At 41.7% G+C, this 288,358-nt stretch overlaps 1 protein-coding gene across 1 annotated transcript; it reads left to right on the plus strand.

The window, feature by feature from the left end:
* The first annotated feature begins 17,715 nt into the window (after positions 1 to 17,715).
* On the plus strand, positions 17,716 to 238,814 carry Dchs2 (dachsous cadherin-related 2). Its single transcript, XM_052730019.1, has 20 exons — positions 17,716 to 19,929; positions 118,562 to 118,753; positions 131,892 to 132,123; positions 154,422 to 154,658; positions 155,543 to 156,553; positions 158,881 to 159,068; positions 160,333 to 160,432; positions 165,402 to 165,556; positions 167,843 to 168,686; positions 171,550 to 171,789; positions 179,818 to 179,952; positions 180,416 to 180,625; positions 190,270 to 191,127; positions 207,850 to 207,963; positions 218,835 to 219,046; positions 221,086 to 221,237; positions 228,718 to 228,848; positions 230,313 to 230,599; positions 232,036 to 232,168; positions 234,231 to 238,814. Exons 1-20 carry the CDS (start codon positions 17,938 to 17,940, stop codon positions 236,840 to 236,842), a joined length of 10,035 nt encoding a protein of 3,344 aa, XP_052585979.1. The 5' UTR covers positions 17,716 to 17,937; the 3' UTR covers positions 236,843 to 238,814.
* Positions 238,815 to 288,358: the final 49,544 nt, after the last annotated feature.

Below are 288,358 nucleotides of genomic sequence, written 5' to 3' on the forward strand. Positions count from 1 at the left end.
GCCCTCAACTTCGTGGGCCTGCCAAGAATGCACTAACATGCATGCAAGTGGAATGGAGCTCAGGCAGCAGAGTCAAGCGGAGCAGCTATACGCTGGACTTGAGGGGAAGGAGAGAAAAAGCAGGACTTAGTTTCCTTCTGGCATCTTCCAGTCCTTTTGGCCACAGTTGCCGCTGCAGCCAAAGCAGCAGTGTTGTCCTGCAATGGAAAGAAAAGCCCAAAGGCCCCCTAGACCCAGGGCTAATCTCAAACTTTGCTGCCAACTAATCGTTTCCATGATGAATCCACTTAGACTTATTTCCAATATTGATTCATTTATGAAGCATGAACTCGTAATTAGTTATCGACTCTGTGAAAAAAAATATTTATGAAGCATATATTCTATGATATCGCATGATTCACACGAGCTGCAGAGTGGCTGGTGACCTTCCACATCAGCTTAGTATACAGCCGGTCCTAAACGCCTCTGGTGGTTGCAGTTGTTACTTAAAAGCAACCAGTTCTCCACCACTGGGAAACGATGCTTAGAACAGACTTGCTTTTAAATAGACTTGTGTACATGGTGAAATAATGGCTAAGACGTGGTATCAAAGCAAAGCCAGAAGACCAAGTTGCCTTTTATTTTCAAGACAGCTCTAAAAGGGTGGATTTATGAGTTTGACATTTGCTTTGTGGTGATTCTCTTTGGGGATGGGTGTCATCCCACTGTTGGCATGTCCCTAGACAGGTCACATCACCTCTCTGTACTTACGTGTTTCTTTCCAAACCTACCTGAAAAATAGAGTCAGGCACTACACTGCAAGACTTCAGTAAAGGTGGACTGCAGGCATAACCAGCATGCCACAGGTCACGTCCCTTATTAACACTGGGAGCCATGACAGCTCCTCTCATTACATTCTGTGACATCTCTACAATGACCAAGTCGCCTACTGATTTCTCACAGCATGGCCCTGCTGTGGAGTGGCAGGTGTTTTCAGCTGGTGTTATTTCCTGAATACTTAGAATTCTAAAGCTGGGTGTGGTGGGGCACACCTCTGACACCAACACTCTTGAGGTGGAGGCAGTAAGACTGTGAGTTCAAGGCCAGCCTCTTTCCCAATGCTGGGCAATGGCAGCGAGCTGCAGCCCTCAGTCACAGACCTAACCATAAGGAGAAAGGACCAAGCCTTGTGGCGCGCTATCTTGTCCACCATTTTGGGTATAAGTATTCAGTAAATCTCATGAGGTACTAAATACTTTATTGCAAAACAGGCTTTTAGTTCCGTGATTTTGCTCAATTGTGTATGTGTAATATGACATTCTCATCCTGTTTATGGAAGCTTAGGTTAAGCTATGTTCAATACGTACTAATGCATTTTTGATTTATTATATTTCCAATGTTTCTATAAATTTGCTTTATTTTATGTGAGTGAAAATCTTTATGCTGTCAGATGAAAAAATCATTTCTATATTAGAATTGTTCTATAAGCTGATATTTGAAAAAAATTATTATCCTTGAAGGCATACCAAGAAAAAGAATGCAGAGATTAAGATTAATGCTGCTCTTCAAACTTGGTAGGAGAAGCAGGGCTGATCCCATAATCCTCCTGACAATTCCTCAGTCATACACAGGATGCTGGGAGCACCAGCCAGGAGCATCTGACCTTCAGTCCTGGGGCAGTTTCACCTTCTTAGCTATTAGGATATGGTATCCTTTGCATCAGTGTGCCCAGTTGAAAGGAATGCCCTTCACTCTATTCTGTACACAGACTGTCCAAAGATGGTGATGTAAGCCAAGTCTCCAGAGTCTGCTAGGTCCACCTCAGAAAGGCCTGGATTACCTGCTTTATCCTTGAGAGTGTGACTAAATATGTCCACAAGTTTATCTTCCAGGTAGAACATTAGAAGGTCACTCAGTTCCTGAAGGGTGAAACCATCACGTCAGGACTTGAGTCCTGGGTGGTTCAGGCAGTGTGCTAAGCAGCCTGTCCAGGCAAACATCCTGCCTCTGTCCTGCTCTTCATGAGCACTAAACCCTCAAAGACCATGTTAGAGTCGGCAAGTCAAGGGACTGGCACCTGAGGCTCCGTGGACTGCTTCCTCATCCACCGTATTTTCATCTTGATGATGCTGATGGGATTGACCCCATTGTGAGTTGAGGAGCAAGTAATTTCAAGATGCATGTGACGTCTCACGGTCCAATGACTGCTCTCAGAAATGATCTATCTTCCTCCAGCTTTGAACTTGATACCATGCCTGTAGTCTGTGTATTCATCATTCTTCCAGTAAGCAGTGCAGAGGACCTCCGTGGGCCATGCTGTGGTCAACAGTAGATGCCTGTTACTTCTCTCCTAGGGCTGACAGCACACAGCACTCTTTAAAATATCAGATCAAAGGACTTCTCTGGACCAATGGGAGGCCTGGATCTGGTAAGGGCTTCAACAAATGAGCCATTCGATATTGATCAGCAGCTTGGTTGAGGAAGGGAAATGGACCTCTACAATAAAGAGAACTAAAAAGCAAAGTTTCACAATTTCTTGTCATTAAGACCTGGGCCAAGGGAATAGTGAGGAACTCCAGTTCTCAGTGTCTGTGTAAGAGGAACAATGTAGGGGATGGTTTTGCATGTCATTTTCTCTTCTGGTCACAAGATGTCAGTGTTCCAAGCATCGCTGCACAGTGACTCAAATGGAATGGGACACAATTTCTGCAGGTCAGCCTTAGTTTATGCTGCACAGGAGTCTCAAGTGTGTGAGTGGAAGCCAAGGAGCAAGCCTGAGTCAACTAGCTGTTTGACTTTTTTCAGCACATCTGGAGGTGGAGGTTGGACCAGGGTCAAGGACATATTTAAAAGGTTACAGTTCAGTGGCCTTTTCTTGAACTCTGAAGATGAAGCTGTTGAAAGTCTTAGGAGGAAATACAGGAGGAGGCTGGGAAACTGGAGCTGGAGTTATGTAGTGAAGAGTACTGCACACTGGATTAGATTTGATTTTGACTCTCAGTGGGGCTTTTAAATAGGGAGGTGGTGGTGATGGGGATGATTAAATGTACTTAGGAAGGATGACTATGTTAGTGTTTTATAAGCTGACACTGTGGGGAAAGAACATATCCTCAGCTCTCAGAGGGAGGCTGGCTTAGATCTCAGGATGTGTGTCCAATGGTTTTAACATCCTTAACACGAAGATTAAAGAGGGATAGAGGAGAGAGTTGCATTGTATTTAAAAGCAGTAAAGATAGAGTGCACTGATTATTTTGAGTTTAGGAAGAGAGAGAGGAAGAGGAGGAGGAGGAGGTTGACTATATGAATGGTTGTATTATTCAAACTCAGTAAATTATGTCAGATTAAGAACCCACCCGTGTTTTAGGGAGAAAGTGATATTGGAGCCTGGGGTGCCTTACCTGTTAGATTCAATTCCATCATCATTCAGAGAGGACTGGCCATCAGGTAAGAATGACTTAGCATTTGGAGGAGAAAGTGAGTATATGATCTAAATCAGATTTGGTTATTGGAATAGTCTAGACAGAACACTAAAGCTGTAAATGGGCAAGTGCAGAGAGGGTGTTGATAGGGGGGACATTTTCTCTCCTTAATTAACAGTATCAGAAACGCATTTAGATGAGGGATTGGTCACTCTTGTTTAATTCAGAGGAATAGTCAGATACAATATAGACCAGACCTGCCCAAGACCCTACATATTCTGGAAACCCAATGAAACCCTTATAGGAAAAATCCCATGGAGGAGGAACAGAGGGTTTGCTGAAGGGAATAGTGTACCGATGAGGAGGCTGTTAACAACTCAAAGAAAGGGGCTGGGCAGTGGTGGTGCACACCTTTGATCCCAGAAGTTGGAAGGCAGAAGCAGGAAGATCTTCAAGTTCAAGGCCAGCATGGTCCACAAAGTAAGTGCCAGGACAGTCAGGGCTACTCAGAGAACCTCAGTCTTGAAAAACAAAACCAACCAACCAACCAACAATAACAATAACAATAACAATAACAACAAAAACAACTTAAGGAAAGGGATTTAGTGACTAAAGAGTATATTCAGTAGTGGTTCCAACTAGGTTCAGAAGTTGTATTAATTTATATTACTCCATAAATTTATCAGCATTGCCGGGGGCACTAGGCAGAAAGAAGTGAATAAAATTAACCAGGACATGACATGGGAGGGAAAAAAATGGTGTGTAGGAAGCACCAGGAAGCCAAGATGTAAAGATCGGTTGCTAAGAGATGGGCAAAGCAAGAGTTGCCTTGGTGAGATGGGATCTGAATAAAAATGAAGCAACCTCGGAGCTCCAGGAGCCTTTCCCCCACACCTTATTATTCCATCATGCATCTCACAACGTATTCATTGTTCAGTCATTTACCTCCTGACTAGGCTCGACTCTTTGGAGAAGGGACCCTTTCTGTCAGTTTATTCTATGGCTTCCCAACACATCTAGTCAGAAGATTTTTTTTTTGCTTCCCCGCCCCCCAGGAAATCTCAAATGAAAAATGAAGTTTGTTTACACTCCCCCAGGTAGCCCATGGTCTTCTTGTGTGGAAGGAAATAGTTAGATCCCCACAAACCAGGCAACTTGCCTATCTGTCCAAAAGAAGAGAGACATTGCTTGTCTTTAAGTGTTCCATCTCTCTGTCAATTTCAAAGCCCAAGGCCAAATCTAAACCTTTCTAAAGTTAACTAGAATGTGTTCTCTAGGACCTCATGAGCCAAACCAAGGCCCTGGAATGTTTCAGGACCGTAGTCTACATTAGCAGCCAAAGCTCACTCTGACAACGTATTCTTAATGGTCCTTCTGGTCATAATTTTGCTCAGCTTCATAAATCAATGTCCTGTTTCCCTCCAGGGCTACTAACTGAACCGAATACTAATTTTCCTTTTAGAACTCCATATTTGGAATTCTGGATGTGTTTCATTTATGAAAAACATTTGATTGAATCAGCCCTTATTCTGGTTCTGGAGAAGGTCGGCAGGTAGATTTTTTTCCCTGGCCTCAAAACTGGCATTCTGTTCTTTTTCTTTCTTCACGCAAACATGTGACAATGGGGAGGAATTTCTTAGTATTCCCTGTGTCACATCCTCGCTTTCCAATATCCTTCTTTGGGGACCAGAACGTACTCCCTTCATATAAAACAGAATTTTTGATAAAAAAAAAAATGGGTTTAAAAACAAAGTTATAAAGTTAGTCTGGTATATACTCCCCAGAGCAGTGTGAAGTCTGTACACCTCCTCGCTCCGGTGAAGCCTTGTTCTGTGCTACCATCTTAACCCCAACTGAAGTGGGTTGGGCTCTGTTTCTCCCATCCAATTCCTTTTTTTTTTTTTAAATCAAAATGTCAGGAGATACTCATTTATATTATAGTTTATAGACTTGTTATATTTTAGTGGCAAGAGCAAAGTCATTTCAATTTATGGCAATTTAAAATAATTGCTCTTTTCAAAATGGAAGGGAAATTAGCCAGCCTGGTGGATCAGCATGCTTGGCAATGTGTCTCCATATGTCAGCTTGCTGCTCCCTGCACCACCTGCTTGAGTCCCCATCAGGGACACAGGCCGATGAGATCACTGCAGCAAGCCATAGATCTTGGCTGAGTTAACGGGTCTGCTTTCTCTTGGTAATGAGGAGAGTGTCTCTGGAAAATGGGCAATTGGAAGCTGTCACCTCTCAGGGACTGATGAGCGATGGCTGTTGTTTTGCATCTCTGTAGGGTTAGTGCCATTTATTAGTGACTCCTCAGCCCTGAGAGTTTACAGTCCATCCTGTTTTATAGGCAGGGCTCAAAGAAATGGGTTGTGCTGCGTAACTGTTGAAAGCAAAGCCGTAGCATTTTACCCACCATTCTTAGCATGCTGGCTTTACCTGCCTTGAGCAAACTTAACAAGGGGGATAGGAAGGCACTTTTCAAGGTGGCTTTGGCTGGGGACATAAAATGCTTTCTGAAATTGACACAGACTGCTTTACCCTCTGAGAATATTTTGTGTTTCCAAATTCTGGATGTGAAAATCCACAGACACCAAGCCTAAGAGTATGGCAACACTTTCAGTAATTGCTGATTTTGATTAGAAAGACATGTTTGGAGCTTGGAGTTAATAACTGAGGGGCAAGAAAAAATCAGGATGCTCTTAGGAGAACCATTTTTTTATTAAGCAAACTTGTTAGGGGGAAGGTTCCAAGTTGTTGGGTCATTGCTGCATTCTACAAAAAAAGAAAGAAAGAAGGAGAGAAAGGAAGGAAAGAAGGAAAGAAGGAAGGAAGGAAGGAAGGAAGGAAGGAAGGAAGGGAGGAAGGAAGGAAGGAAGGAAGGGAAAAAGAAACTTGGGAGAAAACATTTCTCCCGAGGAAAACCTATAAAATCCCAGAGTTGGAGAAGACCTTAAAGATGTTCAGCTCCCAACTAGCATTTCATTTGAAGTTACAAGGCAGTAATGAATACGCTGTTACCACTAAAGTAGGAAAAAAATATCGACGCTGGAGTGAGGTAGCACAAGGAGCGTTTAAGCTCCATGTTATGAACACTTGGTGGGTTGGTAGGCATTCTAAAAAGAACCCATGGAGGAGGTGCTGGAGTTGGAGCCCAGCAACTGAATGCTGTCTAGCGTGTCTGAAGTCATCAGTGCCATGCCCAGCAACACAAAACACAACCTGATGAAGATTACATAGTGGTGTGTGTGTGTGTGTGTGTGTGTGTGTGTGTGTGTGTGTGTGTTATGTATGTCGTGTGTGTGCATATGGTGTGTGTGTGGTGTGTGTGTGTGTGTGTGTGTGTGTGGTGTGTGTGTGTGGGTGTGTGTGTGTGTGTGTGGTGTATGTATGTGGTGTGTGTGGTGTATGTGGTATATGTGGGTGTGTAGTGTGTGTGTGGTGTGTATGTATGTGGTGTGTGTGTGTGGTGTGTGTGTGTGTGGTGTGTGTGTGTGGTGGTGTGTGTGTGTGTGTGGTGTGTGTGTGTGTGTGTGTGTGTGTGTGTGTGTGTGTATGGTTAAGCTTCTCCAAACTTAGAAGCTGCTGCTGCATTTCCATTTGAGTGTGGGATGGAAAAACGAATGGATTCTCTGTGTGTGCATTAGCACATTCCTCACCTCTTGGGCCAGTGACCTCCACTGAGGAGATTTCATGGCCCATTATGTAACACTTACATTTGTTTCCACAGTCGGGATTTATTTCTCTCCACAATATAACCAGAACCCCATTTTCCAGCTGTTTGGCCAAATACTTTGCTTTAAAAGTCATCTTTGTTTTTTACTGTTTACTTTTTTCTTTCCCACAGGTCAATGGTGACCAACTCTCCATTGTACCTAAACTCACATCTATAGTTTAATAATTATGATTCTGTTTTATTTGCACAGAATTTCTTTTGCTCTTTAGACAGAGTGCTGTTTTATGCTGGTATTTTTTCTGGTAACATTCTTACAAATATAAAACTTAGGATAATGCCTTTAAATAAAATAACTTCATCTTGATATTGTAAGAAACACATTCTCTGAAATGAATCTGCCCAAATTTCCAGCTGGAATGGATCCCTTGGGGAACTGTTGACTGGATGCAAAGCCAGTGTTGGGATAAATTCCACCTTCTGTGGCATGAAGACACACAGCGACTGGGGGTGTAACAACACAGTCCACACACTGTGTGGAAAGGACTAACTGGCTGGGTGCTGCCATTCATTTCCTATGGCTGCTGTAGCAAATTATCGCACATTTAGTGGCTTCAAACAATACAACTTAACTGCCTGCTCTGTAGGTGTGTCCAAGTAAACCTCAGTTCACTGCAATCAAAGCCTTGGCAGGCTGCACTCTTTGGGAAGCTCTGTGGGAAATTCCAGTTCCTCACTTGGCCAGCTTGCAGAGGCTGCTGGATCCCTGAGCTCATGGTCCCTTCCTCTCAGCTTCTGTCTTTCTTGTCCCAGCTCCTCCTCTGATTTTGAGTCTCCCACCTCTAAGAATTGTGACACTCCCATGTTTGAGAATGTGTGTGACTCTGCTGGGCCCAGCCCATCTCCCCATGTCATACCCTAATGTAATTACATCTGCATCTTCCCTTTTGGATAAAGTAATAAATTCATCCACACATTCCGGGGTCTGGGGTGGGCATCCTAGGGAAGGGCAGTTACTTCCTACCATGGGGGACCATGAGGATGCGCCTAGAAGTAAGGGAACGTGAGGCAAGAATAACCCACCCTTCCCCTTGCTTCAACGATGGGACTTCGCTATTGGTGACACTCTTGCAGAAGCACTGAGTTACTAGAGCCTTTCACTCAGGATACCTGGAAAATTGAAGGGTTGGCAGCTGTGGGTGACTCTGAAGCCACATGCATCTCTACCCTTGTCCCCGCCTTGGGCTGCTCAACATGCTCGCTCAGAAATGCACACTGGCTTCTGCAGTGGTTCCTTCCCAAATGAGAATGGCATTTCTCATTCATCTGCGCTCTGGAAAGTCTTTTGAGTCTTCAGAGCTTTTCTTCTACCCTATGCCTTGGTAGCTGTTGTTTTCAAGTTTCTCTGTTATACCTGAGTTAGAGACAAGGGCTTACAAACAATAGTTAATGAAGACCACAGGTGGGACAGGGCAAACAGGGCCCGAGAATACACCAGGGAAGGGGGGAAACTCGGACCTTTGCAGACACAGGAAGCTGCATCTCAATTTCCTGTGAATGCTGTCCTCTTGCTGTCCACCCTCTGGAGCTCAGCCTGATGGCTAAAACACTGGTTCGAGGTGGCCAGTGTGGCCCTCACTGACCGTGGGACCTGGGCTTGCTTCTGGGAAGTCTGTAGTATTCATTGGGCATGTCCTGCCAAAAGCCTCCGGTATTCCACTCTTGGGCCCCCTTTTCTTGCACTGCGATATGAACAGTTATGGGGGATAAAGAGGGAGCAGGCAACAGCGGAGAAATGAGGAGTACCAAATCTGTGCAATTTCAGCCATCATCCCTCCAGGGACTTTTGTCTTCTGTGGGAGTTTCTGGGTAGAACCCTTAGAGTTCCAGAGCCCAATGACTTGAAGTTTGTGGCTTCTCAAAGCACAGGTTCTTTCCTCAAAATAATTTTGACTTCTATCTGAAATCACTCTTTCTCTTTTTAGGCAGGATTTCCTGCAGCCCAGGCTGGTTTTAGGCTCATTACCTATCTAAGGACGGCCTGGAATCCCTTATTCTGCAGCCTCCACCTCCCGCGTGCCGAGATCACAAGCATACACATCACTTTTATCTTAAAAGCACCTTTTAAGGATTAAGTGCTAATACACACTTTACCCCAGCAGTTGTCAATCTGTGGGGCATGACCCCTCTAGGGTCGGACGACCCTTTCACGGGTGGTGGGGTAGGGGCACCTAGGACAATTCTGCATATCAGATATTTACATTATAGCTCATAACAGTAGCAGAGTTACAGTTTGAAATAGCAATGAGAATAATTTTATGGTTGAGGGTCACCACAACATGAGGAACAGTATTAAAGGGTCTCAGTGTTAAGAAGGTTGAGAACCTCTGCTTTATCCATTAAGGTGAGAGAAACTTTCAACTTAATGACTATTTAACTCAGGTCCAGTTTTAGGGCAGTAGCAGTATTTTAAAATCATGAACCGTTAAAAAAATATTTGGAAGATAGAGTGAAAATGTTCCATTTGACTAATAAAAGTTTATGTAAAAACAAACAAACAAACAAAATAAACAAAAAGAGGGGACTGTGGAGCATATAATTGTGATGTTCCAGATCACTGCGTGTGTTCAGAAAGGCTTGGCGAATCCTACTGGGTACACAGCTATGGTGGTGTTCTTACAGAAGGAAGAGAAGACAGACTCACTCAGCTTTGCCTCCCTCTCTACATTGGCCCTAAAGAATCAGGGTGGAAGCACACAGATCTCTGTGATCTGGCCAAGCAGAATCAAGGAGCCTTTCTGCCAGATCCACATGAGGAAAACAAAAAAGCAAAAAAAACGGTGCTACTGACATGACCATAGACCTGAGACAGAAGTCTCCCTTCCCAGTGTCTGTATCGAAACGTATTTCCTAGAGAGAATCTGTACCCAGTACGTCCCCATCTGTGTTTGTTAATCGACAACTGTGCCTGAATCCAGCAGGATTTATTTAGTTCTCAAAGAACTGTGCCTTGTGCCTTGATCAAATAGGATTCATGTGTGCGTGTCGTTCTGAGCAGACACACTGGGCAGGATGTGGCTCTTTTCCCTCAACTGCTTTGATTCAATGGGATCCAGGCATTTTCCAACTGAACAGCTGTGGCTTGGGAAGAATCCAGGTGTTTTTCGCACTGAATATTTGTGGGATTGGCAGGTTTGGGGTATTTCCTTTGCTTTCTTTTGCCTGGAATCGTTATAATGTACTATCTATATCTGCTATATCTCTATCTATCTATCTATCTATCTATCTATCTATCTATCTATCTATCTATCTATCTGTGTGTGTTTGCATTTCAATGAACCTTGCTTTGTCCTAAGAAATGGATCAACTACTATAACTTTATGCAATCAACACCTAGAAAAAATAAATGCTATTTATATTTTTCATTTGCTAGACATGCCTTTTATTCAGTTTTACAGAAAGACATGTGTATTCTAAAATCCCTTTGTGTAAAAGCAACTACATTATCTCTCTACATAGAATAATTACCTACTCAGAAGGTGTGAGTTTATTGGAATGGAGGGCCAGGTGTCATGCCTGTTCTGACATCTGCTTGTGAAGGACCTGTTCAAGTTGGCTTTGATTTCTCCTTGAAGAAGTAAGTTAGCCTTGTGAGCTTTGGCAATGCAAAGACCCTGTTAGAAAATGGTGTGTGGTTTTGGTTTTCACATCTTACCCGACGTATAGGAAAATTGGAAAGAGTTCAGAGAACAGAAACAAAATGATTAAAGGGTTTGGGAAGTAGGGAGGTGGATTATTGCATCTAAAGAAAGGCTGTGGGGAAAGAAAGACAAGGAATGTGCCAACAACGGAGTCAGGAAAGCCAGCTCTCGGTGCCTATACGGTTGAGCACGTTTGATTGCCTTGGTGGAGGGAATAGGGAGAAGGTGGATAGTCTGACCAATTATGGGGGAGGAGAAGAAGAAAGTTATAAGTGGAGAGGGTGGCAGGAGAAAAAAAAAAACCCAGCTATTTTGTTAGCCAGGGATTCTTTCTCACATACTTATAATACACTTCCCCAAAGCAGGGATACCTTCAGTCTAGATGCTGCTTGCTTATGATGGGGTTACATCCTGAGAGATCCACCATATAATGAAAAGGCTATAAAATGAAAATTCATCCCAGCTAACCCTGTACACCTTAAATGTGTTCATAACACATAGGCTGTAGTTGGATACCATTGTTGATCACAAAATCTATTTCATAATAGTGTTCATTGATTGTTAATACTTATTTAATCAGTGGAAGTATCTCAGTTTCAAATTAGTGAAACAGTCTGAAAGGTTGACTGCATCACATAATTTGTCAAATATATGTATTCCCAAAACTATGACAGTGCAATCCATTGTAGAGTAGAGGTTGCTTACTCTTATGATCATATGGCTGACTGTATATCACCAGCCCAGGAAAAACAAAATTCCAAGCTAGAAATACAGTATCACTTTTGTACTGCACTAATGAAATTATAAATCAAAGCATCACTTGCTGGGGGACAGCTCTGAATGTAATTTACACTGTAGCTTCCACTAGATTTGAAAACATGAGTCAATGTAGTATGTGCTTAATAAGATGTCAGAGTTCACCCAACACTATAATGAAATGTTATAAATTTCTTAATGTATTTTTTCTATATTCCAAATGAATCAGTGAAAAAAGCACATGCTAATACCTGAAACACAGTGCTACATAGAACTTATTATATTCTATTGAGTTGAAAATTAGAATAAATAAGTATGTGTAGAACCAAAAGAAAAGAAAAACTACCATGTTTTTTGGATAGCTCGGAATGTAATATGGAGGCAAACTTGATTATCTACAAAATTTCTATTATATCTGATATGACTCTAATTTCACATGTCTCTTTTAAAATTGCACGTGTGCATGTATTCATGCATGTTCACACATATGTGCATGCACAGATGTGTGTGTGTGTGTGTGTGTGTGTGTGTGTGCCTGTGTTAAGGTGGAGGCCAGAAGTCAGCACTGAGTGTCTCCCTCAATCATTACCCATATTATTTTTTCCCTTTGTAGAAAGTTTTTTAATTAGAACCGATTTTTTAAAAAAATTAATATTTATTCTTCAGTAATTTCATACATGTACTCAATGTGTTGATCAAATCAACCCCCCAGTTCCCTTCCTTCAACTCCTTCCAACACCTCCTTTTACATTACCCTTCCAATTTCATATACTCTTTTCTTTTTAACCACTGAGTGCTTAAAACTTGTGCTGCCAGTGTGTGCATGGGTATAGTGCCATTCCCTGGAGCATGGCAGCCTCCCTAAGGGCCACATCCCTAAATTAAATGAGTTCTTCCTCTGTAGTAGCTATCAATTGCCAATAGTTCATCAGTGGGGGCAGAGCTTTGTGAGCCCTTCTTCCAGCAGGTTGGAGTTTTAACTGGCTTGATCTTGCACAAGTCTTGTGCATACAGTAGTCACCGATGCTGTGAATTCATGTGCAATGGGCCTGCCCTGTCTGGAAAACACTGTTTTGAGGCAATGTTCTGAAATCTCTGGCTCTTACAATCCTTCTGCCCCCTCTTCTGCAACAATCCCTGAGTCTCGTGGCTGGGACAAGGGGAGTGTGTCCATCTTGTTTTGTGAGACAGGGTGTCTCACTGATTCTGGAACTCAAAGCTTGGCTTGAGTGCCTGGCCAGCAAGGCCCAGAGCCTCTTGTCTCCACATACCGACAGCTGCATTACAGCATCATTGTGCCAGGCTTTTTACAGGGGTTCTGGAGATCTGAACTCAGTTCCTTATGCATCTACTGGAAGCATTTTGTAACCTGAGCCATCACTCAGACCCAGGACTCTGGTTTTAAGAATATAAGAACACAAAATGTACATATACTAAATGCAGGATATAATAATAACTACAAAGTAATTCCTATGTCTTAAAAAAAACCTGCATTGGTCAGGATTCTCCAGAACTTACTTCATCTACCTAAATATCTCTTATTTCATCTATCTAAATATCTTTATATCTATCTCTATATCTGTCTATCTACAACCTATCAATTTTCTATCATTTACCTATCAAGTATCTATCATGTATCTACTTATCAATCATTTAACTATCAATATCAATCAATCAATCAATCAATCCCTTAGCAATTAAATATTTATCTTAATACTACTTGTTTTTATATAATAAATTGGCTGTCTTGACTATGGAGCCTGGCAAGTCCAACATCTGTATGCAAACACTGTAGTTTAGATGTGGACTATTTCCCAGAAGTCCTTCTTCCCCAAGGTGGTTGATTTGGAGGTGGCAGAGCTTTTAGCAGGTAAGCCTTAGTGGTGAGGGCCCTTCACCCCATTGAGGGTGTGGTCTTGAAGGAGACTCTTATGCTTCAGACACTTCTTTCTTTGGTTCTCTTCCTGGCCATGTGTTGGGACATTTCCATATACTCACTACATGAAGTACTATCTCATCCACAGTAACTGGGCCAACGGAAGATGGACTGAAACACCAAAAAAATATGAACTAAAATTAACATGTTTCTTTAGATAAGATAATCATGTCAGGCATTTTATTACAGTGATAGAGAGCTAACCAACATAGGCAGTTAAGCATGGAAACTCAGTCGGGATTTCTGTGCTACAACCTTGAGCTAGAATATTCTTTTCCCTTTTGTTTGAAAGGCCTTCAAGTGGTTGGATGATGCTCACCAAACCCCCCCCCCCCATTATGGACAGTAGGCTCTTGACCTCCATGACCCGATTATAAATATTGATGACATACCAAATAATTTCACAGCAATAGCTAGACTACTACATGACTGAATGGCAGGGCACCACAGCCTAGTCAACCTGACCTATAAAATGGAACTAACTCAAGCTCCAAATAGTTTTTGGCCCACATTTTTTTTCAGAAAGAGTTGACTGATGGCACTGGTATCTTCAGTGCTAGGGGGCTCCCTGACACTGTGATCGTCAGAGCGTCTGTTCCTGGGGAGAATATTAGAAAGCCTTCACATCTCTCAAGCTCCTAAGCCTTTGCCTTTAACTTTTATTTCCAAATAACTGATGTCTTTTGGTTTCACTTCCAAGAAATCACTTCCTGCGGCCGCTCTCTGTCCCCTTCACACCCCCAAACATGCTGTCTATCCCAGTAATTCTTTTTGCACTCTGCCTAACTTGTTCTCAAATTCATTATATCACTGTAAGGCTATCCTTGAGAATTCAGAAGACGGTGCACTTAAAGGAAACTGCAGAGATAAAGAACCAGCAGAGGACTCAGTAAATGACCATGAACCTGAGAGCAGAGCTATCTTCAGGGACCACTAGGTTTACCGACCACTGCACTACTTACTACCTGTGTGACTTTGGTCACCTCACTGGCGGTGTCCCTAAACCCCAATTTCCACACCTGCAAGACAGGACTAACCATTTTGATTCTTATCTTAAAGGGTTGACATGAGATGCTCTGAATTTTGTTTTGAGCACTTTATAACCATTTGTTCTATTTAATTATTACAGTGCAAAGAACCGTCTCCAGTCAAGGAGGAAGTGATTTTCAAGATGGCCAACCCGTTCTACTGAGACCATATAGCATCTGGTGAGGATATGCCCCCGGCCTCTCCAGCTGTGATAGCTTCTGCTCATGATTGTGGTAATTTTACATCCTCTTCCTTTAGACACTCGGGGCTGAGAGGCGAGAGCTGAGATTACAACTCACTTCTAGAACATTTCCCCACAAGAACAAGACTGCAAGGCGGTGTCAGGGGATGCTTCCTATTTGTGATGCCCTGGACTGTCTCTTTTAAAGTTCCTAATATCCTTTCATTGTTCCCACTTAAGAAAAGGGGGCAGAAACTTAGCAAAAAGGGGCTTCCTAGCCACACCATGATCCTCCCTTCAAAAGCCCGGACATAGGCTGGTTGGTCTCTTGCAGGGCGTTGAGACCCCATTCCCAAAAGCTGCTTTCACATGTTTCAGAAGTTCTCTTCTTTTACAACAGAAAAATTGAATTTTTCGTCTAGAAATCTGCTCAAAACTTTCAGGGAAGGGTACTGAGACATAGTCAGGAACCCTGACATTGCATGTGTGTGTGTGTGTGTGTGTGTGTGTGTGTGTGTGTGTGTGTGTGTGTGTGTATTTCAATTATAAAACCAAGGACCAACAGGAAAGCAGGCATCCGAAGACCCAACTCTCCATTTGTTTCTAAAGTAAACCTCTGTTAACGAAGTGTGTGTCAGTGCCACATGCAGAAAAAGATCCTGCCTTTTCTTTTAATCTCCAGTAAATATTGGATGACAATACAGTTTACAGGTGAGTTGAAAAATGTTCCAAGTAGGAGCCCCAGGGAGCTTGGTAGGGTGAATAAAGCCAAGGCAAAGCCAGGATTCACCACAGTGAAGGAGCTCGGTGCCGGCCAATCAGGTTTTAGTTGTGGTTTCACAGCTCCATTTTAAAAGTTCATTCTTTTATCTGCCCATCAGCCATTCCAGCCACTGGTCACACTTAGTGAAGAGTGACCTACTGTGCACTAGACACTCCCAGACTAGCGGGGGTGGTGTGGGGGTGGGGGACGCTAAAGCAATGCTTCCGGCCTGTGAAGATGCTCATAGAGTAATAGAACAAAGAGATGAACCAGACAAGCTGCTCTCAGGCACTCAAAGGTGCTCTGAATGAAATTCAGTGAGGATCTAGGTTTCCCCTGCAGGGGCTCCTAGAGGGAAGGTGCTCAGGGAGACGTCCCCTCCCCTCAGTTGGCACCTGAGTTGAGACCTGAATGAGAAAGGGCCTGCTCTGCAGGGCAGGAAGAGATCTACAGGGAAGCTCCAGCCACTCAAAGGTTCTATGATGAGCAGTGAGAAGAGCAAGGCAGGCAACTAAGTACCGAAGGAGATATCCTGCAGGTTCTGAACAGGGCTTAAAATGGCTTGAGTTGGCTTTTGAAACTCAATCTGAAGGCTTGATGGAGAGCCACTTACAAAGGGACCGGGAGAAGACTCCTGATGCCTTGCACCAGGTGGGAAAGAAGGTTCCAAAGTCTCGTCAGATCTCTAAATGCTTAAGGGTACTTCATTGATAAAAAGGAGGCGGACTTTATTTTAATAGTATCTCTATTTTTACATACAACACATCTACTGCACAGAAAATGGTTTTATTATTATTGTGTCAGAGGTAGAGGGTGGTGTGGCTGCCGATTAGCAGTGATATGCATAGGCCACTGAATTTCAAAAGGCGCTTCTCTGGGGTTACTGAGGACCAGTATGCTGGGCTTTTGGCTCTCCCTCTAGCCCAGAACAGTATCTAGGAAATTAATTCTTCCTTCTGGCCGAAATGCAAAACTGCAGAAACCTTCCGCTACATATGGCCGGCCATTCTCAAGAGGGCAGACTCCTTCGCTGGAGCATACTTTATTAGAGGCCATTTATCAGTTTCTACTGATAATTATGAATAACTGGAGGGAAACGGAGACAACGCAGGCTGAGTGGAATTGTCTTCGGGTTCAGCCCCACGCTACTTTGGAAGCGGTCTCAACAGCAGACCCTCACACACAACGTTCTTCCCTTAGGGGTGGAGGAAGAGCTTAGGTGCTGGTGCTTAAGCCATGCGGTCCGTCTGCCCATAAATCACCATCATAAAATGTGCTGGGAGGTATGATGGCGCTGGATGCCTAAAAAGGTTGGCAAGCCCCATCCATTGTCGTCATCACGGGTGGCAGAGGCGAGTGACAAGACGCCCGCACGTCGCTGAATAGTAGCGCGGCACAATAAAGCGTGCTTTGCACCATGTGTGTCACAGATTTTGTTGGTTTTCTGGAAGGGCTTTTTTTTTTTTCCCCTTTCTTTCCAAGTTCCGCCTTCTTTGCAGTCAAACTGGCCCCAGCTGTGCATCGGCCTTTGACTTCATCTGGCCTTCTGTTAGGGACGAGGTTCTCTCGTCAAATAGAGAGCACAAGTTTGGCTCCCCAAAGTGATCATAATAACCCCTACCTTCTTCGCTCGGCCTTAGCCAAGGGCAAGCCCGCCGGAGGGGCTGTCCGGAGGATGGAGGGGGAGCGTGCGGGCAGTCAGCTGGCCTCGCCCCCAAACGGGTACACTTTGCACGCAAAGCCAGGCCAGACAACCGGTCTGCGTCTCCTCCATCAGCACCACAGTCCTGGGCTGAATGTCCAGCCGACCGGCTCCTTTTCAGTCCTGCTCCTGAGCGGAGGCTGGCAGGTTGGAATTCTCCCTGGTGCCAGGCGCATCACGCATGGGGAGGGGACTGAGGAGTAGGGAGGGGGCTGGGTCAGAGAAGGCGCTGCGCAGTCCCCAGCGCCCGGGGACGCCGGTGGAGGTGGGGTGAAGAGCTACAGTCCCTGTAGCAGCCTGCTGCGGGAGCCGCGCCTCCCACCGTTCCTCCCACCCTGCGCCCTCTCTCGGCTTCCCCGCCCTTACTCCACCCACTTCCCGGCCGGATCCCCTTCCTCCCTGTGTGCGCGCTTTAAATAATTTCCTCCTTTTTGGCAAAAGAAATAATGCACCTGACTTTACCAGGGGGAAACAGCCAGCCGAGCAGAACAAGGAACAGATGTAAAAAGAACAGAAGAGAGAAAAAGCTATGGAACTTGCTTAAAGACATCCAGGGGTTGGAGAGGTGGCCGCGGCGGCAGAGGCAGCTAGAGCAGCCCCCGCCTGCCTGAGCTGCCGGCAGAGGACGTCTGCACCAGTTGCAGATGTCACCCTGGGAACTCCTGGGTCCTTTGGTTTGTTTGCCAAACAAAGTCTTTTCTTCTCTGGCTCAGATACTGAAGAGGCTCCTGGATTGTTCTGCGGTCCCGCCACAAGCTGGCAGCTATCCGGAGCCTTCCTAAAGAGCTGGGGGAAGAAATGAGCTCTGCTGGGCGGAGGATGGGCGAAGGGCGTCAGCCGGCGGGGTCACCCCGTGGGCGGCCCTGCGGCTCCGGGGCACCGCGCTCCCTGCTCCGGTTCTTCGTGCACGCCTGGCTGTGGGCTGCCTCGGGCTCGTCTGCCCAGGTGTTCAACCTCAGCCTCTCTGTGGACGAGGGGCTGCCCCCGGACACACTGGTAGGTGACATTCGTGCGGGGTTGCCAGTCGCGCAGCAGCTGGAAGAGAACGGCTTCTTTCTGTCGGAGGACTCGGAGGACTCCCCGCTGCTGGACGACTTCCACGTGCACCCGGACACCGGCATCATCCGCACAGCACGGCGTCTGGACCGCGAGCGGCGGAACCACTACAACTTCGTGGCGGCCACGCTGTTGGGCGAAGTGGTGCAGGTGGAGATCCGCGTCAACGATGTGAACGACCACTCGCCCCACTTTCCGCTCGACTCCCTGCAGCTGGACGTGTCGGAACTCAGCCCCCCAGGTACTGCTTTCCGCCTGCCAGGTGCCCAGGACCCGGACGAAGGACTGTTTAGCATCCAGGGTTACACCTTGCTGCAAGCGTCCGACCCGCCCCAGGACGCCGCAGGACCCTTCTTTCAGTTGCGCTACGGGTCGCCGGGGCCACCTGCGTCGTCGACTCAGCCGGTGTCCTCAACACCCCTGGAGCCCTTAGACTTGGTGCTGCTGAGGCGCTTGGACCGAGAGGAGGCGGCGGCGCACGAGCTGCAGATTGAAGCTTGGGACGGCGGCAGTCCTCCGCGCACTGGCCGCCTGCACGTGCAGCTGCGTGTGCTGGATGAGAACGACAACCCGCCAGTTTTCGAGCAGGCGGAGTACCGCGCCGCAGTACGTGAGGACGCCCAGCCGGGCGCCGAGGTGTGTCGCGTGCGTGCCACTGATCGCGACTTGGGGCCCAATGGCTTGGTGCGCTACAGCATCCGGGAGCGGCAAGTGTCCTTGGCGGGCGCAGCTGGCGGGCCACCGGGCGATCCAGGCTATTTCTCGGTGGAGGAGCTGAGCGGCATAGTGCGGGTGCAGAGACCTTTAGATCGCGAGGAGCAGGCCTGGCACCAGCTGGTGGTCCAGGCCCGCGACGGGGGCGCAGAGCCAGAGGTAGCCACTGTGCGCGTGTCCATTGATGTGCTGGACGTGAATGACAACCCGCCCGCCATCCACCTGCTCTTTCTTACCGAGGGAGGCACGGCCCGCGTCTCTGAGGGCGCCCGGCCAGGAGACTATGTGGCTCGAGTCTCGGTGTCCGACGCAGATGGTGACCCAGAGAAGGAAGAGGAGGCTGCCGGGGTGCTTGGTGCACGCCTTGGGGCAGGTAGCATCAAGCTGTCCTTGGAGGGTGGGAATGGAGCCTTCGCACTGCAGCCAGGTGGCCCTCCTGGAGTATTTTTCCTTTGCATCGAGGGCCTCTTGGACAGAGAAAATCGAGATCTATACGAGTTAAGACTAGTGGCCACGGATGCAGGGTCTCCACCATTGAGCACCGAGGAGTCATTGCTGCTCTGGGTCTCGGACCTCAACGACCAGCCACCTGTCTTCAGCCAGGAGCATTACTGGGCCTCCGTGTCCGAGGCCGCTGTCCCAGGGACCTCGGTGGTTTGGGTCAGCGCTTTGGATGCCGACCAGGCTGGCACAGATCACGCCAGGCTGCGATATGCGCTAGTGCAACTCTCGGGTCCCTGCGACTCTGAGGCTCTGTCACCCAAGGCAGAGTGCGTTCCATCCTTCAGCATCAACCCGGACAATGGTTTGATCAGCACTATCCGAGCTCTAGACCGAGAGGTTCAGGAGGCAGTGGAGCTAAGAGTGGTGGCCCAGGACTTCGGGGAGCCTCCACTTTCTGCCACCTGCCTGGTGAGCATTACTATAGACGACGTGAACGACAATGAGCCCGTTTTCCGGTGGCAGGTGTATAATGTCACCCTGGCTGAGCATGCCCCAGTTGGACATTGCTTCCTGCAGGTGAGTGTATCAGGTCTCTCGGTCCAGTTCAAAGCCTGGGATGGATGGTGAGGATATAAGACTGTCTGGGAAAAGGTGACATGGATGGTTGTGTCCTGGTTCCAGAAGCAAGGATATCTGCTGTAGACCCTCCAGTAAGAGGCAAACACATTACCTGATTTCCACAGCTTTGTGTCAGGTCTTGGTCCTGTGGTCTCTAAGGTCATTTTTTCCATCACAGGAGACTTTTCTTGGATCTTTCTTCTGGGAGCCCAGTTTCTTCATAAAAGGAATGCCCCCATATCTAATTGCGAGGGACCACCCATTTTCCCAAAGCAGATATCAGGCCACAGTCAATAGAACACACTTTTGAGACCTTTATGTGGTGTCTCAGGATTCAGGGTAGTCTTCATGTTTTCAAACGTTGAATGCCTTTGAACGACTCCCCTCCAAAGACCCTCTTACAGCATTTCCCACCTTCTTTAGGAGTTTACTAAGGTTTTTGAGGACTGGAGACATTGTAGCCATCGTGTTTGTGGGCTGAGATCCTCCAGAGGACTTCACCATGGAGGAGCAGAGAATCACTGCATCCATCATATTTACTACCTCAGGCCCTGTCCTGTGCTTTGCTGTTTGACTGTGGGGTGTTCTCTAGAGTTCTCGGGATCTCTTCTGCACCCGCCAGAGTGCTGTGTTCTGCCCCTCAGGCTGTCCTTCCTTATTGCTTCCATTCTATTCTTGCCTGGCGTGAGTGAGATACATACATTTCCAAGCTTGACTTAGTTGTTCCAGGATGACTTGAGGGGATAAAGAGGGTAAAGATGACTGACTGCTGGATTAGGCTTCCATTAGCTCTGAGTCTAGTGGGTTTCCGCCCTCTGCCCTGTGCGCTCTTCTTTTCAGTTAGGAGGCCCAGGCTTTAGCTTTTACAAAGTACACCCCTGATAACCTTTAGATAAGTGAGATGTTTTTATACTGTACAAAACAGGCTTCGTGATAGCTTATATCTTTTCAGTTTTGTAGTCAAGAGTAATCTTGATCCCTTCTCTAGCTCCCAGTCTCTGGAAATGTGGGTCATGACCATATGGGGTCCTATGACAGACTATGGGGGCTGTAAAAAGTGAGACAACAGTTAAAGGTTTCTAAACTCCCCGAGACCAAAAATTATTTCAAAATTAAACTTAAACCAAATTAGAGGGATTCCTGTGTTGTATCATGTGACTTCACTACAGTCTTGCTTCTGAATTCACAGCCAACATGTGCAGTTGGCATTTCATGTGTCTGCAGTTCACATAGCACTGGCGAACATTCCCAGAAATACCTGTGCTCAGACTAGAAGTCTCATTTGAACTGCAGTGTTTATTTTTTTTATTGTTATTTTACTATATATAGCAATATGAATTTATTTATGTATTATATATCTATAATTTATATGATTATATGTAATACATATATGTATATATACATATACACATATGTGTATATATATATATATATATATATATATATATATATATATATATATATATATACTTTAGATTCAGGGTCTGCTGTAGCCATACTTAGCTTTTTGAACTTACTATGTAGGGTTCTACCTCCCAAGATGTGGGACTGCAGGCTTGCATTATCTGCATTCTTTGCTCTTATTAACATAGTGCTTTAACTATAGAAAACAAATACTTTTAACATTTCCCCACTGTTATTTCTCAATATATAGATAACAAATCAGTATTTCATAGGATTGTTTTGGGTTAGAATGCTTGCTTTTAAAAACTACTATCTAAGCTGTTGACTTTCATAAAAACTGTTCAATGAATTTTGACTTGGGATTATAGAGAATTTTCAATAATTTCTGACATGGTCCTAAACATGCACCTGTAATTTTGTACTGCATATTTATGTGAAGCCATGTTCTCAACCTTAGTGATTACAAAATCAAAATGTGGATTAATTCTGAAAAATACTGAAGATATTCTATATCGTGCAGTATCAAATATTCAGCCAAGAGCTGTGTAAAATTAAACAAAAATACCCATTGTATTAGTATTCAAATTTGGCTTTGTCTTAAAAAATGGTAAAATTATCTATATACCAATTACCTGAAAATAAATTTACGTGTGATTCATCATCAATAGATGTTTAATTTACATACCTATTTTATAAACGTGGAGGCCCAGGGTAATATGATATAAAGATGTCACACATAGTGTAAGAGTCTCCACTATAGCTGATTAGCAGCTCTGAGTTATTCAAAGGTGGTTTGAAAAGCAGTTAGTACTCCCTGCTGAAACAGATGAGTCCACAGGTATTAGAGGCTGACACCACCAAAGCCTTTCATCTTTTCACCAGAGTCTGATGTCATATGGGCTAGAGGCCATTGTCTGCTTGAAATGGAGACAGCCTTGAGAGGGACGTGTATTAGTTCCACCACTATCCAGAGGTCAGCCATGTAGACTTAGGAACACTGAAGAAGAGACTGAGACATGGAGGAGCCCATAGATGCCTGGTGTCCAAAGACAGTGCCATCAGATTTTAAGAATGAAATCATGACAGGGGAAAGGCTAGAACGGGCGATTTCCACGATTTCTTCTCCCTGGGAGGCCTGCTGATCTTGGCATGATACAAATAAAATATAGCTTTGTTTGAAGAAGAAAATATGGATTCATTGTGACTCTTTTGATTAGAACCCATCTATAGAATTGTTTCTCAAACTGTGAAATGGTTCTGCCACCAAAGATGAAGCTATCTCCTCACATCCCCATGTGTACTGGACCCATTGTGGTGGCTCATCTGGGCTCAAGCTGCATCTCTGAGAACTCCAGCTTCCCCGTGCTGCTGGAGACCGTATGGAATTGTGCTGATTAGACTCCCCCGAGATTCCAGGCATCTGCCTAGCTGTTGAAGAGTTGTAGAGACCCTCTCCTTGCTCGGCTTCAGTGGCTTCCCCTCAGTGGCTGTGTGAACTTTTCTAGTCCTGTGGCTGTGACTATCCCCTGGATTCTAGGGTGCTTTCTTTCTGTGTTTTTATTCTCCCCTTTTTTTTCTTTGCCCTCTCTCTTTCCCTCACCCACTTCCCTTCCACTGTTCCTTTTTAGTTTCCTAATATAGTCTCATTACATATCCCAGAACTCACTCTCCTTCTGCCTTAGCCTTTCACATAGTGAGATTAAAACTGAGTCAAAATCACCCTTTCTCTCTATAAGTTGCCTAGCTCGAGTATTTTGTTATAGTAAAGAGAGCTGACTATGGCAGCTCTGTGGGCACTTGCCTCAATGACTTCATTCCTTTCTCCCTAACTGCTCCTCACAGAAAGCCACTTCTTAGCAGTGTACTACCCAGAATTCCTTTCAGCCTCTTGGTGCTATCTTTGTCTAGAGTAAGGCTTCTCAAACTTTTCCACTGATCGCTCCTTTGTTCTGAGAAATTTTTATGTGATCTCTGGCATATAACACAAGTATGCACATTAAACATCTACTTATCTTATGATTTATATAATAAATAAATCTACTTATCTTATGATTTATATAATAAATAAATCATAAGATCTTATTATATAAATCCTATGATTTATATAATAAATAAATCATAAGATAATTGATCAGTATATATACTTAATTAATATATATATTTAAATACATATAATGGATTGGTATATAGCATATTTCCATTTATTAAAGAAAAAGCAGATTTACATAATAAGGAGATGAATGTGCTCGTTGAATTTTACATAGAGAAGAAACTTGGGTGCATATTTAATGTTGCAGTAAGTAGAATATCTTCAGTATGTTTCAGAATTGATCTACAGTTTGGTTTTATAATCATTGTTGCTGAGAACGCTGCATCGCACAAGTAATGCAGTACAAGATGGCAGAAGTATGTTGGGGCTAGTTCAGAAATGCTTGGAAATTCTGTCTTAATCTCAAGCCAAAATCCATTGAATGTTTTTTTTTTTTTAAAGGAAAGTCAAGTCAGCAACTTAGAAAGCAGTATTTAAAATCAAACATTCTGACACAAAGCAATGCAATTTGTTCACGCTAAGGCACGATGCGGGGACATATTAAAAGTCTTTGTTTTCTGTAATTAAAACCTTATGCTGCTGGAAGAGTAGACACACTTCGTATGAACAGTCAAAGTCCTGCTAACACACAACAGCCTGGAATCTGAGCTGAAGTGATTCAGGCAGGGTTTATGGGGGCTGCCTGGTGTCTTGGCAGGTGTGGTGCAAAGTGCGCGTGCTAGGTGTTGAGAACCAAGGCTGCAGTGAAGTTGCACTCTGCAGCATGGGTAATTGCTGCCACAATCCCTGGATTCATTACGTGTGGGATTTTCACTCCATTTTTGGTTGTCATGCATTTAGAAACCTTTTACTTCTGCCAAATGTTTTGCGACCCCCACACTGAATGATATGACTGCATGGGATTATGATACACAGTTTTAAAAGCTGTGGTTTTGACAGAGAGGGATTCATTCCCAGACATCCAGCTGCTGTCCACGTCCAGTTCAGGTGTCTAACTTGAAAACACGTTTTTTCCTCAGGTCACTGCCCCTAAAGCTAACTTCAGCCTCCAAAAAAGGCTCCCCTCTGCTGTGATGTGAACTGCACTCACAGCCCCTACTTAGAAGCCAATTGGAAGACAGTGTTAACCAGAGCTCTCATTCCTGAGTGGCACAAGCATGGGCCCAAGACTATTCCTTCGTAGCCCTTCAAGAACCAGGAGAATTTACCCACTAACTCATTTATTTAATCAAACGGCCACATCCGTTGAATAAAGGACCACAGATGAACAAATATTAACCGAGTACCTATTACACCGCAGAGCAGTTCTTGGTACTGGGACAATGCTGGGTACAGTGGGCAGGTCCATCAGAGCTGGGAGCCTGGTGTTCTGGCCCTCTTCGCCATCAGCCTCCTGAGTGAATGGCGTCTGCCTTCCACTTGGTGCCTGTATCCCCTGTTCTGCACTTCCTCTGCCACCACACTAAATCCTGCCTGCCAAACAGCATTTCTACATGTTCTTCTTATCCACATCCAATGGGCTCTTCAACCTTGTGACCTCATTTATCCCTGGAGCGTACACACCTACTTCCTCTTTTCTGGATGCATCTGTGCCCCCCCTCTCCCCCCTACACAGTCTTTTCTCTCACTGCCTTTCTTCCTGCCTCTCTCTTGCCTCTTTCTCTTTTCTTCCACCACCTCACACTCAGGATGGCAGCGGCTTCTGAAGTTTCTCTCTTCCTTCCACCTCTCTCTTTTTTTCTTTACTGACTCCCTTCTCCAACATTCTCAGAACCCTCTTTCCCCCATCTGAAGGGTCAACCTCTCTTAGAAGCTTCAGATTAATCCTTAATTTGTTTTTTATTATTTGGGTCTGGTGGGTGCACGTTTCGACTGCATGCATTTGGCATCTCAAACCTAACCTTCCCCAGCTTAAATGCACGGACCTCCTACTTCTTCTCTCTTCGCCCTTACCTCCTTTAGAACTCATGTCTACTCAAGTCACTTTTGTCAAAAATTGAGCAGAAACAAAATAAGAAACAAACTGAAAAAATCTCCTCAATATCCTGTAAGGGAATACTACAATATCCTCTAAATGCCCCCTTTACATCAATCCGCTCATATTTGAAACTCTTATTTTGGTACTGTACCTTCTCAATAGAGGCATTAATGCACTTGGTATGTTAGTATACCTGTGTTTGTTGTGAGTTGGAGATTGTCAGGCTATGCCTTCATGAAAATCAGAAGGATGATGAGTAGTGTCATGTCCCATGTCAATATATTGGGGGAGAAGCTTGTTTTTGTATTTCCAATTAGGGCTGTGTATATCTCACAGTCTCCTTGGAGAAGCCTGTATAGGAGGGGGTGCCTGAGAAGGGACCATTAAAGATGGATCCTGCCATCTGGGGGACATGGGCCAATGGGCAGGCTGGAGGGCTGCTATGCTCCATGGCTAGAACAGGATCAAGTTGTTGTTATCTTGCTTCTAATTCATGGTATCTTTGGGAATTGTTTCCTTCTGACTAATGGTAGTCTGTAGCAAAGTCTTTCTGTGTATGCTAGCTTTGTTTCAGTTGTACTCTGCTGCTGAACACCAGCCCTGGGGTTTGCATGATTAAATGAAGGCTGCTCACCAGTGTTGCAAGTGTCAAGAGCAGGGCAGCGATCATGGCTGGGGATAGCAAGGACATGAAAAAAAGTGACCCCGAGGAACAGTTTGAGGGCCTTGTACCGAGAGGCCATGCCAACTTCGGAAATAAGCGACTCTACTGGGAAGGTGGTTTTTGTTTTTTGTTTTTTTCCAGTCTCAGTAACACTTTGAATTTCTCTAGGTCTGACCACAATTGGCAAAACCTTCAGAATTTCTTATATCCTTATGTCCTCTCTCTCTCTCTCTCTCTCTCTCTCTCTCTCTCTCTCTCTCTCTCTCTCTCTCTGTGTGTGTGTGTGTGTGTGTGTGTGTGTGTGTGTGTGTGTGTGTGTTACATCGTTCCCCTGGATAAGTAAAAACGCTGGATTCTGTGTCCCTCAATGGAATCCAGCGTATTGGTATTTGAGTCACCTGCACTTTCTAATGTTCTTGATCTCCTAAGCTAGAGAAGTGAAGTGTGCTGCAGTGTGCATGCAGTAAACAAGGTGCTGCAGGAAGGGTGGTGACTAGTCCGGGTTCTCCCCCCTTTCCTTCTGCATTCGATTGTCATGTGTGTCCGGTTTATTGTACAGTTTATTCCATCACTGTAGTTGTCTTGGTTCTTTGGGACTTATGAGTGCTTTGCACTGCCTGTCCTGAGCCTTTTGTCTCCCTCACCTGGATGCTGACACTCTCATTGTTGACTGCGCACACATATTTACTTAGCGTATACCACCTTTGATAATTTATATTTCTATTACCTGCATAGGTATGTAGTGTTACTTTGGATAAAGTGAATCCTGCTACCTGCGCACAGGAAGCAGATGTTTCCACGACAACCATGGGTACTTACGTTCAAAATACGTCTAGGTCACCTACTAACTATCATCTCTGGTTATCTGGCCTACACAGCTTAGCATCTTAGTTACTGTTGTGTGTGGTAGGTGCCCTTGGCTTTGTTTGAGGATCTGTTTTAGGCTCTGAATGAGCTTAATGGCTTTCTTCCCCTCTTCCACCCAACTACTTCCTGACTACGACTTTCCCTGGTTGTGGAATGTGGTCACACACACTTGAGTATACACAAAAAGGAGAAGTGTAACATGGAATCTCTGGATTACACTGCTTTGTAGCCTGTACTCTGGGATTAAAGGTGAGAGTGGCAATGCATGCCAGTGTTCATAACTATGAATATGATGATAAGACACTACACAGTGACAGAAAATATGGACCTTGGGATCAAGGTACCTGGGTCTGAATATCTGGTATACCTCTTACCAGCCATGTAGTTTTGGGAAATGGGCCTTCATTTCCTTATCTACAAAAATATAGATAGCAACAGCATCGGTTTGCTTGTTTTGTGAATGATGACCCAATAATACATGTTTAGAGCAATTCTTAACTCATAGAAGTGTGCAATGCATGATATGGGTTTTTTTTTGTGTGTGTGTGTATGCACATGCAGATGTGTGACTGTGCTGGTGAATGCATGCACAGCATATGTGTGATGGTCAGAGGGCAGATTTTCAGTTCTTCCACCTTGTTTTGAGGCAAGGTCTCTTTTGTCTCTGCGGCTGCTCTGTGTACTAGCTCACAAGGTTTCATCTGATTCTCCTGTGTCCACCTCATATCTCACAATAGAGAGTGCTGAAGTCGCAGATGGGGGCCATTGCATCTGACCTTTTGTGTGGGTTCCCAGGATTGAACTGAGACCATCAGGCTGCACAGCCAGCGAGACCTGCTGAGCCAATTCCCTGACCCTCATGTATTAATACACACACCTTATGTATTAATAAATGGTAGTAAATGATAATTTTGGAAATGAAGAAATTTGATGAGATCAAAATCAATATTTTTTAAAAAAATTGAAACAACAACAAAAAAAAAGGACTAGACAAAAAAAAATGAGGCTCTTTGTGTGGAAAGATAGATACAGAGCAAACCTAAGTTGTGTTGTGAGTTTTAGTGGCTCCTTGTGCTGTGGCAATGGATGCTGAGATGTTTTTTCTTTCAGAAGTCTGTCGTATCTCCCTGTAGACTTTCTGGCCTAGGCCAAGGAAGCTGATGAAATCTCTCAGTAGGGCTTACCAGAGGAGTTGCAGCTGCAGGAGTATTATGCAGCTCTTGGTGAGGGACAAAGTCATGTCAGGCAAGTGGTGATGGAGGCCTAGGTGTGGTTGGTCACAGGTCCTGAGGTCCCTTACTTTAGAGCCACCACCAGCCAAAGTTAGATGGAGTGCTACCGTCAAGCCTCTCTTAGGGAGTCAAGGCATGACTCTGGTCTACAGGGCACCTTCGTCCTTGTTCTGCTTCACAGTTAGTGCGCTTTGGTCCTTATATTTGAGACGAACTTTACCTAGAGTCATAACCCTCAGATGCCACTTCTGACTTTGCTATTGCCATGGTTTGAAAGAAAATGGCCCCCAAAGGGAGCACCACTATTAGGAGGTGTGGTCTTGTTGGAGTAAGTGTGTTACTGTAGAGGTGGGCTTTGAGATCTCATATATGCTCAAGATACTGCCCCCAGTGTCTCAGACCACTTCCTGTTGCCTGCAACATGTAGGACTCTCAGCTACTTCTCCAGCACTGTGTCTGCCTGCACGGCACCATGTCCCACCATGATGATGATAGACTGAAGTGAGCCACCCCAAATAAATATTGTCCTTTAATAAGAGTTGTGGTCACAGTGTCTCTTCATGGTAATAGAAGCCCTAACTAAGACAGCCATTTGCAATCTCTGCTGACTTGTTTAACACATGATATAAAGATAGGAAAGAAATTACATTTTCTGGTAGAAGGTGATGTATTAGAGAACTTGGAGGTGACACAGCAATTCAGAGGCCTCCTGTCATGATATGCACATGTTTACTGACAGTCAGTGGTGAGTTCTTCCCACTGTGGCTGAAGGCCTTTGTGTGTGTATAAAAAATGTATGGTGCATTCCTCAGGACAGCCATCTCCACAGAGAGTAACTCAGGAAGGCCTTGGAAAATTATGATCAGTAAGATTGCCTTCCTCGGAGAATTGAAATCTGACAATAAATTAACTTCATTAACAACTAAACACCAGACTTCTAATGGGGCCCTTGCCTTATAAATTAAAAATGAGCAATGGCAGAAGTGATTTATGTTTTCATAGCACATCGGGGAAATTAGTTAGATCATATATACAACTACATAAATATATGCATGCACTTTTTCAAATGTCAGGCTATTTGAATCTTACTGAGTTGAAGCCTCGATATAAAAGGAGTGTGTGTTTGAAAGTAGATCAGGTGGGCTTCGTTACAAACAGGAGGATATCTAGTTAGTGCCTGGGACTCAACAGTTGGAAAGGAGCTGGGTCCTGGCAGGGAAGCCATGGGAAGTAGTCTTTTTAAGAAAATCGATGATTTTTAGTTAGCCTACCTAAAATGAGTTTCATTATGCCATTTTCATATTTATGCACAGTTTTTTGGTTTTGAGACAGAGTGTCTCTGTGTAGCTTTGGAGCCTTTCCTGGAACTCACTCTGTAGCCCAGGCTGGCCTTGAATTTACAGAGATCTTCCTGCCTCTGCCTCTTGAGTGCTGGGATTAAAGGCGTGCACAGCCACCGCCCAGCTTATGTACATTTATGTAAATATAATTAAATTTTTCCTATATTTGGCCCCTATTAATGTCTCATCTTATTGTCTTCACTCTACATTTCTGTATGTATGTGTATGCTGTATATGTACATATATTTGATAGATATCACATGTGAGAAAAATACAGTATTTGATATTTTGCCTCACACCCTTTATTATTACCACTTCCTCCTTTAGGTTCCTTCCCCCTTCCCTCAGAGATGCCCTTCTACTGTGTGTGTGTGTATGTGTGTGTGTGTGTGTGTGTGTGTGTGTGTGTGTGTGTGTGTATGTAGATAGAGAGATAGATGCTATTTTTTATTTAAATCTAGAATTCACAAATGAGAGAATTTGTACTTATCTTTTTTAATCTGGCTTATTTCTCTTAAAATGATGATCTTGCTTGATCTGTTTTCCTGAAAATGACATTATTTCATCTTTATTTATGGCTGAATAGAACTCTCTTGTGTGCATGTTCACCACATCATCTACTCATCTGCTGTTAGGATCTAGGCTTGTTCATGTCTTGGCTATTGTGAATAGTTGGGAAATTAACATGGATGTGTAAATATCTTTGTGGCATGCTGGCTTGGATTCCTTCCAGCATAGACCTGGGGAGGGAGTATCTAGCTTACATGGCCGTTCTAGTTTTCGATTCTTACAGAATTACTATAGGAATCCATAGGGCTACATCAACTGACATTCTACCAGCAGTGGATGACGGTTCCTCTTTTGCCACATCCTTGCCAGCATTTGCTATTTCTGTGGTGACAGCCATTTGGAATGAGATGAAATGGAAGCTCAAAGTGGTTTTTGTTCTCATTTTCCCATGTCTAAGGATATAGATCATTTCCCCAAATATTTACTGACCATTTGCATTTCTTTTAAAAACAGTCCGTTCAATTAAATTTGGCACGTGGGTTAGTCCCGTCAACCAGTCTGATCCAGTGTCGGTACCATGCTGCTTTTGTCATATGCTTTTCGTCTATTTTGGAATGAGAGACTGTGATTTGTCCAGCCTGGGTCTTCCTGCTACATTGATTTGTCTCTTCAGGGTCTTCTCGGTTTCCATGTTCAGTGTTTGCATTTTTTCATGTTCTATGAAGAATGTTAGGATTTCCACAGTGATTGTATTGAATCTGTAGGTCACATTTCTGGCCTCAGTGTTTAAAGTTTTCACTGTAGAGGTCTTTTACTATGAATGGGATCTTTTTTCTTGGTTTCTTACTTGATGAGTTCGTAATTGGTATGTAGAAAAGCTCCTGAGTTTTTAATGTTGATTTTGGATCCTGTTACTTTATTCAAAGTTTATCAGATCTAAGGGGGAAAATGAGAAACAAAATAATGGGAAAATGCATAAGCAAAATTACATAATTGCAGGAAGAGAAACAAAAAAGAAAAACATAAAAATGTCCTTTCCAAAGAAAAAGGAGGATGAAGATGAGGAGGAGGAGGAGGAGGAGGAGGAGGAGGAGGAGGAGGAGGAGGAGGAAGAGGAGGAGTAGAAGGAGGAGGAGAAGATGAAGAAGAAGAAGAAGAAGAAGAAGAAGAAGAAGAAGAAGAAGAAGAAGAAGAAGAAGAAGAAGAAGAAGAAGAAGAAGAAGAAGAAGAAGAAGAAGAAGAAGAAGAAGAAGAAACAATACTACTAAAAGTCCTGTGAAAAGATAAAAAGGAACCACAAGGGAAAACGATGATGCAGTAGTGGAGGAACTTTCTTCCTGGTCCTCTTACACTGGTTGTGCCAGGTGGATGCACAGTGGGGTCATCTAGACTTGTAGATTCTTGTCCTTCCTGTGACTCACACTGGCTCTGAGCCTGTATTAAACAGAAGTTAGCTAGCTGGCTCCCTTCACTTCAATAGCTTCTCTTCTTCGCACACCAGGGACCTCTGCTGGCCACACTTGATGTTGCAGTCTGCAGGCTGGTTAGGCCCTTCTACTCCAGTTTGTTCAGTCAGGGGTATCAGATATTCTAACTGGGGTCGGATGACGTGTCTCAAGTACAGTGAGAGTCAGGAAGGCAAACACAGCACCAATATCTGTACAGGTGGAGGGCCTGTCACCTTACTGTCAAAGCCACGTAAGCATTGAACATGTACTGGAGGGCTGTGTCTTCTGAGTTCCCAGGCTCTATAGCGGTGAACTGTGGGGATCCAGAGGTTGATCTCCTGGCTGATCTCAAGCTCAGTGCTGTCAGACTCCAAGGTTCTTCTTAAATGATGAGGTCAGCTCCTGGCCACAGAGAATGAGTTACCTTATCCTAATGCACACAACCTGGGCTGAACAATCTGTCACCTGCACTCTAGCTTGCTGGTATCTGCTCTTCCCCTTTTTGTGACATAGCTGTTTCTGTCGCTCAGGCTTTGGCATGGTGACATCAAGCTCCCCAACTTGTGATTGTCTCCTGTTCTTGGGCTCCAAAGACAACTCAGTTTTAAACAACAGGCTGCCTCCCAAGATGATATCCAGCTACAACCCTTGGGGTCATAAAGACTGGTTAAATGGAGTTCCTTTCACTGCTGACTCATCCCATCAGAGGAGTCATTGTCACACTAACCCTGCAGCTGATGTGTGGGTAGGAGAGCCGGTCCCTTTCACAGGCCACCTGCCTCACCTTTCAGATAGGCTTCTGCTTTCTCTTTCCCTACCAAGGGGCTATGCAGCAGGTACTGTGGTGGCTCTGTACCGAATCATCTTTCTTCCTCTCTCAATGTCCTTCCTCTTTGTGGTCATTTGAGTGAGAATGGCCCCCACAGACTCATGCTTGGTCCTCAGTTGGTAGAACTATTTGGGAAGGATTAGGAGGTGTGGCCTTGTTGGAAGATGTGTGTCATTGGGAGCTTTGAGGTTTCAAAAACTCAAGACATTCTCAGCCATCTCTGCCTCCTGCTTTTAGATGAGGGTATAAACTCTCAGATACTGCTCCATCACCAAACCTGCCTGCCTGCTGCCATTCTCTTTGCCATGATGGTCATGGATTCATCTCTGAAACTGTAAGCTCCCAAATAAACTCTTTCTTCTGTAAGTCACCTTGGTCGCAGTATCTTATCACAGTGATTTAAAAGCAACTAAGATACTTTCTTTCTCTGTACTGAATGGTTTATCCTTTCTTATTCCTCCTGAGCTTCACCAGCTTTCTATGGAGGCAGTTCAAACTAAAATACATAAAATAAGGTTTGGGGGAAGGTTTTTGTTGAAGAGTAGAAAGGAAGCCATCAGGCAAGCTAAGTAGGAAGGCCCTGAATGAGGGGTTTCGCATGGTGTAGTAGAGAGGGAATCTTGAGGGGCATTCGACCTGGAGAACTGGGTGGGACTGAAGAAGCTGGGAGGAGGGAATAGTGGAAAGAGTGAAACAGAGAAGAGCGGATGCCTTGCTTCCAGGGAGTGTTGTGGGAGGAAAGGAGAGATGAAGAACAAGTGTTCTGGGAGATGCTCTCTCTCAGTTTCCTGCATGTTGTCCTTGGCCAGCAGTCCAGGAAGAGATATCTTGAAGGCTGTTTAGAGATTCAGACCACAGCACAAGAGTCAAACCGAGGCTGGGGGCACACACTCTGACGTCATACACATGGAGGTGAAGATTAAAGCTGTGAGCAAGAACGCGAGGACAGTGACAGAAGAGACGGGGCCAAGGATGAGGACTGGGAGCAGAGTCTCTCCTGATGTTTAAAGGCAGGGTTCCACAATGCTAAGGCCGTTTGCTTGTTCTCCTAAGTCCCATGGCCCAGATATTTGACAAGCCCCTTCACCCTCTCGAGCACAATGAAACACATTATCTGGCTCTGCTAGTTTCTTTCTTTTCCTTCCTTCCTTCCTTCCTTCCTTCCTTCTTTCCTTCCTTCCTTCCTTCCTCCCTCCCTCCCTCCCTTCCTCCCTCCCTCCCTCCCTTCCTTCCTTCCTTCCTTCCTTCCTTCCTTCCTTCCTTCCTTCCTTCTTTCCTCCTCATACTTCTTCTCTTCTTCCTCCTCCTTTGTTTTTTCAAGGCAGGGTTTCTCTAGGTAGCTCTGGCTGTCCTGGATCCAGCTCTGTAGACCAGGTTGCCCTCGAACTCTCATCGGCCTGCCTCTGCTTCCGGAGCCCCGGGATTGAAGGCTTGTGTCACCTCCGCCCAGCTCTGCTAGTTTCTTCCTTTCATCTTCCTTGTCTGTTGTAGATTTTGCCAGGTCCCCATTTGCACTGAAGACTCTGGTAGTCTTTAGCAATTTTTTGCCTCCATGATAACTCTTGTGATGCAGATAAGCTGGTGTCCTGTTCCTTCAACAGATCCAGTTTTGTTATATTTTATTCTTGCTTCTACTCTAAGAACTGCATTCCCTAAGATTGTGGGTTCTCTTAAATCTCAACTCATCCCAGTCTCTGGTCACTGCCTGGAACTTTTCTTAGTCTTTGATTGGGTTTGTTTTGTTTTTCAGAGTAGGGTCTTGTTATGTATTCCTAGGGGGCTGGAATTTAATATGTAGACCAGACTGGTTTCCACCTTGCCAAGGTCTTCCTTTCTCAGTGTCCCAAGTGCGTGCCCCTAGACCCAGCTGGGTTCTGTTTTAAAACAAATATTTATTATCATGTGTGTGTGTGATGTGGTATGTGACTTCAGGTATCCATGTGCCACAGAAAATATTTCGGGGTCAGAGGACAACTTTCCAGAGTTGGTGCTTTCTTCCGACTGTGCAGTCTGGGGATCAAACTCAGGTCTTCAGGTTTGCATGGCCGGTGCTGTCCCCTGCTGAGTCATCTCTCTACCTAAAGCTGTCTCCTGCTGAGCCAGCTCACTGGCTAGGGCTGTCCCCTGCTGAGCCAGCTCACTGGCCCTGGACTCCTGTGTAGAGTCTAGAATTTTTTCCTAGGATACATATTTTTTTCTCTTCTTGCCCATAACTCCCCTTCTCTAACTGGGATTCCTCAGTTCTCCAAACTGACTCTTGCTCTTTGATATCTGTATGTATGCCACCAATACTGGACCAGTCTAGGTATATCCTACATGTGTTATGATTCTGGGTAAACTGCCCTCTACCACACTGGTGCTATGGAGGGCTGCTGGAGTAATGCTGAGAGGCCTGTTGACTCTACTTTAACTGTGTGACATCAAGTGGGGTCTCAACTCTGTTGGGTAATTCTCTTGTATTTATTCTAGCCTCTCTCTTAATGTCTTTCTCTTTCAGCATAACGTCTTGCTCTTTGTATAGCTAATCTCTTCTCCTATTCAGTAGAACCCTGCAGAAGGAAACTTCCTCCTGTTCATCTCCACACAGTCTGGTCCCTGAGGACTATATTTTTGTCCATCCAATCAAGCCCATCCAATTCAGACTTTACATCTTTTTTTTTTTTTTTTTTTTTTTTTTTTTTTTTTTTTTTTTTCGAGACAGGGTTACTATGTGCAGCTTTGTGCCTTTCCTGGATCTCACTCTGTAGACCAGGCTGGCCTCGAACTCACAAAGATCTGCCTGGCTCTGCCTCCCGAGTGCTGGGATTAAAGGCATGCGCCACCACCGCCCGGCTCAGACTTGACATCTGATCTCTGTTTACTCTGACTTGATTTCTTCATTACATTTTTTCTCTTCTACCTTTGCCCTGTACCTCCATTCATGTTTCTTCTTGTTAGAGAAGATTTGAAAGTATTTATGGATTAAGTTTGTGGGCATCTTGTCCCCATTGGCTCAGCTACTTCTCTCAGTGCCTTGTAATGACAGATGTCTGTTTCTTGTGGCCTCCCCCCTCCTCACTTAGCTCTGGTCATATGTTAAGACTACTTCTCATTGATATAAGATTTCTGGAAATCTGTGTTCTGTCTGTTCAGGGTCTAGGGTCTGTTGAAGTAGACCTACTGCCCTGGTTTAGTCCGTGAGCAGGGATGTCTTCAGTCACATCTGCTGGAGTCAAGAAGCTGGGAAGAAAATGTAAGAAATGATATACAGAGCCATGGCAGCACATGCTTGAAATCCCAGCACTTCGAAGGTGGAGATAGGAGCATCAGCCATTTGAGGACAGCCTGAGATACACGAGACCCCATCTCAAAAAGGAAAGCAAATAGACTAAAATAAGAGATGTCGGGGCTACTACTGCTCATTTTTTAATGTTATATCCCATAGCAGATAGAAGCCCTTCAATTTATTAATTTTATATAATAAAGTTTGAACCCATTGAAATAGGATGGTCTATCAATCAGAAGAAGAATTCGTCTTGATTATTGTTTGAATAACCTTGTTACTTCACAAATTCTGTGCGGCAGTGACGCCTACAACCCTGTCTCACCTATGCAGGAGGACATTGTGTCTTTCCTAGCAATTCTTCCCCTAGTTTCTTCCTTAAAAGCCCAGGTTGTTAAATTCACTGTAGGATTTACCATTTTCCTGTCAACAGGCACATCTCTGCTAGTCTGCTGATGAAGTGTGCAGAAGCTTTTAGGCGGAGGAGGAAGAGCTCTGCATGTCCCTATTACTTCCATGTGTCCTTGCTTTGAGCGGAAGAAGAGCCTTCCAGAGAGCAAAAGCTGGGGCTGTGGAGTCCGACAGACGTGAATTTAAATTTTAGCTCTGTCCCTTCCCGCGACCTTGTCTGGAGCAAGGTCCTGAGCTTTGGGAGCCTCAGTGTTTTTCACCCATAAAATAGGGGTGATACCAGGCTCTACCTTGTAGGATTAGTGTGTGATTAAACGTGATGACGGTTAGGCAGTTTGTGGAGCAGCTCCTGAGCATGGAGAGACCCAGGAAGGAGGGTCCGTCACGTCTACTTCCACTCAAACTTCAGTTATATGAAGGTGCAAAGGGAGAGCAGAATAAAGAAAATCAGTCCTTTTAAAAAGCTCTGACGGTGAGTTACGTAAAAAAGTCAATGACACAATCTTGTCCCTCACTTGACACTGTATTTGGGAATATAGTCCCAAATATAGTTAGGTGTTATGGAATATTAATCTAAGATATGTTACCTTCATTTATGCTGTGACACATTTGTTGAATGATGCAAAGATGTGTTGCATTCTCTTATGTTGCCTTTGTTTCACTCTGTAAAGCTGTGTTACTGTGTCTGTCTGAAACACCTGACTGGTCTTTCAGTTGTGTCGGACTTGCATCGGTGATATCAGTGGCTTCCGTCAGACATCAGACACAGTCTTAGACGAGAGAGGGCCATCCCTCCGTGTGGGGCTTTGAGCAAGTGTGTGTGGTAAAGCAAGAAGGAGAGAGAAAGTGACTGTGTTCTCCTGTGTTCTCCTGAGAACAGCAAAGAGGGAAGATTTGGTTTTTTAAAAAAAATTTTTATTTATTTTATTTTACAATACAATTCAGTTCTATATATCAGCCACAGATTCCTTTGTTCTCCCCCTCCCACCCCCTCCCCTTTCCCCCAGCCTACCCCCTATTTCCACCTCATCCAGGGCAAAGCCTCCGCCGAGGACTGAGATTAACCTGATAGACTCAGTCCAGGTAGGTCCAGTCCCCTCCTCCCAGGCCGAGCCAAGCAATCCTGTATAAGCCCCAGGTTTCAAACAGCCAACTCATGCACTGAGCACAGGACCCGGTCCCACTGCCTGGATGCCTCCCAAACAGATCAAGCCAATCGACTATCTCACCCATTCAGAGGGCCTGATCCAGTTAGGGGCTGACGGCTAATTAAAACCGCTGTTCCATACAAAGGGCTGACCACCACCTTTGAAAGATTTTATTTGCTTGTTCAGACAATTCTACAATTGCTTTCGTGCTGGATTTTAAAGAAGTTTGTGGATTTAGCTATTGTTGTAGATGTGGTCTGAAGAGATTAGACATTATTTGTAGCCTTGCTATAAGATGGTCTTAGGTGGAGTGTAACTTCTAGGTTGTTTCCTTGGAAACATTTCATGCAGTATATACCTCCAATTTCTGCTTTTGGAAACCTAGAGGAAGTTAGTGTTGATACTCAGATTGGCTTGTCTGGTCCCTAAGAGTGACATTCTGAGCTTATGCACTGTTTACTTTCCTTTGAAGTATGATTATTTTAAGTATGAATTGAAGCTAATACAAAGACAGCTCTGTTGCATTAGGCATAAACAATAGTACAATATTTCAACTCTGGCCGACCTATTTCCTGGACTCAGCTTACAAGAAGTTTTTTTTTATGGCACCTTTCTTGTGCAGGATCCCATTTTCATGGTTTTGTCTGTCCTACTTCCACGGCCTCTGCTAGTGTCCAGCATAAAGGAGAGAGGTGACAGGAAGGGCAGTTTGTCAGTTAATGTTTGGCAGTATCCAAGGAGACGTGCTCTCTTGGCAGCTTTAAACATTTCCATTCAGTGCCTATTTCAGTAGTCTCCTAAAGCCACAAATGATTTCAGCATGCTTTGAACTTGAAAATACATACACACAGCAGCAAAGGCTAACTGGTTCAGGGTGTTTATTAGGGGGGTAAATGCTAAAGCATTTAAACCAGAAGTCTATTTCAGTTTCACCCAAGAATAACGGATAGCTCCATGTATTTACAGTTCTAGGATTTGGGTTAGAGAATTGGTAATCCTTCATGGAAATGCAGGAAGAGAAGCCAGCTCCATGAACTAGCTGATGGTATTCCCCATCACATCTGAGTTGAGTGGAGTCATGAAGTAAATCTGTTCATTGTGGTCATTTGAAGATCAATCCTTAGCAAGCTCAGCAGCTTCAGGGTAAAGAAACTCTTAAGACGATTGAAAATAATGAAGACGGAGTTCTAATGCTTCAAGGAGCACTCATCTAAGGAGAAATTCAAGCTGAGTATGTTAGTACATGCTTCTAATCTTAGAATTTAGGAGGCTGAGGCAGGAGGATCATGCATTTGAAGCTAGTCTGGGCTACATAACGAGACTGTGTCTAAAATACAAAGAAAACAGAAGAGAAAGGAATTTGTCTTTCCCTTTGCTCCGTCTCCTTTTGTAAGTCAAGGCTTTGGAAACCAAGTATTTCATGACTGTTTCTAAGGGCATTGCTTGCCTGTCCCAGATCAGACAAAACACATTCTCTTTGACATGACTGTCTTTCAAAACTGCCTGTAGCACAGCTTTAATTACCTCTCTCTTCTTTAAAACTTTGCCTGGCTTTGCACTGCCTGTGAAATTAATTTCAAAATCCTCCCCCACTCCATCTTATCTTCTTTATTCTTCTTTCAAGGCACGCTTCCCCATCCTTCCATATCTTGCAAAGACATATTGTGCTTTCTCTTTATAGACTTCTACTCTACTTTATTCACTCACCAAATTCATATATGTTAAGGTACTCTACACCCAATGTGATGGTATTTGGACACAGGGCTTTGGAAGGGAAATAGGGTTAGATAAGGTCATGAGTATGGGGCCTACATTAATGGAACTAGTGTTTTTATGAGTAGGTAGAGGAAAATGGCAGAGTTGGATATTCCCGCTGTGCAAAGCTACAGCAAAAAGACAGATGTTTGCAAATCAGGAAGTAGCCCTCGCCAGAACCACATCATGTTGACACCTTGAGTTTGGCCTTCCAGCCTCTCGATCTGGAAGAAAAGAAACGTCTATTGCTTGAGCCACCTGGGCTGTGGGACTTGGTTACGGTAGCCTGACTAAGCTAACTAGGACACTCTGGTCCATGCCTTGAGGATGTGCTTGTCCTTCTCCTTTGCTACAGATATCCCTCCCTTGGCTAACCTTATTTCTTTAAAATTACTGCTTCTGTGGGGGCCTTAAAAAGCTTCCATAACATGCTCAAGTTCCTCAGTTCCATCCAGCTAACACACACACACACACACACACACACACACACACACACACACACACCCCTTAGGACTCTTTCCTTGGCTGTGTAGAGCTCCCCCACCCCAGCTGCTAGCTTCCTCTTCCTCTTCTAAACACCTGCGCACTATATACATTTCGCAGTAACTCTCTTTGGCAGTACTGGCCTAGGTAATAGCTCAGCATCTGCTTCCTTGCCTCTGATTAGCTTTCTGGGATGCTGGCAGAGGCATCCATCCTACTCACTGGTAAATGCTTCCCAAAATGCCTAGCACACAGTAATTGGAAAATTTGTTCAGTGATCTGATGAAACGATCGGCTGCAGGATGTCCTCCTAATGAGTGTTGGTGGCTTCTGGAACTGGGCAGGTCTCACATGGTGACAGTAAAGTCTGTGTGAACTCTTGCATGATCTTGTGTCTTTCTGACAGGCAGAAAGGTCATGATAACGACCCTTTTGAGGCAGGGAGAAAGTAAATATCCTTTTATTTGGGGGGGGGGAGGTTGAAGTTGCAATTTATTTCCAGACAGATCTTTTCATTTCATGTAAAAAACATGGTTGTTGTTAGGGCCTCTTGGCTGTTGTCAAGAGTATGAAGCCACAAAGGTTGCCTGTTAGCAAAACTGTCACCCACGTGTTCTTGTTTTTTTAAATGCCTCGAGTTAACAATGTGCTGTTCAGTCCTTTATCCCAACTCTGCACAGCTCTCGTTGTTATAAACAATATTGGCTGGGTGCTTCCAGAGACAGCGGTATTTTAGCTTTCAAGTTGATTCCGTCTATTCTTGAGCCTGAAAAATAAACCAATTCAAAACTTTAAAAACAAAGGAATAATCATAGGAGATGTCATTCTGCTTGGTTTTGGAGGAGTGCCAGTATCATGAAGCACTTTCCCTAAACCTTTTAAGCTGAATATGAATTGACTTATTAATAGTTATGTGCTCAGTGGGAGACAGCAAGTGGGGAGAGTGCAGATACGCGGGAGTCTGAATCGCTCTGAATTTTTTAAAAATTTAAATTACCTGTGATTTTTGATGGATGCAAAAGAAGTAAAAAAATTCTATTAGTGTGGCAGTGTGTGATGTCTCAGCACCTTTGTGCATTGTGTAATGTTCAAATAAATCAGGTGGAGCATACGTGTTTTCTCAAACACCATTTCTTTATGGTGAATACATTGAAGATCCTCTTCTCTACTGGAAAGTGCAGTGCATTATTATCTACTGTCACTGTGGTGTGCACTAGCACACCCAAACTCTTGGCGGGTGTGTAAGATTCACTGAGTACCATTGACAAGCTCTCCCCGTCTATCCTCAGCCCTCATCCTCCCCAGACTCTGGTGACTATTGTTTTTCTCAGCTTCAAGTTGACTTTTTAGGCTCTCCATTTTTCTGCACCTGGCTTACTCTTCTTAACACTATGATTTCCAGTTTGTAAATGACAGGGTTTCAATCTTTTTGTGGCTAAATAGTATTTAACTGGATACCTATCTATCTATCTAAACATCCATCCATCCATCCATCCATCCATCCATCCATCCATCCATCCATCTATCTGACATCTATATCACATTTTAAAGTATATTCCTCAGTTGATGGCACTCAGATTGATTTCATTTCATTGCTACTGTAAGCAGTGCTGCAATAAAATATTTTTTGGCATACAAATGCAAATACATACATATATATATATATATATGTGTGTGTGTGTGTGTGTGTGTGTGTGTGTGTGTGTGTGTGTGTGTGTGTGTGTGTGTGTGTCCTGTGGTGATATCACTGGATCATACTATAGTACTCTTCTTATTTTTTTGAGAGACCTCCATATTGCTTTCCATAATGTCAATATTAATTTACATTTCCATCAACACAGTGCAAGAACTTCCCTTTCCTACAAGCTGTCCAGCACTTGATGAATTTTATCTTTTTGATGACAGCCTTTTTTACTAGTGTGGAGCAATAGTTCATGTTGGTCTAATTCACATTTTCCTGTTCATTAGCATTTTTCATATGCAATGTGAATGTATTGTGTATACATTGAACCTCATTCATCTGGAGAATGGGATAATAATAGAGATGTTGAAGGATAATTCGGTGGGTTAAATATAATATTGTTAAAGCATTATGTTACTTAAAACATTAGCTTATTAAAAAGCTGTAGCTATTTCTTAGAGCTACCTGGTAATTCCAGCAGATAGTATCCTCAGCCTGGCTTTTACTGAGTTGGAGACATGTACTATATAAGTGCCTCTGTATGCCGGATTAATTTTCTTTATTTGCACTGATGTACTACTCTTGTGGTCCTAACAAATTATGGGATTTGATTTGGTCCTGAATGATACATACTAATCCCAAGGAAAACCAATTTAAGATACCGCTGCATTAAATCCAAAATGTGAGGCTAATTTATTCCTTTAAGATTTCAGCACATTAAGCTTATCCGCTAAATGAATCTACTCTTTATATTGCTCTCCAAGGATTAATTTATAGCCTTGCTGAGAAAAACTCAGTTGAGTTCCTTTAATACTTTAGTGAGGTATACACTTTAAGACTTTAAGCTGTTCTGAAATACCACGCCTTCTGTATAAGGGGCATTTTTCCCTTTCTTATTTGGAGGGATTTGAAGTGTTAAGTTTAGAAAACATATATGTGTGTATTGAAGGAGTTAGATACACTCATTTCTTTGAAATTTAAAGATTCACTTTTTTATTTTAAGTTTCATGTAAGTATATATCGGCAGGGGAATATGTGCTTGTGTGCACAGGTTTCCAAGGAGACCAGAGGCATCCTATGCCCTGGAACTGGAGGTACAGATGGTTGTGATTTGCCTGACATAGGTGCTGAGAACTGAACTCAGGTCTCTGGAAGAGCAGCCATTGGCCTTAGCTGCTGAGCTACCTCTCCAGCTCCTTCTCTGGTATTTATAAGAAATATAGAAACCATTTATTTCACTTCCTTGCTGAAAAAATAGCTAATTTGGCAATTATGCTAAGGTGATAGTGGCTTTAAAAATAGTAATATATTAATTTTATTATAATTGGAATGTTAGAACAATATAAATGGCAACAACATATAAACCATTGTTCTACTGATTTATAACTTAAAGAAAGCTGAAATAATGCAATATTAATATAAAAATTCATTCTATGATGTGTATTTTTCCCACAGAAGAAAACGCTCACAATAGTAGTCTGAAGTAGTCTTAATAAATGCTTCCTAAGTGTCACATATTACTCTGGCATCTAGAGTTCTCTTTTCACAGCACCCCTTGGAAAGTGTCTATTATCCTGTGAGGAGAAGTGTTCAGAATAGAGCTGGTAAGTGACTGTCTAGGGTTCCCCAGCTGGTAAGTGGATGAGCAAAGGGTTTCGGGGCTGAGGGTCCTGTTCTCCAGAGACACACTGAAGTGAAGAGTTGAGTGGAGGGAGTGTATTGTGGGTGCTCTTGGGAGCAGCACCTGGAAGAGAGTATGTTGATCAGGGCTAGGTCCAGAGGATGGTGAAATGCCATATAGACTACAGATACAGCAGTGATCTTGGCTTCTCCTTTAGAGAATTCTCTGGCTGGAAAGAGGCTTCACATCTGTCCTCAGCTGTCTGATGGTGCTGCCCTTTAGGAAGGGGCGCAGCATTGCTCTTGGAGTCTGGAGTGCACCTACCATTTATCATAACGCATCTCCAGCATCCCCGCTCCTATTGGGAAATAGAGGCTTTGCAGATAGAAGTTAAGGCTCTGGACTTGAGGTCATACTGGCTTTGGGATACTTCCACTGACTGGAATTATAGAGCAAAGGAAAGGGAAGCTTGAGACAGAAGAAGGTCAGGGGGAGATGGAGGCCAGGAATCTGCTGCTACAAGCCAAGAAATGTCAATAAATTGCTCCTCTAAGCCTCTAGAGCAGTGGTTCTCAGCCTTCTAATGCTGCAACAATACAGTTCCTCAAGTTGTGGTGAGCCCCCCAACTATAAAACTATTTTTGTTGCTACTTTATAACTCTATTTTTGCTGCTGCTGTGGATTGCAATGTGAATATCTGTGTTTTCAAATGGTCTCAGGTGACCTCTGTGAAAGGATCATTCAGCCTCCAAGGGGTCAAGACCCAGACATTGAAAACCACTGCTCTAGTGAGTGCTTAGCCCTGGTGATATTTTATTTCCGATTTGTGGCATGAAGAACTGAGTGAGGTGGCTGGGGAGATGTCTCAGCTGATAAGAGCATTTCCTGGGAAGGAGGACCTGAATTCAAATCCCAGACACAGGCCTCGTATGGTCTTTCCAGACCAAGATTAAGAGCCTTGCATGGCCCCATGCCTATGTATAATTCCAGTGCCGTGATGGGCAGAGACTGGAGAATCACCAGGGTTTTCTGGCTGCCAGCCTGGTTCCAGGCTCAGTTCTAACCCAGTCTCAAGAAATCAGGTGGCGCATGATGGAGCAGGACACTTGTCTTTTGGTTTCTGTGCTTGCTCATGCACCTGCACCCATGTGAACTGGAAATTTCTCCGGTCCTGCCTTGCCCAGCAGTCCAGATGAATCTCTCCCATCCACGGTCCCACAGCCGCTTATAAAATAATTACGTAGAAGCTTATATTAATTACAAACTGTATGGCCTATGGCTTTAGCTTCTTGCTAGCTAGCTCTTTCATCTTAAACTAACCCATTCCCATTAATCTGTATGTTGCCACGTGACCATGGCATTACCGGCCTGCTGGCATCGTGTTGCTCCTTTGGCTGTGGGCTGGCATCTCATAGAGTCCACCCCTCTTCTCTCACTATCTCTTTTGGATCTTCCCACCTAGCTCCGTCCTGCCCTACCAAAGGCCGATGCAGCTTTTTATTTATTATTATCCAATGGGAGCCACAGATCCTTACAGAATACAGAAAGCATCCCACAGCATACAACCATCTCTTCCTCTCCCCACCATACCCCCCCCATAAGACTGATGGAATAAGTTTATATTGTCTCAGACTGATTAATTTTGGCTGCTTTACTATGGCCACCCAAGGAAACTAATCCTGCAGGCCTTGTGCTTCTTGGGCCGTTGCCTCCCATAAGTTTTATCCTATCTAGAAACTGCTCCCCTAGGACTCTGATTCATTGCTGTTTTGTCCTGAGGCAACCTATAAGGAGAAGGGTGGAACCCCAGCTCTGCTGCCACAAGTGGTTTAGGGACCACATGATCTATCTTCTACAAGCTCTGGGGTCTCTTGTCCATGGATTACTCCTTGCTTGGTCAAAGGGATGTGACTAGTTCTTCCTTCCTAAAAGCTCCGGACCTCTGTTTGCCCTAACATTATCATTGCATCTGTCCGATTACCATCAGTTAGCAAGGTGTCACCAGAAAGTGTCCCAGCACATCTGGATATCTGTCCTCTGTCTGCACTGGATGCTGTCAAGGTTTTGTACTGACCGTACCCCTGACAGTGTGGACCTTCTTTCCTTGCTGCTGGTGACTTGGCACAGGAAGAATGAAGGGACCAGATAGCAGCCTCTGCTCAATCTAATGTGTCCCACAGGGAAGTGCTCCCTGCTCTGTGGTGCAAGGAGCAGACGGTGTGGTCTGGGCTTTGCATTGAAGTTGGTGTACATCACTAGCCACACTGAAAGGCTATCTTGTGGTCCTCATGGACTTGGGGTTTCCAGAGCAGCAGCTGAGCTGCTGAGAGGCCACTTGCCACTCTCTAGGCTCTGAGGGGTGCTCTAGCTGTCCAGACCACACATTTCAGCAGCAGTTGAGTTGGACACTCCTTCTTGTTAGTGCTCCTTGACTCACATGGACTCGACTTAATTGTGAAAATGAGCTAGCTCGTGTTCTAAAAATGTTCACATTTGTTGAGTGATTTCCAAATTCCAATTCTACCAAAATTTTGTCATAACAATGAAGCAAACTCATGGATGATTTTATTCTGTATGTGTAAGTGTGCGTGCGTGTGTGTGTGTGTGTGTGTGTGTGTGTGTGTGTGTGTGTGTGTGTTGTATTGTTGGATCATCTCTAAACATCTCTAAATACTGTGTAACATTTCAGTCAGAGACAGGCCACACTGACATTGTGACATTGTGTCCCTTAGAATTATAATGAAGTTGAAAAGTTCCTGTTGTCTGGTGACAGGGCCTTTGTAACACTGTAGTGCACCACGTTCCTCACATTATGTGCTGTCAACCAACCTACTCTACTATCATGTGAGACTACAGCACATACAACTGTGTTACAGCACTCCATACTTGGCAATAATAAATGACTATGCTACTGGGTATGCATGTATTATGTTATACTTTTATTTCAAAGTATATGCATACACACACACACACACACCCCGAGTTGAATGTAGAGCAATGTACTGTGTTCCTCTAGCAGCAACCTTCTTTGCTTAGTGTTTGTAACACAAATTGCTAGACGGTCTTATTAATAAAAAAAACCCAGAGGCAGATATTGGGGTGAAATCTGAAAGATCAGAGAAACAGAACAAGCCACAGAGCCAACCTCACCTTCCAACTCCTCAGCTGATCTGGATTCCTCAAACTGGAAGCCTCTGAATCCTCACCGGAATGGATCTCAGCTGAACTGTTGCTAAAAAGCCTAAAAGCTTAAAAGCCTCTAGTTCCTGGTCCTCACACCTTATATACCTTTCTGCTTCCTGCCATCACTTCCTGGGATTAAAGGCCTGTGTCTTTCCCAAGCAAGACTTGAGATCTCAAGTGCTGGGATTAAAGGTGTATGCCACCATGTCTAGCTGTTTCCAGTGTGGTCTTGAACTCAGACAGATCCAGATGGATCTCTGTCTCCCAAGTGATAGGATTAAAGGCCTGTGTGCCACCCTTTTTTGGCCTCTATGTCTAATCTAGTGGCTGTTCTGTACTCTGATCCCCAGATAAGTTTATTAGGGTACACAATCAATCAACCACAAGTGTTTACTGCATCTCTTGGACATGTCCCTTTGTTAAGTGATACAGAGTTGTTATGTAACACTAGTTTTGATGTCTAAGGCTATGATACAAAGTCTCCTCACATTTCAGGCAGAGACCATAACAAAGAAAGGTACACTGATCAAACTTCAGAGAACAACTAACTAACCATGAGGTTCCCATGCCCAATCGATACATCTAAATCACAGCCCCAAGGCTCCTGGAACGTGGTAGAGGTGAGAGCAGAAAGATTCTAAGAGCCAGAGAACCAGGAAATCAGCTTCAAGACCATCTGCTAGAAATGACAGGGAAGCTCCACTCATAATACCTCAACAGTATGGCTGCCTACACAAGACCTGAGCAATGAGAGCACCAATGGACATGCTAGTGTGAAAGGGGAAGTCTCATGGGGCTCCACCCCTAGACAAAAAACTACAGGCAACTAGTACAGGCTGCTGAGGGAGAATTAGTCTCCCCCAGGGATGAGCCTCCTAATCAATTATCCAATACCAAGCGGTTAGCCCTGAACACGTACATACAAGTAACACTTACAGAACTGAGCAGGCTGTGTGTGTGTGTGTGTGTGTGTGTGTGTGTGTGTGTGTGTGTGTGTGTGTTTGTGGATATGTGTGTGTTTGTGGATGTGTGTGCATGTGTGTATAACTCAGAAAAAGAGGTCATAAATTTGGGAGGAAGTGAGGAGACTACATGGGAGGAAAGGCAGGAAAATTGAGAGAGGGAAATATTGTGATTATATTTCAATTAAAAAATATGCAAAAAGAAAAGAAAAGAAAGCCCCCAAGGGAGGAAAACACAAATCCATAAACAAAGTCTCTCTGCTTCTGCCAATGCTAGCCACTCACTAAAATAAATATTGTGATATGGATTTAATTTCCAATCCTTTTAGTGAGGGAGTAAAAGCCTTTCTCTTGTAGTAAATCTTAACAAAATATTTCCTGTCAGTGCTAAAACTTTAGGGAGAAAACCAGGAAGCTTCTTACCCATTGCCAAAAAAGAATTAAAAAAATTATTAAAAATGTACCTTCAACATCAAATATGAGTGGATGTTCGGGGGTTACAGCAGTTTAAGATTGGCTAAGGTTAAGGGTAAAGGTAAACTGACAGTGGTGTCTCCTGTCATGAAGAATAAATATAACATAGTTCATTTCTAGAATGCTTTTTATTACGGTGAGACATGGGAAGAGGTGATTGGAAAGAACATTGCTTTCGGCCTGTCCACTAATCACAAATGTGGGACTTGGAAGAGATCTCAGAACAGGGAGTTATGATCATTGTCAAGGGGATGAAGTCTAGAAGAACAGAGAGCCTTTTAAAACTGTGGATTGTTTACATATGTGGGACACCGTTGACAGCTAGCCAAAGAGCTGCTCAGTTCTGCTGTCATGTTCATTAATAACTCCCTGCAACGCAAGCCACCTTCTTGCCCAAAGCTGTGCTCGAAATAGCAGGTTGTTTTTGTAGAGACTCACAGGACATAAGGCATGCGACGTCTGTGGTAGACTCCTTCATGACACTGTTGTTAAAACAGGATCCCACTGTATTTTCAGTCTATAATTGCCTGCCACATTCAAGTCATTGCCTCTTGGTTGTGTGTGTGTGTGTGTGTGTGTGTGTGTGTGTGTGTGTGCGCAAGTGTGCACTGGGCGGTTCCCTTTTTTTCCTCTGCTAGCATTTTTTCCTCCTCCACCGTTTGTGTGGATTTGGCACAGATTTTCATTAGTAAGAACGATTCTTCCAGGGAAAAGTTCAGTCTCAGCCTTGAAGCATTTTCTAAAGTTTAGGGAATGGAAAAGATGGATCAAATATTCATGTGACCACGATGCAGCTTCAGTTGGAGGTGGTGGTGGGGGGAGGCAGAGGGTTTGTTCCTTGAGAGGGTTGTCTCAGGAGGGCCAGTGGATATGATATTTGATCCTGGATTTATTAACTGAGAAGTAGAAATTATCTTCGACCAAGGACATCCAATGAGATAGGAAGACAAACCATTCCTAACTCAATTAGAAACATAACTCTCTTCATAGCTGACCTTGAAATAAAGGGAAGTCCAGTGTTCTGGGTTTGGGATGCCTTTCACACCAGTTACCCTGAAAGGGTATTACCAAAAACTGTTTCTTTAAAAATGTGTAATTCATTTCAGACGTATGCTGGAATAAATAGCTCTCAGGAGCCTCAACAGATGTAAATAATAGGGAGTAATCTTTGTCAGAGTAATTGTATCGATTGTGGACTCATACACAAAGGGGCTGTCGCAGACTGTGAACTTGAAACAGCTTTACTGTGTGATTTTTTTTTTTTAAGCAACCCAGTGTTTCCTAAGCCACATGGCAATGGTTATGAGATCAAGTCTACACACAAATAAATAAATAAATAATGTTGAATTCTGGGCCAATAAATGAAAAGCAGTTGCAGGCTTCTTTTATATCACTGTGAAGTGGCTGGGGGAGCATGATGTTGGAGGGAGGTTGGGGTTGGTAGAATTTGAACCCAGGGCCTCATCTATGCTAAGCATATGCTTTACCTGCCAGGTCTGCCCTGCTGCCAAATGCAGTGCTCCGGTGGAGCCTTGTCCAGGTCCCCTTTCTCCATTTCTAATGTGGTTGTTTACATCCAAAGTCTGTGCTAGGGCAGCTTGCGAACTTTAACGGACTAGTATAATGGAGGGTGTGGCAGTGAAATCTTCAGGTTCTCACTCTTGTTGTATTCAGTTTTGGACAGGTTCCAGGGATGCTGTGAGAACTTCAATTTCTGACAAATCTGACCTATGTACAGGTGACAGGGAAACTTTTCGGCCCCTTGCAAAAGGAATTTTCTTGAGAGATGCATACTTACAAATGACTGTACACACAATGACCATCAACATTCCAATGGCATTTTTATAAATAGAATTAGGACAACAACAAAATCTTAAAGTCTATTTAGCTCTGTGGAAGACTCTGAATAGTCAAAATAGCTTTAAGTACCAAGTGCAAAGATGTGGGTCACATTTCAAAACATATCACACAGCTACAAATATACCAAGTCTACAGACATATACATATAGACTTATGGAACAGAATAGGGAGTTGGGAAATAAAAACTGCATATATGATCAAGGGTGCAGAGTACACAATGGGGAAGCGTCTCTTCTTGTTGGTAAAGTTGGTGAAGTATATTGTTATTGTCCTTTCCCTTTCCTCCACAAAAGGATTTCTCTCTCCTCCTCCCTTTCTGTCTCTCACCCTTGTCCTTCTCTTAACACACCCCCACATGCACTTTCTCTTTCTAGAGTGAAACCCTGAGATTTCCAGTGCCACTTACAGAGTCCTTCCTCACTGTTCCACATGGGAAGGTTTCTGCTGAGTAGAATACACAACTTAAACAGACTTCACTGGTTCTTTTTACCTTCTGCTCTCAGGGAGTGTGTGCAGTAACAGCTTTATTCACATCACTTTACAGTCATGAAATGCCACTAAGACAAATTTTCAGGATCCTGGCTATTAGGTCAAAGTGTACTTTTCATAATATATAGCTTTGGAAATGTGTGCACTTTGCTAGATGTTGCCAAATTTTCTGTGCAGAGCCTGTGCCGTTTTGTATCTCCAAAGCAGTGTGTGTGTGTGTGTGTGTATGTGTGTGTGTGTGTGTGTGTGTGTGTGTGTGTGTGTGTGTGTGTGTGTGATTCTTGGATTTTTGTTTGTTTTACCGAGTATTTACCTCTGAATCTATGGTTTTTCCCAATCGTAGCTCCCTAATTTATTAACTCCTATCATTTTATATTGTGAACACTTATAAGACATGGGCAAGCCACTTCATATGTTGCTGAAGGAGGAATTGAATGAGTCGGTAAATTCTATGTGCTTAAACTATTTCACTTCCCAGCTTGTGTTATGATCATTCTTTCACATTTTCCTCCCTTCTGCTAGACTGTGAACCACTTCCGGACATCACGGTCTATGCTTTATTATCACTAGAAGATCAACGCCTGGTGTACATGTGTTGTCTAACAAACAATGGCTATCTTAGTTTAAAGCTTAAAGTAGAGTAGTGGTACTTCTAAGCCTGGTAGAGATGAATCCTAGAATGAGTTCATGAGTTGATTTGGTGAATAAATGCAATGAATGAATTAGTTAGTATGGGATTTTCTTTTAAGAGAAGTCCTGCATCGGTAGCAATAAAATGTATCATTATGGAATGGACTCACCATGTCTTGTTTAACTGGATGCTATTATAACATAAATTAAAAACGATATTCCATCAGTGCATGACTTGAGAGCAAATGAAACCCTATACTGCATGGCAGATGAGAAATATAATGAAAACATTTATAAGGAAAAGTCCCATGAATACACTTCAAGGTTAATGTCAAGAACTGGCCAGCCGAAAGAATAATTCTGCAGGAGAAATTCTGCACTGGGGGTTCTGCACAATGCAGGCGCTCTGAGAAAATCCTGTAATAGCTTTAAAACCAAGTGATTAAAATTTCCTCTATGTAGCAACATACGACTGTATCTCAGGCATTCAGTAACGTTGCCACAGAACTGACTCTTGATTGCCTTATGAGTCTAGATACGCTGTAAGAACATTCCAAAACACTGAAAATGTAATGTTACTGCTCACAAAACATGTATGTAAGAATTAAAAAAGCTCTAGTCATTGTGTGAGAATGTGCAGCTGGAGGACTGCCTGCATTGAGTAATTCTTCTCGTGTGAGACAACTAATGAGAGAACACATGGCCACCAAGAAGGATAGCAGACAGATGAGGCTTTGCTTCCAGGCTAGCAGTGGCCACGCATTCCAATGACTGCCTAGTTGGACTAATTTAAATGCGTACCTGCCAGGACAACCAAATGCACATGTACCCTCAACCTTTTTTCATGCTATCCCATATCCTTGGCATGAACACGGGACAGAATGATGTCATCGGCAGCAGGGATTATGACACTGGATACCAGTATCTGTGTGAATACCTGCAAATGCTTGTGAGGCAGATAAAGATGTAACTGATTTTAAGCAATCTTGATTTACAAGCCTGTTCCTTTCCAACGAGAGACAGAAAAGGAGTGGATCTGGAGGGGTAGGGAGGTGGAGAGAAACTGGGAGGAGGAGAGAGGGAGGAACTAGAGTCAGGATATATGGTATGAGAAAAGAATCTATTTTCAATAAAAGAAAAAATGAAAACATATAATAAAACATTTTTACAGTAAGGTTACTTGTCTTATAAATGATATTTTAAGATTGGCTTTAAGTATTCTAACCATGCATTTGTTGTAATTTAACCTACATGTATCTAGTTCCATCCAGTTTTTCCTAGAAACATGTAAATATGTGAATTATTCTGCTTGGAAATATATTTACCTCTTCCATTGTGGTAAAATTACTAATATTGATTAAAATTCTTATTTCTATCAGGTCATAGGAAAATTGGCTAATATTTTCTTCAATAGTTTCATTATTTTATCAATTTCTGGGAGAAAAGCTTTTATGTTTTAAATCACTGTCCTGGCTAAATGCCTACTTCAGGTTTAGGAAAGAAAAAAATGTAATACATCATATATTGTTGAGGAATATGACATATTATCATTTTAGTCCTGGAAATTTTCCTTATTTATTCAAGAGACAAATTGAATGTGTAACATTATAGTATGAGGTTTATTGATAGCATTGAACAACTCAGCTGTCATATGTGTGTGTATTAAGCTTATAAATAAGATTTTATTCTATATACATCAGTACATAAATATATTTAAGCTTCATGCACACATTTTTGAGACTTTCTCTTTTGAAAAGTCACCCCAGATTAGAAGGATTGGTCTCTGTGTTAACTTGTCTCTGTGTGTAACTGGAATTGTCTGTGTGTGTAACTGAAATGGTCTCTGTGTGTAACTGGAATTGTCTGTGTGTGTAACTGGAATGGTCTCTGTGTGTAACTGGAATGGTCTGTGTGTGTAACTGGAATGATCTCTGTGTGTAACTGGAATGGTCTGTGTGTGTAACTGGAATGGTCTGTGTGTGTAACTGGAATGGTCTGTGTGTGTAACTGGAATGGTCTGTGTGTGTAACTGGAATTGTCTGTGTGTGTAACTGGAATGGTCTCTGTGTGTAACTGGAATTGTCTGTGTGTGTAACTGGAATGGTCTCTGTGTGTAACTGGAATGGTCTGTGTGTGTAACTGGAATGGTCTGTGTGTGTAACTGGAATGATCTCTGTGTGTAACTGGAATGGTCTGTGTGTGTAACTGGAATGGTCTGTGTGTAACTGGAATGGTCTCTGTGTGTAACTGGAATTGTCTGTGTGTGTAACTGGAATGGTCTGTGTGTGTGTAACTGGAATGGTCTCTGTGTGTGTAACTGGAATGGTCTGTGTGTGTGTAACTGGAATGGTCTCTGTGTGTGTAACTGGAATGGTCTGTGTGTGTGTAACTGGAATGGTCTCTGTGTTTAACTGGAATGGTCTGTGTGTGTAACTGGAATGGTCTCTGTGTGTAACTGGAATGATCTCTGTGTGTAACTGGAATGGTCTCTGTGTGTAACTGGAATGGTCTGTGTGTGTAACTGGAATGGTCTCTGTGTGTAACTGGAATTGTCTGTGTGTGTGTAACTGGAATGGTCTGTGTGTGTAACTGGAATGGTCTGTGTGTGTAACTGGAATGGTTTGTGTGTGTAACTGGAATGATCTCTGTGTGTAACTGGAATGATCTCTGTGTGTAACTGGAATGGTCTGTGTGTGTAACTGGAATGGTCTGTGTGTGTAACTGGAATGGTTTGTGTGTGTAACTGGAATGGTCTGTGTGTGTAACTGGAATGATCTCTGTGTGTAACTGGAATGGTTTGTGTGTGTAACTGGAATGGTCTCTGTGTGTAACTGGAATGGTCTGTGTGTAACTGGAATGGTCTGTGTGTAACTGGAATGGTCTCTGTGTGTAACTGGAATGGTCTGTGTGTAACTGGAATGGTCTGTGTGTGTAACTGGAATGGTCTGTGTGTGTAACTGGAATGGTCTGTGTGTGTAACTGGAATGATCTCTGTGTGTAACTGGAATGGTTTGTGTGTGTAACTGGAATGGTCTGTGTGTAACTGGAATGGTCTGTGTGTAACTGGAATGGTCTGTGTGTAACTGGAATGGTCTCTGTGTGTAACTGGAATGGTCTGTGTGTAACTGGAATGGTCTCTGTGTGTAACTAGAATGGCTTCTTGTAGATTTACTCATTTTTTTTTTAAACCAGAAATCCTAAGTTTTTAGAGTTTATACTTCTAATTATTTTATGTCATGTGCACATATGTGCATGTGTCATGACACACGTGGAGGTCAGAAGACAGCTTGCAGTTTGTTCTCTCCTTCCACTGTGTGGGTCCTAGGAATTGAACTCAGGTCAGCAGACTTGGTGGCAAGCGCCTTTACCTGTTGAGACATCTTGCTGACTCAGCCTACAACCTTAATAAACGTGGTGATAAACTTGAAACATTTCTTTTTTCTTTTTGTGTTAGACACCAACATAATGGATAACATCTAAAACCGGGGAATACAGGGAAGGGGCATCTAAGCTCTTTTGGAATTTTGTTGGCAAAGTATTTCATACATTGCAAGCAAGGGGTGCTCTTATAAAGAAGGAATTATAGAAAAATCTGTTTAAATCTTAAGTTTCCTTTTGTATAAAAAGTGATACATACCCCCATCTATTTTCTTGAGCCTAAAAAAAAGGCTTGGATGTATTACACGAACTCTATATCTAACATAAATTATCTTACATTGATTGATAAACATTTTGAGTATTAACAGTGCAGTTTTTAATTTGGCAAGGAATAATTCAGGTTTCGGAGCTGTCATTCTGGTCTCATTACCATGATTTACTTTGATAAAATGCTCTTAGTGTTTAACTAGGTCAGTTTCCCATGGGTCTTGCTGGCTATGCCAAGAATGTGAGGTTCTGACCGTTCTACCTGGATTATTTATTAGTGTTACACTTCCAGCAAGTGACCTTGCAGGATCAAGTCAGGCCTCCATCCACAAGAGTGTGCAGGCTTGCTTACTCCTTCCTGCAGGGTGGGGTTCTCAAGTCCACTCATTGCTTTGTGTCCCGCAACATCTGACCCTCCACTGCACCCTTATGGGCTGGGCTTGGGGGAGGGGCATGGATAGGCTGCCCATGGTTTCTGCATTTTCTGTGGGTGATGGGCCTTTCAACTCAGCTGTGGGATCTTGTGGTTTGGACAACTGATGGTGACCAGATCATGGATGTTCCCTCCAACTTGGGAATGGCAGCTGCGTGCTGTCTCTTCTCAGCTCCCCTGGATTCTTGAGTTCCTATAATATGTCTCATTTTCTAGTGTTTATAACAAAATGAGAAGCTCAGGTCCAAGTGCATTACTGTGCCTGGAGTACCAACGTGGGTTTGTATGAAGGTAAATCAATTATGATTTTTTTGCTTTTTCAGTTTTCGATTGGACTTACGATCTTTTTGCTGTTTGTCCTCATTGGGCAGACAAAAAACCAAAAAACCAAACAACAACAACAACAACAAAACAGCTTTTAAAGCCCATGTCTCAAAGTTAGCTCTGGTTCTCAGAGCTTTATGGGTCTGCCATTTCTTCTTGGGTTTTTTCCCTTTGTGTCTTTAATATTTGTCTTCTTGGTAATCTGTGGTTATATGTGTGCGTGCATCTTATTGATTTGAGATGGAAGATGATGAGCTCTGAGATTCATCTCACACAGCCCCTGTCCTATGTTGTCTCTTTATTGAGTGTGGAGTTGGCTTGATGACTGGCTCTTATCAGCCAATGGCAGAAGGAATCGTCTGTCACTTCTGAGATGGAGTTTGAAGGATAGTGGGCAGAGTATCCTGTGAGTACTCCTGTGGAGAGGCCTCCGTGGGCATGGACTACACATTCCCATTGGTCAAATATGTCAGATTCGGTATGAATTATGCTTAGGATGAGACACTGAGGAAGGAGACAGGATCTGGTGTGGAAAAAAAAAAACACATACATTTTACTTGTGCATCTTTAAATTGTTTAACTTTTTGCCATTTCCTGTGTCATTCTTTTGATTAGGTAACTAGATATCGAGCAGCTTGCACATTTTGCATTCTTATGTTAGTTGTGAAGAATAACATAAAATTATTTGGGGAGAAGCTGGAGGCACTGTTAAGATCTTATTCTGCTCTTGCATAGGAACCAAATTTAGTTTCCAGCACCCAGGCTGGGATGATTGGAACTACCTGCAACTCGAGTTTCAGGCAACCTCTGATGCCCTCTTGTGGACTTCAAGGCTACCGGCACTCACATGTGCATTTACCCCATCACACACTTAAAAAATACAGCAAATCTTCAATAATTTTTAAAACTGTGTTTCAGAACACTCCTTTCTCATGGTTTTATAGGATATCAGTTTTGTATATTTATTTCTCTTTAATTATGGATAGGAAATATATTACATTTCTTAGCTTCCTCCCCCATCCTAACACTTAATATTAAAATCTAGAAGGATTTTAAATTCTACCCCTTAATCATTGTAAGATCTTGTGCAAAGTATTAAACCAGTAGTTTTGCACCCATGTCTCTCTGTCTCTTTTCATCTGCATAGAGTCAATAATTGCCATTTCCTAACATTGAGTTTTCAGTACAAGAAATGAATAATGGCATCATTTTCTCACTTACTTTATGGGATGGTAATGAGGAGAAAAGTATCTACATGGAAACCTTGGAGTTCTGTGAGGCAAAAACAACCCAAGGGAGATGTCCATTTTTTCCCATAATCCAAGGCAGGAAAAGGTCAATTTTGAAGGAGTCAGGCAATAATTATGAAGCCAAAGCTATGAGTTAGATACATTATTTGTAACTCAAGAAGAAAGAAAAATAACAACAAAAGATAAGAGTGAAATACCTTTGGATAATAAAATATGGTAGTGTTTTAGCATAGGGAACAGGGTGGGATGAGAGGGGGATGTCCCTGCCAGGTGGCTGCTGTCCCTTTCCTGCCTCTGAATTTAGAAAGCATGACCTATATATTATGCTTTCAATTAGTTTAACATCAAGTATGGGAGTTCAGGGCATTGAATATCGAATTAGACCTCAGGGAAAACTTCCTGGGAAGCCATGGAAAATGATTAAGGATGGGAAAGGCTTCCTTGGATAAACTCCCCTACTTCACTCAGTGGACAGTTCACTAAAGTGTGCATGTTGTTTGTTTTTCTCTAAATAGAAAATCCAGTTACTTCCAGGCAGACCTGATGCAACCAGAAGGTAACACAGGGAAAACTGGAGTCATTTTAAATGCCTTAGACAGACTGACATTGGATGTACAACTGACACTAACGGAGAAAAGAATGTGATATTTCATAGAAACAAAATACAGTGGAAAAAACCAACAGCAAAAGCTCTAAGCTATTAGATAATGGCCTAAAATCTGTTTGAATTTCTCTGGAGCGACTCTGGGCTGGGTTGAGACAGCTCTTGCTTGGCCTCTCTGTGATGATTGATCAATGGAGCTGTGGGAGAGGCTTTCAGAGACTTGATATGTACCATAACTGATAGCCCCGATCCACGATTTCTTTGCTCACTGAATTACTTCTCATTTCCCTGTATTAACTAATTTTTATTGTTCTTGGTCTGGAGTCCATTGAAATAATATTGATAATTCAGTTATATCTATTTAGTTCAAAGTTGAAGCTGAGAGTGGGCTTATACATATTCTGTGGGTGTTTCAGGTTCATGGTTTATTACCCTTGTTGTTACTATGACTTGAGTCAAATGATGTCTAGACCTGGGACTTTTCTCATTGTGATCCTTTCCAGTTACTGGTGGGATATAATTGACTTTTAGTCCCTGATGAGGTAACAAGGTTTGGTTATAGCCTTTATGACTGGATTGAGTTTTGTAAGTTTGAAAAGATGTGCACTGGGAGTGGTTGAGTTCATAGTAGGAGAGGAACCCATGACTGGAGGAGATTCTACTGCAGACTGAGGGAGGCTGAAACTCCCTGGGGAGCTGCAACAAGAAGCCATAGTAAGGGTTTCTAAGAGAGGTGCCCTGGAGGTCATCCCTGCAAGGCCTAGGGAGAGCAGGCCAGAGGGAGCAAGACATGGGGAGCTGATGTGACTGACTGGCCCAGTGTCGGTGGGGACAGTAACAGCCCTCCTGGCCTCTGTTCTTCTTTTTGAGAAAAAAGAAGAGAGATGAAAAGCTTCTGGTGTGAGTGACTTTTTATGCTTCTTTAGATGACCACTTGTGTTCTTTTTTTATGAAACAAAATTAGTGAAGTTTGAAGAATTTTGAAGGCAGGAGTTTTATCACCTGGACATCTGCTCCTCTTCAGAGATTTGAGACGAGTCTCCACCCCAGGGGAGGAGGCTGTGACAGCTACTTTCCTAAGCTGTCACATAGCTCGTTTCTTCATGTTATGAAAAGTAAATCCCTTCAAAGGAAGAACACTTGTTCTTTCCTATGGTTGATCGTGAGGGCTTTCCCTGTGAGTAGAAGCAAAACATTGTATGTAAACTACTTAACAAACCCATCAGGTCACATATTTAGTATGTCTTGTGATCAAGTCACTGAACTGTGTCATTTTCTATCGTTGACGGATGCAACTGGTTCCTCATCGGGCCTTTTCCTACTGCATTACACAATTCAGGAGCATCCCTGCAACAGCGCCTCATGTCACCCAGAGGTGCTTTGGAAAGTCGTGGCTCACTGGAGTGTTTTCTGTGGTTGAATTTCTGTTTAACTTCTTTGGGAAAATGATTCATTAACCAAGTATCATAGCAATGTGAATATTGTTTCTTAGGGTTTGGTCCTGCTTTGAGCATCAGTGGGGTGTTTCTGTGTACCTCTGAGAGGCTTCAGCCTTAGAGGATAGGATTTGAATGGATAGCATAAGCAGTCTAGTAAACTTCAGAGTGAGTGAGTGTTGAATCAGTTCTTGAAAACAGAAAATTGGTTTTTCCTTTAATTTTTTGAGAGTTCATCCATGTTTACACCATTTACCCCTTCCTTTCTCATCTCCAACTCTTCCTGTGTTCCCCCATTCCTTCTCAAATTATTTAACTCTTCTATAATTATTAGCCACCTGCTACACACACACACACACACACACACACACACACACACACACACACACGGACAGGGACACAGACATGAACACACACATATGTCTCCTTTTGCGTCTATTTAGTGTTGCTAAAATGTTCATGTGTTTAGGGCTAACCACTTGGGACTGGTAATCTATCAGGTGGTTCATCATTGGTGGGAACTAATTCTCCCTCTCTCGGTAACCATTGATTGCCTGTAGCTCTTCATCCAGGGGTGGAGCCTTGTGAAATTTCTCCCTTCCACACTGGCATGTCAACTCATGTGGTCATTATGAAGGTCTTGTTTAGGTGAGTAATTGATTGAGATGAGATTTTATGGGTGAAGCTTCCCTGCTTGCCTAAAAGACATTATCTTATCGCAGGTGTCCTGGTCCACTTACATTTTTCTAGCCCCTTTCTGTGATGTTATCTGAGTCTTAGGTGTAGATGTAGGGATGTAGATGTACCAGTTGAGACTACCACCCAGTGGTCACTTATTCTCTGCATTTTGACCAGTCATGGGTCTCTGTAGTAGCCTCCCTCATCTGTACAAAGAAGATTATTTGATGAGGAATGAAATACCTGACTGAGCTGGTGAGAAGATTGTGTTTCTTTATGATTTTTAAAATAATCTTTATTAAGCTTTATTTTCACCAAGATGATTTAAAATGTTTACATTTTGTTCTATATTACCCAACAACTAAAATATTTAGGTGAATACAACTTCAGTAATATAAAAGTTTTGCTTGCTTACTTATTTGTTTTCTTCTTTTATTGAAATACTTTTCTTTTTTGCTTTTTTGGGACAAGATTTCTCTGTGTAGTCCTGGCTGTCCTGGCACTCACTCTGTAGACCAAGCTGACCTTGAACTCAGAGATGGGCCTGCCGCTGTCTCCTGAGTGTTGGAATTAAAGGCGTGTGCCACTACTGCCTGGTGAAATATTTTTTTCATACATTATATTTTGATTATGGTTCCCTTCCCCCTGACTTCTCCTAGATCTTTCCACCTTCTTTCTTATCCAGATCCACACTCTTTATGTTTCTCCCTAGAAAACAAGCAGGCATCTAAGGAAAGGTAAATAAAATAAAATAAAGCAAAAACAGACAAATCACAATAGGACAAAATTAAGAAACGGAAGAAAAAGAGTCAAAAGAAGCACAAGAGACCCATATAGACACAGAGACATATACATATACACATATACATATCTGTAGACACAGGAATCTCTTGAAAATACAAAGCTGAAACCATAATTCCTGATACAACATTATGAGACCAAGAACTTCCAACAATGTCATCAAGTGTTGAGTTTGTTTAACGTGACTGTCTATGGCTGGGCGTGGGGGCTGACACTGAGAGTGGTTTGCATCCCCAGTGAGATCCGTTTGGAGAAAACTAATTTTTCAGATGATTTTTCTTTAAACTCTTCAGCATATTCAGGCAGATCTTTTCATTGTAAGGGGAGATTATTTAACAATTATTCAAATGTAAATTTCCAGGTTTAATACAATGTGTGCAAAATATGCCACTTAGTTGATAGATGCCTAGAGCATCACACCCTGACCAGAACCACCACCGGGCTCCATGTTTTGAACTTCAAAAGAAGCAAGGCTAAGCTTATGAAGTGGGAGCTGTGGAGCCCCTACAGTGTAAATACCAAAATGCTAGTGCTTTGGCATGGAGGCTTGGAGGGCTCGTACCGTGACAGCTGTTTTCCAGTTTGTCCTTGGGAAGCATGGGGCTTCTGCATGGGGAGTTTATGAACCAAGTAACTTGACTCTATAATGAAAATTCCATTTCTAAGGAAATATGGGGCTGATTTTTTTTAAACAGGAAGTTTTATTTAGAGTTTAGCAGATTACCATTTGTTTCTCTTTAGACGAGAAAACATGTTCTAAATGGAAGTGTTTAACTTTGAAATAGTGTTAATCTAATTCTGCACAATTACCTATCCTTTCGTGTTGTGTAGTTTTTCTTTTTACTAATTTCAGTTAGAGGATGAATTAATGTTTTTTGTTTTGTTTTGTTTCATTTTTGTTTTTCAAGACATGGTTTCTTTGTATAGTCCTGGCTGTCCTGGAACTCACTATGTAGACCAGGTTAGCCTGGAACCCAGAGGTCTTCCTGTCTCTACTCTCCAAATGCTGGAATTAAAGGCACGTGCCTCCACTACTCAGAAATATGTGGTTTTCATAACTTATCCATGTGAACATTTATTTGTGGAGAAAAACATACTCCTCAAAAGTTAAACATAAAGGCATAAGGCATGTGGATTCAATTATATTAATGTAATTATGTTAGTGCTATTATAATTTTGTTTCCAGTTTCAGTGAAATGATTTTCTGGGTCAGCATCTGTCAGAGTGTGGTCCCTGCTCCAGTAGCATCCCAATTACCTGAGAACTTGCTAGAATGAAGCTTCTTGGCAGCACCAGGTCTACAGATGCAGAAGCTTTCAGTAGGAACAGAGTAAGGCAGTATGTTTTAACTTGACCTCCCGGTGATTCTGAAGACCTTAGAATAATTGCTGAGATTTGGTATTACCTTCCAGTTCAGCTAGTTTTCTCATAGTAAGTCAGCTATAATAGATTGCATAGCTAGTCTAAAAGTCAATCAAAACAAACAAACAACATTGTTGGGGCTGATAGCTAAGTGGTAGATCACTCGCCTATACATATACATATACATACACACACACACACACACACACACACACACACACACACACACACACACACACGTAGCATGAATCTTAAATGATCTCGCCAATTTCTCAGCTGATCCTGTTTCCTCAGACTGGAAGCTTCTGAGTCCTCATCCAAAATGGATCTCAGCTGAACTGCTGCTCAAAAGCCTAAAAGCTTAACCAGCTCTAGTTTCTGGTCCTCACGCCTTAAATACCTTTCTGCTTTTTGCCATCACTTCCTGGTATTAAAGGCGTGAGTCACCATGTTTGGCTGTTTCTAGTGTGGCTTTGAACTCACAGAGATCCGGATAGATCTCTGCCTTCTGAATGCTAGTATTAAAGGTGTGTGTGCCACCATTTTCTGGCATCTGTATCTAGTGACTGTTCTATTCTCTGACCCCAGATAAGTTTATTAGGGTGCACAATATTTTGGGGAACACAATAGCAACACACACACACACACACACACACACACACACACACACACACACACACACACGGCCCTGGATTCAATTCTCATCACCATATAAAGTCATAAAGTAATGTACACTGCTACTGCTTTCCTGACTGAGGAAGTCCTCTCAGGTAGGGAACCCTTAGTTGGCACAACTGTGGAGATTAGGCCAGCAGAGGTTCTGAAGGCTGGTTCCTGCACTCTCCTGTGGTGAGTGCCATGGCCACATGGATTTTCCCATGCTGTTGTTGAATTTGTGCACGTCTATGTTGATATTCTCTGTCAACCTTTGAATTCAAGGAGGACAAAGACTGAATGCCAGGAGAGTATTCACCAGCATTTGCTGTCCTGTTGATGAGACATAGAAACAGCTGAAGAAATATTTGCTCAAGAATGAGGTTGTAGCTCTGCTGGTAGAGTACTTACCTAGCTTGCACAAAGCCCTGGGTTCAGTTTGAAGTACTGCATAACCTAGGTGAGGTAATAGACATTTGTAATCAGCACTGGAGAAGTGGAGACATGAGGGTCAGAAATGCAAGACAACCTTCAGCTATATGCTGTTAGAGGCTGGCCTGGGATACATGAGAGCTTGTCTCAAAAGGAGAGAGGTAGAGAGAGAGAGAGAGAGAGAGAGAGAGAGAGAGAGAGAGAGAGAGAGAGAGAGAGAGAGAGAGAGAGAAGCAAAGAAGAAATAGGTTTAGTGGCCTGTAATCTCAGTTACACTAGAAGCTGAGGCAGGAAGATTATAGAATATGTTCAAAGCCAGAATGGGCAACATAGACCCTGTATCAAACCAGAGGACTGGGAATGTAGCTCAGGGAAAGTATGTTTACACAGCATGTGTGAGACCCGAGGCTCAATTCTCAGTACCATATACCACCAAAGAGAAAAATAATTTAGCATGCTATTCACATATAATGTAGTTTCCAATCTCACAATGTTTGAACACAGCACATTGAAGGAGAGTGCTTAGCCTGGATGCAATGGTATGCTCCTGTAGTCCAGCTACACTGGGAAGCCGAGGCAGGAGGACCACTCAAACCTAGGCATTATGAGGACAACCAAAAAGGTGAAGAGTTTGCTTGTGGGAATACGATGGCAAAGAGATGCTTTATTTCTGCCTTGGGGTTGGGATGGGGCTTGTTTTTTTCTGCTTTTATTGAAGTGAGGAAACACACACACACACACTGAGAAACACACAACCAGCAGAGGGAATCCTCCAAGCCCAGTCTCTTCTTTCAGGGCTTTGAGGGGATCTTCCTTCCCTAATTTAGGGTTGGTCAGTTTGAACAAAGGCAGGGAGACTGATAGGCCCACAGCTTTTAGCCCAAATATATCCTGAACCAGTTTTTATCATGTTGCTGGTGAGGAGGCCCCACTGGTTCAGAAAAAGTGTGCCAGGCCTTTGTCTCTGGTCAGAAGGGAATCCACATGTCTGCCATCTTTATTATCTGGTTGTGGCCTTGATCTCTATCTGTCTGCCTACCAGGGTTATCAGCTCCTAGTCCCTCACTTTCACAAGGTTTCAGGTTCATAAAATTTATGATTTTCCCCCTCATTGATATTACTTTTCGCCTTGTAAAGGCTATAACAGGGGAATCCTTTGTGGGTAAGAAACACTTGAGCAGCCACTAATACCTCTTAGGAATATTGTGTTAATTGAAAAAAAAATGGTGCATGACATACTGAAGAAAAAAAGTTGTGTAGTACAGTTATTATTTGGGGTCTCCAGGCTGCCACATGGTAAATCCCATTAAATCCCTCACAAATTAAACCAATATCATGTCCTATTCTGCAAAATGGAATTAAGCAAATCTTATCACAGGATTACTTTGATAATGAAATGAAATAGTGCGAAATGAAAAGAACTTGGTGAATAAAGATGATCCTAAGAAGTAGCGGGTGGCAAAATATATGTTCAAGGACAGGAGCCAAAGGTCTCTCTAGTTTTCCCGTCTCCATCGCTTCCTCCCCATGACAGTTCCCCTGACAGTAGGTGAAACCGGATGATTCTTTGCTTATATCAATGGCCCAGATCCAGTTGTTCTCATGAGCTGTCCTGGATCTTCCTCAAGTAGTTTGTTACAGAGCTTAAAGGTTTGGGAAATTAATTATAGATTCTAAGCCGGAAACCAGATGCCGAGAAAAGAACACCAACGGCGGACCTGGGCCTGGTGAGCTGAACAGTGGCTGGGGTTTTTAATGTGTTTTCAGAGAGTTGATTACCCTGGGCTTCTAACGTGTTTCCAGACAAATTGAGTGTTTGCACATTGCTGTTATTTAGAATTTTTGCCGTCAGATCCTTGCACAGCTGTGCCACATTTACATCTCCAAAAACAAAGTCTGCACTGTCACATACGTTCATGGGGAAGAGTTAAAAAGCTGCAATTTAGCACAAAAGCTGAGTCAGCTAAATCTCCCTTATGAAATCAATGAGGGCTTTAATCGCCGAGGATTAGGTCAGACCACAGAGTTAGATGGGCAGGCCAATGTTGATTGCAAAACAACCATGTCATCAGCCCATAGTATTTCTCAGCATTCATTTTTTATTTTAAAAAAAAATTTAAGAATTTTATGCATGAGCACAATATTTATATCATTTCAAAGCTCGCTCCCCTGATTCCTCTTGTGCCCCACAGTTCCTTTCCAATTCATGACCTCTTCTCCTTTATCTATTACTGTTACATCTATGCGTACATGAATATAACCTGCTCAGTCCATTTAGTGATGCTTGTGCATGCATGTATTTAGGACTGACCACTTGGGACTGGATAAGTTGTCAAAGGGCTTGTCCCTGGAGAAGGCTGATCTTTCTCTCTCAGCAGCCATTAATTGCCTAGATCTCTTTACCCAGAGGTGGGGCCTCATGAAATTTCCCTCCTCCACATTGGCATGTAAATGGTATTGTCATTGTGTAGGTCTTGCTTAGGTAGCCACACTGACTGAGATGAGATTTCATTGTGTGGCATCCCTGACATATGTAGAAGGCACGGTCTCGCAGCAGATATCCTGGTCCTCTGGCTCTTACAATCTTTCGGAACCCCTTTGTGATGTTCCCCAGGACTTAAGTGTGTGGGTTGTGCTGTAGATGTATCAGTCGAAGTTGGGCACACCATGGTAAGTTTTCTGTATTGTGATCCACTGTGGCTTTCTTTAATGGTCTTCGTCATCTGCTGCCAAAAGAAACTTCTTGGATGAGAGGTGGTGACTATAGTCCTCTGTGGATGTAAGGATAGGTTCTTAGAATTCAGCTAGTGATTATTCTGCTTAGAAAGTGACAGCAGTAGGTTTTCCTCTACGGTCCATGGCCTCTTCAGCCTTGGATAGTTGGCTAGTTTTACATTACTAGGCAAGAATTCCCTCCTATGCCCAAGATATAGTGCTACTGTTGCCCCTTTAAGAACATCTTGTACAGCTCTTATGCATCTTATAGCTGCTGAGAGTTCAATGACTCAATGTCCATGTCCCGCCTGGAAGGCAGAATTCCATTGTACTCTACCCCTTCATCCCCTTTTGCATTTCTTTCATCCCATCTTCCATGGTGATCCATGAGCTTTCAAGGGTGTCATGCAGATATACTATTTAAGGCTGAGCATTTAACAGTCACTTTTTCTTAGTACTTTGGCCAGTTGTTTCTCCAGAAATAGCCACCCACTGGAAAAAGAAGTTTTCAAAACCCAAACAGAGAGCCGCATTGAACTATGGACATAAGAATAAATATTTAGAAGGCAATTTGACAGATACATTGTGTTCATTTGGCAAAACAACAGTAGTAGCTTCTCCACTGGGTCTTATAACCTCCCCAAACATGGACTTTTGGCCAGTTTTATGGTAACAGACTGAATTCCCTTCTGTGAGGCAGGGTCTCAAGTCCAATTGGAAATCAGCTATCCCAATAGTTTGCCCCAGCGGGTAGATTTTGTTTGGCCCCTCAATGTATTTTTGAAGTGTTTTGATTTATGACTTCCTTTGTTCCACTCCTATAAAAACTGCATGAAACTGTTGCCACATTTGAACAGGGAATTTGAGGTAACCCGGACATGTGTTCTGGGGTTATATTTAATCATATTTAGCTACAAAATAAACTATCTCTTACTGACTTTGAAATGAGGGCTGTGCTTGTCCATCAACACTTTCTAGTTAATCTTTCATTTACCTCAATTGTCTACATTAACTAACTTAGTAGTTTTTGTCTTTGAAAGCTAAGAGTTAAATTAATATTTGTCACAAGAATGGTTTTAAAAATCAGTAAATGTGTAATATTTATGAAATGAAACGTGTTAGGCATCAACAGCAATCTGATTCCTTTCTTATAAAACAGCATGGAAACCAGTTCTATCTGTGTCTTTGGTTGTTATACCAGGGCTCATGTTCTGAAGAGCAGGTTCCTTCCTGTGATTCAGTGTGCAGATTGCCTGGGAGAGGAGCCTGTGGGGAAACAGCAGGAGATGGAAAGGATTGAGAGCACCACACAGGTCTGACTTCTGAAGGGAAAGAGGGACCCAGGGAGCGTTGGCGGTGTGAGGAATATGTGGCTCTGGTAGTCTTGACGAGACCAAGGGTGTGCCAGTGCAAGGACTGCACAGTTGATGAGTGGAACACTTTTTGCACCTGCCAGGCTGTCATTGGCTGGGAGCAGTTGGGGGAGAGGGTGCTCCACAGATCTCAGTGCAGCAGTTAGAGGCTGTCAACCTGCTCCCTCAGTGGTAGGCTCTTTCCTTCAGGGAGAGCCAAGCAGTTCACCCTCCTGACTACTGACATAGAGCCATGTTATCAATGGTGTGTGTGTGTGTGTGTGTGTGTGTGTGTGTGTGTGTGTGTGTGTGTGTGAGAGAGAGAGAGAGAGAGAGAGAGAGAGACAGACAGACAGACAGACAGACAGACAGACAGACTCAGACAGGAAAGGAATATATGTAGTTAATGAATGTCAGAGCAATTCTTCATTTTGCCTATTTACAATGAAAATTATATTGAATGTTTTTCTCCAATAATTTAGTTTTCCTTAGAAACACAACTTCACCTGGGTGTGAGTATTTCATCATATTTGTGTGCGGTCCTGTATTTGATTCTTTCATTTATACATTCTTAGGCTTTATTTTTCCGGTTGCAAGATGTGATGAACATATTTGTACTTAGGTCACTTATTACACTTGAATTGACTTTCAGATTTTCAGATGTAAATCCCAGCATTGAGATGGTTGGATGGAAGGATGTCTTCCTTAAAAGACTTTGACACCTCAGAAATTCCAGGGAATTTACTCTCCTCTGACCCCTGGAATCTCCTTGGCATCCACTTGAAAAAGGAAAAAAAAATTCCCATTCCCATGTAAAAATATTTGATTATTTAAAACTTAGTTTGCCAGAGAAACTCAGCATGCAGTTTCGTTGGAACTTCTGTTTCAGCCATCTGTCCATTTCTCTTAGTCTTGTCCTTGTTCGTATTAGTTAGAAAGGGTTTCTGTTATATCACAGGCATCAACCTTTTGTATTCTTCTTTCCTTTCCAGACTTCTCCTTGCTTTTAAGTTCCATTTATAACTGTTTTCAACTATGGAAGTTTCAGGATTTGTTTCTTGTTTCCTTTTGTGATTTTTAAAACCTTCCACCATGGGATGAAAAAAAAGCCAGTTTAGTACTTGGAATAAAATAAAGTTGAAATCTCAAATTAAACCATGTGCCAAAATCAATTCCAGCTGGAACGAGGAGCTGTAGAAATTCTGTTTGCTATAAACAGGGATTTGCTGGTCCCCCTTGCTGTCTGGCTTGGTGCTGGTGGAGTAATCCGTGGAGCTGACAGTGGAGGATAGTTTTACATGGACAGGTCCTTCTTGGAGCCTGGTCCTTCAGTGTGAAGACATCTGCCCTGGCTTCAGGGACTGGAGAAGGAATGAAAGGAGAAGTGGCTTTTGGATGTCTTGAATCAGGCTGTAATCCTTGTATTGGTAGAAATGGTGAGAAATCCCTGTGATTTCTAGCTGTGCTTCACACCTCCCGCCCCCCCCCTGCACTCTTAAGCCTTCCCATATCTGTCTTCAGAAGTGTCGGATACTCATATAGTGGCCCCCTCTTCCAGGCCCAAGGCAGAGTTCTTTGAGGAATTAGGGTTTGAATTCTCAGGGTTGGTTCCCCAACTTTATACATCTACAGAAGACTCAAACTCTTGGTCACACCCAAGAGACCATCTCCTGCTCCCCATGCCCTTTGTGGCCCCTGACTGGACTTCAGCTATGATTCATGGTAAGATGAGGTGGGCAGGGTGCTTGTTGTAGCCAACCCAGGTTGTGTTTGGACAACAGCAACAGGGGGTTTAGAATAGTTTCTCTCCCTTTTTTCTCGAAGCACAGCTGCTTGTCCACATCCTTCCAGACATGTGTGCAGCTGTTTTCCTGAGGATCCTTTTAAAATCAGTAAATAAAAGGACCCACAGCTCCCAGGATCTGGCACAATCATAGTTGTAGTAAGCAACAAAAACTGCTTCATTTTCTCCTACCAGTTTTGCTAGGATATTTAGGTAGCTCCTGCAGGTGGATTTAGACTTTTTGCTTTTAAGATATGTGAAATGAGACTTTTAATGTTTCAGGCTTCTTTAGCAACAAGTTCGTGACAATTTGTTAGAAGTTTAGGGTTGCCTTCTATTAAAGGTGCACAACTGTTGCTGTGTAGGAGTTATTCTGAGCTGTGGTCCTAAGTTGCATGACAAGTTAAGTGTCTTAAATGACAGTAGTCCTAACAGGCCTTGTGTTTGATTTATAGTCTGTTATAAGTGGTATGTGACTATCTTAGTTACTTTTCGATTGTTGTGATAAAACACCATGACCAAGACAACTTCTGAAAGGAATCATTGAATTTGGGGGCTTTAGTTAATTTAATTTAGCAGCAGACAGGCAGGCATGATGCTGGTGAAAGGATGATAATTGGCACTGGTGGCAGCTCTGGTTAACCAGAAGAAAAGTCACAAGCCACGGCCACGACTATCAGTTACAGAGAGCTTTATGGGAAGGAAGGAGGGGATAAGAGAGAGGAGAGCCAGGCCTGGAGAGAGAGAAAGATGGCAGAAGCAGAGTAGAGCGGGGAACAGAGAGAAAGCAAAGAGAGAGCGTGGGGTCTGCATCCAGCTTTTTAAGGCGTGTATGTAGTTGCCAGCATCCCCCGATGATGTAAGACACAAGACCCAAGCTGCACATGTGCAGGAGTGAGGGCAGGATCCTAACAGCTGGAACAGTGGCTGAGAGCTCACATACTGATCCACAAGCAGGAGGCAGACAGAGAGCTAACTGGGAATGTCATGGGCTTTTGAAACTTCAAAGTCTGTCCCCAGTGACACACCTCTTCCAACAAGGTCACAACTTTTAATCCTTTCCCTAAACAGTTCCACCAACTCAGAACCAAACATTCAACTATATGAAACTATTGGGGCCATTGTCATTCAGACCACCAAAATAATCTTATTAATGTGTCTTTGGATAATGACAGGGATGTCTGGGGAAGGAGCAAGCTGAACTCTACTAAACAGGTCATCCCATCCTTTTGATTTTAAACTTACCTTGTGCTGAGATCTTATGTTGATGGAAATTCAAATGGATATAAATACTTTCAAATATTTTCCCTCAATTTATAGAACTCTATCCACATCCTTTTTCCTCTCAGACTTCCTTTTTCACCATTTCTCTGAGCATAGTCCTTGTAACGTCCTTATTCTCTGACCTATTGATGGGCTACATCCCATGAATCACTATAGACTTGGACCTTTGCTTCCTTCTCTTCAAGCAGAATGGACATCCAGATGTGCTGTTTGATGTCCTTCCACTGGGAAAATCTCCCTTCACTACTTTCCTTCATAGAATCCCAGAAGTGAACTGCAAGCTCCAGCAGTCCATGTTCAGCTGGTGTTGGCACATTGTATAGAAACAGCTGTAAACTAGGTCCATGTCACTTTGTGGGGTCATAAAGGATGGGGGAGATATAATAGCAGGAACTAGTGCCATGGGCATATGGTCTACTTCTTCATGTGACTTGTTTGGCCTTCAAGGATGTTTTCAGCCTGTGTATAACATGCCCATCTTACAAAGAAGTCCTGATATGCATGTCTAACATTATGGTTTGTCAGGTGTTATTAGGGTTCTCTACAGCAACAGAAGTTATAGAATGAATCTCCCTTTCTCTCTCTCTCTCTCTCTCTCTCTCTCTCTCTCTCTCTCTCTATATATATATATATATATATATATATATATATATATATATATATATATATATATATATACGTGTGTGTATGACTTATTAGAATGACTTACAGTCTGCAGTCCAGCTAATTCAACAATGGCTGCCTGTAAATGGGAGGTCCAAGAATCCAGTAGTTGCTCAGTCCCGTAAGCTGACTGTCTCAGCTGGTCTTCAGTGTACACTGGAATGCCAAAGAAGTAGGCTCTAACGGCAGTGAAAGAATGGACTCACCAGCGAAAGTGAGAGCAAGCAGGCAAGGAACAAAAGCTTCTCCTTCCACTCCTTCTATGTCCTTATATAGGCTTCCGCAGAAATCATGGCCCACATTGGATTTGGATTAAAGGTGTGTTTTAATGCCTCAAAGACCCAGATTACAAGTAGATCTTCCCACTTCAAATTAAGCAGAATTCTCTCACATGTGTGCTTTCCATTTTTGGGTTTTAGTTAATTCAAGATGTAGTAGTCAAGTTGACAACCAAAACCAGCCACACATCAGGTCAGATCACATTCCTTTCACCACAGACATGGTAAACTGGTGGCACGTGACGAACTATCTGTGGTCGAGGGTGGTTAAGCCAAATGTGGTGTTTCATGCCTATAACCTTGGCATGTTGTAGCTGAGGTGGGAAGATTTCTGTGAGTTTGAGGCTGGCCTAGGCTATATAATGAGACTCCATCCTAAAAATAGTGGCAACAAAAGAAAACAAAAACAAGACTGGAGGGAGATTATCTGTGAAGGACAGTTGCTCCCATCTGGAGGCTCTAGTTTAGAGTTCTGCAATTCACCTGGTGGGCTTTGGAAGTTGCCCTGGATGTCTTCTTGGATTTTAGTGCCATTGGATCTGCTAGATCACAGGAGCTACTGAGCAGAGTGTCCCACACAGCAAATGCACCTGCTGAGGAGGCCTCTGCTGCTCTGGCCCTACTCTAAAGTAGCAACTTTAAATGGGCTGGATATGCTGTCGCCAGACTCCCTGAAGGGTCACTAGGCACTGCACAGAATTAGTTGTCGGGAGGACGAGATGCAGCATTATTCATTTAGACGGATATTAATACAGGTTGCAAATGCTGACCCCAGAATTTCATTGAATGGAAGGCTCCTCTTGGTTGTAGTATTAAGGCAACTCCACGTAGTTAAAAGGGAGGTTTATTTTGTGGGGTAAAGGGATAGGTTACAGGGTCCGGGAAAGGTGTAGTGCAGTCCAGCGGTGTTCTCTGGAAAACTCTGCTTGGTCTACCTCCAGCATCCAGGATCCAGGAACCAAGAGAGCCAGCGCATCTGGATCTCAGGTCTTAAGGGCTCCTGTCTCAGCCCTGCCTTGTAGGTGTGACAGTTACCGAAGCCTCAATGGGGGTAGTACTTCCAGGTCAAAGCTGGAACAGGCTCCTCAATTTTTCCTTAATCAAAATAGGATTTTTCTTTCATATGGGCTGTATCCCCCCCCGCCCCCTGCACCAACACACATACACACACACACACACACACACACACACACACACACACACACACACGCTTTACCAGAAAGTTTCCAGCAGTTATTAAATCTGAATCTTTCTCTGGAGGATACAGAGTAGTTAGCACATTAATTACAGAATAGCTGTTACTATTTTTTAGGTTGGTGTAGAAAGCCTGTTGGGAGCACATCTCCCTTGAAGATAAGTAGTCCAAATGAGAAGTCCAATCTTCCTAAAAGGACCCAGTGTCAAAGAGCCTCCAAGTCCAACACAGTTCTCGTTTGGATTCCCGAGTTCTTTCTCTCCAGCTGTCTCCGGGGTCCTGCTTCTGCTGCTTCAGCCAAGAACAATAGTTCTTCTTGGTTGGCTTTGCTCTTAAAGATAGTTTGCCTGAGGGTCCTGCTGTCTGCACTTACCCAAGGAATAGATAACACTAAGTCTAACGCTCTTTTGTGGGGAGAAGAGGGCAGAAGAAAGGAAGCCTGTGAGGCCTATGTCCATGACTCTGTGTCGTGTAGAACCTGGGCGGATACTAGCTAACTACAGTAGGCCACTGGGGATCACAAAGGCAAGCAATGGATGCCACGAGGGAAACTTCAGTCCTGCTCTTTGTTTACTACGTTAACATCTGAAAATCCCAGTTGGTATCATCTTAGAATATACAGAAGTCTCCTCTGTATGTTCTTTCACCATTTCTGTGGATGAAGGGTCTTGGAGGATATAAAAATTAGTCACGCCGGGCGGTGGTGGCGCACGCCTTTAATCCCAGCACTCGGGAGGCAGAGCCAGGCGGATCTCTGTGAGTTCGAGGCCAGCCTGGGCTACCAAGTGAGTTCCAGGAGAGGCGCAAAGCTACACAGAGAAACCCTGTCTCGAAAAACCAAAAAAAAAAAAAAAAAAAAAATTAGTCACAAGGCAAGTTTAATTGTGCTTTTTTTTTTTTTACTCAACTATTGTTGGAAATGGAAAGGACTTAAGGAAAATTCATGATTAAAGCAGAACGATATGATCAATGAAAAATGAACAGTGAATTTAAGTAACAGTTGTAACAAGGACAGTTTTTCCTTTGGGGGAGGAATGTTGAAATGATGGACACAGACATGATTCTTCCCTGGTGGAGTTTAAAGTCCAGTGAGGAGGCAAACAGCAAGCAACAATGCCATGTGTGTGAGTGTACACTGAAGGACAGACAGACCAGGCCAGCCTTGTCTGAGGATGTGTTTATGGAGTGGACATCCTAAGGCTGAGTATAAATCTTGTAAGCTAAAGGTTTGGGGAAGTGGGCTCAGCCTGAGGGGACAAGATGGATTCTTTGAAAGCTGGAGAAGAACCCAAGTGTGGCTTGAGTAGAGAGAATAGGGGCCACGTTAAAGATTTTTGTCTTTGTCATTAAAAAGCCACTGAAGAATTTTAAAGTGAGTAGGTCATGAGAACCTCACTGTGAAATTAGTGGCAAGTGGGGTAGAGATGTATATGCTGGCATTGATTGAAGTGGGAAGGAGTGGTTGCCGGGATGTGACTAATAGCAAGAGTCCCGGGTTGTGTGGGGGGGAATGCAGATGTGAGCAGTCCTTGGAAGGGAAGTATGCTGGTGATACTATGAACCTGGGGAATCACAACCTGTGTCCTCAGCCAGGTCTGCCTACCCATCTTCAATACGCCAATGAAGAAAGCCAGATGGTGTAGGTGCACCCACCATTGATCCATCATTGTTTGGGTTTCAGTCTCATTCTGTAAGGTGTCCTGGCAAGTAGTTAGAGCTGCGTGAAAACTCTTTCTGGGAGAGACGTTCTCCCTCTGCCTGGTGCCTTTTTCTTCTCCCAGCATGAGATTCCCAGGGAAATGTCATTTCTTTGGAGTCCTCTGTATCAATGGTCTGATATTCAGATTGAAAGGCACAAGTGACTCTTTAGAATATCTTCATCTTCCAGACCAGAGACTGGATGTGGAGTGTGACTTAGGATTCCTGGGTTACCAGCCTGGGTGAGTGGAATGAGTTTGTAAATTTGTGTTTCATACTGAGGACTTTGAGAGACATCTGTGGTATTTTATAAGCCTGTGGATCAGAGTCCTGTACTTGACATGCCAAGTAGTGAGAAAGGAATGAGTTTCTGGATGTAAAGTGAAGTTGTAGGCTTGAGTCACTCTGCTCTGGGGTGGAGAGTCCCAGTAATGGATGGTTGGAAATGGCAGGGGGAGCTTGCAGGAAAAGTGGGAAGGGGCTTCTGTGAATGAAGGAAGCTAGCAGGGCTGAGGAAGAGAGACAGGAAGGGAGCACAGAAACCATGGGAGGGGCTGAGAATGAGGCAAATGGTGTGAGCACCTGAGTGTGGAGTTGAACTTCATGACGTGGTCCCTGAGGCTTTTGACAGCGTGGAAGGAGCAGAGGAGTGAGTGGGTGGGAGGGAATGAAGTCATCAAGTGTAGACAGTTTTCTGGAGAATTTTACCTCCTGGACAAAAGACAGATGGAACGAATGTGAATTAATGGAGTTCCTTTTGTTTAAGGTTATGTTTTATGATCACATGACATCAGCTGTGCACAGAATGGCTCTTAAGAAAATCTCCTCTTGTTTGCAGTTGCTTATTCATCTATCTTGTCCATGTGAATGCTCTATCAAGAGGGCACGGCCATCCTATGGCAATGTGAAACTTTTAGTAGAAGCAGTTCTACATCAGAGCTGTAGTTGAACACTGTGATTAAAACTCCTGAGATCACCTGGTGGTATGAAGACTCCAGACAATTTTCCTTCAAAATCTACCTGGTTAACAGCAAGGGAAAAAAAAGATTGAAATTCACTGTAGAATATCCAGATCTGTTTGAAAATGACTTTCAAAATAGCAAAGCTCTTAAAGAGAAGTACCTTTAATCATTTATAATTTTAATTTTCGTTAAAGGTAGCCATGGAGTTGTGGATGAGCACATACTTGGGAGAATTAACATACAGAGATCCCATGTACCATTTGGCCAGTTTTTCCTAGTGAGGACATTATAACGCTTCACAAAATAATAGTTTTGGCACTGGTATAAAGTATATAATTTTCTACTTATTTAAATTTCTCAAAATTTTATTTTTACTGTGTTTACTGAATGGTGGGAGGGATGCATTCTTCATAGGCATGCAGTGTGTTCTTATTTCACCTCAGAGGTAGGTTCACTTACATACAACCTCAACATCGTTAAATTGCTTGGATGAAAAAAGTGCTAACCTTGTAATCTGGAATAGTTGACAGTCCATGACATACATGTGAAGAGATAAATGAGAAAAATAAGCAATTTGTTTGCTTCCTTTTCACTGGGAAATAAGCTTCTTTACTTTTGAAAAAAATTGATCATTTCAACATGCTTTTGGGAAGAAGCATTGGGGGACCCATCTGTAACTGAGGAACACCAAGGCATGGGCATGGCCTGTGGAGATGGACCTCCTGGCCACAGGATCAGCTCTGATCTTTACTCTATGGTGATCTTAGTCACATTGCTTCACCTCTGTCTGGCTCGGTTTCCTCTCTGCACTGTGGAGTTGACAGTGCTCATCTTCCCAAGCTGTTCTCAGTAGGGGGCCCTGGAAGTGAGCACCATTACCCTTATTGCTCATCCAGAGCTTTCCCTGCAAACCCACTTTTGGAGTGGAAATTCCAGACACAAAGTCTGTGCATTACTCTCTTTGTTTCAGACCAAGTAAGGCTTTCTCTTGGCAGTAGGTTTGTGGTAGCTTTGTGTGTGTTTAGCCTTTGGTAAGAATCTATGTATGTTATCATTGGTTTGACTCTCAGGAATGTTATATATGGACACTAGTAAAAACTTTCAAATTTCAGAACCATGATAAAAGCTTTGGTTATAACCTTTTACCCTTCAAATATTTAATGTGTCATTTTATGGATTGGACTTTCAAATCTTCTATTTCCTGAGAAATCTTATTGATTTATTCAGAATTGATACCACATATCTAACACAGGGGTCAGACTCATCATTGGAAATGAAGGTGAAATGTTCTGACAAGAAAATAGAGGTGAAGTTAAAAAAAAATAACCCTCCAAGGTGTTTTTTCATCCTTTGAAAATTCAATCATGGAACTTTTCCTTCATTGTACCCAGAGAGATTTTTGGAAACACTTTTTTCAGGGGTAGATAAATACACTGTTACAAGAAGGATTTTATAATCAGATTTTCATTTACTCAAGGATGTGTACAGGCTCAGCCAGAGGCAGGCAGCCTGTGTTCTCATTGTAGGACTTATGACACCAACTACCTGACACTGTCCTCAGTGTGGAGAGCTGAGGGAAGTGTGAACAAACTACATTAACGACGTAAACGTTCTCTCGGGCTGGAGGGCTGGCTCAGCAACTATGTGCACTTGTTTAGCTCTCCATCACATTTTTCATTGGGTTTACTCCACAGTCTACTTCAGAGACACTTGTCCTGGATGTCTGCCTTCGGAGTTCTTTGTATACGCTAGATACTAACCCTTTGTCTGATATATAATTGGCGAAGTTTTGCCCCATAACTTGAGATTTCTAATGATAGACAAATAGCCTGAGAGCTACAAAGAGGATCTACACTCCATTCCCAGCCCAATGACACTAGAAATGTGAACGCAAAATAACTCTCACTGCCCATTGGAGTACAGAGACAAACTGTCCTGGTGTGCACAACCTTCCAGGACCACCTTGTTTTCAGTTACTACCTAGAAGATGAAGGGAACATTTGAGAAGGAATCCCAGAAGAGGGAGGTTTCTAGCACACAGAGGAACTATTTGGAGTAATCAATAAGGATGGGTTTGGGTAAGTGAGGGTTGGTTTGGATCTTTAGCTCAGTGCTTTGCCTTTCTATGTGGACCTTTGCTTACAGGGTCGAGGAACGATGATGCTGTTTGTTCTAAATGGCACCAAGTAGAGACGTGCTCAGGTAATTATCGCCTCCTTGGGACTAGTAGTTTAGATTGTGCTGACTACCAGCAAATGGAGCTCTATGTGTTTGCCATCTACATTTTGTCACCGGTGATAAATCTGAGAAGTCACCCAGATTAACTGGATGGCATTTGGTAGAGAATGATACGGTGTATTTGGTATAAAGGGTATTTTACTTGGTATAGCAGCAAGTACATTTATCGATTTATTTTCCCCAGTGGTTGTAGATTGCCAGATGTGGAGGATACTGTACCATGGAGTGCTCATGCCTACTCAGTCATCCCTCTAACCGGAATGTGGCCAAACACAATCTATGTGGCCATGGCATATAGCCTCCTCTCTCTCCAGTCCCCATAGCCACAATCTTTTACAACCATATTTTATTTGTTTATGAATAAAAATGTAAAATAAACAAGTGCTTCATAAGTAAGCACTGAGAGGACCAAGCAGACAGCTCTTGTAGACAGTCTAGGAGAGGATCACCTAAGACTTTCATGGTATAAATTAAAGGTTTAAACAGAGACCAGCAACTGGTGGTACAGCTTCTTTTATTTTGAAGGGAGGATCTTTTGGTCCATCTGCATCCTTAAACTAAATACAGGAGGGAAGACATTCTCAAACTCATACTTATTATGCCTTACAATTTGATAATAAGCATCGTAGTAACGGATTTTTACCGTTTTCTATTTTACTTGACTTTTCCCCATGTATTACATGGTTTTAAAAATGGACTTTCCATGTGTTTGACCTAAGCAGGTGGAGGAAAAAATAAAAAATTGTTTACTGTGTGTTACTCATGAAACATAACCCCTTCCTTCCAAACTTCCTGCAGTGACCTTATTTTCAGGCCCCTGGAGACTCAGCAGGCTGCTCAAGTCAACGTAGGAATCTTTTGAGCATCCCACATCATCATATTGGAGAAATTTTGGCTCAAAATGAAATGATCAAGTCAATTTCCCTTTGGCTTTTCATTCAATGAGGTTTCCTATCCTATTTACAGCAAAGTCTCGGTATCATTCCATTAAAGCACCCTGGTATCAAAGAGCTGTTGGTACTATGATACCTCTATTTCTGCCCATACCAGAGCAAGTTTGAGTCATTGTAGAAAATGCTGGCAAAGTTCAAAGAGATTTCACAGTGACTTAAACTTGCTGGTGAGATGTGTGTGTGTGTGTGTGTGTGTGTGTGTGTGTGTGTGTGTGTGTGTGTGTGTGTTTTGCATGTATAGCTCCAGTTATCCCAGACTCTTCCAACAGCATATGTAGAGAGTATCAAACATGTAAAAGAAATTATTTAGTGAAGCCTAGGAAGTCCAAATTGTGTAGCAAGAATGGGGTTCACTTGTGATTTTTTTTAAAATGCATCTTTTTATACCTTCTTTTAAAAATTAAATTAACTTATTTTTTATTTTATGTGAATGTTCTTTGCCTGTGGAGACCTGATGATGGCATCAGATCTCTTGGAACTGGAGTTATAGATGGCTGTGAGCCATTATATGAGTTCTGTGAATCGAACCCAGGTCTTCCAAAGAAGCTACTTAACTACTAAGCCATTTCTCCAGGGCCGATGTATTCTTTGATCTCAAACTCCTCAGCCTATAAGGACAACAAGGGTGAGATGCAGTTGCTTTTGTATAACTAAGAGAATGTCTTGCAGTTTTTTTCTCATTAAAGTAGAAATGCAGATATCCTCAGTCATAGAGCTTCATTTAGACTGTCTCTGGTATTTTCTTACAGTAGCATAAAGGTGATTACCACGATATCCTCCAAGTGTTAGTTCAGAGGATTGCTCACCATCAAGCTTAGTTTTCAGCACATCAGCCTTGAGCACCAGCTTCTAAGGTCTTGGCTTCTTCATCCTCACCTCACTCTGTTCCCCCTCCCCCTCCAGCTGGCCTCAGGAGCTGTCTCTGTCTCGTGGGAGGATGCATGTGAGATAAAGAAAGTAAAACCCTTGGCCTGGAGTACCCTGTTGGTACAAGTGCAGACAGCTATGAGACCACAGAGGAAGGATGACTAACTTATCAGGAAAGTGGTAAGACATGGGTTCAACAGAGCGAGGACTTCAGAAGAGTGTACAAACTTAGATGGGAAAAGCAATTACACCCTGGTACTTCAAGCAACTCCAACTGACGCTTCATTAAGTTGCTGCATGGCAAACTTTGGAGTATTATCAGACCTTGGAATTTGGTACAAGATGAAATCACAGATTTTTGCATAGCACAGTACAGTTGCCACACTTACCGTGGAATGTTACTTGTGGCTATAATGACTTTGGAATTATTAGTTCTTACCTAGATCATATTGCTTAGCCTGTTAACAAAACATATACTTTATAAATTTCAGACTTACAAACTCAAAATTTCAAAATGATAAGCACTATCATAAAAATCAAAGAAAAATGACAAAATGGAATTCATATATGACAGACAAGAGTCCCATGCTCACAAGAAGAGCAGAGTGTGTTCCTGGGTATCAAAACAAGCCTAAGAAAATATCTAATAGAATATAGTAAAATGATCAAGGCAGACATAAATGCCAGATATTAATATGACCAACAAATATTAATTTAAAAATTATTTAACAAAGTTTTGGCAAATTGATATAAATTTAGAATCAAAATGTAGAATATAAAGTGAAATGGCCTTTTCATTGTATTGGTATGAGTTAGTAAGTTATTTTGTAGAGCAATTTAACAATAACTTTCAGTTTTCATTGTTACTTTGAAACAATCTCATATGTAGCCAAGGCTAGCCTTAAACTTGTAGTCCTCCTGCTTGAAGTTTCCAATTGCTTGGCGTACAGATGCACACCAGCATGCCAAACTTCAGTCTTTAGTAAAATACAAATTGTTGACTCTGAGACTCAACTTTACAATTTTTTTAAAGTGCCAGTATTTTTTCACAGAGATTTTACATTTAAGTAGCATTTTCACTGTGAAGAGCTTAACGGGAATTCTGTGTCCACAAGTGGGGAAACATTAATAAATCCACAGTCATACTTTAAGCCTTTATTTTATTTGTGTGTGTGTGTGTGTGTGTGTGTGTGTGTGTGTGTGTGTGTGTGCGCCTGGGTGTGAGTCCGTGCACCAAATGAGTGCAGGAGACCTCAGAGGTCAGAAGAGGCTATGGGTCTTCTTGAAGTCACAGATGGTTGTGAGCCACCATGTGACCACTGGGAACTGAACTTGGGTCCTCTTCAAGAGCAGTGAATGCTTTAAACAATGGAGTCATCTCTCCATCCCTCATGGTCACATTTTCACAGCATCGTAATGACAGCTCCAGACAAAACTGCATCATCTGCTGACATGGAAACTCTTGTTGGTAACACCACCCCATGAGAAGTCATGGGGAAAATATGTAGTACAGTTCTCTTGATGGCAGACAAAGTTCCACCACCCCACCACCCCCAAATTCAAAGAACATGGAAAATGTGTTGATGGCTGTGGGCCCAACTCTCACAGGTTTACATTTGGTGGGAGGAGAGGGCTTAGAAGGGTGAGTGACAGAGGCTTTATTTTTAGCCATCTGTAATGTTTTATGATGAACTTTTATTTATGCATAGCTGCATAATCAAGTAAAAGGAAATGTAGAAATGATTACATTTACTATAAAACCAAACATTGCAGAATACTTTGTAATAAACCTACCAGGAAATATACATGCCTTTTGGAAAGTGAATTATTACATTTCAATTTTAATATTACATATTAAAAAGAAACCTGATTAGGTGGGAAGATGTACCATATTTTTACATTAGATGATTCAATGCAGGTTTGTAGAGGTTGGTTGGTGCAAAGCTAGTCAATAACGCATAGGGAATTAAACTTAATAAAGGATACAACAATTCCTCTACAAGAATAACAAAAGCCCAGGTGAGAATACCTGAGATATTCTTGAGGACAGCGTGCTGTGTAACCAGATGCTAAAACTAAGATAATGGAAATAGTGAGCTATTGATACACAGCCAGACCAGAAGATCCATTGAACAGAATTAAAAGCCTGTTTGAATGTTCACTGAAGTCTCCTGGGCATTGGTGTGTGTGCGTATACATGTGGGTGTGCATGTGTTTGTGTGTGTATGTGTGTGCATGCTTGTGTTTGTGTATATATATGTGTGTGTGTGTGTGTGTATGTGTGTGTACATGTGCATGTATTCTTGTGTGTGTATACATGTGGGTGTGCATCTGTTTGTGTGTGTGTGTATGTTTGTGTGTGTCCATGTGCGTGTATGATTGTGTGTGTGCGTGTATGTGTGTGTGTGTGTGTATGTGTGTATGTGTGTGTGTATGTGTGTTGGTGACTCAGATTTGGCCTTCCTCCTTCTTCGTTAGGCACGCAGAGAGGACCATGCTCAACCCCTCATTCTGTGCATTCAGAACATTTAGATCAGTCTGCTGCTCTTTTTGGTATTAGTCAACCACAGCAAGTAGACAATGATCACTTGGTTGGGTTTACCTGGTAAGGTGTTTTGAGGGACCAGTGACTTACTGTTGAAGTCTATAGTTCATCCTCTTCAAAGAGGGGGGCCTGTTGCAGAGAGAAGCATATACAGGAGTGGAGGAAGGCTCCTTTCACATGAAGTTCAAATGTCTGCTCTGTAAACTATCACCTGTAAAACCTCTTTGATCTGGATAATGCCCATAATCTGCATAAGTAGCATGACTTACATTAACTATATAGCCTGTGTAGCCTCTACAGCCTGTGTGACCTCTACAGCCTGCGTGACTGACATTAACTCGCACAGCATGCATATCTCTTGAGCGTACATAACTGAAATTAACTAACATCCTGCATAACCTCTACAGTCTGCCTAAGCAACATAACCTGTACAGCCCGAGTAACTGACATGACCTCTCCACCCTCCATAGCCTCTGTAGCATGCGTAACTGACTTACCCTGTACAGCCTGCATAACTGATAAAACCCCTACACCCTGATTAACCTCTTCAGCCCGTATAGCTGATAAATCCTGCATAACTGACATTACCTATACAGCCTGCATAACATGACCTCTGCAGCCTGCATAATTTCTACAGTCTGCATGGCTGACCTTACCCATAGAGCCTGCATAACATCCACAGCCTGCATAACTGACCTTACCTATACAGCTTGCATAATTGATACAACCCGCATGACTGACAGGGCCTCTGTGGCCTCTGGTAGTCTGGAGAGATTTTCATGTGATGTATTTTTGATCATATCCTCCTCTCTGCTCTCCTGCCCTGCCTTCCATTGGCTGCAGCTCTGGTAGTCCAGTGAACAAAGGAGCCTCAGGATGTGCTCTGCATAGTGTTAGGCGTGCAGGGCACAGAACTTGGTGGAGAAAGGGAAGCCCCAGACCGAGTGCTCAGCTGCTGGGTAGATGTAGGGTGCTTCTCTCATTCCATTGCCCCTGGTTTTAGCATGAAGTTTTTATTCTGGCACCTACGTTTGGTCATCCCTCTGCCTATCTTAAGAGAATATTTAACTTTACGTTGAAAACAAGTTAGTACTTGAACCATCCTCCCAAAGGATGTCAGACCATCGTTCCTCCCCATGCGCCATTAGATTTATTTGAAACAGTTGTATTGTGACTGAAAAGAACGGTGCTCTTGAAGTCATGTAGCTCGCACACTAAGAGTCCCATAAAAATAAACTCATTTTTTTGCGTTACAAGTTGACAAATTACAGTTGCGTATAAATTCTCTATCAGTATTCTGTGCTAAAGACAGACTTTATCTTCCTAACACTGTGAGATATAAGTCTTTTGTTTAAGTCTCACAAATTCTTCTCAGTTAATTGGATCCCAAATTCCCTGTAGGAATCCAAACTCAGGGTTTGGTTTGCTGTTAAGTATCCGCTAGCACCTGGTGAGATCTGCTCGCTGCTATTTTTCAATATTGTAAGGATGTCAGTGCTACTCTGTGCTGCCCTGTGGACTCAGTGCAATTCCGTTAACTGTTTCACAAGTGTGTGAGTGTGTGAGTGTGTGTGTGTGTGTGTGTGTGTGTGTGTGTACAAGGGGATTGTAAAATAACTCTAAACACATACTGAGAATCACTAAAGCAGTTAGGAGAAGACAAGGTCTGGGAACTGGCGCTGTGGGCTGAGAAGGCAGATAGTGGAGGCGTAGGAATGAAGATGGTGTGTTGCTCCCGTTGGAAGAGTCAGATCAATGAACGGAGCAAGAGAGTGCCCTGAAACAAGTGCACATATGGCCTCTTGATTTATTTCCAGAGCAGAATTACAGAGCTACAGGTTCTTTTCAATAAATGGTGCTGGGATAATCAGATATTTAGAGGGAAAAATTTGCAATTGAATCCTCCAAAGTCACTGTACTAGAAGATCCTGAAATTGAGTTCCCAGTAATTAGATGATGCAAGGGACAAATACATCTTGAAGAATATTGATAAAGGCTGAATTAACACACAGCTCATAGTTAGATTTAAACATGTGCATATTTCCGACTTTTTTTTCTGAGAGAGCAGATCCAAGAATATTATAGCAAGACCTGCGGCACAGAGATTTTCACGTGGACCATAGCTACCTCCTCTTCCTGGGGGGGGGGGGGTCCCTCTACATTCCCTCAAGGAAGATCCTTACTTTATTTTTCTCGAGATTTCAGTGTCTAACCACCACCCCTGAAACAGACTTGAGGAGAATTTTTGGCTTCTTGACACTCTCAAGGCTTACACAAACATCCTTTGCTATTTTTTTTTAATCTTAACTGTCTATAAGTTAAGGTGTTCTTAGATGAACCCTGAAACCTTTCTCCAGCCTTAAGGGATTTTCTAACACTTCTGTGGTATCAACACAGCTGGTTTATGAAGGTTTTTTTTAAACCCTCATAAATGCTTTTGGGTTACGTCCTTGTGTGCTGTATCATTCTTTTTAGCTGTGAACTATTTGCTATGTATGACTCTTGTCTAAAGGACAGAAGTCATGGGTAATGAAGGGACACTTACACTACTGTCATCCATTGCATTATTATACAGTCACCTCTAACTTAATCTGTACTGATGTGTCAAGTCCACGGCAAATGCTTTATACCATCTAATTCATTTCCACAACCCACCATGACACGGGTCAGAGTTAAGACCCCTGCTTTGCAGATGTAGACATCGAAGCAGCCAAGATGGATGGCTTCCTCAAGATAACCCAGTCAGGAAGGAGAAGGGCCAGAGTACAAACCCAAGAGAGTCCTGTGCTAGCATCACTCCCTGACTCTGCTTCTTATTATGTTCAGAAGGAATCAATTACATTTTGAAGTTCGATGGCAATGGAGTCCAATCTTGGTTAACTTAAGTGGGAAAACAACTCTTGGGCGGATGTTAGGTAACGTTCAACATTGCTCCCAGTCCTTGGAAGCTGGAGGGAAGCGTGTGGGCAGGAAGCAGGACAGAAGGTCACACTACAGAAGAAATCTGCGGCTGCTTACGCGGGTTCTAAACCACTCCTTGACTTGGCTTCAGGACCTCAAAAATGTTATCCGGTAGAAACATCTGTTTGGCCCACCTGAGGACACCTGTCCATGTCCCATCTGCCAAGAGGGAGGAGTGAGGAGTGACTGACCTCCTTTGGCTCTTGAGGTGAGAAATGAAACTTGGCTGACTGTCAAAACCCACACTGAAGACGGCTCACAGACAGCAGGGGAGGCTGAGTAGCCAGGAAGTGGTAGAGTTCTCCCAGCTCTCCGTTTGCTGTTGTATGTGTCTCCAGCCCACAGTTTCCACGCTGCTTGCGTGGTTGGAGAAAGCAATCAGGGTTGCTTCCTGCACAAATCAGACAAACCCTATTACACAGTAACTCCTTTTTTATTACACAGGAAACGAAAGACCCAGTTCAAGCACCATTGCTGCGCTATGCTCTAAGTTTTAAAGATTTCCCCTTGTGACTAGAGCAGCAGTAACATGTCCTAGAATTCAATCACATTCCTAGTTTTCTTCCCAAATTCACTGTCTCTTGTGTTCTCTAAGTCTTTCTGCGGCACTCTCTTAAAGCCTTCTGACTTTTCCATTTTTTATGTTAATATCCATCCATTTACTGGTTATTAGCAGTCTGTGTACTTTTTCATCTAGAACTGGCTCTGTCTTATTTTTGCCCTTGTTTTCAGCATGAATTCCTTTGTGCTCAACTAGACTTTCTATCTCTGGTTATTCCCTCTTCCAAAATGCCTTCCCAGTTGCTATCACGCTACTTTAAAGCTCTGTTCAGTCTGTACCATTTCCTGGTCCATGTGATTCATTGGCTGCAGCTTCTTGAGTTTGAATCTGAAGGCCCTAGAGTAAGTCTCTAGCCTGATTTCCCACACACCAGTTTGATAAGCGCACACTTATTTGTAGCTAAACTGTTTGTTTATCTGATCCTTTGGCTGCCATGCGATGTGTCTCTTCTGGGTGTTATCACAGAGTTCTAAGTGGAAAGGTCTGCTTCTTCCCATTTCACAGATGAGGACACAGATCCACTCTGGTCCCTTCCCTAAGTTTCTCTGCTTGTACATGACACAGCTGGTCTGCCAATCCTGCTTTGAGGTTCAGAGATCCTTGTTCTTTCCAGGACACCAGATCTCCTCTCTGCATTGGCTATCTCAGTTCTTTCTGTCTGCGATGCCTTCGCCCTTCCCTCCCTTCCCGCTCCCCCTCCCTCTTCCTCTGAATCTCCCTGTTCATCCTCTTCCCTCCTTCTCCTCTTTTCATCCTTCTCCCTTTTCTTCTCTTCTCTCTGCCCTCCCTTGTCCTGGTTGTTTTGACACAGGGTCTAACTCTGTAGCTAGGGCTAGCCTGGAACTCACTGTGTAGCCCAGGCTGGTGTTGAACTCACGGTGATCCTCTTGCTTCAGCTTCCTGAGTGTGGAGAAGAGCACGTGCATGATCCACTATGCCCGACTCCTTTATTTTTATGGGATTCAATTTTTCCTCCTTTTTAAAGACTTACCTGACATGTCACAATCCCAGTAAGTCATTCTTGAACTGTGCTAGCTTGGGATGATTTCTCGTGGGCATTTTCTTTCGATATCAAGACTTTGTAGCATGGATCTTTGCATGCAAGCCTCACGGGGAGCTGTGTGCTACTTCTAGCTTCTCACTTTACCTTGTCTAGAATCTTTCCTGATGGATGGAGTGCTTGCTCCCTGAGCTGAAGAATAAATAAACATTGTGACTTTAAAGGACGGGTACATGGATGACTGTCACTAGCTAAGGGCATCTTTCCCAGACATTCTCCACCTTCCATTATCTGCCACTAAGAAATAGAGCTTGTCATTCCTTGGGTAGCTCCACAGTGAAGTGAGGTTTGAGATGTAGGAATTGTCAGGCAGGGGTAAGGTTCCAGGAAAGGTCTGGCATGTAATTCAAGTCTGGACAGGCTAGCCTACACTAATCCTGAGAAGAAAAGAGAAGTCAAGAGATTATTGAAGCAAGGAAACTAGGAGTCAGATAAGGGCAGGCCCCCAGGAATCTCTGTGGGACTGATGCAAGGTATCCAGATTTACAGGGTAGCAGCTATGGAATGTTTTAGCCAAGTTATAGTTTGGATCTGGCATGACTGTTAAAGGCCCATGTGTTAAAAGCCTTCATCTCCAGCCTGGGGCACTGTAGGGAGGTGGTGGAACATTTAAGGGATGGGGTTAGATGGGAGAAAGTTGGGTCATCACAGGAGTACTCTCAAAGGAGACACTGGGACCCCAGGCTCTTCCTCTCTGTGTACTTTTCTGCTATCAAGTGGTGAACAGACCACTTCTGTACACTCTCCTGTCATGATGTAGTGTACATAAGTACAAAGCAAGAAGGCCAAGTAGCCATGGATGGAAAACTCTGAAACCGTGAGCCAACATATACCTGTTCTAGTTAGGATTACTATTGCTGTGATGGAACACCATGAGCAAAAGCAATTTGGGGAGAAAAGGGTTTGTTTGGCTTATACTGTTCATAATGGAAGGAAGTAAAGACAGGAGCTCAATCAGGGCAGGAACCGGGAGGCAGGAGCTGATGCAGAGTCCATGGAGGGGTGCTGCTTACTGCCTTGCTCATCATGGGTTACTCAGCCTGCTTTCATATAGCACCCAGGACCAGCAGCCCAGGGGTGGCACCACCCACAATGACTTGGGCCCCCCCACATCAATCACTAATTGAGAAAATGCCCTACAGTCCGATCTTACGGAGGCATTTTCTCTGAGGGTCCCTCCTCTCAGATGACAAAAGCTTGTGTCGAGTTGACATAAAACTAGCCAGCACAAAACCCTTCCTCCTTTTAATTTGACTAGCTCAGGTTTTCGGATACAGTGGTGGAAAGCTAATGCAAGCAATAAAATGGCCCATGATTGTCCCAGTTGTCACAGCTTTCAGGGTATGGGTGGGCCCCCAGCAAAGGAGCGGTTTGACGCAGTGGACCGGGGCAAGTGCCTGTGGTGTGCGGACTAGGAAGGCAATGAGAGCACGGCTTTCTAAAGCCCTGTTTAAAAATCGGCTGTGCTTCACTTGAGCACTGTGGCTTCCTGAGTTACCGCGCGCGGGTATGGGTTTTGTTACATGGAGCTCCGTGAACCAGAATGCGCTTTCTGTTGATACTGTGAAGATGCGGCGATGAGTGCTAAGACACTTCTCTGAATAACTGAATGTCTTTGTCACTTCAGGCCTCCAGTTTTAATAACGGGAGCCCTTGCTAGAACCACCTAGCCTCTAAGCCACGTAATGATTTTGAGTTCCTTCTAGATACTCTCCAGGCGTGCCGAGAAACACCAGCGATATCAGTGGATGACCTCATTCTTTCAGGAAGATTCTAAGCACAGAGATGAGCTCTCCAAATGCCACTGAAGGAGCTAAGGGGAGCTGGGATTTGCAGAGTGCCACGGACTACCAGTTCCTTGGAAGGGCCCAGTGTTCTGGGCAGTAATTTGTCCCTTCAGCTGTGACTTTAGGATGACTTTGATGGCGAGTCTCTTCACTGAAGGGACAGAGCCTAGCAGGTCCTGTTGCACAGTGAATAACTGCTGTCACCTGTGCTCTGGTGGCATCACAGCGGAGCATCCTGTTTATCTGCCGTTGTCAAGGTGTGCTTATCAGGCATCTGCCTTCTACGGTGCAATCCTTCCCTCTTGCTGGGGAAAGCTGTTAATTAAAAAAGAAATAGAGCTGCCAGAAGTGAATTATGGAGTCCTGTCGTTATCTCGGGGAGTCTTCCTGTTGTAGATGTCATTATCACAGGGGGAGGGGAGGGCCTGCAGCCAGAGACTGCCAGCTGTCACAGACTTGCCACAAAGGTGCGCGGCATTCGCAGATAACATAATCCTGTATCTGAAAGGGAAGGGATGTATGAAGATTGCCTTCCTTTTTCCTGTCACTCCTCTGATATAATCGGATTGGAGGGAAAGGCTTACTCAGGCTCCTGGACCTCTTTGCTGAGAACCTACCAGGCTTCTGACGAGTTCCATTTCTGAAACTTACTGTCCCGGCTCAGCCACTCACACCATGTTCCCTCAGCCATTAATCCAGAAATCTGAGAGATTCTAGTCAGAATTAGCAATTCAGTTAGCGTCCACACGATTCATTCTCTCAGAAGGGAACTTGTTCTCCTTGTTTCTGTCTACCTGGCTTTTGTCTTTATGTTCTGCCACCTGCGCATTTTCCTCCCATCCACGGCAGACTTTCAGGTCTGTATCCCAGATCGTCTCGCCTTGCTTTCTTCCTTACAGTCACTGTACAGAGCCTTTGTTTTCCTTTCTACACACTAAGTGTTTGCTTAAGGTGTCAAATGTTGCTGCCTGGGTTCCTTTATTTCATGTTTCCATTTTTTTTTAATTTTTCTGTTTTTTAATTGTTCTTTTGAGATTATAATTTTCTTTTTCCTTTTCCCTCCAAACCCTCCCATACCTGCCTCCCCTTTCTCTTTCAAGTCCTGTCTTCCCTTTTGTTCTTGGTGTGACATGCGTATATGTATATATATATACATACATATTTCCAAATACATCAACACAACCTGCTCCGTCTGTAGAATAGTACTTTGATGTGCATGTTCAGGGGGACCACGTGGCTCTTGGTAACCCATTGTTATGTTCCTCCCTGGAGAAGGCTGTTTCTCCCCCTCTCAGCATGCCTTAGTTGCCTGCAGTTCTTTGTGCAGGGTTTAGGCCTCTTGTCCCTATCCCTCCTCCGTCGTCACCCGTCATGGTGTCCATTCGTTACCATGTCTACTACTGTAAGACTGTGTTTCCTAGGAATGTCAGGAGCTATACCCATAAAGTCTCACCGACATGACTGCTGAACATGTGTTCCTTTTAAGTGTAACTAGGTTAGTTCAGTGAGGAGCTTCTTACGTCTCTGAATTCCAGTTATTTAAACTGGAATCCAATTTACTTCTTTTTTTTTTCTTTTCTGTTTCAATTCTTTGGTTTCAAAAATCCTTGCGTTTCCTCATCGTCTTAGCCCCATTTTCGCTTGCTGCCATTCACAAGCCAGACCAGGGATACAGCCACGGAATCCATTTTACATCTGAGGCTTGTTTATATGTCCATTAAGAGACAAGTATTTAATATACATTTGTAAAGATTGTATGATGGGCATTGTAGGTGGAGCAATTTATCAAAAATTATTTGAACATGTGTTTTAAGTGCCAGTAGGCTTGAAGAAGAGAAAGTGTGATGTTTGGAGGTCCTGTAACTGAAGGTGTGGTCCCCAAACCAGCAGGGGCAGCAGCATCTGGCAGCTCCTTAGAATGGTTCAGATCCTACCCAAGGTCCCCTGAAGTGGGGTCTGCATTTGACTAAGATTCTGGGTGATCTCTGTGCCTCCCAACACTATAGGAAATGTGCACAAGTGCATGATAACATTCATGCAGGCACTTGATTCCAATTACTTGCTAATTATGGTTAAAATGTACAAATACAGATTATAGAGTGAGTTTTCTTTCGGTGACGAGAAGCTCAGTTGGCCTCCCAGTCTTCAACACTGGAATGACATGCCGCTAGGGCTTTCAGCCAAGTTGACTGGTTTTGATTTATTTGCAGTTAACAAATCAGTTCCAAACACCTCTCCGTGTGATGTAGGAAAGAATGAGACATTGTCCTTGGTTTTGTGAAACCTACTTTTATCTGGAGACACAATCAATTTTTCAAGTACTGAACATGTTTTGGGGTCGGAAGAAGGAACAGAGTGCTGACACATGCTGCAACACACTGATGAACTTTCAAGTGCTGTGCTTGGTGAGAAGAGAGTGCATGGCCACAAAGGATACCTTCAACGTGGAAAGGCCAGGATGGCAGCATCCATAGTGAAGGAAGCAGTTGAGCATTAACTTAGGGCTGGAGGGCAGGAGGGCAGGACAGTGGTGGCCGCTAGAGTGCACAAAGGCTTCTTCTCAAGGTGATAAAAAAGATCCTAAAATTGAATGTGGTGGCGGCTATGAATTCCTGCTAAATTACTTTGAACTGTGTGCCTGAAATGGATACATCTTCCAGTATATGAATAATATCTGAATATCATATAGGACATGAGTTACATTGCAATAAAGTGGTTATAAATTATTTGGTAGGACTGTGGAGGAGTATTGCATGCTATGAGCATGTCATGGAGGGTTCAGGCCTGGAGAGTCTTCTTTGGCTATATATCCCTGTAGTTTAAATTTAGGCATGCAGGAGGGACTGGCAAGAAAAAGAGGAGGGAGGAAACAGAGCACTTGAGGCAGAGCAGGTGACTCTGTCTTGACCCTATTGTAGAAAGGGACATGGAGCATCTGAAGCTAGTATGACATAGTTTGAGCTGAGTAGAGGAGTGTCATGAGGGAGATTCATAGATGACAGGGCTCAGGTCACAAGGAGCTAGTATGACATAAGAGTTTGTCTTTCACCTGCTTCACTATGTGAAAATCATGCTTGACCTTGTTACTGGGTCCAAGCACCTGTGACTGGACAGGTCATAGGTCCCAGGAGAGAAACTACTACTATTATTCCTCTAAGTGCACACATGAAACTGAATTCTAGTGTCTCATTTCCATATCCATAGACCAGTGCATCTCTCAGCCCTCATCGGAGAGACTTCTTTTGAAACAGATGACAAGTAACACAGAGATCCACAGGTGGTCAACATATAGATAATAAGAAATTTTAACAAAAAGATAATAAGAGTGACCAGCCCTAAATGGGACATGTGTATCACACCTGTCTTCACAACTCTCAGGGATCATTGAGGAAGAGGGGCTGGAAGGATTTAAGAGCCAGAGACAGTGGAGAACTACTATGAAACAATGTTTCTAGACACAGCAGGAAAGCTGCACATACGGACTCAGAGTGGTTGTGACATCCTGCACATGACCTGTGCAGGGTCAAGCCATACACAATTCCAGCATGAGGAGGGGCAGTGAGCACAAAGTCCACTAACTGAGGAGTTATTGGCAATTGATCTGGATGTGGGAGAGTCTGTTTTCTTTAGGGATGTAGGGTGTGGAAGGCTACCCATGCTGCAGTAGATAGGCCTAAATACGAGCACGTACAGATAACGCTAATGGGACTCAGTGGGTTTAAAAAAACAGCAATGAAGTTGGGAGGAAAAAGTGGTGGGTTTTTGTGGGAGGAATTTTAGGGCAGAGAATGGAGAGGTAGATTTGGTCAAAACACATACACGCATGTATGAAATTCTCAAACAACAAAAAGCAAAGGAAAAAATACTTTAGTCTTTAAGCTAAAACAATAGAAACAATGAAGAGCTTCCCTAAACAGGTGCGATTCATGCGTTAGATTTGTTTTTCTAGGTCTTCTGGTTCAGCACAGGGAATGCATTAGATGAGGACTAAGCTGGAGACCTTTGCAGATGAGCGCAGTTATCTTGAGTTCAGGCAGATGCTACAGTTGAGGCAGAGGATAGCAGATGTATTTTGAACATAGGGCTAATAAAACTTGCTGAGGGGGCAGGAGTGACTGGGTTTCTGATTTGTGGATCTGGACGATTGCCAGTAACAATTACCAAAGGGTAACTGCTGGGTTTCTGATTTATGCATCTGGAGGGGAGCCGTGGTGGGTGTATTGAATTGGAGTGGCTGTAACTAGGATGGAAATGTGCAAGACAGTGTTTTTAGTTTTTTACAGTAGACTTGAGCATTTTTTTTCCAGAGCTGAGGACCGAACCCAGGGCCTTGCGCTTGCTAGGCAAGCGCTCTACCACTGAGCTAAATCCCCAACTCCGACTTGAGCATTTTAAATGGATGAAAAGAGTATAGGACACAAGGAGAACTCTCAAAGGGGAAAAATGTGCTTCTTCAATCTAGTATTCCAATGCTGAATTAGTTGTCTGACATCATAGCTGTCTCCTGAGCTTCCACTTTGTGTCAGGCATTTTACTAGAACCAGGCCTGCTGCACTGAAGGCCAGTTCCTGCCCATGGGGTCTTTCAGAGCATCTCCTAGGGTTGAGAATACACACTCTGACTCCACTCCACTCTGCTTCAGTGCAATGACATTGGAAATTGCTGAACTGTGTTATTAAGACCATAGTCCTTTGGTCTCATTTCTGGGTTAGCTTTTCCAATAATGGTAGCATGTAAATTATGCATAGTAATAATTACCAAGTTACTAATGAGGGTAAGGTTTAGTTAAGTCCTTTATCATCTAGAACAAATGCTCTTTCCTCTGTAGCTATGAAAACCCTACCGTACTCTAGGTGGTGGTTAGTTCTGGAGTCAGTCTGACTGGGTTAAGGGGTACCCAAACAGAGCACAGAGCATTACGTCTAGATTTGTCTGTGAGGGTTTTTCTGAAAGATACCCTTGACTCAGTGAACTATATAAGAGAGGTCTCCATTTCATGAGTTTTAAGGTCATCTAATCAGTTGAAGGCTTCTATTGAATGAAAAATGCAGAAGACTTCGCCTATGGAGTCCAGGTGTTTGTCTTCCTGTGGAATTGGGGTGCTTGTCTTCTTGTAGAATTAGTCATCAGAAGCCCAGGTTTTCTGGCCTTCTCCTCCTGGAACTTACTGAAGCTTCCTGCCTTACCACGAGTTCTCAGGTCCCTGATTAAGATAGTGTAACTAGGAGTTACATCACCCACTTCCTTGTTTCTCAGTCTTTTGCATTTAGAATGATCTGTGCTACTGGTTTCCATCATTCTCAGTTTGCAGATGGTATATTATGGGACTTCTCAGCATTTACTATTGTGTGAGACAATTCCCACAATAATTTCTCTCTCACTTATGTATCTGTGAGCATATTGGTTCAGTTTCTCTGGGGGACTCTGGCTAGTATAGTGTATGCTGATATTATGATGGTTTTTCCCTTAGAAGGCTCAAAGTAAGTAATTAGAAAATTGCTTTCTGGAAGCAAACAGCTGGTATTTCTTTTGTATCTGTCCATTCTTCTCTCTGTCTGCTCTCTCCAACCCATGGACGCCACCTCTGAATGTATATCAGCCCTGCTCTGATCACTCAGTGTCAGTGATCATTGTAGTGAGCCTCACTGCTCCTCACCTGGGCTGATCTGAAAATCTCTCAGTCCATCGCATCTACCCATTTCCAGGTCATGACACAATTCCGACTCCATCCCCCTTCCTCTTTGGAAGCCTTCCTTAGCGTCTTCAGTCTGAGCCAGGAGCTTCCTCTCCTCTGAGAACCTACTGTGTCCAGCACAGTCTTCCTAATGACACCCTGTACCATTTTCATTGCTGCTCAGTATCTCACAGAATAGAATATGACTCAATTCCTTATAAATTTACAATATAGAACTTGACATTCAAATAGATGGAAAACCTACTTCAAAGACCCGTCCGAACCTCACTGTATGTTCTATAGGAAAATGAAATGGGTTTTGTTTTGACTTAATATAACATGAGTTACCCCAAAATACAGTTACTAGGTGAAAGGGGAACAGATTAAACTTGGGGCTCGGCTCGGCTGGTGAAGTACTTGCCATGCAAGCGTGAGAACCTGCATCTGGATCCTCAGCACCCCCACAAAAAGCTGGGTGCCATGTGCACAGCTGTAATCCTAGCATGGGGGAGACAGACACACAGGTGACATGGAGCCAGCTGACTAGGTTATCTGGCCAAGCCAGTGAGCTCCGGATTCAGTGGAGAGACCATGTCACGAAACACAGGGTGGAGACTGACAGAGGAAGACATTTAATTTAACCCCTGAGTCCACATGCTCATGCCCTCTGCACACGAACACACACACACACACACGAATGTATATGTACTACATACACCACACACACAAAATAAAATTTAAAATAAATTTTGAAAGGTGAGAATTTATACATCTTTTATTTGCAAAAACACTTCAAAATGCATTCACTAATGGCAGTGTTGCCTTGGGAATGGAGTTGCCCACTCGGAAGGCTTGTCAGTCTGCTCCCATAACTGCTGTATGCACACATGCTGTCTGTGTGTGCACGTGTGTGTACACTTGTTTAGCCCTATTTTAAAATGCCAACTATGAAAAAGTCACTCACGCACAGCATTCATACTGATTCTGTGTGCACACTTTTATTTAGTCCTTCTCATAATTCCAAACATGTTTATTATTATCTGTTCCAGTATCTGCCCCATCACATTTCTCCTTTCAGTCATAACTGGTGAATTATATATTGAAGTATGTGCTATTTCATGATGAATCTCTTTCCTGCTAGTTCTTCTTTGTATTGCAGCTCAGGCATTATACCAGTTTTATAAAGGAATTTCATAGTAGAGAAATATAGAAAATGCTACCAAATATTTAAGTAAAGAGAGGTATTTTATGCTTTTCCTGGTCATGAATAAATGTCTGTTTGTCTTAGATAGGGCACTGGAAATAGACCAGAAAAACGATTGCACCCAGCTCTGGCGTGGGAAAGCACTCTGTTTGCTGGTGCTGTTCTCAGAAAGGTGGGTGACCATTAGGCAACCGAATCACACACACACACCATACCATGCTACACCATACCCCCCACCATACACACACAACCACACTACACCATATCATACACACAGACACCACCACCACACCACATACACATATACACACCATACCATACTATACCATAACACACACACACACACACACACACACACACACACTTTAAATCCCAGCCATGGTAGGGTTAAATTTAGACCACTGCCTGACCTCTGTGTTTAATATAGTGGCTGGCTTTTTCCTCTCATCCCCGGATAAGCTTTATTGAGGTACACAAATAAAATATCACCACACCAAGGTAGGGTAGTAGTATGACTTTTATGGGCCTTGAGAACTTTTGAGTTTGTGGGTCACTTCTCTAAAATGAAATGTATATAAGGTGTGTATATATATATATATATATAAAATGTGTGTAAAAATAGACTGTATATAGTGATGTTGTATTTTATAGTAATAGATTGTACAGATAAACATTAAACATAATAAAATCATTTTTCAAATAAAAAAAACAGGATATGAACAGTTTTTGTTTTGTGTTCCAAACAGTGAATGCATGGAATGGTTCACCTTCTGAAGCAGTCCAGGCTCATGGTCCATTGATGTTTGTAGGTTTTTCTTGTGTGAGGTCCAAAAACATCATGAAATTCTTCTTTGAAGCAACTTTCAGGGCCACTGTTGCTCTGAGGAAGTTAATCCAAGTAACTGTTGAGTAGTAATGGAGTGCTTTGGCTTGAATGTAAGTGATTTTGCACTTGGCCTAGGGAGTGTGGTAAAGGCTATTAATCCTGAACAAGACGTCGCTGGGAATGTGCTCACAGAGCACCTGGAAGTCTGCAGCATGAAGGAGAAAGGATGACTATCTCTGCTGGCCTCAGAGGAGACGCACAGGGAACTGGCCTGAGGTGGTGACAGAGGTGTGTTGGTGTGCGTCTAACCCCCAGCCTCGTTCTTGTGTCTTCTGAGAGAGGTCCCAGCATGATAAGGCTGGCTGTCCTTAAACCTGGCCTCCTGTGGAAATCCTTCATGTTATGTGACGCTGATGGATGGAGCAAACGTCTGACCTGGAAGGAGCCGTGTCGTGTTAGTTTTGGCCTTGCAGTGTGAAGACATCTGGGAAATCAAGTGAGTGGAGCTGATCTGGAAATGTGAACCTGAGCCAAGACTGTTCAAGGAAGGTGTGAGAATTCTGAGCCGGGGCTCCCCAGCGTGCCTCCAGCTCTCAACTTGGAAAAGCAACAGAAATCATGTTGTCACATGCAGGGAAATAGGCTTCATTTATAGGCATTTAATAAGGTAGATTTCCCCAGACCCTCTTCTATGGCCTCGAGCTGGCTGCTTAGGAGAGTGCGTGGAGCTATGATGAGATCCCAGGGGACCAAACCGGGCAGAGCCGAGAATGGAGTCCCCAAGACTTGAGGCTTCACAGTGTCCTAGACAAGGACTAGGAGGCTTTGGAGGGGCGGACTGCAGAAGGAAGAAACAGTAGTAGCAGGACTTGGGATGTGGGAAGACTAAAATCAGAAAGGGCGGGGATGACATCAGCAGCCTGAAGGAAAAAAAAGAGAGAAAACACATTGGATAAACACCCTCCCTCCCTAGTCAGCTGCTATTGGCCCCAGGATGGGACTATGAGGTCATCCATGTCCCTCTGGTAGGAAATAGAAACACAGGCAGCTGCAGCTACACTCAGTTTCCTGGTGGTCAGCATCTTCTGGGGTAAGGACGCTTGGAATGCTGCTCATAAGGCTTCTACCACACCCTTCAGTGTCCCAGGGCTTGTGGCACCCTCTCCTTGAACCTCTGCCTCCTCTGTCATGTTCAAGCCCCTCTGAACTCCAGGGTTGGCTTACCCCTACTGAGCCTCTGATCCCATTCATTCTGCTCACCTCAGTTTCACAGCCTCAACCCTTCAGCATCTCAGGTTGAGTATACCCGCTAATCCAAGTTTGATTGCTCTGCCTCAGTGTATGTTTATTTTCTTATAAACAATGGGTAAGGATTATATTTATAGGTATGTTAGTACAGATATAAACATGCATAATGTTTGCACACACACACACACACACGTGTGTGTGTGTGTGTGTGTGTGTGTGTGTGTGTGTGTGTGTGTACTGAAAACTGAAGGAGGATTCTTTTCCCAGAGGAAGGGAACAAACAAGAGTGTAGGAGGAGGGAGAGGAAACCTTGGTGAGAGGAGTATAAATATTATTGAGGAAAAATTACTTACATGTATGAAAATGCCAAAGTGAAACCTGAAACCCATTATTTTGTATGCTAACTAAAAAGAGTGAAAATAAAATAAATATAGAAAATACTAAAATATGATTGAAAAATATAGGTACTCCATTTATGATAAAACATTAAGAATAGAAATAAAGATAGAAGATTTAAAAATTATTATTTCTTTCATCATTGTTACTATTTGAGACAAGGCCCCACTTGGGAGGCAGACTGGCCCTGGACGCATGCCCAACCCCCTGCCGTAGCCTCCCGAGCACTGGAATCACGGGCATGCAATGCCCTGCCCAGCTGTTTCACTTCCCTAATTATTCAACTAAATTGATGTTTTCTTTTCACAACTGTGTATAGTCTGTCCCCTTGAGAAGATCCTGGAGTGCACTTGACACCTTGTGCAGACCTCTGCTGAGAGCGACTGTACTTGGCCATACTCCCTGTCTCTCTTACTGGCCTTCCTCTCTTGCTGGTGGCTCTACCTTACTGATACTCCCACTGAGAACCTGGGGAGACCAAGTTCTGGCTCCCCAGCCCAGGGCAGACATACTTGGAAGCTTAAGCGCTGCCTTCCTGGAACACAGCATAGTCCTACCCTCCTTCTCCAGCAAGGAGGCAATCCGTCTAATGCCCGTCCAGTCAACAGCAGACACAGGGATAGTAATTATGGGGTGACAGCTCCGGAAGCAGTGACTCTCTAGAGACTGGAAAAGTCTGTAATTCTGAGAAACTCAAGGCTACTGATGATTCAGAGGAAACTCCATGGCAGTGTCATTGGGTCCACCGAAAGTAAATGCATGCAATTAGGTTGACGTGTAGTCCAAATTTTGTTTTAGGTCAAGCTCACGAAATAGCTCATTAATATTTGAAGGAGCAGAGTAGGCATTAGACCTGCCGGGTTACTGAAAATACCAGTGAAATGACAATCAAAATCCTTCCAACTGATCTGAATCCTATGTTTTCCCCACATGCTGAATTGCAAGTAAAACCATCGCCAGCAGGCCCTCACTGTCCTCCCTCGCTAGGATAGTTTAATGATAATGTATTGAGCCCAAGAAATAGCCATGTGTTAGGCATTTGAACAGCTGCTGAAGAGGACAGCATGTTACAGGGGGTGAGCCTTTGCCACACCCACGTTAGCTCATCTGGGGATGTAGCCGCAGCTTCACCCCATTAGCAGCTGTCAGGGAAGGGATACACTTGCATTGCAGAACTGCTGGGCTCCCCTGTGGCATGACCCCGGGGCAGTCAGACCTGTAGCGCACAGCATCTCCTTTAGGAAAGAGCTACACAGGCTCCCACCGACAGTTTGTCATTAGTTTCTGTACTCTGCGTTTAATACCGAGATTAGTTTCAAGTATGTATAAGAAAAACCCCTATCTCGTCCTTGTGGAAATTGATGTCAGTAGACCTTTAAAGGCATCATTTGGGGCAGGAGAGGGAGAAGTTATAGTTGGATGCCTGGCCAGTGGTGGCAATACATTTTTGTTTTGAGTAGAGAAGCAAGCATGTGGTGATGCCAGATGCTTCCCAAGTTATGGCCTGGGTATTAGGCAAGTGCCATATTTCCCTTGGGGAAAAGAAAAGAAACAAAATGGGAAGGAAAGGAAAGGGGAAAAAGCTGTTTGAAGATGTCTTTTTCTCTTCACTTTACATTACACTCCATGGGAAGTTTTGTGTGCTTCCACTCATGTCAGAGGCCCAACTCTCATGCACAATGTTAAAGTTCTCTATCTTGGTAGAGTTTAATGAAACTTCACATCCAAGATCTCAGTTGGCACTGTGTTCTGAATCTCGGAAAGTGGCTTCACGACCAACTTTGTGTTCTGGAATGTTCTTCCAAACATACAGAAATATTGCTCTGGATTGCGCACAAACACATTGAATTTATTTATCTGCTTAGAGAATCATCATTTATCTGTTTAAAGAATTGTTATTGACTGTTTCCTATCCATCTGGCACTGTTCTAGAAGCCAAGGGTAATGGTGATGAATAAGATGTAGTGCCTGTCATGTGGACATTATGGTTGTTCTACCACAGTGGGGGAGTCCTGAATTCAACATGCTGCACGTAAAAGTAAACCCATAAGTAGTTCAGATATTAAGTGCAAGAGGGAAAGTAAGGCAGGTGTGTGGATTAGGGTCTCAGGTAGGGTGTGGGGTTTATGCAGATTATGAGATACTGGAAAGGTTACTGTTCTGTTTACAAAGGAAGTAGTAGGGACAAGGTAGAGAAACTTCATGAATGAATGCAGTACTTGGGAGCTAGTAGCCTAGGCAAACCGAGAAACAGAGAGTGCGCGTACCTTGAGGCCAAGACAGACCAGGAAGTGGGGGGTATGTCTCTGAGACCTCCTCATGGCAGGATAGGGATTGAGGAAGAGCCAACCTCACTGGCTCCCATTGTTCTAACTCTCTGGACGTCAGACAGTGATAGAGATACGGTACATTCACACAGGTCAGCCTTCTGGGGCACAGGGTGGCGGGAGCAGAAAGGGGTGCATGTGCTTTGGAGAGGCGTGAAGGTGTTGATCTAGACTGGGAGGCAGTTTCTCCTTCAAAGGCGCTCTCAGTTTATTTTCAGTGGATCAGAAATAAACGTGAGGGACTGGGAAAATAACTCAATGGATAAAGCCCTCCCCTACAGAAGTGTGCAAACCAGAATTTCAATCCCTATCACCCATGTAAAAGGCCAGTGGGTGTGTTTACTCACCTGAAATCTCAGGGCTCCTGAGCAGAGACAGGCGGCAAGCTGGCCAGCTAGACCAGCAGAATCTTGAACTCCAGGTTCAGTGAGCAACCCTACCTCCGTAAATAAAGTGGAGAGACTCCCAAAGTCTGGTTTTTCACATGCACACACATGTGGATGTGTACCTGATCACATATGTGCCTGCACACTGGCACACACACACATACATATATCATACGCATACATATTTAAAAATAAATATGCTTTTGGAAAGATAACCAGCATCATAAAACTAGACATAGGTGGCAACAGTCTAGACTATAAGTCGTGGAACTGAAAGGGTGAGAAAACGCTTTTTTTGTAGGAAGTGTAATTAAAATTCGGCTAATGATAAACAGATTGCTAACTGCTGGAGAGGAAGAAGGAAATGCCTAAGGAATAAAAATGCCACGGAACGGAGGGCACACTAGGGATATATTTCAGGAACAAGTTGGACACCGTGGTGATGCCACTGTGATCTTTTCAGAACCAGATGTAGTTTTGAACAATTCTACTTTCATCCAGACCCGACTGTGTGTAGACTTTATATCCATGGGTCCTGGCTCGCTCCTTTCTTCCCTCTCTCTGTTTCTTTCTCTGGCTTCCTTGTTTCTGCTCTCTCAACAAACACTTGCTGAACAGCCACAAGCTGATTTTGCACAGTTGATGTACGGAAGCAGTAAGTCACTGATGTGAGAAGGTCGGCCAGGGGTCTGGGTGTCAGCACTCCAGAGAGCATTAAGTAATTCATTGAGGTGATAATAATGGCTGATAGGGCTGAACATTTACTGAATGGCAGAACTGCTTCTTATTCAGGGGAACTTGGTTGTCTTAGAGAATTCAGCAGCTTAGAAGATGGATTATTGGAATGGTATTCCATATTTTGGTCCTATATAACTGGGCTTCACTGAGGAACTTAGTTCTTTGCTGAAGTATTATGCTGTCCATCACATGTGTATGGGATTTCAATTTTGTATAAATTATAGAGATTAAGTATCTCCTTAGTGAACAGACAATAGAAATCAAGTGTGTGTGTGTGTGTGTGTGTGTGTGATTTTCTTCTATTTAGTGAGCACATTTCCTTATCCTTTTTCCCTGGGATCTCAGGGCTCTTGTAGGAAAAGAACTGAGAGACAGCCAAATGGAAGAGGGACAAGTTGGGGCCCAGCTCTAAAATGCTCAAGTTATTGTGTGTGTGTGTGTTTGTGGGGGGGAGCAAGGTTGGTGCATTTCCAGAGGAGGTGAGAAATGTAATTTTTGCTTGGTACCAGAGAGCACTCTTTTACACATGTGCTCTGTATTCACACTGTTTTCTGGGCAGATAAAGATATAATTCATTTGGAAAAAGAGTATTTTTTTTCTTTTTTCTTTTTCCTTTTTTGTGCATAATTATCAATTTTGTGGTTTCTGTTTTTCTTTCTGGGAACTAAATTTCCTTCAGACCTCTTAAATGTTTTGATTGTAAGTTTAGATCTGTTTAAAGAAACAGGCTATTACAAAAATAGTGATGTTGTATTATAAAAAAATGTTTAACTTACTCGACATACACAAGTTATAGATTGTTTTCTATGCAAATTTTTCTTCAAGATCCCTAAATTTCTTAAGAGTTTTGGTGCTGATCTATTTAAGTTTGTTCATTAACCATAGATCAGGCACCATCATAATATTTAATTAGAGGAATCATTGGTTTGCAAATGAGATATTGTTAATGTGATTTTTAAATGATCTAGCTAAATGTATTTCACACATGAGTATTCTAAATTTGCATTTTTATTACAAAGACTCTGGAATCTATAGATGACAGATATTAATATTAAAGGTGCATTAGCATTAACTTTCTTACTTTAAACTTGCTCTTGAAGGTTAACTTCGTATCAAATACATGCAGAGGTGAGAGATGATTACCAGAGTCTATGAGGGATTGCCTGTATGTGGGACACAAGGAAAGGATGGTACTTGATATGTTGGCTGGAACAAATGGGAGGGTTGACTTTCTAAAATTCTCAATTTTGAAAGGGAATGGGAAGAGAGGGGGATAGCCAGAAAGAGAAAATGCAGAGTATAGTCACAGGAAATCATGGAGACAGATTTTGCCCTGCCCCACCAGCAAAACGTGGTTCTCCTGGGACAGTCCCTGTGGAGCAAGGGGGTTAATAAGCAGCTTTGTAAACACTGATACAGTCAGACTATGATGGGTCCTGGGGAAGCTTTGTAGGAAGCATGGTACCTTAGACCGAGTGCACCAAGGTCTCCGGGTTGCATAGAACACTCCACTCCCAAGGCTGGTGATAGACAGGGTCTGTGTTCTTGGCACACAACAGGAGAGCAGAGCCTGTGTGTTCACAGTGAATGGTGTGAATGCTTTGAAGCAAATACTGGGGAGTGCTGATCATTTGAAAAAAAAAAACCAACGTATTGTTAACAAGAAAAAGGTTGTATATGTGTCTTCATTTGGGACTGGTTCGACAAGCTTGTAGTCATTATTTAGAGTTGCTGCAAAACTCACACCTCTACTATGAACCTTAAGGCTCTGAGGTTTTGCTACATGAAGCAAGTCAGAGGTGGTGTAAAAAGGGAAGAAACAAAAACAACTTTCCATAGAAGGTAGATGAAGACCAGATATGAGGCACTAGAGAAACTGGGATTTAAGGTAGGCATGATTCATCTGGTTATAACCCAGGCCCTGTGTTTGGGAAACCCACATAAGGGAAGAATCTACAAACCCCCAATCCCTCAAGTTCAGAATTTGCATAAGTTGAGTGTGTGTATTGTCAGTCCCATGATTCCATGGGTGTTTTCTTTTAGGACTCATTATGAACCCTACCATACCTCAGGCCACTTCAAGGCTGTCTAGTGCTTTGGGAGTGAGACTGCCTCGCTCTTTCCTGTAGCATTTGGTGTCCAATACCTTCACAGAAAAAGGATTGCCCATGCTTAACACCTTCAGTCTTCTGTAAGAGATAAGTCCTCAGAGTTGGGGGGTGGGGCTAGAGTAGGGTGTGATCATGTCCTTCCCATGAAAGTCACTATTATCCCAGCTCCAAGCTGAGCAGAAACTCTGGTGTATGCAGTCAAGTGCAATTGGGAAATTAGCAATGTGGAGCAGCAAACAGCCAAAAGGGGAAAGGAGGGGGGGGGGATTGTGCTGCAGCTCAGAAGAGATTCACTTTCCAAAAGAAAATGTAATACATCACTCCTCTGAGAGTAAACTGTGTAATCGGTTTGTCAGGACTCCAAAGGAGTTTCTAGGAGTAAGCTAGATGAAGGAATTAAGTCATTAACATCCATGTGTGGGATTGGTTCTCACTAGAAAAACATGTAAAGTATCATTTACATTTTAGCTATGACAGAGTAACAGATACTGGGCTTGTCTCTCCATTCCGAACATAAAACCAAGCAGAATGTATGAGACAACTGTTTCCAGGTGTTGGGCAGTAGGCAGAGCAGGCCTGGGGGCTTGAGAGAAAAGCAGCATATGAGATGGGCCCTTGTCTGTTGTGGTTCTCTGACTCACCGTACTTTTCTGGTTGTGGTGGACAAGGTAGCTCCCAAGCCTAATGGTGGTCTTGTTGAACTGAGAGGCAGTAACTAGGACTCAGGGTGGCTAAACTTCGGAAAAGGAAGTTGATTGGAAGAGTCCCCTAGATCTGTGATAGGCTCAGGTCTGTGGCCAAGGCTTGCCCTGTACAGATGTGGGCAAGTTCTCGGAGTTCAGCAGAGCTTTTGCTAAAGGGAGAAGAATAGACACCATAGATCTGGAACCTGTCTGATGCTTGAAGATGCTGGAGTTCTACCAATGAGGTGAAGAGCCCTTTCTCAACAACTGGGATGGTCTTTTAAGATTAGAGAAAGGCCATACCCTAGGACTAATCCTTCAAGTAAGAGGTCCTGCGACAAAGTGTCAAGTCTATAAAGGAAGGCAATACAGTTTAGCCTATTTATATTATAACACACACAATATCCAATGGACACTAAAATATTACCAGACATGTAAAGAACCAGAAAAATGTGATTGATTATGAAAACTTGAGAAATAGATCCCTACCCAAATCACAACAGTCACATTTATCAGATGAGGGCTTTAAAACAGTTATTTAATTATGTTCAAGGGTTTGAATGAAATCATGGCTCTAATGAGAGCCTGTGTGCCAATGCTAGCAAACATTAGAATCTATAAAAAGTATTTCAGTGGAAATCTTGAAGCAAAGAGGCCGATATCCGTGATAAAAATTCTAATCAGAATAATGGAACAAGTAATTGATGGGTCAAGTAGACACACAAAGAAAGACAGGAAGATAGACAGACAGACAAGAAAATAGCACCAGCAGTCTTCCTCTTGACATACGAACACTCACAGGAACTCCTATTCAACAATGAAGAGCACACAGTGTTGGCAAGGACACATAGGCTGTTCAGTGCAGATCACAAAAGCCTCACAACACTTAAGTTACTCAAGACATGGACTATGTTCTATGACCACATGGATTTAAATTCAACTAGCTTTAGAGAAAAGCTGAGTGTTCCAGAATGAAATGGCACACTTAAAGAATTGATGTGTCAGAGAAGAAATTGAAACGAAAATTGGAAAATGTTTTGAATTTAGTGATAATAAAACACATTAACTTTGTGGTATGCATTAAAAGCAGTTGATAGACAAATATATATTTATATAAGAAAAGAAAGATACAAGACGGGGGAAGGAAATGCATTGAATGAAGGATTTGTAAAGAGAAAAAAAATCCCAAGAATGAGGACATAAGATTAGGGAAAATGAACACGGGAATGGTTCTTTGTAAGGTTTCAAATGATGAGCCCCTAGAAAGAACAATCAAGAAAAGGATAAAATAAATTATCAATAGCAGCAATAAATGTGAGGATGTAATCACAGAATCTATGTACACTGAAAATGTAATGTGCAAGATTTCATATCAATAAGTTTGGTAACCTACATGAAACGGTCAAATGTCTAACTACAGAACTGATGCAAAATAAAAGAAAAATTTCAGTAGCTTAATGTACTTTTATATGTACAAGATTTATATAATATAATGAATACATATATTATAATATATATAATTAGTGTCTCACGAGCATAGATACAAGAGTCTGCATCAAAATATTAAGAAATCAATACATTGGAAGGAAATTAAAACCAACTGGGGTTTTAATGCAAGGCACTTAACCTTTAAAACTAATGGAGAAGGTAGGAGAGGCTTAGTGGGCTAAGGGTTTGCTTCGCAGCCCTGAGGATTGGGGTTCAGATCCTCTGACTGGAAGTCTCATGGCTGTGAATGAGGTGGAAAGGCATGGGTTCAAATAATTGACCTTTCACTTTCTAGCATCCTGTGCAGTTGGGAGATCACAAGTTAGGATCTGGGAGGGATGGGAGAGAACTGTGTAGTAGTGTTGTGTATAAAGGAATAGGTAATATGAGAGCAGCACATTGTTGGAGAGGAAAAAGGATCCCATGGCCATAAGAAGTACAAGACTTGGGGAAAGGAGGAAAGATACCTAAGAAGGATTTGGAAGGTGTTCTTTTTTGAAAAAGCACACAGAACTCTGGTTACTTTTTTTGGCCTTCTGAGTGCGTTTGTGTTGCCTTTGAAGTGCCATCATAAAGTGCTGTAATATTTGATCTACATGTGTGAACACTAGGAATGGTAAAGGCTTTGGGCAACACTCCCAAGCATCTTCAGCTCTCCTCTGTAACCTTATTAAACTCACGTCCCAGAGTGGAGATGGATGGTGAGTGAGCCCCAAGGAGTACAGTGCTCTTCTGGCTTCTGGGTAACCTGCCTTTTGAAAGCAATTCTGTAGAGTCCTCATCAAACAGGCATTTAGAAGTTGCTTTGGCTGAAAAGCATTGACGTCTCACCTGGGCCAAAAGGTAACTAGAAACAGGAGGAAAGCCAGGCACTTCTACCTTCATTTTGCATCTGTCACCTTTCATCTGGGTCATCTGTCCACCTCTGCAGATCAGCATGCTATTCAGTTTCATTCTTCAAGGTCGAAGGCACCCAGATAAGTTATTGTCCTAAGCCTGTGGTCATGATGGATTCCATGAGAAACAAAAGCTTACGGGGCAGATCACTCCCCAAATAAGGGCAGTTTTCCCTAAAGGTGAGACTGTGTCCAAAGCAAAAGTGGCCCTGCTCTGAAAGCCACCTTGTTCCTTCACACCTACCTTCTAGACGGAGCTGAGATGACGGTCAAGATCACACCTAGACCAGGGCTGCTTGAGTCGCACATTCTTCTTGTTTCCTGTGAGAGCTCATGTCAATACCCTGAAGACAGATCTAGAAGTCACACAGGACAAACTTATTTGTACCTCTTTCCAGTGTAGTCATACAGAATGACTCCCTTCCCTCTACTTTTCACGGTTACTCATCCTGCTAATTGGCATATTGGGAGGGAGTGGAAGAGCTTGGCTTGTTGGTATTGTTGGAGACAGGGCTTTCGCCGTAAAAACTTTGGCTATACTTCCATCTCCCAACAATAAGGGCTGGTCTTGGAAGCTTCATCACTTGGAAAGCAGATCTTCTGGGTTTTGTAAGTAAAACCCGCTGGTGGTTTCTCCATGGGTTGCCTGTGTAGGGCGAAACGCCCTATGGATTTATGTGTTCTCACAATTCATTCATAGCGGCTTGGAATTCCCTTTCTGGTCTTTTGCTCCCAGAGGGACCCTTAGGTTTCTCCATTTGAGTGGAAACAGCTTGGAGCTATGGAAACCTCAGCAGAACGTTCGGGGCACAGCTGGAGTTGACTTCGTAGGCTGCACAGCCACCGAAGGCTACCATTACTGATGGAGTCAGCTTTGGGGTATGGATCTCCTTGTCACCAACTCCCTCTGCTGGCATTGTGTTTTCACCTCACGACGAAACCCTGTTCCTCATCAAATACGATTTTTATCTCCACGGGGTCTTAAAAATAGCAACTCCAAACCAAAACAAAATGTGTTTATTTACAAACAGAAGGGCTCCATGAAAACGGCTTGTTTGCAGGGCTCATTTTCCACCCCCACCTTCCTGCCTCTGCCCGCCACAGTTCCAGCTCTTTCTACTGTCACGATCTATGGGTCTCTAGATCTGGACTACACCTCGACACATCATTGTCAGAGTCAGCAATGAAGCGTCTTTCACATAATGTACTGTCTCCCCCCCTTTTTTTTTTTGGTCAAATATGAAGTACTTAAAATATGTACCCATATAAACTGTCACTAACTATTAACAGATTTGTGCTTATGAGTTTTTTTTTTTAATTTTTATTTTTTGGCAGAGTCCAATGTTAGAATCTTGCATGCCATCTGATTTAAAAGAATGATTAAAATCAAAGTGGGGGAAGGATGGGTAGGTAAAAGCTGAACTGTGCTTAACTGTTCTGGGAATGATACCATATTTAAAATCAATCCAGAATGGAAAATGGAGGTTGCTCTCAGGCATGACAGTCTATTTACAGCTCTGTTTCTGTTTCTAGTCCTCCCAAAAGGCAGATACACTGAGGACTCATGTCCATACATGTGTTTCCTATTCCCCGTCCATCTCATCTAGCAGGAAGCAGATTCAAGTGGAAAGCACAGTCTTGCCTATGTATTTGGTGATGTAAAAGGAGACCCTGTCCCTTTAAATCTGTGGCCTGCAGTCTGAGATGGACAGACCTGTGCTGAAGGCTTTTTGTTTAGCAGAAGAATTCAATGAGTTTGGGGTGTGCATGATTAAGCTCACACCTTAGATCAGAGGAGGACTGGAGAACTGTACTTCTTTACACACTGAATTAGTATGATGTTATGACAAGCTGGCAGTCAGGGCCGGGGAAGGATCCTTTTGGGTCTCACTGGAATAAGAATGACCAGTGTGCCGCTGTCCTGGAAACAGTATTGTAAAAATGAGAACCCTGTAACCTTTACTTTCCAAAAATCGTCCACAAATTTTTGAAGTCACTCTGCCTTGTCAGTCCATGGAGACATGCCTCACTCCAACTCTGACAGTGATGTGTGGAGGAACATTCTGGAAGCACATTGCATGACAATAGAACCACCATTTGATGGTCAAAGGATGGTGGGAAGGAAACTGAGAACTAGTGATCACCACTGAGTTTATCGGGCACTTACTATAGCTCAGGCATCAACTATTTCTCTACATCATTTTCTTAAATCTTCCCAGCAACCCCGAGAAGTGACAACTAGCCTCATTTGACACAATTTACAAATGACTGACTTAGGATTCAAAAATCCTGTCTGAGACCCTATTCTTTCAGGACATATGTAGATTGTTTATTCAAATGAAATTTAAATCAAATCAGATGTCATTGATCCGAGTCTCAGACCCAATGCAGACATACACTTCAGACTCTTTAAAGAAAGGGCAGCAGATAATACCGTTTCTGATGAGATTTCTTCTTGAAGAAAACTGAAGCGTGCCTGCTTTGGTACCCACCTTCTCCTCTTCCTCATCTCAGACCTTAGCCACTCGTAAGCACTCCCTTTTCTACCCTTTATCTCTTCTCGTACTAGCTGCTTCTTTCTATACAGTTCTGTTCTGTCCGAGGCAGATATGAGCCGGCCTCCTGAGGCGATGTGCCAAGTTTCCATTACTCCTTTCCAGGGGCTGGGGAGAATGGAAGAAAAGACAGTCACCTCTGTCATCCCCTCATTTTGAGAAGCTGTTGCTGTGAGAAGTCGTGCTTCGGAATTGGTAACTGCAAAATATGGGTTAGGGAAATGGTATTTTAAAAGCAAAACTACTAATGAAAAATGAAATACGTCTTTGGAAGAGTTAACTGCAGTATGGGAAAAAAATTTCCCACCATTAGGCATTGACCATGCTTAAAGGGCAGAAGAGCTTAAAGAGGCCATGAAGGAGGAACATTGTCTAGAAACAAGAAGATACCGTCTGGAAACTGAAGGGGCGTCATAGTTTTATGGAAAAAAAAAACAATTTAGTAAGATGCATAAGTGGCTTTATATTTGAATGATGTAATATTGTATTTAAATTGAGCCCATTTCCTAAATTGGGTCAGTCTCAGAAAACACAAATGGGTGGGGTTTCTTCTTGGCTGTAGAATGTGTATCCTAGACCTATAATAACTTTATTTCAAACTTTTGGCTCAATTTATAAAAGAAGTGAGAACAGAAATAGAGAAAAATAACCAGTCATTAAGCCCTAGCCCAAATGGTATGTGTGGATTAAGTAGGATTTGAAAGATATGTAAGACTTTGGCTTAATAAATACTCATTCATGGAGCTATTTATGTTCTCTCCCTGTTTCAACTTTTATGGACATTCCAGTGTCCCACTTTGCTGTACATTGTACTTCTCAGTGTTGTGAGCCCTTTCCTACTGTTGGACCCTTCTCCATCTCCTCCGTTCCTCATGGAGGTACGGAGTTGCGGCTCTTACTCCCCACTTCCCTCAAGGATGTCCATTTCACCAAGCAGCAAGGTTTGTGACACATAAATAAATCAAATACAGAAGAGTCAGAATTAGAGTAATACAGGAAAGTGATTAGAAAATTCAAAAGACGGGAAGATTCCTCTAGCTAAGGACTCATGAGGGACAGCTTAGCGAGGCAAGCTGCACGGGGTCTTTTTATTCACAGAAGTGAATTATGGGTAACAGTTAATCAGACTGAAGTGGAGCAGGGAGGAAATTTCATGCAGAGACAAGTGCTTGAGGCAAAGCCTGGAGCGGGGATGTGGGGGGAAAGTGGGTTTTGCATTTTGAAGGGAACACTAACTAGCCTTTAAAGGCCTAGGAGGAAAGAGACTGTAAAGAGGGCTTTGGGACACTGCAAACCTTGAGTACAGAAGTGTGTAAGCACCAGGTCTGCAAAAGTGCTCTTCTCTCCTGAGTTCCCAGCCATTTGAGCGGTGTCAAGCACTAAGAAATAGGAGTTACAGTGCCATTATGATTACAGTAAAAGCAGATGGGAGAATATGCTTCAGATTGGTGGCCCAATGTGCTGCTAATACCTCTCCCTGAATTAGAAGGTCCTTATAGGCCTGGGATGCACTGGGATGCGCTTTCACTGGAGTAGAACGGAACCACTTGTCAGGCAGCAGGAATCCCTCTCTCCCCATTTCTCCTCTCCCTGTACTCTCTCTTCCTTCCGCAGCTCCTCCCTGCCTCCCCACTCTTTCTTTCTCATTTATTGTCTTTATAATTTATGCCAGCCAATGCCTTTGACACGGAGGAAAGGATAGAGAGGCAGGCACAGAATTCATATTTGAAAATGAACTCAACAATTTAAAGTGGAGTGGATCTGAAAAGGAAATCCCAGAAAGGCTCCATTTAGCTATGCTCATCTTCTTCTCCTCACCAGACTGTGGCAGAACCACAGAAAGAACAACTGCGTGCCTCACCCCAACTTTCCAGCCTATAAGACACTCAGAGGAACTCTCCTCTTGAAAGCCTAGTGAGGCACATGGAAAGTGTTGGCACGCTCCTCACACAGGAAGCTTGGTCAATCCACACAGCGCTTCCTGCCTCTGAGCTCCTTCAAGTCCTCAGTGAGGAACACTCAGGATCACAAGTCCTCTGTCCTCCAGTTCACCTTCTCACTTGCCTCCTTTTCTGTATTATCCTTGCTTAGGATGTTTGACTGCTTTCCAAGAGAACCACTCCCACGTTTCTGTGTAATGGTTACAGCCAACTCTACTGGTAGGAGAAGCTGCCCAGCTCTTCTTTCATTGAGCACCTTGGTTTACAAAGAAAGGTACTCAACAGGAAGAAAAGCATTCCCACTGGAGTGAGGTCTGCACTTACTGCTTATGCCAGGACCAGGTGCAGTGCTGGAGAGTGGGCATCAGCCGTGAGAGAAATGGACAGATGTCCTTGTGGGGTTAACCACCATGGTGGGCGAAGATGCAGATGTGATGGAGGGGACAGCCAGGGGACAAGAAGACAAGTGGGTGGCCTCTTTGAGGGTACCTTAGATGGTGTTTAGAGGACCCAGAGCCTCTAGGCAGGACAGAGCACAGAGGCTGTGCGCAGAGACATTCTAGAAGCATCTCCCTTCCTTGGGGGACACAGGAGGCCCAAAAGATTCTCAAGGGAGACACCGCTCAGCAAGAGCCAAGAACTTCCATGTTTAAATCAATGATTATGAGCACCGTGTGACAAGTGTGTGCTGTGCAATCTGAACAATGTATGGTGTCATTAACATACATAGTCTCACTTAAAACCCAGACATTTCTCCATGAAGAAGAGTGACTGGGTCAGATATCTGCCTACCTAGTGGGCATACTTTCATTCTCGTTGCTGTGGAGTCCCTGCCTTTTCACCTTCATCCAAAGAGCAGCATCCTTTTACTGCTTCCCTAGTCCTTCCCCCGACCTTTGCTCTTCACCACAGAACCTCTTCTGCCGTGTTCAGTCATATCAGGGGCCCAAAGTGACGGGGACAAGTCATGAGGGACTGAGACCTCAGACACCATATGGCCAAATAAGTATTTCCTTCTAAGTCCTTTCTGGTGCTTATTTTTGTCACAGTACTGGAAATCTGACCAACACCCCCATGGCAGGAAAATGCTGCTTTTTGGCTTAAAGGGTATTTTAGACATAACCAACATTTGAGAATCACTGATGGCAGTGGGATGTAGAAGACACTATGAACTTGCCACTACGAGATGATCGATCTAAAACAGCCATCGTAGGAAGAGACTATTTGATCCTCTTCATACTGTCTTTGTCTCACCTAAATATGTACTAAGATATGAAGCTCCTTTCCCCTCAACCAAAAATTCCATGACTTGCTGTTGACTGGAAATTTCATGAAATGAGCTAGATACCCATACAAGCAGGATTCCAGGCAATATGTAGAGGGTCTAACTTGCAAATAAGAGCTTTGCACATAGTTTATCTTAGAAAAACATATAGAGTAACACATGGGATCTCTTTGCACCTAAACGTCTTCTAGGTGTCCTTTCCTTAGTTGGCCATTAGTCATAATGCTTTTGTGAGTGTGTGGTGGTTTAAATGAGAATAGCGCCTGTAGGCTCATGTGTTTCAATGCTTGGTTCTCAGTAAGTGGAACTCTTTGGGAAGGATTAGGAGGTGTGGCTTTGGGAGGAGGCTTTGGGAGTGGGCTTTGAGGTTTCAAAAGCTTATGCCAGGCCCAATCTCTGTCTCCCTGCCTGCAACTTTTGAATCAGATGTAAGCTTTCAGCTACTTCTCCAGCACCATGTGTGTCTGCCTGCTGCCATTTCCTCACCGTGATGATCATGGACTAGCCCTCTGAAACTGTAAGCAAGCCCCCAATTAAATATTTCTTTTTGTAAGTTGCTATGGTCATGGTGTTTCCTCACAGCAACACAGCAGTAACTAAGGCAGAGTGTGATATCCATTTCTATTGAATATTTGCTAGGATGATACATTTTATATTTTGCCTATTCTCAAAATCATATGAAGCCGTTAGCAAAACTATACAACATTCAGTAAGATGAAAGTAAAATTAAAGGAATAATGAGAACAGCACTAAGGAGGCAGAGGCAGGCGGCGGATAATTTGTTTGAGGCCAGCCTTGTCTACATAGTGAGTGAGTTCCAGGCAGCCAGAGCTACATAGTAAGAGCCTGTCTAAAGAAAAAAAAATAAAGGAAGGAATGGAGGGAAAAGTTGGAATAAAATAATGAGGTGAAATCAAGAAGAACATAGTTACTGGAAGCAGATTGAAAAAATCGTGCATGTGAGTTAAAGCTGACACAGGTCTTGTTATCTGCTTATTGGAACCTGTCCTGTCACTCAGCAGAAGCAGTAGTTGGCTTTCCTTGACAACCAAGAATGTTCCCCTGTATCTCTTCATAAGCAGAAATGCAATAGAAATATCACAAATAGTGCATTTATAATGACTACACAGGTCTGCGGAAGACGGGGGTGGAGGCAAAGCTGTGCAGCCCAGACGGCCATGCCCTTTTCTGTCTGGGACAGGTTTGTCTTCCAAGAAAGTGGAACGGCTAAAGTGAGCCCAAGTTTCCAAACAGATGTGAGACCTGGAGCTCTTAGCTGTGTGCTAGAAGGCTCCAGTCACTCTGCAGCCTGGAAGCTTGTATTGCCCATGCATTCACTTGGCCTCCCTAGCCATGGCGCTTTGCATTGGGACTTTTTGAGCCAACAGATCCTATGTGAGTTCCAATTGCCCTATCTGCGCTTCTTTTTTGGACTACATCCTTTCAGGGTTAGGACCTCTGTGCTCAAACCTGGGGTGTCCCCTTGCTTCTCAAAACACAAGGAGGAGCAGCAGGATTAAAAGCCCAGGTCTTATGATTCAGATTTACGATCTTCTATCCCTAAAGGGAAGTGTAAACATGAATCCTTTGGGGAAGTTTCCCAAATTCAGCTCTTCTCTGCAGACCTTACAGGTGTTTCAGACTCTCCTTCGCAGGCAGAGTGGGGAGAGGATGGCTCTTAGGAGTCACAGAACACAGGAGCTAATTTGGGTCTATAAATGGAAAAGATCTCAGTAAAACTGTACAGAAACATATCATTTGAGAAATGAACATTTCCCATGCCTACGCCCCAAGAGAGAACACCTGCAGGCGCCGTGGTGCACCGTTCACATTTTTATTGTCTGTGGAAATGGTAACGTTTACATAGCTTACATATGGCCTTCTGTCCTGAGCTAGGGCGCCTGCAGAAGGGAATGAGTTTCAGCTTTCAGCTGGTCACGTGACGCCATGTGGTGGCCCAACCCCTCTGGCTCTGCTGCTGTCACTGGAAGCACAGAAGAAGGCCTGGGGGTGGGGGAGCAGTATGCAGTGCTTGTCCTCTGCTGTCTCACCTCCCCTCTGGATTCCTGCCGTGATGTCCAACCCATCTGACATCAGGAAGCGGCTGAGCATTCAGGGGAGGTGCCTGGCCAAGCTGCCCCTCTGGCCTGTCCTTTGACCTGGATAGAGGCATATGAAAATGAACTTGATCACTTCCTGATTGGAGAAATGGTCGTTGCGTGGGTCTTTTTAACTCTCTCCCTGTTCAGTACTAACAAGCACAACATCCTGAATTCTCCAATGTGTATCTTTGGTTCTAGAGCACAGGAGACGAAGAAGTCCTCCCTGCAGCCTGGACTGTCTAAAGATGAAGGGGCCACTGGGGCATTGCTACACGAGGGCTGCTTTCTTCCTGGCATGCCAGCCCCAGTGTGCTTACCAGTGTCACTGGAGATTAGTTCAGTGGGAGAGTACTTGCCTAGCACATGCGAGGCTCTGGGTTCATTCTCCAGAGCCACAAAAACACCTGTGTCTCCTTTCCATCCCTCCTTCAGTGGCTTTTCAGGAATGAGTGCTGGGAAGAGGCACTCCTGTTGGCTGAATAAACAGAGGGCAGGTGCCTACCAAGTACCGGTGTGTTTAGGTTTAATTTTCCATGCTTAGCTTTTCTTCCACAGTTGTGCTTCTATGGAATTATTTTTAGTTTTGAAAAGTTAGAAAAACACTGATATACAAACAAAATCATTTATTTCCACAGATCATCTAACATTTAGTTTTTCTTTCAGTGTGTGTATGTGTATATGTGTGCATGTACATTGCAGATATCATACACAATTTACCTTTAGGCTTTTACATGCATATCTCAGTAGAATACTCTATGTATAATCATTGTTTTGACTTTTGCCTTTGTGATTTTTGTCTATTGTTTTGTTAGTTTTGAAATCCCCCCTTACTTTCATATTTCTTTCCAGTGTTACGGCCCAGCCAAATATACACTTATGCTTTAAATGATCTCATTATTTGCACTTAACATCTGTGTAGAATTTGTTTCAGCACGAGGATAATATCAACCTTGATTTTTTTCCCTCTATGTCCTTTGCCAATTTTTCTAACTATTATGTGGATAACCCTGAATTCTTTAGTGGTTTCCTTTGTAATTGTACAAAAAAATGTAGTCTTACCAGGATCTGTTGTAGACCTTGCTGTTGGGTTTATTGATCTGCCTGCCAGCTCTTTTTATAGACTGTGCTGTTTTCACTGTCTTGCAGCATAGCACAGGACAAGTCACCCTCTTGACCCATTTGTTTAGGTTATGTTTGGGAAAGTGGGACACAGGATAATTAATAAGCAGTAGAATTAGTAGTTCCTTAATTTCATTCCACTTTTAAGGTAATCAAACATGTCATAATAATTTCTTGCCTGTAACCTCATTGTATATATTCAATTTATCCAATCTAACAGCTAGTATCAACATATTTGAAAACACATTTTAAAAGCATGACAAACTGTGTCCTGTTTCCTGTCTCTACCATACATCTTGAGATTTTTCTTTGTCTTTTGCCAGGCTGACTTTAATTGTAACATTGTGATGGCTTTGAACAAAAATTTATGGGTTTTAATCCGTGATCTCTATAATGATTAATAGGTTGTTTCAGGAATGAAAACTTGGCAGCTTGTGGGATGGTTCAATGGTTAAGATCATGTTCTATTCTAATAGGAGACCCACATTCAGTCCCCAGAATCTACATCAGGCAGCCCACAACCAACTGAAACTCCAGCTCCAGGTTTTCTGACCTCCCTCTTCTGGCCTCTGTGAGCATTGCATTCTTCTGCACACACCTATGTGCAGACAAACACACATAAACACATTGTTAGAAATAATTAAAGTTAAAAATTGTTCCTCATTAAGAGTTGATAAGTGCTGTGAAATATTTTATTTTTATGTATTTCCACCCATAGGTCAAGAAAAGAAAGTCATTCTTAAGCATGCTTACATCTCACTTATTTAATTGATTTATTTCATTTTTGAGACAAAGTCTGGCTGTGTGCCAAGTAACTCAGACTGGCCTAGAACTCACTGTGTAGCCTAACTGGCCTGAAGCACACACTTTCTCTGCCCCACCTACACTTGGCTTTGTGCTTGTTTCTTTTTAGATTTTCTTTTAACATTTTATTTATTTATTCCTTTATGTGTGTGTGTGTGTGTGTGTGTGTGTGTGTGTGTGTGTGTGTGTGTGTGTGTGTATACATGCCAAGGTTTGTGTACAGAGGTCGGAGGGAAACTTGTCACAGTTGTTCTCTCTTTCTACCATGTGGGGTCTGGGGAATCAAACTCAGTTGCTCAGGCTTAGCAACAAGGTCTTTTATCCACTGATCCCTCTGCTGGCCCATGTTTGCCTCTTACAGACACTATTCCATTCACTCTTTCATGCAAGATGCATTTATGGTTCCCCTCTCTGTGTGAACAGGACACCAGTGCTGTGGTCCCCAAATATCCAGCAAGAAGTGAGGAAAGCGTCACATTCTAGGAGAGACAATGTCATCACTAAACAAATCAGATCTGTGCTGTCACACCTCACGGTTCTGGTGATGACAAACCCTGGCTCTGACAGGGCGTTGCTCCTGGGGGGGGGGGGCGGGGGCTGGGAAGACTCTTTCTGCATCTCCTTGCATCTGGTGCTGTCTGATTTGGAGCCATGTCGCTCTGTGATCACATCACCACCACCTCGTCTGTCTGAGGTCTGCTTTTGCCTCTCTCACAGGACCCTTGTCACTGTGTTTAAGGTTCACCACCCAGGAGAAGTGTCTCCTCCCCAAATACTTAAATCAACCCCATTTTGTCATATCAGATGGCTGCTCTTTGATCCTATAAGGTCATATTTACAGGATCCTACAGGATAACTAACACATCTTTTGGGATGAAAAGAAAAGCAGTCCCAATATATAAACATTTACTCCAGAATTCAAAGGCCTGGGAAAAAAATCACAGAACCAGCAAGGCAATGGAGGCACATCAGTTAGGGAGGAGAGGGAGAGCACCAGACTGTAAGAAACGTGTTTCAGTGAGGTGCAATACGTTCCTTTCAAGATCCTTCAGCCCAAACTCATAAGGGCCACCTTCTCCAGTTGTCCGCAGGGTGCATTCCTAGGGAAGGACTCCTTACCCGACATTAATATGAGGAAAGTGATAAGACTTCTCTAGCTCCCAGGAAGCTAAATCACAGGAGAAGGACACTCAGCATCACATGAATAATTTGTAAGTTCCTTAGTGTCTCGATTAAATTTGTGGAAAATCAAACTCAACGAGAATAGTTATGAGTTAGAATAAATTTGAAGTAAACCCACCAATTTCGAGTGTGAAAGAGGTGAGCGAGACAGCACCGTGGGGTGGGGAGGAGCTTGAGTGTGTCAAGATCAGCCCAAGGCGTGAATGCAGAGATGCAATCCTCGCTGGTCTTCTAAGCATTCTGCTCAGGCTTTGAGCTTGCCAGTACTGGGACCAGCAACTCCCTGCTTTGACATCACCGGGGGGTCTCTAGAGAAGCCTGTGGCCTAGCTTCTTAACTCATCAAGGTTTCCTCCTGAGGCGTTAAGGAAGTACTTTTCACTTTCTGTTTTTCAAATTGCCGACTTCTTTATTTATTTTTTCAACAGTCAGTGGGTACTGGGCATTGCAAGCCCCATAAAAATTCTAATTCTAGGCATCCAAGACCCGTTATACCAGGAAACGGGGTATGTTGCTGGAACAGTAGGTAAGCATTTCTGGGGTGGGGGGAGTGAAGAGCAGAGGGATGCACCCTCTCCTTTTATGCTTCTGAGCTCAGATTCTGAGCCATCAACACAAACTGAGATGGGTACTCTTTCTGACTTTGGATCCCTTATATTTGATCCCTTATATCCCTGCCAAAAATCCCCATGAGAAAAAGCCCTAAAGTGGAAACAGGGAATGTACTTTCATATGAGCCAAAATACTTGGTTATACATGCTATTAAAGGCTGAGAGTGGATTTTAGAATTTATTTTGTTAAATTTGTCTTCTAATGCAGCCAGAATTATTGAGAAGACCACATGGCTTTAGCGGATGTATTTGTTGTCTTTGGGAACCAGTGGTTAGTGAGTTATTAAAGGCTGTCAGTGTGAACCAGACTACATGGATTTGGATGTGAATCCTTGGTAGCAGGGAAACTTGTGGATTTTCTAGTTCCATCCAGCTAGGGAAGAGTAACTTACAAATCCGTCAGCTGGTTGCAGAGGGTGAATGATTTTATCAGAAAGTGTGAGGCAGAGGATGTGAAGATAAATGTAAAAGACTCGGACAAGAAAAGAAAGCAGTCTCATCTGCATCTGGGTATCAGTGACACGGAGGGCCAGCTAGTCCATTGTCAGAGTCTGTCCTGTGAGTTTTAAGTAGGACGTTTCCCAACATCTTGGATACCAAATGGATTCTTGTGAAAAACACTGAAGTATGCTGCCGAAACATCCCAATGTCACATCCCAGTTATCTGCTCAAGGCAGTATGTTGTAAGGGGTGGGCTGGTGGAGAACTGGTCACTGAACATGTTTAGGGGATGGAGTATGACAATCAAGGGAAGTGTGACAATCAAGGAATCAAATGAATACTTATATCCTACTGATAAGAAGTATGTCTTTTATGGTAAGTACTGTTAGATGTTTACTGTTGCTTTAATTGGATTAAAAAAAATCAAATTACATTAAGCCTGCAGGTTTAGGACTCTGGTTTTTTTTTTTTTTTTTTTGGTTTTTCGAGACAGGGTTTCTCTGTGTAGCTTTGCGCCTCTCCTGGAACTCACTTGGTAGCCCAGGCTGGCCTCGAACTCACAGAGATCCGCCTGGCTCTGCCTCCCGAGTGCTGGGATTAAAGGCGTGCGCCACCACCGCCCGGCATGGACTCTGGTGTTTTATGTAACCCACCATGTATTTATTGCACACAGCCTCTCCCTTTATTTGTAGTTTCTTCTGTGGTTTCACTTACCTCTGGTCAACTAGCCTGAAAATGTTAATGGAAAATTCTAGAATAAATACAAAATTTGAATAGCTACTCTTAGTATTGTGTTGGAACCTTGATTGTTCTCCTCCTACCCAGGGTGATACATCATCTCTTTGACCAGTATACATTTTCTCTACTTGGCTATTGGCTATTGTTAATTCCTCATTGTACTGTGAGCTCACTGTCATGCACATGGAAGATAGACCTTAACATTTGGCACCGTGTGTTTTCAGCACTCATTATGGGTTTTTGACCTTCATCCCCTTTGGTGAGGAGTGTCTAGTGTATGTATAATATAGTTAGTTAAAATAAATATTTTCGTAGCTCCAGTTGGGTTGGCCACAAGACTGGTAACAAAAATGGAATGTATAGGATAAGAACAAAGCACACTTTCCCCTGGGCAGCTACAGTTACGTGTCCCTGCACCTGCTTTAATGAGAAAGGGGTGGCTGGCATCTCATCACTGTGTGCCTGCTGGACAAAAGAGGCATAGGTAGGCCCTAGTCAGCATGGCTATGCAGGGCTCTGACATGGACCTCCCTTCAAGATAAACCTGGCCTGGGAGATACCTCTCTCCACTCTAGCATGAATTTTGTCTTGGTGTTGGTTTTCTAGAAATCACACACTTTACTTCCTGCTTTTTTTATTTGTGTTCACACTGCTGCTTTCAAACTGGGTGGACATACCGAGGAAAACAACTGGCATCTTGTAGGTTTTTATAGCCATATGAATGTTTATAAATCTGTGTGACTAGACAAGATCCCCCAGGTGTCGTGAAAGGAAATAGGAGCAAGCAGGATCTCAGACCTCAGCCTTTTAATTGGAGTGGACCAAGCAAGTGAGAAGGAGAGTTCTCCAGAGGAACAAGAGAAATGCTGAAGACTGGCCAGGCAGAAAGCTGGAGAGGAGAGAGCTAAGCTAAAGCTCTGCTTTCTGAGCAGCCTTGGGGACAAATCAGCTGTGCCGAGCATCACAAGTTACACTTAGCTGCAAAGTATTGCCAGCATGTTTATGGCCTCGCTGACCTTCCTCCTGTCTTATAGGTAAAAGCCACTGACGCAGATGCGGGGCTCTACGGCTTGGTCCGGTATTCTCTTTATGATGGCTTCCAAAGCTATGAGGCACCTCCGGCGTTCCAGATTGACCCACAGGATGGGCGCATCTGTGTGTCCCAAGACATAGACAGGGAAAGGGATCCTGGCACCTTTGATCTGCTGGTGAAAGCTAAGGATGGGGTAAGTTTTTGGTATAAAATACCAAACACTCTCAAAAGCAAGCCACAGTAGAAGCATGGGAATGACATGACAGTTAGCTCACCGTGTTCCACACAACCACTACTTCCCTCTAATACCAAGTGTTATGGTATCATCTATAAATATTTCTAACAGACAATGACTTCAGATAAAACAGAACTACCATATACTATCAATCAGTCTTTGATATGGCATCTAATATCCACACTATGTTAACGGTTTTGGATTATCTAATTATATCTTTTAATAATTGGTGTGTTAGGATCCACATCAAAGTGAGACCACTACCGTTACCCTTCCTATGATATTTTACAAATCAGGTCACTTATCCTGTTATTTTCCACATGCTAATGATGGTGGATTGTATTCTAGGATGGGTCTAGAATTTGCTCCTTTATTTTCACTGTTCCCTGTACAATGGCATCCAGCACAGGAGCTGAATGGTTTCGGGTTTCTTTAGGGCTGTGAATTTCCTATCAACAGATTGGTTGATTTCCCGAATTCTATTATTTTTTTTGCATTTACTATGTGGACTGCCTCGACACTAATGCTCTTAAATCAACATGTATTACCCTGAAAATAATTCATACAGGAAAGGCAAGATTCTCTATTCTCTCTCTCTCTCTCTCTCTCTCTCTCTCTCTCTCTCTCTCTCTCTCTCTTCCTCTCTCCAATTTTTAGAATGATGAGTTAATGCTCTAAGTGATCCCAAAGGTGACTATTGTTTTTTTCCCTGTTTTGAATATAAACTCCTTTATATTTTATATTGAATATATTCGATAGTGAATATAAACTCCTTGATATTTGACAGATTCAATACACTGATGACCTTATACATTTTTTAAACTTTTTGTTTTTTATTTTGTGTATGTGGATGTTCTGTCTGCATATCTGTCTGTGCCCCTTGTGCATGTCTGGTGCCTGCAGAGGCCAGAAGAGGGCACAGTGCATCGGATTTCCCTAGAACTGGGGCTACAGATGGTTGTGAGCAGACATGTGGGTGCTGGTCCTTTGAAGAGCAGCCAAGAACTCCTGACCACTGGGCCACCTCTCCAGCTCAAATTATCATTTTGGACACTCACATTGATGGAGCCTTGCACAGCAGAAGAACTGTTGATTTGTTTCCTATGCCTATGTAAAAATGAAACAAAACAAAACAACAAAACCAAACCAAAACAACATCAACAACAAACTCTTAAGCTGCCAGATAAAATACATTTAGAAAAATATACAAATCATAAATGTGTGGCTCAGTGGATATTTGAAAAGTGGACCCTCTCAAGGAAGCAGATGAAGAAATGATAGTTTCTCATGAACTTTCCCTGAAATTTATGCCCCCCCAACTCTAGTCCCCGCCCCTCTCAGCCCCACCCTAAACTTTATGAGTGAGCACTATCTACCTCTGACATCAAACTGGCTTTTAACTTTCACTGAATGGACGCATACACCATGTGTTTCTGTGCTCCCTTCTTTGCTGAACGTTATCTGGGAATACCATGTATACTGTTGCATGTGACTACAATCCCCTCATCCTTACTGATCTGTGGATATAGTGATTAGATCATAATTATATATATTCTACAATGGATGGTCTATGTTAGGATATTAAAATAGTCTTTCTACTAATACTCTTTCAAACTAAATGTATTTTAGAAACTGAAACATAAATTATAAAAATATGACTATTAGTGAAATAACATGCAATGTTTGAATACCTATATACATTGCATAATCTTTAAATCAGGTTAACTGTACTTACCTCCATAAACATAACATTTCTTCTAGCTTTTTGAAAGTGTGCCACATTGACATTGTCTGTGGTCACCCTGCTGTGTAAAAATACACCAGAGTTTCCTTCTATATGACTCTAACTTGTACCCCATGATCACACCTATCACATCACCCTCATCTCTCAAATATTGTAAACAGCATCTTACCCTTACTTTGTGAAATAACTTTTTATATTTCCCATGTAAATAAGATCGCTTGGGACTTATCTTTCTGTGCTACCCTTATTTTACTTAGCATAATTTATTTGCTACCATCCATATTGTCTCAAATGACAGCTCAGGTTTCCTGGCTCTTGATGCCTCAGGGTCATCTTCACCTTTGTTTGCCTTGAACTGAGGAGCACATGTTTAATGGTGATCATTGTCCCATCCTTTGTGACCATCATGTACACCTTCTGCAGGAGTGGACTTCAGGATGCTCTCTCCCAACAGTCTTGCTTGTGTCTGTCACCTTTGGCCACTTCTCCCCCCCCACCCTTGCCTTGTCTCTGTTTTCTTTTCTTGGATCTAGGTGGTTTTATCTGCCACTTAACTCACTATTCATTCCCAGAAGGCTGGGGCACTACAGAAGTCACCCTCTACGTCTTTCCCCTCTCCTTAGAAGAGTTGTAGCCCATGGCTCAGCACCATGGCCACCAGAATACCAAATGACAGTGTGAGATGAGATTTAAGTGGGAATCTCAGTCCTTACCTAATTGCTGCTTTCTTTCTCAGAGGAGAAACTATGTCTGGAAATATGATGGTTGTCTGAACATTTGCTTCCATAGGTATTGATAGTGCCTAAACAGAGTGATAGACATTTGGTAGTCCAGTCTGGATACAAGCTCAGTCCCCTGTGTAAATAGATTGCTCCATGTGAATGTATTCTGCCTAAAAGTATACATGTCCCTTGTACTCTCATGGAAATGGCCAGAAAATAGTTCCTTGTGTCTCCAAGGCTCTCATCTAGGGGCCACTGAACTTCAAGGTGAATTTGACTTCTTCCTAGGTTTGGTGGCCAGATGAAGAACCATGAGTCTATGTAGGGGTAGAAATGTCTCTGCTGGGGATGCATACACTGCAGCAAAAGTCACTGGATGTCCATTGCCTTGAATCATCACCATAGCCTAGAGAGCATCATGCCTCAGAACTGAATCCCAAACTTCAACTTTATTCCAGATATCTTTTCCAATTTTATAGATGTTGAGTCCATGACACAAGCAACTTGTTTTGTCATTTAATTATTTGTCCCCTAAAAGGACCAATCCATAGTCTCAGAGTGAACATTGAAGGATACATTTAATCTTGGTGAAGGTGTGGAGCACAGAGTTTCTGCCCTCTATGTCCTTTTAGCATCTCATGGTTGGAGTAGCTCATCAAAGCTATTAGGCATCTGATAGCTTCCTGATTTTGCCCCTGCTTAGACCTGAAACTGCCCACAACATTTCTTATGTGTGCTTCAGAGTGCATACACACGAAGCAACATAGGTTGACCTGGACGTCTGTCCTTATTCAGTGACAGGATTCTAAGTGGGAAGGACAGGAGATGAGAGAATCAAGGACAGTACTGTTGGGATCAGGAGGTCTTGTGCAAGCTGATGGCTTATGTAAGCAAGCTTATTAAGAAGTACAGCATCTCATATACTATTTCATACAATGGGAGAAGTCAGGGGAAAACTCATCAAATGATGTTGTACACAAGAAACAAATGATGTCTCATGTGCATCAGAGACCTAGCACACAGTAGTCTTGGGACTGATGGGAAAAGCTGGATTCTCAGGCTATAAGCAGCTACCCCATGGCCCAGCCCCAGGCCTCTACTGGCATTGACAAACATATTCCTCCTTTTAGAAGACAAACTGTTTCTTCTCCATACATGAGGACCTCAGGGAAAGCTTTGGATCACCCCAGCCCTCAGCATTATAGGTGCAGTATGTGAGTGCCTGCCTGTATGTACACACACACACACACACACACACACACACACACACACACACACACACACACACACGTGTGTGTGCAAGTAGATGCACATATGGGTGTATGTCGGGTTAGTCAATATCCTGTGTTATTGCATAATCTTTATGAAGTCCTATAATAAGCTCAGAGTTTCAATGGGGTAAATGCTACATCTTTAATAAACAGAGCAGTGTTAACTAGCAGTATAGATTGCTCAGAATTATGTCATTAAAAATGTTGGTACAGACGAAGATAAAAATTGGTAATGACTAAATAGCTAGCCCCTAAAAATGATCTAGATTGCATTCATAGAATAATTAAATCAGGTAAAGTATCTTGGGTTCAAGCTGTGGGAATTCTGGCCATAACGTGTTTATTTAAAACAATAAACTGAGCCTTGGCATAGGTCCTTTTGTTATTTAGAGTCAGTCTGACAATTTGTGGTTTCCCTCAGATTCTTTCTCTTTCTAATAAATGACCTGTGTGTCCTTGGTAGAAAATTGCTGAAAATCCATTTGCAGGTGGTTCTTAAGAGGATTTTATCTTTTGATAGAATAATTTTTCTTATGAAGCACCCTGGACGTTCTGTGCATCTTCTCTCCTGCTCTATTTATCTTGATGATGACTGTCAACATACATTTTCTAGTCCAGTCACTTCTCCTTCTCTACTGACACCACATTTAACATATCCTATTTTTTGCGGCTGCAGTGATTGCTGTTTATCTCACACGCAGAGGATGCTATGGAATTATAGAATGGAACCAATTAATTGGATTGGCAGTCAAGTTATTATCTAAAATTAAGCTCTACAATTTAATTATACCATCCTTCTGTCTAAGCTTTGTATTGCTTTTTCTGATCCATTCTCACAAACAAAGCCCTCATTTTTGGTATGCATTTATCATTCTCTGACCACTTTTGTTACATCTGGAATCCTATAACTGAAATATGTGTCTGGGAAACAAAACTAGATTTCTACTTCATCTTCCTACTCAAGACTTCATGAAGGTTTTTGACAGACACTCTAGAGAGTAAACTGACTTAGCCCCTCACCACTCTGTGTCTTCATGATAAGAGCTGGCTATTGGAGTTGGGATCCATGGAGTATGGAATGCAGGTGGAATCGCAAACAAGCTTTCTGAAGAAAGGAGTGTATCTATTTACGTTCTAGTGGCTTATGTTATTTTATCCTATTGCCTAAAAAGTGTTCGTTTGTCATTTTAAATTGTGTGTGTGTGCGTGTGTGTGTGTGTGTGTGTGTGTGTGTGTGTGTGTGTGTGTGTGTGCATGTGGTGAGTTCAGGTGACATCCAAGACCACTGGACCATTGCCCCAGCCTCATGTTCAACTTCTCATTCTAGTCTTTCATCTCACTGATTACTAATTGACTTATATGAGGATGATGCAGTTACCCAGTGTTCCAGCTAAGGGCCAAACTTAAAATGTCCTTCCAGCCACTCATTCAAGGATTAAATCTGACATGCCTTAACACCATTCCTCTTTATTCTCATCTCTGAGAGATGAAGCTTCCCCATCATGATTACCCCCCTTCTTATCCCACCTGTTCAATTAAGCTGTTAATTGGAATCTGTGTCCCAGTCACTATTTCACTCTTTAAATTTATTTGCTGTCACCCAGCAAATTCTTCATAGACTCCACTTGGTTGTTCCGTTATTTTCTCCCTATGATGGGAAATAGCCTGTAGTCCTAGAGATACTGATCCTTCCTACTCAGTAAGGCCAGGAACTGCAGTAATTGCAGTCCTAGGTTGTAAGATGGCTGTCTTTCTGTTCTAGTTACTCCTCTATAGCCATGAAAAAAATGACCAAGGAAGTTTATAAAAGAAAGTGTTTAATTTGGGTTCATGGTTTCAGAGGTTAGAGTCCATGATCATTGTGGCAGAGAACTTGGAAACAGGCAGACAGGCATGGTGCTGGGTGGGTAGCTGAGAGCTCACATCTCCATCCATAAGCACCAGGACCAGATAGCTAACTGGGGGAACGGCAGGAGTCTTTTGAAACCTCAAAGTCCAACCTCAGTAACATGCCTCTTCAAGGCCACACCTCCTAATCCTTCCCAAATGGTTCCATCAACTGGACACCAAGTATTTAGACATATTAGCCAATGGGGGCCCACTCAAACCACTACAACTTCTAAAGCCATTTCTATTCCTTTCTCCATTGAACATTAATTCAGTCCCGAGCCTCTGTTTCAAGAATATGTTAATGCCACCTGGTGAGAATAAGACCACTACCACAGTTTTTTGAGCCAAGATTGAAGCAAGCTTTAATTAAGTCTTGGCCAGGATGATGATGAACTCTGGCTGGGTCCAGTCTGGGGTTCCCAGAAAATGGTGACAAGTCACGTTTGACAGAGGCTCATAAAGGCAAACCCATAAGGCTGTGTATTTCCAACCAGATCCAATCTAGGCAAGCATACATCTTGAAGTACTTCCTGCCTATGTACCTCCTGCTGACATGCGCTTGATCAAGCACACCCAGTGCAGTTGGGTCAAACAAACTTGTTTAGGGGAGTGAAAACATGTGGCTTGTCATCTTCCATAAACAACAGCCTCCAGCATTTCAGGAAGTATCTGTCCTTGGGCAAGGGGCTTACAGGTTAGAGGCATTTTTGTTTTATGACTCTCTTAGGTACATTAATGAAAACTTAGAACATAACACTAGCTCTCACAAATGCAGTGCAGATGTCCCTGTTGGTCACTGTCCTGTTTCAAACTCTCAATCACTTAAGACTTCTGTACCCTGCTCATCTTGGAGTCTTCATGCCTATCGCTTTGGTAATCAGCTTCCCTCCACTACAACAAAACATCAAAGATTATTAGCTTTTAAAGAGAGAAGTTTTATTTTAGCTCATGGTTGGAAGGTTCAAGTCTGTTAGAGTGGCCCTATTCTTTGGACTTCTGGAAAGACGAAGAACTCATGGTGGTAGTCCATGTTTCCCCCCATGCTAGGGAAAACGAAGAGAAATAAGCCAGCATCCTACAATTCCCATTCAAAAACACACCCCCAGAGGCCTAAGGACCTCCAGCAAGCCCCACGATCTGAAGCCCCACATCACCTCCAAACGCCCTGGGGACTAAGCCTTGAACACATGGTCGTTGAAGGGACTTTCAACATCCTAATTCTAGCAGCCAACACTCCTTACCAGGTTTTTGAGGTTTTCAGCAGAGTCATCCAACCCCGGCTCCTCGCATCTTGACTTTCTAATTTGCAAGGATCATCGCTTCCTCTGAAATTTTGATTCCCAGCACACTACCTTCTGATCAGCATTTTTATCTCCTGTGTCACTTAGCTCACAGGAATCCCATGCACACAGGAATTCCTCTTTGGTAAGATCACTGAAGTATTACATATCATTAAAGTCACTCCGATGCAAATTCCCTTCCCTAGGAACTCTCTGGTAAAATCCCAGCTCTGTCTGAACTCTGCATTTTCTGCTAAAACAAACAAACAAACAAACAAACAAACAAACAAAAAAAACCCCTCATATTTGAGGGGAACTTCCTCTCCTTCCTGCTACCCATCTCCTCCCTTACCTGGTGATCAGTTTTGTGCTGTGTTAGCAAATCACAATGTTTGCATCAGAGACAAATCCTGCCGAGTCTTAGGGTCCATGCACCCCAGCCTGCTCTAGAATGTCATCCCTATAGTGACCTTTTCTTCTTCTTATATAGTTGAATTTCTCAAATTCTTTTAGATGACTCCCATAGAAAACCCAGCATAACAGCAACCTCTCCCTTCAAAACCACACTTCTTTTAATTTCATACACATTCTTAGAAAACCATCTACTTTTCTGTCTATGCCATAGCAAATAGATTTGAAAGAGCTGTTTCTACTTCTCATTTGTCAACTTTCTCTCTTCATTCTCTCCCCACTACCTTTCTCCAAAAACTGGTCTTATCAGAACAATTATAACTGTGCCACATCCTGGGTTCTCAGTCTGTTCATTTCTATTTTACTCGGCCTCTCAGTTGATCTGAAAATATCCAAGCCTTGCTTGGCTTTTGTGATACCCAGCTTACCAACCTTTCTTTAGCAAGATGGACACTCATTTCTCTTCACCTCTGCCCATGAAATATAGACTGAAATGCTCTGCCTTAGTGCACGAAGATGCAAAGCACCCCTCCTGAGTTGTGGAGGACAGATATTAATATTCTACTGTTTAGGAGTCCCAGGATGCAAGAGTAAAGAGAACAGAAAGTAGAAAACTGACAGAGTAGAAATAATGGAAGAAAAATTTTCATATGTACTGACTGCCTCAGGCAGCCTTCCGGGCCTCCCACAGTGGATGTTTGCAACTTAGAGCTTTTTAAAAGGACATGGACTTTCCCCAGCATAACTTGAAGGGATTGACATTCAGGTAGATTGCTCAGGCATTTCTTACCATAACTTTAAAAGTGAAATGGTCAAATTAATTGAAGTGATCCATGACTTATTTATGGAAGTCTGAGATAAAAATTGAGAAATACCAATGCATGGATTTAGGGAATGAATTAGGTATATGCTGCTGTGTAAGCAATTTTTCCTCAAGTTTGAATCTTAAGATAATACAGTTTGAAATTGCCAGGAATCTAGAAGCACTCTGGTGAGTGTTTCTGCTTCAGAGTCTCTTCTGATTGGCATTATGAGATGAGGCAGACAATATACTGTGAGCCCGTTTTCGGGTTCCTCATGGCTTTACCCAGCAGGTCTGCATAGAGGATGATTGGACCACAGGCCTGAGTGCAGGTGTCTGAGATGGTCTGCACTTGGCTGTGCTGGGTGGAGGAGGTCTTTTGCTCTTCCCTTGGTGTTTCTATAAATACCTTAGGGCAGAGACAGTCAGGGCCCATTGGAATAGGTTCCATGCTCTCTTGAGGCTATCCCGTATTTTCTGTCCATTTATCTCCACATTCTAAATCCTTCTATCTAATATGTCCTGCTGCTCTCACTAAAGAAAACTCTGGGGAACTGTGGGGTTGGTGGTTAAATGCCCCACAACATACTTGGGAAGTGAAGCAACTGTGCTTAGATTTGCTTTCCTGTTGCTGTTCCCTGTGGGAGGCTGATTTCCTAGCATGCTCCTTCCGAGGAGAGTTCTATGATTCAGAAAGAGTGAGTGCAAGCTCACAGGTTAGCATGACTGCAGCCATCTGGTTCCAACTTCAGCTCAAGACAAAAAAACGTCCTGTAAGGCTGACACATGAACTTCATCTTCGTGGATGTTGGATATGTTTATAGTCTTGAGGAAAGCCAAGGACACTCTGTTTGCCATGGCCTCCTTTGTTAAGCTCAGCATATAAATTTCTTCCTCTTAGCATAGGATGCAGGAATCCACTGCTTAGCTACCCCTCAGAGCATACCTCTGTCCATCAGTCACTGATGATTTCACTTTGGAGTATCCCAGAAAGAGGCTCTTGAGGCAAAGAACTGATTTGGTGAATTTGCCATTTTCACAATTTTTTTTTGTTTGTTTGGTTTTCAAGACAAGGTTTCTCTATGTAGTCCTAGATGTTCTGGAACTTACTCTATAGACCAGGCTGGCCTAGAGCTCCCAGAGATCCACCCGCCTCTGCCCCCCCCACCCCCCCCGAGTGCTGGGATTAAAGGTGTGTGCCACCACCGCCTGGCATTTTCACATTTTTTAAATCAAAGAGCCTTTTATATAATTTTAAAGATCCACTTCTTTGCTAACCTACCTATCTCTTTGTGAAACCTAATTTGATCAGCACTTCAGTGATGCCATTAGTCATGTGCCTCCCGGAGACTTGGGTAAAAAGCATCACAGCTTTGAATTTTACTCTTCTAAGTCTCTTTTTGTGATATTTTCAGTATAAATATATTATTTGTAAAATAAATACATTTAAAAATATTAGCAAATAAAGATATGCACTAAGGCTTTCTATACCACATTTAAAATTATTTATTATTATTATTATTATTATTATTATTATTATTATGTATATGTATATGTACACATGGAGTGTGTATGTGTACCATGGTAATTGTGTGGTAAAAGGACAACATTGTGGAGTCAGTTCTCTCCTTCCCATCTTATGTGGGTTTCAGGGCTCTAACTCATGTTCCTAGGCTTGGATGGTAAGCAGCATTACCCTTGGAGGCATCTTGCCAGCCCTGGAGTATGTATTTTACCAATGGGATGCATTGCATTACTTTTCTAAAATGCAAATTTTTTTGAATTCCTAGACAAACCTATCTGTCCCTAAGTATTTAGGATATGGAGCCTGTAAGATCTACTATGGCCATTCCCTCTGGATCGAACATGCTCACTGCTGGTATCTTGAATCAGAGCAGTTGCGCTCACCTGTAGGTGACCCTCATGAGGTTGGAACCACCAACATTGCACATGGAGGGAGAAGACCACCCAGGAGGCTCCTTCCTTACCTCCTCTCCCTGGGATATATAATCTATGGGGTAAGCAACTGTTGGGAGAAGGAGACTCTTCAGCAGTGTGAGTAAGCTGTGTTCAGAACTCAAGTGATAACAGCATCCATGAGCTGTCAGTCATGCACTGGTATGGTGCTTCAGGGATGCAGTTGCCCAAGCTACCCTGCACCCATAAGTGAGTCCAGAAAATCTACTGCTTTACCCAGCTAGACGGGATCCTTTGTTGGTAGAATCCCCTCTTTGATCTGTTGTTGCCCCCTCCGCCTGGGGTGAACAGACATAGAATAGACATGTTCTTTTCAGGAAAGTTGTGTACCAGACCTTATAGTTGACAGTTATGAATTATTATAAGTACTTCCGTCTGTACTATGCCCTTCATTTCAGTGACAGGCTTGGGAAATCACTGATTCCAGGCCCCACCTTACACACTTTCCAGAAGAGATAGCTTTGTCTAGGGTCAGGCTGACTCTTGGCAGGTTCTGGTCTTGCAAATGGATGGATCGAGCTTTAAATCCGGCACTTTGAGCTCTCAATTGTTCCCCTGGGTGATAGGAAAAGTGCTGTGGTATCTGCTTCCTGGACCATATTCTAATAGAAACAGCAGCCTGTCTTCCTTTTTACCTACAATGGAACCTGTGCTAATATATAATATACAATATGTAATATATACCATAAAATACATAATATACAATATATAATGCACTGGGACTACTTCAGTCTCCAAGTGAGTCTCCATGAAATAAGGGCTTTCTACCACAGAGGAAGTTTGAAACTTAAGAAGTTTACAAGAAGTCATCAAGGGCTCAGAGGGTAAGCGAAGCTTTACTCCAGGTTAGACTTGATGCTCGTAGTCTTCGGTACCCTGAGCTGGCCCTGGGCCTTAATTTCTTATTGTGGTAGGAGGAAAACCATAGAAATCTTAAAAAGTGAGATTGTGACAACCTAGGGAGGGATCTGTGTTAGACATTCCCAGGGCATTTGTAGTTGGTATTATAGGAAAAAGTTTCCCTGCCTGATGAATTCAGCAGGTGCTCACTGAGTTTATGCCCAAGAGACAGTGAAAGCCCATACTTGGCCTCCAGAAGGTCCCTTGTTCTGTGGCAGTACATCGAAGCCCTCTGTTGTCCAGCTGACATTTGATTGTTTTTACAGGATTTCCTTATTAGGATCCTCACCGAATTAAGACGCTCGTTATGGAGGGTTTGCTGGTGGTGTGGCATTTCCTTCTTTCTGTCTTCTCTCTTTTCATTATTTTGCTTTCCCAGTCCCTCTTTCAACCTACGAAGCTGCGTAAGCTTGAGGAGAAATAGACTAGGAAAGCAAACAGGGAAAATAAGAGAAGGCAGGCCATTGGGAGTCACGGCAGGCCCTATGCCAGATGGCAAGTGTGTTTTCTATATGCTTCTCGTCAGTCTGCAGTCCCTTCTCCCGCCTCCCTCTGGACTCCTGCAGGTTACCTGGTTTTCTCTATCAGCACGCAGACAGGTGGGTGAATGCATACTGTTTTCATTCTGGTCCTAACCAGCTAGTGTTTCTTCAGTTCTAAATGTAACAGGTAGGACGCCGGCACGTCATTCAAATCAGAACACGGGAAATCGCATTATATCTAACCATGGATTTCTCAGTCCTTTAAGTCCCCAGAGGACCGTGTACATGGGACAGCAGTGAGAGCTGTTTCTGGATTCATGATTTCCTTGACCATCATGTTGTCTTTCCCAGCCTGTCCCCTCCACGTGTGTTCTGAGTATCTGCACGGCCCGTTTTTCTTTCCACGCCTTCTTAGCTGTCCTTCCTTTTCCTCTCTTTCTGATGTCTTCCTCCACAGCAGAGAAAGGCAGTGAAAAGAAGAAAAGGGGCCTGGGAGGAGGGCACACTTGAGTGAACCTCCCCCCCCCCCGCCCCCCTTGCCCTGCACTGTGGTGACTTACCAAGGACTTTTGTCAGAACTCAAAGTCTCAAAATGTGCCAGAAAGAAATGGAAAATGGTGTCAGGAAGCAAGAACAGATGTTTTCCTTCAGAACAGGGAAAACCAAGGAGATGATTTCCTTCCATTGCATTTGCTCCCTCGCCTCTGGTTTTAGACGGAGCCAACACGAACTGAACAGTCTGGGATGCCCTTCCCAGTGCTTTATGTACTGCATACCCTTTCTAAAACCAAGACATTTCAGAATTCCCAAACCACGTGTCTGCAGGAAGAAGGATAAACTGCTTTCCCCACCATTTTTATTAGTTCTTTGAGAGTGTTGTATAACATATTTTGAACATATTTACCGTCAAGCTCTTCTCAGACCCACCCTGCTTCTCTCCCTTCTCTATGCACACAACTTTGTGTCCTCCTAAAAAACAAAACAAACCCCCAAACCATTGAGGACAGTCCATGTACCCTTGGGTATGTAGCCTTCCACTGGAGTGATCAACCTCCCGGGGTCTGCACCTTTAGGAAGGCTGACTCTCCCTCTCCCAGCAGCTATTGATAACTAATAGTCCTTAGAGAGGGCTGGGACCTCATGTCCCCTCCCCTGTCCACGCTGGAATCTTAGCTGGCTTGAGCTTACACAGGTTTCATGACACTGTTACAGCCCCTGTGTGTTCCCATGTGAAACTGTTGGCTTGCGCCTGTAAATCTCCACTTTGTTGTCGTCATCCACTATCTCTGGCTCTCATAAGCACCTTTCTGCCTGCTCTCCTACAGTGATCGCTGAGCCTTGCTGGGAGGCCGTGTGATACAGATGCCTGCAGCGTAGAGTTGAGCGTTCTGCAGTCTCAGTATCACACAAGTCTCTCTCTCTCTCTCTCTCTCTCTCTCTCTCTCTCTCTCTCTCTCTCTCTCTCTCTCTCACACACACACACACACACACACACACACACACACACACACACCACTTTGTTATTTAAAAGTCTGTTTGGGGATTGATATTACTTATTCTGGATTCCGGTATCCACAGAACCCCAGTTGTAATCACTGCTCATTGTTCATCTCACAGGGTGGTCTTAGTGCTCAAGCTTTTGTCCGGGTGGAAGTGGAGGATGTGAATGATAATCACCCTATCTTTAATCCATCGACCTATGTGACAAGCATCAGTGGCCAGACTCCACCAGGCACTGAGATCCTCAACGTTCTTGCCAGTGACAGGGATTCTGGGACGTACGGAGCGGTGGCTTATGAACTCATCCCAGGAGACATGTCGTCACTCTTCACCATTGACTCCATTACAGGTATGTGACCTAGGGACAGCTCCACCCTCTGTTAGTAAACTTCTTAACTCCTTGACAGCCACCACTGTGTCTTTGAAATGGGCTGGTGCTTTGTTAGCCAAGACGTGGATGAGTCTCACGTCTGCTCACCGTGCTCTTAGGATCTTTAGTTTCATAATAATGCCAATCATCCATGTCGGAAGGTCAGTCCTTCTTTTAATTTCCCGAACACAGTAACTGTTTATCTTCCAAAGAACCCAGTGGTCTGCATTTCCTAGAAATAAATATTTAAGACATTACTTTCTCTTTCCTGTGTTTGTTGTCATCAAAATAATGTTTGGAATATTTGGATATAAGATTTCAAGTAGCATCGGAAATAATTATAGATATTCTGGCTTCAAAATAAGGCTACAAGCCAAGCCAAAGGTTATTGAATCTGAGAAATGGGCAGAACGCATTTTTTATTTTAATAATGTGTTGCATGTGTGCACAGGTAGTTAGCTTTCAAGAGGACATTGTACCACAGCAGCCAGGTACCAAATTACCTTGTCTTATTTGCGATGGCCATCATGGTCTGCACAGATACTGTAGTGCTCTCAGTTTGCCCCTTCACCCAGCTCCACTACATTGTCACCCTTCCTGCCTGCAAGGTGTGCTCTCTCTGGCTTGTGACATGAGTTGTTTACCTCATGGTCTTTACAAGGCAAAGCTTTCCTTGCTCAAAATAGTTCACTGACGTGGACCCTTAACATTTCAAAGATCAGAGGAACACACTTTGGTAGGAAATTAGTCTGCTTATCTCTGCTTTTTTAAAAATTCATCTTAACCAAAAACCTTAACTGCCTGTTGTACTCAGGCCCACAGGGCAGTAACATTGCCAAAAATATATAAGTCAGTCGTAATCAGGAGATAGGATCTAAAAGCATTTAGTGAATTGTTTTTAAAAGACAGCACACTCATCATCCCGGCTCCCCCGGAAGAGCTTGAAGAATGAGCTGTTATGCATTCTGTTCACAGAAGAGATTTCTGTCCCTGTGGGCCGTGGTCAGCCCTGTGCCTTCTTTCCTGGCACCCTCTACACAGCAAATGCCATTACTAATCACAGAGAGTGCTTTATGTGGGTTGTTATCTAGGGACAGATCAGAGGGATTTTTTTTCTAAGCAAAGACCAAATTTGTAATGGAAGCAGCCTTGGGTTACTGTTGTTGGCAGGTTCGATGGTTGTGCGTTTGGGTGGAAGACATTTCTCAGGCAAACAGCATTTGGAATTTTGTTGCACTTAATCACAAATTGTGAGTGGCCCAGGAGGGCTGGTAACGTTTTGTTTTAACCTTTGGAGAATGCAGCGGTGTCGGTGCTAGCTGGGTGTGGGACAAAGTCATCCCGGGAATAGAAAGTCTCCAACCTGCACCACTGTGTTCCAGAAGTTCCTGCAGTGGGACTGAGAAGCTCCTGTGTGCATTTGGAGTGCCAGGAGGTTTTCCATGTCTAGATCCATCATGAAATGCTGACATCAAGCTAGTAGCTCTTGCTGCCTCAAATACTTCGTCTTTTGTAGTCAGCACAATTAAGACCTGCTTTAAAGCGACTGAGTCTTCACATCATTATTAATTATAGCTACTATCTTGTACCATAGATACTCAGAAATTTCGTCCTGCCTGAGTGAAACAAAATGCCCGTTAATTGGGTCCCTCTGTTTCCCTCACCCTTAGCCTCTGGCAACTCCCATTCTGTTCTCAGCAGCTGTGAAGCTGACTTTTTCTTTTGACTTCCACAGTGAGATCAGGGAGTGGTTGTCTTTTTATTCATGGCTTTTTTTTTTCCACTTAGCATTATGTCCTCCAGGATATCCACGGATACAGGTCATAGACTGTCATTCGAGAGGCTGACTAGTCTGTGTATACCCACATGACAGTTTCCTCACCCCCGCACTGGTGGGCCTTTGGTCCATTCCATATCCTGGTGACTACAAATGATGTCACAACAAAAAGAAGAGGGCAGGTGTCTCTTTGGCATATTGATTTTATTTGCATTGGACACATACCCGGAATTGCTGCTTCTGGCTTTATGGACTCTCCATAATTTTTTCTGTAACAGCCAAATCACATGCCCTATAAACAGATATTCTCAGAGAAGAAAAGGTGTAGTATTAAAATATGGTTATCCTGTTGTAGAGTCGTTGTGTTTCAGTAACTTTTCCTTCGCTGTAAAGCCCATCTCTCCAAAGCTAGTAGCAATAAACAATCCTGAGATACCATCTCCGTCAGTAAATACTTGTGAAATAAATGAATAAATGACACCAGAAATAACTGGAAAGTGATTTGAATTCTTACTGCACCCTCCTAAGGAATTGCATGGGAATTCCATTGATAATAAGGAACAAAACTAGGTTTAAAATCCTATCTGTGACAGAGCATGGCCAGGGACCCTGTACCTTCCTCCCAATTCTTTTTAGGACTCACAACCTCTCTCAACTCTTCAACCTGTGTGAAGATTTGGTTTTTCTCTCCTCCCTCTGTCTCTGGCTTTATTCATTTCTTTTCCAGGCGGAGACCAGTCTGTTTACAATGGGACTTTTCAATCCAATCACTGTACCCTTGATTATAATTATACCCTTGGGGCCTGAATTCTTACATAGGAGGGCAGAGGCGAGATAGTCATATAGTGTGAAAATGTTGAGACCCAATGAGTCCACTTACAAGATTACTGCTTCCCAAAATACTTACCCATCTCTGAAGGACATCCACTCTCTTGCATTCAGTCTCATCCACTCTTCCTTTGGGTGATTTTTTTTTTGTATCATGTATGCTGTTTGAAAGCTTGTGTAATTTGTGTTGGAGGCTCATGTTTTACTAAAAAGAAGAGCTCACTCACTGATCTGTTTGTGCCACAACCAAGACCCATGCATTGAGACCAGAGTGCAGACTTACTGTGCTCTTCTGGGAAGAGAAATATTTTGAAGGAAACTGGAAGTGGATGTGACAGAGTCATGGTTGTCTTCTCTTGTGGGTTTGTGTTCCTGTTCTGTTTCTGGTTTGCTATGTTTGTTGCTCATTCAGAGAACATTTTTGTAGACTGCATCCAGGCACGAGGAGAGAGGTACTGACTGGAGACTTCGTTACTCTCAGTCTCAGTCCACTGGCTTGCTTTGATGTGGGCAAGAAGCAGACCACTCTGTTTTGAGTTTTAAGAGGAAGAAACACAAGAAGCAGATTTATTAATAGCTCTCCTCTCATGCATTTTTATTCTATTTATAACTTATACATAGATATTTTCGTTCTGCTTAAATCTGTTTTTACAGTGTGTGTGTGTGTGTGTGTGTGTGTGTGTGTGTGTGTGTGGTGTACATGGCCATATGTGGAGGTCAGAAAACAAGTTGCAAAACACAATTCTCGCCTTTCATAGTGTGGGTTCCAGGGATACAACTCAGGTTTTCATATTTGGCTGCAAACACCTTTACCAGTTAAGTCGTCTTGCTGACCCAAGGTAAAGTCTTAGCAAGCATCCAATTTGTGATGATCCCTCTGCCTCTGTCTCTTTAACATACTTTTCCTATTTGAAATGAGCCACCACAACAAGCAGCTTCCATTTTTGAAATACTCTTCATAGTGGCATAAAACAGCCACCCATTATCTCTAATTATATCTTATTTACTTAATTATTTTTCACTGAAGAGCAATTTAATTGCCAATTCAGTGTCTATAACCTTATCTGGGGCTATATGTGCAAAGGGGCTCCTGGGAGTTTGCTGACTGCCAGTTCAGTGAGAGACACTGTCTCAAAAAAATAAGGTGGACAGCAACTGAGGAAACCATCTTATACAGACCTCTGACACACACACACACACACACACACACACACACACACACACACACACACACACAAAATCAAGACAGAAAATTGAAGTCAGATATCTGTGCAACACATTCACAGTGTTGAATGTCCCAGACACTGGTCTAGGTGTGTGGAGTATATCCGTGAATGACACAGGCAGACATTCCTCTCAGTGGTACTTAGCGGAGTAGGTTTATGCTACTCAACCTATGTTTGGTTGTAGTATAGACAAAGTTCAAGCTTTGCATTGCATAAAAATAAATAATGAAATGGGTGGCCAACTGCCAGCCCAGGGCAGCTGTGCCCCAGCATTGCTGCGATATGTCATTTGTATGATTTGTGAGGACTCTAGTGCAGATGATAAGTAATGCAGCAAGGCTGTTTGTCTTCGTTTCCAGAGCAGATTCTTTCCTAATGTTAGCTCTATGCTCAGATTTCTTACCACGCCATGATTCTCATAATTCTTCATGATTGCCACTCTCCTGTGCTTAACATTTGATGTTCTGCTGTGTAGTTAATAAATTAATACCATACCTCGTTTTATAAGGGATGTGAGCCTGCTTGTGCCAAATACATGATTTTTCTTGTACATGCAAGACAGAATCTGAAATTAATCACGAGCACCTAATGAGTAAATGTTTCCTTCAAAGGAAACAAAAGCGTGTTAGAGAAATTCCTCATGAGTGCGTTCGGTACAAGAGCAGAGACTCACAAAAATGGAAAGATCTTCATAAATCAATTGCCTCACTGAACAAAGGAAGGAATTAAAGCAGGCAGGATCTGGTGATGTGTCCAAAGGTGGAAAAGGGCAATATATGTGTCTGAATTAGGGTTTCAACTGCTGTAAAGAGATACCATGATCATAGCAACTTTTATAAAGGAAAATATTTAATTTAGGTGGCTTACAATGTCAGAGGTTTAGTCTATTCTCATCATAGCGGGAAACACTGTAGCATGCAGGCAGACACAGTGCTGGAGAAGGGGTTGGGAGTTCTACATCCTAACCCACAGGCAACAGGAACTGAACTGTGACACTAGGTGTAACTTGAGCATAAGAGATCTCAAAGTCCACCCCCACAGTGACATACTTCCTCCAACAAGGCTACACCTACTCCAACAAGGCCACATCTCCTAATAGTGCTACTCCCTTTGGGGGCCATTTTCTTTCAAACCACCACAATATGGAAAGCATGGTTAAGATCCTGTCTCACATAATATATTAAGCATCTTTTTCATACACTGCCTTCTTGAGATTTCAACAACTTTAGTAGATGAAGATATTTTTATGTCCATGTGCAACTTAGGAATTCCGATTCCCTGTGAATCTGACTTACTCACATGGACACAGTAATAGGTCTAACCCTGGGTTTTCTTATTGAACTTCCATTCCTGAGTTTTTTCAATCATTGGGACTGCTTTTAAGCTCAGGGAAAAAGATAAGATAAATACAGGTTCTCTTGTACAAGTAAATACAGGTAAGATTGATCTCTCATTGTGACTTCCTATACAAGCCTGTTTGAAGCACCAAATTAACTACTGATTTTTATACTTGCCTGTTTCAATTAAATAGTTTAGTGGAATATTGCAGTGAATGTATTTTTCTTAAGAAGTTCCTCGGTTCTCATTATGAGGTAAAATGTCCATTCTAGTCCTTGTTGCTGCTACAACTAATGCCCCAAATAGTTGGTAAGTTTCCATATCACAAAAAAAGAATATAGACAAGACTTTGTAGGTATCAATGATTAATAGGAAATCGGTGTTGATATCCTACAGTCTGGGTTACTACTGTTTTGGACTATTTATTTTAGGTTCCACATTAGGAGATAATTCTGGCTTTTGTTCTTATTTCTGTTCTTTCTCACCAGCCTATATATTACAACTTAAGTAATGACCCACAGATTATCTTATAATGAGGATTTCTACTGTGATTAAGAATAGCTCATCTTTTCCAAAATATTTGATTCTGAAAGTTAATATCACTTAACTAGTGATTACAAGTATTTAAAGTTATCTGGCAGATTCAGTTGAAAGATGATCTTCATCTTACCTTTTTTACTACTCTATAAGTCTAAAGCCCATTTTATCCTAATAAATGGGATTTTAAAAAATAAAAATGTTACATAATGAAGAACACAGACCAATGAAAACGCAGCTAAGGACTTGGATAGGTCCTAGTTCCATTTCCAGTGGGTGTGATAAAATATCCTAGCACCAGGCAACTTGAGGCATAATGAGTTTATTTGGCTTACAGCTCCAGATCATAGACATTACTGAGAAGTCAGAACTCAAGTAGATAGTCACATCACATCCATAGCTAAGAACTAAATGCAAAATCCACACATTCCTGCTTGCTTGTTTGCTTGTTCTCAGCTAATTTTGTTGCATATTGTTCAGGATCCTCTGAGGAGGGAATAGTGATGCCCACAAGGTCTGGCTCTTCCCACATCAACTAAAAAATCAGCACAGTGCCACACAGGCCAAACTAGGGCACTCTTCAAAGATGATTGTAGGTTGTGCCAATGAGAATGAAAACAGATCAGCACTGTATGTAAATTCAAATACTTATTAAAACACGATAACTAGTAATCTGTAAATTTATCAGTATCTGTTTTTCAAGGTTGAAGTTGGTCCTTATACCAATAGCAAACAATGATTTGCAAGGGTCATTAAAAAAATGGAAGCCAAACAATCATGACACTTTAAAGTATTAAGATGTAGTGTTACATATTTCAAGCTGATAAATGTATATGCTAAGAGGGCTATTAATTTATGATTTCACTATTTAGTATGAAAAGTATGCATAATTGTATTTTATGTGTGGCATGTATATTAAATAGAGATGCTTTCTGCCCCTTCAACTTTTAGTAGAGTTAATCTTATTGAAGAATGTTGGCCCAGGGGATGGAGACAGTTTGTTGGCAAAGTGCTTGCTGTCCAAGCTTGAGGACCCAAATTGGATCTTTAGCACCCATGCAAAAACTGGGCATGGTGGTGTGCACCTGTGGTCCCAGCACTGGAGAAGTGGAGACAGGAGGATTCCTGGGACTTAATGGCCAGCCAGTTTAGCCAGATGAGCTTCAGGTTCAACAAACACTCTATCTCAAAAAGCAGGATGGAGAAGCAAGTTTTGAAGACACCCATCACTGAGCTCAGGCCTTCATGCATGCCCACTAACTCTCTCTCTCTCTGTCTCTGTCTCTGTCTCTGTCTCTCTCTGTCTCTGTCTCTCTCTCTCTGTCTCTCTCTCTCTCTCTCTCTCTCTCTCTCTCTCACACACACACACACACACACACACACACACACACACACACACACACGCTGGACTCAAATTACACTTTGTCAGCTATGCTCCAGTAAAGCTGAACAAAAAGAAGGTTGAATTCAAACATTTTGACTTTCCTAGATTTCTACATCTTTTGGGGGTTCAAGTTTTTAAAGAAAGTGCACATTTGAAATGCTTGGTGTATAGAGTCCCAGCTTCTTCCATTCGCTCCTCTTTCAAGTGATGAATGTTCATTCAACAAACTTTCCTAGACCCAGGTGTGCATGCCTGACGGTTGTCCCCTTCTTGCTGCTTTTCCTGGACTCCTCAGTTAATTCCCCTTTGGGTCAGCACATTATAAAACAACAAAAAGCTTTCTGTGAGCCAAAGGATTCCTGGGAGTTAGTGGCCAGTTTAGCCGGATGAGCTTCAGGTTCAACCAACATCTCAAAAAGCAAGATGGAGGAGAAGCAAGTTTTGAAGACACCCGTCACTGAGTCAAGCCTTCATGCATGCCCACAAACAAACATGCCCATTTTTTTTGCATTTTATTCTTTCATTTCTTTTTTGGGAGGGTGGGTATTGGGGTTGAGCCCAGGGCCTTTCATGTACTAAGCATGTGCCCTACCATTGAGTTGCATTCTTAGACACTCTGCCTCATTAAGAGAACCCACCATGCATGTTTTCCACAAGAAAGAATCGCTCAGGAAAAATCTCCATGTGCTGAACACAATCACAATAGTAAGAACTCTGCAAAATCTAGAATAACCATGCAAGATGTTATGGGTCAAATGGAACATGAGCTGTGGAACTTTATGGAACAGCTTCAATTGGTGTGGCAAGTTGTAGAAAACCTAATGATTTCAGAGAATCAGATCTGGGAGTGGACAATTTTAGGTAGGTATTTATAACAAGAAACCAAAATGTAAGTTTGAGCTACAAAATAAACAACAAAACCTACATTCCACAGGAATTGTAAATGTTATGTGGATTATATGAAGGACACCCACCTTGTCAAAGGTATAGAAGGTTGGCAGACTGGAGGGAAAAGATGGATAGCTCTGAGGAGCTGCTCTTGCGTTATGGGTTGCTCGGGCGTGAGGTACCTGCACCTTATTGACTATTTGGAGAATGTACTACATGTTCCCTGAGTTAATAACAAGGTTCATAGAAGACTCGTGTCTGGCAGTCATCTGAGAAATCTGAATGGAAAAAAAGGACTGGCAGCAGAATAAAGGAGTCGTTTCTGAAGTGGAGACAAACCACATTCCAGGAGCTTGTAGGAATGTACAGAGCTTGATGGTTCCCTTGGATTCAGTAGATTCGGAGAGAGAAACATGTTGTTTTCAGGTTCTGTCTTTTGAGGACCACAGGGCCTGCCTCCAGTTCTTCAGAAGAAGAGAAACAGCAACAAACATTCCGAGTGAAGATGCCACTAAGGTAGCTTCAGATTAGAAATTACAAAGCAGCTCCAAAGTAGCCAAGCGTCTGCCTTCTATAGTTGGTATCTTGAAAGTCCTTCCCAGGCCCATTGGATGATGGCTGGGTCCACAGCCTGTGTGCTATTGGGAGATGTTAGAACTTGTAGGAGACAGGGCTTGCGGGGAGATGAAGGGATCTCAGTGGGTGCCTTTGAAGGTGATCTTGGGACTGCATCTCCTGTTCTTTCTCTGTCTTTGCTTCCTCTGTCATGTGCTGTGATCACAGTGGGCTGTCTCCCCACAGGTCCCAAAACAACAGGGACAAGAGGCCACAAAGTATATGGAGCTTTCCAACATTCTGTTGCCCACACTCTCCTTGTCAGATGGGATCATCCCCTGCTGTCGTCAACACAGGAAGCTCACAGGAGACAGAACACGACGTAGGAGAGGGAATCACGAGTTGAGCTACCTTCCGTGTGACCTGTATCGAGCCAAAACTATGATCCCCCACAAAGCCTTTTAGGTTGATTCCCTTGAGTATTTGTTAGAGCAATGGGAAGCTGACGGACACAATCGCTGGGAAAGAAAACAAGTTTTAAATGACTGTGCCGTCTAAGAAGTCTTCATGCTAGGTCATGATGACAGGGTCTGTCAGAGAAGAGCTTCTGTCCATCCTCTTCCTCCTCTCCCCTTGCTTCAATCATGGATGATTCAGAAACTCCTGTGAGTGAGGGGAGGGGGAGGACAAGAGCTAATCAAAGACAAAGAGAAGGAGCCCATGACTTGACGTGGAGCGTGCTTCCTACCTAGAGTTCACGGTGAGGCTAGAGTTCTGATGTCGTTTATGTTTTATTAAGTTAAGACAGTGGCCTTGATTAGCAGAAGGGATTTTATTAATAACTGACTGATAGTGACTATTGAAGTCACTATTGGAAGTTCCTGAATTTTCCCTTTGGGACAGAGGAAGAACAGCCAACTGCCCCCAAATAAATTTAAATAGGAGGGGGAAGAGGTCAATCTATGATTACAACTCCCGAGTTATGTTTTGTCTCCTTCTGTTCTACCCAATTAATGACAGGGGGAGATGATTCCATCTGACAAGGACAGTGTGGGCAAGGGAATGCTGGATGCTCCGCTGAGTGGGCATTTATGAAAGAATGTAGCGACACAGTGACATTGCTAGAATTAAGGTATGAGGTGAAGGTTTGGATCAGTTATGTGATGTGACAAAAGTGATCTGTGTGGACAACTCTGGGAGTGGTGTGTGTAGACAAATTTCTAAGCAGTCTTATTAAATAAGAAACACAGAAACAAATACAGAGGTAATAGCTGAAGAGATCAGAGAAATATTGAACAGCCACAACTAGCCTTAACTTACCACCATGCGGTAGCTTCCCCAGAGAGCGTCTTCCTGTCTAAACTGCACTTTTATTGCCTTCCTGTTCTGTCTTCTCATTGTCTCTGATGCCCAGCCATCACTTCCTCATTACTGCCTGTCTATACAGACCTCCAGGTCTCTGTGGTTGGTACTGGGATTAAAAGTGCGTGTCACTATGCTTGGCTGTGTCCTTGACCACACAGAGATTCTGCCTGCCATGTGATCAGATTAAGGGCGTGGGCTACCACCACCTGACTTCTGTTTATGGCTCGCTCGCTATGACCTCTCATCTCCAGGCAAACTTTATTTATTAACATACAAATAAAATCACATTTCAGCACAATTAAAATATCACCACAAGTGTGCTAGGTGGATTATGGGAGTAGAAAATCTAGATATTATAATAATCCAGGTATAATGAGGCTTGTCCACAAGAAGAAAGCAGTAAGACAGAGCAGAAATAACTAATTGGAGAGTATTTTAGTGGTATTATTTCTTTTGTGTGTGTTTGTGAACACGTGTGTACAAGTGTATGTTCAAGTGGTATGCATATGTGTATAGGTGTGAATAAATGTACGTACACATACATGTGGAGGGCAAAGGTGTCCTCTATAACTCCCCACCTTATTCTTTGAGCCAGGGTCTCTCATTGATACTGGAGCTTGCTGATTTGCCTAGACTGGCTAACCTCTTGTGCCTGTTTCTGCCGGCACTGGGATTGTAGGTGTGTGCTTTTTTGTGTGCGTGTGGAGAATCTGAACTTCACTCACTGGACCATCTCCCTTCCTTTTTTTTTTTTTTTTTTTTTTTACAAGGAATGCATGGATGAATTAATTTTGAATTTTTTTTGTCTTAGCTAGAGCATTTGTCTGTTTCCTTAAGTCATTTCCTGTTTAAATATATCACTGTTTCTCAGATTCGTTCAGGCTAATGTATTTTCTCATTCTTTTTTTTTTCTTTTTAAACCCTGAGCTTGGATCTTTATCTGAGAGAATTCTTTGAACCCTCACAATGACGATGTGTTCCTCTGGAAAGTACTTGTGCATTGCTTTTGCTCAAATGCCCTGAGGAAATATCTGTCCTCATTCATATTCCTTCCCTGTCTCCTTGTCTTTCTCTGTCTCTGTCTGTCTGCCTGTCTGTCTGTCTGTCACCCCCCTCTCTCTCATGCGCACACACACACACACACACACACACACACACACACACACACATACACACACGCACGCACGCACGCGAGCATGCACACACACCGTGGAACCCCAGGAATCCTGTGTCTGGCCTGTGCTGCATCACTGAGGTCATCTCCAGTGCTATGTCTGTACCACTTAAACTTTTTCTTGGCTCCAATTTTTCCACATTATCTGTATTGTTAATCCAGACTGCAGAATAATACAATTCAGGAATTCTCAAAGAAATGTTTACCAGCGCTAGCACTGAGTTTCAAACCAGACAATTTCCTTTGCAGTCTACTGAATATGAAGCGATTTATGTCTAGTTCATCTTTCAACTGAAACTTGGTGGAATAATTTTATCAGACAAACCCTGGGCAGACTCTCAATCCCCAGCCTGTTCCTACAGAAGCCTGTGGTCTGGTTTCCTGCAGTCTGATCACCATGAGGTCATTAAAGGGAAAGTTCACTCACAATCACTAGGTTTCGGCAGATTATCTGAGTCAAGGCTCAATTTGGTATGTTGTTTAATGTCTTCTGACAGGACTTAAATTTTAGCCATTTTTGTTGTTGACTTATGATTTCAGAGAATGTGTATTCACATTTTACAAAGCAAAATTGCTTCTGGGAAGGGAGTCCAAGGACCAATGCAGAAACAGAAGTTCCCCACTAAGGTTCCTTTCTGTAGCTTTTACTGTCCTGTGGTTGTCTTGTTTCATGTGAGTGATAGTTAACATCATGAGACATGACAAGGCCATGGCTGAGAAGCTCTGCATCTGCAGACATGAGCATGTGTGGTGAAGGTGGTGGGGAGGTCTACCTTCAGAAGCCTGGCTCTTTAACAGATTCCAGGTCCTATGCTGCCTGTGATTGGAGGGATGGTGATCCACCTCTCCTACAATGTCATACTTGGCCAATTGAGGATGAAGGAATCTGTTGCTCATGTCAGTTTTACCAGTTTAGAATAGACTCCATATTTAGTCTGGTCAGTAGAGATTGTTGGACCCCAAAGTTTAGGGTCTCAAGTGGGCGCCCCAAGAACCCAGACTCCAGTCCAGTTGATGCAACAACAAGAGGAATTTATTGAAGCTTCTGTACAGAAGGGCAAACTCTGCTCCTAAGAGCAAGACCCGCATCTTACTGCAGCCCTATAGGTGCTTTTAAAGGAAAAGCCCACAAAGCCCACAAGATTACAATTCCCATACAATTTCATGGCCTGATCACAGAGTGATGACAGAGTGGGTACAGTCACGTCCGCATGCACATTCTTCCTGAAACCTCAAGGGGGGTATCAGGGCGGGGAGTGGAGTTTACACAAAGGTCACAGTGGTCCTTCCTGGAACACTTGCAACTATCCCAGTCACAGTTGAGCACATCTCTTAACAGAGATCTCTTCACATTGTTACATTGTGGCAGGGGTAGTTGAATAATGGCTGAGTCAGGTGGCCCTTGGAACTAGTTTTCTTTTTAGTTCCTTATTTCCTGGGGCTTGGGGGTGTAAGCCTGAAGGGTTAGGGTCTTTCAAGATGACTTGGGGTATGTGATGACTGTGGATAAGACTAGAAAGCCATGAAAGCCTATATTAAAAAAAACAAGGAGTTAATGTAACAGATGACAGTAATATCCCTTTTATTTCTGCATATAATAGAGTTCTTTACATGTGTGTGGGAGTTTCAATATTTTATATTCAGGTAAATTGGAGCACCTAGTCAGTACTGTGATTAAATTCTATAACATACATAACTCATAGAAATAGCAAATGTCTAAAAACAGCCCATGCCACCATTAAAGGTTAGATATTTTAATAACCAGAACACCAGCCACAGAGAAACACCTTATGAAAGTGGAATTTTTCACCTCAGTTATCTTGAGTTTTCCAGTTTCAAGGTAAACACATTGATGGCTTGTAGTTTGCAGCTGCATTCTTTTTTCTCTAATTCACCAACTATGACATAAAGATAGATATTTCCCCATGACTTCAGCAACTCCTCCCCATTCGACCCACCCATACCCTTCTTGTGACCCACCCATTGACAAACTAAATTGTTTATTGCCATTTCCAGAGCAGAAGACTCTTCAAGAGCACCCTTTAGGGAAACCTTCCCTTCCTCATCCACTTTCTTTTCTATTGCCCACCCTTCTCCTAACTCCCACTAATATACTTGGGTCATGCTGAACAGGGTGCACCGCTCGCAGTAGATGGCCATGTTCCCAGTTTTCATGTTAACATGTTCTTACTAGAACCCCAAAGTCTTGGCCAGAGACTTTTTTCACTTTTCCTGAAATCTGTCCATCCCTACAGCTTTTCAAGCATTTTCCCTGAGGTTGGGAGTTTTCTGTTAATTATTTCTTCTTCTTCCTCCTCCTTCTCTTTTTTCTCAGTTAATTAATTAATTTTTCAATTAAGATTTTTTAAATCTTGACCTTTTTTTTCTGAAGAAGGAAAAATGCTAATTTTTATTCTATAGTTTTAATTTTTTGAAATGTTCAACGGATGATCAATAAGCAATAGTTATTTACATCACCAAGAAATGATTAACTTTCTAATTGATCCATCAAATTTCAGAAAAACTGACTGATTAATTAACCTTTTCTAGCCCATCCATGCTGTGTTTCCCAATAAAATATGGCATGTTTTGGTTTCACCAAACTCCGGTCTCTCTAAAGGAATCAAGAATCATTTTACACAAATCCAGGCTATGGTGGGCATCAAATGAGATGAGAAAGTGTTCAAATGTACAAAAGTTTGCTTTGTGATGATTCCTTTTAAGAGTGAGTGAAGAGATTCTAAAGATTTGCGATTGCTGCCTTGTAGAAAAGTTAAATTTGGAGGGGAAATAGAATGATTTAGAAAACTGGCCTCAATACTTTAAGATGTTCCTATATGAGATAAAAATGATTATTGACCTCTTGTAAGCCTCATATTTTTAATGAGCACTGATCTTATTTTTGGTGAAAATAAAAGGCTAAAATAAGATTATAAGAATTTCATGCCATTTTCTATTCAAATTTAGCATTGTAAATTTACTTCCCGATATATAAATGTATGTGTTCATACACTGTTGGGAGATACTAATATTTATTTATTTATGCATTTTTGGAGACAGACTCTCACTGTATTATAGGCTGGCTTCACATTCATGATGTCACTGCTGAGTACATGTATGAATCACCATGCCCCAACAAGACTGACCATATAGATAAGCAGTATTACTCTGAAGTAAAAATTACAACATCATTTTTTCTTACGAAAGTTCTGGAATTACTTAATACATATATGGAAAAGACTGGCTACACAGTTTAAAACTAGACTTCTTCAAAGGATTAAAAATAACTGACTTAGAGGAGACCATCAGAAAGTGAGTCAAAGTCACTATATATCAAGGTATTAACTCTGTTTTGTGTGTTTGGGGAGCACATCTGCTTAGGACTTAAATCACCCACAAAAGGGAGGTGGTTGGATGTGCAACTTCACATTGAGGTTGAAAAAACCAGTAGAATTTTCAAGTTTTCTTTTTCTTTTTTTAAACTACATAGGTAACTTCTTTGTGAAAGAATGTTTTCAAATACTTTTACTAAAAATTATCTGTCTCACCTATTTATCACATCTCTGTGTATGTTTGTGTGTGTCTTTGTGTGCGTGTGTGTGTGTGTGTGTGTGTGTGTGTGTGTGTGTGTGTGTGTGTGTGGATCTGTGTGTCTGCGTGTGTACATGGGTGCAGGTGTTCTACAGACAGCAGAAGGGGAAGTCGGATCCTCTGAGGCTGGAGTTGCAGGTGGTTGTGAGCTGCCCAAGGTGGGTGCAAGTGAACCGGACTCAGGTCCTCTGGATAGCACGAAGCCTTCTTGACTGCTGAGTCGTCTCTCCAGCCCGTCAAATGATTTCTAATGTCTCTTCTGCTAGATGTTACATATTTACAGTAAGTTGTAGCCTCTGACCACATCTTTCTTAAGGTAAATTATGTCAAAGCAATTCAGGATAAACTATTTCTGGGCTAAACCATTTCTTTAAAAAGTTCCTGGACTTTTGCCATGGCTTGTATGTCCATATGAAAGACAAGGAGTTAATGTAAGAGATGACAGTAATAATCCTTTCATCTCTGCACATGTATAGGGTCCTTTACCGTGTATGTGGGAGTTTTGATATTCTACACTGAGGTAAAATGGAAGCATCTATAGCTCAGCTTCGTGTCTGCTTCATGTATCGCTGCTCTCTGAACTCCATAAATTCCAGCAGGTAGATGCTGTTAAGACTCTGTGGCTTCCGTGGGGACTCGGATGCTCAGAGAATGTGGTGACCCGTCTCCTGTGAGATGGTTAGGTGGAGCAGACATCAGTTCATCGCATCACAATGGAGAACTTCAGATAGGCAGAGTCCATACTCGGGGCTAGAGCGAAGACAGTCAAGAAGACAATAAAGGGGGAAAGAATGTTTTGTTTGTCACTGTTCCACACAGATAGACTGGATCAGTTATGAGTTTAATTTTTTTTCTAGAGCATCAAAATAAACCAGCCTTCTGTCTTATTATTCTAAGAGCATCTGTCAGTTATCTTGCTGTTTATTTTTTGGAAGGTAATTATAGCAGCACTGAAATGCATGTGTGAGTCAGCATTTGGTTACAACTGCCACACGCACAAACACATACATACACAAGTCTCTCTATGAAGACTATAATTTTCTCTGGCCACTGAACCCGAAATAGACATGAAAGCACAGCAATAATAAAAGCATGGCTTTATTATGTATATTTATTTTTATTTTTAAGTCTTTCAAAAATAGTTTTTTCCCATTGTCAGAATCTTCCTAGGAAGAAGGAGGCAAATTATATGCTTTAAAGATATAAGAGTATGGAGCTCTAGTCTATTAATAATAATGAGTATCATTAAGGAAATCAGTAGAGGGTTATTGGCTCTATACCAGGCTCAACAGACCAGATCCACACAGAATCACACATGATGACTCCCTGCATGATGTCCAGAGAAAGTTCAGAACTGATCCATGAATCAGACGTGTGTAGCCAGTGTCATAGAGGATTACTTTTGCTTTAATTTTCATAAGAAAAGCAGCTTTGAAATGACCCAGCACTTGTTCTTCTTCTACGCCTTTCTGTCTATAAGTCAACCTCCTCTGCTTGGCTCATTGAGAATGTTTCAACCATGAGGTGTGTCCTGATTCTAGAATCACAAGTTGGCCAAGGTCTTTAAACTAAATTTGTGGTCACTTCGTTTGTTGACAATGTTGATTGACCATTTTCTCCATGTCACTGACTCTTCTCCACATTCTGCCCATATTGACCATTTTAACCATTTTCCCTGAATGTATTGTATGATGTACTCAATCAGAAGGTAATACACAGAAGAGAAGGGGCCTCTATGCAAGATCACCCAAGTCATCCCTGGAAGCCAAGGTTCTATGGCTTAAAAACCACGCTCCACCAGGTTCTTACTATCTGAGTTGGTTTCCTAGGGCTGCTGTAACAAAATACCATGGACCAAGTGACCTTAAATAACAGCATAGTACCGACTCAGTTCTGGAGGCCAGAATTCTGAAACCAAGGTGTCTATGGGCTTGATGTCTGTGGGGGTCGGAGAACTAAGTGTTCTCTCTCCCAGACGGCTTCCAATAGCTGCTAGCAATCCTTGGCTCCTGGCAGCACACCTCCAACCTTGCCTTCATCTCTATGTGGCCTTCTTTACATTTGACTCTTCTTGGTTCATTTCTCCTCCTCCTCCTTCCCCTCCTCCTACCCCCTTCTCCTCCTCCTTCCCCTCCTCCTAACTCCTCCTACCTCCTCCTCCTCCTCCTCCTCCTCCTCCTCCTCCTCCTCCTCCTCCTCCTCCTCCTCCTCTTTCTTCCTCCTCTCCCTTCATCCTCCTCCTTCTTCTTGTTTTTCAAGACAGGGTTTCTCTGTGTTACAGTCCTGGATGTCCTAAAACTTACTTTGTAGACCAGGCTGGCCTTCAACTCACAGAGATATGCCTGCTTCTGCCTCCAAAGCGCTGGAATTAAAGGTATGCACCACCACTGCCCAGCTCATTTCATCTTAGAAGTACTATAATGATTGGATCTAGAAACCACAATAAATCTAGGGTGGTTTCATATTGAGATCTTTCAGTTTCATGCACAGACCCTATTCAGAAAGCCTACTTCAGAGGTTGTAAATAAATATGTGTTTTGGAAGCAGACCTTTCCACTTACTCTGATGCCTTTACAGTGATCTAGTTTTCAGATAATACAGTATTCTTCATTCTATAGTTGCCAAAATTGTGACTTTTTCATGGGATTTCCTCAGGAGACAGAATCAACTACACAGGTCTGGGTATTCTAGGGGTTTTGGTCTGGCTTTAAGAAATATTTTCCTTTAGATTGAATATTTTAATCACAGGTTAGGACTGGAGGTGAGGATAGGTTGGAGGGAGTTGATATGTGCAATTGGTTCTCTGGAGTTTTCAGAATATGTCATGTGATTGAGTGAGAGAGAAGAGCTGGAGCCTCTGATCTAAAGGTAGGGTATTTGGGCCTCCCAAATGGGAGCTGTCAGCCCATACTTGTGCCAACTGCTCATGTCAGTATCTAGGTTTATAAAGTTAGGAAAGATTTGTTAAGTATTTTAAAATATTAAATTAAATTAAATATACAGTGGACACAGTAGAAACCCATAAACAATATAGGTTATAGAACTATCCACAAGATTAAGCCAAGTATAAAATACACATCTGTCTAAGACAGGGTTATATAAAATTGCCATTTTATTAGAGGAAGTGGGATATGCTGGTATAAGAAGAGCCCTTATGACCTCCTCCAAAATGCTTCTTTATGACTGGTAGGCAAGTTGTGAGGACAGATGAGTCCTTGTTTAGCTTCTTGAGTCAATTTCTTATGTACTCTTTTTCACAGAATTTCATAGAATATTGATGTTACCCTGATTATCTCACTTTTCTCTTTCTGAAGAAGAGGTTTTAATTAATCAGTCATCATAAATAATCCTATTTCTTGTGCTACATGGACTTATTCAGCTAACCCTATAGTCCTTAAGATGGAGGGAAGGGAACTAGTGTTGCGGCATGGAGTCAGTTTATGTCAGGCCAATGCTAAGCCATCTGTTTGCATATGCTGTTTAATTGAGCCTCACAGCCTATCTGCACACTAAATGGTGTCCTTCTACAGTTTGTTTATAGGCAATAATCAGATTCAGAAGGTTTGCAAAATTGTTCAAGGTCAACTATGAGTTGACAGAACCAGGATTTGAAGGCAGCTATATCTGAGGCTGAGAATCTGTCTCCATGGTCTTTTCTTGTTCCACAAACTCGAAAGAATTTTTTTTTTTGCCCTGCTTCTACGAATCAGCTCCCCATGTGGAAAATATCTAAGATGCCAGGTCTACGTGGAGTCTGGTTCTGTTCAGAGTTAATCAAAATCATCCACCATCCACGAGTAGATCTAGTGCTGAGAACATAAAATTAGCATATAGAATCAGAAATCTAACATTCTTAGCATTTGAAGGCAAGGATAAAAAAGCATCACAAACTTCATTCAGTTGTTTGTGGAGTGCTGAATGCAGGAGAAAAATGGATATTTTAAAACTCAGAGAATGAACTCATGCTCTGGGTATATCACAGTAGTTAAACTGGTCATGCAACTTTCACAGAAATGTCTTTCATAAGCCATCTTAAGCAAGTTCATAAGACTTGGATTTGTATGAATCTCAAGTCAGACAATTTCATCAAGAATCAAGGTATTCTGGGTGTTTAATTTTGTGACACAAATTGCAATTTGTTATGTTTAAATATCCCATATCAAGTAGAAGGGAAAGGTTTTTAAATGCACATAATGATTTGATATGAGGAAGTTCTTTTCAATGAGTGCTTAGGAGTTATGTGACAATTATTTTCCTATAGTCATTTCAACACCAAAGCGTCTCCTCTTGGCCAGTAACTGGTCTGTATGGTCTTAAAAGGAGGCAATTCAGTAAGTAAATGACTTTTCAGAGTCCTTGGACTGTCATCTAAATGAAGGGTTACATTGGATTCTGTTTGGTGGCCTCTTGCAGTAAGCTATAAATGAGAAGAATTCAGATACATTGTCTTAAAAATAATTGTATCTATAGATTAAATTTATTCCATGTGTTTCTAATATAAGATTGGATTTTTGAGTTGAACAATATTGTTATGGGTTAATTTTCCTCCACGATTTATTGATTTTAAATGTAACCAAGTAAGGGTTGCAGGAAACCTTTCATCAACATCAGAATCTGGGACTAAATTCTAAGTGGACTAGAAATTTTCAAGCCACTTGTTTTGTTCTGTTACCTGTTGCTGTGTTTGTACTATGAACTCTTACTTGTCAAGAGAGTTTAAACATTTTAGACATCACCCTTGTGTTATTGGTTTTCTGTTTGTGATCCAAGTAGTGAAACTTTTACCCACAACAGGATGGCATTAGGAGGCGGAATCTTCAAAGTTAATTATATTTAGCTGATGTCTTGATTGATAGAGCCCCCATGATAGGATCAGCACCTATTATGGTCAACCTTAATTGTCAGTTTGGCAAGAATGAGAATCACTTGGGAGATGGGCCTCTGGAGGTGCCTCTACAGAATTATCTTGTTGAGGTTAATTGAGGTAGAAAGACAGTTGACAGTTCCAGTTTGGGATTCTGCACTGCAGAATAAAGGATAAAGAGAAAGGATAAAGTGAGGTGGGGCAACATCCATTGTTTCTTCTTTCTGATTGCATGCAATATGACCAATGCTTCAAGCACCTTCTGTCCTTCCTTCTCTGCCGTGATAAAGTACCTTGAATTATGTATTTTATTACACAGTAGAAAAGCAACTAAGACAAGGTCCTCAGCAAAGAAAGAGACCAAAGCCCAGTTTCTCTGCCATGCAAGGGTGTAGTAAGAAGATAACTAACTGCAAACTTTCTAAGAAAGCACTTACAAGATGGGGATCTCTGTGTTGCCTTGATGCTTACCTTTACAACCTCAGATCTGTGGAGAGTAAATTTCTATTGTTCAGGCCTCCTGGGATGTGTTATTTTTGTTGAAGCAGTTCATACTGACTAATGCATCTTCTTGTTTTTGTAACATTTTGAATAGTCTCAATTTAAAGGAAGAAGGATTATTTTGTTCATTCTTTGAGACCACATCCATCAGAGTGGGAAAGGAATGATGGCAGATGCCTCAGCCTGGGGCAGCAGGTGCTCAAGGCTGCATGTTCATATCTCCATGGAACAGATAGCAGAGAAAGAATGGTAACTGATGAAGAGTTATAAACCTTAAGGTCAGCCTTGCCAGGGCCACTTTTCCCAGTTAGGCTCCAATTCCCAAACAGTGCCAGACTAGAATAATGAAGCAATTTATATTCTATTATTTTAAAAAACTATCTGCAGGATGAGTTTTGAGGACTTTGGCAGACTAGCAAATAAAGATGAAGACATTCTACACCTTGAACTGGTATAATCTATGTATCACTTAGACCTCAGTAAACCTGAAGGAAAAAGAAAATAGAGGTATTGTATTGTTACATTAACTTTCTGAGAGACTTAGGATCAAGGAATTAAAATTGTTGAAAAACTGGGCACTTGTTTGTTTATTTATTCATTTTGAGATAGTATTTCATGTGTCTCAGGCTGGTCTCTAACTCCCTAGTTTCATTTCTGTGACTGTGATAAAATACCCCGACAAAAAGCAACATATATGAGAGAGTTTATTTGGCCTACAGTTATGGTTATAGGTTATAGGTTTATACAGTTATGGGTCTACTATTGTGGGGAAGTCAGGGCAGGGACTTGAGGCAGTTAGTCATATCACATCCCATAACAGATAGAGAATAAATGTAGGTTTGCCAAGTGTTCAGCCAACTTCCTCTGCTCTTACACATTTCAGGGTCCCAAACCTGGGAATGGTGCTGCCCACTTTCAGGCTGGTCCTTCCCGCATCAATCAAGACAGTTCCCCAAAGACATGGCCACAATTCAGCCTGATCTAGCTACTCCCTCCCGGAGGCCCTATTCCATGGTGATTTAAGGTTGTATAAAGGTGACAAAACTAAGCATCACAGTAGCTGAGAATGACTTTGAACTTCTGATTTTTAGGATTCTGACACCTGGGCAGGTTGTGATCACCCTAGACATGTGTTAGCTCCACGTTTAGAACACATGAGACTCCTACCCTGTTATTCCATCATCTGGAGTTGGTGATACAATAGTAAGACTAAAAAGGGGGGGCAACATAAATTCTTCTGACGGGGTGTGTAGACGAATTTCTAAGCGGTCTTATTAAATAAAAAACATGGAGCCAAATATAGAGGCTATATAAGCCTTAGAGATCAGGGAAGTAGTGAGAGGCACCAACCAACCTTACCTCACTAGTTCTGCACTTCCAAAATGCCATGACTTCCTGTCTACCCAGGCTTGTATTGTCTTGCTGTTCTGTCCTCTCATTGGCTCTTAACCCAGCTACCTCATTTCCTGGTCACTGCCTGTCTGTACAGACCTCCAGGTCCCTATGGTTGGTACTGGGATTAAAGGCAAGTGTCACCACGCTTGGCTCTGTTCCCTAGTATGGCCTTGAACACACAGAGACCCTGCCTACCAAGTGATTGGATTCAAGGCGTGTGCTACCACTGCCTGACTTTTGTGTTTACTTAAAACGGCTTGCTATTTCCTCTGATCTCCAGGCAAACTTTATTATTAGCATACAAATAAAATATCACCACATTTCAGCACAAATTAAATATCACCACAGGGGTGAGATGCCTCCAAAATGTCTAATGGTTGAACACTGGAAAATTATTGCTTGGAAGAATTTGGACATCATTTAAAAGCATGCTCAAGTTCCTTTGTCGTAAAATAGATGTGTCAATTGAAATTATTCTGTCCGACAGCCAATAATATGTGAAAAGATTTATTACAAGAAATTGACTCATGCAGCTATGAGGGCTGGCAGCTTCTGTTTGGGCTGTGTCAGCTCTTACATTCTGTCCAGGCCTTCAACTAATTGGATAAGGCCCACTTACATTCCTGAGGAAAAAAAAAATGGTTGTATTCTGTCTTTGGTTTTGAATGTTAATCTCCCCTCCAAACACTGTTTGACACATACTCAGAATGCTATATGATGAAATGGAAAAACCAAAGACCCAGTCAAGTGGACACATAAAATCAAATATGACATTGCAGACTTTATGAACCAGACACTTCCATCAGTATTCATTGCATATTGCCTATCCATTGATTTTTCATTTATGTACCCAGGTATTATTTACTTAACATCAACTCTCAGCCATTTGGAAGCTACCACACTTTTTCTGATGGTCTGTGCTCGAGACGGTGGGGGGCTCACAGCTGCCTCTAATGCTGACGTCACCATCCACATTCTGCAAACCACACTGGCTCCTGCGGAGTTTGAAAGGCCTAAGTACACCTTCTCAGTTCATGAAGATATGCCAGAAGACACTCTTGTTGGAACAGTGAAGGCAAGAGAGCCCTTGAGTAAGTGCTGAGTTCTTAATGCTGCCCCGAAGTTCATTGCTGTAAAATTTCCTAATTGATCAGGTCATGCAACCTTAAGTAGCTCTTTCCTTCAGTCCACACAGAATGAATGGAGTACACAGCTCTTGGCCGGTTTATTGTGCTTTCACTGTTCCCTAGGCATTTTTTAAAGAATGCTTAATATAGTACAGAATAATTATGGTGTACAAAGTGTATGTACTTGAACATTTTTAATAAAATACATCTTACTATATTTACTTCATAACTACAACCCACACACTTACTTTATATAGCTTTCCAGCTAAACTATCTGTAACTCCTTTTTACTACACAGTGAGTTACATGGTGTTTCAACTGAAATGTATTTTATTTAAGCATTCCCTTTTTGTTACCAATTTGACTGATTTAAGATTTCGTGTTGATGCAAAGAGCAACTGAGCAAATATTCGTGCCTGGCTTTCTTGCCATGTGTAGTGGAACCTCTCCAGGACAAAGTCTGGGATGAAACTCCTCTCTAAGAGTTGGTCCTTCCTGTCCTCTCCCCTCTCTCTCTTTCCACCTCTGTGGAGGATATTTGCTATCCATAAGGTGGATATCATAGAAAAATACCAACATAAATTTAACTTGGCTTCTTCAAAAAGATGTTGACTTTGTTTTTTTATTAATGTGGTTCTCTTTTAACTAATACAAGAAAGCTAAAGAAAACAATGGCTTGTTCCTTGTCCACCGGGGGCTCCCTTTCATCACTTAGAAAGTCTTAAGCCACGTGTCTCACCAGCACTTCTGGATGGGTGGAGGCTTCACAGTGTTCTCCATGGTGGGCACACATTGTTTCTTTACTTTAGCATACACTGCACACACGTTTGCATTCTCTCTGTTTTCAGATTCCTCAGAACCAATCTCTTACCGAATTTCCTCTGGCAATCTGGATGGAAAGTTCTCCATTCACAGGTGGCTGGGCAGTATCCGCACCCTGAAGCCTCTGGATCACGAAGCACAGCCCATGGTTGTCCTCACCGTCCAAGCTCAGCTCGGCAGCTCCCCAGCCTGCAGCAGCACAGAAGTGAACATAACCGTGATGGATGTCAACGACAACCGTCCTGAGTTTCCCACAGCCTCGGATGAGATTAGGATCTCCCAGACCACTCCACCTGGCACAGCCTTGTATCTTGCACGTGCAGAGGACAGAGACAGCGGGCTGAATGGACTGGTTCGGTACAGCATCGCCAGCCCTCAGCCAAGCATGTTCAGCATGGACCCAGGCCGCGGGGTGCTATACCTCAGGGAAAGTCTGGGAGGCCAGGGGGACTTCAGGTTGACCCTGGTGGCTGAGGACCAAGGCACTCCTCCCCAGGCATCTCAGTTGGTGCTTACAGTAGTTATTGAAAGCCAAGAACAAAGCCCAGCTGTGGCTTTTGAAAATTTGGTCTATCAAGTAGAAGTTAGCGAGTTTCTCCCACTGATGACTCAAATCTTGCAGGTACAGGCCTACCCACTGCATCCGTGGCATCCAGCCTCAAAGACAACATACTCCCTGGATGTCAGTGTGGACTCTACAGTGTTTGGAATCCACCCTCACACAGGGTGGATTTATCTGCAGCGGCAGCTAGACTATGAATCTACACAGACGTACAGGTTTAAAGTGTTGGCGCGATGCCCGGAGGACAGATTGCTGCAGAACGCCAGCACTTTGGTAATCGTTCATGTCTTGGATGAGAACGACCATTCCCCAGCCTTCTTGCAGGACAAGGTGTTTTTGAAAGTTGAAGAGAGCCCTATCCCCCTAGGGGTAATAGGCAAAATGACAGCCACCGACGCCGACTCAGGGAAGAATGGGCAGCTGTCATACTTCCTTTTGACTGATGGGAAATTCTTCAAGATGAATCCTAACACAGGTAACTCTTTGCAGCTTCTATCCATATCTTTAAAAATCAGAATAAAAACCCTCAAATCTTCAGATACAGCTTTAGGACGAAGACATTTTAAAATTAGATTTTGGGAAACAGTGTTTTATTACGGTTCTGTGACTTTGAAATAGAGTTAACATTGAGAAGACTCTCCCCTAGCGTGATTCGGTCTTCTTTTTCCTCCCCATCACATACTCCAGTGCCAGCCCAGGCTGTACAGTGTCTCAGTTAAGGATGGGTGGCACATAAGTTCCATGACATTGCAACGGGGTTGAAAAATTCCCATGCACCCCCTGCCCTGTCTTTACTGTCTCTGTTTAGTTAGTTTAGAAGCATGGCTACTTCCTCCATGTTACAGTGGCCTTCAGCATTCAATACAGTGACCCACTGCTCAAGTTCACAGCCCAAGAGCAATAGTGTGTGGCAGAGGTGTGTTGTGAAGGCCGTGCCAGCTAGGTTTGTGATAGTGTATTATGTGTGCAGAGTGATGACGCTGGTTGGTGAGATGTTCTCAGAATGTATCCTGACCACTAAGCTGTTTGTGATGGTTTGTAATTCCATACTGCGCTAGAGGCATGGTCAGAACTGTACTGCGTAAGTCCTGGGTGAAGGATTGTCTGGGGCGGCTCACTTGGGAGGCCTCAGCCCTGTCCGATGCATACTTTCTGCACTGTATTCCTGAAACCTGCCTCTTTGTGCTCGCTGCCTTCCTATAAAGCCAGTCACCTCATGTATGGAGAACCCTGGTATTCTCTGCTTATGGAAAGGGGAAAATGATTGGCCATCTACCATTCCTTCTCCTTTCAAGACATACCAAAGATGTCAAAAAACATTTCTTTGTGTGTGTGTGAAGCATAAATGCCATCAAGGTCAAACTAAAAAGTAATTTATTATGATTTCAAAACTACTAGAAACATTTATGTCCCTATGCTCACTTTGGTAAGGAAGAAGAGAGAAAGGAATCCTCAAATGTGATGTGCTTAATCTTTGATACCTTAAATTAAAAACTAAATAGAACACGTGACTATATTTGGAATTTTATGCTTCAGTCCCCCAAACACAATGTGTCTATTTGCACACAGGGAACTGGAAACACAGTAATAACTGAAGTGAGACATGGCCAGAGATGAGAAGAAGCTACCCACTTGGGCAATTTTCATAAAATAAATACTCCATTTGCTAATCTGGATTTGGGGCTTTCAGAGTTACAGATAGGAACTTTAAAAATGCTGTTGTGTGTATGATTTATTAAATCCCAGTTACAAAAACACTATTTAAATAAAGCTTATGTAGAAAATGCTACAATAAACAGTGTATTTAAGCTCACTGATTAAGCAACTCACACAGACCTGGACTTTCCTCTTTATCGTAGCTTTTCTCCCTATGCAATGTCATTTTATTTGAATTAAAAGTGAAGAAAGCTTAGCAAGAAGAATGTTTATGTTTACTTTTTCACAGATTTTTTTCAAAAATGGCAAGGAAGCCAGTCTAAGGCTGGACAGGAAGAAAAGCAACACATTCTTAAGGAGTGAGTGGCCTGTAAAGGCCCTTGGCAATGAGTTAGAAGTTTATTCTTAGTCTTCATGACTGAAACATAAGGGAATTTTCCAAAAATAGTAATAAGCAAGAATCATAACATAAGTTTTGAAAAGCATTGATAGCTATTTGGTAAGTCATTGTATTTTACTATGCACATATTTGGTGAGTTAAAAAAATGACATGTATAAATGACAGGTCACTGCCTAGGGAATATGTTTTTCAAGTTATTATAAAGTGATGATAACAATGGCCAATAACCTACTGTAAAATATTCAATTGTGTTTGTTTCAGAGGGCAGCCTTAAGAAGTTAGCTGTGAGAGATTGTCAGGTGGGGATCTGGGAACCAAATTCAGAAGTCAGGATGCCATAGCCTACATGCTTTCCTTGTTCTATGGAGCAGCATAAGGGCGAATAAACAGACATTGCAAATCTCCCAAATCATTTGTTTTTATGAATTATGAATACAAAGAATGATAAAGAATTTTTCAGGTGGTATTTTCTGGAGCAACCTCAGGGATTGTTTTGATGCAGTCTCATTATTTATCAGAGATTGGCCTTGAACCCACAATCTAACGGCCTCTGCTCCTCTGACTGATGAGCTGGCAGCAACTCTTCCAGCATTCACCCTGAGCAGAATTGCTTTGTATGTGAGTTGTCTTGAGGGTCAAAGCTTTTAATTTAGCTTTTCTTTCAATGGATGATTTTGGACGTGGGTTGTCACCATCACGCCAGTATTCTAGCGCACAGTGCCTGTCTTGCTCTGCTGTGTTCCCAGGTGAGCTGATCAATTGGCAGTCACTGGACCGTGAGCACCAGGGTCATCATCACATGACTGTCCTAGTGACAGACCATGGCTCCCCACCACGGAATGCCACCATGGTGGTTTATGTCACAATTACTGACATCAACGACAACAGGCCGTTCTTCCTACAATGTCTCCCTGGAAATGAATTTCACATCAAGGTTTGTGAAGTAGCTTTACAGTGAGCTTGTAATGCTTTTATCAGTCATTCGTCTTGAGCACCATCTTGTGGTCAAAGTTGTGAATTTGTCCTCAGTCGTGGTATGGCATTGCGTATATTTGAACAACATAACATTCGCTTATGTGCTGAAATAAGGAAACTAGCTGCGTGTACTTTTCAGAACTGCCCCTCCAGTTTTATTAAAAGAAATATAGTTCTGTCCATTGCATAGAGACATGATGTCTCCCTGGTGTCAGTCACACTCACTCGTGGGTGGGTTTCCACCGCTTTGCCTGCATCTCTGAGCAGAGCTCCTCCTGTGCAGCTGATGTGCCTTACACTGATGTCACCAGGGCAGTCATTTGGATCAGTGTGCAGTTTTGACATGAGTGAGTATCCATCATGTCAGTATCCATCCAAAGACAGAAAAAGGTGGGTTTTGTAAGCACACACCCAACTTGTAATCATGTAGATATGACCTGTCTTTTCATTTCCATGCTTTGTATGTTTATTATTTCTATAATCCTTGCGCACTATTTCATTAACTTCATAAGAGAATATATGTTAAATATGGATCATAAGTATAAAAAGCTTAGCAACTGCTGATCTGCAAACAATTGAACTGAATATTTAAACTCTGATCAAATATGTGTAGTGAGTGAGCAACTCAAAGGGTGTTGAGGACATTAGGGAATTTAAAATCATCTTCCAAATCCAGAGCCAAAGAAAAACTCTGGCAAAGGGAACATTATTAGAGCGATTTTTATTACATCACTAAAATGCCTGGCGTTTTATTGAACATTTGAGCTCCACCCATGAATTTCATTATCACTCCAGGAAAATTCCTACTCATGGTGAGATGTGTTTTCTGCAATAAAGGTGGATATTCATGTCAAGCATATTTTGGGCTGTAGCAAGCAGCCTGAACAATAACCCAAGAGAGAGAACACTAAATTCTTTAAGAATTTAAAAAAATTAGAAAACTTCAAAATTTAATTTGACTTTGTTGTAATTAATTTATTTGCATCTTTGGCTCAAATGCTCCAGATAACTTCTTCAAACTGAGTAAAAATGTAAACAGATAAGGTGGACTCTTTTCATGGACTTCTACCCATGTACCTTTGTGATGGCAGACATTTGAGTGGAGTGTAAATTTTAGAATTGTTAGTAGGTGCTTGATATACTGTGTTCTTTTATTGAAAGGTCCACTAATGCATTCTTTAAGGCTCACTGAGTCACCTGTAAACTATTTTTCTCCTTGACAGGCTTTGGAAGGTCAGCCAGTCAATACACTGGTTACAACCGTCTTTGCAAAGGATCTCGATGAAGGACTCAGTGCAGAACTTACATACTCCATCTCCCCAGGTAAAAGTCGATATTCGCAGAGAATTAAGAGTTTTTAAAATTCCCCCTGTCCTTATCCCTGCCTAGCTCCTTTGGGAAAGACACCATCTCCTTGATCACTCAGTACTCTTACCTAGACAACTTACAATATAAAACCAAGTTGCAAACTTCACAAGTTACCTACTTCACAATCTATTTGCTGTCTGTAATAATCACTCCATATTTAAGAACACAAAAGAGAATATTGAAAATTTTGTGGAAACTACTAGCAACTTCCCTATGCCCTAAATAGAAACCATCCATCTTAAATGCATGACTTGTTGAGCATCTAAAGCCCAAGTCAACTTTTATTGAACGGAAAGAAGAAGTTAATAGATAAGAAGTGGCAACTAATTTGTGATGTATTGGAGCACCCATGAATATCTAAGAAGACTACTCACAGGATGAGAATAAATCGTGTCTACCTACATCATACCACAAATCATATAAAGCATGTAGAACACTCTATGGTGAGTTTGTTGACATAGACTTACTTTCAAGCCTTTTCTTAAAATGTACAGTCTTCCAGTTTGTTTCAGTAATTAGCTTTACTTGGCATTGTGTTTGAGACCATTTCAAAAGGCATTTATCTTGTTTGACACACACAAGGGAAATCACAGACATCCTTGTCCTTGCCTGAAGCAGATTTGATTCTCTTCATGGAAAACACAAGAGATACAAGAGCGGATGGTGGAATAAGTATGCCTGCATACTCTCAGGGAGCAGTATCACCACATGATACTAGCATTTCAGAGACGACACTGTTTCAAGGGTCTTGTTCACTGTGGTGAATTTACAGAACTGACACAGGCACAGGGTGGATTTTCTACAAAGATAGTAAGTGTGAGTTTCAACACACCTGCTCAGACTTTTTCTGAACAGCATAGTGATACCTGTACTATTATTCTATTTTTCTGAAGGGGATTTCTTCAACTCCTTATATCAAGGTCTATACTTGCTAAGGAATCTAGGGAAAATTCCAACAGAGCATGCTTTAGATCATTATGAGAAAATTGTAGAGTTTTTTTTCAAGACAGAGTTTCTCTGTTTAGCTTTGGAGCCTGTCCTGGAACTCACTATGTAGACCAGGCTGGCCTCGAACTCACAGAGCTCTGCCTGCCTCTGCCTCCCGAGTGCTGGGATTAAAGTTGTGCACTACCACCAGTTTTAATAATAGGTATCAAAGGCCAAATGAAATAAAAAGCTGTATGTGTACTGCTTATGTTAGGAAAGAGGAAAGAGAAAGATGTTTAAATGTTTATTTATTGGCTTACTATATTTTCAATCGAAAATGACAGCCATGAATATGACAAGCTGGTTCTAAAGTCATAATAGAAGTGCTAAAAAAAATGATTGACTAAGACAGTGTCAGAAAGACAAATGGAAAATGTGCCACCATAAGACTTTAATTTATAAGGAGTTTAAAGGAAGACACCACAGTACTGATGTATCAACAATAGACCAATGGACAAGATGACCCATCTAAGTACATGAAGATCTGACACACAATATGTAGAAGGCAGATGGATCATCAATACATGATACAGACCTACTTTGTTACCCAGATGGAAAAGTAAAATTACATATCTACTTCTTACGATACAAAATTATGTCATATTTCAATGTCAAAATCTTAATTCTCACAAAAGAAAGTGTAAGAGGTTGGTTACTTGACATTGGGGGTAAAAAAAAGACTTTTAAACAAGAAAAAATTTTAAAGAAGTAGATGAATGAAATTACATTAAAATTCAGGACTTCATGAAATATGTCACTGTTTACCATGTTAAAAGTCTCGGGTCGTAGATAGGAAGAAAATAACTACAATCCTTGTAGTGACACAGAATTGCATTCAGCTTTACTAAAAATCCTGGAAGACCAGAAAGAAAAGGACAAATGATTTAAAAACCAAGCCAAGGATATTAATAAGCAATTTTCAACCAGAATGACACAACCAGTTTAATTCATGTCTCCTGAGTATAACAACTTTGAAGAATGGAGACGCAACATGTGATAAACTTAGAGGGTGGCAGGTCCCAAGTAGCTCTTCCATTTGATGTCCTGGAACAGCTCATGTGTGCACTGAATGAGAAGGGACAGAATATTTGTTGAAGCTTTGGGTTACATACTCACACAATATGGTATCTTTGAGTGAGACACTACCATGGAAATGATCTACCTACAGCTTTATTTACATCAACCTAGACAAACTTTGAAATTTATTTGAAAACCACAATTCACAGAAGATAAACATTCTGCTTTAGTGCCCTCGAGTTCGTCTGCCTTTCTATTGGTGACTTTGTCAGTGGTTCCTCATCATCTGCTTAGTCAGGAAGCAAGTTCTCCTTCCATGCTCCTTGTTCCCCACCAGGGGGCGCCCTGATTTCTTCACATAGAAGTGTTTCAGAGCAATCCTGTTCTAGCACACTGGGGTGGAATAGCTTCCTACCACCCTGAGGTGAGTTAGATCTGTGAGATCTTTGCATTTTCCTCTTTAATTTTGAGTGTACTCCAAGAACATGAAACACCTATGAGAAGCAATGAAGGTGGAGAAGCACACACAAACTCACCCTCCACACAGTCACACACACACACACATACACACACACACACACACACACACACACACACGTGCACACACATTGAGCTTCAATCCTGGCCAGCAAAGGTATACTTCACATGTTTATGGCCCGTGGGCTAGAGGGTAGAGCACCCTTCTCAACTAGGAAGGTGACTCTCCACAGGACAAAGATGCAGCAGAAGATCTCAGAGTGTGAACAGACTCACTGTTTTTTTCAGACTGCCATTTATGTAACACTGGAAAACAATGAAAATAATTCAATCTAGAAAATGACACATTGATGTCCAGCATACATTTCTGAGTGTCGGAGATGCTACTTTTATGGGTGCGGTTGGTTCTTGCCTTTCCATTCACCTGGTCCCAGGACTTGAGCTCAGGTTGCTAAGCTTGGGCAGTAAGTGCCTTCATCTGCCGAGCTGACTCACTGGTCGGTCCCTGGAGACAATATTTTTAAATTAGCTTCCAGGATGATGCTTGGAGCACAGCAATGTCAGCATCTGATGATGTGCACGGTCTGGTTTTGCTTTATCTCATTACTAAATAGAGGCAACTCTAATTAGAATACAGTAATGTAACAACATAAAAAAATAGTATAATAGCAACAGGATTTTTATCATTCTTGAGAGCCTCCCACTGGATTCCTGTGAGACAGAAATGAGCAGATGAATCAGAAATCACAACAAACAGTGTTTCTGTTTCTCAGGTGCTGACTTCATACTGTAAAGTTTTCAAAGGCAGGGCTTCTCTTCTATTTATATCCCTTAAAGCTGGTAAAGAGTGAGTGGACAGAGCTGACTCAACAGTTGTGGGAACACAGAATGACTTTGTACGCTCGACTTTGTCTGAGGCTTTCATGCCATTTGAAGTATTCAGATTTGATTAAAAATTATAGTCTATGATTTAACTAAGCACGTTGTGGAGTGAACTTAAATTACTTGCATTAATATTAACTTCTGATATGCTTTGGTGTGCACATCTATCTACTCTCTACTGCAAAGGCCTAGAAATCATGAGTATCCCAGGAAGAGTGAGAACTCCTATACAGAATATGGTGTCACAAAACTAGCTTCCACCAAAGGGAACCAGAAATACATGGAGAAATGACAGATTTCAGATCTTAGGCAGGAAATACACAAGAAAAGCCTGCACTACCCTGCATATGATGCAAGGAAATTGCTACATTGTACTGGGGCTCTGTCCAAACACCCAGAGACCAATTTTTTAAAGGATCCTACTATTCAGGGATAAGCTAATTTGAGTATCAGTAAAGATAATAATGGTGATATGCTGAAGCCCTTTCTGATAATGAGCTATTCCTATAGGTTACAAAAAGAAGCTGGGAGCTAGAGAGAATGCTCAGTGGTTACAAGCCCTCATTACTCTTCCAGAGGACCCAAGTTCAATTCCCAGCTCCCACATCAAGTGACTCAGAACTGCTTGTAACTCTCACTCAAGGAGCTCCAATGTCCTCTTCTTTACTCTGCAGGCATCAGCATGCACACACACACACACACACACACACACACACACACACACACACACACACACAGAGAAATACTCCCATTAATAAAATGAAGAGGAAGATGAAGGGGAGCTACCTTTACTTTGGAATATTTAATGAACACACAGATCTAGGCTTTGAGCCAGCAGAACCAACATCAAGACCAAAGGGGAGCTGGGCATATGACTCTGAAGGGAAATACAGTATTTTGTGAAGTACTCTCCAAAAAATTCTACCAAAATTGAATCAGTTCTCCAGATCTACCTCCTGATGAGAAGCACTTCAAGGAAATATAAATATTTAAGGAAAAGAGAACGGAATTAAGGAAGAATTAAGCTGTATATTGTAGGTATAGCAGCCAAATCTAGGCCATTCCTGTTCCAGTGTTAAATGAATCTCAAAGGCAAAATATGCATGTGGATGGCAGAAATCTGTAGACAGCCTCACTATGTAGCCCAGGATGGCCCAACACAATCTTCCTATTAGGCTCATGCACCACCATGCCTAGCTATCTACCTTTTTATTTTTTATTTTTATGTGCTTAAACTAAAAAAATCATCTTTTCTATATTTTAGTGACAAATAACAATTAAATTCATATTAACTGTGCATAGAAATGTGAAAGCTAGAGAGATTAAAGTGGTGTTGTGTGCTGTTTCTGACACATGTGTGTATCAATATACTATAAAATATTAAATAGGGTAAATAGCTCCTCAGACCCTCAAGGAATTAAAACCAAATTAATATACTATAGCTCCTCAAACTCTCAAGAAATTTAAAGCAAATACATGTTCTGAAATATGAATACATTAACTGAATTGATCCCATCTTCTGCTTTCTGAGTTAATTTAGTTTCTTCATTTTTGTGTATAGATTATCCTGCTCACTTTAAGATTGATGCCAACAATGGTGAAATCAGAACCACCACGATACTTTCCCATGACTACAGACCTTCTTATAGGATGACAGTCATTGCCAGTGACCAGGGAGTGCCCCCACTGCAAGGACAGGCAATTATTTATATTCAGGTAATGTTATCAACATAAAATGTGGAAGAACATTCTGAGAGTACCATTTGATTTTTAAACAAATAGATAGTATGAAGACATTCCCAGTATGTGGATCCCATTTCAAGAGTGTATCACTTGCAATACTTACCTTCTTGTTGTTGTTTGGAAAAATTAAATCTAAATAACTTTTGAACTAGTGATGTGTAGTTCTTGACAAGCTGTCCTTCACTACAGAGACATTTGTATTGCTTTGGATGTGATGTGCAAAATGTGACTTTTCTCTTACTTTTGATTGCAATGAGTTGGTAAGTTATTAGGAAGTCCTTGTATGTAAACAAATGGCCACAGGATAAATCATATGAATTTTTTTTTTTTAAATTTTAAAGCTTATAACAATTACTTGAGATCCATATGTGAAAGCTTTGCATTAATCAAGTACAGCAACAGCAACAACAACAAAAGCAAATCATGGGACACAGTAGGAGAGAATTACCTACAGCCAGTCAAAATTAAGGTGTCTGTTCATAACGAGACTCTTTATTGATCACATGATAATAAGCAATGTTAGCACAGTATAAATACAATATAGACTTATACGTATATAATAACAAAGAGTTTATTTCCCCTAAGACTACTGTTATCAAACTATGTCTTTCATAAATAAAGTGTGAGTTAGGAGAAAAATTGATGTGGTCAAACCTTTAGTTCTTTGTTTCAACAAAGACACTTGATATTTCAATGCCCAAAAGTGTCATTGTGGCTAGACTGATCTCTAGGATTTGGGATCATTTGGAGAATTAGCTGGCCAACATTCACATTGAAGAATTATCAAGTATGTTCCAGAAGAACCATGCACAGCCTCACAAAACAGTCATTCATGAATTATAGCAAAGTTAAAGAGTGGGAAACTGTATTTTATTCATTCCTATGTAGAGCAAATTTCAATCTTTTGATACATTAGAATTCTATTAAAAGGGATTTTCTTATCAATTAGCACACATATAAAACACAAATAGAAATCTGCATTATGCAGCGACTGGACAAATGATACAGGACTTGACAATTAACCCAAAAATTTTCTTTTCAGGATTCCTTAAAAATGTCTTTGCCCCTAGAAAGCAGGAAGTAATTTTAAGAAAATGACACCCACATTCCCAAGAGGTGGCATGGGAGGTTTTTGGTCGTTTAATGAGTTTTGGATATTGTCATTGTTTATGATGGTTGGTTACAAGTTGTTAATTGTTAATGGTTAGGAAAAAAGCTGAACAAGGAGATAGATTCAGAGTTTTTGTTTTAAATAAAAAAGATAAAGAAATAATAGGATAAATGGGTAGATCACTGAATCTACACTAAAAAGAAAAAGGGGAAGATATAAAAATGGCAAAAGGTAGATTACTGAATCTATTATGAAAAGAAAAAATACTTTTAAAAAGGAACTACTTGTTTTAAATAAGATAAGTAATGAAAAATTTTGTCTGAGTTTATCAAATGTCACTGGACTGGACATTGTTAATATATATAATGGAGTTTTTTGTCTGAATCTGTCAAATATTAATGGACTAGACATCATTAATGTAATCTTGACTGTGTATATTGTGTATACTTATTGGATATAATTTTTCTTGTACTAGCTATAAACTTTTTAAAATTTTAGACAAAAAAGGGGAAATGTGGTGGTATTGTGTTCCCCAAAATATTGTGCATGCTAATAAACTTATCTGGGGTCAGAGACAGAATAGCCAAATATTAAATATAGAGGATAGGCAGTGGTAGGTAGTACATGCCTTTAATCCTAGCATTCCAGAGGCAGAAATCCATGTGTTCAAGGATACAGCCAAGCATGGTGACTCACGCCTTTAATCCCACAAAGTGAGCCTTTAATCCTAGGGAGTGATGGTAGAAAGCAGAAAGGTATATAAGGCGTGAGTACCAGAAACTAGAAACTTTTAGCTGGTTAAGCTTCAGGCTTTCGAGCAGCAGTTCAGCTGAGAGCCACTGGGATGAAGACACAGAAGCTTCCAGTCTGAGGAAACAGGACTAGCTGAGGAACTGGTGAGGTGAGGTAGCTGTGACTTGTTCTGTCTCTCTGATCTTCCAGTATTCACCCTAATAACTGGCCTCAGGTTTGATTTTATTAATAAGAACTGTTATGATTCCTGCTACATCTTCCAATATAGTGTCATAATATATATTGATGTTTAAACTTACCTTTTAATAATGATACTTGAAACTAGTTTCAAAGTACTGTTGTATGAACAGATTTTTTTTTGTTCTTTTTTAAAAATTTTTTTGTTCTTATTTTAGGTGATACCACTCTCCAAAGGGATGGTTTTTGCGTCTCAGAATATCAGACATTTAGTGATCCCAGAAAACACGAAGCCTGCAAAAATCATGAGCCTACTTAAGTCGCCTGATCCCCTTCAACAGCACCATAGTAGGAAGTTACACTTTAGTATCGTTGCAGAGGACAAGGATGGCCACTTTGAAATTGACAGCTCTACAGGAGACTTGTTCCTCTCTAAGGAACTCGATTACGAAATGACATCTCATTATCTCATCAGGGTGATTTCTAAAGATCACAGTCAAAGCCCTCCCTGGAACAGTACAGTCTTCCTTAGTGTTGATGTGGAAGATCAGAACGACCATTCCCCTTCCTTCCAGGATGAGTTCATTGTGATAAGTGTAGAAGAGAATGTGCCTGTAGGGACTTTGGTGTACGTCTTCAATGCCAAAGATGGTGATGGCAGCTTTCTGAACAGTAGGATACAATACTTCGCAGAATCCAGCCGTGTTGGAATGAACCCGTTTCTCATCCACCCCTCTTCTGGCACACTGGTCACCGCATCTCCCCTGGACAGAGAGAATGTTCCAACTTTCATCCTGACCATAACTGCATCCGATCAGGCTGTGAATGTGACAGACAGGCGATGGAGGTCACTGATAGCAGAAGTGGTGATTTTGGATGTGAATGACCACAGCCCCACCTTTGTGTCCCATCCCGTCACCTTTGTCAGAGAGGATGCTGAAGTGGGCTCCCTGGTGCACCGTGTAAGTGCCCAGGATCCAGATGCAGAGATGAATGGAAAAGTAACATACAGCATCCTCTCAGGAAATGAGGACATGGTCTTCATATTAGACAGGTCATCAGGTACAGTGCTCTGGATACCACTTCTAAATTATTTTATTTTATTTTACTAAATATTTCATTATGTTTTGTTTGAAAGAAGTTCTCATATATCCCAAGATGGCTTCAAAGCCACTATGTAGTTGAGGATGACTTAGTACTCCTGATCTGCCTTTCTCTGCTTCCCAAGTACTAAGATTGCAGGTATATGCCACTATGCCCAACTTTATTGAAAGAAAATTTAACATGAGAACAATGTTCCTAACATTTTTATTCAAAGAATACAATATTCTTGACTATGGACTTGGTGCTGTTCGGTTAAACTCAAAGGTCATCCTTTTTACTTAATATAAATCTTTTTTTTTTTTTTCATTTTTCTGTCTCTGGATCTTTGACAAGCACCATTCCTCTTGATAGTTCTGTAAATTTGTTTATTTTAAAGAGCTTAGATAAATAGAGTCAGGCAGTGTTTGTCTTCATATGACTAGCTTATTTCAGTCAACACAATATCTTCAATATCCAGACATATAACAGAATTCTCTCATGATTTTTAAGAACCGTAGCTTGCATGTATCATATTTTCTATCTCTATTCATCTGCCGATAGACATTTGAGTTATTTTTAACTTTGACTATTATGAGCAGTACAGAAGTAAACTTGACATTGCCACTACTTCTTGGAGACCCTGACTTCAATTCTTTTGGTGTTGCTGGGATATTTGACACTTTAATTGTAATTAAACCAATTTTAAAACTGCTATAGCTTCTCTGGAAAGATGGGGCTTTATGGCCCTTTTGCTAACTTAAAAACTATTTTTGAGGAATTGCCATACGAGTGTTTCCACTCGAAACACTTTGCATTAAAACCAACAGTGTGCAAGGATTTAAATTTCTCTGCATCCCTACCAACTCTTCTTATATAGCAGAACCATCCTGGTAGTTGTTGTGTGACAGAATTTTCCTGGAGAGTTGCAACACACACACACACACACACACACACACACACACACACACACACACACACACACACACACTGATATATATTACAGATACTGTATTCATAGAACTAAGTTTATTGAACTGTTTGTTGATATTAACTGTGCTTTGTAGCTGACTGTATCTTGTGGGCTGAGGATACAATAGCTACCATTATGAATCTTTGAGGTAGGAATACTACTGTAAGTAAAGCAAAGTGACTTTATGCCAAATCAACATCATTATGCAAAGACTTTGGTGTGGAAATTCGCCTTTAGATCATGCAAGTCAGCCCTGATTAGTAACTGAAAATGACACACAGGTTTTAGTGGCTGAATTCATTGCTTTCACAATAGTTATAGCATTTTAGTTTTTACAACAGCATTTACTCAATGGCATTCACTCTTGCACCGATATTTCATAGGTCTTGCTGTCACTCTGTTGCCAGGAGGCTTCCACCTTTTTTTTAACGTGATATGTAAAAAAAAAAAAAAAAAAAAAAAAAAAAAAAAAAAAAGGAGTATTTGCAAAATATCAGCCCTGTGAGTTTGGAAACGAACTTTCCTTTGTGTGAGTTTTCAGGACATTTAAAAAACTTATGGAGTACTATCTAATTGTCTGTAAAATAGTGATTTCAACATGAACCTTAGGAAAAAAAATCTCAGATGTAAACTATTTGGCCAGCTGTGAAGAACATTATTTGGAATTAAAGTGAATGTAAGGATTTGGAAGTTGTGAGCATAGTTGTTTCTATTCTGCTGGGAAATTTTATCAGAACATTTCTCAAATCCTGACATATGGTTCCCTTCTGAGGCTTGCATGAACACCACCTAAGTGCCCAGCTGACAGGAGACTCTCCAGACACAGGCTGATGATTTCTGCAAGAGCTGTGGCTCTCCTCAGAGCTGATTTAATGGTACTTTAAATGCTTTCCAAGATGCTCAAGGAAGGCCTGTTTCAGCCTGTTAAGGAGAAAGAATAAAATTGAATTGTGTCCTAGTAATGCCGACATCATGAATCTGGAGCTATTACAATGGCTATTTCTTTTGAGGTACTTTTCAAAGACATAAAATGATAATTGCAGAATGTATCCATATGAGATGGGAGTTTTCTTTTTTCTTCTCACAAGGCTCATGTTTCTAATAAAAAATAAAACACAGTGAGTTTTCCTATGGCCCCAATGTATAGAAGGATAGGCAATTATTGAAAAAAAAACTACTTCAAAAATCTGACTCAATATTTAATTATTTGAAGAAAAATTTTAGGAAGGCAGTCAGCAATCCTAAAAGAAATATATGACAACTATTAACCTATAATGGCTATCAGTGTAGAACACGGCACAGACATGGGTTATGTGGCTCAATGCAGTGGGATAGAGGGGTGGCTTATTTGTGAAGTTTATTGTATGAATTGCAACATCTGTGCCCTTTATTGTTCATAAAGCAAATGGTGGTCAACCAAGAGTAGGTATAACAGAAGGCAATTCTTTAACAGGAATCAGATGTGCTGCCCAACAGAGTCATACGCACATTTTTATAACATGGTTACTTCTAAGTGTGTCATGTGTCACAGAATATATGTTATTGGAATCATAGATACTTTTAAAAGTGAGGTAAATGTTGGGTAGACTAATCATTTTGATATAGGCCCCTCACTAGATAATCATGTGGGATAGACTTTTAAAAATTGTCATTTGTCTTTATAACTCAAATTGACTTTTCTGACCAAGAATGTTGGTAGATAATAGATGAATTTAAAGTGGGTTCAATAAATTTCATTCTCTTTTTTATGATTCATTCTTTAGCAATGAAAGCTGAGTTTTTAAGCATGTGTTGCAACATAAGCTGAGGTAGAGTAAGTGGTCCTAAGCCAAACAGCGCCCATAACCCACCATGCCTTTTCTTTCAAATCAGGCTTGCTAAGGACAGCTTGTCCTCTGGATTATGAAGCGAAAACTGAGCACATCCTGATCCTCATGGCCCATGATGGTGGCACACCAGCACTTTCTTCATCCCAGACTCTGACAGTCACTGTCCTTGATGTCAATGATGAGGCACCAGTATTTAAGCAACTTCTGTATGAAACTTCAGTTAAAGAAAACCAAAGTCCTGGGGTGTTTGTCACAAGGGTTGAAGCTGAAGACACCGATTCAGGTAATCTGAAAACTATGGAACCTAGGCCAATGACACCATAAAAAGCACAAAATGGTTATAGTCGGCATAAAATAGTAGTTATGGGAAAGTGAGGCCTATGAGTTGGCACAGTGGGAAAGTGTGAGGACTTTTTGCCAGGGAGTCCAGTGAGTTGGATTTCTGGAACCCTCCATGGTGGAAAAAGATACATGATTCTTGAATGTTCTCTTCTGACCTCCACATGTGTGCTATGCCACATGCATGCATGTGTGTACACACACAAATAATAATAGTAAACAAATTCAGAAAAATAATGGTTATGGGAAAATGAAGTCACTACATATCTCAAATATCAAGTATTCTCAGCAACATACATGAAATAGCTGTAGATGATGTCTGTTTTTTTTTTAATCTAGCATCTGTTTGAATTAATCTTTATTATTATTTAGAGTGGTACATACCTAATTAACAGGTGCTTTATTGACTTTACTAAGATAGCAAACAGAGATACACACACAACTTCTCAAAGCGCACTGGGTGGATTGAGCACGAGGACTCTAGTGGTTCTCAATCTCCTCAGTGTAAGCCAGGCTTGCTCCAAGAGCTGTGGAGCTGGTATCAGGCTGCTTAGGTCTGAATCCTAGAATTACCTCTTATGTAAGCTGTGTAACCTTGGAGAAGTTACGAGTCCTCTCTGTTCATCTTGTGTGTAAGATGGGGATAATTGTGGCACTTAATATGTAGTCCCATTATAAGTATGAAGCCATTACTATGTGGAAAGAGTTCATATCAATATCTGGCACAGTGAATAGCCAATGTTCACTCCTGTTTCTACTCTTATAATTAGCACAGAACACAGACACACAACTCTGAAGTGAATAGTTACTGAGACTGGGAATTGATGAGTGCCTCCGACTTGCTTTTGAGCATCACTGGGGCTCTTTGGGTGTTTAAGACACAGTAAATTTAATGATATTCTGTTTTTATTTTAAACTAAATAACGATAAAAACAGATAGCTCAGTGTTTGTTATTAACAATACATTCTGAGTTCACGTCAGAAGAAAGCACTTAATTAGCCGGTGTTTAAAACTTACATGTGCAGGATTTACATTTACAAATACCGTAATGATGTTTCTACAAAACCGACAGTATGACAGCCCCTAAAAGATCAGAAGAGTAAAAGATAGATTTTTCTTTAGCTTTCAAGATAAGTCCTGTATCTCTCAGCTGCTCTGCTGTCTTGGGAAACACCACAGTGCAAGGTTGGGCCCCTGACGTGAGTTTGTCTGGGATGCTAGGGACCCTTTTCAAGGGCTCACATAATTTTCCTTGTTTGACCAGAGTGGGGCAGTGTGATCAAAGACTTCCTCCCTGTACTCAGAAAGGCGCATGCTCACAGCTGTTCTCAGGCTGGCTTAGATGATAGCCTTAGAGCTTTTCCAGCACTGTTTGCTTTAGGGCATCGGTGCTCAACCTGCGAGTCGTGACCCTTCGCCATCGGAAAACACAGCTATTTATATTACGATTCAAAACAATAGCAGTTATGAAGTTACAGTTATGAAGTAGCAATGCAAATAATTTTATGATTGAGGGTCATCACAACATGAGGATCGCAGCTTTAGGGTGGTAGAATACACAAGCTGTGCTTTTCACAGTGATCCTGGGGAGCACACAGGAGCTTTGCATCTCAGTTGCCCTGGTTCAGTAACTCTCCCTTCCAAGGTTCCCGGCTGTAAACAGCAGCAAGATCCTTGGCAGGATGTGGACTGCACAGGTTGAGCCCTCTGCAGACTTGCTGCTTAGCCACCTGCAATCTGTTCTCCCCTCGACCTTATTTTGTTAATTTTATTTTCTGTGTGGGGTTCTACTTGAAAAGGGAGAAAGGAATTTTTCTCAGATTTTTGCATTTAATCACAAGAAGTGACTGCCTTAAGTAATTCCTACTATTTTCTGTTGTGAAGTTGCCTAGTGTTAATGTTATTCCCAGTGAGTCTATTTGAATTGAAACCTTATCATTATAGGGATCAAAATTACAACTGAAAATTCAGATGTACTTATTTTTTTGTGGCTTTGCATTAATAGAAGTTTGAAATACAACTTAACATCATCCCAATGCTCATCTAATCTTGCATGTCTTGGAGATGGTTTGCGTTACTGGAAGTCTTCACTTTGTAAAAAAAAAATTAATTTAAAAATTTAATTTTTTGGTGAGAATTTCTTATGAGTACTGTATTTGCTATGTTTTCAATGAAGCCAGATCTGTTAAGCTGGTGTTTATGTAAATACCTGTGACTGTGTGTGTGTGTGTGTGTGTGTGTGTGTGTGTGTGTGTGTGTGTATTTGAATATATTTCCTCTCGATCTTTTTTCTTCACTGAGTTAAAAAATGAAATAGGATTATGCATGAGAATTAAATGACGTACTCAAAATTTTAACATAACTGGCATCGGGTTGGAATTTATGAATGGTTTACTTTATAGTATGTATTAAAAAATACTGTAGTGTTACTTAATACCAAAGAGCTGAGCATATGTGTTCTGGCATTCTAGAATGCAGATTTTTGAAACGTAAGCACTCAGTGCTGCTTGGCATTCAAAGTCCAAAGGGATTTGAATGTTTATATTGTGTGACTCACTCTAAATCTAGCAGGACTTTTTTCTTGTATTAAAAGGAAAAAAAAACACAACTACCAGATTTTTACTGAGGTATTAAAAATTTCCCAGGATTTGGTACCTCAACAAGAGCTCCATTGTTAGTGTGCAAAGAAGACTGTGGCTGCCCCTGACTCCCTGGAGGAAGAGGCACCTCACAAGGTAGATGAGTTTGGGGTAATGACATTTGCTCAGTTGTGGTGGAACGTGACACTTTAACACAATAGATTGGTCAGTAAGAGGGTGGTTTTTTATTCCATGCAAATGTCCTCTCTACCCAATGTCATCTTGAATAAACTACATCTGGTTTACTGACAGGACTTTCTCTGTGTGTGATGTACAGCTGCATCCTGACAGAACTTTCTCTGCGTGTGATGTACAGCTGTACCCTTCAAAGTCCACTCTTGGAGTCAGGGGAAAGCATAGTATTTGACTGACTCTAATTCTGACACTACTGTTCATATTATCCTTCTAACATCAGATATGTAAAATGTGGGGGGGGGGGAAGATGTTTTAGAAGAAGGGAGGAAGGTAAATAGGGCTTCCCTACCACTCAGACTTTGGAGTACTATCGGTATTATCCTTATTAGGGTCACAAGTACACCTTCTAAGAGAAGACTTACATGTGCTCATTAAGTCAAAGGGTTAAGATGCTAAAACATCTTTTTTTTTTGTTATCTGGCCATCAAACTAGGGCCTTGCACATGCTAGGCAAGTGCTCTACCACTGAGCTTCATCCCCACCCCTAGATGCTAAAATAAAATAAAGTCTAGAGACTTTCATTTTGACCACATCCTAATAGAGGAATTTAGAGGGTAGTTAGGCCATTGGGAAGGTAAAAACTTGAGTTTCTCAATCTAAGGCCGTTGCTAGAGGGGCCACAGTGACAAGCTAATGGCTTAGGCTACTACTTCTGCTAAACTATTCTGCTGGCCTTTAGTTGGTATCTGGTTGACTCATACTATGTAGATTCTCTCTACATAGATTCCAGCTAGAAATGCATTTATAGAAAGGGGGAAATGAATAAAGACCGATCATGGTCTCACTCACTAGGAAGGCAATCCTTGTTAAATTTTGATCTAAACCCTAATTTCTTTATATTTGTTGACTGTCTCCTTTCTACACTATAAACTCTTGGATTCAGTATATTTTACTTTCTTTTAGCCTCAATTCTTAGGGTGGTGAAAGATACTTTTGACCTCATGATTTGAGAAACCAAAGCCCATGAGTCATAGATGCCTTCAGGTTATCCTTAATCTTTGAAATATATTTATTTACTTATTTTTCACTATCCCCAAATAACCAGTGAAGCATATCCTCTTTTTGTTTAAAAATGTCTGAGGGTGTGAGCATTGTGTCATTGTTGAGGACATAAAAGACAGTCTTCCTAATTGGAAAATAATATTTTACATTATTCCTAGTAGACACAAAATGTCAGAGTATTCACAAGCCAATGTTATATTCTGCTCTAAGACATAGGTCTTTCTCATGTAGTTAAAATTGGCGTTATATATGTTCCTCAGGTTAATGACAATGTGAATCTTTCTACAACTTAGACATATTTTCACTTTGCTGCCTGCCGTACTGCAGACTCTGCCTATGGGTTTTGTAGACTTTTGCATCCCCTTGTCTCTGTTGTATATCTGCCATTCAGTGCAAGTCCAGTCTTCCAGGAGATTCATCTTGGGACTCTCATAGTAGATTTGTGATCTTCCATGAGTTAAGCTGTGAGTTTAAAACATAATTTTCTTTCTGAAAATTATGGTGACATTTGGTTTCCTAACCAGTCTGAGTCTTTTAATGATCTCACTTCATCATAGTCCAACCCTAGTGGTCTATCTATGCTTTCCAAAAGTGATGACTTACTGGCATTCTCTCTCCTGTGACAAGACACTCAGCACTCTAGTCAAGGACAAAGAGTCCAAATTCCCTGATATGCAAGGCCTTCTCCTTGTGACAAATGTTCTTGCCAGTCCTGTTCAGCCAAGAATATTAGATGCTGATGCTGTTGCTTGGCAGCTGAGTAAGCAAAGCAATACTGTGAAGGTGGGGGTGAGGAGTGGGAGATGCATGTGCAAGCAACTATCATTTAAATAAAAAAAGAGAAAGTTTGGAACTCAGAGGACTGACTATAAGAGGAGGAGCCTTGCAGAATCTGGATCTTGGAATGTTAAAAGGACAGAATAAGCACTGATGATACAGTGTGCTATTAGGAAGAAGAAATTTTCCCCTTTAAAATATTTATTGATTGATTTTCTGTGTTTTGACTATTTTACCTGCTTGTGCCTACATGCATAATGTGTGTGCAATGCTCATGAAGGCCAGAAGAGGGCATAGGTCTTCTGGAACTGAAGTTACAGGTGACTGTAAGTGGCCATGTGGATTCTGGGAACTGAACTCAGGTCTTCTGAAGGAATACCAAGTGCTCTTAACTGCTGAGCTGTGTCTTCAGCTCCTTCTCCTCCTTTGGACTTTCAGTCTCCTTTTAGTGTCCCTTTGTGACAACTCTTGGAAGAAGATCCTTGGAGGAAGCCATTGGGCAAAGGAGAGCTATAGTCTCAGACTCTAGCATATCACAGGCATGGAAGCATAGATTTAGATTTGAGACATAGAAGTTTAAGCTTTGTCTTTAAAAAAAAAAAAACTACAGTAAGAACAACCAGGAAATGCCAATTACAGAGGCTGCAAGCAAAATGAAACTTAGTATGTTCAGGGAGCAGAAAGGAAGTAAGGAAAGCAGGAATGTAGCAAGGGTGTGAGCAAGGGTATGAGCTGTGAGAAGAGTTGGAAGAATAAGCAGGGTCCACATCGTGAGGGACTTTGTAGATGCTGGTGAAGTGTGTTAATCTTATTCTGAGTGCATCCTCTCTTTCTTCCTTTTTACAGATTAACTCTTGTTCATCTTCACAGTACTACAGAGCATCTCTGCTTAGTCCGTCATGCCATATCATTTAGCATGGTACTTGAAGCTTACTTGTCTGCACTGAGTGCTGTGCTGTAAGCCTTGTGAAGAGAAAGACTTTATGGACTTCCTAGCACTACATTTTTGTCACTTGCCTGTCACCTTAGAACTTTCCATGCTTACTGAATGAAATAGTGAACATATTGCCTTTAACACATCTTCTCTGAATCTACTTCCTCCTGAAGTCTATCCCATCCTCTTTATAACTCTTGATTTAATTGTCTACAAGAAAGGAGATCTAGTGACCAAAATAGCTGTCTGAGCAATCTTTATAAGTCTATCATTCAGTAAATGTACTTGAATAATTGAGCACAGGAGGGTAGAAATGAGAGGAGAGATAAAGGAAAGAAGGAAGGAAGGAAGGAAGGGAAGGAGGAAGGGAGAGAGGGAAGGAGGGAGGAAAGAGTTAAATAATCAAATAAGCAAATAATCAGAGTTCAATATGAATACACGGTATCATCTGGAGTCATTGATTAGGAAAGGAATAGACAAATCTGTATTCATCTGTGTCTCTATCCATTAGAGCAAGATGCTAACTAATCTATGGCTAGAATAAGCCCTTTTCATCCCACTCTGGAAAGGAGGAGTAAAATATGACATAGAGAAACAACCAGGGACTGCATCTCAATTATAGAAAGCTTTCCTAGCATGTGTGAGGCCCTGGATTCCATACCTAGCACCAAAACAAACAAATGACTGGATAAATAGATGAATAAATAAACAAAAACTTGAAGCAAAGAAAAAGAGAGCAAAACATTTCTTCTTCTACTTCTCTTTCTATGTTTTTTTTCTCTTCCTTCCTTTCTCTTTTTGGATATCAGTCAGCAATGGAGGATATCATGGAGGAGCTAAAGTAGGTAAGAACTAAAGAGAGCCATTAAATTTTATGATAAGAAGAATCATTGCTCATAGTAGAAAGGATGGCTAGATTTAACAGTGATTTGAAGGTTGCTCCAGAGAATGACAACATCCTTAAATGAAATTTGGCAATATTGAGGAAGACTTAATTTTTTTAATTAAGAAATTTTTTTATTCATTTTACATACCAAACACAGATCTCGCTCTTCCCTCCTCCCAGCCATCCAGCATTCCTCCCCCCGACAAGGACTTAATTTTTGAGTTTCAGAAGATAGAAAAAAATACAAAGGAAAGACTAGACACTTCAGGAAAATTCCAAGCCTCAGCAGTTGAAGGATTCCTTCTGCCGTTAAGATGGGCAGATAGATGCAGAGTTGAATGTAAATTCAGATGATTAAGGGAATTTCTTTCTCAAGATTTCCTTTCTTTCTGAGAAATACAAAGGAGCCTGTGGGCGCGAGCCAGGAGGTGTTTGGTAGGAGACCTTAAGAGGAGCTGTGACTGAGGACAATCACAGATGATGGTGACACTTGTGTGACCTTAGACTGTGCTATTAGGACCTTCTCTCCGTCTCAACATCTGTTGGATAACCAAGGAGAGCAGAGAAATGGCTCAGCTAAGCTTGGGCTGCCACTCAGCTGGGAATCTTCAACCCAAAGTCACAAGACATGGGGAAGAAGCAAGTTTGATGGAGTGATGCTCAGGCTGGGCTGCAGAGGGAAAGAAAGTCATGGCAGGGGGCGGGGGGTGCTTTCAAGTGGCATGAGGAAGAATTCATGGGGCTGCGGGAATTGGGGTCTAATATTAGAGAGTGTCGTGTGCACACAGAAGCAACTGGTCACACACATCCTTCCCTAGATGTGCGTCATGAAGATTGTACTACATCTTTGCAGACACAGGCTTCCAACTTGCTTAGTAAGGTAATGGGATTAGACGAAGTCATCTCTATTTCTCTTCTGTTTTCTTGTTCTCTTGTTTGTTCTGGACAATTACAAGGGTGTGAGTAGGAATAAGCAAGTAACGACTTACAACCACAAAAATGGGAAGAATTATTTTCAAAATGCGTAACAATGTGGTATGGCACTCTTCGCACCAGATAGGAGACCAACTGCTAGGTTAAACACAAAACAAAGCAAGAATAACCACACAAGCAACCCTGCGGGCCTGCCCCCTGAGGTTGAGAATAAACAGAGTCCTACAGCTGAGCACAAGCTTTTTAAACAGAGGCTAATCTACAGAAATTGTCATCTGTCCCACAAGTTCACAATTATGTCATTAAGTTACAATCAGGGGTGTTAGGAGGAGTAATTAGGACTACGTTGTAGAGTTGCTCACTCCTAAGAAAAACTTTTATGGGAAGGAAAAAATCCTAAGCATTCACTGTGGGTAAGTCTCATAAGGCTTTTGAAAACTGAGCATTTCTGCTCACAGGGCCGTCATTCTAGAAGAACAGACAGAGGTATTGTCTTGTACTTAAATTTGAAGACTTTTTAATAATCTTACCTTTCTCATCTACAGCTTGATATGTTCCTATGAAAATGGTCAGATTACCCAAATTGCTTTATTTTTTTCCTTAAGGAGTCAATGCCAAGCTTCAGTTTCAAATCATGCCGGGGCCTGACTTTGAGTTGTTTGAGATCAACCCTGACACAGGAGAGGTGGTGACAAGTGTCACATTTGACCGAGAAGCTCAAGGAATCTTCACACTTCGAGGTAAGGGACCTGCCCCCGCCCACACACACACTATGTAATCTCAAAGGATCTAGAAGGATTATTAGTGAGACTTAGCATTTTGTTCAAAATTTTTAATTTATTTAAAAATGTACATGTATGTATGTGTGTGTGCCTACTTGTCTGTATGTGTACCATGTGTATGCAGTACCCATGGAGGCCTGAAAAGGCTGTCTGACCCTCATTGAATTGAGATACAGGTGCTTGTGAACTTCCTAATTAGATGCTGGGATCAACTTCAGGCCTTTGGAAGAATAGCAGTTTCCCTTCGGTGCTGAGCCATTTCTCCAGCCTGAAATTTAAGGTTTCTGTAAGATGACTCTAAATGAAATATTACTGGCCCAGGGTCACCCAGCGAGTTCAGTCTCATGCTGTGTAACTGGAACAACGTATCTTAGGTGTGTAGTGACAGCCACAAACCGTCCTTCTCTGTGTTCAACATCAGTACTTGTGCAAGACGGTGGCGTCCCTTCATTGTCCAGCACTGCAACCATCCTCTGCACTGTGGAGGATGAAAACGACCATGCTCCAGAGCCTGTTGTCCACAGGCATGACATTGAAGTTCTGGAAAACCAGGATCCAGGGGTTGTCTATACTGTGTTGGCTTTCGATATGGATGCTGGCAACAACGGAGCTGTCTCCTATCACATAGCCGGTGAGTACTGGAAAGCCGGCGTTCTCTCTGGGTACTGACCGGTGCGGGTGGTCTGCTGAGCTTTCTGTTTTGGTGTCTGTTGTGTTTTCCTACAAAACCCACACCCAGTGGGAACTGCTGTTCTCTTCTTCCCCTGGAGGGAGGGGCTTCTGCCTCTGTCTGCCCTGAATCAGCACCCTCCAAATTTTCTTTTTTTTTTTTTGGTTTTTCGAGACAGGGTTTCTCTGTGTAGCTTTGCGCCTCTCCTGGAACTCACTTGGTAGCCCAGACTGGCCTCGAACTCACAGAGATCCGCCTGGCTCTGCCTCCCGAGTGCTGGGATTAAAGGCGTGCGCCACCACCGCCCGGCCAAACCCTCCAAATTTTCTAAGGCTGTGGTCTTCAAAGTTTTTCTGAATTTGCTTCTATGCCAATACTAGGGCAAATGCATCTAGAACAGATTGCTTTTTCCTATTTTTTTGTTGCTTTATATGATCGCTTATTTTATTCTTTACATCTTGAGTTGATAATTCCTTCTATATCCTATCACAATTTACTATAATGAGGTAGATTTTTATTCTTATACCAATTATTTTCACTGTATTTTCTATAATTGAGTATCTACATATATTGAAATGAAAGCTATTTTAAAATTTTAATAAATTTATAATCTAAGCTTACAAAGTTATTTTAGGTCGGGTTGATCTTTGAAAGATTAAAATATCAAAGATACTGTCCAAGTTTTTGCTAATAGTTTATTAAAAACAAAATTGTGCTGGAAATGAATCTCTTAATAGAATTGATGGATCCCTTTTTTCCAGTTTATGAATGTGAGGTTTCTTTCTTTCTTTCTTTCTTTCTTTCTTTCTTTCTTTCTTTCTTTCTTTCTTTCTTTCTTTCTTTCTTTCTTTCCTTCCTTCCTTCCTGCCTTCCTGCTTTCCTTCCTTCCTTCCTTCCTTCCTTCCTTCCTTCCTTCCTTCCTTCCTTCCTTCCTTAAGTCTCATAATGTTCCCCAGGGGTTGGTCTTGAAATCCTATCCTCAAGGTTCCTCCTGATCTAGCCTCTTGATTACCTGGGAGTATAAAGCAATCTTCTGCCTTCGAGTAAGAGAGAGAACAACAACAGGTCTCCTGCCAGTTTTCTTTTTTACAGGTACAGGTATGAAAGGAACTGTCCACATTTTTAACCTTCCTTGGTGCTAAACAATGGAGTTCAGAATTCAGGGCTTCTGAAGCACTGAGTGTATGCACTTCCTCTAAGCTGTGCTCTATCAGCCCTTCTTGTGCATCCTGAAAGCCAGAGGACAGTTGGTAGAAGTCAAGTGTGGTGATGTATTGTGTACCCTAATAAAATTTGCCTGAAGATCAGAGAACAGAACAAGCCACTAGATTAAACATAGATGCCAGGCAGTGGTAGCACACACCTTTAATCCTAGCACTTGGGAGTCAGAGACCTGTCTGGATCTCTGTGAGTTCAAAGTCACCCTGGATTACATGAGATTGACTCAATCTAGGAGAGAAACAGAACCAGGCAGTGGTGGCACACACCTTAATCCCAGAACTTGAGATCTCATGCCTTTGCTTGGGAAGTCACACATGCCTTTAATCCCAGTACTAAGAAGGAAGTAATATTGCAGGGCAGAGAAAGGTATATAAGACATGAGGAGACAGGAACTAAAGGTTTTTCAGGTTGAGGAGTTCTAGAGGTAAGACATGGCAGTGGCTTGCTCCTTTGTCTCTCTGATCTTTCAGCATTTACCCCAATATCTGATACAGGTTTTTATTATTATTATTATTATAAGACCCATAAGAAATTTGAACAATAGTCAAGTTAGTGCTTAGACATTGTCTGAGTTGTACATTCCCCAAACCAATTCATAGCTTCTGCTGTGATTTACCCATCACAGGAAATTGAGCAGACTTTGTAATTTAGTTAATAGCAAAGACCTTTTCTGTAACATGATTCTTAAAAGGTCTTATTAATAAAAACAAACCCGGTGCCAGTTGTTGGGGTGAATGCTGGAAGATCAGAGAAGCAGAACAAGCTACAGCCACCTCACCTCGCCAATTCCTCAGCTGATCCTGTTTCCTCAGACTGGAAGCCTCTGAGTCCTCATCCAAATGGATCTCAGCTGAACTGCTGCTAAAAGCCTAAAAGCTTAACCAGGCTCTAGTTCCTAGTCCTCACACCTTATATACCTTTCTGCTTTCTGCCATCACTTCCTGGGATTAAAGGCATGTGTCACCATGCCTGGCTGTTTCCAGTGTGGCTTTGAACTCACAGAGATCCGGATGGATCTCTGCCTCCAGAATGCTAGGATTAAAGGTGTGTATACCACCATTTTCTGGCCTCTGTATCTAGTGGCTGTTCTGTTCTCTGACCCCAGATAAGTTTATTAGGGTGCACAATATTTTGGGGAACACAATATCACCACACTGTATAATGTATTATGTGTTCTTCAGTCATTAAAGTCAGTCACTATTTCAATACCGAACAACAGTGGGGGGAGTTGATCAACATTATTAGATGAGAATGACCTCTTATTTGACAGTCAATTATTTTTGTCTGAGTAAGGGGTGGTAATAAAGGCAAGTATGGCTGAGTAAATTGTGGTGGTATTGTGTTCCCCAAAATATTGTGCACCCTAATAAACTTATTTGGAGTCAGAGAACGGAACAGTCACTAGATACAGAGGCTAGAAAATGGTGGCACTCATGTCTTTAATCCTAGCATTCCAGAGGCAGAAATCCCTCTGGATCTCTGTGAGTTCAAGGTCACATTGGAAACAGCCAGGCATGGTGACACATGCCTTTAATCCCAGGAAGTGATGGCAGAAAGCAGAAGGTATTTAAGGTGTGAGGACCAGGAACTAGAGCTGGTTAGGCTTTTAGGCTTTTAGCAGCAGTTCAGCTGAGATCCATTTGGATAAAGACTCAGAGGCTTCCAGTCTGAGGAAACAGGATCAGCTGAGGAACTGTCAAGGTGAGGTAGCTGTAGTTTGTTCTGCTTCTCTGCTCTTCCAGCATTCACCCCAATAACTGGCCTCAGGTTTGATTTTATTAATAAGTACCTTTAAGATTCATGCTACAGTAAACCTTTATTTATGATCCTAGGTGTCCTAGTTTGTAACTCTGTGGCTGTGACCAACACCATGGCCAAAAGCAACTTGGGAAGGAAAAGGTTTATTTCATCTTACAGCTTACAGTCCATCATGAACAGAAGAGTCAAGGCAGGAACTCAAGGCATGACACCAATTCAGAAGCCATGGAAGAATGCTAAATATTGGTCTGTTCCTCATAGCTCATATTCAGCTCCCTTTCTTATATAACCCAGGATATCTGCCTAGGAGTGGCACTGTCCACAGTGGACTGGGCCAACCTACATCAATCATTAATCAAGAAAATGTCCCCACAGTTTTACATAGAGGCCAGTCTGATGGAGGCATTTTCTCTGCAAGGTTCCCTTTTCCCAGATGAGCCTAGTTAGTTTTGTGTCAAGATGACCAAAACCCTAACTAGCACACTAGATGAATTCTCAGGCAAAGTATTTTTAGCAGTAAAGTATATAAGCTGTGCTTCTGGGAACTGCCTTAAAGCTATATGTTTATAGATACTCCTTCGAAAGCTTCACATTATGTAACCCCTGACATACTCAGACATTATTTTAGGAATGATTGATCTAAACACCATTCTTTTTTTTCATGTTAGTCTTTTGTAATAATAGCAAATTACTTGAGATAATGAACTTGCAAAGGGACAAAGACTATTTGGACTCCCGGTTTAATTCATAATCAATTGAACCATTACTTTAGGACTGTAGTGGGACATCATGGCTCATAATCAATTGAACCATTACTTTAGGACTGTAGTGGGACATCATGGCAGATACACACGCAAATTAGACTAAACTTGCTTGCATTGTGAGCTAGGATAAAAGGGTGGAAAATGAGAGCTCCCACGATCTGCTTCAAGGACACATTCCCTATAACCTACAGGCTCACCAGGCCCACTTTGGAGAAAAGTGTTTTACACATGGACTCCTGGGGCCTATTCAACATAAAACTCATAGCATTTACCTAAACTAAGTCATGACTATTTCCTTCCTGTGTCTTGTTTTTCCACCTTTGTACTCTTAGAATGTGCCCATTTCCTCTATGTGCCTATTATTTTAGAGTCTGCTTCTTCCTGCTTGCTCAAGTGCAGATTATATAACTGCCTCCTAAACCTCATTGTTCTCATAAATTCTTACCTCGATTCCTCAGTCTTCCTCCTAAACCAGAAAGTCCTGGCTCAGCCTAAAATCCTTCCAGTTCTCCCCTTTAGGTTCTGCAATGAAGCATAGGCCATTTGTGGTTTGACCCTACTTTCCTCTCAAATCCATGTTATTGGTGAAATTATTAAGGTCACTCCACATAGTTAAAAGGAGATTTATTTAATGGCGTAACTTACAAATTAAGGGATAGGTAGGTTGCGGGGTCTGGGGAAGGTGTATTGCAGTCCAGCAGTGTTCTCTGGAGCTCTGCTTGGTCCACCTCCACCGTCCAGGGTCCCGGAACAGAGAGAGAGTGCAGCCCATCCAGATCTCAGGTCTCCAGGCACCTCCCTTGGCCCTGCCTTGTAGGTGTGACAGTTGCCAAAGTCTCAATGGGGGTTGGAACTTCCAGATCAAAGCTGGAATGGCTACCCACTACACCATGTCTTCACTTGTGACAACCCATTTCTTATATTCTACAGCAAACTCCAAGGGAATCCAGTTTTTTTTTAATTGTTCCAAGACATCTCAGCTACTAAGTGCTCATATGTATGGGACTTCATACAGTCTTTACTTTACACAGAACACTGTCTCCAAAACTTGTAGCCTTGTTTCTTCCCATTGAAGGGTGCACTGGGATTTCATTGTTTCCAGTAGTATTTTGCGGCCACACTAACACTCTATGCACTGTTGGGTCCCTGTTCACCCATGCCACCTGAATATGAGTATTAAGAGCACACCCTAATGTCTGGATCCTGACCTGTCTTTCCTAGACTATAAGGTCTTGGAAGCTAATATGCCTAACTCTTCTTTATAGTTCCAATATCAAGCATATTTGTAGTTCATACTTGGCAGAGAATAGGACCTCACTGAATGTTTGTTGACCAAATGAATTGATTTCTCAATCACAAATATTATACAATGTAACAGAAGTTTCTCCTATCCTACCCGGTCCTGCTGCCCCATAGCCACTTATAAAATAATCACTCAGAGGTTTATATTAATTACCAACTGTATGTCCTATGGCAGGCTTCTTGCTAGCTAGCTCTTTCATCTTAAATTAACCCATTTCTATTTATTTATGTATTGTCACGTGTTCCTTGGCTTTACCTGCATCCTATTACATGTTGCTCCTTGTACGGCAGTTCCACATCTCCTCCCTCCCTCCTTTCTCCTCTTATTATCTCTCTTGGATTTTCCTGTTTGGCTCCATCCTGCCTTGCCATAGGCTATTGCAGCTTTGTTTACTAACCAATGGGAATAGCATATATTCACAGTGTACAGAAAAATGTCCCACAGCACTTCCCCATTTCTGTCTATAAAAAGGAAGGTTTTAACTTTAATATAGTAAAATTATATATAACAAAGTAGTTATCAACCAGGAATTACTGTTACAATATCTAGTCTATTTATATTTGGCAAAATTAGAAAATATCCTACCATCTTTCCTATTTTGTGAGTCTAAAGTTTTATATCTAACTTACCTTTTATCATGACGAAGGAAAGCTTTAATTATAACTATCTAGTCTTCAATTCCATCAAAGACCCCAGAAGGATATAATATTACTAAGTAAACAGGAAGTGCATTGTAAACAACTTCCAAAAATCTAGAATGACAGACACATCTGGATGCCTGGACAGGCACCCAAAGTTCCTCTGCAACACTGGGGCATCCATCTTCAGCCTATCGGCCTAGAGTTTCTCAGTCACTTCTCCCTGTGTCCTGCAGAATGTCTGGCAGTCTCCTCTGTAAAGCAGGAACTTGAAGGACCATCTCACCTTGTTTTGGCAGAATTGAGTGGTCATTTTCCTATGGGTCCTGCATGTCCAGTTTATACAGCATCCTGTCAAGCAGTCAAGGCAAGGACACTTTTTTGCCCAGTGGCTAACTTTTGCCACAAAGAAAGCAAAATCTATAATGAGTTTCTTTGTTGCCTGTCATCCTCTTTGAAGTAATTGGTGCTGGCAGGAGCAGATGTGTCTCATTGTCCAGAAAAGTCTAAGTTCTTAAAATATTTTAAATACCATATTCTGTAGTTCTTTAAAGTGTTTGAAGATTACCTACCTAATTGAAATATATCTTTGTATACCTAAAAAATGTAACTAACATGACTATAAATTTCACTATCATAGAAGACTAATTATTAACCTGTATTTCTTAGTTATACTACAGTGTAAATGAGTTGCATAAACATAATACCTTAAACAAGAATATAAATACATATACAGTATAACAAAATTAACTTTAACTTTGTATCAATAAACCAAAATCCATAGCAATGTAAAACATTTTAAACAAATTGTTGCTCCTTAAAAGTATATTCAATAATCTACCCCTTTATCCTATCTATATCCGCCTTTCTTCTTTAGAAAGAGATTGCATTTACAATAAACCCCCTTTAAATAAAAATAAACATGTATGAACAATATTTTGGGCATTTGGGTGTAGCTTCTCATACTACGTCCTGCTGATTGGGGGTGCTGGTAATCTTATGGGGATCCTGAGAAAATTAAGAATTATAGTGAAATCTTCACTGTAATAGTCTGTGAGGCTATATTGACATTTTAGGGGGTCTTGGTTGATCAAACCATATTAGCCTTGAAGCAATCCACAGGTTCTCACCTTCTGTGGAAACATAAGCAGAACCTCTTTTCCAAAGCAATGTATCCTTAGATACAAATTTTGAAGTCAAGATACCTTTAAAATATACACACTGATTTAACTAAGTAGCCTTCACAATCAAATGTATTTCTGCTGTTAAAAATCCCCCAAACAATGTAATAATACAAAGTATCCAGAGTCTTTCCATCCTTTTATATTATCCTTTTTGTCTCTTTAAAGACTTTATTTTTAAAACTATCTATTTCTTTATATAACTGTCTATGTTCCTTTTCCTTTCTTTTCCAAGCCTATGTACATTTTTACACACACTGTAAGCCGTTTAGAGTTTTATTCCATCTGAATCTGTCTTATTGTGAATCTGTAATCATTTTTTGATCATTGATGTAAGCTACAGTGTGGCTAGGACCGAAGAGGCAGCCCTGGCTGCTGGCTCCACCCACCTCACCTTCCCAACATGGCAGAGGTACCTTTACTGCCAGCTCTGGGGGATCCATGCTCACCACCAACTATGGGAAACAGTGGGTCTATGCCTCCACCCAGCAGTGTGTAGCCCAGAAACCTTGTTTTTTGGTCTGTACTAGCCAAAGGTAAATCCACCATGCAATGTGCTGCATGGCTTGGAGATGCTTCTGTGTATGTGGCAGGGAATCTGCTATGCTATAGGTCAAGCCCATGTGCTGCAGCATCTCTGTATCATGGCTTGTCTGAAAAGACAAAACTAGGAAACTGTTTTTAACTCTGTATTAGAAACTTTTTTTCAAAAGCTTTCTCGGGTTTTGGGTGGAAATTCTTGCTATCACATCTGGGCACCAAAATGTAGCTGGAAGTTTCTCCAGTCCCACCCAACCCCATGGTCCTGCAGCCTCCTATAAAATAGTCACTCAGAGGCTTGTATTAATTACCAACTGTATGACCTATGGCAGGCCTCTTCCTAGCTAGCTCTTTCATCTTAAATTAACTCATTTCTACTTACCTGTGTATCACCATGTCTATGTATCACCACGTGTTCTGTGACTTTACCTGTGTCCTATTACATATTGCTCCTTGGACAGCAGTCCAGCGTCTCCCCCGCCCCACACTCTCCTTTCTCCTTTCATTATCTCTCTTGGATTTTCCCACCTGGCTCTGTCTTGCCTTCCATAGGCCAATGCAGCTTTATTTATTAACCAATGGGAATAGCATATATTCACAGCATACAGAAAGACATCCCACAGCAATACAATGCATCTGACCATCTCTATGTTGGATGTAGATTAACTGTGTCTTATAAATAAATAGACAGGATTCCACTCCTGAGTACTTTGTTCCTGTATGCTTTAAGTATTTACAAATTAGCAAGGCCCCATACCATTGAGCCTACTACTTTGATCCTACCACTCATTCAAGAATATGGCCAATGAGTCTTTGAATCATTTTTTACTTCAGGAATCTATGTAGATGTCTTTGAGATGTTTTTATTCTGCGTTCAATTATAACTTTTATTAGAGTTGGTCCAATGGGAGATAGTAAAGAACACGTATTTTGAAAGATACAGAGGTGAATAAAATATCTTTGCTGCACAGATGTGCAACTGCCTGACAGAAGTGTTAAGACTCACACACGCAGTGCCAGGGGATCATAGAAGAGATGAGCACAGCAGTGGGGTACAGCTGAAATAAACTCAGCAGGCAGTAAAGTTTTGGAAAATTAGTATAATTCACCAGTTATTTTCGTCGAGTGTTTTTTAAAAGATTTATTTATTGCATGAGTATGTTTGTTTGTCTGCATGGATGTATGTGTTCCACTGCATGTGGAGGCCAGAAGAGGGCACTGGATCACATGGAACTGGAATTACAGATGGTTGTGAGCTGCCATGTCAGTAGTGGGAACTGTACTGGTGTGGTGATATTTTATTTGTGTTCTAACAAATAAAGCTTGCCTGGGGAACAGAGGAAAAAGCCAGCCATTATATAAAACATAGAGGTCAGGCAGTGGCAGCATATGCTTTTAATTTTAACATTCAGGAGGCAGAGATTCATCCTGATCTCTGTGAGTTCAAGGCCACACTGGGACCAAAGCCAGGCATGGTGGCACACACCTTTCATCCCAGCACTAGTTAATCATAGAGATCTGGAGGTCTGTACAGACAGATAGGAAGTGATAGAGTTGGGTGGAAAGAGGAAGTAATGAAGCTCGGTGGAGAGAGGAAGTAAGATGGCAGGACACAGAAAGGTATATAGGCATGAGTAATAGGAAGTAGCTCTCTCTTGGGCTGAGGATTTCCAAGCAGTAGGAATGTGGCTGACTTCTTTCTCCTTCTTTGTTCTCTCAGTCTTCACCCCAATAGCTGGCTCCAGGTTTTTTATTAATAAGAATGTTTAGCAATTTGTGTTACATACTGGATCTTCTGGAAGAACAGCAAGTGCTCTTAACCACTGATCCATCTCTCTAGTGTCTGCCTCCACATATCAATTTTTGATTGATAGCAAAAACCAAAACAAAACAATGTTCCTTATTCCCTAATCTTGTTTTACTGTCAATAAAATACACATCTTAATATTATGGGAAAATGTATGAATACAAAACAAAATGTACGCACACACAAAACACCAGATTGGTGCACTTGTTCTAAGACCCATATTGAGGAGTTAGGGTGCTTGTCATGCTCAACTGTTCTCAGTACTTAAAAAAGTGCTAAGATACAATAGTCAGGAAATAAATATTTTCAATAATTAAACTAATAAGTATATTAGCTATCAGGGAGTTATTACTTTCCCATTTCAAATGGATTTTCAATTGTTTTCTGTGACAGGTGGAAACACGGCTGAGTACTTTGCTATTCATACAACCTCAGGAGAACTCTCAACAACTCGTGCTTTGGACCGGGAGCAGATCAACAATTTTACCCTTATTATCCTGTGCTCAGATTTGGGGAACCCACCTCAAAGCTCTGTGATGCAGTTGCATGTTAGGGTTTTGGATGACAATGACCACAGCCCTTCTTTTGCCATGCTTCATCATCAGGCCTCTGTGCGAGAAGATGCTGAAGTGGGCACTGTGGTCCTGGTGCTCTCTGCTGTGGACAGAGATGAGGGCCTCAATGGGCAGGTAGAATATTTTCTGTTGGAGGAATCTTCTGGTGCGTTCACTGTTGATCATGTAACAGGGACAGTGAGAACTGTCCACGTCCTTGATCGAGAAACCAGACCTCAGCACACGTTCCAGGCTGTGGCCAGAGACTGCAGTCCCCAGGGGGCAAGGAGCAGCATGTTGACTGTACTCATATCTGTCACTGATGCTAATGACAATGATCCTGTTTGGGAAGAGAACCCAGTTGACGCTTTCCTTCCCCCCGTGCTGTCCCTAAACCAGACCATTGTTCATCTGAGAGCCAGTGACCCAGATTCAGGGTCCAACGGAATTGTCACTTTCAGTTTTGCAGACACCCAGTCAGTTTTTTCTATCGATGAATATACAGGTGAAATTAAACTTCAGCAGAATTCATCTTCAGAATCTTTTCCTATTTGGGTACAGTTAAAAGCCACTGACCAAGGGGTCCCAGCAAGAACAACCATGGGCCTCTTGGTTGTTCACATGGAAGGAGAAGATGTGAAGCTCTCCTTCAGCCAGCATCTCTATACAGGACTCGTGACTGAAAACTGTGAACCAGGTCAGTGTACCCTCAAGTTTCTTATATATTGCCCTAATCTGGGCAAAAGGCTTTAATGCAGACTACAGAGGATTGCCATTGCAGTTTCAATTGCAAACTTATGGGTCTAGCTAGTTCTTCATATTGAAAAATTATGACCAGTGTGATTGTATTAGTTCTCCAATGCTACCAGGAAGTACGAACTAGCTTAAAAAAACAAGACCTCTCTTTTGCTTCATTGTTCTGGAAGTTCCGGGCAAAACTGAGTGGGCCCGTTGCTTTGGGTCTCTGTGGAGGCAACATTCTGGTGGGACAGCATGGCAGAGCAGACTATTCATCTCTCTAACCAGGAAGCAAAGTGGGAAGAGAGAGTGGGAGTGCTCTTTGAAGGTCCATCCCCAAGGATCTAACAGCTGCCCACTAGGCCTGCCTCCTGAGGGGCTGCCACTCCCCAGTGGTGCTACCTTGGGTTTCACCAAGCTTTTAACATATCAGACACTCAGGGAACATCCACATCTGAAGAATAAGTTCATATTGACCTGATCTGAAATAAAATGTCAGGGTAGAATGTCATGATGACCAAAGCACTTCTTACTTCCAAAGGTGGGCCTTCTTACTTAAGACTCAGTTGAAAAAGTTAAAGGATGAATGAGTGAGAAGCCTGCACCCCCCTAGTTCTATATTTTATTAACTCCTGACAACATTATCATTTTTTAGTTTTTTTAAACACTTGGAATTAATCTGATGATTTTAATTGTGAAAACAGCTATGAGTTAAAAGGAGCTTAATATTCTAACAATGGGTTTAAGAAATATTAAGCTCCAGGAAAGCTAGTTAGAAACACTTCTGCAGGTATTGCAAGCATGTGGCATATGGAAATGGCCAGGTATAATGAGCCTGTCTTTGAAGAATACAAATCGACATGGGAGGTTGTATAGAGTCAGCCAAGAGGTAGACCAAAAGCAGAGGATGTAACAGGAAAGGGAAAAGAAGGAAGAAAGGACGGCAGCTTGGAAAGCTGTTGAATGTGATCAGAGTAAGTCACCGGATCCTTGGGTTCTCTGCTAAGCAAGGGCTATGTGCATAAAGCATCCATTGACATTTTCAGCTGATAGGGCTTTTCCTGGAGCATGAATTTGATGCAGACTGCAAGGTGATATCAGACGCCACAAGAAGAGATTTTTCTTATTTATTGTTTTCTGTTCTTGTGTTTCAGTAAGCTCAAAATGTTGCAGAATGTCAATCAGTATTAGATTGACCTTAATGTTATTAACACTATTTTATAGCATCAAGAATGATTTTTTGGTCATCTCCAAATGCACCTAAAATTTAAACTTTTATAATCAAATGAAAAACCTTAGAGAAGTTTTCTTTTCCTGTAGATCCCTCAGACATCCTATCATGCTAAGTGGATTATTCATGCTGTTATTGTAAATTATCATCACAGTAAACTGCTTTTATTATATTTTTTTTATATGTAGGAGTCTTTTGTCTGCATGGATATATTTGTACCACTTGTGACCTGGTGCCCACAGAGGCCAAAAAGGGCATTCAATCCCCTGGAACTTGAGTTACCGACAGTTGTGAGCTGCTATGTGGGTTCTGGGAATCGAACCTGAGTCCTTTGGAATAGCAAGAGCTCTTACATGCGAAGCCATTTCTACAAGCCCCCCCTCCAATGCTTTTAATATTCACACATTCTTTTAAGAAAATTAAAGTCAGAACAAATAAATTACAATGTACTACTCATGTTTGTTTAACATTTGTAGTTGTTGAGGTATCTTAAGCCTCTGGTAGTGATTAACATCTACCAACATCATTAAGCTTCACACCTATATCATGGTTTCTTTTGTGTTACTGTTAGAAAATACCTGACATAAACAGTGGGAAAGAAATAAATGGTTACTTCAGCTCATGGCTTTAGAGACTTCAGCCTGTAGTTGACTCCCTGGATTTTGGGTCTGGGGAAAGAAAGAATATCATCACAAAGGCTGCTCAGAGAGAGAGACAGACAGACAGATAGACAGAGAGAGACAGAGACAGAGAGACAGAGAGAGATTTTCTGTCCCCCCCCCCCCCCGCTTTTCCCTGTTTCTTCCATCTAGATCCCAGCCTATCTTGGTCTTACTCACAGTAAGGGCAGGTGTCCCCTCTCCCCACCATGTCGGCGCTCTGGAAGCACCTTCACAGGCACAGACAGAAGTGTACTTTAATAATCTATCTTTAAATCCAGTCAAGTTAGTGATCAGGATCCGTCATCACGACTTGAGCTGACTACAGTTTCTGTTTGACCAGGACATCTTCAGTAGATGAGATTCAAGACGTCCCTCAGTGGGAGCAGTTGCCACAGGCAGAACTCAGTAGGTCAGCAGGATAACCAGGCATGTGCAATTCCCTCCTCTCTGCTACCGCTGCCCCCTCTGCCATCCACCCCCCAGTTTTCATACTGGGTGAGATGGGATTTGATCATTTTGAACACTTCTTTATTTTCCAATTTAGCTTCCTAAGACAACAAGTTGGTGTGGCTTCTTTCTGGGTATTCTGAACGGGTGGCAGGTGGATGCCTGGTAGGAGGGCCAGTTGAATTTGGAGTAGTACCTTGCCTTTCCCATGATTTTTGCTGGTGCTGATCTCATACTGACATCTGTTGGAATGGCCTTAACTTCAGCAACCTCCTTTCTTTGTGTATAAGGGGCCTCTGCTTGCCACACTTAGTTTAGTCTGGGGACTCGATAGGTTCCCCTACTCTCCAGAGTCCCCATTGTTAGGTAGCTAATATTTAAGTTGAAGGGTGTCTCCTCAGTTTGTTGGGATCTACACAGGCAGCCTTATCTCTCCTACCTTTAAAATCTAGTAAAAATCATTCTGGGAGATGTGGGTCTGGATGACATGTGCTGCTCTGGACTCTACAGCCATGAACAGTGGGTAGATGGCTTCAGAGGTTGGATCTACCTGTTGACTCCAGGCTCTGGGCTACCAAACTCCTGGGTCACTCTCAGGTAGTGAGGTTACCTCCTACCACTGAGGGCTGGACTGCCTGCCCTGGACACTTCACTGCCTGAGCCTTCTGTTGGCTGCCCTTTTCTCTTTGCCTGCCCGTGGTCCTCCCATTCTCCATCACTCCCCAACACAGTATTTTTTAAAAATCTGGCTCTGCCATGCTTCTTCCTGGTTCTTGGGTCTCTGGGGTAGCTCAGTTTAGACAATAGGCTCTCGATTAAAATGGCCCCTGACCACAGCTCTCTGAGTGATGGAGACTGGCAAAATGTAATTCCTCTCTTGCCAGAGAAGTGTCAAGAACCCTTGCCTGGATGTGAGGCTTACAGTTATTGTGGACCCGCCTGTGGGAACGCTGCTGATCTCTTCACCTGGCCAAGTTCATCAAGCGTCTACCTCCCTTCCCCATGCAGAGGGGCAGCTCAGCCAGAGTCTTGAGCTTCTGTCTTTCCTCAGATCACCCTTTGGTTTCTCCACATTTCTCTGCTGTTCTATCATTCCGTTTATGAATTTCCAATGTTCCTTCTCTCTTTCTTTCTTTGGAATAGAGTATATATTTATGTATATATTATATGAAATATATATATATTTCCTATAACTCTTTGCACAACACAGAAGCAGCTTCTAAAGTGATATCTTCCCAGGAAGCCCTGAGCTTGTTCAAATGTTAAGGATAAACCAGTTGGTTATTCACAATGGTTAAATCCACTAAATGATGAAACAGGCCTCCAGAAGCCAGCTTTCTCAGGGCTTCTGTTTCCCTCTAACACTGTGGATATCCTGATGAGGGTGAATCAGCAACTGTTGTCCTCAGGGTGGGGTATTCAGAACTTCATGCATTTCTATGAATTGCCCTGGGGTGGAAAATTGACATTATGAATTATTTTGATACCCTGGCTAAATGTTAAGTACTCAGACTTTGGAAAACTTGAAACAATGTTGAAACATGATGACACATGGAGGCAATGTGACTAGCAAAATATATTTAATATTGTAAAATAAGTCGTGTACTTAGATCTTGAGATTTTGGAGGAGAAAACTGTCTTCCAGCACTTTGGCAGGAGATCCAGTAAGCTGCTGTTCTCCATCAGCTGGGCAGTGTGGAAATGTGACATGCATTATTTAAGTGGGGCGGGTGAGACTGTCATGGCTCCACGGCTCATGATGAGCGAGTTCTCTTTCCATAAAGTGGAAGCAGTAATGACTTCCTCACAAGGATGCTGCAAGGATTAGATTAAGCTGTAGGAGGGTACCAGTCATCACTTCAGTTGTTATTGTGGCTCTTTTCCTTCTGTCTTAAAGCTCGACATGAAGTTTATAAAATTAGCAGGGTTTAAAAGTTCTAACTAGAGCAAGGAGCTATTACATAATGGTTGTATAATCATTGTGAAGTGTTTGCAGTTTTTAAAGGCCTGCCATCTGGATCATTTTCTGTACAAACTAGATAAGAACTGTACTTTCTAAGGAAATGAATTACCTCATAAACATAAGAGTAGGCAGCTCCATGTCACTGGGGCCTTGGGAATGTTTATGACAATAAAGGGGAAGAAAGAAATATTTTCTATCATTCCATTTCATTACTTAGGACCAGGCTTGCATTTGAGATGAATTTCATAGTAATGAGGGCTGCCTAGGTAGCCATTTTCAATATAGACTTTTTTTTTTTTTTTTACTTTATCTACGATTTAAGGTAACTCTGAAGGAGACAGAAGAAAAGTCTCAGGCAAGGTTAAAATTCTCAAAAGGCATATACATCAAGACAGTTTTCATCTCTGTGAATTCATCCTAGGCTCCATCTGGGTTTCAGCCACAGGAGCTCTAGATCTTATTTACCTTAATTTATTATTATTTTATTCATTTAAAAAATCATTTTTATTAATTCTTTGAAAATTTCATACATGTATACAGTGTATCCTGATTATATACATCTCTCAGTTCTCTGTCCATTCCCCCCTCCCAGGATCCTGTCAACTTCATGTCCTCTTTTTAAATTTTCATTTCTATTACTATCATTATTACTTTTAACCCACTGAGTCCAGTTAATGCTGCCCATATATGCTTGTGTATGAGGTTATCTACTGGGGCGGGGCCACACCCTCCAGAGATAAGTGACTTCCTACCTTCAGCAGGCATTAACTGCCAATAGCAACTTAGTTAGGGGTGGGGCCTCAGTAGCCCCTCCCTCATCCATGCTGGGATTATTTTTTATTTTATGAGTATGAATGTTTTGCCTGCATGTATATATAGTACCACATGTATACAGTGTGTGCTCACGGAGGCCAGAAAAGAGTGTCAGATCTCTGGAACTGGAGTTACAAATAGTTTTAAGGTGCCATGTAAGTTTTGGCATTCAAACTTTGGTCTTACACAGCAAGGGCTCTCAATCACAGAGCCATTTTCTCCAGCCACATGTGGTGGGATTTTTAACTGGCTTGATCGTTCAAAGGTAGCCTCATCGAGTGGGGCTTCTCAAACTGTGCGAAAGAGACTTACACATACATCATGGTGCCAGTTTTTAAGTATGAAGAAAATTGCTGTTTGGATAGAAATAGCCATGTTGAAATTACTAGTTTTTTCTTTCTTTCTAGGAATAAAGATACAGGCAGCCAAACCGTAATCAGGGAGTTATTTGCTAATCTTCACCAATTAAGAACAGGATGCAAGTCAAGTGTTGAGTGCCATTGGTCTGTGAGGCCCTTTCCTAGAGCAGAATTACCAGCTCTGCCAAGCTGGATTTAGTGACGCTGCCTTGGTTCCCGTGCCTTCATGGCTCACCAGCTTCTGTTCTTTGGGTTTAAAAGCTCCTCACCTCACGCCTTTACCCCTCAGTCAGAGTTTCTGCCCAGCAGCCATTAGGTTGTTTTGTTGTTGTTGTTGTTGATTCTTAAAAGCTGGTTTTTGTCTAACTCTACTCCAAAGCATCATACTTTTAAAAAAGATAAGAAACGGGGCTATTGTTTGAAAAATAGTAGTATGTCTTCACTATTGGTTTTGTGGATAAGACCTCTGCCTGATCTACAAGCAGAAGCCACGTATTGTGGAAAGCATCAGGGTGGATACAGCAGAAATACCAAGAAATCATACTCTGTTTTTTACAGAGGAAACATGTGGTCCCAAGTATAATTAAAGGATTCCTAAGGAAGTCTGCTGTGTGGAAAGAAGGGAAACATCCTTTCTAGCTTCTGGAGCATGAAGGAGTGGCAGAGAGGCACTGCCAGTTGTCACTTTCGTTGAGGCTATAATCCAGGAGGGACCAATCTTTTGAAGGAAGAGCTAAAAGCAGAGGCCACTTTGGAACTCTGGAGGAGCCACTGCCTTGTACAGTGGACCTTTGTAAACACGGGTCAAAGGGCAATGGTAAATAGGCAATATGTTTGGGCAATGAGAAGGGTTAATCTCTGTGTCAAAGTATTTGAAATGGACAACAACATCATAACCTACTTAAAAACAGAGATTTATTTGGGCTCATGGTTACAGAGGTTTCATTCCATGCTCATTTAGCCCCATTACTTTGGGCCCATGGTGAGGCAGATATCATGGTTGGGATTGTGTGGTGGAGCAAAGTTGATCACTTCCTGAGAGAGGATGGGGAGAGAGAGGGGATGGGAAAGGAGGAGGGGCAGGAGGAACAGAAAGAACAGGGAAGGGGAGGGGAGGGAAGAGATGAGGGGTCACAGACAAAATGTAGCTGTCCAAAGGAATATTGACAATGATCTATTTCATCCAATGAGGTCCCACCTCCTACAATTTCCACTAAGCCACCCCCAGCAATAGTCAAAACTAACTCATGATCTAAGGCTTCCAGACTCCTCACTCCCAAAACCTGCTGCATTGGTGACTGAACCTTTAACAATATGAGGTTTCTGGGACATTCAAACCAGACTTTGACAGCAGTGGTGCCCATAAGAAACACTAGAGCAGTCACTGCAAGATAAAACTACCATTTTGTAGTAAACAACTGATAGTTGTGTAGCTGTTAAATTACGAGATTGTCACTCTGCTCCATACACTTTAACACTGAAGGACACTCTTTCCTGTTCTTAACAATGTCCTTCACTGTTCTATTACCCTCTACATCATATTTTCTATTTTGAGTACCCTATACTCAATTTTCTAAAGGTTTTTGAATATCTGTTTCCTTTATTCCTTTAAAAGATGGTTTGATGTATTTCGAAGTGTCCAAAGTATCTCTATTGCCATTAGTTTTAAGTTTAAGACATGACATGAAAGTATAGCAAGAATTAACTGGGGAATGCTTCCAACTGTAGATAACAAAACCATAGGGATGTTTCTACTTGGTAAATCTTCATAAAACACTTTTAAAATTGTTGAACCATTTAACCATTACTTCTGAGAAAGCAAAAGGACATATCCTCAAACAAAAATAAAACTGGGGAATAGTATGGGAAGAGAGCTGGTACCAGGCAGGGTAAATGATATATGCAAAGGTTTGGGGACTCAAGAGAGTATGAATTTAGGGTCATATGAGGCATCTTATGTATTGGAGGCCCTTATGCCTCCTTAGGAATCACCTATCTGGAGGAGAAATTCATTGGCAGCCACTAAATTATCCCAGTGAATTTTGTAGAAAGCTTCCTTTGGAGGCTGCTCTTGGGTGGTCCTAGGAAGAGTTTGTTAGAAGAACACTACGGTGCTCCACACCATCAGTGAATGACCAGAGCCTGAGAAAAGCTGTAAGAGTGAGAAAAGCTAGGAGTCTTGGACTCCACCAATATTTCATAGTCAGCCTCAGTGGGACGTGGTGATTATTAAGATCCAGATTTCTCAACCTGGCTGCACTTTGAGACATCTTTGGAGTCCAAAAAACAATTACTAATACATCTCCCCTCTACCAAGTTCAGTGGGCATCTTTGAAGGTAGACCAATCCAACATTGTTAATTGATGGAGGCTCCCATGTGATTCCAGGGGGATATTCAGGGGTCAGAGGAGAGAGGTGAGAAGAAAATGTAAGGCAGCACCACGATTTTGTCTAACTTCTGCTCCCAAACAGCAGGTGACTGCTCACAACCTGCCCTTTGCCTGTTTCTCAAATGCCATCATCTCAGATGTCGTCACTAGTGCCCAATCCTCCCAATCCCTTCTCCTTTGTGGATCCGTTATTCCTGCAAGGCTTAGCATAACCCCGCTTCAAATGAATGTTTATTGTCCTCAGTAGAAACATCTCATCTTGTGGTGTTTGCTTTTGTTTTTGACTATTGCTTGAGTCATTTCATTAGTACAGGTCTGTTCAAATTTTCTATTTCTTTATGATTCAGTCTTCATATGTTGCAGGCTATGAGAAATATATGTTTTTCTTATAGGAAATGTAATGTGTTGGCACCATAGTTCATTGTATTAATTGCCTGCTGTGGAGTAATATTATCTCTTCTTTTGTCTCAGGTTTTTGTTGAATATTTTGTCTCTTGTTCAGTTAGTCTAGCTATAGTTTTTTACTTACTTGGTCTTTTAAAGAAAATTTTTAAAAAATTGCCTTTTCAACCATTTTAATTTTTTCAATTTATTTTATCCCTACTCTGATCTTTATTATCCCTTTCCTTCTACTAAGTTTGGCTTCAGCCTGCTCTCTCTCTATTTCCTTGTGACATATTATGTTGGCATGCTGTTTGTTTTTCTAATGCAGGTGTTTTCCACTGGTCACCTCTTAATACCACTTGTGCTGCATCAAAAATTCTAGTGTGTGGTCTTCTTTTCATCTTAAGACATTTCATTTTTTATTTCCTTTTATTTCTTTCTTGATGTATTGATTGTTCACACAATTGGGGATTTTTTTCCAGCTTTCCTTTTGCTAATGAACTGAAGTTTCACTATGTTGTGGGTGAAAAAAATAATTTGCTATGATTTCAATCTTGACAACTTTATTAGGACTTGTCTTGTGATCTAAAACACAAGCTACCTAGAAAATGTTCTGTGTGTCCTTCAGAAGAATGTATGCTCTGGGGTTTGGTAAAAAAGTGCTCTGTATATGTCTACTGGGTTTGTTGTCTACAGCATTATTTAAGGTCTCTGCTCTGCTTTTGCTTCGGTCTGTTTGATGGATCAATTCTTGAAGGTGGAATACTAAAATCCTCTCCTACTTTTAGTTTACTGTTTCTCATTTCAATTTTGGCAACGTTTGAGATATATTGTATGGTTGTTGTTTTGTTTTATTTATTTATTTTTTTTTTGAGAAAGGGTCTCTCTATGTCACACCGACTGCCCTGGAACTTACTCTATAGACCAGGCTGACCTGGAACTCACAGAGATCTGCCTGCCTCTGCCTCCAAGTACTGGGATTAAAGGCATGTGCCACCACTCCCAGCCTACTATTTATATTTTCATGATCACCTGAGGTACATACACTTATAATTCCACATCTTGCGGAAAACCGACCATTCTATCATTATGTAATGCAACAGTTGTCTGTCTCTTGTAGAATTTTCACTTAAAATCTAGTTTGCCTGATGTAAGTTTTACATCCACTTTGGACAGAACTTGGACTCAGGATTCATTTGCACCCTTTTCCTTTCAGCCTGTGTGCATGTCCTTCTATCTCAAGAGAGCCTTTGATACACCTTTCGGTCTTTTTTTTTTTTTTTAAATAAAAACATTCAGCTATGTCAGGTGGTGGTGGCGCACGCCTTTAATCCCAGCACTCGGGAGGCAGAGGCAGGCGGATCTCTGTGAGTTCGAGGCCAGCCTGGTCTACAAAGTGAGTTCCAGGAAAGGCGCAAAACTACAGAGAAACCCTGTCTTGAAAAAAATAAAATTCAGCTAGTCTGTGTATTATGATTTTGGAACTAAATCCATTTACACTTAAGATAATTCCTGGTAGAAAACAGTTACAATGTGTAGTTGGAGTTTTCTCTAGTCCTGCTTAGACCTGCAGCCACTCAGACCCAAATAAACACACAGGCGCTTATATTATTTAAACTGTTTGGCCTAATGGCTCAGGCTTCTTGTTATCTAGTTCTTATATCTAAAATTAACCCATTTTTATTAATCTATAAGTTGTCACGTGGCTTGTGGCTTACTGGTACTTTTACATCTTGTTTCCTCTGTGTCTGTTTGGCGACTCCTGACTCAGCCTTCCTGTTCCCAGAATTCTCTTCCCTGCTTGTCCCACCCATACTTCCTGCCTGGCCACTGGCCAATCAACACTTTATTTATCAATCAATCATCCACAGTACAAAACCCATTTGGAGAGAGTACAAGTACTGGCTGATTTCAGATACACTCGTCCCCCCACACAAAATAAGGCATACACAAACAAAAGAATAAAATAAAGAATTTATGTAATTATTCTAAAGCAATTCGATCAATACATCCAAAGAAAACACATAGACAACCCAATAAAATCAGTAAGGTCTGCATAAAGAAAATTAGATTGTCTATAAAGAATTATTAATAAAAATAATCAAACAGAAAATTTAGAGCATAAGAATACTACAACTGAACTGAAAATTCACAAGGGAAATTCAATAACAGATTTGATAAAGCTGAAAATTGGTGGACTTGAAGATGAGCTATTAGGCAATCAATAGGAACAAAATGATAAAGAGATTTAAAAAAACTACAAAAGAACTTATGGGATACATCAAGGGAAACATTGTATTTATTATGAAAGCCTTGCAAGAAGAGAGAAAGAAGACAAAATGCAAAGGACTCCTTCAAAGAAACAATGGTCAAGAACTTTCCAACTCTGAAGAAGGAAACAGAAAGACTACTGTGAGAAGCTCACAAGACAGATCCAGGGTGAACCCAAAGGGCTTCATGGAAAAGTCATTAAAATCAAACTCTCAAATACTAAAGCAAGAAACTCTAAGGAGTCCTAGGAGACAAGTGATGTGTCCTCAAGGGGGTTCTCAGACCAATGAGGCTTCTCCACAGAGACAGCAGAAGTCAGAAAGAAGACAAAGAACACACTCAAGATATTGAAAGTAAGAAATTGAAATTACCATAAAAGATACTGGGACTGACTGACAAAGCTGTTCTTTATAAACGAACCATATGAAATGCCTGCTTCAAATCAATTTTTTTGTTTTGTTTTTTGAAATAGGGTTTCTTATGTAACAGTCTGAGCTGTGTTGGAATTAACTCTGTAGACCAGGCTGACATTGAATTCACAGAGATTGACCTATATCTGCCTCCCAAGTTCTGGGATTAAAGGCATGCACCACCACCACCCTGGCCATCAATAACATATTTAAGAATAATGTATATGCTTAGTAATAATGAAAATGCTCATGCACAGGATTATATGTCATTTTCATAGTTGCTTAGTTATTGCCATAATTATTGATCTTTGCACTCATTAAGAATTGCATATTTGTGCTTCCAAACTGAGAGCTCATAGCTGTTATGGGTAGCATTAGGCTTTTTAATGGGAGTTTTGTAAAGAAGAGGAAAGTAAGACTATTAAATGTATTGCACTTTTTGTTCAATTATACCTCATAAATGCTTAAGAATGAAAAAGGTTAAGTTATTGTTTACATTTTATTCTCTGTATTTCCTCATTGGAGTTGAAGGTTCATTGATAATTTTTCATAGCTTGCCATTTCTACCTTGATGTGTTATGCACAGTGATTTAAGTTTTACCTGTGTGCCCAGAGAGAAAGGCATGTTAAAAATGTGGGAGTACGCAGGATCTAGGAAGATCAAGGCCCTTTACTTATTTCCGCTTTAATAGGGATGTTTCAGATTTAAACTTTGTCAGAGAAAAAAAAATACATAAACATTTGTGGCTCTCTGCTGACTTTAGCAGCTAGTTTGAAGAGTTCTTATTGAATGAAATTTCTCTAGGTTACAATTCCATTTGACATTATAAACATTTAATTTGCAACAAAATAGAATGTTTTGTCTCCACATAAGAAGGGCCATAGTGATATTTTCCAGTTCTGTACTCATCACTGTTCTTTTACGCACAAGAAATGCCCCCATGTTCTTTTATAATTAGGCTGGAAAAAAAAAAACCCAACCTAACCCAAGCAGAAATAAAGGCCATCGGCAAGGTCTGTGCATCTTGTCTGCATAGCTATTTGTCTCTGACTGACATCCTTAGGAATATGTGGCAACACAGCTGCAATAAAATTTCCTGTACTTAAAAATAAGTTGTGTAAGGAAGGACAGAACTGTGATTGGCACCATGGATGAAGCATACTTCAGTGTGTGTGTGTGTGTGTGTGTGTGTGTGTGTGTGTGTGTGTGTGTGTGTATGCACAACAGTGTATAGAAAAGGAAGGCATGTACAGGAGCCATGTGCCTCTTGGTATGTGGTACAGTAAGTACCAGTTTATGACGCAATTGGAGCATTCTCAACACTAGCAGTACCCTGATGTTACCACCATTATCCCATTTGTTCCTTTGTTGCTAGATGACTTTGTAAGGGGTTTGGAAAGGACAGTCACTTGGAAATCTAGATGAATGAGTTTTAAACTTTGTCAGGGTTTCTGTTAAGTGTAACAACTCTCATGAAAGTGATTTAGTCTGTCCTGGTGGCATGGGCCTGTGAATCCCAGCCACCAGGGAGTCTGAGGCAAAGGGGTCACAAGGTCTACAGAGCTACAGAGAGTTCAGAGTCAACCTGGGTAACTTAGTGACACCCCATCTCAAAATCAATGGGGTTGGGGAGATGGGGATGCAGTCTAGTGTTCACAGAATGCTTTGCCTTAAATGTGTGAAACCCTGTTCAGTTTCCCAGAACATCCCTCCACATAGCATATACACAAAAAGAGAGTCATATATTCTATCTGGGTTTTACTGTATTTGTGGATTTGTGGCTCTTATCAAGGAGAGTTCTCACTGAAGTTTTGATCTCACAAATCATCTCATGGTCTTTGGTATTTATAGAAATAGATACAACTTGAGTGTTAAGCATTAAGGGATTCTAGGTGGAAATTCATTTTAGAAAAGAATTGCATTTACTTATTTTATTTTAAGGGCTGGGGGAAAGAACACACATGTAAGGATGTGTGTGTGTGTGTGTGTGTGTGGTGTTTATGGGCACACATGCTGCAGCACATATGTGGAGGTCAGAGGACAACTTTCTGGAGTGGGTTCATTTCTTCCAAATGTGCAAAGGTGCATTCTGGGAATCAATTCAGTCTTCAGGCTTGGCAATGAGTGTCTCCCTGCAGAACCATCTCTCCAGCCCTCCATGAAAAAATTTTAAGAGTCTAGGGAAAAAATCAATTTACCCTAATTTATTTATCTTTTTCACTGATATTGTCATCAAAGTGGGTTTCAAGTTGTATTTCCTATGTCTGTGCTGGTAGATTGATGTGCCCCGTAGTTACAGACCAGCATTTCTCCAAGTTAGGAAACTGTGGTGCCTCTTCTCTTTCTGTTCCTTTTTGTCCTTCCTCTTTTCATACACTTTAAGCACGTACGAAAAAAAAAAAATCAAGCTCTGATACATAGAACAACATGCTTTGTTTTTGAAAAGTATGTCTGACAAGAGATATCCAATACTGTCAATTTTTAAATCTAAGAATTTGAAAATATATTCAGGAGTTAGAGACATATGTCTCGGCAGGTGAAGTGCTCACTGTGCAAGCATGAGAACCTAACATCCAAGTGGAAAGCTGAGCACCAGTCCGACTCCCTGTAATCAGCACTGGGGTGCTGTTGGGAGGACCTTAGGGGCTCACTGGCTAGGCAGGCTGGCTCATCCATGAGTTTTGGGTTCACTGAGAGGCTCTGTCTCAAAAAATAAGGCATAGGGTGGTAGAGTAGGACATCCAATACTGGTCACTGACCCCCACTGGCACACACCTCTCTCCACAAATATATTATTTTTAATTATATATATATATATATATATATATATATATGTGTGTGTGTGTGTGTGTGTGTGTGTGTGTGTGTGTGTGTGTGTGTGTGTGTGTGGCACAGCATAATGATTTATAACATGCACACAGTATGTGACAATTAGGATAGTTAACACTTCCATCTCCTTAAACTTTAAAAATGTCTGATTAACACATACTGATTGTACCTATAACTGAGATGCAAAGATGTGGTGTGATAGCCAATACATATATGCAATAGAGACAGGTCAAATCAGGGTAATTAACTTTTATTAGTTAATATATAACTTATTATTATTCATTTATATATTAATATATTATTGTTAGTTTATATATCTTTAAAGACAAAACTGATATAGAGTTCTAGAAAGGTATATAATACAAATGTATGGAAGAGATTTTCCCTTGCCATGGAACTCAGTTCAATCTATAGTGAGTAAAATGGAAGAGACTTTTAAACCACTCACTGAAGAGCAACTGGAACCCTTATCTATCACCAGCAGCAATGGAAAATGGGAAAACAGTTGGAAGTTTCTTAAAAAGACAAAGACCCTTTACATTAAGTATCTTCACCTAAAGAATGAAATTAGAACTCTGTACAAACACTGACACGTGGGAATTCACAGATTTATTCACAGTCATCCCAAACTGAAAACAATGCGCATAATCCATTCGTAGATGAATGAAAAGCAAATTGTGGTGCGTGTATGTATGTGTGTGTGTGTGTGTGTGTGTGTGTGTGTGTGTGTGTGTATGATATATATGTATGTAATGTATATATATATATATATATCATAGAAAACTATGTTGCCATAAAAATGCAATGAATATTTGATATGAACACAGTATATTTAAATAACTCTCAAAAATTATGCTGAGAAAAAGCAGCCAGGTGTTACATGGTTGGCAAGTATATGAAGTTCTAGAGGCAGAAGTGATCTAGGTTACAGAAATGCAGACCAGTCATTCCCTGCCAAAAGCATTCTGCAAAAGGGATTGAGTGTCAAAGAGTAGACGTACAAGGGCAACTTTTGTAGTGCTAGAAACATAGTAGGTGTTGAATGTAACATTGCTTACACAGATGTGTACTATCTCAACTCAGAGGCTGATATAAAGTATGTGCATGTAAATTTTATGTTAGTAAAATTGATTAAACAGAAAACACTTTTTTAAAAAGCTGGGCCATTGTAGGAGGTGAGTGGACCAGCAGTCTAGGAAGCAGAACAGAACAGAGCAATAAAGTTCAGGCTGCTGGAAGTGAAGACATCACGGCTTGTGAATGACATCCTTGTGGTCCTCTAGGGCCCTCCTGGCTGCTGTAATGATTGTCCCAGCCATAGTTGCTACTAGGCCCAGAGGACCCCAAAGCCACTAAGCATCTTCCCTCCCTACATCACCCCTGACTCGGGAACTTTCCTTTCCTCTTACCCCTTCCTGTCATGTACACATACTTCACTTTTTCTTACAGTTGTATTGAAACATAGCCACATTCACCTGTTTGTACACTGCCCATGGCTGTTCTCATGCCAAACTGGGTAGGCTTGAACATTTGCAATACTAACCCACAGCCTTTCACAGAGAAGCTTGCTGATGCCTAGCATAAAGCCTACTTGTTTCTACTCTCTTTCCCATCTTTCCCTCTCTGTCTGAACTTACTCCACAGCTACCTGGCAGGCTCCCAGTTCAAATCACGCCAGCTACCTGATGGTTACTATCAGCCCTTTCAAACTGTTCTTGCTCATAACCAGTTGGTTCCCGTATTTGATTTTGTTCCTTCCTCCACCCTGTTCAAATCCTGCTTCTTCCTTAAAGATGTTTCCAAGTTGTTCCTGCCATGTTTTAACAGTCAATGGCAACATTAGTGTCACATAGTGAACTCCTTGGCTTTTCTCTAGCGAGGTTGCTATACCTGTGACTAGTTGAGACCTGGCGAAAGAATCATTCCCAGTGTTTAAGGTGGAATATTAAAAGACATCTTTAATTTGTCTACTATTTATCTCTCTTTCAATGGTCCAAGATTACTGCCTCCAGCCTAGATGTTCATAGTACCATCTTTTTTTTGTTTTTTTTTAACTTTTATTGAGTCTTTGTGGATTTCACATCATGCACCCCAATCCCATTCATCTCCCCATACCCCTGCTTCCACCCTCTGCCCTTGCAATCTTCTCTCCAAAACAAAATTTAAAAGGAAAACAAAATAAATGAATCAAGACAAAAAACCCCCAAAACAACAAAAAGCAAAACCAAAAAATCTCCTTGTGGAAGCTGTAGTGTGGCCCAGTGAGTCACACAGTGTACCCTTTAGTCCATACATCTTTACTTGTTAGTGTTCACTAGCAGTGTTATCTTAGTTGGTCTCAGCTCAGTGCATACCATAATATTTTCCTCTATTTCTTAATAGCTTTAACTCAACATAAGTACAATCAAATCCTCCCCTTCTGTACACTGGTGTTTTCTGTTGATGTCTCTTCTTCAACTGACTGATCCAACAAACCAAGCCCGTTCCCAGCCTCACTGCCGCCCTCCCAGAATCCTTTCCTGCCAGTTCCTTAGGTGACTGCCTATTCTTTAATACACCCACACTTTTAAAAGGAGGGTTGGCTTTCCCCATCAAAAAACAAAACAAAACAAAAACCCATGCTTTCTCTCAGTTACAATTTCTCTTTGGCAGGGTAGTCCACACAATCTGAAACACACTTTGATTAGGTATTGCCTAACTGTTCATTGTCTATCTTCTGCCAGTTCATAACTTCTGCAAGGCTGGAGATCTCCTCTATCTAGTCCCTGCTTTCCAGCACTCACTATGGGACATGGCTTACAAAGACAATGACTGTCACAGGGACTAGTGAAGTAAGAGTAGGAAGATAATACCCACTATTTGCTCTCATGCTTCCATGAGATTTTCTAATGGTTGTTTTTGTTTTAACCCTGACTTTACAGGTACTTCTGTTGTGACTGTAAAGGCTTTTGCTCCTGCATCAATTACAGACCCCATTAAATATTCAGTTTTTAGTGGGAATGAAGATGGAGTGTTTTCCCTGGGCTCCAACTCAGGTAATTCCTCTCTACCATATGATGATTTTATTTTCTGTTTACTTTACTGGTACTGCTGATAAGTAATTCTGAAAAATGTGGAAGATTCAGGGCAGAAGAGGGTACAGAGAGGACACAGAAGCCAAAGAATGGGAAGGAAGGTGGTGAAATGTTGCTTTCTAGACATTTATGAGCTCTCAACAGCTGGGGCATCCCCCACAAGACCTGTTCAAGATCAGGCCTGTCAGTAATCCACCACGGCCAGAGGAGGGGTTCATGAGGCCTTAGCCCCACACAGGGAGCTGGAGGTCACAGGAGGGGGGGGTCATTCCTTAGTGGTGTAGCCACTGGTAGGTTGTCTCTGCTCCGGTCCATAGCCCCCACCTATGCCCATGTAATTGAAAACTAATTAAAAACTCAGTGATTTACAAAATTAATAACAGTAGGAGTGGGGTTTGTTAGGAATAAGGGGTTCAGCAGGGATGAAGGGAGTAGGAGAGGGTAATAGAGGATGAATGTGATCTGATTTTATGTATACATATAAACATACATACAAACATACATATGTACATGAAATTGTGAAAGGATAAATTAAAAACTTAAAAGTTTGAAATTGTTAGAGCTAAATAATCTTAAGGTAAATAGGAATTGTTTTATGGCAGCCCATGAGAAATTATGGGAAACCCAAAGCTGGGTATTTGTTTATATGTATAGAGTCACTGAAAATCATGTTCTCACTATTTCCAAATTAGACCCTGTCTATCCTTCTTTTTTTTTTTTTTTTTTTTTTTTTTTTTTTTTTTTTTTTTTTTTTGGCGATGCATTGGTTTCTGTTTATAATTTATCCACCTGCTTGGGAAATTGAAGACAAAATTAGGGAGATCATTGGTACTGAATTTGATTTAAAAATAAACATACTCTGGCCTTGGGGACTTTTCACTGGAAGGGCCTCTAATTCACCACTCATCTCAACTGGGAAAGTCAAGGACTCATGGGAAATTTCTCTGTGTTGTTAAAGAAACTACCTTCAAATAGGGGGTGCGTTAAACTTGGCTTCCGTAAGACTATTATTACGCTGTAAGTGAGCACCAACAATCACACAAGCATAGAGAGTGATGGGTATCAATGGCCCCATTGTCAAACCTCAACAAGAATATTTCTAATAATTTCTGCATTTCTGTACAGCTCAACTGCTTCATTTAATCTATGCTATGTGCTTGTGGGAGAAAAATAAGAGTGAGTTTGTTTGAGTAAATATCATCTCATCCAGGGTGGTGCTGTGGCACTAATCATCCTCAAAGTATTCCTAAATTCAAATTATGATCATATTCATGCCATCTTGACAGGAACAAAACAAAAGGCCAGTTAATATCTAGAGATAGGTATGATCCTTTTTTTTTTATAGAAAAAGGAACTATGTAAAAAGAAATTAACAATTAATTCAAAGAAAAAGAGAGAAATGGCATAGGGCTGGGTGTGGCTCAGTGGTAGAAGATGTACAAGGACCTGGGTTTGATTTGAAGTACTACATATACTTGTTTTTAAAGAAAAATAAAGAAGCAGCAGCAGCTAGGCATGATGGGACACACCTTCAATCCCAGCACTTGGGAGGCAGAGGCAGGCAGATTGCAATGAATTTCAAGGCCAGCCTGGTCTCTCTACATAGTGAGTTCGAGGACAACCAGAACTACATAGTAAGACCTTGTCTCAAAATAAACAAAAGCAAAAATGAAACAAAAAAAGAGGAGCTGGTCTGCTTGGTCGCAATGTTCTCAGCTTTAAAAAAGAAAAAGAAAAACTACAAAAAAAAAAGGAGCTGGGGAGTTGGTTCAGTGTTTAAGAGAATTTGCTGCTCTTGGTCCACCCAGCCCGTGGTAGGTGTTCTTGCTGAGACAGATGTGCTAGATGCCTCCATCTCCTCATCCCCAGTGGAACTAAGGATAGTGCGTCAAACATCACCACACCTCAAGTTCCACTTGTGGTTCCAGTATGTGAGGGTCTGGGAGAAGGACTAAAATTAAATGTATTTAGAAAAAAAGAATAGTAAGGTTTGTGAATTCCTGCAGGCTATCCAGACCCTTCTCCCATATCACACTTCTGAGATCCAGGCGTAGCCTTCTCGATTCCCTGAATTCCTTTATTAAACAAAAATAAACTCTACCTATCATTACATCAAAGAGCTTACCCATGGAAATATATTTTGTGACTCAGCAATTAGCTAGGTTGAAATTTACCTTAAAATATTTTTTAAAATATGTGTAAGATGGGATGATAAAATGCATGTCATTTCTTACTAGGCAATGGAAATGTAAAAGTCCATTCGTTTGTCACCTATCTCTAGAAATAACACCTTACTGGAGGCCAGATTTAGTGCACACACCTTCAATCTCAGCACTCAGGAGGCTGAGGCAAGTGGATCTCTGTGAGTTTGAGGGCAGGCTGGTCATATGTAGTGAGTTCCAGGACAGCCAGGGCTATGTAGAAAGATCCTGTCTCAACAAACAAACAAACAAAACAAAACTAACAAAACACCACCATCAACAAAAAGGCCTTACTGGATCAGGAAGCCACTCTGGGTCCCTTCCCTTTATGGTAAGTCTCTTCTGTCCCATATTCCCTTGTTTCCTCCTTCCTATATTGTGGTCTAGAAATTGGTATACACTGTAGAGCCGCTAAGTCAAGGACATTAGCATATGCGTACCTTAGGTCCTCCTCTTTCACTTCAGGTGATCAGCAACCTGAGGCTGGTACCAGGCACCAGGTCAGAGCCTTGTGTTTATTATACCACCGTGTTTGAATCCCTATCTAATGTTATCTTTTAGTGTGATGGAAGCATCATAGAATCACACTGTGTTCTCTTCTATGGCTTGATTATAGTATTATAGTGCCTGAAACAGTCTCCATAGGGAAGGATAGCAATGAATGACATGTCCCCTGTTGTCTTCCTGTTTTGGTTAGCCTAAGAGTTTCACACTTTCTTTTGCTAAAACAAATGCAACCGTGCTGTTTTGTTTTTTACTTTTTGAGAGCACTGACATAGACTTGAAATTCTCCTTTGCCTTTTGACTTTGTATTGAGCAAGCTTGCAGATTCTGACTGGTTTCTGAGCGTTCAATTGGCAATCATTGTCTGTCAGTGACATTTTTCCCTGTATTGGTTGGAAAGTATATAATTACTTCTCTCCCTTTATTAGTTAATCTAGCTTTTTAACATATGATTGGAGTCTAACACGAGGCAACACCTCAATTCGATCATGGAAGAGACTTGTAAGTCTCTAGTCCAAATACTCCTTTTTCAAAGTATATGCTTTGGTTGGTCATGGTTTCAAGTGTCCAGATCTGGCACAATTTGTATTTTAAAATAGAATTATCTGTCTTTTTATTGATGTCCTGATTTTCTTCTCCCTTTCCTCACCCCCTCTATTCCTGTTCCTCCCTGTCTCCTTGCTCTCTTTTATTCCCCCCTCTCCCTCTACCCCTTCTCCTGTTCTTTTCCCCTGCTCCTCCCTCCCTCTTTCCATCTCCTTCCACCCCTTCCCTCTGTCTCCTTCCTCTCTCTCCCTCTTCCTCTCCTTTCCAACAGTCTTGTTATGTAGCCCAGACTGACCTCAAACTCATTATCCTCCTGCTGAAGTCTCAGGACACTGAGATTACAGGTGTTTTAAAATTACATTTCAGGCTCCCCTCCCCGACCCCGGTATCTTTTTTTCTTTTTATTGAATCATTCATTAAATTAATTCCAATTTGGGCTTGGGTTCTCTAAAAATGTATATTCAATCTTTGTTTTTGACATGTTTTTTTGCTAGATTTCTAATTCTAAACTCAGTTCGTGTCTCTCAGAGTAAAATGCTCTGCTATCCAGTTCCCATTGCTGCTCTGTGAAATCAGCCACCTTCCGAAACCCTCTCCTTGGCATCTGTTGTGAAACTCCAATTAGGCAAATCCTGGGCCCTGAGATTCTCTCCTACACCTCTTCTTATGTTTTTATGTCTTTTTTTTTAATTTTCCTTAGGTTTAGAGATCTGTACTTCTCAATTTTCAGAAATTCTCTGGTGCTTTTATTTGTTGTAAGTTTTGAGACTCTGAACTCTTTCCTCACACTTCTGCTCAACTCTCTCTCCATCCCCAAATTTAATTCTTAGGCGTTCTTAACATGCATAACTCTGAAAATACAGCTGATACTAAAAGTTTTAGGGTGAATCCTAGGCCCTGGTGGTCCCAGCTAGCATTGCTCTGCCACACACCCAAATATGCAATTAAGGAGAACAGACAGAGTGAAAAGCAACAACAGATTATTCAGTCAATGTGGCTAACCTGGGAAGAGGAACAAATAAAGGAGTCTAGGGGTCTCCTACTGACCTGAGGTTTGATTTAAATAGAAGACTAGAGACATAAGGAATTAAGGAGGCCTTGTCAGAACATTGCACCAGCCAGCCTTGTCTTGTCATTGTCCTGCCTCAGGTCTGCCTGCAAGGTAGTCTGGGCAGTTGTCAGACCTGAGAGACATCTCTTCCTGAGAGGCAGGTTCCTCTGGCTGGCATGGGGCTTCTGCCTCCTCCCTCACCTAGCATGGCATTCCTGGGGGCGGTAGTCATTCTTTGGGGTCTGAAACTCAGAGCCTGGTATCAATCGTGCCTCTGAGAACATCTTCTCTCCTGGCAGGGTAGTCCCATGGCCACTATAAACTTAAATGTAAGCTAAGGAAATCTCAGAACATATTTTCCACTCCCTTTCAACTACCACTAAGGTTCAGAAAAACCATGTCTCCATGTATCTGGTTTTGTTTTATAATGTTATCCATTCCTCTGGAATACAGACAGATTTGCGTTTCCTGCGGTGTGTTAGATTTCCTAGTAGTTCCTGTAACCTCCTGTGCATTTCCCTCATATTGTTGTCTACACTCTGCACAGTTATGCGAGATGCACCTGAAGGGCAGAACTTCTTGGAACTCACACCGGCTTTCAGTGCCTGCCTCCCTGTTTTGTCCTCTGAGGACCCATCACATCTTGCCAGGACATTCTGATGCGTACACGAGGACACGTGCATGCATGTGTAACACAAATTATGCACACTTATATCTTACCAGATGTGTTATCATGGAGGTCATTTGAATATATAACATACCATACTGCTGTTCAAGAAACGATTTTTCAAAACTTTATATTACAAAATGCATCTTTCATGTGACTTTTGACATATTACCATTAAAACTGTGCCCCAAAGTAGCTAACATTGATTTTCTGGATGTGAGAATTATAAAATGGAAAACAATATGAATGACAAATCAATAAAATGGATCTCTAAAGATATAGTCACTTTCCTTAAGGATAAAAACGGGATGAGCTTCTGATCAATAGTTCCAAACAAAAGGTTTACTTTTTGTGTTTAAATTTCAAGTTGTTTTGGATTGAAAATACCCATTATATTCTGAGGCTGCAGGGACTTGAGAATTTGACCAAGACTGGGCATGCAAATAACAGATGGTCCCACTCAGGCCATTATTTGGTAGACTGACTGGAAACAAAGCGATTGAGCTTTCGGTGTTTCCCAGGCACAGTTATAGCAGAATGGAGTTTAAGAGCTATGGGGTAACGTAAATATTTGTCCCGTTCTGCTTTGGATTTGCACAGATGCATGCCCATCATGGGTGACTGGCTGGAGTAACCCGATTACATTATCAAGCCCATACCATTTGAAGAATCTTAATCTCATTGGGATGTGTATTTTGCAACTTGGATAATGCTGTATAGATGTACATATATTGGAAAATATTGCCATGGCTTTTATTCTCAAGCTGTTATGCCCCTGGCAACATGATATATGCACAGAAATTTCAAGGTGGCACTTGTGAGGCTTCTTGGCATCATAAAGCAGGAAGATTTCAGCCCAGGCATTAGGAGGGCTTGCCCTTTCCTCCTGGCCACATCTTTGTTGTTTCTGAGAAAAATTCAGATGTATGATGTAAAGCAAAATGTGGACTTAGTATGTGTGCCAACCTGGAGTCATGTTATGACTTTCACAAGCGTGTGTCAGTTATGACTGAAATGAATACCAAGCAGAAGGCATAAGCACTGTAGATCCATTCCAAGTGCAGCTATCAAAGGCTCGACAGATCTTGTTTACATTCCACTTGGCTCTGCACCACAGCCAGCACACGTTCTCCCGGACAACACTAGCAACTTGGTGTTGTGTTTCCACTTTCTCCTTCCTGTACAGACAGTACATTGTCGCGTCCGCCTCAACCAGCAAGGAAGACGCAACACCAGGCTCTTCTCCAAGCAGTTTATTCAGGAACCTTGAGACAATCTTCTGACCCTGGGGAAAGTCATCTTCTCACTCTCACTTCTCCGATCTCTTTCGGGAGAAGCCAGCCCACACCCTTTATAGCCACTGGGCAATCAACCCCATAGTGCCATGTGGACAATGCCGATAGGGTCAGACATACGCAAGCAAGCCAGATTAGGTCCAGGTGTGCGGAAGCAAGTCAGCTCCTAGCCTTAGCCAAATAAGGAGCACCTGCCATCGGGAAGGCAGAAGCCGGATGCCGGCGCCATCTTTGAGGCACAGCCGTGCACGGTTCTCTACAGTTCCCCCTTTTTTGTTTTAAGCAGCAGGCAAGAGCAGAGGTCTAATCTCTGCCAAAAAACAACTTGGACATTGTACTGGTGTTAGTCCAGGTGTCATCCACCCAGAGAACACTTGACCCGTCTGATACCCTTTTTTGCAGAGGTGGGAATTAGGGCATCAACCCACATGCAATTAGACTTGCTTTTCTTGGGTTTTTGCAATACAGCTAGACCCAAGTGCAGTGCACTAGCCTCGCATCCTGCGCGATCAAGTTTTTAATGTGGCCAGCCAGGCCTGGGGAGACTGTGCAGCCTCTACGGCTATAAAGGCTTGGATAATCATGGCTGCATTGCGCTGCTGAGAAACCCTTAAACGAACAATGCACCACAGGCATATCAGGGAGACAAGTACCAGTAGGCCTGCCAGGGTACCTAATCCCGCCTACTCCTTCGATCATAATCAGGGCTAACAGGATCAGGCACATCAGCTTCCAGGGTGTCATCACATCTCTCCATCTGAGGGGCCCGTCGCACCAATCGTTCAGGTACCCAGATAGGGTCTAGCCAGTCCTGTGGGAAAACACAAACAGAACCTCCCGCCCATGTTAGCACAGGATCGGGGCCATGCCAGCTACCTGTGAGGATATCTTTCCACTTCACCATGCCCTTCATAGGGTTGTATGGATTAAGACCTCTTATGGTGGTGGAGGATCTTCCTATTAATAAACCCACCATGCCTGGCTTCAAAGGGCCTTTAAAATCCGACTCCACTAATTGTACTCCCATCTGCGGAGTCAATAATTTTAAACCGCACCGTTTTTGCTGTTAACTCAGGTTTTTCTGTGTTGCATTGATTTTCCACAGATCTCAGCTGCAGATGCCTTGTGCTGGTTCTGGCGTCCACCATTCTTAGCTTAGCGGCTTCTGCTTTTGAAAACCGCTCAGACTGCCTGCTTTGCAGTCTGCTAGGACACTAACCTTCTGTGTCTCAGGTTCTTTCACCACATACATTAAGCTTAGATTCACAATCAGCATTTACACCTTTTCACAAACTCACATATAACATGTGCTTAGGCCTAAACTCACACTCAACATTTACACATTTTTACAAACTCACATATAACATATTAACATCTACTTATTTATACTCTTTAATGAAACTATAGAAGTTACCTTCTCCTTGAGAGCAGCTACGTTTGAAATGGCCCATTTTTCCACACCGAAAACATGCCCCAGTGTTCCCTCCTTTCTTGTTACTAAGTTGTATAACTGCAGCCGCAAGGCCTGCGTTAATTAGAGGTCCCCCTAATTCTCTGCACACTTTTATCCATACTTCTAGACCTTTGTTCTTATAAGGGGTGATCACAGCCTTGCATTCTTTGGTACATTGTTCATAAACTAGCTGCTTTATAAACGGGAACGCGGTATCTGGGTCCCCAAAGATTCTGCCTGCAGCCTTGACCATTCGGGCCACAAAATATGAAAAAGGTTCCATAGGTCCCTGAAGGATCTTAGTAAGGTTGCTGCTCACTTCGCCTTTATTAGGTAGGGACTTCCATGCCCTTGTTGCTAGTTGATTTATCTGGTCATGGTATGTCTGTTGAGTCTGGGCATTGAGAAACACTGGGCAAGCTAGCTGCATTTCAGTTCTAACCTTTCTCCAAACCTCCAGGTTACTTTTCTTAATATCTAATTTCTTTGAAAGGAGCAGCTCATTAAGAGTCAGAAAATTGGGTGCGAAGAAATTGCGCCCATGATACTAGCAGCACTTTTGCCTTCACCTGCTTTCACTTTCTTTAATTTTCCCGCCCGCTTTTGTCGCGGTTCCACTTAAGCTTCCTGTCCGCTTTGGTCGCGGCTCCACTTAATTTTCCTGTCCGTTTTGGTCACAGCTCTACTTAATTTTCCCTGTCCGTTTTAGTCATGTCTCTACTTAATTTTCCCTGTCCGTTTTGGTCACGGCTCTACGTTTCCCGCTTTTATCGGGGATCCCCGCCATACCTGGGGACTTACCAGTGTACTGCCCTGACCGTGAAGAGTTCTGAGCCTTAAAAGGGTTCCCCGTACGGGCCACCACTTGTCGCGTCCACCTCGACCAGCAAGGAAGATGCAACACCAGGCTCTTCTCCAAGCAGTTTATTCAGGAACCTTGAGACAATCTTCTGACCCCGGGGAAAGTCATCTTCTCACTCTCACTCCTCTGATCTCTTTGGGGGAAGCCAGCCCACGCCCTTTATAGCCACTGGGCAATCAACCCCATAGTGCCATGTGGACAATGCCGATAGGGTCAGACATACGCAAGCAAGCCAGATTAGGTCCAGGTGTGCGGAAGCAAGTCAGCACCTAGCCTTAGCCAAATAAGGAGTACCTGCCATCGGGAAGACAGAAGCCGGACGCCAGCACCATCTTTGAGGCACGGCCGTGCACGGCTCTCTACAGTACATGGTGATGTGATCTGGGGGGAGTGGGAGCTCCACCTCCATTCCAGGCTTCTATTCTTACACCGCAGAGCTTTCTGAAGACTTGCCACTTTCACTGCCCATCACAAAATGACTCTGAAGCTACCCCGAGTAACAGTCACCCTAAAAACTGTCAGGAGGGATTGGTCCCAAGCAGATGTGGATTGTGAAAGTAATAAATCAAATCTGGTGTCAAACATGACATTGAATTTCTGCCATTTTGAATTAGGTAGTAGAAGGGATGGAGAGATGACACAGGTGACGAGCAGGTGATGCTCTCTCAGAGACCTTGAACTCAGGGTCCCAGCACCCATTCTGGGCATCTTCCAACTGATTGTAACTCCAGCTCCAGGAGATCCAACAATCTCTTCTGTCCTCTGTGAATGTTGCACTCATGTGCACACACACAGACCCATATATACATAGTAAACTTTTTAAAAAGTTGTTAAATGTGGTAGTAAAGTTCTTAATAGAGAATCTAGATTCCTTCAGAATTCCAATGCATGTGACTTCGTGTGCCTGGAAATCCCCATTTCTAGCCTTCTTCATGGCTCTTTTTTGACCTGTAGTATTACCATGCCTTCCCACAACAGAAGCACACAGGAGAAATCACACAAAGGAATTTCTTAATTTGGGTAAGAAATTTGAGCTGTGGCATCATCCCCCAAGGTCCACTTCTGTAACCTGGTTCTGTATTTTCTATGAGGGTATAAGAGTACTAAATACTGAAGTACTGAGTATTGAATACCGTGAACTAGGTACTGGGGATGTGATATTCAAAAGACAGGGAACAGTGCTCACTCGTACAGTCTACAACCAAGGGAAAGTAACCAGACTGAAGCAGGTAAACAGAAAGATGCAGCTGTCCAAACTCAGAAGGCTTAAGATGAATGTGTACTCACCAGAGACAGGGAAGTGGAAAAGGACAAGTAAGACTATAAGTTGAAGCTGCTCACCTTTGTCACACTAGGGGTTGGGGATTTAGCTCGGTGGTAGAGCGCTTGCCTAGCAAGCACAAGGCCCTGGGTTCGGTCCTTAGCTCTGGAAAAAAAAAAAGACAAAATAACCTTTGTCACACTGTGGAAATCCACTGACAGGTTCTATGCAGGGGAACAACAGCTTCCATAGGCAGTTCAGAATGGAGACTGGATCCTTGGGGAGATCAGTGAAGTGGCTAATGCAGGGATCATGGAGGAAAATGCTAACGGTCTCCCAGAAAACAGCATCAAGGGAGACAGAAGTGGATTTAAGAAATGTTTGTGGGCCAGGGAGACAGCTGGGGGGGGGGGGCGGGTAAAAGCATGAGCTGTACAAGCCCATATAACCCCAAGTTCATTTCACAAAACCTTCATAAGAAGCCAAAGTCAGTGTAATCCCACATCTGTAACCTTAACACCCCTGCTGTGAGAAGGGAGGTGGAGACGGAAATGTTGCTGGAGGTTTGTGGGCCAGCTAGCCTGGAGTGCATAGGACAAGGGCAGGAACAAGGAAAGCCATGCATGCCTCAGCAAGGCTGAAGGCAAGAGCCAACTTCCAAAAGTGGTCCTCTGCCCTTTGAATGCACAGTGTGGCATGCCTTCTCCCAGTGAATGAATGAATAGATGGATTTTTTTTTCAAAGAAATGTTTAAAATGTAGACTCTGCAGACACTGGGGTAGGTTACATATGAAGAGAAAAGGAGGATTTAAGAGAAAGCTCCCAGGTTATAGACATTTGCCTATTAATGTTGGAAATCTGAAAATATCCTTAAGATCTCAACTCTTTCCATAGTAGCCCTGGTCAGAACACACGAGTCAATGGTGTTTTGAGATATCTTAAAATAACATCATCATTTCTTTCTAATGTTTCCACCTTGGGAATAAAACTAGGACAACTCATCGTAGAAGAGCCTAAGTTCCTTGAGTTTGAAGTCAGGAGGCAAGTACAGCTCATCATTTTTGCTGAGAGCAGTGGGCATAGAGCCTTCACCAAAGTAGCAGTTTCCATCCAGGATACGAACGATAATTCTCCACGCTTTGCACAAAGTGTGTACCAAGCATCAGTGTCTGAAGGCCAACTCTACAACGCTCATGTCACACAGGTAACAGAAAGTGTGTGTGTGTGTGTGTGTGTGTGTGAGATATCAATCAATGTATGTCAGAGTACCTATGACCTACTACCAAGATGCAATCCAGTTTTAACAATCTCCAGGATATGTTCAATGTTTTATGGGCTGGATGAATCCTTAGACTGCAGGAAATCAGCAATTTCTTTGTTCACTCTTCTTCATTGCTCTTGTGCTCAGCTCCCAGTCACCTGCTGTCTCTAGGGACTCCCTGAGCACTAACAAGGACTTTGTAGGTCACAAAAATGTCTTGCATCCCAGGTGAAGACAGAGGCAAAGCAGAGCTCGTTCCCTTGATGGTGAAAGCACAGGCTGTGGCTCCCAGAGTCACTCCTGTTCTTCCTGTATTAGCCAGGGCACCGCTGGCCTGGCACACTCTCTGTTGAACTTACCCTGATGAAGCTGGGTTGCCAGCATACTAAAGTGCTAACACCCACCTGGAGAGGTCTATTCTCTGAAACAGGTTGAAATATACAACCTCCGGGGACACAATGGACTTTATTTGTCCCTACTTGGAAACTAGTTCTTCTTCCTGGTGATCTCAAAGGCTGCTGTGAACTTTCTGTACCACAGAGCTGGTTGGAATGCCCCCTTAATGAGGTCCATTGTATTCCTCATGGTCCTCAGCATCCTTGAAGAACTTGGGCAGAAGTTTGAAGAATGAACTGAGAAGTAATTGGGGACAAAACCAGGAAGTCAATATAGGAGCCCGAGAGATGACAAGGGCTGTAAGCTGAGGGAGAGTCATGACAGATATAGAAAGCATGAATTAAAACAGTCTAGTGATTGGAATTCAGCATAGAAGACCCTGCTCTATATCTCCACAGGAAATCATACAGACTCTTTGTTCTATCCTTAACACTACTTTGAAAACTCATCCAATAAGCCATCAGGATGATAATTTATTAGCAGTAAATCTAGGACTTGATTCACTTTTCAAATGTCCGCTCAAATTAAAACTTCTCTATCATATAAAAAGTCTCCTATTGGCCTTTTCTTTAATAGACAATACTTAAATCAATAAGAGAGGCAAATGAGGGCTGGGAGATGGCTCATTGGATAAAGTACTTACTGTGTAAGCACGAGAGCTGGAGTTCAAATCCCCAGACAGCATGCAAAAGCAGACAGGTGTGACAGCCTGCCTGTCCCATCCTTAAAAGGAGGGGAGGCAACCTGGCTAGCTGGCTAACTAGACTGGCTGACTCAGTGGTCTCCAGGTTAGGGAGAGATTCTGCCTAAGGAAATAAATGAAGACATCTAATGTCAACTTCTGGCCTACACACACACACACACACACACACACACACACACACACACACACACACACACACACACGTGTGTGTGAACCTAACTACACATGCAAAAATCAAAAGTGAAGAAGAAAGATCAAGTGAAGAATTGCCATTCAGTATACTGAGTTTCCTGTGCATGCATTTCCCCTTTCTGGAGCCAGCATGAATCCACGGCAGAACTAGAAAGCTTCTATTCAAGCATATTAGAAGTTTCCAGTAAATTTGCTAGTTGCACACAGTTGTAGCTTGACACATGTGAGTGACACTTGGAGATCTTTTAGATGAATGTGAGAATATTTTCTGTCCCATTATTCAGTTCATTAAAGTCAAATGTAAGTGTCAACTGTATGTTGTTATGACTCTAAGCCAGTGTTTCTTAACATGTGGGTCCTGACCCCATTGGAGTTGAATGACCCTTTCATAGGGGTTGCCTCAGACCATCAGAAAACACAGATATTTACAATACAACTCATAGCAGTAGCAAAATTGCAGTTATGAAATTTATAGCAATGAAAATAAATTTGTGGTTGGGGAATCACTACACCATGGGGAACTGTATTCAAGTGTTACAGCATTAGGAAGGTTAAGAATCACTGTTCTAAGCATTAGTTTTTTAAATGCATTTGATAATCTGTATTCTTTCCTAATGCAATTCTCTGAGAGGCGGGTTTGGAGCACATTACGGGTTGAATCTTTTCCAATGGAAAGATTGATTTCTCACAGGTGTTTGCTACTGACTTGGATGGTGGCTTGAACAGCCTGCTCGAGTATTCCATTGTCTCTGGCAACCAAGGAGAAGCCTTCCAGATTGACGCACTGAGCGGGGTGATAACGACAGAGTCTAGCCTGGACTACGAGTCCACCCACTCCTACAGGTGTGTTCAGGTTTGTCTCTCCTTAGACAGTTCTTCCCTTGTTTCTTACTGACCAATCCTTTGACCTTCAGGCACATTCAAATAGTCTTAGAAATTATTTCCTATTTTGAAAAAAGTGACTGGACTAGATCTGAAATTTGATGTATCTTTTTAAGAACCAAGGGAGAGAGAGTTTCAAAAGACAGGGTTGGCCAAGTGTCCACTGAGTGGAAATGCCCTCTGCAAAGTCTTGTGTTACCGTTCACACAAAGAGTAGGATTGAATGGCATTCCTTTTTGCAATTCTTAGTTCTTTTTGTGTGTGAAAAGCAGAGCCTTGTCATCAGGGCCCTTGTTGTGGGACTCAGTCTAGCAGAATTAAAAGCTGACGTTAACATTAAAGATTGTGGCCTAGAGTCTGAGGGATGCCAGCCTTCAAAAAGAGTAACCACGCTGCAAGCCTGCTCAGTGATTTCAGGAGTCAGTGTTCATAAAGTCCAGACTCACGTCAGATCTTACAGCATCTTACTCTATAAAGCAAAGGACTCTAAGAAAGCAAACGTGGCCACAAACGGATGTTCCTCAAAGAATGGTGGCACAGCCCTTGAATAGAGCACTCCGAAACCGATTTCTAAAAGCAGGTCCATGACAGGACAGGGGCCCAGGGACTCTTATTCAATGAATTGACATTAAAGCAGTCATGGGTGCAGAAATCCAAAGGCAAGCTTATTTAAAGCAAAGCAGTAGAAAAGATCAGAATACAGCTGAGGGCATGGCTTAGTGGTTAAGAGAACAGGCTGTTCTTGCAGAGAATCCGGGTTCCATTCCCAGCCCTCATATGGAAGCTCACAACCCTCTGTAACTGTGATTTGGAGCCAGGGCTGCTGCTGGTGGTGGTGGGTGGGGGTGGGGGTGGGGGTGGTGGTGCTCCGCATCCTCTCACAGCCTCTGAGAGAGCAGTGGACATGCAAATGCTGCACAGACACATATGCAGGAAAAATACCCACACACATAAAATAAGTAATTTTAAAAAACAATAGGAGCTGTAGAGGTGGCTCAGCAGTAAAGAGCACACTAAGGGTTCTTCCAGAGGATCAGGGTTTAATTCCCAGCACCCACATGGTACCTCACAACTGCCTGTAACTCCAGGATCCAAGACCCTCACACAGACATACATACAGGCAAAGCACCAATGCACATAAAAATTAATTAATTAAAAAAGGAAAAGGTCAGAATACACAGCAGGGGAGAAGTGGCCACTTGGGTAAAGGAAGATCTCAAGGGCCCTGAATCTTGTTTAGAGCTTCCACTTATGAGGTTTCAGAGAAAGAGGGGTTTGGTTACTAAAGGGACATAGTGAGGGTGGTTTTCATCTTTGACTGATAAATCAGATCATATAACATTTTTATACTGTTCATGCCCATTCCCATGGTGCATCATATTTGACTCAGACACACCCAATCATGCACAGGCATAAGGTGGTCAATAAGGAATTCTCCCTTAAAGAGTGCTGAAGACCCAGTTGTGCCTTACTGTGCATGCTCCCCAAACCAGTTCAGGCTGGATCATCCCTTCAATTAATACATTGGAAACATATTTGTATAGATACAGTTTACTGTTGTAGGGGGAAGACAAACATAGTCTAGAGATGGATGTATATGTAGCCCAATGTGAGTGGAGGGGGGAGGTTGCTGGGCACTTTTATTTATTTATTTTTTTTTGGAGAAGGGTGTGTATGTAAAGGAACTAGGCTGCCAAGTGCATTACTGAGACAGAGGCATGTATACAGACAGCAAACCAAGAACAATATTGCTTACTGAAGTATTCCCTATGCTTTTCTACCTCAAGCATGCGTAGGAAATAAGACGGAACACCCTAGTATTTATGCAGCATGAGCATCTGAGAAAAGGAGCATTCTTCTACTTAGTACACTTCTCCGAGGAGCTGTTAGCATTGCTTGTCTTCAGAGAAAGAGTAGAACAGCCCGTGGTAGAAGGACGTTTGTCTTTCTGGTTTATATTTATGTGTGGTTTACATTGTAATAATATTTTTTGTGGTTCCCTTCCCTAAAGCCTTGCACATGTGTTATAATAGTTGCTCCTTATCCATGACAGATTGTATTCTGAGAATCTCACCTAAGACCTGTGGCTTACTGTTGAACCCTGTAGATACTGTTTTATTTTGTTTCTAAATACCGTGCAGTATTGCCATACCGTGCCAGAGTTAATCTCTCTTTTCATGTTTTGTGCCCCGGGGGATCCTTTGTATCACCAACCTCGTGATTTGAGGTAACTAATAAGTAACTCGAAAATTACCTGAACAGAAACACAGCTATGTAGCTGATGACTGAGATGGCTGATAAGTAAATAAGGGGTGGGTCATATAGATAGTGTGGATACACTGGACAGAAAAGTAATGGACACTCTGGGGAGAAAGAGTACAATAGTGTAAAGCGTCACCAAGATACTCAAAATCATAGCTATTTAAAACTTATGACTTGTTTATTTCTAGAATTTTCCATTAATACTTTTGGATGGTGGTTGACCATGAGTAATTAAAACTTTGGGGAAAAAAAAAAAGCAAAACATGGATTAAGGGTGTGGCTATTGTGTTTTATTTAATTCTTGTAACCCTTTCATTAGGAAGTTAAGGCAGATATTTTATGTATTAATAGTGCAAGTTACCTAAGGTGGCTTATTCTGGGTTGCAATACTATTTGAGTATCAAATTTAGACTTATCCTCCGTGATCCTGACCCTCAGTCACATGATTTCTACCATACAGGCTACAAAACAGACTTTATGTTTAAGAAAAAAAAAAGTACAAAAGACTGTGTCAATATTCGAGGCGACTTTCATGTTTCATGAGGAAAATACAATATATTTGTGTGGTTAAGCACTGAAAGCTGGTTTGAATGAAATATGTTACTGAGTGGATTGGACTAATTAACCACCCAAAAACCTTTCCAATTCTGAAAGTTTGATTAAGTGTTTTGTTGTTTTTTTATTTAATATATTTCAAAATATTACTTCAAAGATATTTTTAAAAGTTTTAAAACTTTATCCTAAGTTAGCTGTTAGGAAATGTTTTGTAATATTTTAATGTAATTATTGAAATTATTGTGCTTAATATATAAATATGTTAAAATCTGTCTTTTGCCTCATTGCTGCCATGGTAATTTCAAGCATGAAGTGTCTCCCCTCCACTGTAGGTGGAGGTGACTGTAGGTAAATCTCAGCCCAATTGTTCTTTCAGTAATTGCAGAGACCTCAGTAATTTTAGAGATTGTTGATAGTCTGTAGGTCCCGGGAACTAAGCACTTTCCAATTGTGAAGGCTTTCTGTTACTGAATTCTTACTCAATGGAGCTTAGTTAGCAATTAAATCTAGTGTTTTTCAACTTTTTCCTATTTGCGTCATGTTCCCAACATTTAAATTACTCCTAATATTTAAAAAGGCCTTTCTCCAACTCCTCATGAATAAATTAAGTCCAAACTGTGAGAAGCAAAGGCGGAGAAGCTGACTGCCTCTCCTCTGCCATAGAAGCAAATTATCTGGGCCCTTGTATATCTGCAAATCCCTTTAATCATATATAAACATATGTGTGTATGCATGTGCGTGTGCGTGTGCGTGTGCGTGTGTGTGTGTGTGTGTGTGTGTGTGTGTGTGTGTGATGGTATAGAGATTAAAATATATCTTTCTGACTTTGAAAGGCATTGCTCTTTGATGGTCTGACATCTGTTTGCTTCTGAAGCCTTGTACAATTTCAGCTTCTTTACTGTATGCAATTTTCTGCCTTCTCTGTGGAACAGTTTAGGTTTTTCTTTTTACTTATTATATTTAAAATAATATAATAATTATTATATTCTTTTTAATTTTGGACATTAGCATATGTGTGTGTGTGTGTGTGTGTGTGTGTGTGTGTGTGTGTGTGTGTGTGTGTTTGCGTGTGTGCACATGCCATAGCAGGAGAACGGAGGTGAGAGGACATCCAGGGCAGTTAGTTTGCTCTTTCTACCTTGTGGGTCCTCGGGATTGGTGGGCAAGGGCTTTTGCTCACTGAGCCATCTCACTGACCCTCATTATACTCTTTAATGTGGACACCCTCTTGAGTGAATAAGTTATTTTTGAATAAGGGGTCCTTTCTTTCTCTCCTCATACATGATTTCATTGTGCATTTCTTCCCCCTTGCCCATTTCTTTTCTTGTTTATTTTCATTATTGTTTTTTTTTGGGGGGGGGTTGGCCCCTTTTGGTTGCTGCCGTGCATCGTGTAGACACTGACCCCTTTCAGGTGTGAGACTTCTCGTTTTGTTTGTTGGTTCACTTTCGTTTTACTTCTCTGGGATGCTTCATATTCTAAAACAGGAGACTGAAAAAATTAAAGATCACGGAAGAAAGACCTGGTGTAAGATAAACATGTTCATATGAATACCCAAACATACTCAGTAAATGGACCTTAAGGTCATTTTTAGTGCTGTATCTTTGAATACCTTCTCATCTCTGGCTTCCTTCCACACGCTTACCAGCATCCACCCAGGGCATCTTGTATCTTCTCATCTCTTTTACTCCCTACTTGTTCCCCTGTTTCCTGGTTTAGCATTGTGGATGTGCATATTTTTAAATGCCCTAGCTACCTCCTCAATGGAATTCAGGGAAGAAGAGATGGATCTGAGAGGCCATCTTACCATCTTTCACCAGAAATCCTAATTCTTCTTTATCATTGTTTCTGGTGTTAGCTGATGTTTTTATTTTTCTTAACATTTCAGAAGGAACAGAAAATTCTCAGTAGACATTTGAGATATAGTGAAGCGATAGCTTTTTCATCATCTCTGCCCACCACTTCAGTATTTTAGGGAAATTGAGTGAGATCTTATCTGGTCAAAGGCCTCGTTTGAGGTGGACTGTGGTGAGAGAAGCGTCCCACACTGGGCAAACGGGAAAGGACGTTCTGGACTTAGGATGGGCAGTCTGGTCAGTTTCATTGCGGCCTCTGCTGACACAGCTCTGTGCAACAGTCTTGCAACACAGAGCCCGTTGAACAGGCTGCAACCCTCAGCGTCACAAAGACTGCCAAGGAGCCTTCAGAGAGCGTGAGGCCTCACAGGCTCAGCTCAGAATCGATGAGGCTCTGCTTCCATGGTTTCTCCTCTGTTCTTTTAAACATCAGAGGCTGCCTTTCGTTTACAAACAGATAAGAGATTTCCCTCCATATCCAAGAAGCTCAGTTTCCTTTTCATCTGACTTAGGCACTAGATAAAACCCTAAGGTTGTGGCAGTGTGAGAATAAGGGTGTCTGTGACAGTAACGGCAGGCAGAGTTGACAGAAATCTAAGTTTGACGTCTTGGCTGAAACTTTAGGTCACATGGCGAGGGGCAGGCAGCAGTGAAAGGAAACTATTCTGAGATGATTCCTCTCACAAAAATATTCCCATATGTTCCACACTGATGGCCATACTCGCAAATCAAGTTCCCACCCGGAATCATCCCTGTGAAGCCTGAGTGGGGGTTCTGCGGCTGCCCCATCCCCACGAGTGTAGAGGGCAGCATTTGTGGGCTTCACGGACAGTCAACAGTGACTGTTTGCTCTTAGTGGAATTCAAAATAAGAAAGAGATGAGACGTATTTTACATCATCTTAAAATTTAAGATTGGAAAAGAAAAGACACCTACAAGGTGCTGTCAATGGAAGAGGAAGTGTGTCTGCTCTCAAGATCCAGTTTCTTAAAAGATAGTCTCCATAACTGGTTCATATGAATACCCTCTGGAATAAAGTTGTTATTCTAATTGACAGCTCGCTTTACAATGTACCTGTTTCTCCCCTGGAGTCTCAAAACACTCAGAAAAAAAAGATGAAAAAGATGCCATGATTATGCACTCTGTGTATGCAGCATGCTGAGGGAGGGGCCCATTAGCAGGGGTACAGATTTTGAGCTGAGCAAGACCGAAGATTGAATTCTGGCTCTACCTTGTAATAAACCTCTAACCACGGAAAAAAATCTTCAGAAACTGACATCAACATTCATTAAAGACAGGTATTAACGTAAGACATCCACCTGTCCTAAAGGAACTCATGGAAGAGACAAGATAGGCAAACCATCAGAAAGAAAACTCTAGTGGCAGAAAAATGTGCAGTGTGCTATGGTCGTGAAGGGATTTCAGATCACATGAGAATTGGGGAAATCTTACTGGAGATGTGAGCATTGAGAAGGCACCAGAGTGTAAGGATGGGAGCATCAGGCAGGAGCCAGTGATTAGAAGGTCAATGTACATGCTTGGGAGTTTGAATGATCTTATCATGGAGAGTCAAGCAGATGTTTAAATAGGCGTTCATGTTTTCAAACTACTATTTATATATTTTTAATTATGTGCATGTGGAGCAGGGAGAGAGCATGAGTGCAGGTGCCTGCAGAGGCGAAATGGCATCAGAGTGGTTGTGAGCCACCAGATGTGAGTGTTGGGAACTGAACTTGGATCTTCTTCAAGGGAAGTTTTCACTGTTAACTACTGCACCCTCTCTCAAGCCCTAAAGATGCAAAACATAAACAGCATTTCAGGTAAATGGGTGCAGAGACTGGCGAGGACAGGCATACTCTTCTCTATGTTTAGTATAGGAAATCAGTTACTTCTCTGGATTTAGTACTAAAAAACTCAAGTTCCAATTTGTCTTGGCTTCACTGGTCATGAAAACATTGGATTTTTCACATTCTAGGAAACCCTTAGGTCCTAGATTGAAGCAGGGTGGTTGATCACTCTACCTGAGGCTCTTAAGCTAGGGACAGTAAAGATAGAACACTAATCTAAGGGATACTGAGGAGATCAACTGACCAGACTTGCAACTAGTTGATGCTAGAAGAGTAGGGAGAGAAAGGGAGAAGTCGAAGCCAGTAGTAGTTGCTCTAGTTTGGGTGGTAGAACACATCAGTGTAGTCCCACTCCAAGGAGATTAAATCGTATTGTGTCAATTCCTTCAGAGCCCACCCTTTTCTCTGCATAGTATGAGCACATCATGACCCAGTCACTCCTTCATCATGGCAGCAAGCTCTCCCAAGTCTATTATTGTGTTGATTGGTTTGAAACTTGGATCTGAAAAATACCCATATATAGCCATCATTTTGACAGAATGTTTTGATGATACAAGTAGATGGAAATATGTAGCAATCCCCATGCAGCAGAGGGGGCACAAGTGTTGGTGCATGTATTGCTTGAGTTATTCTTAGTAGAATTTTAAAGTCTGTCTCCAAGAAATCATGCATTTATTTTCACTTTAATGCTTCGTGACCCCTGGCAGCCTTCTGGAGTTTGTTCTTGAAACTTGTCAAAAATACATAAATTTCAAGCTACCATTCTTGTGAAATAAATTGTAAATGATGCCATTTAGAAAAGGCCATGGGAGAAATAAAAGCCAGCGAATTCACATAAAAAAATTAAACTAGATTTGATATTTATGGTTTTTTTATACTTCCTAGATGGCTCATAACATTCCTTGATTCTTTTCCAAAACAGCTTGATTGTGCAAGCCACAGACAGAGGGGTGCCCAGGCTGTCTGCTACGACTTTGGTCAAGATACAGGTGATTGATATAAATGACAATGCCCCAGTCTTTCTCCCCTCAGAAGCAATAGAAATTGCAGAAAGTAAGTGTGGCAATTTGGAATCAACTTTTAATTAACTTATGCATTTTTTATAGCCAGTTGTTGTATTGAGTATTAGATCTCCACAGCCACCCAAGCCAGATAATTTTGCCTAGCATAACCCAACCTTCAGCATCAGCACTACACTTCTGGTTGAGACTAAAAGCATAATGGTTCCAGTGCTGGACTGTTTGGTTCATTTGTTACACAATGACTCTATAGTCTGTGAACCTCAGGTTGTCCCACAGTGAATGGCTGCACCAGCAAAGCCAGCCTATCCATCGATAGACAAAGTTGACAATGATGGTGACCTTTGTCCCTTTGCTTTCTCTCTTCACACCAAAGCCGTTCCTGAAACATTCTGAACTTTTTTATTGTCTTTGCTTTTCTAAAGAGCTTATACCGACGCCTTTCCATAGAAATCTCTACACACAGGAGTGCCTATATCTATTACTCTCTACAAACAAAACATATTTCAGTTTTATCTCTGACTTTTGATATTTTCATTTGATTTGATGGACTGTGTCCTGTTCCCAAGCACATGAATTGATGTTAAAATTTATCAACACAACTGGTGTGAAGATGTCACCAGATCAAATTACACGAATCAACAATCTGTTGAATGTGCTAAGGTGTTCTTAGTATTCACCAAGAATTATCCCCGAGGCATGACGACTGAAGATTATGATTCCTGTATACAGGGGAACAGTTCTGAATGTCTTGGCAGATACTTTCCATCTGCACCATAAAGTTCCTTTCGTGAGTGGGTTAGGTAGTGAACCTGGTGGTGCAGGAGACACTGAGCATGCCTTGTGTTCTGTAAGAGCTTTTTAGTGAGTAATCGTAGAGATTTCCTTTCCTCACTAGCACTGCGAATACTTTGTTTTCCCTTAGCCTTGGGAATTTTAATTTTGAGAAACAAATTTAAAAGAAGAAAGCAATGTCTATGTCACCATCAAAGAAATACTTTTTCTTCCTTTCTTTTCTTTTTTTTCCTAGATGATGAAGTGCTAAATCTTACATCTATACCCAAATATTATCATTTGGTTCTGGCCTCTTTTCAAAGTTAATGATTTGCATTAATGCTTTGAGTAATGTCCTTCTTTCCCCCTAAACCCCTGTGAGGGTCTGCTCAGACATAGAAACTCTACACTACAGGAAAGTGCTCAGAATGGTTTCTGATTCTGGAGTTATGTTGTAAGCATATGGTAGAAAACTGTAATATAAGACTGGAGCATAGCCTACTTCCTCAATTTTCTACTCTGTGGTAGATTTTCACTTTTATTGGACTTATAAATTCTTCTGTGTTTTGATTTAGCCCATAATGAGCTTCACATGAGAAATCATGCCAGAAAAAAAAAGAAAATCATTTTAGATTTAAAATGAAAATACTTGGGTTGAATGATTGAAGAAATATCTTTTGATGATGAACTTAATGGAAGCTGACATTGGTCATGATGATTGCAGATTCTCTGCCTGGTGTAATTGTGTCTCGGGTATCCATCTATGATGCGGATTTGAATCCAGCTTTCACCTTCAGTTTTGTCAAAGAGAGCAACTCTGGAGCCAAGTTCGCTATCAGTCAGGACACTGGAGTGGTGGTGCTGGTGCAAACACTGGATTTTGAAGAAGTTACGGAATATGAGCTGATCATCCGTGTTTCCGATTCAAGACACCACACAGAGGGGTCCCTTATCATCTGTGTGTTGGATGTCAATGATAACCCACCAGTTTTTTCTCAAGATTTCTATCAGGTAAAGAGATGGAAAACTAGAAAGATCAGGGAATGAGACTGAGAGATGGCTCAGAAGTTAAGATCCCTGGCTGCTCATACAGAGGACCTGATTCTTTTTCTAGCACCTATGTGGGAACACACAACCATCTGTAACTCCAGATCCAGGGCATCTGCTACCCTCTTTTGGACTCCACAGACATCAGGCATGTACATGGGGCACAGAGAGACATGCAGGCAAAACACCTATACACATAAAATAAATAGTAACAGTGAGTGATGTCAGTCTTCCATCATTGATGGCCTGGTTTAGGCTATCAATATTTACTGTTGTTCATTCTGAATTAATGCTGCAGGCTTGTGTGTCATATTGCTGACTAGAAATCATCTGGAATTACTTGACTCATTTATCTCAGTTTACTGAGTATGCAGACCACTAGCTTTTTTTATGTTCTCCTGTGTGTGTGTGTGTAGTTGGAATCCAGTTGTTCACAGCAATTGGAACTTTCCCAGTATTTGCAGGGCCACAGAGAAGATGAGCTAATTTACACTATCTGGGGATGCTTTGGGCAGATTCTTTAGAATACATGGATTAATATTTCACACAAACAGATTGTGAGCAATTCCAGAAAGACTTTAGATTTCAGGGCAGAGTATATGTTTACAGAAGTCAGGACAGTAACAACATTCTACTGAGCTCTTGGAAATGTATCCCAGCATTCTTCAATGGAGCAAAGGAAAGATGATTAACATAAAAACTTAACCTTAGTAACAGTCCTCCATGAAGCCTCCCTTGAATGATGTAATTAATGCATGTAACATGAAATTAGTTATTGCACTACCTTCTGTCATTTAGAAATAATCTGGAAAAGAAACAGTTCATAGTAAAAACCAAAACTGAATGAAATTAAAATTGTTTTCTGAACCCAGGGACTGTTAACATAATGGTTTCAATATATCAACTCTATACATCAACAGGCCTGTCTTAGTCATTGTTCTCTTGCTATGAAGAGACCCCATGACCACAGGCAATCTTATAAAGGAAAACATTTAACTGAGGCTGGTTTATAGGTTCAGAGGTTTAGTCTACTGTCATCATGGTAGGAAGTACAGCAATGTGCAGGCAGACATGATGCTGGAAAAGGAGCTGAGAGTTCGCAACAAGAAGAGAAAGTGCCACACTGAGCCCGGCTTGAGCTTCTGAAACCCCAAAGCCCACCACCAGTGAGAGACTTTCTCCAAAAAGGCCACACCTACACCAACAAGGCCACACTTCCCAGTAGTGCCACTCTCTATTAGCCTGTGGGGGCCATTTTCATTCAAACCACCATAATACCTGTGAAAGGCAGATTGGGTAGTATCTTGAGTCAAAATCAACAGCATGGTGTCTGGTTCTGCCCCTACTCCTGAAAATTACATATTTGCAAGCATGATGCCTTTGTCCTCTTTTGTCCTCAGGCAACAGTTCCTGAACTAGTACCTGAAGGGTACTCAGTGCTGACCCTGTCTGCCACAGACTTAGAGAGCAGTGAGGACATTTCTTACAGGATCCTTTCCTCTTCCGAGGGATTCTCCATTGATCCCAAGAATGGTGAGTTACTTACAGTGGCTTTAATGCATCACCAGTGACAGCCCAGAGACATGGAATCATCAGTTTCGAATATTCCTAAGGCAGTCCTCGTCCCCTCCTCCCGCTTGCTGCAGTTACGGGCACTGCTTTCTTACTTATCTACAGCGGGAAATGGCAATGGTACTTCTTCAGCATCTCAGTGGCTAGAAAGCAAAGGGTGTTGGTGAAACGCTGCTCACCAGGAAGAAATACAGCAAAGACACCACCACCACCACCACCACCACCACCATCAATATAATGATGCCCAAGTTTGTGCATCCAACCGACAGGGTTTAGGAAGATGTTCTGTGACTCAGCCAAAATGAAAAACAATGGCAAAGGGATCAGCTCATTAATGAGAATTTTATACGAGTAGAGTGCAGAAGCTGTTTACTCAGCTCAGTGCAAAAATAGTCAGTGGCAGTGCCACACGCTCAATAAAGACAAGAATAATTTAAAAAGAGAAAGCAATTTAGTATTCATCTCTACCCAATAGCAGCCATAGCGGAGTTCTGCTTCATGTAGTATCTTCCAAGGTCCTTTGTGTTTTTATAAGAGAGAACAGCTGTGGTGTGCAATGTACTCAGACAGTAACAGCTCACTCAAACATTTAGGCAGGGCACCAGGGGCATTAACAGTGAGCAAACATTGAATGCTGAACTCAATAAAGAGGGGTAATCGGCAACACAGTGTCCTAGCAGGGCACAGTCTAGGAAAAAAATAGAACCCGGACATCACACTTTGGTCTCATCTCTACCCATCACAGCATCACTTTCAAGAGAGAGGTGAGTTTAAAATTAATTGTAAAGAATTATCTGAAAGAAAAAAATTTGGTCCAAACTATCGGAATAAGACTCATTGGATGCTTGTGATGAGAGAAATAAGAAATGCCACACAACTTGTAGACGTGTGTCTACGGTGTGAGTCTGAGCATGCCAGGAACGTCACTGCCCTTTCTGTCTTATCGCTCATGCTTTTCTTCTCATCTCATAGAGGTTCAGACACTGGCAACCGCTGTCCTCCATCAACCTATCGCAGTGTGTGCAGTGCAAGCCCCTGAGCACTTAATTCTTAGCAGGACTTTGCCCTGATGGGTGTTATACACAAATATTGCCCCAGTGTTGTTTAGAATGTTTTAAATGAGTAATTGCTATCGAGTCAGTCTAGTTCATGGTGTGACTATAATTGAAATGTGGCATTTATACCTCACCGTTATGCATTTATTTTTAGTGACCATACTTAAAACACTTTAATAAAAATGCCATTGTGTATGCACTTATAAATGTTACGTATGTCTGTTTACCACAAAAAGAGATATTTGATATATTGTATCATTAAGGAAAAAATTCTGCTTGCTGAATTAACTCATGATCTTGAGAAAAGACATCTTTATAATTAAGCCTTCTACATTAACATTTTCACTGCTTTCATTTGGCTGGAGTTATTTCCAGAGTAATTCCCCATCCATACGTGTTGAGGAGAGAGAGAGAGAGAGAGAGAGAGAGAGAGAGGGAGAGATATGCCAGGCACACATTCTACCACTTGAGTGATTGACTATCCCATCCATTTCATTCTTATTTGAGAGAAGGTCTCATTGCATATAATAGTCTAGTCTCAAACTCTCTATCTGCCAGGATAGTGCTAGGATTACAGACAGGCACTACCTTGCCCAGCTCAGAATAATTATCTTATGCTAGAATTTTTCTGTACATATTCTCATAGATAATGGGGTAAAATAGAAATATATGAGACAAGAGTGTACATTCTTTTAAAAATAATAATGAAACAACTTACTACACAAAAATAAAATCCAGAGAGGATGTAGCAAAGGCAGTCTCAAGTAGTACATGTAAATGGAAATCGTGATTGGTTCCGAAGCTTTTGTACAAATATAACAATTTTGAAATGTCTTTGCACTACTTGGCTGTAACTTAGCACATCCATCAAAGAGCAATGCACATTTACATATTCATTAAGCATTTGCCAGCTAAATAAATCCCCGAACATTTAGTTCACAGCTTTGACCTGCTGTCTTATTTTTCAGGCACCATATTTACTACCGGTTCTACATTACTTCTGGATAAAACATCAACACTTCGATTTCTTGTTGAAGCCAGTGACGGTGGAACTCCCCCCCTGAGGGCACTTACGTTAGTGGAGCTAGAAATACAAGATGTGAACAACTTTGCCCCTGAGTTTACAGTGGCTCACTATAATCTTAGCTTGAGTGAGGATTCTCCCATTGGAAGCACCCTCATGACCTTTTCAACTCTCGACCGTGACTACACTTTCGAAAACACACACACTAAGTATTCCATCATCAGTGGCAACTTGCACAACTACTTCCACATTGAAACCAGTCTCCTTCACTCAGAATATCCCCAGCAGCAGGGTGGTGCTCTTGTGCTGCATCATGCTCTGGACAGGGAAGCTAGCTCCAGTCACAAGCTTGTCATCCTAGCATCTGACTACGGCCACCCTCCTCTGAGTTCCACAGCTGTCATAGCGCTAGAAGTTCTGGATGTCAATGACAACACACCTACCTTCAGCAGTCGGCAGTATACTGCCCATGTCAAGGAAAGCACCCCTGTAGGGAGTCATATCACCGTGGTGTCAGCCGATGACCGTGACATGGGTACACGTGCAGCAATCACCTATGACATAATCTCTGGAAATGAGAAGGAACATTTTTACTTAGAAGAGAGAACTGGGGTTCTTTATTTGGTGAAACCTCTGGATTATGAGGAAATTATAACATTCACTTTAACTGTCCAAGCTGCTGATGAAGAAGAGAAACATGTTTCTTTTGCTGTCGTGCGTATCAATGTGTTAGATGACAATGACCATACTCCTCAGTTTATGTCCTCCAGCTTGACCTGTGTCACTCCTGAAAACCTGCCTCCTTTCTCCATTGTATGTTCTGTCCAGGCTCTGGATTTTGATGCCGGGCCTTATGGAGAAGTGACTTACTCAATTTTGTCACCTTGCCTTGTCACGCATGGGATTCACCCCTATCAGGATCTCTTCGTCATTGACCCTATAACAGGGGATATTCAAGCTGAGCAAATGCTTGACTATGAAAGTGTTACCAAGTATTGCTTGGTTGTTCAGGCCAAAGACAGAGGTGGCGCCACAGCTTCCCTGGAGGTTTGGGTGGAAGTTGAAGGGGTAGATGAATTTGAACCCATCTTTACTCAAGATCAATACTTTTTCAGTCTCCCTGAGAAAGGTCAAGGACAACAGCTGATTGGCAGAGTGGAAGCCTCGGATGCAGATGATGGTGTCGATGGGGTCATTCTTTACTCCCTTAGAACTCCATCCCCTCTTTTTTCAGTAAACAAAACGAATGGCAACATTTACTGGATCAGAACCCCTTTCCTAACCAGCAGTCAACTCACCAAAGAAGATACCCTTGAGGTGAAGATAATTGCACATAGCCCCAAGCCCGGCTCCAAGTCCACATCCTGCAGTGTGTTTGTGAACATCACTTTGCCACCTGAAGGACATCACAGAACAGCATTTGCTCACAGTTTCTCCATCAGCCTCCTGGTCTCCTTTTTAGTGTTCCTCTTCCTTGTCTGCACTCTAATCGTACTGATTTTAAGGCATCAGCAGAAAAACCCACTGCACAGTTCTGAGGAGAAGACACCATCCTCCCCAGATGATGACCCCAGGCTGACTGGAGCTGCAAGCAAGCTCAAGGCTGGGCAGCAGACCGTGGAGTACAGGGATATAACAGGGCCTGCTGGAGCTATGCCTGCTGAATGGTTGAACTTAATGAGTGTCATGGAGAAGGACATTATCCATCTGTACAGGCACTCAAATTCCAGCGGCCACTGCTCTGTGGATGGAGAAACTGCAGAAGATAAAGAAATCCAGAGGATAAATGAGCAGCCTTATAGAAAGGACTCAGATTCCGTGCTGAGTGACCGGGGGTCCAGGGTGCCAGACTCAGGCATCCCCAGGGACTCTGATCAGCTTTCTTGCCTCTCGGGAGAGACAGACGTGATGGCGAGTACTGAGGCGATGGAAGCCAGCCACATGTTTGAGGGAGGAGACAGAGAGGACGACTGTGGCACACTCTATGTTCAAAACAATGCGTTATCCCAGACAAGAGAGGCAAAAGCAGGTGTCTTGGCTGGTAGCAGGAAAGAGTCCTTTACTTCAGTCAATCAGGAAGGAAGGTGTGTAGCTCTTTCCACTCAGGCAGCCTCTGCTGATGGTGCCAGAGGCAGCTATGCCTGGGATTCCTTCCTCAGTTGGGAACCCAAGTTCCAGCACCTAGCCTCTGTGTTTAACGATATTGCCAGACTGAAGGACGAACATTTACAGACGCCTGGCATTCCACAAGACACCTCATTTGTTTTTCCACCCCCTTTGATAACAGCCGTAGCACAGCCTGGGATTAAAGCAGTTCCACCACGAATGCCAACCATCACCCTGGGACAGGTTCTTCAGAAATTCCCCCGGTCTCCCCTTCCCTACTGTGGCAGTTCTGTACCAGAAGCCATGACTCCCAGCTTCTCTCCGTCTCTTTCCCTACTGACGATACAGACTCCTGCCAGGTCACCAGTGTTGCCAGACGGAGAACCTGTAGGAACACACATACGGGGCACATGCCGTGAACTGAAAGCTGAAGACGAAGTCCAAGTCTAAAGTGGCTGCGTTGTCGACTCCCTGCTCGTCCAGCACTCCGCACAGACGGACAAAAAGACACAAGCATGTCCGACAGGATGGGTTCACTCTTACCCAGCAGCGAGAGATCCCATGTGGACAGTGTTTTCTAAAACTTGCCCATTTCAGTTTCTAGAAATTCTTCCAGCCTTAATGAGAAGTTATTTCCTCTTTTTTAGACTTTTTGGGTTGCTCTCAGGACTCACATCTGTGGACATTAACTAGTCTGTTTGTTATTCCTGCTTGTTTGTTTGTTTTAATGTTCAGAATTTATGATTTGAATAATCATCAGAAATTGTGACTGGAATTTTTCATGACTCTGGGCTGATATGGCCCAAATAAGCATTCTTGATTGAAGCAGAAAGTACGTTCTCAATGTATGGCTGAGATGAACAGACAGTGCTTAGGCAGCAGTCTGCCACTGGAGACATGATATCTCCGCCTTCTCTACATATGATGCCCCCTCCAGTGCTCTGTCCAGATAAGAAACATTGAAGATTAATTTATAGAAATTACTTCATTTTATTTTCTTCAGCATATAGCAACTTTGGGCGTGAGATAATTTATCTACTCAATGCTCATTTTTAAAGTTTGTGTAGATGAAATTATGTTACGAGCTAATTATAAATGTCATAGAGTAAATTTAGCAGTATATTTTTAAATGAAGTTTTTTTTATATATATATGAAAGTTTCTATTATTAAAGTTAAGGGTGGGTGCCAGAAGTCTTTCTTCCATTTATTTACCATTACTTTGTTGTTACCTGGAACAGTTTCACAAGAGGGTATAAAGAATTCTGCTTTACCCAGTTCCTAGTTCAGAAACACAGTCATGCTGTCTGGTGCTTACAGGTAGGGTCATACCCCTCTCTGATGGACCAATAGGGCATCAGAGATGCTTTTTTTCTGTTAGGAGGCTGAGTGTATCCTAAAGATGATGATCTATAACTCATCTTCCCGTGGGGAGCGGGAGAGTGGGGGGACCACAGCCAGGATTTGGGATCACCTTCTAGGAATCCCAGTGTGAAATCTGTAATGCATCTGGATCATTTTCTCAGTAGCTCAAGTGGGCTTCTGCCCTGGAAGGAGCTCTTTTATTTATTTATTTTCATGTATCCCACCTGTGGAACTACGTGAACTAATTTGTATTTACTCAAAACCATGGCAGGCGCAGTGTGCTATCCAGTGTAGTAGGTCAGTAATTTGATGGGAGCCTATACTGATGGAATATGTAAGTATATCTTCTTGTTGACTCAAATTCAGAGCATATGTCTAAACCACATTAGTAAGTAGTAAGTGTGATGGCCATGAACGATTTTGGATGAGCTGGAATTTTAGGAAATTTAGAAGTGGGCCATTTAAATATCATAGCACTGATTCATATCTCCCCTTATCTTTGGAACGTCTGAAGAAGAAATTTAATAACTTTTGCTTTAAAAAAAGACAAAAAAGTAATTATTTCCCTGTGCCAATGGGCTGTCTCTTGACTCTTCAATAGAGCCGGTTGATCAGAAGAAGACACTCATAATGTTTTCCTTTGCTAATTACATGTGAAAGCTTTACTTTGTAGCAGAATTATCTGTGTTAGCCATGAATGCTTTGTTTTTAAACGGGTTCTCCCATTCTTTGGAAGCACAGAGTGACCCATCTAACTCTTCCCTAAGTTTTTCACCTTTGATTTATTATTGAACATGATTCTGTGGGTGTTTTCCCCCTTGCTATTTCATACGAAACAGAAGACAAGACATATTTAGAGCTCCATACCAATATTTAGCAGATCTTTAATTGACGACTTTATTAATCCCATTCCCAGCACTGCCGCATCACCGAAAAACAGCCACAAGTCGAGTGGAGGGTAAGATGTGAACATGCTGGTTAAGTGCTCCTAATAAATCACGTGTCAGCCCTTTAAACCAGAGTGCTTTTTCCTAAGTAAACAATATAATTTCAACTGTCTTCCTGCAAGTTGAATATTAAGCTGCCTCATCTGTTCCGTGTTACTTTGCTGATCTCTACACCGGCTTTGGCACTCGGGAGGGGGTACAGAACTTGTTAGTGGAAAATCATATTAAGCCCCAAATTCATAAGCTATAAAATAAAAGACAGTTGTCTCTTGTTGGAATTTTTGGCTGCCTGAAATTCTGGACTTTCTTGTTGGCAGCCTTAAAAATCCTGGTGTAAATCAGTACCAAATGGATGTCAAAATTCTGTGTCCCAGTAGTAATCATTGGATCAGCTTCCAAAACGGATTCCTGGGCAAATATAGGGGGAAATGCTGTATCTTTAGGGAATTGCTCATTTCACTGTTTTTAAAAATATTGAAATGTGTGATCCACTACTGGCAGCCCTCACATATGTAGGTTTAGCCCAAGTTAGATATCCATATCCAACTGGGGCAGGATCCTTTTCCCTACACCTTTGTCCTTGACTTTCTCCAAGCTGTTTTCTAGAAGTTCTAGGGGTGAAAGTCAACTATTAACTCAGAGCTAACAGCACTGTTGCTTTTGTGTTCTTTTGCCATTGTGCATACACTCTAAGCTAGAAAGAGCAAGTTAGGAACCAAGGGTCCAAGAGGACTAGCTGTTTCAAAGCAATGAAATGCAGAAGTGAGTATCTGCCAGTGTCGATTTCTAGATAAGCTTGTTGAAGTTATCTTCACGGTATGTTTTGCTTGAGTGTAGAAGGATAGAACAAGTTGTCTGACTGTGAAGAGAGGGTTGGAATGGAAAAACCACTGTGCCAGAGGAATTCTAGGACGTGTGGAGTTGGAGAATGTTTGCTTAGGTCCTAAGCTAGGTATCCCAGTGTGAGTTTCTGCCCATTTTTGACATCGGAGGGAGGGAAGAAGAAAGAGGGTGTTGGTTGAAGCATGAGTGATGGAGAACAGAAGAGAGGCTTCAGTCTGAAAGGAAAGAGAGAACACAAGCAAAGAGATGCAGGCAACAGAAGGGTATGAACTCAGGAAAAACAGCCCTGACGTGCCTGTCATTTGTGATGTCACTTTTGGAGGAATCTATTTCTCCTCCCTCCTTGTGATTTATAAACTAACGCTACATGAAACTTAACTAAAATGCATTTTATGTGAAAACTCTCATGTATTTTCTCTCTGCAATCCTCTCCCCACACAAGCACACTCTGGCTGGACTGCAGAAAGAAATGGTAGGGGTGATTATGGCTAGGTTATTTCCCTCTGCATGGCTTTGTCCTTGGAATGCCACAGAACTGAGTAATAGACTTCAGACGTATAACCAAGTAAGTAGGAACTGCTTGATTTACAGTGTCCAATACTACATTTACCCAATTTTTTAAAGCACAGTATAAAACACAAGACAGAGTCAATTGTTCGTCTTCAAAATTTCAGTTTTTCTTTGAACTCTACTGATATGAATTATTCTGAGTCCATGTAGATGAAAGAAAAGTGTCAGTTTGAGACAGAGCTATGGCAGCCTGAGAAAGATTCAGAACCAAATGGCTAGACTATCAAGCTATACCTTTCTCCTACTAACTTAGCACTTGGCTGTTTGATGTCAATTAGCACATCCTACTGTCTGCGCCTATATAACTTCGCTCGTTTAACCCGACACAAAACTAAACTAAAGCTGTGAAGTGAATAATAAGAAAGGGGGAAGGCATACCAAATAAATACCAGACACGCGATTCCATCTCTTGAATGAGAAAGAATTATTTTGTTTAGAAAACGAAATAAATGTGTCTCATTGTTAGATAGTCAACCCTCAGGGCAAAGGCATGGGCTCCACTTGTGTTCTGAGGCACAGATGGTTTTAGGTTGAGTTTTAGTATGTGTGAATGGGTGTGGAGGGGCGGCACTGTGCTGTGCACGCCTTAAACCCAGTAGGTGAGAATTCTTACACAGCTCTGTGCTTTTGGCCAATTGCAGGGCCTAGAGAAATAAGTGCAAATGTTTCATTATATTATTGTAGAAAAGCCAAAAATCAGAATGTCCTTCTGAGATAGAATTTTACCTTTCTTTCTCATTCTCATAGTGTACACATATACTGTCTGAGTTTCAGGTATGTTTAGAAACAAGCTGTAAACAATATCTTTAAGCATATTGTTTGAGACAGCATATTGACATAGCCACGTATGTTGGCTTCATTTATTTTAGATTCTGCAATAAACCATAGCTATCCATGGCTAGCAGAGAGGAATTTTATCAGCATGAAAGAACAGTTTGGCAGAAATGCCTAGAATGTGCACTTCAAAATTTACTCAAATTTAAAGTTAAAAACAACAGACTTTCTGAGAGATATTCTATTTATAATTTTATGAGTAATATTTTAAACAGATATAGATGAGTTACTGATCTTCCTGAAAGATCAAAGCATGGGGCTGGAGAGATGGCTTACACTCCTCTTGCAGAGGACCTGGACTCTGTCCTTACCACCCACATGGTGGCTCATGTCTGTTAACTCCAGTTCTGGGGATCTGACGTCCTCTTCTGGACTCTGTGGGTATTGCGTGCACACGAGCATACACATACATGAAGGCAAAACACCTACACATAAACACAACTTTTGAAATAAATTGGTTATATTTTCAAAAGAATCATGGCAATAACACGTAAGTCATTTCTTCTTATACTAGAAATAAAACAATGAATCTAACAGGATGAATCGATGAAGGTTAAAGTTAAAATTAGAGAACTGAAAGAAAAAATGAAATAAAGGTAAGAATTTGTTTTTTAATGCAGAAAAGAAGGCAGTGTGGTAGGTGAGGACTCAAGACTATAAAAGTTAATAGAGATGATCTTTGAGAAGTGCTTTATAGGCTTAATCGGGTCCTACAGTACACAAGGCAGGGATCTGAGATTTGAGACGCAGGCTTGAGCACTGCAGGGAAAGTGAGAGGCTCACCAAGTTCTGTTTCATTAAGGAAGATGGCAGAAATACATTTTCACCTAGTAACGAGTTATACAAAGAAAAACAAAGAGATTAACGAGGTCAGCGGGCAGCACGCGGTGTTGTTTAGATTGGCCGCTCAGGAGGGGCTCACAGACGACACTGTTTGAAACAGATGAAGTGAATGAGCCATGGAAAGTACATCTGTCAGCTGCAGCAGGAACTGAAGCAGGAGACACATAGAGTGTCAGGGAAACTAGGAAGCCAGGGTTCAGAACTCAACGTGAGGGAAAGGAGTATAGGAAATAACCTTACAGAGGTCCCTAACTGTGTAGGGCCTCACATGCTTTGCTAAGAGATTTCAGGTTTTGTTTCAAGTATGACAGAAATCATTAGTGGTTTCTGAAGAGACACACAACATTATCTGGCTTATACTTTTCAAAGGTGAACAGGCCTCATGTGGACAGTAATCCAAGGTACAGGTCAGGAGGGGGTAAGGACAGTCACGGGACTCTGGGTGACCATCTTTTGCAGTGGTATGAGCTAGTGATGATGTACTGCAAGTGGGGCCCCAAGTTCTTGATACTGCATTGGATGTAAGAGTATAGAAATTTTGACATGAGCATGTGGGTTAGGAGAGTGTTTAGGGCTGTGGAGAAACTTCAGTGACATCAAACTACAGATGGCCTTAAAGCCTTAACAGTAGATGAGTAGATGAAACCCTTCAGAAGCAATGTACAGAGAAGAAAGAAAATATCCCAGGATTAACTTCTGCATCAATGACCGAGAAGTCAAAAGGTGAAGAGGATGTGGCAACTAATTCTCTGATCTAAAAAAAAAATGTGAGGTGAGAGGAAAACAGGACAGCGTATCCGAAAACAAGAGTAAAAATGGTAAAACACTTTCTAGTAATGGTAAGACTGAAGAATGACTCTGATTTTTAAATCTTCCCATTACAAGACGCCAGGTCATCTGGATTAGTGAAAATACAATCCTCTGGGTAACACCTTCTGCCCAAAGAAGGCCGTTCTGACAAACCGTAATCACAGACGAACAGGCAAGGTCACACCTCTACAGATGTGGCAAACAAAGAGGAATGTCCAACTTGTTTGAAACAGGAAACTATGGGTCACCAGAAAATCCACCCAAAGTCTACGCTGGAGTGGAACCCGCGCAAGAGTGACTAAATAGGAAGACTGAGATAAGATTGTGTTGAGAGGGCCACATAGCTGTTACTTCAGAAATATCCAACTGACATTCCCTGTGGAAGAACAGAGCCCCAGGGACTAATGTGTAGTGGAGGCAGAATTCAAGCAAACAGACAGAGCAAAGGATGAGAAGACCTGAGAAGGCAGGAGTCGGGCCATTCTGCTTGTAAACCTTAGCAGATGCAGGAGACGTTCTCTTCAGCCATGATGTGGGAATGCCCTGCTGACTGGCTGTCACTTATCATTATCTCATATATAAGAAGACCCTCCCAATAAAGCAGGAATGACAGAGGGTAGCTGTAGCATGGAGTAATCTGAAATACTGAGCACTAAATAATGGGTTCTGAAGCAAAGTTCAATAAGAGCTTTAGCTTAATATTTCAAATATAACTAAAGGAAATTAAAAATCATAAAATTGATAAAGGTTGCATGTTTACCAAAAAAGTATAGAGATGGGATAGTTACCCAGTGGAAGACTATTAGAAGAAGATAAAACCAAAAATAACTAAAATAGAAAAATTCATGAGACTAAAGTAGGAGGAACAAAAACTACTAGAATCAGTGAAAGTAGTATAAAAAACAAATGAAAAGGAAAAAATAGAAACAAGAATATCATGCCAAATGTAACTGAAAACATGATCAAAGGAATTTAGAAATCATAGATTTATAAGGCTGAGGAAAAATGGCTGAAAACACATCTAAAATGGAATTCCTGAAGAAGAAATGGAACAGAACAAGCACAGAATCATAATTGAATAAAATTTTCCATACAAAACCCAAAATATGAATCTCATATTGGAAGGGTATTCTGTATAAAAATCAGCCAAAACCGTAAGTTAATAACAAGCTATATTCTAAAAATCTGAACTTGGAGAGGAAAATAAGGACCAGCAGATAAAACTGCCTAGTCACGTGTTAGACAGAGAATGTCTGCTGCACTGCATCTCAGCAGCAGCATTTCAGGGCACAGACACTGAACGGTAATATAAGTCAAATTTTTATCCTATCCTATCCTCTCCCCTCCCCTTTCCTCCCCCTCCCCTCCCCTCCCCTCCTCTCCTCTCTTCTCCTCTCTCTCTCTCTCTCTCTCTCTCTCTCTCTCTCTCTCTCTCTCTCTCTCGTGTGCGTGCGTGCATGCGTGTGTGTGTGTGTGTGTGTGTGTGTGTGTGTGTGTGTTTGTGAATATGTACATGTAAATTCGTGAGAACAAAGGGACTAATACTAATTAATAAGCCAAAGGATGGGTTTCTGACTCTGAGAAGTAGCAGAGAAGATTCACCACCAGGACATCAAAACTGTTTAACTGTGGAGCTGAGGACGGATGTAAACGTTACAGACTAACATGGACTTAAAACCTATCCTACGGTAAGTACATGACAACTACTAAAATGAGGGCAGAAAGGAAGAGAATATGAGATTTAGAAATGGGGTAATTGCCTCATAAACCTTCTCTAGGAGCAGAGGGTATTATATTAAATTAGAAAGACAAGACAAGGGAAAAAAACAAACAAACAAACAAAACCTACCCCCTTTGGGCCTTTATGATGAAATAACTCTGGTCCTTTAAAGGCTAAGTGAAATCAACTGCAAGGCTGAGAAGCTAAAGAGAATGACAGGTAATTTGAGAAGAGAGGAATTAGTCTTGAGGGTATAGCAAAGGAGGAAGGCAGCAGCCAAAGACACAAGCAGAAAGAACTCCCACAGAGAGAGAAGCACAAACCAGGAAAGGTAAGCTCTCTCTAGCACACCGCTGAGGTTTGAATACATTCAGTTTGAAGTAAGTGTGTGTATGTGCACATGCATGTGCACATGTCCGTGTGTACATGTGTGAATGTGTGTGTGTTTATGTGCGTACGCGTGCGCATATGCACGCATATTCTTCTATCTATCTTCACAGGTTTTAAGTTTCCCCAGGCACGGTCCAACTATATGGCCCAGACTGACGGTGATCTCAGGCCTAAACTTGCCTTGAACTCAGGATCCTCCTACCTCTGCCTCCCCAGTGCTGGAAATACAAGCATGCACCATTACCCCAGTCTGGATGACAGGTTTAAATATGAGGATATGCCCTGAATCTTACTGCTTGCAGGAAAAAAAGTTATACAAAACATTGATTGTTCTAAACATTATATAAACTTTGATCTAAAATCGCTAGGTATATTGAGCAAAAGATCACAAAACCAAAGCTAAAAGAAAACTAGGATAAAAAATATGTACACAGAAGATCCATATGTTGGCAGTATTCCATATAGGTTTTTTAAAAGTTACTTGCTAGAGTGGAGAACGTTAGGAGAGAACTAGAGGCTGTTTTTTTTTAAAGATTAAGAGGAAATTTTAAACATAAAGCACGCTGGCACGTCACATCTAAGACATAATGAGAGAGACACACAAGAGCAAGTGTTGGGATGGTATGAGGAAACTGGATTCTTATATAGTGCTTGTGGAGAGTAAGGAGGGTGTGGCTATGTGGGAGCTGTCTAGGACTTTCTTGGAAAGTTAAATAGTGGTAACCTGTTTTATTTTATTTTATTTTTTTTTTAGAAATTATACTCTAGACATATATTTAAAAGGAGCTAGCTTCACACAAAGCTTAACTATAAATATTTGGAGCAAGATACTTCACAATAACCAAGAATAGAAAGGATAACAAATATTAATTAAAACAAATATTATTCAGAAGAAAAGAGTTAAATACTGCTATGTTATAACACAGATAATCCTGACAGGCTTATGCTAGGTGAAAGAACTCATTGACATTGTATGACTTTGTGGGTAACATCTACAATAAGCAAACATACAGAAAGAAACAAAATTAGAAGGCTGGAAGAACTGAGGGACTTGGGAAAGTGATTGCTATTCAATGTATAATTTCTGTTGGGTGGTGACAATTTCCTAACACGTCTTGAGGTCACAGTTATGCAACTCTGTGAATATACCAACCACTGAACTGCATACTTCCAGTGGATGGATTATGTGGTATGTCCCTTACAACTCAATAAAGCGACCGAAATAAAACATGCGAAATTAACGACTCTGCAAATACATTTTCACCGGGTTAAACATTGACGACAAGAGGATTAATAATTTAAAAGATATATTAAAAGGAAATCCATGAAGTAGAACATGGACATCGTTTGGAGCCCCTGAAAGAGGGATCGGTGCTAAAGCTTTAAAGTCCCTGTGTACATGGAATGCAAATACCAAAGAAGAATGGAAAGCGGAGGCCAGAAGCGATGCATAACAAGGTGGCAGGTAGGAATCTTTCTGCGCTGAAAACTCACCGCTACAGCAGTGCTACAAACCTGACTAAACTCGGGCGTGAGAAATAAAAAACTACAAGCAAGTGAGAACAATGTCAGGGGCATTCAAAGAGAAATGGCACATCCTCAGAGTGCTCACAGCGCATGGAAATACAACACAGGATAGAGGCAGCACATTAGATCATCCAAGAGAAGTTTCTTACTTTGTGTGGTTGTGAGAACTGAGTAGGCATAGAGAAAAAGGTTAAAATAATTCATTGTTTTAAATACTCCTCTCCAGGATGAGCTATATATATAAATATGACCAACACTTCAAGAAAATGTAAGTGTATTTTTTTTCCTTTTGAGACAGCTTCCCTAAACTGCCCAGACTGTTGTCAAACTCACAATCCTCTTGCTCGGATCTTTGAGATACTCTTCAGACTTTGTGATCTTAAAAAATAATAGCTACATTTTATTGAGTGCTTATTATATACCAAATACTGTCACACGTTTTATATGTAGTATATTTTCTTTAGGTTTCAAAATAGCCCTGAGAGTAGATACTAGCATAGTTTAATTTTATCAGTGAGGAAACCGTAACACAGAGAACTCTGGAATCTACGTCAGCCATGTGACTGGAAGCTCTTCCAACCTCTTCATGACATTGACTTACACCTGAGAATTCCTTACAAATACTGAGATCTTTAACGACAAATTTATATAAGCCCTATTACAATGTTCCTCGAGGGACTAGGGAGATGCTTTAGTGTGTAAGCGTCCTTGCTGCATTAGCGTAAAGATCGTATTTGGATCCCTGGCACCCATATAAAAAGTCAAGCATGGCTTTGAGCACCTGTAACTCCAGTGATAAGGAGCTGAGGGGGATGATGGGCAGCAGGATTCCTGGGGTTTGCTGATTAGTCAACTTAGGCCACGACAACAGCAAACTCCAGGTTTAGTGAGAGACCATGTTTCACAGGGAAAAGGAGAGTTTTGAAACAAAATATTGATGCCCTCCCCTTGCCTTTATATGCAAGCGCATGACAGTATACATATGCACATACATGTGTGTATATATATATATATATATATATATATATATATGCACTACAGCACACACATGCTTGCACACACACATTTTTTAATATATGCAGTTCTTATTCATCAAATGGAAAATAAGCCATTTGGCAATTGTTATTTTTTCCTTGTTTCAGAGTCTGTTTTAATTCATAACTCAAGGATCATTCTACTGAAATATAAATATAATGTTTCTGATTATTGTTTTGTGTATAAAGAGAATTATCTTCAAAACGCAGACCTGCTGACAGCATGGACAAAATTGCTCTGGAGGTCACTTAGTGCATTGCTTCCAAGTCTATGACTGCCAAATATCAACAAGAGGTAAAATACTTCATGCAAAAATAAAAAAATAAACATAAAAATGTCATGGTCCAGTTTGAAAAGGCAGCGATTCCTGTGTTAATTACAGTAATGCTGGCTTTCTGTTTCTTCAATGTGGAGGATGGAACCCAGGGCCCTGATCATGGTAGGCAGGTGCTCTTTCATTGAAGTACATACTTGGCTCAGATACAGATATCAGATTCTACAATGGCCAATTCCATTATTAATTACATACTCCAGAAACATAGCTACCAAGCTATCAACTCTGAAATGAATGACAAAACTCATAGGTGTGGGCACGGCTGAAGTTCAGGTTTTTTTTACTCCAGGAGGAGGACATCCGGCTTATATGGAGTACAGTACCAGTTATTGTCTCCAACATACTGACTTACTCCATTTCTAGGTATTTTCTCCAGAGAAATCTCCTGTATTCATAGAGATGATATGTTTGATGATACTTATCGCATTATGGTATCAAAACTAAAACCTGGATTTCATATAACTATCCTTCAAAAAGAACAGTGATAAAAATTATATGGTGTATTCATAATGCAGTAGTTGAATTAAATTGAATGAACCAGAACTACTACACCAACACAAATATCTTTAAAATACTGTAGAGTATCATATATCATAGGTATAAGGTTTAACACACAATATCATAGGTATAAGGTTTAAACCACGCAAAACAATGATATATAAATCTTTCTAATTAAGCTCACATGTAGTATATCTGCAGCACTGGTAATGCCTAGAAAGAAAAAACAGATAAATTCCAAGGGTTCTGACCTTTGGGAGGAGAAGACCATGAGATCTTCAAGTGTGAGTGTAGTGTGTCACACTCTGACAATCGGACCAAAAGTGGCAAAATGTTGACTTCAGAGAGGTGGATGCTGGTGGTACTCTAACGTACAACTTCATGGTTATGGATGACACAGATGAGGCTCTTCTTCATAAAGCTTGGCTGCCTTCAAGTTCACATTCATACTTCCTACTTAGGAGAAAGGGCTTCCTGAAAGAGAACTTTTCTTATATAGACTGTGGTGATGGACATCGGAGGTGGACATGGACATCATTCAAGAGCTATGGAAAACACTCGGGCAGTGTGCTTTCATCAGCAGCTTCTGCCGAGGATTTTTTCTTTTCCTTGTTAGTATAAAGGATACCAGGAAAACAAAGGCAGCGGTCTCATGGCTCTGCATAACTAGAGGTGGTGATCCATAGAACCGGGGCACCGCTAGCCCCTTAAAACATTCATTTTTATTTGAGCGAAGGGCTCCTTGTTTCTGCGATGGATGTGAGGTGGCATTTTCTGATTGGCAAGTGACCCAAAGAAAGCCCACAGGGACTGATCATGCCAGTCACAGCTCACCATCGTAATGAAGTGTAGCCGTGCTTGTGGCCTTAATTGCTGCCTTGGAAACTGCACCTTTGATTTCCCCATTTCATCTGCATTTTTACCTGTCTACTTAAAAATACAGAAGAGGGGTTGTGTCGCCAGGGTGACACAAATGTGGGGGCTTTGTGTGATATGAGACGTGACAGAATGTTCTATTATTTGGCTGCCACATTCCTCCCACGAAAGAGCAGAGTCTCTTGTGTCTGTGTCTAACAGTGGTGGAGGGTCCGTCCTGCTGGCTAACGGCTGCCTCATCTGGATTCATAAACCTGACAGTTAAAGCGTCTAGCTCCCTGACATACCTTTCCACCTGTAGATTGTCATCCCAGTACAATCAGGGCTGACTTTTTATCTCAGAGGTAATGAAAACTGTAAATGTACAAGTATAGATGGCAGTGCTGTGTCTACTGGAAGCTACTAGAAAGAACTATGTGAAAGACAAACCCAGGACTAGTGTTGTGTTTATGTTGCTCTTTCCTTAAAGCCAGAGAGATTCTTAGCAGGCACCGCTCCTTCAGAGTGCCAGGTTTCCTTCATGGAGAGGTGAGTGAACAGTATAGTGATGATACACCCTATGGCCAGCAAGCCCTTTTTTTTTTCATGATAAAACAGCAAGGACCAGGCAGCAATCAGTGTCTGGCAAGCAGTGAGTTCCCAGTGTACCCACAAAGACTCCAAAAATGTAATCATGTCCTGATGACTATGTTGCAATGCCAAAGGAAGAGCTCGTCATCCATATCATTTCCACAGTACAGCGTGTCGTCCTGTATGCAGAGATAGCTCACTCTGCCTGATAACAAGGCCTTGCAGTACCTTTGGGCTTCAAGGACCAATAAATCCCATTTCTGTCATTAAATTTGCCTATGACCACACTATGTTCCTACATCCAGCTGTGAACAGTGGTGATGCTGTTGGTGGGCCTGCTGGCTGACAGTAATTCATAGACCAGGTATGGCTTGGCAATAGGCAGACAGAAACTGGTTCTCAGAGTTGCTGCTTCAATTTAAGGTGGTCACATTTCATTTCATGGTTTCACACATGAAACAAGACCACAGATAGTCATTTTAAGTAGACTTTTTTCTCTGTACAGCTTTACATGGTGTCAGTCTCCAGATGGTATGAGATAGTCCCTATGGAAAGGCTTTGAGTTACCCTTAACTTCTTTTAGCTTTGTGGAATCATTTCTGTAAATCTAGAATGTACCACAGAACGTGTAAAAGCTACAGGATAGGGTTGCATCTCAAGGATAGAGAATTCTCTAGAATTTTATCTTCATAAGGGTACTAAAGGCTGGAAGAGTCAGGACTACCATAATGAGCCAAATCTTTCAGCTGTAAGTTGGCAGCCTATCTGTGATGCACCCATGCTTCCCCATCCAAAACTGTAGTGGCTGATTGAGAATAGCTTTTCAGCCAGACATGGAATCACAAGCCTGTAATCCCATTACTGGGCAGGCAGGGACAGGAGTACCACAGGTCTAAGGCTAGCCTTGTCTACATATATTGTGTTCTAGTACAGCCAGGGATCCATGGACTCTGTCTATAAGATTCTGTTTAAAAAAAAGATTGTTCAATGTGAAGGGACTGGCCATTGAAAGAGAGGCCATCTTGGTCTACAGAATGAGTTGCAGGATATCCAGGTCTACACAGGAAAATGCTGTCTTGAAATGCCCCCCCAAAGCATTGTACTAGATGGGCCATCAGGGTGTCTATGGACAATTTGGAGTCCTGTGCCTTTGTCCTGGGATCTGAGGTAACATCAGTGTGCCCCACTCTTCAACTCCAGCAAACATTCGTAATCATTTTGGTTTGGTTTGGTTTATTTCTGTTGGCATTTGGATGAAATAATCTAAGCAGTGAAAGGCAATGAAAGCCTTAAACCTCCCTGATGGGTGTAAGGGGGATTGCTCAGTGATCACAAGCACACAGCTGCTCTTGTGGAGGACCTGGCTTTGGGTCCCAGTACCCATTTGGCAGGTGAAAAATCACCTGTAATTCCAGTTCTAGGGGGCCCAACTTCTGGCCTAAGCAGGCGGGACATGAGCACACACACATTCTGGCAAACACTCACACTGCTAAAATAAAATAAATAAATCATGAAAACTTCCCAGATCACCTTTCCTGACAAGAGAGGAGACCAATGGCATAGATCACAGAATTGTGTTATTTCTTCGGCCAAATACACAGGAGACCCCAACATTTCCCTTGTACGAAGTGTAATGTAAACCATAATGGAAAATATACACCAATTCCCACTTTAGGGTACTCAATGATCTAGCCTCTGGCCTTGCTTACCCCAGCTCAGAAACACGAAGTCTACTCTGACCAGCAGAATGCGAGACAAGCTAGGTTTTTACGTGGTGATTTTTGCATGTCAACTGACTTGGTTAAGGAATTCTCAGATGGCTCATAAAAAATTACTTATCCTTGATGCTTCAGTAGGCACAAAGCCTACATCTGAAAGGGAAATATAGATGGTTTGGGCTTGTTTCAAGTAGTCAAGCTTCCTGAAGTGTATTGGACTGAGTAGGGTAGATCTGCCCTCAATGTGCTCAGGCATCATCCGGCTTGGGCCCAGATGGAACAGAAAGGTTGTTGAAGTCAGCAGGTACCCTCCTGCTGCCCTGGGGTCTCAGAGCTCTGGGCTCTGTAGGATCCATAGAAATGGCAGCCTTTCTCTTTAGACTTTTGGATGTTCAGCCTCCAACTAAGAGTTTCAGCACTAGTCATCTACTTCTGAGCCCATAGACTTGGAGGGAACCACACCACCAGCTTTCCTGTTCCCCTGGTCTTCACTCAGCTTACCTTGGAGCTGTTTGGCCTCCACATTCAGGTGATCCATTTTCTCTAGCAAATCCTTTTCACATATCTTTCTGAATATCCTATCAGTCTTTCTGGAGAATTCCAAACACCTGGTTTCAACCCCCTGGTTGAAACTCATTCCTAAGATCTAAGTTCATGTTCAGAAGTCTGCAAAACATTTTCTGTTGTAAAAATACCCTCCTCACCCTTCAATTCCAGGTGCTATGGAATTGAGTTGTGCTTTTAGCTGATCTAAGTATTCTTTTTACAAAATGTACATCACTTTATGAGAGGATCCTCACCCCCACACAATGAGCTTACTGGTCCTACCAGTTTACCAATTAAGCTTTCTTTTCCCGTGTGCAACTCACTCATTTTGTGTTGCTTATAAGGAGAAATACATGAGCTTTAATTACTTCCAACTTTACAACTTTGAAGATGAGCCCATGAGCTGCATTCAAAGGTAAGTTATTAATTTGTTTGCTTACTTTTCTGGCTAGTTTTATGTCAACTTGACACACACTCTAGTCATCTGGAAGGAAGGAATCTCGATTAAGAAAATACCTCCATAAGATCAGGCTGTTGGAAAGACTTAGAGCATTTTCTTAATTAGTGATTGATAGGGGAGGGCCCAGGCATTGTGTGTGGTTCATTTTCTGGGCTAGTAGCGCTGGGTGCTATAAGAAAGCAGGCTGACAAAGTCACGGAGAGCAAGCCAGTAAGCAGTGTTCATCCACAGCTTCTGCATCAGCTCCTGCCTCCAAGTTCTTGCCCTATTTGAGTTCCTGTCCTGATTTCCTTTAATAATGAACAATGGTGTGGAAGTGTAAGCCAAATAAACCCTTTCCTCCTAAAGTTGCTTTGGGTCATGGTGTTTCATCACAGCAATAGTAACTTAATTATAAAACAGTTGAAGATCTAGAAGGTGATCATTCTGGACTATTACCTCCCAATAGAACTTTCTAAGAAGTTAAAATATTTTATATCAGAGGCAGGAGACATAACTCAGTTGGGAAAATGCTTGCTATGCAAGCATAAGGACCTGAGTTTGAATTGCAACCACCTGATAAAAGCTGGACACTGTGGTATATATCTGTAACCTGGTGCTTGGGGTGGGATGGGACAGGACAGGCAAATCCATGGAACTCACTGGCTAGCCCACCTAGCTGAACTAATGGTTCAGTGAGAGATCCTGTCTCACAAAACAAGGTGGAAATTGATTAAGGACAACATCTGATATCAACCTCCAAACAGCCACACAGAGGCACACACCCACATGAATATGTATATACAACATACAAACACACAAAAAGACAAATACTTATCTATAATAGCCATTATCTATTGATATTCAGCACTGGAAACATAGCTAGTATAATGGAGAAACTACTTTTAAAATTGTATGAGATTAATAATACTGGGAAATTAATTCCCTGAAAATAAATGATCATTAAAATGTGAAGTAACAACCATATAATAATAGCTATCATTTTCATTATGAGATGACAAGTTAATTCAATTTCATTTAAGAGCTTCCATTTTCCTCATAGAACAGACTACTATTTCATAATTTAAGAATCATTACTAAGGATGATGATACCAACATACAGCCTTTTTTGCATATGAAAGGCGTCATAACAAAAGAGTGCAATGCTGAACCCAGACCTACTTGGGAACCATAACTTTGGCTTTATTTCTAACCTGTCCAGAGTTCTAAGTCCCTTTAGATTAAGATGGTGACATTAGTAATGCCTGCTTTGTAAGTTATTCATCCATATGCAATGCTTAGAACAGAGCCTTTCACAGTATAAATGCTCCACAAATGTTAGCTCTTATCCTCATTAAAGAGACATTTGACCTTGAGTTCACAAGTACAGGCAGCTGAAATTCTGTACAAATGAGGCAACTTACATGCCTGATTTCTTTCCTTCAAAGGACTCAGGTCACTTAAGGAGCAGGTGACTTTTTGTGTGGGGGGGTCTAAGAAGGTTCTATGTTTGTTAATGTCAAGTGCATTCTATCCAAAGGGTCTCTGAGAAGACTGTTAGACTCAAGAGGCTGTGAATGGAATTTCCCCACATCTGGTTGAATACAACCACTGCAGCAAAAGTTTGCAAGAGGAAGCAAACACAGCACATTGCTCTCCTTTCCCTTAGGCTGAGAATGCCCTGCCTTAGCCTTAGTCAGTTTCCAGCACAATCTATAACATGCAGAGACAGAAGGGAAATGTTCATGGGGCTTCAAGTTCTTCAAGAAATAATGCAGAAAATACTCATCATTTGAATTATATTTCCTCCACCTATGGTGGGTAAATGCTAGCAAACTATAATGTTGAAAATATACGAATATGCCATAAGGAAGTCCATTATTATGTATGCTTACAATTTTTAGCTGATTTTGCCATGATTTGAACCTTATCAGTACTTTGCTATATTGTTCAAAATGCTCTCAAATAGCCACGGTTGACTTTATCCCATATGTTATAAAGTAACAGACTTTGGCAATATGATTTCTAAATGATTTTATTTTCTTCCAGTTTTGTTCTCTTAGTTTATCCACCACAAAAACATTCCTGTGGAGTACTCTCTTTTTCCCCAGGGAATCAACAGAATGCCTCGGAGGTTGACATAAGCAAATGTTACTAGAAACATCAAGGGATTCAAGGACAGGAATTGAATTGGTGGAGTCATTTTGTTAGGAAATTATTAAGTATAGTTTTCCCCAATCTTTATGTCTTGAACAAAATTAGTTCTATTTGGTGGACCTTAAAGTAAAATTATCAACTAAGCATCTCAGCTTCTCCCGCTTTGCTCCTAGTGCCTGTTTTTCCCCTCCCTACTTCTTTCCACCCAGGGAGCCCCTGAAGGACATTGATGGCAATGGGCACCAGGTCCTGTACCCTTCTTCTTGTTTCAATGCCTTTGTCCAGTTTCTCCACCTGCCTGCTGGCTCCTCATCTTACAGCTGGTGATTGGTAATGCAGTAATTTCTACGATTCTTTCCAAAGCTGACATACTATGATTTTACTATTTCCAAAAGAACTCTTCATTAAATACACGTTATCAGTTAATATGGGAATCCTTTTTATTTGTCCTTGAAATGTATTTTTGTTCTTGTAATTAAATCTGTATATTATATGATGGAGTTCAGCCTCTCTAACCTTTTCCTTTTCTGGGTCATCTCTTCCAAATCTCCAACCGCCTCTTGGAAAGTGGGGCAAAGTGCCCAAGAGCACATTTGATTATGTGTGGAAGCTAAATGCATCAGATGGGTATGATTAGGCAACACTGTAATACTAACAATTGATTGCTTTTGCAGTTGGGTTACCATAAAAATTCTCTACATTGTTTAATTGTTTAAGTATAATATGTGTAAGTTGGGAACAAATGAAGTTGAAAGATGCCTTTATAAACCTCCAAATGTGGGCCTAAAGATGCTTTGGAAATGCCTGATCTCCTTAGATCAGCCTCAGACAAGTACAGTGACCACTCAAATCACAGCCCCTGCTTCTCTCTAGCCTAGGAGTCTGGCAGCATCCATGTCCTGTGGCTTGTACCCATTTTCTGTGACTGGGCTCTCATCTGGCTTCTCCTGAGATACACCTCATCTTATACCCAGGTTTCTATGACTCGGTGTCCAGGTGTGCTCCTAAATTCTTTGCTGAGTGTGAGATCTTTGTCAACTTCAGTCGTGTAGCTTTCTGACAACTGAAGCCACTTTCTAGTAATTTGAATAATTATGCTGTTGTCTTACCATGGCAACTCTCTTAGCAAGATCTTGGTCCAAAGCTATTCCACGCCTGTGCCTCTGTGAAAAGAACATGTAGTTGCAAGTAGCTGCTGTTAGATGTCTGATCATGAGCTAGGACCCAGGGCATAATAAAAAAAAATAAGGGTGCTGGAGATTAGCTTAGGAAAGAACCATGTTCATGGCATGCATGGGTCTTGGATTCAATTCACAGTGCCAATAAAAACAGAGGTAGTGTTAAAAGCAAGGAACTGTGTGTTAAAACCAAGGTTTCCTGTCTGTAGCCTTAGGGTCATCAAAAGACCCTGATGAATTATAAATATACTGGGCATTTCAACCAAAGGTCTGTTCTGGTTTTTGAGATTTTTGTGTATGTTCATCTGTCTATTTAGTCTATTTCTTGAAAGTACAACACATACTGATTAATAAACACAATTCAGTGACAACAATTGAGGTTGGAGCTTTTCTGGCTTTCCTGGAGACAATTTCATTGTTAAAGGAGGACTATCATTTCTATTTTTTTTTAATCTGTCACCCTTTAAAGAAAATACTCATCTCAGTAGACTTGGGTTACACAATTAAAATGTTGTAAGTCATTTGATATATTGTTCCCAGATGGGAGATGTCAAAGCGTATACTCCAAAACTTCGCAAATAAGAGGGTAAAAGAGCAGTGTTGTGCCAATTCTCTGGATGCATTTATGCGGTTCAACTGCTTGCACAGCATTTCTGCATCTCGTTTATTTTTACATTATCCTAAAAAGGATTGATAAATGAATTATCGTGCCTCACTTTAGACCAGATAGGGCCTGCTAGGAAAAGTGAAGTGAGTGACTTCTTGGAGGAACCGGTCAGTTGGTGACAATCCCATCTAGAGACAAATGGGAGTGGGATGGGTGTGTGTGAGCATCTTCCCAGATCTTTCTCTGGACCCTTCTCATTCTTTCCTCTGTCCATTCCAGGGGCTGATTGGTCTAGCCAGTCCTTTGATTCCTGATCCTATCACACAGACATCCATCTGAGAAGGGTAGCTAGACCCAGGGAAGGGCTTCCACAGACTTAGATCCTATACATGATATAAGTAATGTCAGTATTGAGTTACAGGAGGAGTCTGGGAACTTGGACCTCACCTACCTTCCCATGCAGCAAAACTCAGCCAAATACCTCTGCCTAGGCTGCATCGAGAAGACTCAAAAAGGCCCTGGTGGAGTTGTCTTAGGTGGGCATGGTTACTCTCCCTTGGGCCTGCCATTGACATCAGAATATTGATCCATGGGCTGTGGACTCCCTGTTGAACTTATTTCACATAGTCCCTTTGTTTCTGGAGGCCACAGGAAGGAGCAGGTGAGAGAAAAAAAAAAACACGTAGAAGCCAGGTGGTGGTGGCCATGCCTTTAATCCCAGCATTCTGGAGGCAGAGTCAGGTGGGTCTTTGTGAGTTTGAGGCCAGCCTGGTCTACAGAGTGAGATCCAGGACAGGCACCAAAACTACACAGAGAAACCCTGTCTCAGAAAACCAAAAAAATTAAACAAAAATAAATAAATAAATAAATAAATAAATAAATAAATAAATAAATAAACAACAACAACAAAAACCCATAGAAATTGATCTAGCTATGACCACAGGACACAGCATCCAGAAAATTAAAGGTTTGGATTTTTCATAGGGAATAACAAAATTAAAGAAAGTGTAGTTGAATAATTATGGTTATAATAAACATAAGTTGTGACAAATGGTTTCTATGCTGATTGATTAGTTGAGTTCAGAGACTCTGGAGTAAACAATAAACAAATTGCTTACAGACAGGGTGTATCTTTAAAAAAAAAAGAATTTCTCTGTGTAACATTTGTGGCTGTCTTGGAGCTTGCTTTGTAGACCAGGGTAGCCTTGGACTCCCAAAGATCTGCCTGCCTCTGCTTCCTGAGTGCTGGGATTGAAGGCATGCGCCACCACACCGGATTGATTGGGTGTTTCTTGATGTCTGATGGAATGGTGTCATTGCTCACAATGTATGATGAATGCCTGTGTCTATTCTATTCACACCGTTTCCTTCATCTTTGCTTTTAGCTGTTCGTCAAGATAGAAAGCAGACACTGAACATAGGATTCTGGGTAATTAATGATGGTGGAAAGGTGAGATGCTAGACAAGTCTTGGCTGCTGTCTTTCTGTTCCTAGACCCAATGCCAATAACAACCAGGCACGGCGCAATGGTGTTTCAGTTAATAATGGTTTCTGCAAATGGAAGACAGTAATATATTTTAAAAAATATTCTATGGCCTAATGGTGATGTGGTCACACTAGCACTATAGCAGCTCACTACTCTCATATTTGTGGAAGGGCTGGTATGAACAATCTACCTCTACCACCTTGCCATTCATATAGGGTCTATATTGAAGCTCATTAATTATATATAGTACATACCTGATAATGGTAATAAAGGACCAAATTGTTGACTCATGTATTATTTATACTGTACTTTTAATCATTTTAGAAAGTATTTGTGTGTGTGTGTGCATGTGTATGTGTGCATGTGTGTGTGTGTATGTTTGTGTGCATGTGCACATGCGATGATCTTTGAAGGGAAAAGAAACAAAACCTCAGGAATTAGTACACTCTGAAGTATTTACCAAATCCTTTATATCAACCATGCCTATGTCTGTGGCTCCTTTTAGAAGTCAGTAAATGCCCTAGAAATGTGTAGTGAGTTGTATGTCTGTCACACTGGCAACAGCCACATGGAGTATTGACTCAGACCATCTAGGTTTATGGAAGTGTATCCTATCATGTCCCCACAATGACAAGATCACTGAATGATACATTTTTCATGACATGTCCCCAACATGAAGTGACACATGACAGCATTTCCTTTGCCTGCTTCCCAGGACCAAGTCAGAGACGGAACCCCATGTGGTTCTGAATCCCATGCAGTCCTGAATCTCATGTGGAAACCAGCTGGGGGGTCCCTGACATCCTGTGCAGAGAAATAAACCACAAATCAACAGCAGGAGATCTGCATTCAAGGAAAAGGATTCTTAGAATAGTTCCCAGTTCCACTGTGGAACCGAGTACGTCAAAACCAGATGATTTTATTCGTGCTGGTCTCTGAAGGAAAGAGAAGGAAAAAACACATGAATCAGCACATTCTGAGAGGTTTACCAAATCCTCTTTATCAACCGCACATATGCCTATGGCTCCTTTTAAAGGGTCTGGTACTGACTCCAATACACAACAAGGGCAACTTCAACACTGACCAGCTTCATCCTTTAACTCACCTATTACTATATGATGCTACAACTGTCATTCCAAACTAAGGAGTTTCTTAGATACCAGGAAAATAAGTGGAAAAGTACGTCGTCAGCTTCAGCAGCACTCAGATATGCAGTGTCCGCTTGGCGGTGTGAGACCCTGGAGTGATTTTTTTTCTCTACTCTGTTCTTAGCACTGTAAACTGTCACCCTAGGCATGCATCCCTCATGGCATCTAGCAAAATCTTTGGAGGAGAATTTTCTATAGACATTTTAACTCTCATGGTGGCCCTTCCAAAACCCACACAAACCCACTGGCAAATGGCTATGGAAAGAATTGACCTTCAAGTGGCCAAAAGCCTAAGAGTTGCAGACATGTTAACACTGTAGGCCAGTGGCTGCAAAGCCTGGGTCCATGTCAGTACCACAGAATGGAATACTGGATTCCTCCACACCTCTCTCTCCAGATGTGGATTAACACAAAGGTTCCTTGGGGTAAAGCTATACACTAATGGAAGGGCTGCCTGAATGTGACTTAAGGACAGTAATACAGAGGCTGGGGTATTTTAAAAAATGGTGCCAGTGTGGGATTATGTTTTTATTGTAGTCTCTTTTAGAGGATGTTTATACTTATAGATTTATTTATTTTAATTGACAAGTGAAACAGTACACATTTGTTGTGTGCATACTTTGAAATGTGTGTACATATGAAAGTCTAGATCAACCTAAGCAAATGTGTACTTTATCCCACACATTTATTTTCTTATGGTGGGAATTCTTAAAAATCTAGTTTTATGAAGTGTTTAATAGGCTATGTTGTTATTAACTATAGTTGCTAGGGTCTTTTGAATTTATTCTTCCTGATTAACTGAAATTTTCTACTCATTCACCAACATCTCCCCAAAGACCCACACACCCTCAAGCCCCAGCTAGCTCTGGCAATCATCATTGTAGTCTCTGCATCCATGTGTTCAACTTTTTAAAATTCCACATGTTGCCATGTCACATGTCTTTCTGTACCTTGCTCAGTTCACTTAACATAATGTCCTTCAAGCCTATCCATGTCATAATAAATGATTAGATTTCCTTTCATTTTAAAGGCTGAATAATGTCATTTGAGAAATTCTAATTCATAAAAATGACATGTTGATCAGTGTAATCAAGCTGAAGACCCAGACCTTAATCCAGACATGAATTTTTATAAAGCAGTCATACATACACACTGGAAAAAAAGACAGCATCTTCAAAAAATGATGCCAGTCCAGCATTTCTCAACCTGTGAATCATGACCCCCTTGGGGGTCTCATATCAAATATCCTGCAAAACGGATATTTAAAAATCATAAACAGTAGCAAAATTACAGTTGTGAAGTAAAAATAAAGTAATTTTATGGTTGGAGTTCACTACAACCTGAGGAACTGTATTAAAGGGTCACAGCATTAGGAAGGTTGAGAACCACTGTGGTAGTCAAATTGGATGCAAATAGGTCCACACCTATCACCTTGAACAAAACTTAACTCTAAATGGATCAATTGCCTCAACATAAGGCCATACACACTGAATCTGATAGAAGAGAAACTGGGGAATAGTCTCGAACTCATTGGCACAGGAAAAGTCTTCCTTAACAGAACACTGATAGCATAGACACTAAGAACATCAACTAAAAAATGGGACCTCATAAAACTGGAAAGTTTCTGTATGATAAAACAAAAGGCAACTCATGCAGGTGAGGATGTGGAGTAAGGGGAACATTCCTCCATTATTGATAGGAGTGTAAACTTGTACAGCCACTATAGAAATCTGTGTAGTAGTTCCTCAGGAAGCTGAGAATAGATCTATCTCAAGATCCAGCTACACCACTATTGGGCATACACCAGCACTTACAGAACAGATACTTCATCCTGCCACAAAGACACCTGCTTAATCATGTTCACTGCTGCTCTAAAAATCGGAAACAGACTAGATGTCTAACAATTGATGAGTAGATAAAGAAAATATGGTACATCTATACAATGTAATATTACTCTGCTATTAAAAAATGAAATTCACAGGTAAACAGATGGAACTAAAAATAATCATCATGAGTGAGGTAACCTAGAACCAAAAAGACAAAGATGTATTTGCTTATTTGTGGTTGTTAGCTCTTTAAGTCTTTTATAAGCAGGCTACAATTCACACAGCCACAGAGGTCAGGTACAGAGTAAGTGACTGGTAGGGGGACCAGATTACCCTAAGAAGGAGAAATAGAATAGATAGTTATAAATGGATGGGAGGGGCGGTAATGAGAGGATTAAATGGAGAGGGGCAGGGAAAATGGAGCAACGGGGGATACAGTGAGAAACAGCCAAAATAAAGGCCATTTGAGGGGTAGTACTGATAGAATAGAAGCTTTCTAAAATATATTACATATACAAAAGTGATCTAAATCACCAAGTAACAGGGGAGGCAGAACACCAACTGGACAGCTCTCATCACTGAATGATCAAGTTTTTGGCAAATGGGGTCCTAGACACCCCAGGCTATTGCTGAGGATACAGGTTACTACTCTCCACAAACTGATGGCAAGGGCCCATTGCTGAATGTAACATCTTGATAGCTCATTGAACATGGAGAAGCTGAGCCGGTGCCTACCTTGAGCCTTCGTTCCTATTGACTGGTGTTCATGGTACTAGAAGGTACTCCGCAATCTATGAAAGGAGAAAGGTAAATACCAACCCAGCTACATACCCTTTGATCTACAATGGTGACTGGCCTGCATGTAATATGTGCTAGCACAACAGTGGCACAAAGCTCACAGAACTAACCAACCACTGTTTGCATTCATTTAAGTCCCATTCCATGAGATGGAACCCAAACCTGACACTGCTCCTTTGCCATGAACCTGAGACAAGATAGGAAAGGGATCTAGGGGCAAACCAAACACTGTTGTTCTGCTAGGAGAACATAGTGAAAAAAAATGACCCCTAAGGACATGACATTCTACCATATTCATAGATCGGTGTCTTGCTCAGCCATCACCAGACTCTTTCTCCTGCAGCAGATGAGAACAAATACAGAGACCTGAGGCTGGACAATGTGAAGACAGTGCGAGACCTTGGGATACTCAGTCCTAAATGGGCTATCACCATCAAATGCCTCCCCTCAGAGCTCAAGGGACTTATAATCTTTCTAAGAAAGGCTCTTACAATCTTTCTGCCTCAGGCCTCAGGAAAGGGGGAAAGAAGATCATAAGAGCCAGAGGTGATGGAAAACACCAAGGAAACAAGACCCTTCTAAACACAGAAGGACCAATGTACATATGAATGACAGAGACTCTGATAGCATACACATGGCCAACACAGGTCTGGGCCTGATGGTGTCCCAGTGCTGAGAGGGGAAGTGGACACAAGGTTACATCCCTAACCCAGAGGCTCTCTCCAACTAATAAATGCTAGCAAATGAAAATTTACTTTACTCCAATGGAGTCTCACTGAATATACTAATCACTCTTAAGGCCAAGCCCAATGCCCAGCAGTAGATGGCCAACACAAATGAACTCAATGCTGGTTTTGGAGGTTCTTTGTCTTATGGTGGTTTATCAGGGCTTTTTTGTTTTTTAACTCTCAGTTCCTTTGCATATAAATTATAGTTTCCAGTTTTCCATTTTTGATGGGATTTATGCACATGCACAAATGTGTGTGTCTCTGTATCTTATATATTTCTTGAGCTTTCTCTTTAGCTCTTTTTCTTCTGTTTGTTTGGTTTTTTGTGTCCTATTCTGGTTTGTTTTATTTTATTATTATTATTATTGTTGTTGTTATTTGTAGTTGAAAGTTTTTCTATGTCCCACCCAGCTCCCACAGCCCTGCAATCCCAAATAAATATACAGAGGCTTATATTAATTATGAACTGTGTGGCCTAATGGCTCAGGCTTCTTACTAGCTAGCTCTTAGATCTTAAATTAACCCATTACTATAAATCTATACTTTGCCACATGGCTTGTGGCTTATCAGTACTTTTACATCTTGTTTCTTCTGGAGGTAGCTAGCAGTGTCTCCCAGCTCTGCCTTTTCTCCTTCCTCCCTCTCTAGTTGGAATGTCCTGCCTAATCTTATTCTGCCTCACCATGGACCAAACAGCTTTATTTATCAACCAATTAGAGCAACACACATCCACAGCATACAGAACGACATTCCACAGCAGTTATTATTATTATTATTTAGATGCCTGTTTGTATCCTAATGAGAGAGATAAAGAAAGGGTATGGATTTAAAGGGCAGGGAAGTAGGGAGGATCTGGGAGGAGATGGGGGAGGAAAACCCATAATCAGAACATATTGTATTAAAAATATCTATTTTCAATAAAAAAAATGAAAAAAAGTCAGTTAAAATCCCAATGATATGTTATGTCATAGTTGCCAGAATGACTGTAAATGAAAGGACAAAAGGTAAAGCTGGAGAATGTGTGGAGAAAACAGGACATTTGCACACTGTTGGTGAGAATGTAAATTAATAAAGCATTCTGGAAAACCACATGGAGATTCCTGGAAAAAGCAAGATACAGCATTGGCATGTCATTAACAATCACATGACTGGACATATCTCAAAGGAATGTGTTGAGATCTGCTTTCCATTACTCATTGTAGCATTAAATGGTCAAGAGTCAACTAAAGGTCACAGTGTATCTGTGATTAAATACAGCCTTAAAATGACCAGCTGCTTAACTGGTTGCTGCTTGTGGGTTGGGAGTAGGCCTCACATTTGTATTCCTATACGGCAGCTTTATGAAAATGAAGAGCAAATGATATTACTATAGTAATGGATTTCATACGCAAAGTGTTTTGGTAACACTCTGGCTGGACCAGAGTGTTAATGCACTTAACTTATTGAATTTTATACTGCAAAATGCTTTAAAGTATAAACATCGTTTGTATATCTTATGACAGCTTTGAAAACATGTACACATTGAAAGGGATCATCTCAGACAAAGCAGAGTAAAGTTTTCGATATCAAAGCTGGAGAACACAGAGGGCTTTTCTTCAAGAGTTGCAAGAAACAAAGGTGCTCACCTTGAAACCTCAGAACATGGAGTGCTTACACTGGTAGAGACCACAAGCCACTAAAATATAAATGATGCTTTATCTTTCTTTGACACTGTCATGATGGGGCTGGCTGGTAAAAACAGTGTCAGGTTCAGGGCCATCCTTGGAGAAGAAATGCTTGTATTTTCTATGATTTCAAAAATAGATTTCAAAAATAAAGAGATTTAAAATAAAGATAGATTAAAAAAATAAATAAATATGAGATGATTACTTCTGCACACCCATCACTATGACAATCTCTAGCCCCTACTTGTCTCTAATTTATTCCTATTATGTTCATAAGGTAACCAACAAATGTTAAACCAATGTTACATTCCCCCCAAAATTAAACTGTTTGATATGTTGGATTATCATTTTCTGTATATGATGGCCCTAAATGTGCTAAAATTATCTTTTAGAATTTGAGATATTAGTTTTCTTTGAATGTCTCTGACTGGGTTTAGCATTACAGTACTAAGTTATTATATGTTTCCAACTTTTCCCCCCATATCATGAAGAGTTGATGCAGCTCAGCCATTGTTTATGCCTTTAGTACCTTATAACATTTACCCATTTAACAATGTGGGCATGTAATGTTCTTTATAGAAAGCTTGAGAATAGTATATTTAATTCCTTTAATTATATTAAACTTTAATTATATATTGATAAACATGTTGAGTTCCTGAAAACATTTCATCAGTTCATCTCTTTCAAGAAACATGTTTAAGTTGGCAAAGTTTTTGGCTTAAATGTGTTGATAGCATTTGCTTACTATCTTTTTCAATGTCCGTAGGATATACGATGATCCCCTCTCCAGTGTGGATAGAACCTCAGTACTGCTGTTAAGATGTTGAATCAAATAATTCTTTGTTTTGGAAGATGTTCTCTGCATTGTAGTATATTTAATATCATCATTAGTCTATAGTCATTTTATGTCTATAAGGATGTCTCCAAACATTGCTAAATATTCTCTGGAGTGGTTGATACCAACATTGATTAAGAATAGTTTACCTAAAGGATTCTATACTTCTGTTTTATTGATTTATACATTTTGTCTGATTTTTACATATCCATGCTTTCTGATTTTATATATCTCTTTATGTACCCTTTCCTTTTACATATTCAAGGTTTAATTCTCCTACCTTCATTGACTTAGGATCTTTCTTTTACTGATAGAGTATTCATAATTGCATCTTTCACTCTTGATACTACATCATAGATTTTGTGTGTTCTATGTTCATTCATCATGTTCAAATTACTTTATAATATTTTCCTTTTGACTGATATGGTGATATTTTATTTGTATTAAAATGTTATTTGTATGTTAATAAATAAAGTTGCCCGGGGGTCAGAGCTATTAGCAAGCCATAGGAAAGCAGGGCAGTGGTAGCGTACGCTTGTAATCCCAGCACTTGGTAGGCAGAGCTGGGTAAGTCTCTGTGTGTTCAGGGATACAGCCATTATTGGATACACATGCTTTTAATCTTAATACCAATCATGGAAAACCTGGAGGCCTATACAGACAGGCTGTGAGGAGGCGGTCATGTGGTTGGGTTTACAACCAATGAGAAGGCAGGACAGGAACTCTATATAAAGACTTTAACACAGGGGTGGTTCTGGTTCGGAGAGGTAGGACCACCGCAGGAGGAAGGGTAAGGTTTTAGCTCTTAGCTCTGACCTCTTGGCTTTCTTCTTTGCATTGGTTCTGTGTTTATTATTTAATAAGAAGGTTGGATACATCTACAGACTGATGCTTTGATTCATGGGTTATTTGAAAGCAAGTCCCATAATTTCTGAATATTTGTCAGATGTAGTCTTGGTAATGGCTTCTGATATAAACTTATACTGGTATACATTTGATGATTTAAATTTTTCGTGATTATTAATACATTTGTTTTGGGTTTTTAAGATACCAATTGCAATAGCCTGTAATGTTTAGGAGTCTCATTAACAACCATGACCAAAGAAAAAGGGCTTTTCATGACTGATGTTGCCATTTTTGGTAGATGGTTTTTTGCTCTGGGAAAAAGCAATGTCAGCATAGATGGGAAAACTTTAATGTATATATATCAACTTGTGTGTATTTTAGGTATATAATTAATAGTGTGATTCCCAATAACATTTTAGAATCCTGTATTTATCTCCCTTTCTATTACTTTTAAACTCTTTGTTATCTGTGCCTTTATATTTTAAGTGAGTTTCTTGTACACAGCATATAGTTGGGTTCTGCAAGTTTGTTTTGTTTGAAACAGAATCTAGATATTTGTGCTTTGCAATTGTTGTTTTTAGGGGACATTGACTCATACAATGAATCTGTACTTCCTCTTATGTTATACAGTAGAAATATATTTATTTATTTTACTCTTTGCTGGGACATTTGTCATCTAAGCCATGGATATGTAGCTCAGGGCTCAGGCATATATTTGATTAGAATTTATGTGTTGGAATTCTCCATTATGGATTTCTGTGACATTGATTTCCTCTTGACTTTTTATCTCCCATATTCCTATAAGTTTGTCTATAAATTTAGATTTTTTTTTTAAATTCAGTTACTGTAGCACTTTAATTTTCTTTGCAAATTGCATGTTGCTGGAGCATTCTGTACTCACTGAACAGTTAAAAAACAAAATTTGTCATCTCTTAAATAATTGAGTAAAAGAAAAAACATTACAGTAATTAAATGGATGAATACAATTACAAATATGCATGCAAACATTTCAAATGTTAGTGTAAGTAACAACCCACTATGGTCAGGAGGTAAAACACTATAATGAAAACTGGGTCCTAAGCCTTGGACGCTCTCAACCTGTTAGTCTGACAGATGTGATAGTCTGGTGGCTCCACCATGCACCATGTTTGGCTGACAAGATGCAGAAAGAGATCATGGCCCTAACATTGAATACAGTGAAGATCAAGAGATCATTTCTCCCTTTGAGCTCAAGTACTCAGTTTGGATTAGTAAGCCCATATTGGCGTAACTGTCCTCCTTCCAGCAGATACACATCAGCAAGTAGGGGTATGGCTAATCAGGCTCCTTGTCTACCATAAATGCTTCTATCAGTGATTCTCAAGCTTCCTAATGCTGCAACCGTTTAATGCTGTTCCTCGGTTGTGGTGACCCCTCAACCATAAAATTGTTTTTGTTGATACTTTATAACTGTAATTTTGCTACTATTGTTAGTTGTAATATAAATATCTGTGTTTTCCAATGGTCTTAGACAATCCCTGTGAAAAGATTTTCCATTTTCAAAGGAGTCACTACCCATGGGTTAAGAACCACTGTTTTAGATAGATGGAAAAGGTTTTAGGCACGTGTTGCTTAGAGTTCCTATTCTTTAAGGCAATAAGACTGTGGAATGTCTAGATCAAGTTTAGCTATCATCTAGGAAGAACTAGAGTCCATTTTCAGGTGTTAAAAAAAGGAAAACTTTGTGACATTACTTCTAAGTTTAAACTGTAATGTACTTTCTCCCTGTCTGCTCTCATGTGCATGTTCAGAATTGCCTGTTTCCCTTCTTAATTTGTTCATCCCTTGCTTCTTGCTTCTTTTCTTCCATGACCAGACATTACTACATAGCTCAAGTTGACCTGAAATTCACAATCTTCCTGTTTAAACCACTTGAATTGCTGGAATTATAGTCATAATCCACAATACCTAACTTCCTTACTTGTTATTTGAAAGACATTTGGTAAAATAGAAGATTTTACCCATTTACCATTATCATTAGCTAGAATCCCATTTCTCTTACTTGGATTCTTTTAATAGTAACATGTGTTACCTTGCACTCATCCATCACTAGCAAGTTTTTAATTTATTCTTGCAGGTGAATAAGATCCTTCAGAAATCTGTTTCAGTTTGCTTATGTCATGTGACTTAGTATTGTGATCAAATATGAATACTCTATTATAGTATTTCTTCTCACTCCTTACTAATCTACAAAGTCTTTACAAACCTCTCTTACTTAACAGTTTCTTTTAGAGAAGAGCTTCATTATTTATTTCTTATGCTTAAGCATCTCATCAGGATACTCTTGCTATATCATTACTCAAATTGGAAAATAGCTTATGTAGAAATTTGTCAAAGTTATTTGGTTTCATACTTCAGTTACTTTGAGTCCCATTTGATTTTGGTGATTTATTTGACAGCTAACATTTATTGTGTATGCAGTAGATGACAGAAAGTGTTCTCAGTATAAGACCTTATTTAGTTATTCAACAATCCTATGTCATCTTCATTTCTGTTAACTGATACTAATTTGTTTAGGAACATCATGAGTATCAACCACCATTTTTCTGATGCTCCTACTTTTATTTTTTTCCAACTTGTAAAAGCCATGCATTATCTTTCTCAATAAGTCTTCAAAATGTAATACTAATGGACCCATTACATAAACTGGCTCAGTAAGAATAAAACAAGTTCTCTTTTGGAAAAGAGGATTTTAAAAGGCTGGAGGCATGGGAGGTTGTCACCCAGAAAGGTAGAAGGACTGAAACTGCAAGCAGAGATAGATTAGCATATTGTAGGATAATAAATAATACTGTATTACTCACAGATCCTCAAGGTTTATGTTGTTTGAACAAAGCAGGCAGGTTTTGTATGTTTTTTCAAGTGTTTCTGGCTCAGTTATAGTTTTTCCATATATCTCATCTCTTTCTTTCTTTTCCCATTTTGAATTCTATTTTTCTTGTTTCTATCATTCAGTTTGAAGTATCCCCTTGGATTTCATTTGCTCCTAAAATATCTTTGAAAGAAAAGCTTGCTTTATTCCCTCCCTCTGCCATTGTCTTTTCATAAAATGACTTTATTTTTCCGTTCTTCTCTTTCCGTTTGCTTAGCCAGTACTGATTTGTTCTCATTGATTCTGTTTTTAATTACAAACTTCCTCTCACAGTGCTTTTTTCTCTGCTTTCATGGTTTCCCTCTGTCTCTTCCTAAGTTATTTTTTCTTTCTATAATTGACTGGCAGTTGATTTAACAGCTCAAGTATTTATGATTTCTCCCATAGGGCATCCCCCCCTTTCCTCCTTCCTGAAGCTCTTCCCCCAGTGCTCAATTTGGCATCATGCTAAGTCAAAAGCAAAAAGATCCCACCGCCTTTCCATGACATCATTTCCTGCTTTTAAAAGCTCATGAAATCATCAATTTGATTTTTAGACTATAACTCCCTCTTTACTTGAGATTAAAAAATGACAACTATAGCCAGAAATTGCCTGCATAAATCACAGCAATTGAATACCTGGAACAAAAATATCTCAGGCTGTTAGAATTGTTTCAGTGAGAGCTTTTACTGATGTAAGCCAGGCATCTGTGTGTTCAGAGGTGCCAGGAAAATGATCCTGTCACTTATTGGTGTGAGAGATGAGCAAGTTCCTTTGTTTCTTCACTGTAAATTATTAAAGACATAGGTCAGTATTGAGAAATACGGCTAAAATATTTTTCTAGGGTCTCACTGCCTTCCTTTGAAGACAAATTTTTCAGAATAACTTGGTTCATATTTTCCAATGATTTTGAAATTATTTAAGCAGATAGATTTAACATTTATGAGCAAAAAGAACTGCAGGCAAATTATATTCAATTTGTAGTTAATTTACTCAGGCATATAAGTAACACCAGGCATCCAACTGTGTCATCAGCTTCCCATCACTATGACAAAACACCTGAGAAACATGGTTTATAAGAATGAAACATGGTTTATTTGGGGTCATGGTTGTAGAGATTCTATGTATGTACAGTTGACCTTGTTGCTGCTGACTCATGGTAGCATATGTATCATGGAAAGAGAGAGTGGCAAAAAAGGCTGCTTTCATAGTATAGCCAGGAAGAGAGAGAGGAAGGCTGAAGTTCCATTATCCCTTGGGGGCATGCCCCAGTCACATGACTCCCCCAGCAAGATCCCTCACATCTTAAAGGTTCCACCATATCCCTAAGTACCAGGGGGCAGTGACGCAGTCTTTCACACATAGACCTTGAAGGGGCATTTCAGACATAAACTGCATCATGGACCTCATTACAACAGCCTTAGACCCAAGCCTTAACTCTGTGTCTGCTGACCTCTGAGCACTCTCCACGTCCATGTCCATGCTGCTGTGCTTACTCCTCCTTTTCATACCATTCAGGGTTTCATTTTCTCTCCTTCTATGACTTTGGAATATTTTACAAGTTTCACTAGGATGATGTGAGGTAAATGAGGAAGAAAGTGGTCACTGTTTCCATGTGTTCACATGAAGTTCACCATGCCTAAAACTCATAACACAGCATCATAGAGAGTTATCATCTCTGAAGGATTCATAAACTCTTGGCACGAGGAAGGTATGGTCAATGAAGGTGAAAATGATGGGGGTTGCTACTCTAGTGCAACATTTAGTGGAACCCCACACAGAAAGGAGGATGAGAAATGGGCCATATTTTCACTTCCGTGACCTTGTACTACCAGTGGCAGGAATGACCCTCCTTATGTTTTGAAGCACTTAGGAGTCAAACTGCTTCACATTGCTTCTGTGTAAAGGGAAAAATCTGAACATTCTCCAAAAGGCTCTTTTCCTATGTGAACATCTAGCAGCTCTTCCAACATGCTCTTAGGGTGCTCACTCTTCTGTCAGCATTCTTAGTAACTTTCTAAAAGCCTCAGGAGAACCAAAACGTGGTGTTTTTTTCTTTTATAAAATATTTACAGTCTACTATCCATTTACTATTCTGTTCTTGCCCCAGGTGAGGCAGGGACAGTCCTGTCACACAGCATGGCATAGCACATCTTCCTACATGCCTTCCACCTGCAAAACTGTGAAACTCCCTCACTAATAACTGTACAGGCAGACAGTTGTCCTGTTGGCCTTTGACAGGGTGCATGTGAGAACAAAGGAGAGTTGGATGTGGCTGGCCAAGGAGAAGCAAACAACCCAGTAGATATTCTCTCTAGCCATTGAATCCCCTGAAAAATTGAATAGCTCTATTGCACTGATTGACAGGAGGGGCCAGATGGATGGCAGAGAGTCTGAGGTCTGTGGTCAAAATTCTTGGTCCAACCGAAGTTGATGAAAACTGCCATTGAAATATGTAGTTCTAAAGCTATCTGGAAAAACAAATCTGATGGAAAAGTGGATCTGATCCTGTTTTTCTGCCATCCATAACTTTTCATACTTGATCTCAGAATACAAAGATGCCAGATGAAGTTCATCACCTAAAGTGAAGCACTCAGTGTTTTCCCTTATCCTAAATACCCCCAAAATGGCTAAGTGAATTGTGTTTTCCATAGCCAATCATTATCCTGCTGATGCTGTTCCAAAAAGTCCCACAAATGAAGAAAAAAATCTATTGTGAATGCTATTGCAAGTAAACTGGGCTTTAAACAATGAAGACATTTTATTCATATAAATTAAAGCAGAATGGCAGTGGGCTGCTTTTAATTCACATCGTCCATGAAATCGCAGGATTGCGTTCATCTTCGATTTTTCACGCTCGTTGTCCCCATTTTAAAATGGTCAGCTTCAATTGCCTGTTATTGACTCAAGTTGTTCAATTTGTGACCAACAATTAAACAAGTGAACTGAAATGCCATGCTTTAGCATGTGGTCTGAAATATCATCTAGAAGAGCCAGCTGCCTTTACAGATATCTAGAGTACCCCCAGCCCCTCAGGTGGGGCCTTCTTTGATGATAAACAATGCCGGACTTAGTATTTAGGAGTATGAGAAAAACTAAGCTTGAAAGAATCCTCATAAAACAGAAGCCAGCACCACAAAGTCACTTAAATTATGGCGTGCATGTATATTTGTTATTTTCAGATTCAGCTTGACAGTCAGAGGAAGATAACTAATTGATTAGCACATTCTGAAAGGCATTTTGTAACCTGATATTGATCAGTCCTAAAATTTCTCCAAGCCCCACACATTTGAAATATGTGGAAAAGTGTGTGGGAGGTATTTTACACTGAGAGTTGAAACATTTTGTTTTGAACCACTAAACTCCTCAAGTTAAACTGAGACCTTACATAAAATCTCAACTGTGCAATGAACTCAATTTAAAAGTGTTCTGTTTTGAACACACAAGAACAGGTGGCTACACAGGAAATCCTGTATATCAACCTTTATGTCACTAAAGTCAGGATTATGTAGATTTGCTTTCTGACTGTCCCTTCAATTGTATATGTCAGCAACATTCTTGACAGTTACCTATAGTTGACTTCAAGCAGGATTTACTCCTGATTATCTTTTGTAGAAAACAAAAGACAATTACCAAAGCACAAGACTCTATTAGTGATAATTTAATTTACAGAATATTTCCTAAAGAAAACCAATTTTACTTTACAACGAATATACAAAGTACTGTTGAATGTACACATAAGAGGAAATAAATAAAGAATATCAGTACTCAGTAGAGTTGTGCTAAGAACCCCATGGACCTTTACATTGAGGGGACTTGCCAGTCCCCAAAAGGAAAGGCAACTTGAAAGAATATTCACCCTTTCAGCCTTATTTCAAAAATATTTAAGTGGTTCTGTAAGTCGGATATTTTATTCTTAATAGCCCAAGACATTTTCAACAAGGAAATGATTTTCAGTTTTGTATTGAATAGGAATCATAGGAGTGGCGTTTAAATTATGTAAAATTCTGGATTAGTAGAATGCAAATTAAAGGGGAATTGTAGTAAAATAGAAACAGACTGTACAAACTTAGTTTTAGAGATGCTTCCAAACTTCAGCTGCAAAGCAGGGTCTGGAACAAGTTCTCATTACTGAATGGCTGGGTGGGCACTGGCTGTCTGCTCGGTCTGGAAGGGTCCAAACATCTAAGTGGCCAAGAGTCCATTTCTCACAGTGTACCATGTTTAAATGCCCTAGCAGTTGCACTGGGTTAGGTTGTTTCTTTCTTTTTTTTTTTTTTTTTTTTTTTTGTCAACTTAGCACAAGCTAGGGTCATCCAGGAAGAGAGAACCTAGCTAGATTGAGGAAATACCTTCATCAGATTGACTTGTAGGCAAGACTTTGGGGGTATTATATTGACTAATGATTGATAAGGGAAGTCTAATCCACTGTGGGTAGTGCTAACCCTGAGCAGGTGAGCCTGGGTGGTGTACAAAAGCAAGCTGAGTGAGCCATTGGAAGCAAGCCAGTAAGCCATGTTCTTCTATGGTCTCTGCTTCAGTTCCTGCCTTGAGTTCCTGCCCTGAGTTCCCTCCGTGATGGATTGTGATGTTCCTCTGTGGTCTCTGCTTCAGTTCTTGCCTTGAGTTCCTGCTCTGACTTCCCTCCGTGACAGATTGTGACTGTCATGTGTAAGCCCAATAAATCCTTTCCTCTCAGGTTGCTTTTGGTTGTGGCGTTTATCATACCAACAGCAAACGAACCAGGCTAGCAATAATTTCCCAGGATTCAGGTGAATAGGTAGATGATTATCAACTACAGGGTAAAAGTGAGCAGCTAAGTTTTCAATTTAGAAGAAAGAGAAGGTTGGTCACTCCACACATGATCATGCATATGAGACTCTGTGTGTGATTGGTGCTTTGTGTATCCCTGGTGTTTCTGAAGCTAACTGCATCTGGAATCACTGATGTCACAGAAGGAGCCATTCTGAGTAAGTAGACTCAGAGAAGGGACCCATGTGATCCTTATTCATCATCACTTTGGTCCTTTGGATCCTTCCTGTGTGAATAACAGAAGCTCCTGTCATGTATTTATTTCAGAGGAAAGCAACACTCTTGATTTCAGGTCAAGTTCCACATTGAGAGCTAGGGCAGGACTCTTGCAAAGAGAGACCAAATCATCTGATTAGTAGTAACAAAACTCTGTGGTCAATATAGTTGAGATGTAGCAACAAAACAAAAATACCTGGGTGTGGTAAGATTCTTCTGAATTAAGCATTCACCCAGAAAATATGTTTGTTTTTTTGCAAGCAGAAGGTTCTCCAAAAATATAGCAGAAACTCAGACTGTCCTCCAAACTCAGTGACCCTGCCAGTCTGCTAATTCAGTGGTTCTCAGGTGTGCTTAAGGGATCCACACACAGTTTCCAGGAGTCTATAGTTATCAGCACTTTCATAATGATACTGATTTTTTTATTTGCTTTCTCATGTTCTTACAAATGTATCATGGCACCTCCTACAAACTCAACACATTCTGTAACAAAAAGTAAACACAAAATCTGGAGTCTGGCTGACTCATTGAGTCACTCACCAAACAAATGCTTTAATAAAAAACAATGCTATTCTTTGAACAAAATTGTCTCTTTTATTCCTTAATTTTTATTTTTATTTTTATGAGTATGGGTGTCTTCTCTATGTGTATGTCTATGTACTGTGTGTGTGCCTAGTGCCTGAGGAAGAAGGAAGAGGTTATCAGACCCCTGGGACTGGCGTTACAGCTCCTTGTTGGTCATCACATGTGTACTGGGAATCAAATCTGGGTCCTTTGGAAGAGTAGCCATGCTTCTTAACCCTTGAGCCATCTCCTTCTCTCTCTCTCTCTCTCTCTCTCTCTCTCTCTCTCTCTCTCTCTCTCTCTCTCTCTCTCCACACGCACGCACACGCACACGCACACGCACACACACGCACATGCACACACACACACGCACACTTTTACTTCTTGAAAAGCATTTTTGTTGTTATGAAGACAGCACAATTACAGGATGCTCTTTGTACAGTTTCTTCCATTAGCATTCATGTAACCATCATCCAGTTACTGAAACTAACAAAACCAACACTGGTGGAATTCTAACTAAACTACTGAATTTGTACACATTTACAGTTTCTTTAATTAACGCATTCTGAATTCCTTCCAGGAGGCTGAACTGCAGGTAGTTTTTATGTCTTTTCCATCTTGTCTAATTTGAAGCAGTGACCTCTTTTTATCTTGCATAACTTTGGCATTTCTAAACAGTAATGGCCAGGGATTTATTCTACAGAACAGCCCTCAGTTCACGATGTCTGATATTTTTTCATGACTGGATTAGAATTGTCAATTTGGATGAAGTTGCATTAGAGTCCCCTTCTGTGGGGACGTTGATATCAATGTCTTCTTTCTTGATGTGCTTGCTGTTGCTGTAGATTCTGTAAGCATGGCACCGGGTTTCACAAGGACATTTTCATATAAGTATCAATGCACTTTGAGTGTACCCCTTCCCTCTCCTCCTTCTTCCCCTCCCCCATTAGCACATTTTACAGTTTACTTTCACTTCCATGTCATCTGCACATACATGATTTTATGTATCTAATCAAAATCCAGGACCCACAAAAAAAGAGAAGTCATACAATATAGATCTTTCTGAGATTTAGTTTCCTTAAAAAATTTGTCAGCTTCACATATTTGTAAAATGAATTTTAGTCATTTTTTACCCCCTATTCCCCTTTCATCTCTCTCTGTCTACTTTATGATAATCTACAATTGCATCCATTATCCTGAAAATGACATGATTTTGTTCTTCGTGGCTGAATCAAATCCCATGGTGTATATGGACCACATTTTCTCTTTATCCATTCTCCAGGTTCAGTTCAATAACTTAACTGTGGTGGATTCTCCTTAAAAAATATTGGTGTGCCAATGGATTATTACTCAGTTGTAAAAAACAATGACATCATGAAATTTGTAGACAAATGGATGGAACTAGAAAATATCATCCTAAGTGAGGTAACCCAGACACAGAAAGATAAACATGATATGTACTCACTCATAAGTGGATAATAGATGAAAAGCAAAGGATAGTCAGACTACAACCCACAGCTCCAGAGAAGCTGGGAAACAAGGAGGACCCTAAAAGGGATGTATGGATCACCTTAAGAAAGGCAAACAGAGGAGATCTCCATGAGTAAACTGGGGACAAGGGGGAGCAATAGAGGGGAAGGGAGGGGAGATGAGAACATGAGGGAACGGGATGGTCAAGCTTGGGGCGGGATGGAGTGGGAGAGCAATGAAAGAGATACCATGATAGAGGGAGACATTCTGGGGTTAGGGAGAAATTTGAATCTAGGGAAATTCCCAGGAATCCACAAAGACAACCCCGGATTAGACTACTAGCAATAGTGGAGAGGGTGCCTGAACTGGCCTACCCCGGTAATCAGATTGGTGAATACCCTGTCATCATAGAGTCTTTTTCCAATACCTGATGGAAGCAGATGCAGAGATCCACAGCTCCAGAAGTCCAGTCAAAGAGAGGGAAGAAGGATTACATGAGCAAGGGGGATTCAAGACCATAATGGGAAATCTCCAGAGACAACTGAACCAAGCTCAAAGGAACTCATGAACTTGAGACCTACAGCTGTGGAATCCGGATGGGACTAGATTAGGCCTTCTGCATACGGGAGACAGTTGTGTAGTTGGGTCTGTTTGAGGGGCCCCTAGCAGTGGGATCAGGATCTATCCCTGATGCATGAGCTGGCTTTCAGGATCCCATTACCTATGGTGGGACACCTGGCTCACCCTTGATGCAGGGGGAGGGGCTTGGTCCTGCCTCAACTGAATGTACCAGGCTTTGCTGATTCCCCACGGGAGGACTTATCCTTTTGGAGGAGGGAATGGGGGAGGAAAAGGGGTAGGCAGTGCAGGAGGAAGGATGAGAGGAGGATCTGTGGTTGGTATGTAAAATGAATAAAAAAATTTAAATAAAAAATTTGAAAAAATATATCAGTGTGCAATCATCCATGTGATAAACTGACTCATAATCTTTGGGATAAATAGCCAGCACTGGTGTGTCTTGCTCATATGGTGTGCTTGTTTTGCTTAGTTTTAGTTTTTCCTCAGGAACCTCCTGAAATGATTTCCACTGTGACTGGATCAGTTTACACTCTTACCATAACAACAATCATCTCACCCCCACTTGATTTCAAGTACTATGTTCTGGGTGTGGTTTGTCACCCAAGGATTCTTGTATGGGACATTTGGCCTCAGTGTAAGGATGTTGTCATGTTGAGAGATGGTTGAACTTTTGAGAGATGAGCTACCCCAAGTGCTGGGCAGGTTACTGAGAGAGTTTCTCTCAGAAAGGATTAAGGTCATCCTGGGGAAAATGATCTGACTTTCTGAGAAGGGTGCTTAGAAAAGAGCAAGGCATTCTTTTCCTGCTCTCTGCTTTCCCATCTTGCCATACAACCTCTTTTACACAATTCCCACATGATGCCATCCAGAATAAGTGATGCAGCTGAGGGGTTCTCACTGGAATAGATTGAGTGTTCTTTAGACTATTGGCCTTCAAGGCCAGGTAAGCAAACCTATATCTACTCTCCATGAAATACTTGGTTATTTCATTGTAGCAATGGAAAACAGACTACTAGTACTACTAATATACTACTATACTACGAGTATAATCTATATAAAACCGTAATAAGCTAGATTTCATAGTTTTAGAGAAGGGTCAGGCATATAGATTGTTGGGGCTTAAAAAAGGCCCAGAAGAACCACTTGTAAATGAATTTTCAGAAAGATACAAAGAAAACTCAATGAATATTTGGTGCTGTTTTCAATAAATTGTTCTTGAAAAAGTAAATTGTCATATATAAAATTTGTATCTCTTTATAATTTTTATATATATACACATGTATATATACATTTAACTTTCTATATCTTTATATTCAATACCAAAAATAACTCAAAAATAAGTCAGAAACAAATTAAAAATGTGAAAATATAAATTTTACTCTATCATTCATATATTAATTTGAAAATAAAAGGAATATTCAATTTTATAAATACCATTAGATAGAACCAAACAAACAAGGGTTCTTTTAATATTTGATTTTAAAATACCATTTGAATTAAAATTTAATTATATCATATCTCCCCCTTCTCTCTCCTCCCATGTCCTCCCTCAACTCTCTCTCAAGTTCATGGTCTCCTTTTCTTTAATTCTTGTCATTACACACACACATACATATAAATATGTGTATGCATATATCACACACATGTGTAATATAAACACTTTTGTCCACGTTTCATTGGCTCTTAAAACCTAAAGAATTGAGGATAACTGAGCTAATGGATGTATGCTCACATGAGCAAACAAACAGTGGTATTTCCTTCTTAAATAGTTGTTTTTATTGTTTATTTTTTCAGACTTATACATGACTGTGATATTCTAGTCTAGCAACAATGATTGGCATTTTTGAATAGCTACCATGATTCTGACATGTATTACAAGTATCATCACTTTTAATCCTTATACAACCACATACATTATCCTTAGTTTGCATGCAAGGAAAATAAAGGTCAAAGATAGTAATTAGTATGCCTCATGCTACCTATACCACAGAAGTGACATTTTGATGAAGCCATTATTGTCCTTCTGTGCCATAGGCCAGGTAAAATGATGAGGCAATGTCTTCAGATCAGGGAGATGAAAGTTGCTTCTCAGGTACATCTACTCCAAGGGATCAACTTCCAGATTGGGAAGAGAATGGGGGAGATGACAATGTGTGTGAAACTGAGATTTACAGATGTCTGAGTATCCCAGGATTGCCCCATCAAATTCTATGGGAAATGAAAGAGGAAATGAATGGGATAAGAGTTTGATAAAAGCCCCTTACACCAATGGTGTGGAGGTTAGAGATGCGAGAACAGACAAAAATGAACACAGTCTTAGAAGGCAGTGTTGCCGTGATAATAAATGGTGCTGGCCCTGCCCCCAAGATTTTCCTGGGGCTATACCAAACCAAAGTTATTTTCATAAAAATTATTAAACACCATTTCACTTATTTATTCTTTTTCTTATGCATGCCAGTAGGGTTTTCCAGAGAAAATATGGTGTGCAATATTGAAATGGACATGAGAATCAGACATGAAAATCTAGCCAGCATCTATTAGGCTGAACATCAAAGATGAAAATATAAAGCAGTATCACTCTTCTTAGTAAGCTTATTTCATTCTGGAAAAAGTAATTTTCATAAATACGTTTTCATTAATATGAAAACTGTTCATTACTGTTATAATAAATGAAATAGGAAATGTTTTACTTAAATCTATCAGTTCTGATTTTCTATATGTTAATTTTCAATAGATAAATCCAACATAAACAAGTCTTTGGGTATCTCAAATACTCTGAAGAATGCAGAGCTACCTTTAGATTAACTATATTGAGATCTACTGTCTGTCACAACAGAAGTAAACTATCCAAAGTAGTGCCTTTGTGCTGAGCTCTCATGCCTTCCAGAAGTTTCCATGACATCATTCAACACTCTTTCATCCTGTTTGAGTGAAGCCTGTTTCTACTTCCCCACATCAGCCCAACTGAAAGCACTTTAGCCAAGTGCACATCACTCTTTGTTTTTGTGTAAACATGTGTGAAGTTAGTTATAAATGGGGAACACAACTTATTATACTCATGCTAACATCCCCCTTCTTAACACAGATGACTGTAGCATAAATCTTAAAGAGTCTTATTAATAAAAACAAACCTGGAGCCAGGTATTGGGGTGAATGCTGGAAGATCAGAGAAGCAGAACAAGCCACAGCCACCTCACCTCGCCAATTCCTCAGTTGATCCTGTTTCCTCAGACTGGAAGCCTCTGAGTCCTTACCCAGCATGAATCTCAGCTGAACTGCTGCTAGAAGCCTAAAAGCTTAACTAGCTCTAGGTCCTGGTTTTCATGCCTTATATACCTTTCTGCTTTCTGCCATCACTTCCTGGGATTAAGGCTCTTGTTACCATGCCTAGATGTTTCCAGTGTGGCTTTAAACTCACAGAGATCCAGACAGATCTCTGCCTCTGGAGTGCTAGGATTAAAGGTATGTGTGCCACCATCTTCTGGCCTCTATATCTAGTGGCTGTTCTGTTCTCTGACCCCAGATAAGTTTATTAGGGTGCACAATATATTTTGGGGAACACGATATCACCACAGATGACCTCTTCCTCCCCACATGGTTCAGACTACTTTCAATACAATTCATCATCCACCAAGATACCAATACATGCAAACAGACTTTAAAGCCCTATATCCTTTAATGACGGGCTTAATGGAACACCTCTCCTTTGCTTTCAGACTCCACTTCTCTGCTTTAATTCTTTTGCATGACACTACATTTGCATGAATTGAGCATTTCTGTGAATGAACCTGGAATTTTAGCAGTAACAAGACTATTTAGAGAATAGAATAAATAAATGTGTCTTTATGTTATGGGTGGAAGAATTACACATCCCAGTCTGTTTCCTCACCAGCAAAGAATGTCTATATGTTAGGAAGAAAGGACATCATTGTGATAGATGCTGTGAGTCTAAAAGGTAATTTTCCTTCATCTCCAGTTAGTGCCTAGGACTGTACAGAACCATAAGTGGGGGAGAGGTGGTTCGATGTATGAAGCGCTTATAGTGTGTGGTGGTTTGAATGAAAACACCCTCCATATGCCCATATATTTGAATGCTTAGTCCCCAGCAGATGGAACTGTGTGGGAAGGATTAAGAGGTGTGGCATTGTTGGAGAGGTGTCACTGAGATCAGACTTTGAGGATTCAAAAGCCTATACCATTTCCAGTTAGCTCTTTCTGCTTCATGCTGTGGTTCAATACATAAGCTCTCAGCCACTACCTGCCTACTGCCATGCTCTCTGCCTTATTATCAAGGCCTCCAACCCTTTGAAACTGTGAGTCCCAGGTAATTGGTGTCTTATCACAACAGTAGGAAAGTAACTAAGACAACATGCAAACATGGGGACCTGAGATTGGTTCCTCAGTACTTACATGACATCCAGGCAAAGTGGTGCATGTCTAAAACCCCAGTGCTTGTGGAGAAAGATGGGTGGATCTTAGGGGCTTGCTGTTTAGCCAGCCAGTTCAGTTCAGCTCAAATCAGTGCCCTCTAGGTTTAACAAGAGTCCCCGTCTCAAAAATAAGGTGAAGGGGCCTCTCTTCAGTCCAAATTCCCTCGTTTATCCAGTTCCCAGTACCCACAGGCAAAGGGTCTCCCAGGTTCTGAAATCTCAGCCTAAACTTCTTAACCGGCACAGCTCCTTGTGGCCATAGGGACATGGTCACTGGAGCCTGAGCCCTGGGCCTACACCTCTGCAGTTCCCTTACCTGCCAGTGCTAACAGGGACCATCAGCTCCAGATTCACATTTCCACTCATACAACTCACCCAAGATGCACAAGTCCCAGTGTAGAAACAAAAACACACAAACATCCTAGACAACATGTCTTCCCCGAAAAATGCAGACACCATAATGGACCCCAATAAGTAGGACCTCAAGGAAAAGACTAAAAGAAAAGAATGGCATTTCTAGATGCATAAAACATACCAAAATTAAACCAAGATGAAATGAGTAATTTAAATGCATTTATAACCAGCGACGAGGTTAAAGCAGTCGTAAGGTATCTCCCAACCAGAAAAAGCCCAAGAATAAATGGATTCTGAACACAGCAAGGCAGCTGCATAAAAGAGCTCACAGCAGTTTGGGACAGTGGCATTAAGAGTTGTGCAAGCACAAACTAGACCAAGTCCCAGCGTGGAAAGAGATGCGGGGCATGCCGTCCTAACAACCTGCCAGGAAATATGTGCCTAATTATGCAAAAGTGGCATGGTGGTGAGGGGTAACTAAGTTCTGATCATATTTGAGGCCTGCTCCACAGGAGGAGACTTCACGTCTGGTGCTGTAATCCTAATCTAACGCCTGGGGAGGTAGGTGATAGGCCATAGGGTAGAATCAGGCTTTGTTAGTTTCCTAAATGGTCTTGCTGCCAAGTTGCCATCTAATATGTATGTATGTTTATGCCTCCAGACCTGGGTTGCTTTAGGTCTTGGTCAGAGGAGCTTCTTTTCATATTGGACAATAGTCAGTGGAGCGTGTAGAACTGGTCAAAGTGCTGAGAACAGGAGATGAGAGTTCAGCCCTGAAGAGGTCATCTGTATTAACTCCTTCACCACCAGGGACCGTGGAATGGCTGGACTAGCAGATGGGAAGGATGTAAGATGTGGAGGATGGAGAGGAGTATTATAAAATGATGTCTCCTGGATATGGCGTAAGCTTGGCTGTGGTAATTGAGAACTCACAATAGCTGCGGTTACTGGCATAAAACCTACACAAGATCAACTTGACCAAAATCCTAGCCTAGACGGGTGAGATGCTTTCCAGGCCCTACCCCTCAATAAGGAGCGATGGAGAGGAAATAGCTGCTGAAGAGAGAGAGTCATTCATTTTTTGATTGGCCATTGGTAGATTCCCAGGCTGCAGTGTTGGGTTACACACACACACACACACACACACACACACACACACACACACACACACACACGTGAATAGCACTCACTGGACTTAATGGGCTATCAAAACAGAACAACAACAAAAGCAAACACACAGAGTTGCAAAATGGGCATTTTGTAAGCAGTAGGAGAATATGGAAGGGGAAGCAGCAGATATATTTCATTGTACACATGTATGAGATTTTCAAAAAGAAAGAAAAATTATAAAGTAAAAAAAGGTAGAAAGTAATAGAGAACACTGTTATTGACCTCTGGTTTTCACATACATATATGGAAACCTCCCCCCCACTACACACACATACACACATACATACATACATATGTGGTGATATATTGTGTACCCCAATAAAGCTTGCCTGGGGATCAGAGGACAAAGCCAGCCACTAAATTAGACATAGAGGTCAGGCAGTGGTGGCACACACCTTTAATCCTGTGAGTCAGGAGGCAGAGATCCATCTGGATCTCTGTGAGTTCAAGGCCACACTGGGCTACATGAGAGAAACAGAACCAGGCAGTGGTGAGACATCCCTGTAATCCCAGGAAGTAATATGGCAGGACACAAAAAAGGTATATAAAGCATGAGGAAACAGGAACTCACTCTCTTGAGGATGAGGATTTCCTAGGGGTAAACTAGTGGCTGGCTGTTCTGCTTCTCTGACCTTTCAGTTAAGTTTTATTGGGGTATAGAATATATCAACACATACATACACCCAAACATATACATACCCCAAGAATTCAAGAACCATGAAGCAATTTAAGAGATACATTTTTTTTTCATATTTAAGTCAACAATTGTACAGCATCAAGGAAATACTTCAGTGGACAAATTTTGAGCAGCAATCAAGCTGAGTATGAAGGACATTTCTGTGTAAACAACAAATGTATATGGTTGCCAAATCCCAGTGTGTGTGGCAATGGGGGCTGGAAGAACCATGTGTGAGGACAGTTACACTGTGGATTGCTGCTTCTCCAGACTAAAGCAGAAGCTGTGGACAGCTGGCTCTCCAAACCCTCTTGGAATTTACCTCTTGGTTGTACTGTCCTAAAATGCAAAGCAATTCAGAAACAAACCTTACAAAGGTTTTATTTTGAACATTTAGTAATTAAGAGCCTCCTAGAGCCACAGAGCTTCCCAGGTGGTCTCTCAGGAAGAGATGAGCTGTTTTTGTAGGCAACTTCAAGGCAGCTGGAGGGCTTGGCCAAAGAGCCAAACACTACTAATGGAAAATGTGAACCTCAACACAATGGCATGCGGTTGCTGGGCCTGCTGTTCAAGAGAAGGAAGAGAGAAGAGTGGAGATGCATTTCTATAGCCCTGTCTGCCATACATAGAAGGCTAAGGACTTGGACCCCAAAGTGAAAAACAGAGATCTTGATAACCCTGACAACAGAAGCAAGAGTAAAGTGGCTCCTTTAAAAGAAATCACTTTTTTGGTACATTTTTCTCCAAAATAATTCTATGCTTTATTCCAAAAGAATTACACATGACTTGAGATTCCAGGGTATGATTTAGGGTGGGAAAAGCTGACAATTGAAGCATGAAAGACCACATTGTTGCAATTATCTCCCTTTAGAGTCCCTCTAGAGTTCCCATGAGGGGACAGAGTGGAAATGCATGCTGGGTGTCCATGGGAGGCACTTAGAGGCTGAGTGGTGCCAATGCGCTGATTTTAAAAGGTAGTGGAGGGCGTTGACAAAGATGCCTCCCAGTCTATCATCTTATTTCTCATCAATATAGATGCTAACTTGTAGCTGGAGAGCTTCTCTCCAGGTTGTGCCAAGCCCTCTCAGCCCACTTATAACATAAACACACAGACGCTTATATTATTTAAACTGTTTGGACTAATGGCTCAGGCTCCTAGCGAGCTGTTCTCATATCTTAAATTAACCCATTTCTATAAATCTATACCTTGCCACATGGCTCGTGTCTTACCAGTATCTTACATGTTGGTACTCATGGCGGTGGCTGGCAACATCTCCTGACTCAGCCTTCCTGTTCCCAGAATTCTCCTCTCTGCTCATCCCGCCTATACTTCCTGCCTGGCTACTGGCCAATCAGCATTTTATTTATACAGCGCGATATCCACAGCACTTACTCTTGGTGTAGTGCTACCTAGGTCTAGTAAAATACTTTTCGACTCTAAGTAGTTTTGGAGCCCTATCCCACGATGTGTATGTTCTCAAAAGGTAACATGGAGATAATGGTACAAATGACAGAACTCCTACATCATCTTCTGGGAAGAAATATTTAGTGCAGCATTCTCCTTGTTTTCTCTCTCTCTCTCTCTCTCTCTCTCTCTCACACACACACACACACACACACACACACACACACACACACACACACACATACACACATACTCTCTCTCTCTCCTTTCATTTCAGTATATGGAAAAACAGATGGAGTTTTAAGACTACAAAATGTATTCAATCTTCTTTGCTAAGCTTGACTAGAATTGGTTAAGTATTAAAGAATTTATCAACAATTGAAAATAGCACAGAACATGTGTTGTTTCTTAATTAAAATCTCCAAAAAAATAATAAACACCAAATGTATAAGTCTAAATGGAGTCAGGCACTAGAACAAATTCACAAGCCCACTTCAGTGTAAAGACACAGGTGGAGTTCTTGTGTGTGCACATACACGTGTTTCCTTGTTAGGACCTCAGGTGTGCCAGGGACCGATATCAGATAATGGCTATCGTGGCAGTGTGTGTAGATGTCTACATTTCAAATGCCAGTCTTATCCTGGGTTTATTAAAGCACGGAATAAAATACAACAGCCATGTAGCCTTGTTCTCTAAGGAACATCAACCTTTTTCATGGTTGGGACAGGAGTGAACTTCACAAGGACTGAACTGGTCTCAGAATCTTGATATTGGATCTAAGACCCTATGGGAGGCAAAAGGAAAGAAGAAACTTCCTGAAATGTCAGTGAACAAGGAGGTCAAAATGAAAGCTGTCTCCATTAAGTTGCCATCCCTCTCTTCCCCCACCCCTACCCCAGTTTACCCAGGAGATCTCTTCTATTTCCCCTTCCCAGGGAAGTCCATGAATCCCTCTTTGGGCCTTCTTTGTTATCTAGCCTCTCTGAGGCTGTGGATTGCAGGTTGATTATCCTGTGCTTTACTTCTAATATCCACCTATGAGTGAGTACATACCATGAAAAGGAGGAGTGGATAGGTAGGTGGTAGATGGGAGTCAGGGGGAGAGAATAGGAGGAGAGGAGGGAGGGGAGACCGTGGTCTGTATGTAAAATAAATGAAAAAATGTCATTTAAATAAAATAATTTTTTTTAAAAAATGAAATCTGGAAGTCAGTCTTAAAGATGAGGGTAAGGGATGATGTATGAAAGATGTCTACTAGTTATAAGTGGAGGGTCAGGAAGCAAGAAGACAACATGTCAAGAAAAACTAATACAATGTAAGCAAAAAAAGAAAGTCTACCTGTCTAATTCTTCTGTCCTTCTAAGCAGTGGTTCTCAAGCTTCCTAATGCTGTGATCCTTTAATACAGTTCCTCACATTGTGCTGACTCCCAACTATAGAATTATTTCATTGCTACTTCAAAATTGTAATTTTCCTACTGCTATGAGTCATAATGTAAATATCTGATATGCAGGATATCTGACATGCTACCCCTGTGAAAGGTTTGTTCAACCCCCAAAGGGCTCACAACCCACAGGTTGAGAACTCCATGGGGCAAGTCTCCCTCCTCATTCCCCTCTCTTCACCTGCTTCTCTCTCCTCTCTCTCCTGGACTTCTCCCTCTGTTATTTCTCCTGCCTCTCACATGGGCTTCTCCTCTTAGCTGTCCCTCAGGTAGTGCAATTTGGCCTTTTCTCTCTCTACCTATCACCTACCTCTTTGGCAAAAGGAACTTCTGATAGCTAATTATGACAAAGTATGCCTTCTCTTGGGAGGGTAAGAGAGTCACATCCTAAGTTTAAAGCATCATAAGGAACACAAATACCATTCTAGTTTAGCAACTCAGCACAGTGTGTTGGGCTACTGTGTCTCATGATCATTTGCCTGATGAGTCCTGTCTTTCTGCTGCTAAACCAGCATAACACATCCATCACCAGTCTCTTCAGAGACCTAAACTCCATACCAGGCTTCGGGTAGATGTCCTATTTACATCTTCAAGTCAAAAGATCATAAACAAAACTTCCACAAGTTAGAGAGTACCTATACTTAAAATTAATTTTTCTCCATCATGTAAGGAATTCAAATCATTTCTCTGAGTTCCTTACTCAGCATGATACAAATTTGAGTAAAGTTTTCTCAGTTTAGATGCTAGAGTGGAGTGGAAAGAAAGTTGGGTCCAGTTGGGTCTCTGTGACTTGGAGTTTGAGCTTAGTCTCCAAGTTGATGGATGCTTTGAGCATCATGACATTGTGGGTCTGGACAGTAGATGCTTTCAGGACAGCCAGCAATAACACTTCTGTGGTACATTAGAGATTGGAGAGTGCTTTCTACACTTACCATACATTTAGTTCTATAGTGAATAGCTGTTCCAGCTTTGACCTTGAAACACAGCCTCAATGAGATAGCCAGTAACTGCCATGCCTACCTATGACCTGCTCCTGGGGTGTGGCCAAGATGGAAGCCCTTAAGACCTGAGATCCATCTGTGCTGGCCCTCTTAGCTCCTCATGATCCTGGATGCTGGATGGCATACTGAGTCACAGTTCTCCAGAGAACCCCGCTGGACTGCACCTCACCTCTCTGGGATCCTGTAACCAACCCCTTTACTGACTGTAAGTTACCCCAAAATAAACCTCCTTTTAACTATGTGGAGTTGCCTTGTTAAATCCCCACATTATCTGGCACCCAATGTGGGGCTAACTCCAAATGCCTGGGTGGCCTCTGTCCTCAACCTCCTCTGTGGTTGCTGTGGCATGCTTTCCATACTTCCCATGCATCCCTATCTCTTTTCTTCCCTGTCTCTTTTAAAATTCCTGCCTCTCCTGGGGACCAAGCATTTACCCATTCAGTCCATAACCACCTGGAATTGTTCCTTCCCTTCTGTCCTCCATGCCAGCTCATAGTTACATGCACCTGCCTGCCGAGTTCCATAGAGCTGACCACTTGCAGCATGGGTTCCAGGGAGCACCTCTGCAGGGAGTCTGGTTCCATTCCTGATGCAAGGGAGCAGCTGAGTCTGGTCCTGGGCCACCCCGGTAAGCTTAGCACCCAAACCCACAAAAGCTGCCATGGGTGAGCCCCCCCATGCCAGCTCCGGCATGAGCCCACAGCTTCCATTGTCTCACCGTCTTGCTCTGAAGCCTCTCAGAGGCTACCTGCTTAAAATAGATGCCACCGCTGCCACCTGGCTGGCTCCCTGAGGGTGCTGCCCCCATGGCTGCTCATAGGTGCTGAGAGGGGCTATGGGCTACAGCTGCTGGCCATGATCCTCACCACCTGGAGCTCTCCCCAACCTGAGTTCAGGCCACTTAACCCCACATGCTGGCCTCTTGGCTGAGGGAAGGGCACTGAGGAGCCAAGGAGGCCACAAAAGCCAAGCCAGGCCCTAAAGCTCCAGGCAGACTCAGGAAGATCTGCTGCCTCAGTACTGCTGCCGCTCCTCCAACACATGCACACACAGGACACTATGCTCCCACACATGCACACACAGGACACTCTGCTCCCACACCCGCAGCTGCCACCAAAGTCTTCAGCAGGACCTGCTTTAGTGCTACACCAATGATACCTGCTGGCTGAAAGTGCTACTACACCCAAAAACCCATTGCAATGATGATAGTACAAGCAAGCCAGTGTTTCATTTCAGGTAAGAGTACTTGATAATTTTACACCTTGAAACTGATTAACAAATTTTGAATATTTCTTATAATATGGTCAAAAATAATACTTCACAAGAATTTAAAAACTTTTTTGCCTATATGATGAATGACATTTTACTGGTATATATGACTTTCCTAGGGTATATCTAGCATGCACCATTTTGGCATTTACCATAATAATTCACACAGTATTCAAATACTAGTTTAATAATAACAACAAATATGAGTCATTATTGGGACTGATACAGGCTTTAAAAGATAGCAATGAAAGCTTACATAAAACAATTCTTTCTTTGGAATCTGCTAACCAGGATTTACAAGGTAATAATAAAGATTTACATAACAGGCTCCTTATTTTGGAATCTGCTAACTTATTACAAGAACTTCAGTCCATTACCAATAAATGTATAGCCAGATTTTATTTTATTGATAATAAATATGACTATTTAATGGATAGAACAATAACTCTCCAGAGCAAAGTTGTTGCTACTCAGATACTTTGTAAGGAAGAAAGATTATCATTAACTAATAAAATAATGTCTATGGAATCATGTGTTTCAGAACATAAAA

The sequence above is a fragment of the Peromyscus californicus genome, unplaced genomic scaffold (assembly GCF_007827085.1).
Source record: "Peromyscus californicus insignis strain IS unplaced genomic scaffold, ASM782708v3 Scaffold_9__1_contigs__length_137607984, whole genome shotgun sequence".
Classification (NCBI taxonomy): domain Eukaryota; kingdom Metazoa; phylum Chordata; class Mammalia; order Rodentia; family Cricetidae; genus Peromyscus; species Peromyscus californicus.

What these genes read in the sequence shown, in the direction of transcription:
- Dchs2 (XM_052730019.1), top strand. Translation starts at nt 17,938, where the DNA reads ATGAGCTCTGCTGGGCGGAGGATGGGCGAAGGGCGTCAGCCGGCGGGG. An exon ending in CAAGATGAATCCTAACACAG is followed by an intron (nt 156,554 to 158,880) that starts GTAACTCTTTGC and finishes CTGTGTTCCCAG; the next exon opens with GTGAGCTGATCAATTGGCAG. An exon ending in CTCCATTGATCCCAAGAATG is followed by an intron (nt 232,169 to 234,230) that starts GTGAGTTACTTA and finishes CTTATTTTTCAG; the next exon opens with GCACCATATTTACTACCGGT.